Genomic DNA, 225581 nt, shown 5'->3' on the forward strand with positions numbered 1-225581 from the left:
TTGGAAAGGACTTTCATTATGCAGTTTTTTATGTGTAGGTGACAGGTCCACTTTAACTAAAGAAGTAGGCTAGAAATGTTTTACTTTATGTTTGGACTTCTGCACCAGCCTGAGGCAACCACAGCCCTTTTAGAAGTAAAGATCCGTTTCTCCAAAGATGCCCCAGAAACTGCCCATCTTCTTTTCTGTTCATTCACTGCACATACTCTGTGCTGCTGTCACTTACTGAGCTTAGGGATAAAGGTACAAGATACTTGTGTGCAAGGCTCTAAAAGAAAGTAATCATCCCTTTCTGGAAAAACAGTGTAGTGGGTGCAAATTATTAAATTGTAAATTATTTTTTCACAACATAATTTGATTTAGAGTTAGAATGCTAGGACCAAAGTCTAGAATCTCCAAGGAAGTGATATTAATTTGTCTTTAGTAATAACTCAAATCAAGTGGACTTGCTGTATTTTTCTCTTACAGACGTTTTGCTAGTTATCCAACTGGACTTCTCAATTGAGAATGCCAGTCGGATGACTAGTGAAACAGCTCCTAGAGAAAAATGCAGCAAGTCCAGTTGATTTGACTTATTACTATAGATATACCATGACCTGGATAAAGGAGAACCTTCACAGACATATTGATGTTCATTTGGTTAGATGAGACGAGGTAGGAGAACAATAGAGGTAATCACATAAGGCAAGAACAGATTCATTAACTTCTAGCAAATCAATATTGCAAAGAGGGAAGTCTGATTTTGTGAAATGTGGAAGTGTTTGTTCTTGGCCCAAGGATAAAGGCTAACTAAGGAACTGCATATTGCATTTCCCTCTGTCAACTGCTTTTACATTATCTTGAGGATAATAACAACAACATTTTAAGATCTTTTTCTTCTAATTCTTATAAGCCCAGGTGATTAAAAATCCAGATCACTACTCGAGCAGAGGGTCATAGCAGGGGAAAAAAATCTTAAGAAAATCGTGAACCTAACACTCAAATAAATATTAAATGATATACCTGTACATAAAAAGTCATACTGAACTTTGATAAAGTACAGTATTTTGTGACTGCACTCCCTGCTTTATATACAATTGTTGGCACATAGAGGCTAGCATTATTTTTACCTTATATTTGATGCAATAAATGTCCTTAAAAAATGGAAATTACTCAGATAAACAGACTCTGTTTACGGGCCATAAAAATACTTTTACATCTATAAATAGCTGATTGACTCTTAACAGTTACAGTAAACAAACACACACATAGAAATATTGAAATGTCTTTATTAAAATAATTGCCTTGCTTTACAATGTAGTGACATCTTATTACAAATATAATTATCCATGAAGTCAGGAGGTATTTGGCTAAAACCATTTAAAAACACTGGCCAATTTGGCCCAGTCTGCACAGTTAATACAGTACAACTTGTCCTGAACAGGAATGTTTATTGCCTTTTCTTCTGGGAAACACATGTAGTATATAAAAATACTAGAGAACGAGTGGCCTCTTAAATGCTAATGCATTGCCATCTTGCACCAATGATGTATGCATGACATTTATGTAGTTATGCTATTAAAAACTCTAGGAGAGAGCACTAAAATTAGAAAGCCACAGATGTAGAGTGTTTTAGATTTCAACTAAAAAAATGCCATATAATTATTGCAAATATATGGATACATGTATGTTGACTTTTATTCAAAAACAACAAATTTGTCACAAAATCAAAAGGTTTATTATTTAAACACTGTTACTGCTTTAAACTTGGATCAGCAAAGAAACAATTATTTTGCTAAGAGTGGATCATTTCATATAAAAAAGCAGGGGAAATAGTATAGAACACTCAAAATACTGGAGGATAATTATTCTACTATATATGTGAGAATGAGAAATGAAGTAGCATGTAATACAAAGGGACCAAATTGTTAGCAATCATATTGTTTTTTTGTAAGATTCCAACTTTTTAGCACTAAACTCTTGCATTTGAAGAATGGTGTTAACACAATTTTTTCGCTATTTGTTAAGAGTAAAAACCACTATCAAAAAGCTGAGGTTAAGGTCATGTAGAAGTCAATGGGACCTGTCCTTACCAAATTTCAAAATATTTAGTTGAATTAATGTTTTAGATTTTTTGTGAAAAAATCCAGAGTAAATGAGGATTTCGAGGTTTTCATATTCTTATTCAGATTTGTTCTATGTTTTTATTTGTTTGTGCTTTTTCTTTTTGGATCTTATAATAAATAATAATCTTCAAATAAATCATAAGTAAACATTCATACTTTTTAAAATGGGAGTTTCGTTGAAAAAACAAACTTTTCAAATAAACTCACATTTTATAAAAATTGCTTACATTTTTTTGCCTAGGACAACTCCCTTTGACTTTTAAAAAAAACTCAGCAGCCGAATTTTAACATTCTAGTTTTTCACGTTTTCGTGCTTAATAAATCTGAATTTGAGGTTTTCAATCTTTTTTTCTACTTTTTGTGAGTTTCAGCTAAAGAAACCTGGAATATCGGCATAAATAGAATTCAAGCATTTCCAGTAATATGAAAAAGTTTGGGAGCCCCTCTTAATTCTTTGGAGTTTTGTTTATCATTACCTGAGCTTTCAAAGTAGCAACTTCCTTTTAATATATAACATGCCTTATGGAAACAGTAGTATTTCAGCAGTGACATAAAGTTGATTGGATTAACAGAAAACATGCAATATGCATCATAACAAAATTAGAAAGGTGCATAAATTTGGGCACCCCAACAGAGATATTACATCAATGCTTAGTTGAGCCTTCTTTTGCAACACCCCAGTACTCAGATGTTCCTGGGAAATGAAAGACATATCACTGTTATCTTATTGTTGAAAATGGAGTAAATTATTATGCAGGCTGAGAGGGGTTCCCAAACTTTTTCATATGACTGTATAAATCACCCCTTAGTGTAGTTTAGGCATTGTTGTCTGACCTCTAGAAGCTGGTCAGTTTTAATATGTAGGATAAACCAAACACTGACATTTTTATTGCTTCATTCTGCTGGTGAGCCCTACAATATGAATAAAGCTGACCATACACAGATCATATCAGCTCACCCATTGCTTTAACAAAGGATGCATTAATCAATGGTTAACAGTTTTGAGTAGACTTTTGTTGTATCTTTGTCATGTTGGCTGCAAGATCGAACATATATCAGATATTGGTTATCTATTCACATTTTGCCCAAACCATCAAAATAAAGCCATGGGCAGTGAACATTTATTTAACGATGATTATCTGATTATCCCATTATGACTGTTAGCACTGCATCACATGTAACAAAACGTTGATGAAATCTGCCCATGTATGGTCAGCTTTAGACACTTTTCCTTTTATGTTCCATTCAACCTTTGGAACAAGTAGGTATTTCTTCCTAGGTGTACTCAATAACTTTGGGGCTTCAAGGCTTCTAATAGAGGGTAATTGAACATGGCTTTAATACGTAACTGCATATTCCAGTATTGCAAAAGGGTCCAATAATATAAATGTACCCCCATACACTGTAAGTAGTGCAGCAATAAGCTGGTGTAGGACTCATATGTAATTAGGATCCGTTTTGACAAGGAGCTCATAGAATTTAGACATATGTAGTACTAACAACTCATTCTCCATCTTTTCTCAAACGACATCAATCTTCGGCTTTATTCAGACGCATGTGAGGATTAATGCACTTCATCAGTTTTAGGGCACGAAACGCGTTAGAATTGTACACCCTCCGATGTAATCCTCACATGCGTCCGAATAAAGCCGAAGATTGATGTTAGCAGTGTCAGACTCCTGACAATTCACTGGCCTAGATTATTCTATAAAATCAATCTGCTGGTAAATTCTTAGCAGCAATTGCTTGCACTTTTTGTGTTATATTTCATATGAAATTGCTTTGACTTTTCACTGCTTCATCATACTCTGCTGGACATTGCAAACTGATTGCTTTGTTTTGTGCCTGGTCTTGCAGCTTAATGCAAGAGCACATACTAAATACTATATGCATGTTTGATGTACTCACAGGGTAGTACAGCTCTTCAAACCACCATGTAAGTCACCATTTAATTTCTCTCCGTCAGCTCATAGATAGTAAAAAAAATTAAGTTAGTAAAACGAGAGCACCTTCCATTCATGTGGACGCTTGAGGGTATAGGAGCTTGCAGGATCAAAATATAAAATCAGAAAAAAGAAAGAACACAAAAAGGGATCCTTAAGTTGCACCACCCACTTTATCACTCCAGAGGTCAGCCCATTCTAATATTAAAACTTAGCTTTTATTAAAGCTCATCTCACATAAGACATATTTGTGGTTAGTACAGGTATGGGATCTGTTATGCAGAAACTCGTTATCCAGAAAGCTTTGAATTATGGAAAGGCTGCCACCTATAGACTGCATTATAATCAAATAATCCACATTTTTTAAAATGGTTTCCTTTTTATCTGTAATAATAAAACAGTCGCTTGTACTTGATCCCAACGAAGATATAATTAATCCTTATTGGAAGCAGAACCAACTCACCTGGCTTATTTAATGTTTACATGATGTTCTAGTAGACAAATTATGAAGATGCAAATTACGGAAGGATCCATTATCTGGAAAACACCAGGTCCCAAGCATTCCGGATAACAGGTCCCATATCTGTACTGGACAACCTAGCGTGTTTTTTTATTAGGATTCCAATGCTGCTGTTAATTTAGGTGTCGTATTACTTTAAAGGACAGGAAATTAAAAATTATTTTGCCATTATGATTTAAGAATGAGGAGGGGTCATTAAAATCAAATTGAAACAATAGAGTGAGGAAAATAAAAAAAAAGTACATGTGTAACTTATTAAACCCTATCAGCCATAAAAAGGTGAGAATAATACAATGAAAAACCAAAACACATTTCCAGCAAGTACATAAGGAATGCATTGTGATTCACATTAGATGAAAAACATATTTCAAATAAACTAAATGACATAAAAGAGGTAACTGTTCCCCTGGGAACAAAAACATTTGAAGTAACTACACAAAGTATTTTAATATGAAACCTTGAGCAGGTTGGATGTAATTCCTGCAAATCTGTTTTATTCCCTGTACTAATGTTTCACTTTGGAGGACAGACATTGCTTTTGTGTCATAACAGACAGGTTTAAAGAAAGGGGATATAACAGCAAATCAATTCAGAGGGCCTATAACAGAGCTGTAAATACAAATAGGGCCACACTCCTAACCCCACAGAATAAAACACATAAGAAGGAATTTGGTCAAAGAATTTCCTTTATTACACAATATAGTAGACAATACAAGAAAATTGTTAATACAGTGAAAAAGTTTTTGCCTATACTATATGCTGACAACGATTTCTGTAGTGCACTAGTTCCAGGTATAGGATGTGTAGCAAGACGTGCTCATACTCTTGGGGACTCATTATCTCCAAGTTTATTTAGAGAAAATAGGAGCAAACAGGATTTCCTGAGACATAGTGGATGTTTTAGATGTGGACATAATCGCTGTGTCACATGCAGACATCTGAAAGTCTCTGGGGAGTTCAATTCAACTGTGACCAAAACCACATACAAAATTAAACAATATATTAATTGTTGTAGTAAGGGGATTGTCTATTTGATCACTTGTACCAAGTGTGGGAAGCAGTATGTAGGCTGTACTATTAGAACATTGAAGGAACGTATTAGGGAACATATTAATCAAGTAAGCAATACTAGATTGAGCAGCAAAACCAATGTCACTAGGCACTTTCAGGAATGCAACAACAGCAATTTACAGTATTTTTCCATTCAAGGAATAGAACAAATCAAAACAGGCATTAGAGGGGGTGATCTCTTAACAAAATTAAAGAAAAGAGAAGTATATTGGATTTTTCACCTACAAACCAGGTTGCCACTAGGCCTCAATTATATTTTTGATGTGACGTGTTATATTTAACTATGTATACTTGAACGTATTCTTTATATTTCTGTATCTGCCCTGTAACATGGATTATCTAACACATAGATCATTGTATTTGTACAAAGCCAGTAGCCCATTGGATGATACATGACAATTGTAACATATGTTTGTGATTGGTTTTATTGAGGGGAGGGACTATATGAGCTAGTATTTAAGGAATAGTGAAGAGAGACTAGTTGGATTCTGCCTATGACTAAGTGCTGGGTAAGCATGAAACGCGTTAGGCGTTAGAGGGTATACTATTGATGCTTTTTAACAATTGATGTGAATAAAATATATTTTTTTACTAATTAGCATGCCTTGGAGAAAAATTCTTTGTATTTGTAACCTCAATGTCTCAGACTCAGTGACTAATATCTAATATCCTAGTATTCTAGTCTGATATCCTAGCATTTTACAACAGGCGTTACATTATTATTACAATACACAGTTTCAGTGAGTCATGCAACAAAAATGACTTCACTAAGCACTGATTATAACTGATGACTGCAAGCAAGCACTGTTTATAAGGATATTATTTAAAGGCTATGCATGGCTATTTTGTATTATAAAGAAATTATCACCCCACCCAATGTAGGTTCTTGTATAAATTCCCAACTGGCTAATGTTTTAAGTGAAATTAACAAAACAGAAATGTGCACCTTTTAGATATTCTTCCATATGCAAATAAAATTCCAAACTATAGTTCACAATACACAGTACAGTACAATATTTCATAAAGACATAATCCTAATCCTTAAAGGAGAAGGAAAGCTACAGAGGCAGTTTATTGCCAATAGATTAGCTGCAGTAGTGCAAGCTAGAATGCTATATTTATTCTGTAGAATGTTTTACCATACCTGAGTAAAAAGCTCTAGAAACCCTCTGTTTGTTTAGGATATGAGCTGCAGTATTAACATGGTGTGACATCACTTCCTGCCTGAGTCTCTCCCTGCTCTGGGCTCAGATTACAGTAGAGAAGGGAGGGGGGAGGAAGAGGAGCAAACTGAGCATGCTCTTGCCCAGGGCAATGAGGTTTAAAGGACCAGTAACACAATTTTTAAAAATAAAAAAAACCAAATTCATACTAATTACTTACCTCCAATATGCTGATCTTTCCTGCTGTTTGGATAAGACATAGGAGAAAACTCAAACCGGCACTGTCTCACGGCGTCCAAGGGGTCTCCGCCATCTTCTTGCTTGTTCCCCTACGTGCGCGCTGCTGTGTGTCTCTTCCGGGACTGACTTCCGGGTTCATGACGTCACTTCTGGATGCTTTTCCCTGCTCACGCTGACAGAAACTCTGCCATTCCGTTACGTTCTCTCCCCACTCTTTTGCCCAGCAGTTATGTTCCCTCCCCCAGCATGTCTCTCTCTCCCCCCCCAGGATCTTTTGTCAAGCCTTTCTGAATTTATCGCTCTTTTGCGCATCCTTTCCCTCCCCTCTGCCGGCATCCATTCTGTCCCCTCAGCCCCTCTCTCTCTGCAGTCGTTCTGCCCCCGTAGCCTTTCCCTCCTGTCTGCTGGCACCCGTTCTGTCCCCCGCAGCCCCTCTCTCTCTGCAGCCGTTCTGCCCCCGTAGCCTTTCCCTCCCGTCTGCCGGCACCCGTTCTGTCCCCCGCAGCCCCTCTCTCTCTGCAGCCGTTCTGCCCCCGCAGCCTTTCCCTCCCCTCTGCCGGCACCCGTTCTGTCCCCTCAGCCTCTCTCTCTCTGCACCCGTTCTGCCCTCGCAGCCTTTCCCTCTCCTCTGCCGGCATCCTTTCTGCCCCCGCAGCCTTTCCCTCCCCTCTGCCGGTATCCATTCTGCCCCCGCAGCCTTTCCCTCCCCTCTGCCGGCATCCATTCTGCCCCCGCAGCCTTTCCCTCCCGTCTGCCCCCTCAGCCTCTCTCTCTCTGTCGGCATCTGTTCTGTCCCCCGCAGCCTCTCTCTCTGCAGCCGTTCTGCCCCCGTAGCCTTTCCCTCTCCTCTTCCGGCATCCGTTCTGTCCCCTGCAGTCTTTCCCTCTCCTCTACCAGCATCCATTCTGTCCCCCTTACTTACCTAATGGGCTGCTCTGTGCTCTGACTTCCGGCTCCTCTACCAGCATCCATTCTGTCCCCCTTACTTACCTAATGGGCTGCTCTGTGCTCTGACTTCCGGCTCCTTACTTCGTACAGGAACAGTGTCGGGAGTGCGCACGCCATGGCGACAGGTCGCCTTTTCGCCGTTTTCCAATATCATGGAGAAAAGGTGTTTTGAAATTTTTTTTAAAAAAACGCTAGGTGTGTTACATTAATTTATTAGGTCATGCCCATTAATTTTAGCATATAGAATGGATTTTTTATATAAAATTTTTTGATGTTACTGGTCCTTTAAGCTGAAGGCAGGAAGTCTGATACAGAAGCCCATGTGTACACAATAGAAGAAAAGAAATGCAGTGTTTCTTTTAGCAGAGGACTCAGAGCAGCATTACTTTGGGGGTTTACTAGTATATTTACATGGACCTTTCTGATAAGGCTTACTTAGTTTTAACCTTTCCTTCTCCTTTAATCTCATGAGCACAATAGAAATATTAATGGGTCCATGTGTATGGGAATCTAACTGATTTTTCAAAACACACACATTTTATTGTGGGGCTGGGGGCTATAAGTCCCATAGCAGCAACAAAAGTATTTTTAAACCTACATTTCTCAAAAGAATAAAGAATGTAAAAATGATTGACACTTTGCAAAATAAAACAGACTTCTGGGAAATAACTGCTCAATAATCATATATCTCAGAAATTCTACAGAAACAAAGTTCTCTTTGGTGATGGGGACAAACGGGGGCAATTGAACATTGCCCTGAACACAGTAGGGCCCTTCAGAAAATATTATGTGGGCTACAAAAGTGTGGGAAAGCTTTGCACCACAAATATAGACAAGAAAGCAAGATTGCTGGAAAGGCATACACAATTTATTCTTGAGTTTTCATTCTCATGGAAAATCTATACAGCTCAGGCACAGGGGTTTTAAACATAGCCAGAGTGGCCACTAATCAGATCTCAATTGCTCTTACTGGAGCATGGCAGGACAGTGCAGAGTTTTCTTATTAGCACAAACATCATTTCAGTGATAAACAACAGGAATCCTGTGACCGAAACCTTCTTGAAATGTTTCATTCAATATCCTATAGGCTGAAGTTCGCCCTCTAGATCAAAAAAACCCTACATTGATCTGAACCAGTAATCAGAAAACCCTGCACTCTGAAATCAGTCTGTAGATGGGATCTTATCCAATGGCAGCGCTGGTTGTGCCTTGATAACTGAAAACTCAAAAACATAAGTGCACAGTTGCTGCAAGGCAAAAGTTGCGCTTAAAATTGTTTCAGGCAGGTAAGTAGATTGTCAAAAATAAATAAATAATTTGGACACAGAGCATCAGGGGGCTTCCCTAATCAGACGTACTTGCTTTTTATCTGGACAGCCTCTTAGGTAAGTGAGTTTATAAAGTGAAAGGGCTGAGTTCATAAGGTTCTTCCAAAGTTTAAGGGTAGACGGGTTGGGTACATGGTTGGACCTCCTCCTCAAAAGAGCTGAGGTGAAGGTTAAACCAGTTTCAGAACTTGATCACCAGTAATTTTTGTGTATTTACAGGGGTCACCATGCACCCAAACTTCCAAATATTTTAAAGACTTCATCCAACTAAGTCAACTGTCAGTTTTATCTGACCTGACATACCTCCAAAATTGCCTCAGTATAGCTGCTGCCAGGTAAGCCAACACATTGTCTGCAAAGAGGTATCCCAACTTATACGCCCTACTAGAACATATACCTTTAAATAGAAGCTGGGGGTGGTGGTAAGTACAAATTTCAAATGAATTGTGTCCAATCACTTTACAGTTGCTCTGTGCTGCAACTACTACATGCGATCCAAAATTAGTAGGGAAAAGAACTCCAGCAGAATTACTACAAATAAACTTTAATTGCAAGTAGTGGCATACACTCCAGTCCACAGTGTATGCCACTACGCGGAATTAACGTTTATATGCAGTAGTTCCTTTTCCTTCTTCTAATTCTGGAGAACATATACCTTTAGTTATTATTATTAACAACAACACATATTTATAAAGGACCAACATATTCCGCAGTACTGTACAATAAATAGGAGTATGCTTATAACATACAGATTTACATACAAAAATTATGAGTTATGAACTACTTTTGGATGTCATTAGTTTGAATTTTATTCTGAAAGGGAGAGAAAACCAGTGCAGAGACTGGCACATTTGCATGGCAGAGGAGGTGGTTGCTGAGGTTATGAGTCTGGCAACAACATTCGGGGAAGGCCAGTTAATACAGAATTACAGTAGTCAATGCATGAAATGATGAGAGAGTTAATGAGAATGTCGGTGGCATTTTGGTTGATAAATTATCATACGTTGGAAATAATTTTTGGTGGAAGTGTGATGATTTAATAAGTGACTGGATATGAGTAGGACAGTGCAGAATCAAGGATGATCCTAAGACATCAGGTCTGGGAGATGGGGCGATCATGGAGTTGTTAACTGTGATAAATACTTCTGTAATGTTATAGGTGTTGGATGTGGGAAAAGTTGCTCTCTTGGTTTTATTGCTTGTTCAGTGTTGGTTATAGATAATCCAATGTCTTGTGCAACTGCCTTGTTTACCTGAAAGAAAATGTTAGCACTAGTGCCATATATGCAGCTAATTGGGAAAACAAGAGCTTGATTAACTAATAAATCATTTATCAGTGATCAAAGCAAGGCTTTCGGCTGTAGAAATCTCTCTTGCTCGCTAAGGAGTGGCCAAGGATTTGTTTTTGGAAAGGGGGTTTTACAAGTACAAAATCAAAGTTGGCCCAACATATAAAATAGTCATTGTGATTCAAGCTAAAATAATATTACTATAAATTTAACAGTTAAGACAACAAAGCAAGTCACATCAAATGTAAAATTCATACCTAGTGGTATCCATGTCTGCAAGTAAAAATGGAATACACTTCTCGTTTATGTAATCTAGTGAAAATATCTCCTCCCCTTATGCCTGTTTTAACCTGTTTGATCGCTTGTACTGCAAAATATTTAATATTCCCATTGTTGCATTCTATAAAGTGCCTGTGACATTGGTTTTATTACAATGCTTAGTATTTGTCACGGTCGGCACCCTAAATCCAGAACCCAAGCTAAGCACCCTGCTCTCGGCTCTGGCTTCTGTCTTTAACAGCCACCTTTCACCTCGGGAGGAGCCCTCGGCTAATCGGATGCCGCCAGGTCTTATTAAGAGAGGTGCCAAGCGAACGGTTCTGGACGAGCAAAGGGGCACGACGGTAAAGCAAAAGTCTTTAAGCAGAAGATCACAGTACAAGGAGTATGCAGAAAGCGTAGTCAAATCAGGCCAGGTCAGGGCAGGCAGAGTACAAGCGGAGTCAGACAGGGAAGGGTCACCAGGAGATCAATCAGGAAGGAAACGGATATAAAAGAGTCGGTTACCAGGCAGGGTCAGGATTTCAGAGATCAGAATCGTCAAAACAGGCAGGAGTCACAACAGGTATCAGAAAACAGACAGATAATTAGCTCAGAAGCACCAGGAACTCACAAAATATGATCCTATAACAGGCAGTGAAAAAATGTAAAATGTCTCTTTCAATACATTTAACTTTCACGCCATTGCGCGATGGCGTCATCACGCCAGGCCACATGCACCAATAAATACAGAGAATATACCGGCTTTCCAACAGGTACCGATGCTAGCATACAAACGGGGAAGGAACCTAAAGGACCAATTGGTAAAAGCAGATATCGGTGGTAAAACCCCCTGTAAACAGTTGATTTTGCAAAATCCAAAATTTGGCACCTTCCCTTGTGTGCACTGTACCCAATGTAATTCGGTTACAAAAGGCAATGTTTTCTATCATCCACATAGAGGGAACAAATATGAGATAAAGAAATATTTTACCTGTGATTCTTCATTTGTAATTTATCTGTTGAAATGCCCGTGCGGCTTACTATATGTGGGGGAAACTACACAAAAGATACGGGACCGTATCTCTAAACACAAGTCTACAATTCGCAGGGCATTAACCGCATTACCAGTCCCTGCACACTTTCATACAGCCCGACATTCTGTTAGTCAACTTAAATTTCAGGTAATTGACTCTGTGGAAATACCAAGGAGAGGGGGGGATAGACTCCTAATGCTTAAGAAACTGGAAATGAAGTGGATTCATAAATTGGACACAATCTGGCCCCGAGGTCTGAATAGGGAATACACCCCTGCAAGCTTTATTTTTTAGGTAATTACGTTGATCCTGTATATACATACAATGATGTTACATATTGCATGTTATAATATTTGTCTAATCAAATGCTTTTAACCAAATACTCTCTTTTTTATCTAAGGTTATTAAAGATCGGCATAGAACACCCTGAGTGCTGACAACGCATCTGACATATCATTAAGTGTCTCAGAAAAGTGCTGAGTACGGTATGCAGAGTGAGTCTTACTGGCGCCTCAGGTATGCTAGATCATATAGCTATACAATTTTGTTCACAAGATTAACTTTTGATTTTTTTGAGACAATTGGACATTAATTGGGACATTTATATGGACTTTTTTCCTTTTTTTCCTTTTTTATTCTTTGTATTTTTTCACTGGACTATTACAAATTCTCACTGATTGTATATAACATCCCTGTGATGTCACGAGGAAAGGGTGGGGCATGGACTCACACCCCTTGCTCTCACTTTAAAAGGAATGGACATGGTGTAACACATGGCTTGATAAAGGGCCAGGTGGGCCCGAAATGTTGCCTAATTGTATGATGTGGGCTTAATAAATGTTGGTGCACTTTTGCAACTTGAACACAGTGTGCTACTGGTTCCTTTCTACATAATAAATACAGAGGAGGCACGCCGCGCGCCCTAGTTGCCGGCGCATACTGAACCGCTGGACCACCAGGGCAGTGAGTTATTACAGTATTACTAATCTGATTTATTTGTTCCCGAATTTGTTCTTTAAGGGACCGTATAGTGCACCCCACATATTGTTTATTGCATTTGCTGCAGGTCATTAAATAGATTACCCCTGTACTGTTACAATTTATGAATTGTTTAATATTGTACATTTTATCTGTAATTGTTGATTTGAACTCCTGAGAAACCTGAAGAAAATACATTGATTGTTCCCACATCTATAGCAGCCTTTGAAGCTCAAAAAATGATCCAGTTCAGTGCTCTTACTCGTAAATAGACTAGGTGATACTAAATCTCCCAAGGTATGTGCTCTCCTAGGAAGATTTAGTATCACCTAGTCTATTTACGAGTAAGAACACTAAACAGGATCATTTTTTGAGCTTCAAAGGCTGCTATAAATGTCGATTTTTTACTTCAGGTTTCTCAGGAGTTCACATCTACAGTTACAAATAAAATATACAATATCAAACAATTCATCATTGATTGGTTTTAATGATGGGTGGGTATATCTGTAAATGCATATATGTATGGAGACATGTCTCCCATTGGGTATTGTCAATGAGTAAGTGCTAGGTAAGCATGAAATGCGTTAGGCTCCATGTGGGGTTATTGCGATTTTATATGCTATAAATGAAAACCTAATATAAAAGCATAAATATAGAGAATTTTTTTGAGTTTTGAAATATTTATAGAAAACCAATCACAGTGCATTAAAATTGCATACCAGCACAATAGGAACAGGATTATGCAGTGGTGTATATAAGGCTGTAGTGAGTAGTATTACTTAAAAGCAATACTCTGTTTGACAGTGCTACTAGGAATGTAATTATATGCATTCCGCTTATTCTTACAGAAACCCCATGAACATTCTATGTTGTATGTAAGCTGTTTATTAATGTCCTGCCTATGACCTAAAGATAACGTATGCAAAGCATATTGTTTATAGCAATATATTTATCATTTCATGTCTATTTTATGACAAACACCATCTGCAAAAACCAAACATGCAGTTTCCTTCAATGAAATCTAAGGAGTTTTGAATGGAAACACATGAACATGTTCCACTAACCCACGCAAACTATAGCAAGAAAAGGAAGCATTCATTATCTCTTAAAAATGAATGGCAAGCTGAACAGGCTATATTGTGATATTATACATCATAATAAAATTTCACTTTTTATATTCAAGGAAACGCCTGTATATTTATGAATAAGGAAGTGGTGATTTTGCATTTCCAGTCCTTGTTATCATTGCTTTCTGTGAAATCATAAACATTACATTTTGTCTTTCTTAATGAACAAAATATCAGCAAATCTATAGACATAGAGGGATCCGATAAGGAGAAATAGGGTTCTATACTAACATGTCTAAAAGTATACACAGTTTATAAACCAATAGCAAACAATGAACAGTAAGCGCTTATTTGTCCAGTGCAAAAGTAAGAAAACCTATTTTTTTCTATGAGTTATCAGGCAGGTCAGTCCATGCTACCAAGTGAATATTTGTATTATTGCCCACATGAAAAGAACTCTCTAGAACCAAACTGTTTTTCCTTAGCTAATGCCTGTGTTGCCCAGCACAAAATAGTGGATGAAGAAAAATCTCTAAACTTTCCTTTCGAATTTACAGCAAATAATTTTGTATATTTACATTTTGTCATTCGAATAAGCGATACCTTACTTCTTGCAAAGCTAAATTTATCAGAAATAGATTCAAATATCTAAGATATGTGCACAAAATAGAGACCCCAGGAATATCCAAAAAGGCCCAATATTGAGCAATGTTTGAGCTTGACCTTTTTACATTTATATTCAAAGGAAGCCTGTCTTTCACTCAATATTCAATATTCTTTGTCACTTTTTTTAACAACTGAAGAAATACATAAACAGGACACATGATGATGTCATCCACCAAATCATCCAATTTAATGTTTTTCATAACAGAATATTTGTTTCATATTTTCTCTTGTCTAATCCATATGCTGTGTCTCCTGATACCAAGAATGTGCTGGTTTATATAACTTTTGGAAAAAAATGCAAGCCCCTAATTAGTAACACTGAACAGAAATAGTCACAACTGTGTTTTGTACTATAGGGATAAATGGGAGAAAAAAGCTGCATGCCATCAATGTCATGCGAAAACCTCCAGGAAAGCACAAAAGATTCCTAAACAAATTATATTACTGTACTTTAAAATGCATTCCTTCTTACTGGGCAAAAGTAACATAAAAAGAATCTTTTTTTAAAAAAAAAGAAGTATGAATTGTTGTACTCCTAACGTATTCAAGCAATGAGAAAACTCAACAAAAGGATTTCTTTTATAGCTATTGTGTTATGGTTGCAAAGAATTTTCATGCAGACTACACCTTTATTAACAGAATATTGGTGGTCTCACACTTGAAATATAATGAGCAAACTGCATCTCACCTTATGCTTTAGCATGTCGAATATCACAGATGCAGCAGAGCATAAAACACGGCAGGAATGGGATTGATTCACCTAGAAGTATTTTAAATTTGTATCAGGGGACAGTTATACAGTGCAACTATGCAGTTAACCGTTCAGCATTATTATATATGCATAAGATTCTGGGATTTTTGTTCTGGAACATGAGAAAGATTATGTGCATATAATCCCCTTTTTTGCTATATAAATAGTACGTAAACTGAATTCCTTACATTGTTCTGCCTATTAAATGACAAGTCCATAATTAGCTATCATGATTACAACACAATGTAATCATTCTGCACTTGACTTGTACATCCAACATACCATTGTAAAGCATCTATAAAAATAATAATGTGCATGATTTATTAGAAGGATTTAGTTAAAACGTAATGTTTGTTAGATAAATATTATATATTGTACATATAGTCCCGCTATATTTGGCAATTATCACTTACATTTTTATTGAATGAAATCACTACGGGGCCGCAATCAGACAGAAGAGGGCCAGCTGTTCAGTGGTTTTAAGACTATTTTTTGGTTCAAGTCCCATTTTGAAACTTGTTGAGGGCCACCGCTGAAATCATATCAAGGCTACAAATGCAAAAAAGAAGTGTTCACCCCAAAAGAGTTAGCCTTTAGTGGCCTTCAGGTTGGACACTTCCGCTAGGGGTACAAGATCCACAGTTTGTGAAACACTGCTCTAGTTATTAGAATCTAGAGCATGTGACAAATAAATGACATTGCTTTTGGTTTGTAGTCCTTTTCTGTGTAAGTGCATCTAAACATACCATATGTCTGGAAGCTGAAAGTGTAGTTGCATCTTATATTAGAGTAATGTCTATCTATCTCATAAATAAAGGAGAAACTAAAGAACTGGCAGAATTGCTCCAATTTTTCATATGTATGAGGCTAGTATATTGTTTGGCAAAGAAGAGCCATAAAGTATTTCTGATCACATCATTGTGCTTCTCAGGGAATGGGAAATTAGGGTAGTAAGGAATGCTCTGCAGTCTTGATACAGTTCAATGCTACTAATATCTTGTTTGAAGATATTTTGGGAGATATTCATCATGCAAGTTCCTAAAGGCAGATTCTCTAATGGGTCCATTCCAGAACTGCATCAATAATCTGAAGGCAAATATAATGCAAAGCTCATCTGTTAACACATACCCTTAAGCTCTGACCATCAATGTCAAGAATAAATAATTTTACTTCCTTTACATTTCTTGGGTGAGTTTGAAATGTTTTTTTTGTTTTTTTACAAAATGCATCAGTAAATAGTGCTTCTCCAGCAGAATGCCGCATTAAAATCTGTTTTTCAAGTAAGCAGTTTTTTTGATATTTCATTTTGAAATCATGTGACTTGTGCTCTGATAAACTTTAGTCAGTCTTTACTTCTGCACTGCAAGAGATATCACACATTTCCCCCGTCCCCTGATCAGCCTTGCAACAGAACAATGGGAAAGTGAGCAGATAAAAGGTCCCTGACACCTGCATTGCTAAAAATTATCCCATGCCCCATCTGGTGATATGAGAACAGCACTAGTAAAAATCCAAGTCCAGCTAACCTAAGTTGCGACTCCTTTAGTTACACCGAGTGGAAGAAACACTAGCCTGTCTAAAAGTACTTCCATTGTGAATTGCTAGCTCTTGACAAAGGCAAAGTGACATGAGATGGCTACAAACACCGAAACCGAAAAATACAGCAGAACCCTGTCTTGACATTTTTCAAGGGACAGTGAAAAATAAAAAGTAAAATCCGAGAAAATGTAAAATAAATGTGCATGAATTACTTTGTTATTCCACATTCTTCAGCAGCAAAGTACAAAAAATTCCCCACAGTCGTGAGTCTTTTCACCTCTCCAACACTGCAGTCTCTTTCCTTTGCTGCTTACAGTTTTGTGCCCTGATCCCTTACTCCTCCTTCAGCCTCCTCTGACACAGCTCCTGCTTCCCTTTGCTAACTGAATCCTGTCCCCTTTCTTCTCCAGCAAAGATTACCTCTCCAAGGAAAATCCAAGAAAACGTAAAATAAGAGTATGTCAAATCGGGGTTCTACTGTACATTTATTGGTTCAAGAATAACATTTTTAAACGGAAAAAAGAATTACATGCAATGTACGCAGTGTAATTTAGTAATAAAAGCCATACTATAAAAATATATAATAATATATTATTATAATAATAATAATAATACTACAAAAATCATGTCAGAATCCCTTTAAAATTTATTTTGCTAGAATGACAGAAAAATGACTACTTACAGTTACGTCCATAAATATAGAGACAGACAACTTTTTTTAAAATTTTGTTTGTGTACATTACCACAATGAATATTAAATGAAACAACTCAGATGTAGTTGAACTGCAGACTTTCAGCTTTAATCCAGTGGGTTGAACAAAAAGATTGCATAAAAATGTGAGGAACTAAAGCCTTTTTTTTAACACAACTTCATTTCAGGGGCTCAAAAGTGATTGGACAATTTAAGAAAACTGAAAATAAAATGTACATTTCTAATACCTGGTTGAAAACCCTTTGCTGGCAATGACAACCTGAAGTCTTGAACTCATGGACATCACCAGATTCTGGGTTTCCTCCTTTTTGATGCTCTGCCAGGCCTTTACTGCAGCTGCTTTCAGTTGCCGTTTGAAATGCAGCTCAATTGGGTTCAGATCAGGTGACTGACTTGGTCATTCAAGAATATTCCACTTCTTTGCTTTAATAAACTCCTGGGTTGCTTTGGCTTTATGTTTTGGGTCATTGTCCATCTGTATTATGAAACGCCTCTCAATCAATTTGACTGCATTTAGCTGGATTTGAACAGTGTCTCTGAACACCTCAGAATTAATTTGGCTGCTTCTGTCCTGTGTCACATCATGGATAAACACTAGTGTCCCAGTGCCACTGGCAGTCATGCACGCCCAAGCTATCACACTACCTCCACCATGTTTTATAGAGATGTGGTATGCTTTGGATCAGGAGCTGTTCCAGGCCTTCTCCATACTTCTTTCTTGCAATCATTCTGGTAGAGGTTGATCTTGGTTTCATCTGTCCAAAGAATGTTTTTCCAGAACTGTGCTGGCTTTTTTAGTATTTTTTTTTTGTTCAGCAAAGTCCAATCTAGCCTTTCTATTATTGATGCTTATGAGTGGCTTGCACATTTTAGTGCACCCTTTGTATTTACTTTCATGCAGTCTTCTCTTTATGGTAGACTTGGATATCGATATGCCTACCTCCTGGAGAGTGTTGTTCACTTGTTTGGCTGTTGTGAAGGGTTTTCTCTTCACCATGGAAATTATTCTGTGATCATCCACCACTGTTGTCTTCCGTGAACGTCCAGGTCTTTTTGTGTTGCTGAGTTCACCTGTGCTTTCTTTCCTTCTCAGGATGTACCAAACTCCTAATATTGTAGCAATTTCTCGGATGGGTTTTTTCTGTTTTTGCAGCTTAAAGGACAAGGAAAGCCTAAAATAGAATAAGGCTAGAAATGCTGTATTTTGTATACTAAATATAAACATGAACTTACTGCACCACAAAGCCTAATCAAACAAATGATTTATGCTTTCAAAGTTGGCCACAGGGGGCTGTCATCTTGTAACTTTGTTAAACATCTTTGCCTGAACCTGCACATGCTCAGTGTGGTCTGGGCTGCTTAGGGATTGTCATAAACAAAGCTGCTTGAATTCTGCATGGCTGGTAAGTAAGGCGGGGGCTCCCCCTGCTGTTCATAAGTATGATTGTTTCCCTGCTCAGCAGTTAGGGACCATCTGATAATTCCTATCCACAGCAGTAAATGAAGGGAGAATTTCACTGCATACAGTCAGGTTTCTTATAAAAACTGTACACATTTTCTAATTAAAGTATATTGGAGATAGGTTTCTTTTTCATTAAACAAAGTAAAAATGGGATTTAATTTTTTTGCGTTTCCTTGTCCTTTAAACTTGGTGTGAAAAACAGTTACAGTCTTCCCACAATTCAATTTCTTTGTTCAAAACATTTAATTGTTTTTATGTGTTTTACACCCAGCATTGCATACATCTGCACTGCCATCAGTCTGTCCAAAAAGTCAGGTCAGATTTTTCCATTAATCCCTTTAGTAACCTTAGCTTGTTATGTTAGTATTATAAAAATTACAATCATTGTAAAGCATTTTAGCTTATTATACGTTTGGCCTCTTGTTTAGATTCCCCATTATTCTTATCCATGTGCATCCCCTAGTTATATGGGGTTTGACATTTTACACAGCCTACCCAGTTGACCCATTTTTTGCTTTAATTATGTGCGGGGCTGGATTTGTGGCAAGGCCACAAAGACCCATGCCTAGGAGTTTGTGCTGAAAAAAAGCTTGACAATCTTCATACGTTTGCCTGAAAGGGCTTTTGTAACAAAGAAAAACTAGTTACAGATCTGTGGCAATTCAGTCAGCATTGTCAATGAACTAATGCCCTTTGGGCTCTGCTGCACATATCACAATTACCCGAGAGGAATAATTACATACATTTGTTGACTACTGCTTTATAACATTTACAACAAATTGATCAAAGCTGGACACACAACCTGGTTGTCCAATTAAGTTATTTTTCAACAGATTTGCAAACAATCCATATGTCAGTTTATGGTGCAACTAAGCTGACATTTTTAAAATCTGATTGGCTGATATTTTGTATAACTGTGTGGTGTTATCATTCAGCCTGTAGTAGGATATAGCCCCACCTCTTGAACCCGTTGATTAACTAGCATGTGGAGCAAATATCACCATGAGTATGTGCAACTTGGAGTTGTATAGATTCTAAAAATATAAAATTGGCAATGGTACATTCTCATGAATACAGCTCCCTAGCTTGCATTGTTATCCCAATCCATCTAGGAAACCCATTAAAGTGCTAATCAGAACTACATTTACACAATTCAATAAAACAACATGACGTGCCAGATGGTTAACATTTGAATCCAATTCTCACTGCATAAATGCACAGTAGCATGGTAAATTAGAATGCGCAAGATTTTTATATATATACAGTATATATATATATATATATATATATATATATATATATATATATATATATACAAATACAAGATTCCTCTGCACTCAACCCATTATCAATATATTTAAGACAGAGACATTTTGTGCATACTGCTACTGAAAAATGCCTTACCCTTTAAACAAAACAGGGATTGTTTGTCCATATATTGCAATATATTTAAGCTGGCCAACTACGTCAGTCATCCCATATCTGGCCAGTCCTATGCTCAATTTTCATCTGATTCATTAAGAATTCTATGGTTTAATTATACATTTTATAAAAGGGACGAATACGTTTTACCTGCAACTTACTAGCTGCTTTCAAAGTAAAACTCCCAAACTTGGCTGCCCTTTTATTAGACACCAGTGGGATCACCTGACTATAGTTGGAGAGGGTGGGAGCTACAACATGGAGCTGGTCACTGCTCTTGTAGAACTATAACAAACAAGGGAAAGTTGTGCTCACCACTAGTTTTTAAAATCATTAGGCGGGGGTGCAATGAGGGTGTGACCACAAAATACATATAAACAAATACAAGATTCCTCTGCACTCAACCCATTATCAATATATTTAAGACAGAGACATTTTGTGCATACTGCTACTGAAAAATGCCTTACCCTTTAAACAAAACAGGGATTGTTTGTCCATATATTGCAATATATTTAAGCTGGCCAACTACGTCAAAGTCATCCCATATCTGGCCAGTCCTATGCTCAATTTTCATCTGATTCATTAAGAATTCTATGGACAAACAATCCCTGTTTTGTTTAAAGGGTAAGGCATTTTTCAGTAGCAGTATGCACAAAATGTCTCTGTCTTAAATATATTGATAATGGGTTGAGTGCAGAGGAATCTTGTATTTGTTTATATGTATTTTGTGGTCACACCCTCATTGCACCCCCGCCTAATGATTTTAAAAACTAGTGGTGAGCACAACTTTCCCTTGTTTGTTATAGTTCTACAAGAGCAGTGACCAGCTCCATGTTGTAGCTCCCACCCTCTCCAACTATAGTCAGGTGATCCCACTGGTGTCTAATAAAAGGGCAGCCAAGTTTGGGAGTTTTACTTTGAAAGCAGCTAGTAAGTTGCAGGTAAAACGTATTCGTCCCTTTTATAAAATGTATAATTAAACCATAGAATTCTTAATGAATCAGATGAAAATTGAGCATAGGACTGGCCAGATATGGGATGACTTTGACGTAGTTGGCCAGCTTAAATATATTGCAATATATGGACAAACAATCCCTGTGTTGTTTAAAGGGTAAGGCATTTTTCAGTAGCAGTATGCACAAAATGTCTCTGTCTTAAATATATTGATAATGGGTTGAGTGCAGAGGAATCTTGTATTTGTTTATATGTATTTTGTGGTCACACCCTCATTGCACCCCCGCCTAATGATTTTAAAAACTAGTGGTGAGCACAACTTTCCCTTGTTTGTTATATATATATATATATATATATATATATATACACACACACACACCTTATAATAGTTTTTAGTTCCATACTATTCCAAATCAAAACATGAAGAACAATTGATCAAATATGTGTTATTCCTTTATATAAAGGGAATATGCTGTTCCAAAAAAATAGCAGTGTCTGCATTCTTCTTTACAAACTCAAACATTCACACTATAAACTGAGAAATGTTTCAAGATTTTGCTTTCCTTTGAATCACTGAACTAATATTTAGTTGTATAAGCCGTGTTTCTGAGAACTGCTGCACATCTGCGTTGAATGGAGTCCACCAACTTCTGCACCTGTTACATTTCCCAATTCTTCAACATTTCTTGGTTTTGCCTCAGAAACAGCATTTTTTATGTCACCCCACAAGTTTTCTATTGGATTAAGGTCTGGATATTGGGCTGGCCACTCTGTAATGTCAATCTTGTTGGTCTGGAACCAAGATGTTGCTCTTTTACTTGCGTGTTTGGGGTCATTGTCTTGTTGAAACTCCCATTTCAAGGGCATTTACTCTTCGGCATAAGGCAATATGACCTCTTCAAGTATTCTGATGTATTGTATTCAATGATTTAATTACAATTTAAAGCTCTTGTATTGACTTTTTGCTGCTTATTGCCAATGGCCATTTAGGCACTTTCCTTCCTGGCATTTTGGGGTTTCAGAACCTAGTCTGAGATTCTGACTGGCATAGGGTGCAAAGATGGGTAGGGGCGCAATAGGCAGGAACTTTATGAAGAGTCTGTCAACCCTTAGTCCCTGCTCCCACTAGTGTGCCCTCACCACTGATCAACACGTGCTACCCCTCCCCCCAACACGTGCACGTTTATGCACTATTAATTGTAATAGGCTCCCAGAGTAATGTTTCATTATGGTTCACAGTGGTCCTACAATAGAACATCCAGCTTTACAGGAAATAGTTTAAAAATATATATTTTAAGCAAATGCTTACAGTAGACTCAGGCATCTCTTATGTTATGGCTGCACCAGTGGGGAGCATGTTCCAATGTCAATCACACACTATAAAAAATAACCTAAAGGGGGTGCTTACATGAATGGAACATTTTTCAGTATAACACACAGGACTACATGCCATAAGCCATTTTTTGTTCTTTTCTAGTATTGTGGGTTATGACATTGCTTAATTTCCCCTTCTGTTGAGCCACAGCAGTGGATGGCACTAGAATTTAACTGGCAGTTTAGTATGTCAGTTCAGCTGCCATGGCTGGACCAAGGGGAAGCCTAGATGTAAGGTGTGCATATGCATGTAAGAAATAGATGGTTATAGAACCATTACAGTATTTCCTTTTAGTTCTTCTGAATAACTTCATTTTTCAGCAAGCAGCGACATTTATCTACTTCTAGAAGCTTTCCTTCCACCATGGAAGCTACACGGACATATTCAGACAGTATGTCTATCATAAGATAAAAGCACACTGTGATAGGATGGCATACTAGAGAAACATTGTGTCTGCTACAAAATACAGTAAATAGAACACAATAAGACATTTTACAATAAAACAATGTGACTAATAAAAGACACAAAAATAAGAACATACTCTACAATGAATATTATTCAGCAGACAGTTCATACATTGTACATTTGAATTGCACATGGCACGGGGTCTTATTTTTTATCTCAAAGTCACTTCTAATTAAGAAGTGTTATTACATTTTATGCACACCTCAATAAATTCTCCTCTAAATACTTTGAAAAATTTACATTAAATTCTCACCAAGGAAATATTGTGTGAATTGTTTTTACGACAACAGCCCTTTTCCCATTTACATAAATGGAGAGACAGAAAAAAGTTTTAAGGACAAAAGCTCTACAATTACACCATATGTAAAATGCCTTGCCTACATAAAAACTGGCTATGCAAACTAATGCATAATGAAAGCTAAACAATATTTAACTACCAAGTGACATTGGGTAAGAAATATATCTATTCTAAACCTGTAAAGCCCTATTTCATGGCTGTTAAAACACAAGGAAAGGCAAAACAATAAAATCCCATTTTTACTTTAATGAAAAATAAACCTTTCTCCAATATACTTGAATTAAAAAATGTGTACAGTTTTTATAAGAAACCTGACTGTATGCAGTGAAATTCTCCCTTCATTTACTGCTGTGGATAGGAATTGTCAGATGGTCCCAGGGAAACAATCATACTTATGAACAGCAGGGGGAGCCCCCGCCTTACTTACCTGCCATGCAGAACTCAAGCAGCTTTGTTTATGAAGATCCCTAAGTAGCCCAGACCACACTGAGCATGTGCAGGGTCAGGGTCAGGCCAAGATGTTTAACAAAGTTACAAGATGACAGCCCCCAGTAGCCAACTTTGAAAGCATAAATCATTTGTTTGATTAGGCTTGTGGTGCAGTAAGTTCATGCTTATGTTTAGTATAAAAAATACAGCATTTCTAGCCTTATTCTATTTTAGACTTTCTTTGTCCTTTAAGCTTGAACTGGCATCTCCTTTGGAAAAAGTGAACATCAAATTCTTGACTACTGAAGTTAAAAATAATTAGTAATATAAACAGTAGGTGAAAAAAGTTTCTCCGGTTACATAGGTACACTACCCAGTTTGTGGCAGAAAATTTATGGTTTGGTTTAAAGGTTATATAAGGACAAAGTTCTCTATATTATCTTTCTTCAAATATAATTCATTGTGTGTGTGTTTAACGTCCTAATACTGTAGGATTATGAAGCCATCTGCTGATTAATCCTCCAAAGCTCAAAAAAGTATTTAAAATTTACCTTTTTCCAAAACAGCATCTTTGAGCTTTGGTAGGTCAGCTTTATCCAAAGAAACCTAAATAAATAAAGTTTTTTTTTTTCCTTTTTCCTCACTATGCAACACATAATTAAACAGAGAAATTTCCTGTATCGTACTCTTTTAACCCCAGCTGGGATTCTTTTTCCAAAGAGCAATGAATCAAAAATGTGTGCATGACTGATTCCTATAGCAGCCAGATGCAGCATTGTCACTGGGACAAAATACAAGACAAAACTACATTGTTTTCCATATTTTCTTTTCCATTAGACTACATCAGTCAAAGTGTAGCAAGAGACACATTTATTAGATTGGATAGAAGATCTATTCTATCGAACACAGGTATACTAGCTGCTACAGCCATTGTAATCTCCAAAAACAAAAAATGGCAGTAGTAAGGGGGATATTGAAGAGTTCTGTGATTATCATAGGATGCCACCTTTTAAATAGATGGAATAATTATAGTATAAAGAAAACAGACTAGGAGAATAGAGGTTGATTGAGGAGATGAAGAATATTAGTACTGAGAGTGGGCCCCTGGTGTCCCAGTCCAACAGTGGGTAGGAGGGAAAAAGAGCTTATTCATGGTTTGGTATATCCTGTTACAGCATGATAATCTCACCTGCACAGTGAAGTCTATACAGAACAGGTGTCAGTCAGTACAGACTGTGTGTTGATCTCGACACTGACATTAATTTGTGTGTCCAATTCAATAAATACTTACGCAGCCACAGACAACAGTGCTCTTGTGCAGGCCTTTTGCCCATATCGTGTAGAAACCAAGGACTTTAGTTCACTGCAAGATGATCGTCTGTGGGTTGACCTCGAGTGTTCTTTATTGTTTTGCAGTCAAAGTCTACTGCCTTACATTTGTCCTACAAAAAGAATGTATTTTTGGACTGATTTGATATCATAGGATTCCCAGTGGGACAAGGCACAAATTGCAATTCGTGAGCTACATCAATTCTCTATTTTTGTGTTAGGGTTTCCTTGTACAACAACTCACAGAACATTGTAGGTTTTAGTGTTACTGAACCTTAAGGATTCATTCAAATCCAAGTAAAAGTAGAATCCTGGATTTGATGTAGCCCTAGCATGCACAGATCTGCTCATCCCCATGGTGCCACACTATTGTGCTATTCTGCAATGCTGCTTGTTTTTGCAAAATCTTCTACATACCCATAGCTCAGAGTATCCCAAACATTCTAGTCTGTTTACACTGTACCAGAGATATTTCCTGCAATCCAATGTGTCCGATATACAGTTTATATATACATACAACTTTTTTGTCACTGCAAATTTTCTCCACTCCGTCTTTCTAATTCTCCTTTTTAAATGTTCATATTACTATTCCCTTCTCTCACTTTTCATTCCTGATCTTTCTCTTCTCTCAATGCTCTACTCCCTTCTATGTCTCTTCTCCTATTTTGCCTTTTCAGTTCTGCTGATACATGCATTCCCTTTAAGCCCAGATGTAGCCGTAATGTATTGGTTTTGGAGACATAATTCAGAGCATGTCCTTTTGATCTGAATGACTATGCTCTGTGTCAAATCCAACAGCAATACATTTAAGACACAGATATTTTTAAGAACAGGCCACACAGGCTCTCCCACCTGCTGCAAACAGAGTATACCTGCAACAGACTGCTCGCGACATCAGTGGCAGACCATCAAGTATCCCACATCTCTCTTGAGTTCTAAATTTGAGTCATTACTGTCCCTCTGCATTTTCACACACCCCTTAAATTAGGAACTACTGATGTAGATTTTAGTGTGAACAAGGCCAGCCCTTTCCTGATTACACAGAATGTGCCATCTAGTTTAGCTCTGAGAATGTACCTTTATTAATTATTACAAATTAATGGCTCACTCAAGCTATAATACCTTTTTAAAAAAAACCCTACCGCCCAAGGGAAATAATGTTTGTGTTGCTTTCCGAGCCATTACTGAAGTTACAGTACAATACTTCTTGTCTGTGTTGTTTTATGTGATTAAAGTGAAAATAAATCTATCTAAAGAAAGAATACAAGTCACGGTCTTTTAGTCAATACCTGTAGCTGTTTTTAAAAGAGCCCAGAAAACATCAGAAATGGCCAGTTATTCCGAATGTCGAACTCTCCAAAACAACTTTTTGCCAAACAACCAGTGTCCAAATCCTGTTCCAGAACATACCTTTTCTGCCAAATGATTAAACGCTGATGCTTACAGAGTTTAGTTCATAACAATAAACTTTTGGAAAATGTATGTCTTTTGGAAGAAAAAAAAGAAATAGTTTGTAAATGTCAATAATATCCTAGAAATGAGTTTCAGTAAATAAAAAAATTTAGGCTAGATGAAGGGTGAGATTTTCAACTGCATGATTTTTCATTCCAGATAATAGTGGCCATACCTATACAAGTATCACAAATGCAGTGAATCATAATTGGCAGACAGAAAAACCATTTTCATCATGGCCCTATAGTTGTTTAAGTTTATGGATAAACCTATTAAGCTGTCTACACAGGCACAGATATATAAGATTATATTTAAAAGTTAAAACCTTTAACTTAACTTTTAGTATGTTATACAATGGCCAATTCTAAGTGTCCATTTGCCCTGTTTAGCTCAAGAAATAACAAAAATCAAGTTTTTTTCATGATTAAATAAATAGGCAAAAAGTATGTGGAGTACAACATGTATTTAACGAATTCCTGTTATAAAAGAACAGTTCTTAAAAAGAAAGTGTTCCTCAAAATCTTATACTCAAGGGCAAGGCTTAAGTCAGTTAGGTCAGTGATTTGAACATGCTTCTCTAGTTTAATCAGATTCAACAAAATATGTTTACAAATTCATAAAATAATGTAAATCTTTGCTAGAAACATGCTACTCTGATATTAAATACACAAGCTTAATGGTTAACTTCAAGTTCTGTAGATGAAGATAATCTCCAAATGTCGACATTTCAAGAAGCATTAAAAGCACCACATTTTTTATAAAGACACTGCAGATGAAATTCATTTCTATAGTAATTGAAGTTGGCCTGTAAAAAAGTTTATTTTGCCATCACAAGACATGCGTTTCTTAAATACTTACTTTTGGACTTGATACATTACAGCATATTGATGTTAAAGTACCAGCCCAGTGGCCGTTACCAATTCTTAAGCCATTTAATGTCTGAATCTGTGACTTTACTCATTTCTCTTTGTTTGTTCTGATTTTACACAACAGATTACGTGTAACATGTGTTTCTTGGGATGTGTCATATGTTCCTTTGTAACATTTTAGAACCCAAAACATGGAAATCAGGGATGGGAGGAAAAAGAAGCAGCAAGTCCTGGAATCAATTCACAATGTAGCCTTTTTGTAGGATTTTTGCATCAACACCGTCAAGTTTGTTTCAAAATCACCCCTCTGCAGATTTTTTTAACCTCAACCCTTGGCTCCTACTTCACTACTTACTTCATTAACCCTTTACCATTGAGTCAAATGGCTTGTTCCAAAATTGTTAAGGACAGTGTACTTTGATTAAAAAGTTAATTGGAGGGGGGGGGGGGGGACTGCTCAGCTAAAATGATCTCAAATGCTTTAAAATGGCAACCAAAAACCTGAAAGATGTGGAAGAAAACAGAAAACTGGCATTCAAATGGCTAGAATAGCCTAAATAGCAAAGACTCAGCCAATGATCAGCTCCAGAAGATCAAAGAAGGTCTAAAGTTACCTGTGAGTACTATTACAATTAGAAGACGCCCATGTAAAGCCAAGGTATCAGCAAGAAGCCCTGCAAAGTCCCATTGTTGAAAAAAAAAAAGACGTCCTGAAGAGCTTACAGTTTGCGAAAGAACACATTGACTGGCATAAAGAGAAATGGCATTGTGGACTAGTGATGAATAAAGAGTTTATTGCTCACATTCACCTCTACTAAAGTGTACATTAATATTTGCAAATAACGACCTACGATTGCGTGCAAAGTTCTTTATACCTTATGTTTTTGTGACTAAATTACTTATGTTAATACTACACATCATGAGCTCACACTCATGGCATAATGGGAGTGCTAGCTGCACTTCTTATATGCATGGTCCTTTCCCCTTGCTGACAGTGAGGGCTTTGTCCAACTGATCCCCACAACATATTAGGTGAGCAAATATTACCTCTATCCAGCATTGAATTCTCTTTCCGTCCATGGGTATATGACCTGGGGAAAATACAGGTTATTGGAGAAGAGTTAAACCAGTTTCTTGCCATACCTGTAGTACCAAGTTGCCAGGCAGTATAGAGGGTCAGAATTTAGTCAAACTGTACATGAATAACATTCCAAGCCTGCAGGATATATTTACAATCTTTTGGAATTTTTGAGGTATATGTACCTTTTGCACACTTCCACATATTTGAACGAAAAGCAAGTCAACCTTTTTCTTGCATTTTCTATGAGCGTCTGTTTTCCAGGACCACTGCCATGGCTGCATTTTAAACTAGTCTGGTTACATTATGTGCACAACAAATGCAATCCCTATTCAGGTTATTTCCTGGAGATAAGCCAGGTTTCTTATTTTCTATAGAATAAAATCATTGCATACTTTTAAAAAGGGAACTATCTCGAAAAACGAAAAATTCAATATAAGCTTCAGCATACTGAAATAAACTAGGGATGCACCGAATCCTAATTTGCATATGCAAATTAGGATTCGGCCGGATCCCAAATCGTGGATTTGGTGCATCCCTATGAGAAACTTTCTAAATACAATCAATCAATTTCATCTTCACTATTCCTCTAGTTCCTCTTCCACTATACAGCATCTGTTTCTCTTCATTCTGTCTTCATGCAGGAGTTGGGAGACCGATAAACATGGACAGTTAGATCCAATATATCTTATGGGGGGAGGGCTCCTTTTGCCTAGAAGATGTATTAAGAGCTCACTCTTATAAAATCGCCAGACATAGGGGCAGATTTACTAAGGGTCGAATATCGAGGGTTAATTAACCCTCGATATTCGACTAGGAACTAAATAGAAACGAATATCGAAGTCGAACGATTTAGCGCTAATCCTACGATCGAAGGATTATTCGTTCGATCGAACGATTAAATCCTTCGAATCGAACTATTCGAAGGATTTTAATACAACGATCGAAGGAATATCCTTCGATCAAAAAAACGCTGGCAAGCCTATGGGGACCTTCCCCATAGGCTAACATTGACTTCGGTAGCTTTTAGCTGCCGAAGTAGGGGGTCGAAGTTTTTCTTAAAGAGACAGTACTTCGATTATCGAATGGTCGAATAGTCGAACGATTTTTAGTTCGAATCGTTCGATTCGAAGTCGAAGTAGTAGTCAAAGGTCGAAGTAGCCAAAAAAACACTTCGAAATTCGAAGTTTTTTTAATTCGAATCCTTCACTCGAGCTTTGTAAATGTGCCCCATAGTGTCTCTTTACATGCAGATTTGTGCAAAAGGCAGTTATTTTGTTTGTACTGGAATCAGTTACAGTAGAATCCCCATTTTACAGTTACATTATATTCCCTTGAATTAAATTTTCCCTCGTTTTACATTGTTATTGTGTGGTCCCACCTATATATTTTGCATAATACATTTCCCTGGATTGTACACCATTTTCTTCTGGTCCCCTGAAAAACGTAAAATGGGGGTTCTACTGTATTTCAGTTAACTTTAATACATCTTCTAGGCAAAATGACTGACACTCAACTCCTGCAAGAAGACAGAATGAAGAGAAACAGATGATGAGAGAGGAATAGTGAAGATAAACTTGACTATTTCAAAATCACTGAAGAATATTTAATGGATTCTATTTAGAATGTTTATTTCAGTATGCGGAATCTTATTACATTTTCACGATAGTCCCCCATTAAGCTTAAACATTTTACCTTTTCAATGATTGACACATTTTCACCAGAACTTATCCTAATGTACTAGACTTTGCTCACAAGGTGCCGTCACAGCTTGAATTGTAGTAACATAAGCTTGTTGCATATTTATATCCATTCTGTTTCACTCAAAAATGGCCAAGTTGACAGTGACATCTAGTGGATAATTTTGTTAGTGGCAAGTGCCACATTTTTTACCAAATTCAACAATACAATCTTCCCACAGAGCTGCAATTGCAGTGTTCTCCTCAGAAAAGAAGTGCTGGGTGGGAAAAACAAATGTCTAGGTGTGGGAGAAAATTTAAATACATGCCTTTCCATTTGACCCCCACTCATTCTTCAAATGCCAATAGGACTGTGCACTTCAGTAAACTGCACACAGTCCAACAGCTTCTGTATACAAAGATATCTCTAATTTATGATGCAGCCAATAATCTGATTTGAAATAGGTTGTGATATTGTTGCACAATTACCAGCCAGGGGACCAGCCACATGTGGGAAAAATGCTAAAAGAAAAACCAAGCCTCCTTTTGAGAATATTTATTGCTCTTTCGTCAGACCATTATCCAGTAGAAAGTGAATTAGGCCAACTTAGTTAAGACTGCATTACTATTCTAGAATATGTTAGTGTAAGTTAAAGAAAATTACATGAAATAAAACATGTTTCAAAGAAAAGAAAATGGACTATGTAAAAAAATCACTGAAAAAAAAATCACCTTAAGTGGCAAATATAGAAACAGTTGTGAGTTAATATAGTCCTAATGTCAGAAAATTTCTGCCATTTCCATGTTCCAGTAAAAAGAAAAACATTTTCCTTAATGTCTGTCTGATTAGTGGTAGATGCTTTTCATAATAAAGAAATCTGAAATCAACATACCATGCAAGGACATCTGTGGGGTACACACAGACGCACACATGTTCAGAATAATAGCAGTCAGACATCTCAAACCTGATCAATCGCTGTTTTTATTTCTACATGGCAAATAATTTACTAGTAGGTGTAGTAGAGTAATAGAAAACCAACAGACCCAACAGTCATGACATGCATGCTGCTGATTTTATTTAACTGAATCATTAATTGTTCAGAATAATAGCAGTGCTCAAAATAATAGCTTGTTCAAAATATTAACAGTGTGCAATTCTATTAGTGAGGTCATTCATTCTGTGAAAAAACAGGTCACTTACGGCCCTTATTTAAGGAAGAAAGGCAGCAAATGTTGTGCATGCTGGTTATAGTGCATTTCTCTCTGAGTAAAATGTTCAGAAGAACAGCGTACTTTGATTAAAAAGTTGATTGGAGAGGGCAAAATATTTAAAGAAGTGATGAAAAAGAGAGGCTGCTCAGCTAAAATGATCTTAAATGCTTTAAAATGTCAACCAAAACCTGAAAGAAAATAGAGAACTACCATTTGAATGGATAGAAGAATAGCCAAAATGGCTCCAGGAAGATCAAAGAAGGTCTTAAGTCACCTGTGAGTACTGTTACAATTATAAGATGTCTATGTGAAGCCAATCCATGGGCAATAAGCCCCAGTAAAGTCTCATTGTTGAAAAAAATATGCTGTAGAGTTTACAATTTGCCAAAGAACACATTGACTGGCTTAAAGAGAAATGGTGTAACATTATGTGGACTGATTAAAGCAAAATTGTTCTTTCTGGGTCTATGTGCTGCAGACAGTTTATCAGACGACCCCCAAACTCTGAATTCAGGCCACAATACACTGTGAACACAGTAAAGCATGTTGTGCAAGCATCATGATATGGGGGATGTTTCTCATACTATGGTGTTGGGACTGTTTATCACATACCAGGGATCATGGATCAGTTTCACTACAGCAAAATACTTGAACAGGTCATGTTGCCTTATGCCGAAGAGGAAATGCCCTTTAAATGGGAGTTTCAACAAGACAATGACTCAAACACACCAGTAAATGAGCAACATCTTGGTTCCAGACAACACAGATTGACATTATGGAATGATCAGCCCCAATCCCCAGGACCTTAATCGAATATAAAAAATGTGGGGTGACATCAAAAATGCTGTTTCTGAGGCAAAACCAAGTAATGCAGAAGAATTGTGGAATGTAACCGGTGCCAGAAGTTGGTGGACTCCATACAACACAGATGTGCAGCAATTCTCAGAAACACTGCTTATACAACTAAATATTAGTTCAGTGATTCAAAGGAAAGCAAAATCTTGAAACATTTTTCAGTTTATACAGTAAATGTTTGAGTTTGTAAAGAAGAATGCAGACATTGCTATTTTTTGTAACAGCCTAATATTCAATTTTCTTCACTTTCTGTGAAAGGAATAACACAAATTTGATAACTGTTTCTTCATGTTTTGATTTGGAATAGAATGTGCTGTGTTCCCAACGCATTTGCATGTATGGTAATAAAAGCTGCTATATGTATTTTGAGCTTAATTCACAACTATTATTCTGAACACAATTGTATACATAAAGCATCTGTAGAAGATTTTCACTAAAATAATCCAGCCTTTCATGGTTACATTAGTATCTCTTTAAAGAGATACGGACACCAGAAATTAAACTTTTTTTTACATTTGTCATAATATTGCCTTTGAAAGCAACTTGTAACTTTGCAATAAAGTATTTTCACAATGATTTTACGATTACCTGTCTGATGCCATATTTGTGCAACAGGAGTCCATTAGAAACTTTAATCGACAGGCTGAGATGGGACAATCAGGTTGGCAAAACAAGTCAGGTTTAGAAACTTCAACGAACAATAAACAAACAAACCTCAGCAAAAAAAAAAAAATGATCAACATGACCTATAGGTACCTTTTAATGTACATTCATATTTTAAAAATATGTTTTTTATAGTGTCAGTATCACTTTAATATGCAAATGAAAAGTGGTGCGGTTACCCTTGCAGGCTCCTGATAAAGTGACAGTCACAAAAAGCGTTAAGCTAGTTCTCCTGCCCGCATCAGTTGTTGCATTTTAAAAGGATCGATAAACATTGTTTTAACCAAGTTCGGTTTCCTCTTGAATCGTGACCCGCGAGAATACTTATAGCTAAGTCTTGACGTCAAGTGGTTACCCTTGAATCACCGTTTTTTTCAGAAGTTCATACAAAATTAAATAGCTAAATACAGAATAGCAGATTTTACTTATATATAGGTAAGGGCAATGACACATGGCATTTGGTCTCCTATAATTTGTTGCATAGACAAAATGGGAGAAACTTGGCTATTGTGGGTGTGGAGATGCACAGAAGGAAAGACACTAAAATCTTGTAAATGCACGAAAATACCTACAAAAAATTTTTTCATAACTACAGCGATTTGCAAAACCATGATTTTTCCTGCCATTTTTTTTTTATCACTGCAACAAAATTAGGTAAACAAGGTGCCACTGTCCTAAATGCAGCAGGCAAAATCTATGAAAGGCAAGTGGCACCTAATACTGCCCATAAAATCGACTAAAAGCAAGGATATATGCCAATCATGATACGCCACTGCATGCTGTATCAGAAAAAGCTCATTGCAGAAAAGCTTCAACATGTACTGTATATACTAAAGTGCTAGCTTATAAAATGTCCTATTCTTAGCAACTTTTTAACTAGTATTTTTTTTGTTTTTTAATCTACTTGCCTTAGCAATAATTTTTGGCTGCCATTTGAAAGATGGAAGGAGGCAGAAGAGTAAGGGCTGAACTCCAAGGCGCGTTAAATTCCGATGTGCAGACGATAATGGAACTAAATGTGAAATCACATCCTGCAATTTCACATTCAGTTTCACTACCTTTGGCTCATCCGACACGTTGCATGGGTGTCATCACATGGCGACGAATCGGACATCACCGCGCCTTGGAGTTCTGGCCTTACTCTTCTGCCTCCTTCCATCTTTCCAATGGCAGCCAAGAACGATTGCTCGGGGAAGTAAAAGTGTGTTGCTTTTTATTATTTATTTTACTACTCGGGACGTCTCCACTTGCAGTCTTTAATGCAAAACACTACCAACCTGCTAGGGTACATTGGACCCTAATAACAACTAGCTGAAATTCCAAACTGGAGAGCTGCCAAGCAAAAACCCTCAACAATTCAAAAACCACACAAAAAAAAAAAAAGTTATATGAACACTGCTTATCATACTAAAAGTTAATTGAAAGGCAAACTTTCATACCATCATTTAAACATCTTTAAGACAAGATAATAAAGGGATGACTTTTTACTTTCTAGCATGTTTCTGACCATGAAAACATCTGTGTGCCATTTAGCACTGTGGATTACACATTTTTTGGGGGAGGGGGGGATGAAGGAAAAGTTATCTGGTGGCTTTCAATTCATTAAACTATGGTTTATTTATTTACAAATATTAACCATCAACATGTTACAAATCTGTCAGACATTTCATAATTTAATAAGCTGTTCCAGGCCTTCATCTGTGCTTTTATGTAGGTCTAATCCAGAGCTCATAAAATCAAAGGTTTTATTTTGGTTTTTGAAATCTAAAAAAATAAAAAAAATTAAAAGAGAAAAGAAAAAAGTAAATGGCAAGTTGTTTTAATTTTGAAATTCACACATTTTTGTTACACAGCTGACCTAAAGTGTTCATTCACAGGCACCAGAAAGATTTGTGATCTGCGGAAAGTCTTATGTTTCCACTCTAGCATGCTATTCCGCTTTATGGAAGCCATTCAGCGGGACGGCATACACACCTATGTTAAACATCAGTTTAATGTACAAGACTTGTGGACATACTTCCCATGTTTTCAACAAACTTATCCAATTCCAGGTGACGGCGAGTTAATAAGGAGAAAAATAGAATGATCCATTAGTGCTGTGTAATAAAAACCAATGTTATAATTAAAAGAAGTGGTCAGCACAAGCCCTATTTATTTTACTTATGTTAAACATATATGTAAAGAGGCCTTTTAAAGGAACAGTAAAAGATAAATCACCAGGGAATATCAGTTTCTTATTTATTATAAGGGCTTACTTCAGTCCCTGGGCCAGTGCACTTCTTCATTGAAAATTGCGCCAGCATTCTAGTGAGTGCTGTGCCATGTTTTTGCCTTTCCCAGGTAACACTTGCAGCTGTCTGTGCACATTCACAGTAGATTAAAATCAGAAATTAGTGAGTAAAAGACAAATTTTGCTATACTGTGCATCCAAACAGCCTTGTGGTTGGGCAAAAATTGTGCCAATATGCCTATACTAGAAAATATCAATTATACAACACTTTCTTAGAGAGACTCAAAACATCTATGTCTAAAGATATCTGGACATAAAAAGCTCATAGCAGCATGGAATACTGATGTAGCATTGGCTCCATTCAGACCAGCGCCAACTCTTTCCATGTAGTGATCATAATGTCTGGTCTAAAGAGATACTGTTTGGGGAAAGCACTATTGCATTGTGCAAAATAAAGGGTGTCAAACTACATATGCACCAAACAAAGATACTTTGAAGCTTTCTTGAAAATTGTGTATAAAAGAGCTCACCTTGGGACTCAAAAACATCTAAAATGTCTTCTTGCTTTTCCAAACTAATGCTTTCTGGAGAAAAAGATATCAGTTGAGGGAGAGAAAGCTTTCTGTCCTTTGGCAAAGGAGAAGTTAAATACTCTAAGTCCAATGATAAACCTTTTTCCATAGGGCTGTACACATCAGATCCAAGTAGGAGACTTGACTCAGATTTATGCTTGGTGAACCTCATATTAGAGGTGTCCTGATCACCATGATGCTCTTCATCTGTCAAAGATGTTAAAGTTAATTTGAGGGCTTCATACCGACTGCGAATGTAATGAATATCCATTTTACCCTCCATGCTTATGGATGAATGCTCATTTCTATCAAAGGTAAAGTCAAGGTCTGGCAATTCACTTTTCTCAAAAGGTTCACCATCACCTCCTAAACTAATTGTGCTATTAAGACTTACATTCCCTCCTGCATTCTCAGGCAGGGTTTCATGCAAAATTCCAAGCTGGATGACTTCATGGCTGTCTGAACTACTATCACAGGTTAAGACATTAGATGAATTCCATGGCAGAGTTGAATGTGCAGATAGATTTTCTTGACCAGAGACAGAAATAAGCACTGTTTTGTCCATTAATTTATGAACTGACTGGTTGCCAAAAACAAGAGTTTTATTTTTGTTCTCCATTGGATCGATCAGTGCTTCCGCATTACTCTCTTTTTTGTCATCGAGGAGATTTATCAGTGCATGCTCACTTTCCTTTGTAGGAAGACTCAAATCTTCTGACTTTGATAAATCAGTTTCACTTTTCAGATCAGTGCTTTCATGGTGACCAACATCACTATGAAGACTAGCAGAATTATTACCACCAGTATTAGGAGGAATTCTCGTTCTTGAGCAATCATTTTGCTCCGAAGCATGAGAGGTAGACAAAAAGCAGGCCATGCTCAAGTCTATTTGACTGCAATGTGCAGATTCTAGTTCTGCTGTTGAATCCATGCATGGAGCTGCGACAGGGCTTGCAACATCTGAAGATTCTACACTCTGGATAGCTTTTCTCCATGAGCTTCTAATATCTGAAACTAAAAAAGAAATTCTTACATTAAACCTTGGGACTTTTTTTTTTAATTTCATTTCCATCTCAATCATATGTATTCATTTGTGCAATGATACAGACAACTTGAGACATTTTACCAAGAAATATCCAGTAATCCAAGAGGATGGATAATGTTATTAAGGATGTAATCTCTTCCTAATTGTTTAGATGCATAAATGAAAATGCCTTTGAGTCAAAGTTTACATACGATTACTAAATAACATCTGGTTAAATGCTAAGACTCGTATGCTTTTTTGACAACCACATTGCTTTCAGGGACAGCTGTAGTAATCAAAATGTTGCACTGTATTTGGCATAATAAAAGGCACTGCCATACTAAACAACTAACACAACCTAAAAGTCAGCTGATCAACCTGGCAAACAACCAGAGAGCAGAAAACAATAAACAAATGATGCCATCAGTTGCAACTATATTTTCAAATAACTTACCACCACTAAAAATATTTACTTTATAAATATTGGAAAGCTGTTTAGAATAGCATTTTCTTCCATTATGCCCATATACAATTCATGTTAAAAACCAGTAGAAGTTAACCAAACTATAAATTATAACTAGGCATATCCTTAAAATTAAGCTTGCAACTGTGAAGAAAATTCATAATAACTTGACTGAATATTTCCCAGCATGTGATAATGCTGTGATTTTCCCCTTAAGCAGTAAAGTATAGACATACAGGTTACTAAAAGTACAAAATATTCCTTCTTTGCAATGGGGAGACAAAATATTAGTGATACACAGAATCAGAATTGAGATGGGATTATGCCTTATTCGGCAGGATTTGGATTCCTGCAAATCCAAATCTGGCAGCATCAAGTAATCAACCATAGGTGTCCACAGAAAAGTTTTTGAGGGAGGGACAAAGTCAGCAAGCAAGAACAAATAAAGACTATAAGTGGCCATAGATGCAAAATGAAGGTGGAAGAGGAGACGACGGATATTGGCAGAAGACTTGGATATTGGTCGATGATTGGGCAGGCTGGAATATTTTGATGGTGCGCCTTTGGCCACTATTAGTGCTGAGACAGGTAGAGTTCTATTGTTTCTACCTGCCTTTGACAATTAAGCTCTAATGCTAAGTATTGAAAGCTGACTACATTTCCTGCAACCAAAAGATTGTAATGTCTATTGCCACCTTTACAGGCACACAGTAACTAGGTGCAAGCGTACAGGAAACAAAAGCCCATAGTGTTGCTTACAACTTGCATTACTGTAGAACTAGGAGGGCCGTTTAGAGTACAAGACATGAAAATATGCCATGCGCAGTGGTGCAAACATTTATTTGGCTACGTGGAGTTTGTAAACACCACACCGATTTTCCCCAAAACATACCCCAGACATGCCAGTATAATTATTATTGAAATTGGTAAATAGGCATTTTAACCCCAGACCAGCCAGTATAATCACTAAACAGAGAACAGGCATTTTATCAACAGATGTGCCAGTATAATTTGTAGAGAACACATTTAATCAGCATAATACAGCATAATAACATAAGATGTACCATTATAATTGCTACAGAAAGTGGATATACCTGCATATTAATCAGAGATATGCCAGTATTATTACTATAGATAATGGATGGTCCACATATTTAAGGAAAGGCTTGAGGAAAGGCTGATGTAGGCCTGAAACGTCGCTGTATTTCTGTCCTGTACAAGCCCTTTTGCCAATAAAGGCTTTTTAAGGAATTTTTCTGACCGTGTGGTGCTGTCTATCTGGGAAAATTGGGTCCACATATTAACCCAGAAGTGCCAGTATAATTACTACAAGAAATGGATAATCAGCATGTTAACAATAGATGAGCCATTGGAAGGACTGTAAAAATGGCCAAGGAGCACTCCATTCCAGTAAGACAAATGTAGAAATTGATAGATTTAAAGCATTCCCTCATCTACATTTGCACAAGTTCTTCTTTCCTGTTGCGCCTATGCTTTCTCTTTCTGCCTAGCTCATGAAAAAAAATTCAAGATAAGCTTGAATTCCACATCAGAACGCACAACAATCTTGGACTTTATTTCTCCAGAAGCAGGGAGTGGAGAAGAACCGAGGACAAGTAGGGCAACAAGGGACAAAAAGAAATTGTTCAGTGTAAAAATAAAAACGGAGTAAAAAGATAGGCTGTGCAAAATAAAAAAAAAGTTTCTAATATAGTTAGCCAAAAATGTAATGTAAAGGATGGAGTGACTGGATGTCTAACATAATAGCCAGAACACTACTTCCTGCTTTGCAGCTCTCTTGGTTTCCACTGATTGGCTACCAGGCAGTAACCAATCAGTGATTTGAGGGGGCACATGGGTCATAACCATTTGTTTTTGAATTTGAGCTGAATGCTAGGATCAATTGCAAACTCACTGAACAGTTATGTCCTATGTGGCCCCCCTTAAAGTCACTGACTAACTCAGAATTAGAGAACTGGATAGCAGGAAGTTGTATTCTGTTCTGACTGCAGCCTTTATAGATGACATTTTTGGCTAACTATATTAGAAACATTTTTTTATTTTGCACAGCCTATTTAGACATTTTTTTAACTGAACTGTTCCTTTAAACAGTTATCTTGTATGGGGGCTTTGAGCTATGCAAAATTTCAGGGTGAGGCAAATGCCCCCTGCCCCCCTTTGCCGTTATTTGTGGACAAATATACTTAGCAGTGGTAAAAATAGAGCTGGTCATGCACCATTGCAGGCCAATCTGGTTAACCACCACCCTTGGATCACAAATCATCATCAAAAAAAAACCAAAAAACACATTATTCCTTATAAACAAACCACTCATTCATGTTTGTATTATAGGATCACTGATTGACAAAATAACATTGGCACTATTTGACATGTGACCTGACCAGTTAAATATTGATATTTCCTGTTGTATTAGCCTAGATAGCAGCTGATTTCAAACTGTGAGCGTTAGAGGGCAAAAATAACCAAATTAATAATAAAAACAAACAAAACAAACTTACTTAAATTTTCAGGAGTTCTAGGGATTTCTTTTTTTGATAAGAAGGGATCAGACGATAAAATACCTAGCAAGTCATCAATCTCCATTCCCCTTCCTGCTGAGGATCTTGGAGATTCAGAAACAATGTAATCTGCAACCTGGCCAAATTAAATTTAAACAAACAATTTATACCATATATAAAATGATGAACTATGCCTTAACAGTATAGTGTACCTAAACAAGTGCGCTCACTGAAGTATAAGATTTCAAAAGGGTCTCCATAAAGCAGAATTATTACTCACCACATAGGGGTAGTGGCCCAGGTGTACCACCCTGAGCCCTCAGCATAGTGAGCGGATAACCGAAAAATAAATATGGAGCAGGCACTCAAATGAAGGCAATCTTCCATCAAATATTTGAATCAAAGTAAAAAGATTTATGGTGTCCTTCAGACATAGATGTAACAAGTATTTATTAGATCCCCAACAGTCTAACAGATGAACTGTTATAATGAATACATTTGTTGCCAAGATATCTCTGATGGTGCAACACAATGTATGAACACTACTTTCGGAATGAATACTTAACTAAGTTAAAGGGCACCTGTTGGGTAAAAATGTTATGCCCAATCAAAGGTGTGGTCTAATCGAGCCCACATTCCGTTTTAGGCGAACAGTAGTTTTTTTAATTTATTTTTTTAAATGGCCCCCGCCAGCACTCCGCTACCTGCAACGGGAGGGAGCACCCGGTGCGAGCAGCCATGTTGTGTCATTCGCATAACTTGCATGTGACTTCACGCGCAGAACAATCAATTCGGGGCACATTTTCATTATGTATATCCGAGTGACTGGACATGGCTGCTCGCACCGGGAGCTCCCTCCCGGTGCGGATAGCGTAGCACTGGTGGGGGCATTTTTTTTTTTTTTTTTAAAAAAAAAAACTACAACCTTTGGTTGGGGTTAACATTTTTACCCAACAGATGCCTTTAATGTTACATTGTGTGACCTATTAAAGAATCCTACTAAAAGACACAGCCCTTTCCATTTATTGGTTGCTTTAACCTAGCATGTTTGTTTGCCCTTTGTTTGGGCACAGTGAATCATGTGAACAATATGATCTTTAGTAGTTAAAATGGAGGTTTTTCTATTTAGGATTATTCAATGGCACATATTACTAGAAAAGTACATTTTTAGGAAACGACTGATTTAGATGCAGCAGTGTTTTACATATGGATTTTTTTTACCCAATGTCTTTTTATAGAGTTTTGAATCCCCGGATTGGTATGTTCCAAGTCCAGCAACCTCTCAGGTTTCTCCTGGATTGCTGTATCCTTCTGACCCGTGGGTTGTTTGAGGGGGGAAACAAAACAGAAAAACTGAATAATATATAGTGCAGTATTTCAGATTATTAATTGTTGCACCTTAAGTGTTTTTATCAAAGGCTTATTTGTGTAGTTCAACTACAGACTTTTGCTATTGGTGAGAAAATATTTCCAAACAAATTTGTGATTATTTTTGTGAATAAAATTAATCCAAACAAATTCTTGATTATTTATACAAATACGGTTTGAACCAATGAAAAATAAAAAATACTAAAAATAAGAATAAAAAAATAAAAATATAAAATTGAGTAAAAACCGTGCACAAAAAATAAAAGGTAATAGGAAAAAAAAAAAAGAAAGGAGAAGGTTAAAAAGTGAGGGAAGGGGGAAGGATGGAGATTCAGCTGAGTGCTGTGATCTAGCCCGCACTATAAATCGGTGTTCTTGACGAAAAGCTGATGCGAGTTATCCTCTAAATGTGCTTTACGTAGTAACAAAAGCTGCAGAATATAGGTTTTCCAACATAGTATATATAGTATTATTCGCAATATGATGCACCTCCACTGTTTCCATTGGTATATTATACTCACAAGACATGAGCACTTTCAAGCTTTGAATGTAGTTGACTATTACTCCTCTCAAACTTCTTCCGTCCTTTCTGGGCAAGAATAAAGTGGCATGTGCAGAAACACCTTTATAAATTTAATAAATAAAAATCACACTCACAAACATTCTCGTTAAAAACCGCATGTACGATCAGAAATAAAAAGTCTGTCTGCTTGTTCCGACTTTTCATCGTCTTTTACTGTCCACTGCGCATATCTGCATTAGGCTTCCGCGATCTTTAAAACCTTTAGTAGTCCTCGCTAAAGTGTTTCGCCGAATGGCTTCTTCCTTGAGTGATGACTTTCTACTTTACTGGTCCCTTTTTATTGCCCACATTAGTTCAAGAGATTTCAGCTTTATTGTGCCTACATAGTTTCTTTCATCTCAATTGGTACAATTAACATGTTAAAACATGGGGAAAACTTTCAAACTAATGAATTAATAAAATGTGAAACAACAAATGTTATTTATGTATTGGGAGTGCCCGTGTGGCCTCCAATACGTAGGAAAAACGTATAGAAAACTTAGGGAGAGGGAAGATAAAACATCTAGTATCAAAACATTTTGTTGAAAAACATAATAAAAATCCAAAAGGCCTAAAATGGTTTGGAATAGAAAGGGTTAATATGGATTGGAGCGGAGGTGATTTGGTTAATAAAACATTACAAAGAGAGAGTTGGTGGATACACAGGCTTAAAACACTTTTTCCGTTTAAATGTGATTTTAACCTTAGGGCATTATTAGTGTAATACTATGTAACAGGGATTTAACTAATCTAGGATGTAATGTTAACATGTTAATTGTACCAATTGAGATGAAAAAGTAACTATGTAGGAACAATAAAGCAGAAATCTCTTGAACTACCGTGGGCAATAAAAAGTGACCAGTAAACGTCATCGCTCAAGGAAGAAGCCATTCGTCGAAACGCGTTAGCGAGGACTACTAAAGATTTTAAAGATTGCGGAAGCCTAATGTGGATAGGCGCAGTGGACAGTTAAAGCCGCTGAAAAGTCGGAACAAGCAGATATAGACTTTTTATATATGATCGTAAATGTGGTTTTTAACGAGAACGTTTGTGAGTGTGATTTTTATTTATTTTTTAAACTTAAAAAGGTGTTTCTGCATGTCAATTTATTCTTGCCCAGAAAGGACGAAAGAAGTTTAAGAGAGGAGTAATTGTCGACTACAATCAAAGCTTGAAAGTGCTCATGTCTTGTGAATATAATATACCACTGGAAACAGTGGAGGTGCTTCATATTGCGAATAATCTTTAATACTATGTTAAAAAGCCTTCTATATTCTGCAGCACTTGGCATCAGCTGTTCCTCAAAAACACAGATTTATAGTGCGGGCTAGATCACAGCACTAAGCTGAATTTCCATCCTCGCCCCCCCCCCTTCCCTAACTTTTTAACCTTCTCCTTTCTTTAGTTTTTTTTTTCTATTACCTTTTAATTTTTTTCTTTTTTGTGCACGGTTTTTACTCAATTTTTTATTCTTAGTTTTCATATTTTTTATTTTTCACTGGTTCAAACTGTTTTTGTATGTGTGTATATATATATATATATATATATATATATATATATATATATATATATATATATATATATATATATATATATATATATATATATATATATATATATATATATATATATATATATATATACACAAATTTTGTTTGGATTAATGTTATTCATGAAAATAATAACGAATTTGTTTGGAAATATTCTAACCAATAGTAAAAGTCTGTAGTTGAACTACACAAATAAACTTTGATAAAAACACTTAAGGTGCAACAATTAATAATCTGAAATACTGCACTTTATATTATTCGGTTTTTCTGTTTTGTTTCCCCCTCAAACAACCCACTGGTCCGAGAGATAGAGCAATACAACTTTGGAATTTGTCTTTTTATAGAGACCTGCAATGATCAGGTATAGCTTCCCTTTAAATTTAGCTTGTTGACCTAGCTTACAAAGCCTTAGCAGAGGGAAAAAATAAAACTTTTTAAAAACCATGCCTTTTAAAAAAAAAATAAAAAAAATAGATGGTATTAGACAAACAATGACTGTGAATTACTCCTTTACAGGTCTAAAATGTCTTCACCCAATATTCAGACAAATCGAAAGCTAAAAAGTGTGCAAGTAAATTCTGTATTAGAAATAACAGCTAGTCCTAACCTGCTGAGCAAGTTGCCGTCGTGCCATATTCTTGGGATCTTGTTTGTAAGGTGTTGGTGTATGTGGCAATGGGCTATTTGCTGCAGTTTTCCAGCTTACATCAGACATTCTCTTCTGTACTACAGAACTTGGAGTTCTTTGGAATCCTGTTTGATCACACATGTTCGGAGTCTGAAACTCCTTTCAATTGGACAGTGCAAAATCAAGAGGCACAAAAAAAGGTCAAAATACATATTTAAATTACACACAGTACCAGGTAGCCAAAGTGTTCATTAATATTTTGTAACATACATACTTTTTCATTTAGAGACATTCTGCGTCTAATTGGAGTTGCCATTCCAAGAGAAGATGTAGACTTCCTTAACAAAACATCAGAAAACCATATGAAAAAATATGCAAAATACAATGCTTATTTTTAATAGTACAGGTACTTTTAGAACCATGATGTGGAGCAGTCATTTATCAAATGGAGAAAAAAAAGGAGGGATTACTGTTCAGTAAAAAAAAGTTAGAGTATGTGTGTATATATTTATATATTTAAAAAAATAAAATAGACCAGCATATAGGGAATTTTCCATGAGAAACTTTGTATTAGTGCATGTACAAAATGTAAAGTTTGATGACTAATGAGTACTACTGGTGTAGCAAAAACAAAGCTTTCTTAAACTTGCATCACTTATTTTGGTCTACAACTCCCAGCATTTTTAACCTTTAATTATTAGAGCAGATTCAGTTGGGCTTATGTAAAAACTCTGAAGTACCAAATGTAGCTTTTTTTTCCCCTACAGATATAAATGTAGGGCCCTATAGGGTTAATTGGCCCTATAGAGTTAATCTTTTCATTCTTTCTTTGGGTTATTGGGTAAGAGACCCTGTAGTAGAATAACCTTTAGCATTATTGGCTGAGAGGTGTAATGACACTCCCCTGCTACACTGCTATATAGTGTGTGTAGGGAGTGGCCACTTCCTTTTTGGCCTGTGGATGGTGATCCAGCTGGGTGTGCCCAGGGGAGCCTGGGTACAGCTAGGCCCAGAAAGGCCCATGTGCTTTGGAGAAGAAGTCGGGGACCAGGAAACCCCATGAATAAGGAATAGTTACACTAGGGCAGACTTGTATAGTCTCTCTAGGAAAGAAAGGCAGAGAGGTTAGATAGAAAGAGCAGCTGAAGTAGCTTCCCAGAGGCTCTGTGTGTTGCCTCCAGTCAGGGACCTCAGTGAAGAGGGACTGTAGGGTAGAAGCTGCTTTCCTGACAACTTCCAGGAGGGAATGTGTGTAAATTCCTAATGGAGACCTTTCCTCTGTGTGAGTAATGTGCTATTGCCGCAGCTCCTGCGTGAGTACTAAACCCGTGGTCACTTGCCTCGTGCATAGTTAAATAAACCGTTTCTGTTTTACTGCAAGAACCTCCTGGCACCCATCTTTTGTATGTTTTGTGTGCACAGTAACCTGAGGGATGTAGTTGCACTACACCATAGAGGGAACACTTCCACATGGCGAAGGCCCTGACCCTGTTGTGTAAGTCGCATGTAGCAATGCTCTACCCTGCTAGTGGGTATTTGACGAAATACCGCCAAATAGGTGCTACATACACATAAAAAATTTTTTTTAAAAAAAGCTGCTTTGGCCCATACCTGCCTCAATTGCGTGTACACAGACTGCTTCGCATCATTTTGACAGATTTAAGGGTAAAAAGGCTTGTTAATGAATTTTTGGCCCAAAATCGGAGAGGTTGGGTACAAAGCGGTTTCTCTGCCTACTAAGAAAATGGTGCTAGAGAATCCAAGTGTAATATCAAGCATATATGATTTCTCAGACTGAGAGAAAAACCATGCTAGTCTGTGTAAGGACCATTAGGGGGTTGCCTAACCCCACCACTTTAAACGGCACTACAGAAAGCAAGCAGTTCTGCATTTATGGAAAAAAGTGCAATAAACATGGTGGTTTGTGCTCTTTGCACTCTGTGCTGCCCTACCCCTTAATGTCTTTACATCTTACATTACACTACTCTGCAGGTTGGGACCACTCCTGCAAACCCTGCTTCTAGTCATCCCCTGCCAAAAGAGTGCAATGCAGGAGGTAAAGTTGCATTCTTGACTGAATGAACTGCTTAGGTTATTGATGGTGTCAGAGGGAAAATGGCCACTGAGTGAAAGCTGCCATTTGGTGTAGGAAAATGTCATGTCGCTAGCAAACAGAGGTTATATGCAGTTAAACTTATGCCGTTTAGGTGGGGGAGATGTACCCAACTTATATACAAGGTATGAGAATGTAAGGGCTCAGAGGCAGACCATCATGGTTTCCTCTCAATCTGAGAAATCATGAATGTCTGTAAAAAAACAAAAAGGTTTATTTTTTACAGTTAGTGTTATGTATTCTTTTATACAAGTCCAACGGTATGGCAATATCAATTATTCTCTTTAAAAACAAATATTTTGCTTTTTTTCCTCTTCATCGGGTTCTAGAAGATGTTAATCAATGGTCAGAAAAAACCTTCAATAGTCATTTATAGAACAAGACACACTTATAAATACATACCTTCCAGAGGGTGTTAAAACTGTGGCACCAATTAACCTTTGTAATAACTCTCCACCAGGATCTCGCTTTAAGTCCTTTAAGGGATTTTCTTTGTGGGAATACTCTGGTAACAAACACACACACACACACATTATATATAAACCCCATGAATGCAAATTATTGTTGGTCACAATACATGGTTCAAAAATGCTTAATATACTGCAGTTTTTCCTTGGGACACTGTGGTATTAGTAAATACATGGAGTCTACATGACTTGGTAACCAAAACCAGATGGGTAAGCGTGTCAGCAAGACATTTTCCCAATTAAAAAACCCCACACACAATATTTAAGATTTTAATTTTGTATGTTGTCTTTCAGAAAAACAAAATAAACAAAGCCTTCATCATGGTTACCAGTGAGGCTGGGCAAGTGGCTTTAGCCAGATTACAATTACAACTAACTTAAAAGTAACTAATTTTTTGTCCCACTTTTATTTTTTTTTTATCCATTACTGGTATTGTGAAATATAAAAGCTATATATCTGTATCTAAAGCTATTTATGTGGCTACTGATCTGGTCTTTGATTTTGCACAGCCTGAAAAATCATGTAACTTTTAATTAAAAGGTTTTGGTTCTGGTTTGAAAAATAAATAAATAAAGAGATGCTGGTTTAAAAAATAAATACAAAAAGCAATCTGCCTAGAACACATCTACCAGTGCTGCTGCTATTTAAAAAGCATTTCTAGGCAATTTTTACAATAATTGTTTTTTTGTGTCAACTTTCTTTTTATTTCAACCATTTTTCACTTTTCCCATATGATTGTTTACAATAACATCGTAATGCACAACACATGAATGCGTGGTACAGTACATTGCTTTACAAGGGAAAAGATATAATAAAGGAAAGAAAAAAGAGAAGGGAAAAGAAAAAGAAAGAAATAAGGAGAAAGCAAGTAATAAACAAAATCAATCCACTATGTACGAGGTATATCAATCAGTCAAAACTGTTAACTTAAAGGAAAACTATACCCCCCAAACAATGTAGGTCTCTATTAAAAGATACTGAGTAAAACAGCTCATGTGTAAAACCCTGCTTCATGTAAATGAACCATTATCATAATAATATACTTTTCTAGTAGTATGTGCCATTGGGTAATCATAAATAGAAAATTGCCATTTTAAAAAATAAGGGCCGCCCCCTGAGATCGTAAGATTCACTGTGCACACATACAAACCACATGTAAGGTCACATGAGCCAATTAACAGACAGAGTTCTGCCTTTTGCTTCCTCACTTCTTCCTGTTACAGTTAGTGTTGTAGTATTTCTGGTCAGGTGATCTCTGAGGCAGCACAGATAGAGTCACGAAATGGTGGTTCAAGGCAAGAGATGTAAAAGGGCAATATTTATGTAAATATATATTCCAGTTTGGTAAGATTCTTTAATATGTCATTCAATTTGATATAAACTATCTGTTGCTTAAGTATTCATTTTGGGGGTATAGTTTTCCTTTAACTGCAGACTATTGCCATAGGCCCCAGATATCAGATCAACATACTCTCTGATAAAATTAACTCTGCCCATTGCCCTGTTCCAAGTCATATAAGCAGGGCCGGACTGGGAGTAAAAAGCAGCCCGGGCAAAAAAAATCAAAGCAGCCCACATGTAAACACACAATGGTTTTGTACTCATTCACACATATATTGGGGTAAAACTGCAAAAATTATGTGCATAAAGAGCTGCCTTTCTCACTTAACTGTACTTAATGTAAAATATTACAGTCATTAACTAACTATTATTACATTATAGTACAGTAACATATTTTTTACTGGCACCACACAAATCTAATGTGTCCTTATTAACCATTTTGTTGATTTGCCATTTATTGACAAGGAGTCACCATCTCTCCCTACTATACCTGCTATCCCACAGTCACACTCCCTTCCCAGAGACTATTATCCACTGTTACTATAGGCACCATCTCTCCCTACTATACCTGCTATCCCACAGTCACACTCCCTTCCCAGAGACTATTATCCACTGTTACTATAGACACCATCTCTCCCTACTATACCTGCTATCCCACAGTCACACTCCCTTCCCAGAGACTATTATCCACTGTTACTATAGACACCATCTCTCCCTACTATACCTGCTGTCCCACAGTCACACTCCCTTCCCAGAGACTATTATCCACTGTTACTATAGACACCATCTCTCCCTACTATACCTGCTATCCCACAGTCACACTCCCTTCCCAGAGACTATTATCCACTGTTACTATAGGCACCATCTCTCCCTACTATACCTGCTATCCCACAGTCACACTCCCTTCCCAGAGATTATTATTCACTGTTACTATAGACACCATCTCTCCCTACTATTCCTGCTATCCCACAGTCACACTCCCTTCCCAGAGACTATTATCCACTGTTACTATAGGCACCATCTCTCCCTACTATACCTTCCCAGAGACTATTATCCCACTGTTGCTATAGGCACCATCTCTCCCTACTATACCTTCCCAGAGACTATTATCCCACTGTTACTATAGGCACCATCTCTCCCTACTATACCTTCACAGAGACTATTATCCCACTGTTACTATAGGCACCATCTCTCCCTACTAAAATATTCAGAAGGCTTGGGACTTGTGGTTTTCTAGATAACAGATCTTTCTGTAATTTGGATCATCATACATAAAGTCTACTAGAAAATGTTACTGGCTCTTTAAATTTGGGGGGCCCCGCCAAAGTTGCCCCAATTGGGCCCCGCAGTTGGTAAGACCGGCCCTGACTGGTCCTTTAACTGTAAACAATAGCAATTTGTTGTTTTCCGATGTGCCTCTTTTAAAACTTTCTAAAACGTTTATGCTTGTATATTGTGCATTTTGACCATTCAGTTGGATGAATATGACAGATCATGCAGCATGTCAGTCAATAAGATCCTTGCACAGCATGCAGTCCTATTCTCTTTTAGGCTGGCAAATACCCAGTGCATACAACAATGGAGATCATCAACTTCATTTTGAATCAATCATCTGCCAAAAAGCAACACACACACACATATACATATATATATATAATAGTAATTAGTAATACATGAGTAATACAATGTATAGCAGGTAACATTAATAACCAGACCACATTTTTTATTTTTGTTCATCATGGCCCAGCTTATACTATTCCTAACGTGCAAATTGTTGGAACTGCAATGTGTGACATTTTTCCATCTGATTGCTGATTCAAGCTAACTAATTGAGTCTGTTCCTGAAATCAATCTTCCCTTTTCATCACCATGGAATAAAACTGCTTTTAAACATGAACTTATTGACAGTGAGTTTGATATTTTGCTTGTTTACATGTGATATAAAGCTAGGTAAATTATGTAATATAATGGCATCAAATGTGACATTCGTGGCATAAAATAAAACATTATCCTTTGCCTTTTCAGTGACTGTGTAATGCAGTGAAACAGACCTTTCTGCTGTGCTGTCTCTTGTTGTACTTCTCCTAATAATCAGCTCTCTGCTGGCAGGCTGCAAACAGCAGACCGTTTCTAATTGAGGCTCACTCTGCAATCCACTAATCATGTCTGCTGTCTGCAGCCTGCAGACTTGCCGGCAGAGAGCGGATTATTAGGAGAAATACAACAGGAGACAGTGCGGCTGCAGAGAGGTCTGTTTTACTGCTCACACAGTCAGGGAAAAGGGCGAGGGAAGGGGACTTGCAGGGGCAGTTGACTCCCGGACAGAGCGGCCCACTTAATAAGAAACAGAGCGGCCCCTCGGGCAATTGCCCGTATTGGCACATTGTCAGTCCGGGCCTGCATATGAGTAAAGTCTCTCTATTAAGAATTCATGTGTCCCATATCTCTGAATATTTCTCCAGCTGGTTATCAATTTGGTATTTTAAACGCTCATTAGCATGTATGAACTCTATCTTTTCCAAAACTTTAGGGAAAGAGGCAAGGGGATTTCCACTGTGCCGCAATATGAATCCTTGCTGCCATACAGATATGTAGTGCCGACTGATTCATGCCTTCAAGCTTATGTTCAAAGAGCATGACTTCTGGACATGGATCAATAGGGGTATAGAAGAGTTTAGATAATACCGGAGATATCTTTTGCCATGGGGTTTGTGCCGTAGGACAGCTCCACCAGGTATGCCATACCATCCCTCTAGTTGAACAGTTCCTAAAGCATTGAGGTGAGACAGTTGGATACATACTATGAAGTCGCTCTGGAACATAGTATGCTCTGTGAAAGAGTGTGAGGTTTCCACTATGGTGATATTATAGCTCCCTTTGAAAATTCTCAAGTAGCTTTTGAGCCATGTTTCTGGAGAGAACGTTTTCCCCAAGTCTTTTTTCAAGTCCATGTCTTGGAGTTTCTCCGGTACAACAGCATGGTTCAGATGACTGTAAATAGCTGATAAAACATGTCTACTCATAGGGGAGGTCAAGCAGATAGCTTCCAAAAAAAGTTCTAGAGACCATATTTTTATTCCAGAAATGTGCAGCAAAGTGTGATAGTTGCATCGCCCGGTAGATCTCAGTAGTCAGGACTCATATTTCTGAATAAGTTCCGCCATTTGTAGTGGCTTAAGATCCGTCAGTAAGCTGATGAGCGGTTGTCTTTCCACCAGATAAAGGCTGAATCAGACCCGCTTGGGGAAAAAAGGTTCCATGTATTGGTACCAGTCCAGAAATTTTAGATGCCAAGCGATATTTGAATTTAAGTATGTTCCATAGTTGTAGTATAATATAGGTCAATGGGGACAAATTTTGATGTCCGAGTTTGGGTTCCAGAGTAAGCTCTGAAATGAGAAGGGTTGTACCATGTTTGTCTCCATGGTCACCCACAAAGGTGCGTGAGGTCCTCCATGTATTGGGGGAATTTGGGCACATTGTGCGGCTCTGTAATAATGGAGCAAATTTTGGACTCCCAGTCCTCCTCTAGTCTTGTCGCAAAACATAATTTGTTTATTGATCCTTGGTCTCTTGTTGCCCCATATGAAGGCCATAAGTGTTTGTTGTATACTTATCAAATCCCTTCTCAGAATGGCAATGGGCAGAGTTCTAAAATAATACAACAACCTAGGAGAAGTCATCATTTTGATACAATTTATCCCGCCCTATCCAAGAAATCTGCTTCAGCCTCCACTCAAGTAGTTGTGTCAGTCTCTTATACAATTGAGGGTAATTACTTGTATACATTGTTTCTAGATTAGTAGTGAAATGTATACCTAGATATGATAAATATTTTTCTCTAATTTGGAACCCAAAGTTGAGCTCAATAAGCTTACTGGTACTCTTGGGGATGCCACAAGGCATAAATTCACTCTTATCCTGGTTCAGTCGTAGCCCCGAGGCCTTAGAGAACTCTTGAATAATTTGGAGAAGATTGGGAAACGTGGTTAGAGGCTGTGTAACAGTAAGCAATAAGTCTGCGAAAAGGGATACTTTATGTTCAGTATTGGCTATAGTGTAGCCCTTAACATTCTGGTTACTCCTAATAGCCTCTGCCAGCGGTTCCATTGCGAGGGCAAAAAGGGCCGGGGACAATAGACACCCCTGTCTCATACCTCTTTTCGCAATAGTTTGATAGGAAGAAGTGGGTAGTTTCAGGGAGGCTGACGGGGTAGAGTAAAGGGTTCACTGATCCCAACAGAGCCAGGTATTGCTCTAAGATATTGCCAATCAAGGGAATCAAAAGCCTTTTCTTTATCATATGGGGCGATACTGTTTTGTCTGTAAGGGGTCCTTATCCGGTTTAGGGATCAGTGTGATATGTGCTGACAGTAATTCTTGGGGGATGGATATACCATCTCGAATATGGTCAAACAGGGATTTAAGGTGAGGAATTATTATATCTGCACATACTTTATAATATTTAGCTGATAGGCCATCAGGGCCCGGTGCTTTGCCGACCTTAAGGTGCTTTATCGCATAGGCAAAGTCCTCCACTGTTATTGCAGCATATAACGTATCTATACCTGATTTAGAGAATGTAGTGTAAGGGATATTGAGAAAGGAAGTTCTGTATACCTCGACAATCTGGTTTATGTGTTTGTGCATAAAGTTTCCTATAGAAGTCCAAGAATGTATCCCTAATTGTTTCTGGATTAGAGGTAATAGTGCCCAATGAAGTTTTAATGTGGGGTATCTGATTAATCTGAGATTTAGTCCGTAATAGGTTATCTAAGTACGTGCCTGGTTTGTTACAGTTTTTATAGTACCTAAACCTGGTCCACCTAATGGCTTTATCTATCTGTTCCATTTGTTAATGTATTTAATACCTGTTTAACTGCCTTAATACGTTTGGTCAGGTGACATGACTGTTTATTTTGGTTGAGCCTTTCCAAGGCAAGCAATGAAGTTTATAGGTGGCTATACCTTTCCCTTTGCTGTTTTTTCCTCCTAGCTGCATGTTGTATGAGATATCATCGTATAGTTGCCTTATGGGCCGCCTATACAATGTCTGGCGTGAGACTTTCCTTGAAATAGTTAGTGTAGATTTCAAATCTTGCATGACCTGGGGGTCGCTGAGCAGGCGTTCATTAAGGTGCCACCTAGAAGATCTGAGTGAGTACCCTGTATCATAACCTTAGTTACCATGAGATCATGGTCTGATCATGGACATACTTTAATAAAAGCATCATTTAGGTTGGGCACTATTGCTGTATTGAGTAAGATAGCATCAATTCTAGAATATTGTTTATGGGGGGCTGAATAAAAGGTGTATCCTTGTGTCTTAGGGTGGAGTTCTCTCCAGGTGTCAACAAATTGGGATGCATTGAGAACATTTTGGGTTGTTCTAGCAGCCTTAGGCTCCTTAAGAAAAGGTACTGCCACTGATTTATCTAGAGCCGGTTAAAGGGAAAATTAAAGTCTCCACACCACAGGTTCACATCTAAGGGTTGAGCACTCAATTTTCTAGCTGACTTGTTAAAGAACTCTCTGGGGGTAGCATTCGGGGGAATAGGTGGATGTTATCCTAATAGATTTCTCGAATATGGTACCAACAATGGATAAGTACTGCACTTCTTTATCTACATCCACGTCAGTCGCTACAATTGGAAAGTTGTTATGGATCAGATAGCAACACCTGTTTCTTTTTGGGTGTGGATGCTAGAAAATATCGGGAATATTGGCAATGAAAATATTTTGGAAATGACTGTCTAGTGAAGCCCATTTACATGATATCAACGTATCCTGCACAAATGTGTAGAAACATGGGGTATAAAGTATACTTATACGGGCAGCTCCCTGCTATCTGGCATCATTTGGGATCGAAGCCTTTGTGGTTTGGGAATACAAGAGTTTCGACGCAGGTGAGAAGTGAGCGTGGGCCAGGCACCACTTGCCACTCTTTTTGAGGTCTCAAGCTACTCCCTGCTGATGTCGTCGGTGAGTGAGTGAGAAGGCCCTCTTTCCGCAACACATGCAAGGCAGCCTCTGTTGTCTTAAAGGAATACAATTGGTTATTGATGGTGCAGTGCAAAGGGGAAGTCCCATCAGTACCCGATCAGTGCCTTTTGAAGCTGTAAAGTAATGTCCTTCATCTGCCTCCTTTTTTGCAAGGTAGTCGGTGCCAAGTCTGTGTAGATATCAGCCGATAGCTTGTTATCCTGATCCCTTGTAAATTGGCGCGCCACCTGTAATATTTGGTCTCTGACCGCCTCATGCTGTAGTTTTAGGACTATGTCCCTAGGTGTATCTTTGGTGCGAGGCCTGGCTAACGCCCTATGTATTCTCACCATCTGCAGTCTCTCAGGCAGTGCCTCTGGGAGTAAAGTAGTAAAGAGATTCATTGCGAATTGCTCTAGGTCCATCTCCATCTCTGGGATCGCGCGTAGGCGGATTTAAGCCCTTCGGGATCTGTTTTCAATCTTTTCCTCCATTGCTGCCATCTGTTCCTTTTGGAATTCTATAGCGTCACTGTCAGCATGTATAGCCGCTACAAGCTCCTCTGTGCGGTCCTCCAAGACACTCGTCCAATTGCCCAATTCTTGGATTTGTTTAGCAAAATCCGCGACCGCAGCTGCAAGCTCTGTCCGGAACATAGTCTGTATAGGATATAAAATTTCTGAAACCTTGGAGGACAGTCCCTGTTGTTCTGGTTGGGAGTGCGTCATCTCCGCGTCTTGTGAGGCCTGTAAAGATGGCGGAGGCGTGCCTGGGCTCCTTTGCTGAAAAAAACAAGCATGCTCAGCGCTGCCCCTCTTCTCTTGGTACCCTGCTGTGGCATAGTGATATCAGGCACCCCTAAGATAGGTTAGACAGTGCCGGAAGGTTTTATAGCTTTGGTTACTAAATTAAGCGGGATGGGATATGGAGCTCACATCAGGTGCGCCTTCTCCTGATGGCTGCGCATTCGCCCCTACAATAATTTTAAAATGTTTCCCATATGCCTATACTGTTTGGAGTTTTTAGGTCTTTAAGATGCGTTACTAAATTGATATACTATTACCTTAAAAATTAGTTTAGGACTGATGTGCAACTTTCACAGTACTAGCATGTTTTTTTCTGAAGGTAATTTAATCACCATTCAAATGTTCTAAAACTAGCAAACTAAAAACTTAGTTATGCGATATATATTTATATAGTTAGGAAAATAAAACTAGTTGTACAGATATAAAATATTTTGCAAGGTTGTATAAGACAAGGCTACTTACCTTGCAGAGAAGCTGGGTAATGGCAAAATATACTGCTTTTTAAGACTTCTTCTGAAGCAGGGTCAAATGAAAAAGGGGCCATAGGAGGGTTCAATTCTAGTGCCTAAAAAAAAACAAAAAAAAAAACATTTTGAGTGTGCCATAAATATAAATTAGTTCAACATGCAGTACAGTATGCACACCCTCCCTTCTTATGCCACTACTGGTGTTAAAAAGTTAACAAATGTGGCCTATTTCTGAACACAGATAGTGATACATTTTAAAACAAAGTACCACAGAATAATAGAAGAAAAAAGGATACCTAAAACCTTAAAAGGGGTTCTACACATTCCAAACACTTTTTTCGAAGCAGTTGTTTTTACATTGTTCCCCAGAAATAAAGACTTTTTTCAATTACTGTCCATTATTTATTTTTTACTGTTTTTCCAAAATCTAGGTTTAAAGTAGAATGTTTGTGTCTCTGTTGCGAGTCCGGCAGCTCAGTAATTCGGGTGCAGACTCTAAAGTTTTACAACTTTGCAACATTTAGTTGATACATTTCTCAGCAACATCTCTGGAGTATAAGCAACTATTGTATCAATGCCAACAGCTCCCTGTAATGAAACTCAGAGGTTCTGCTCAGCAGGGACAAAGATAAGAAACGTATGAATTTAGAACAGTTTACAGGGTCGGCAACACCCCCTCCCAGGGCTGCTTCAGAAGGTTACACTTCGATATTAGAAAAATGGTCACAAAGTCATTGGAAAAAGTCATTATTTCTGGTGATTAAAAGAAGTACTTTTTTTATGTGGTACTTTACTGAATAGTGAGAGAGACATACAGTATAACTATGTAACTACAATATATTGTATTGTTAATTTCCATCTGAAGATATTAGTTATCTGAAAAAGGCATTAGATCCATTGCATGATCTTATTCTCCAGGCCATTTTCCAGCTTCAGGACAGGACCACACAGAATATTAGGGTGTTACCTTAACTGCATTATTTCAAGTTTGGGGATTTTCTTTTCTTTTTAAATTAGAACATAAAATGGATCAGAGTTTAAGTGTTTGTTTCTACACTTACATTTACAAGCATTTCTTCCTAATGCATTATGTCAGGTATGTACTGGAGGGAAATTTCCTACTTTCCACAATCTTTCCTTCATATGACTTTTGAGTGCTTTATGTAAATTTGCAGAGCTAGTAAAAAGGTCTTTATAGATTGCACCATTCTATGGTATTGGTAAACTACTCATTTATTGCTGCAACGGAGAAACCATTTATGAAGGTTTGCAAGGATGCCTAACATGGTTATGCCAAAGCAGATTAGTTTACCAACCAATGATGGGGGGTATAGGCCCACTTAACTATCTGAATAATGACACAACAGTATGTGATAGCATTGCAATTCTAAGCAAAAAATGTTTTGTAATGCATAAAGCTTTTAATTATTAAAAGAAAAAATATATATATTTTATTGATGTAATATCAAATGCCCCAGGCAATGCTGGGTACAGTTAGTTTTATAGAGGGAATCTTGTAAAATATCAGGATATCAGAAGCAGGGGCGGATTAACGCCTAGGCTACAGCCTAGGGGCCCATTGGTGGTAGGGGCCCATGGGTTTTTTAATGTGGCGTGTGCGCAGCGTGCTGATGCGTCTCTCTGCGTTAAGCCTGACCGGGTGTTTGGAAGGCGCTCAACAGTGAATTAGTGCCTTCAGCCTAATTCCTTTATATGGTCATGAAACTCTGAGGTGACATTGAATACCTTCATATTTTTCAACAGAGAATACTTTATTATATAATACACAAGTTTTAGAGAGTCATGTGAGAAATGACATCACTAAACTGATTATAACAGATGACATCACTAAACTGCATTTATAAGGATGTCATTTACAGGATATTCATGAAAATTATTGTTGCAATAAGAAAATAAACCTTCATTAAAGCGCATGAAACAGAACACCTTCAAAAGGGTATAACTTACCTTTAAAGGAGAAGGAAAGGTTAAAACTAAGCAAGCTTTATCAGAAAGGTCTTTATAAATACACTAATAATCACTCAAAGAAATACTGCTCCGAGTCCTCTGTCAAAAGAAACGCCACATTTCTTTCCTTCTATTGTGTACACATGGGCTTCTGTATCTTACTATTTTCAGCATTAACCTCCAGGACAGGGCTTGAGCATGCTCAGTTTGCACCTCTCCCACTCCCTGTAACCTGAGCCAAGAGCTATGAGTGAGCAGAGACTCAGGCACAGCAAGCGAACGTGGCAGCTGCAATCCTAAACAGAGTGTCTATAGAGCCGTTTACTCAGGTATGGAAAAGCATTCTAAAGAATAAAAATTGCGTTTCAGCATGCACTGTTGTAGCTAATCTATTGGCAATAAACTGCCTTGGTAGCTTTCTTTCTCCTTTAAATAGAAAATAAAAAACACAAAAAGCCTGAAACCTACTGGATTTAGCCCTTTTAAGAGGATAAAAGGGGACTTCCCGAGGATCTTTTTCCATTTTCTTTCCCACTCTCTTTCTTTGTCTGCAATAGATTTTTCAATGGACACTAGATCTTCACGCTTTATTTTATGCCTGTAACAAACCACAAAATAAATGAGCAATCTTCACAAAAAGTGACAAGCAAAGCAGTATTTATTTTTGGTCCAGGATCATTCTCAAGAAAACTGCTACAATTCTAGATGCATACATTAGACACCAATAACTTATTAAACCCAGTGGTCAGTAGGCAGGCAAACATCATGAGTACTAAGAAATTGGATATGAACGATTTAACATAAGCTGCCTTCTCTCCATCGTATGTGGGAAAAAACAAATGAGTAAAGTCACAGTCTGTAATAGTGGAAAAGATTTTTACTGTACGGAACTAAAACTCAAACACATGTACTGGCAGAAAGGCATCAGTGACCCCATGTGAAAGCTGGAAAGAGGCAGAAAGACAATTTAAGAAGTATTCAAAAATAAATAAATAAATAAATAAAGCCCAATTAATAAGTTACCAAGCATTGTGTATTCCAGAACATACTAAGGACAGACACACAGTCAGATTCGGGAAGATTAGTCGCCTGGCAACAAATCTCCCCGAACTGCCTTCCCGCCGGCTAGAATGAAAATCGCCAGTGGGATGGCACTCTGAGTGCTTCGTTTTTCAAAGTCGTCCGAAGTTACCTCACGAGGAAACTTCGAGAGACTTCGGAGAACGAATCGCTTTCTAGTGCCATTGTGCTGGCGATTTTCATTCAATAATCCTCTAAGAGCATGTACAAACAAGATAAAAAAAAAAATGAGGAAGAGGGAACATTGGGACCCAGGCCCTGCATCCAAGTAAAGCAAATTAAAGTTAGGTTGGGAACTGAATCAGTTTCTTCTTAGGTAGAAAGAAGATACCATACACTTGTGTTCCAAGAGAAAGTCAGTTAAAGGAAAACTATACCCCCCAAACAATGTAGGTCTCTATTAAAAGATACTGAATAAAACAGCTCATGTGTAAAACCCTGCTTCATGTAAATGAACCATTATCATAATAATATACTTTTTTAGTAGTATGTGCCATTGGGTAATCATAAATAGAAAATTGCCATTTTAAAAAATAAGGGCCACCCCCTGAGATCGTAAGATTCACTGTGCACACATACAAACCACATGTAAGGTCACATGAGCCAATTAACAGACAGAGTTCTGCCTTTTGCTTCCTCACTTCTTCCTGTTTCAGTTAGAGTTGTAGTATTTCTGGTCAGGTGATCTCTGAGGCAGCACAGATAGAGTCACGAAATGGTGGTTCAAGGCAAGAGATGTAAAAGGGCAATATTTATGTAAATATATATTCCAGTTTGGTAAGATTCCTTAATATGTCATTCAATTTGATATAAACTATCTGTTGCTTAAGTATTCATTTTGGGGGTATAGTTTTCCTTTAACAGCCATATTGCCAAACAGTTATAACTTGTAAAATAGAACAGTTTTCTCACCTCATGTTCCTCAGTCTTGTTAGAACCTCACTCTCAAACTTTGCTTTCCCATTAAGATACTGTAGATCTAGGCAAACTCCTTTGCAGTCATATAGACAGCGTTCTCCACTCACTAGTTTTAAAGCTTCATTTAGCAACTGAACAATTGTTAAGAGATTTACTTTCCCGGCTTCATAGACATTCTCCATTTGCAACTGTATTAAAATAAATAAAAACTCTATTAAAAATGCAAAGTCTAAATCCTTTATAACCATTGCGGTCTGTAAAATCTAGTTATAAGCTCTTCAATGTGTGGTATACAAAAAGAAAAGGCAGAAAAGGTACAAATACCATAAATAGGAATGTAATATATCAACAGCTATAACTGGCAGAATCCATTTTAAAAATAGAAAGCTAAATTAAGAACATGGATAGTAATGCCGTATTTTATATTCTGAAATTATTATACCAGCCAGTATGGTTGGCAGACTAAGGATCAATGTTTTCAGTTGCCCATATATATTCATCTTCAGTGAAACTGCACATGATTATAGTCTTGGGAGATCATAAAAAAAATTAATTGTTCTGCACCTGCAGATGGCTTAAAAAAATAAATAAATAAATAAACACGAAATAAGATAGCACTTGAAAAGTTGCGCAGTCGATCACTTACAAAAAGCTAAAGTTGAATATCTGCTTTAAGAAGGTGATGGGAGCCATTTAATGCCAGCATTGTACATTAATTGTACATTAGCATTTGAGAAGGACAAGAAGAATATTGTAAATTCTCTTAGGATTGAACATTTAAATTTTTTTTTAAAAAGACTGGCTGTTTGTTTACTAGATTATGAACAGTAAACCATTAAATCTGAGAAAATACTTGCAGATCTCCTACCCTGTGCATTTCACTTTCAATTCTGGAGATCAGCAGATTTGGGATGTTTAAAGTTGCGTTTGTTCCATCTAAACAGTACTGATCAATGTTACCGCTGACCACAGCATCTACAACATCCACTTCCTTTTCCATCATTTTTAACATTTGCATAATTGCATTCCACGTACACCTTATCTGTCGATGGATCAAAGAAAAAGACAATTATGAGAAGGAAAGGTGGAAATAGTGCTTGTAGGTTTCAAAATTCAAAGGAAACTAGATTTTATATATATATATATATATATATATATATATATATATATATATATATATATATATATATATATATATAAACTAGCTGCTCTCAAATGAAAGAATACTCACATGATGTAAGGGTGTATATTAAACTGTGATACTTCAGCCAAGAAGTATTATTTTCTCTTTAGAGAAGTAAAGTGTCTTGGGAAGAAAAAATCGTTGTGATTCAACTCATGCTTCTGTAATGTCAAGTAACTTGTGTTTTGATAGGACTGATATGATTTGTAAAAATGGCCCCATAAATTTTATTTCAACAAGCTTGAAATGATTAAGTTATGTGAATTTAATTAATGTTATTTTGCATAAAAATTTGTTTCTGATATATATCCCTATATTATAAAAATTTTAAAATGTTTTCAGTCCTTATCTTATTACAGAAATGAAAAAAAAAAAAACTATATTTAGATTTCCCATGGTAAACTAAAAAGCCCTCCGCTAGCAAATAGGCTTGAATTGAATAAAAAAAAAAATTCGAATTAAAAAAAAAAAAAAAAAGTTCGTGCAAATGAAATGTAAAATTCTGCTGGCACTTAAAGGGTTAAATAAACTCACCTTTTGAATATTTTCATCTTTATCACTGATCTTTCGGTCTACACTTTCAGCTATTCTATTAAAAAAATAAATAAAAAATCTAATTATAAAAACATAAATAAAATATACGGTAACCAAAAGAAATGCAAACCCCCCATGGGTTAGGAAAGTATTTCCTTTCTAAGAGATATTACAACTTGGAGTTTCAAGGGCTTCTTCTAACTTGAAAAGTTAATTATCACGGAGCAAAACACAGGTTTTCCTGCAATCCAAAACTCACAAAGCCAGCAGCTGGCCATAAATTGCTGAGGAGAAGAGGAAGCAATTCATGCAATTAACATTTGCATTAAAAAAAATTGGCACACATGTATTTATCCAGAATAAAATACAAACAAGGTTTACATACTTTTGTTGGTTCTGCAATGCAACATGTTCAGAACGCATATCCCTTATTTGTTTTATCAGTAACCTACAAAAACAATAAATAATGTAAACAGGAATTTAAATTCATGCCAAAATGCAGAGTGGAAATATTAGCATTACTTAGAAGTGCTAGTAAGTTAAACTACCGTAGGTACATGCCACTATGCCATCTATAATCTTATTTTTTTTTTTTAAGTAATTTTTTTATTTTGCAGCTCTCCAGTTTAAAGGAGACATAGGATATATATAAAAAAAACAAAAACCCCAATCTTGTAGGCAATAATGAGTAATCTATGTAATATATGGTGCGGAAAATTATTATTTTCCAAAATGTCGCCTTTATTGGTGGTCCCTATAGATCTGCTATGGTCTCTGGCTGTGTTTCAAATGAAGAGTGGGCGTGTCCTAACAGAAGCACAGTAAGGGGGACAGTCAATCACAGTATTGCATTCACACAAGAGACAAAGAGATTCAGTTACCCATCAGGCCAGCTTAGCTGCCAGCTGGTTCCTATCTTATAGTGCAGTGTGCAGAGTGCAACCGGCTCCTCTGCTCAGCTTGGGAAAAGAGGCAGCAGGAAGTGGCACTTTGTTTTTCACATAAGTCTCTTTTAAACGGATTCTGTTTTTATTACTAAATGACACAATGTACATTGCAAATAATTTTTAGCTGCAACATTAGCAACCATCTGAGGTCATTGTGCCTGGTCTTGTGCTTTCAGAAAGTCAGCACTTCACAATGGAACTGCTTTCAGATGCATTTTTGCACCATGGACTGGTTTCACGCACAATAAAATTACTGAGGACTGGGGGGGTGCGGTTGGTTGGTTTGCATGGGCACATTTCAAGCTTACACAAAAAAACCCCCCAAAAAACAGGATTTTGGTCTTAGTTGCGATCAGTAGAAAGCTTCCTGGGCTTCGGACAGCTTTTGACATGGTGATGGCATGTTGCAAAGCTCAAATTACAGGTATTTGAGGGCGTTTTCAATGTCTTTAGCACAGCCAGGTGGTTGAGGACCTCTGCTCTAGATTCTCCTACTCAATCTAACCGGAGGAGTTGCGACTTGGTTTAGCCAGACTTGCATTTTTAGTACAGGATGCTGTTCTATCTACTGATAGGTGGGGCACAGGAGCATTTAGCAATGCAGGTATCAATGAGCAGTCATCTGGTTACCTTCCCAATGTTCTGCTGATAAGCTGCTGAGGGGGGGGGGGGGAGTTCAAAGTAAGAGAACTGTATTTTCAAAAGAATTACCAGAATGAATATTGTATTAAAAACTGATCATTTGCATACTATTGGTAGTGCTTAACCTAAATGCAGATGTAGCAGTTGAGTGCTAGTGCATATGCCCCCCCCCCCCCATTCATTAGCAAATCATCCGTCCCATACGCTACTAAGCAGTTATATAGGGATGGGAGGATGCTTTCCTTACAGCGCATTTGTACTAGCTACCAATCTCTCCATTTACATAAGCGAGTTAGGGGTTGGCTACTCCAACTGAAGGGGAAGTCTAAAATTGCTATTCATTTTATAAATAATCTAAGACCACATTGAACCATAAAATAATTTTTTCATACATTAATGTATTTGAAAAACTGTGTAATTTACAAACTCCTAAAATGTTGGCAGAACTTTGCAAAAGGTGAAGATCCCCTTTAATACCTCTGTGTTAAAAAAGTATAGCTCTCAAATGCATTTCTAATCCAAACATATTTGACAAACATAAATGTATTTAAAAGAGATTGTGGAATTGCAAATACAATTACTTCTATTATATTTTGACTGTCATGTTTGCCAGATTAGTACTTGTAAGCATTCGGATATCATGTGGGCATTTTTAATGTCCACTGCAGAAATATATCATTATTATAGAACCACTGCATTCTGCTCTGGCTAAGTTACAGAAAGTAAGCATGAGAAGCAGTCACACATCCATAACAATTCCAATGGATATGGCTTGGTGTTCAGTGATGTCGGAAATCGGCAACCTCCCAATACACACACCGAATACACCATCACCAAGTCATAGCAACTGATGCAGCTGCAGCACTGTGTACCTAATACAGGTATGGGATTGGTTATCCAGAATGCTCAGGACCTGGGGCTTTCCAGATAATGGATGTTTCCTTAATTTGGATCTTCATACCTTAGGTCTACTAGAGAATCATGTAGACATTAAATAAATCCAATAGGCTGGTTCTGCTTCCAATAAGAATTATATCTTAGTTTGGATCATGTACAATGTACAGTTATTATTACTGAGAAAAGGTTATTTTATTTTTTAAGAATTTTGAATATTTAGATAAAATGGAGCCTACAGGAGATGGCATTTCCGTAATTTGGAACTTTCTGGATTACGAGTTTCAGGATAATTGATCCCATACCTGTACATGGAGCTGCAACAACAGTTACAATACAAACCCCTTCACTTATCTCTATACACAGCTCACACATTTAAATAGGTAAATTAAGTTACATATCCGCTTGATGTATACAATTTAGGTGGCTGGGCAATTTACAAAGGGCTTTCAAAGTAAAAAAAAATAAATAAAAAGGATTTTGTTAACCGGGACTATGAAGTAGCATATACTCTTTGAGGCTACAGCAAAAGAACTGTGGCATAAAAACTTGGCAAGAAAAAGAGGAAAGGAACTCAAAAGCCAATTACCAGAAAATTGCAGTAACAACTCTTGTAAGAGGCAATGGGTATTTTGTCAGAACTAGAACTGCATGCGCTGCTAGGGGAGTAGTGTATTAGTGACAGACTGCATTGTAGGCACTAAAGATAAGTCAATCTCCTATAATATGTAGCAAAAGCCATTGCAATCTGTTGTGTGGTTTGTGAAGTTGAGTGCACACGTATTAATAGGCTGGGTAAATCAACAGTGAATTATTTGTAACATCCATGTTACAAACTCTGAAACCGTGCAATATTTGTTGCGCACTCCACAATTTGGGTCTGTACTGGCATCATAAACTTTGCAGGTGTTGAAGCACACCACAGCTTTGAAGTAACTCTGTGCAGTTCTGGATACAACCTGGTATTTCAAATAGAAAGTTTCCCCTACGAGAAGCAAGAGTTACTGATTGAACTGGCTTGGCTGACAGAGGAACCCACTAAGCATTTTCGGTACTTATATTTGACAAGTTGGATCAAGCCTAAAATGAAATAAGATTTAACATACTGGGCTTTTCTTTGATATTCCTCGATAACATGGTTTTCTCTCTGCAAAACCCTTAAATACTTTTGGCGTGCCAGCTTATTTCTTGCCAATGCTTTCTGTGGATCTTGAATTTTACATTGCAGAGCTTCCGCGATAAAAACATTAGCACCTATAGGAAAAATACATATTTTAACTATAGTTATAGTATAAGTAATATATATTTATATACACACAAAATAGTTAACTTCTATGCATAAGACACGCAAATGAAAACAAAATCTTAATGTGGGCATATTTATTGAAATTGCAAAAAGGCATCTTTATTAGGACACAAATATAAATATATGTAATTTTCATGCTAAATCTTTTTAAGAACCCCCCTCTGATTAAAACAGATACTGCTTTGGTTATATTTCACAATCACATATTTGCATCCAAGATTTCCATTGTCATTGTACAGTTTTAGATTTCAGCTATTGGTTTACTCCTTACTTGTTTGAGCTTTTGGTGCAGCATACTACATTTTTGGGATACAAGAACAAAACTCACCATCAGCATCTCTTTTTATATGTTGTAACATAACATATCTTGCAAAATGATACAAAAGATGCACAAACTTGGGACCCCCAGGTGAAAGAAATATTGAAGCCACCACTTGAGGAAAGCTTGCACCGACTTCATCCTAAAAATAGAAGTTTGTTATTTTTTTGGTTCTTAGAAGCATCAAGCAAAAACAGTATTTTTGAAGGAGAGCTTCACCTTTAAAACACTTACTAATAAAGTATAAGTGGAACTAACCTAAGCAAATTGCTAATGGACCGCCATCATTTTTTTTAAATTTTCCTTTTCTGACTCTGTCCAGAGTGTAGTTAAATGGTACGGGCAAGTATGGTTGTCGGGTCGCAGGCCATTGACAAAGAGGCTGCAGTATGACTTCATTCATTTCTATTTTTATTTTCAGAAATTATGTTTCCAGGTTGCTAAGGTAATTAACTCTTAGCAAACTTAAATTAATAATTTAAACTCAGACTAATAATTCCAAGTCTGAAAGCCTGAAAATGTTTAAGAGTGCGTTTATTTGCCTTTTTATATACCTCTTTTGGTTTATTCACTATTCTGTGTTTAAGGCTTTGTGTTGAGTATATCCACTAATATGCTCAGATTGAAAGATATTTATTATTACTACAGTATTTGAAACATTCATGGGAAAATATTTGTACATAAATATTTATCTCAAGACATTGGGGGGGAATTCACGAACGGGCGAAAAATTTGCCAGCAGTGGCTTTGCCGCCTGCACCACACTTCGCCAGGCGCAACTACGCACAGACAACGCTAATTCACTAAGTTGCGATGTTTCGCCAGCGTTAGTCACTTCGCCCTTTAGTAAATTTGGCCCTTTATCTCAAGGGGCATGTTTAAAATAAATATTTAAAAGGTACTAAGATTTAACTTAAATAAGTTAAATCCAAGTTAAATTAAGTTAAACCCAACTACCAAATATTGCAAAGGAGGATAATAAACAAAAGACAAATAGAATTCAGTTACAGAATAAAAATAAATGGATAATACAGGTATACAGTCTTAACTGGAATTCTTGGCATATAGGTTTTCAGACAAGGGAAATTTCTGTGATGTGGACCACCAATTAAGGCCACTAAAAAAATTTTTAAAAAAACTTTTAAATTTTAAAGGGGTAGTTCACATTTAAGTGAACTTTTACTATTATGATACAATGATATTCTGAGACAATTTGCCATTTAGGTTTTTTTTTTTTTTTTATATTAAAGTATATAGCAGTGATCCCTAACCAGTAGCTCGTGAGCAACATTTTGCTCCCCAACACCTTGGACGTTGCTCTCAGTTGCCTCAAAGCAGGTGCTTATTTTTGAATTCCAGGCTTGGAGGCAAGTTTTTGCATAACTTGTTGCTTGTGAGTCACTGGTTGTGGGATCACTGATCTAGTATATAGTGTACAACCCCTAACTAAACTCACTCACAAATCCAGAGGCACAAAGTAAATTGGAATCTGGCGGGAAGCCACTACAGATACCCCGCCATCCAGTAAATGCTAATGGTATCTCTGCTGTTATGGACTATGGTGTATGTATGTGACAAACTCATGCAGAAATAATTGTTTCACTACTAAGTCAATGACCACCAACTGGAAGCTGGAAAGATGCAGAAAAGGATGTCAAAGAATACAAAGACTATATAAAGAATTGAAAAGGGGTTGTCTAACAACAGATCTCATACCTGTATAGAAAAGATCTACATTAAACTATTTGGGATGATAAAAGAAACATTATTAAAGGGAGACAAAAACAAAACCACGTACTGAAATTTTTTTAAGCCATTCACAGCATGCTTTTCTGAACTCAGCATCTCTTTTCTTGTCTATTGGAGGCCAACAATACCTAGAAAACAAATGTGATATAGTTTGGTCATCATCTTAATCTTGCAAAGCAATTAGTTCAAAAAGGTATATTTTTGTTGGCAAAATATAGATAGATATGTTTAGTCCTAGATAAAACAAACATTATACCTTTGACACACTGACACAAAGTCAAACACATTGACACACTGATTACATATCCAATTTGTATAAAGCATAAAGATAGTTTTTGTACCCTCTGTTAATTCTGCTCTCTTGAGCAACAGTACCGCGGTAAAACAATGATACGCAGGAAATTTTTTCATACCATGAAAGAGCTCCAAATGGCCCTTATTACTTCCTTCTGACAGCAATGGGAATCTGCCAGCTATTGCCCTCTAAAATTGTCCTTAAGCTTATAAACTATTATGAATTTTACAAATATTTTGTTTTGAGGATATTTATCGTCAAGAGATTGCATTAAAAATTCAGATAAATCGAAATTTAAGTCTACCAGTGGCTGAGGTCAGTTAATATTTAATGCCCTGGATCTTGAAAGTTTAATTGAGTCCTGAAAGTTGACCAAAAACCCTGTAGAGGTTTGTCAATATAGTTAAAAACTTTATGATAAAATAACAACAGCATAAAGTGTAAGTGTATAAATGTTCTTGGGTTAATGTACAGGCCTAAAATGTCAGGGTTCTGTCTAAAATTAAATGAGTTCAATTACTTTAAAAAAAAAAAAATAGACAGTTAACAGCTTTTAAATGGGGGCCAGTAACCCCATCTGAAAAGCAAATGCTTTGTAAGACTACAAATTTATTGCTACTTTTTCTATTTAGGCCATCTTCTATTTATATTCCTAGTCTCTCATTCAAATCAGTGAATGGTTGCTAGGTAATATGGACCCTAGCAAACAGAATGCTAAAACTGCAAACTGAAGAGCTACTGAATAAAAAGCGTAATAACTCAAAAACTACAAATAAATACCATAAGTGAATTTTAAGGTGAACAATCCCATTAATAGTGTTATATTCCAGAAGACCATTAAATTATCCACCTATTACTATTTTAACAGAGGCATGTTTAACAAAAATTTTAAAAAGCCTTCATTAGGGACATAAGACTTATACAAAAGTAACTTCCAAATACTCCAGGAGTTCATTCACAATTATTGCAAAGGTACTTTTGGGATCAGATATTGTTCATTTGGACAAAAAATAAAATTTACGCACATTACATTAGCCACATTTACGCACATTACATTAGCCAGATAACGGTGGAAAAGTATCAGACATTTAAAAAACAAAAACAAACAAAAAGCAAAACTGCAGATATATACCTGCATGATACTACATGAGTACCCCACGAATACTAAAAGAACAGGTGAATAAAAATATTTTTAGTGAATGCAAAATGCTTACCTGAAAACTTCCTTGCAGCGCACATTATCCAGCTTTCCAAAAAGAAAGTGAAAAACCACATAAAACGCATCCTTATTTGGCTTGTCAAACATGTTTCTAGACAAATAAAAATATAGTACACAAAACAATAAGATTTTTTTAAATACCACGTTCAAAAACATTTTGAAATTTTTTAAAACTTACTCCATTAAAATGTTAAAAATATGGAAGATATTGTAAAGGGACAGTAACAACTACAGTCTACAGAATTATAAGTAGCTATATCAATATTTGGAAGGATTTCCTGCACTATACAATGAATATGTGCCAAGGAGATATTAACCCGGAAAAAAAAAATTAAGCAATTTTACAATATGCATTCATTGAAAATTTCAAAGATTTTAAAGTGATCTGTAAATGTTATTGCAATTGTAAGCAGTCATTTTCTGTATATTTCTCTACTGCTGTTCTGTCTCTTAAAACAATGCCGAAGAGGACAGCCTTGAATGCTTCTTTTTATTTATCAATTGGGTTCAGGCACATTGTTTGAAGTCAGAACCACCAGAGAAGAGAGTAAAATGTTTGACAGCTAAAGCTTTCCGTAGCAGTTATTTTTGTAAAAGAATTAACCATTTTCTTTCACAACACAGAGTAATTTTAAGTTTGCATCCCCTATAAAGATCCAACAGAAGGACATATCTGTCAACCTGCAGCTGTACGGATGTGTCTAATAAATGATACAGCTAGTCATTGGCTGAAAAAAATACAATAGGTCACAGATACCTTATTACCTTAAATGAACCATATGTTAATCTTACACAAAAAAAAACAATAAATGGGCAGGGGAAAGAAAGGTGCATAAACAAACCGCACATGTACAGATGTGTCAGAATCACTACAAAAATTACAGACACAAGGAACAAAATTATGCAGCACAAAACACATTTAAAAGAGTTTTGGAAGTATTCTGTCAATTTTACAAAATCAAGCAAAAATTTAAATATATAAATTAAGGAATAACGGAGATCTCCAAGACCAAGCACGACCCTGGAACACACATCTGTGTAGTTGTCTCACACAACACAATGCAGTTGAGATGTCGATCCAAATAATGTTCTTTGCACAATGGAAAAAAAATTTAATTGTAAATGTAATTTTCCAGTATATGGCTTTAAATTTGTAATTATGAAAATAAAAGCAGTATCTGGCAGAATCTGGAAACAATGTAGCTGAGGCCAAATGATTATTAAATGGGAGAAATACTAAAAAGTGGCCATACATTGACAGATAAAAGCAGCTGTTTTAGTCCTTGCGAACCAAATTGTCTACTTATTGGCTCCTGTAAATATGTCAGACAGACCTGTGCTACAGATATCAGGCATGATTAAAGGAGAACTCAACCCTAACGTTAAAAAACCCCTACCCTACATAGACCCCCTCCCTCCAGCCTTAGTGTTACACCGGACAAATACCCTGAACGTTTTACTTACCCCTCGGTTCAGACTCAGGCATCAGAGTTCACAGGTGCCATCTTCAGCCACTTCAGTAATCTTCGGAATGAGATCAGTGATTCGGTCATTTTCATTAGTTTCGGCGCATGTGCAGTTGTCGCAAAATAGAAAATTGCTCCAACTGTGCATGTGCCGCCACGCCAGTCTGATGCTGAATGTTTCCGAAGAGAAGATGGCGCCTGTGAACTCGAATGCCTGAATTTGCACCAAGGGGGTAAGTAAAACGTTAGGGGCATTTGCTCGGGTAGCACTTAGGCTGGAGGGAGTTAAAAGTTAAAGTTAAAAACCCCTACCCTACATAGACCCCATGTAGGGTAGGGGTTTTTAACTTTAGGGTTGAAGTCTCCTTTAAGGGGAGGACAGAGTCATTTGGCCATCAGCCCTTGATGGTTCAACTCAAGGTGGACATATCAGGGAAAGATCTCCTTGTTTGGCTAGATCTTTTTTTTTTTTTTAAAGATTAATTTTTATTGAATTTTACAACTTAAAGAAGATAGAGGGAAGAGAAGCTAGATAGAAAAGGAAAAGAAGGGGGAAGGGGGGGGGGAAGTATGGCTGTAAATTGATGTTCATTGGTTAGTTGATGTGGCTGGCGACTCGAGCCAAGGTTTCCATATACTTTCAAATTTCTTTGGGCATCCTCGGGCTAAATACGTGAGTTTGTACAGTTCCAATTGCAAATTGATTTGTCCAATCCATCTACTCAATGTCGGTGGCATTGGGCCCATCCAGTGCAGGGCAACCACTTTTTTTGTGTAGAAGAGGAGCAGCCTCATCAGACATCTAGTATTTACTCTGGGTATCACGGAGTCCAGGAGACCCAAAAGACAGGTAGCAGGGCTAAGTATTTGGGGAAGTTCCAGTTTAGTAGCCATAAAGCTCACAATTGCCCTCCAATATCTGAGTATCACTGGACAATCCCACATTAAATGCATAAAATTGGTAACAGAAGCACCACATCTTGGACAGCCGGGTGAAGCCACCCTCCCCATATTATACAGTTTCTGCAGAGTGAGGTATGTTTGGTGTATGATCCGGAATTGTATAAGTTTGTCTCTAACACTCACCAAAGGAATATAAAGATTGTCTATGATTTCTTCCCAATCATCTGGGTCCACAATAACCCCGCTGCTCTGCCACTTATATTTCACTCTGGGTCGGGGATCATATCTATTGGAAATTAAGTGTTTGTAGGTATTGGAGGAGTTTCGTCTTAGTGGGCTGAGATACTAATTCTTCTAACCCCGTGTACTGTAGTTGCAGAGGAGGAGTTGGAAATTGTGTTGAGCAAAGATGGCTGATTTGGTTGTATCTGAATTCAGATAAATCAGGCAGAGAGAGGGTCTGACGAAACGTAGCCAGTGTGTGAAGACTCCCATCAGTGTATACTTGGGACAACCTCTTTAGCCCTAACTTAGTCCAAGTTCCCACTTCCAAGAATGCAGCTAAGTGTGAGTAATTACTGTTACCCCATAAAGGTGCATCTGTAGATAGTGTGGTGTTAGCCTTAGTGAGATGCACCATTGCGTCCCAGGCTCTCTTAGTGGCATCCATAACAGGTAGTAACGGGCCAATATCTTTTTGAGTTCTATATAAAGCATTGTGCAGGCTTTCCACAGAAGTGAGAAATAGTGCCTCTATTATGGATGCTGGGTCAAACACTTTCCAACTGGCTGCAAGGGAAGCCTGGGAGGCAAGGTAGTACAGCTCATAATTGGGAGAGGTCAATCTCAGCTGGTCTTGCGGGGCATTGAGAGTGACTCTGGACAAAGTGGGTGTTTTATTTCCCCAAATGAATTCAGATTGCGTGCGGTCTATATCATGTAGGACTTTCTTAGGTATGTGGCAGGGGGTATTACTTAGTATATACAGAAATTTAGGAAGATAAATCATTTTACATATGTTTATTCTGCCTATTAGCGTGAGAGGAAGCTTAGTCCAGTGTGCAAGTGTATCCTTAAATTTGCGATGTAAGGTGTATAAGTTATGTTGTAAAAATAGTGTTGGGTCTTTGTGTATCATTATCCCCAGGTACTTAAAATTATCTGTCACTTTAAGACTACAGTCCGAGTCCATCTCTGTCGGGAGTTGTCCGTCAAGGGGAAAGATTATGGACTTGTCCCAATTAATTTGGAGGCCCGAGAACCTACCAAATCTCTTAATTCCGAGAACAGTGGTGAGTGAATCGTGCGGGTTTGCCAAATATAGCAGCGTATCGTCCGCATATAAAAAAATCTTCTCCTCAATTGTTTTGTATACAAGTCCCTTTACTCTTGGGGAATTCCTAATTGCTATGGCCATGGGTTCAATAGCCAATGCGAAAATTAGCGGGGAGAGGGGGCACCCTTGGCGAGTACCTCTTGTAAGGTGAGATGGTGATGAAGCAATGCCTTAACCCTGATGGATGCCCTTGGTTCGCTATACATCAGCTTAAGCCACTTCGTGAAAGAAGGACCAAACCCCATTCTAGTCATTACCTCCCATAGATATGGCCATTCCACCGAGTCAAATGCCTTAGCTGTGTCTAATGAAACCACTAGCCTGGAGCCCAGATTTTCATGTTTTAGCTGTAAATTAAGGAATAATCTTCTCAGGTTGAAACTAGTAGATTTGGCTAGATCTTTAAAGGGATACTGCCATGGGGAAAAATTTTTTCAAAATGAGTCAGTTAAAAGTGCTGCTCCAGCAGAATTCTGCACTGAAATCCATTTCTCAAAAGAGCTAACAGATTTTTTTATATTCAATTTATAAATCTGACATGGGGCTAGACATTTTGTCAATTTCCCAGCTGCCCCTGGTCATGTGACATGTCAGATTTCAAAATTGAATATAAAAAAACCTGTTTGCTCTTTTGAGAAATGGATTTCAGTGCAGAATTCTGCTGGAGCAGCACTATTAACTGATTCATTTTGAAAAAAAAAAATTCCCATGACAGTATCCCTTTAAATGGCCATAGCAATCGGAGGGTTCTCGAAAATGCTAGAGGGACTGCTATAAAATGCCATATGCAGTCACTATTTACTGGGTTGGTGTGTGCGTTTGTGTGTGGGGGTGTTTGGACCTCTGTGTACCTGAAATGCCAGGGCATATTTTGAATTTTAGCAATTCGTTTAGATGCATGGCTGCACATAAATCAGTTCAGTCTGCAGCATGCATCTAAATGAATTGCTAATTAGCCATGCAGGCTATGGATTCCACATGTGTTTTAAAGGGGTGAGGTGGCGTGGCAACCTTAAAACCAACAATGCTTTCAATTGTTTACAAATAACTTTAAAAAATAATATCAATTAAGTTGCTTGGAAAAGATAAGTGATTTATTTTTACCGAGGTCGGATACTCACACTCCAAACGTTACATGGACCATTGTCTTGCCTGCATTAGCCGCCTCCACGCCGGACTCGAAGCCCAACGCCTGAAGAGCCAACCACATCTGTTCCCTTTGCCAAGCGAGCTGGGGGCGGCTGCCACTCTGCATATTGCCACAAAAACAAGCTCAACAGCGACTACCGAGGCCAATAATATAGTCAGTAAGAAAGCGATTCCGTCCGTACGTCATCACAGGACTAAGAGCAAAAAGCTAAACGGGAGGGATCACAAAATTGACAGCAGCTTGGAACTCGGTAAACGGGGGCAACCATCATTTCCCTTTCAGTTCCCCGCCAAAACACAAAGTTCGCCGCAACCAATCAGTCCCCAGTGACGCAGAACATAAGTCACGGAATGAGTCTATAGAACGCGACGTTGACTCCCAGCCAATAGCGAGAAGGGACATGGGCGGTGTCTTTGACGTTCTACGTGACGCAATTTTGCGATTCGGGAAGTTTGCAATTTCTGTTATAACTAATCTACGCAGGATTTTAGTTCCTGGGAAGATAAGTGGATAATATAGGGCAGAAATCAGTAGCCTGCTGTTTATCACTCCTGTTTGATTCATGGAGTAGTAAAACGTATACACTCTGTAGAGATCAGTCAGGTCAAGTGCAAGTCACGAAGTGTCGCCTTGTCACTGTCAAATGAGGAAAATGACTTCCTCCAGACCTGTCAGTAGTATCTTTTGTTGATGTCCCAGCTTAGCTTGTCCTGGTGCTTCACATTTTTCACTTTCTGATCTTGTTTTTGTGTGCGCACAATGCAATGAGGAAGAATACGATATTAAAATTTGAACATTAATAACCCTGAATATCCTGGAATATTTACGTAAGCCTGTGGAGAAAATGCACCCAGTGATTCTAGTCTTAATGGGGTGGTTTGCCTTTAATTTAACTTTTAGTATGTTATAGAATGGCCAGTTTTTAATAGGTCTGTATTATTTATTTTGTAGTGTTTCAATCATTTCCCTTTTTCTTCTGACTCTTTCCAGCTTTCAAATGGGGGTCACTGACCCCCATCTACAAAAAAATTAACGCTCTGTAAAGCTGTAAATGTAGTTTTATTGATACTTTTTATGACTTGCCTTTCTATTCAGGTCCTTTCCTATTCATATCCCAGTCTCAAGTAAATCACTGCTTGGTTGCTAGGGGAATTTGGAGCTTAGCAACCAGATTGCTAAAATTCCAAACAAGAGAACTGCAGAAAAAAATTAACATAATAAAAAAATGAAAACGAATGGCAAATTGTCTCTGAATTTCACTCTCTCCATCATACTAAACGTTAACTGAAAGGTGAACAACTCCTTTAAGCTGCTGATATAGGGGGTTGTTGTTCCAATATCATACAGTAAAAAACAACTGCAGTCAGCAGCAGACAAAATCCTGCCACTTGTATTGCTATTAATTGTAATGTGCCATAGTTAATATTCACTGAGCAGTGAGAGAAATTTGTGGCTGGAGGGGTTGTGGGGGGGCCAGCTGCATGTCCTGCCAGTGATAGGTTATTGGTATCCAAATACATACTTGTCAGCAAATTTGAAGAAATTTGAAGAAAGAATAAGATCTCTCTGTGGTGCACACTGGAATAACCCCGGGTCGGTGCAGTTTTCTGCTGATAGGAGCACCGGCCCGGGGATTTCAGGTAAGTCAATACAATCACTTAGGGGTGCCTAACATTTGGCACCTTCAAGTGCAAGAATACTTTCCTTCTCCTTTAATGGTTATTTATCCTTTAACCCGAGTAGGGGATGCCACACTAAAGGAGCTCAAAGCATTGGCTAGTGAGACCCAGCCTGAAGACCAGTTAGGGATATATTTGGGCTCTTTGAAGCCGCTCTTGAAGGTCAATGAGAACAGGACTGTGCGCGAACACTTACTGGATGCCATGTCTTCTCAAGCCTATTGCTGAATAACTGACTCACCAATACATTATTATGTTTGTAACCTTGTTTTGGACCCCAGATCAGTGTTGTAACATAGTTTGCGTGTGCTTGTATGTTTCTCCAAAATGAGTGCACTCAAACCACATCAAAAACATCAATGCCTAGGTGCAGGTTAAAAAATGTCATACAATATCAATAATCACAAACCGCACTCCAAGGACTTCAAATAAACACAAAAAAAGTTTATTTCAATGCAAAAAAACAAAAAAAACACAAAAAAAGTTGAAAGCTATATATCTATATCTATATATATCTATATATCTATATATCTATATATATATATATATATATATATATATATATATATATATATATATATAGATATATATATATATCTATATATATATATATATAAACAACAACTGGATGTTTTCAAAGCGCATAGGAGATTGCACGTGTTAAAGAACAAACTTGGTGGGACAAATCTCTCTGGCAGACAGGGAACAGAAGGGTAAGCACTGTGACTAAGTACGTTTCTCCGTACCTGAGTTGGAGGCGATATAACATCTAGCCGTAGGACCTGCCCAACGGGTTGGTGAGGATAACTCCATACCGTAAGTTTAGTAATACCTTGCGGTTTTTTAAAAGACACTGGGGGTCATTTATCAACACTGGGCAACTTTGCCCATGGGCAGTAACCCATGGCAACCAATCAGATTGATGCATTCACTGTTCTACTTGCAGCTGGCTTTAAAAAGCTAATCACTGGTTGGTTGCCATAGGTAACTGCTCATGGGCAAATTTGCCCAGTGTTGGTAAATGAGCGCCAGTGTGATTGTGGTTAGTTGTATAATGTATTTGGCTGTACACTTTGAGGGTTATGTAAAAATCACCCGGCACAATTTTTTACTCTTTTATTTATTTTTACTTATATATGCGTATATGAAATAGACTATTGAGACACGTAACTATAGAGTGAACACTATACACAAAGGATACGCCCCCCCCTAAACTGACATCATCACAGCTGGATTTGGCGCTCTTTCTTTTCACATTGTGTATAAATTTGTTTGTTTGAATGCTGTTTGCACTTCCTGAGGATGGCTCGTGTACTGGAGCGGAAACGTTGAATAAACACACAAGACCTATTGAGTGCGGACTATTTTTGTTGTTTTAATATTATGGGATTTGTTTGTTCCAGCACCTAGGCATTAACAGGTGATCTGTTGTGCACCAGGCCATAGGTTGTTTATATAGTGAATAAAGTACCCCCTCTTGTAAAATATAAGGATATTATAAGTTACCGAGGAGTTTCATGACCATATAAAAGTACGAGGCCGAAGGCCGAGTGCTTTTATACAGGTCATGGAACTCCGAGGTTACTTCTAATATCCTTATATTTTGCAACAGGGGGTACTTTATTTATTATAATACACAAGTTTCAGTGAGTCATGTGACAGAAATGACATCAGAACTCACCGTTTATAACTGATGACATCAGAACTCACCGTTTATAAGGATATCATTTACAAGATATTCATGGCTTTTGTGTATTATATATATAATATATATATATGCACAAGTTGAAATTAAAACCTTTTTTTCTTCACGCAACATTGGAGTGCGGGTCCCTATTTGATTACTATATATATATATATATATATATATATATATATATATATATATATATATATATATATGAATATCCTGTAAATTATATCCTTATAAACGGTGACTAGTGATGTCATCAGTTACAAATGGTGAGTTCCGATGTCATTTCTGTCACATGACTCACTGAAATTTGAGTATTATAATAAATAAAGTACCCCCAGTTGCAAAATAGGAGGATATTAGAAGTCACCTCGGAGTTCCTTGATGGCCGAGTGTTTTTAGACAGGTCATGGAACTCTGAGGTAACTTCTCATATCCTTATTTTACAAGAGGGGGTACTTTATTCACCATACTGTATATACACCGTATGCGCGGCTGTGAGCTACCACTGGGGGGCAGCAGGGAGGCTAATGCCGGAAGTATTCTGCTTCTCGCCAGTGACGATCATGGCGCTAGCGGCACCGTTCCCTGCCGTGGTGTCGGTATCAGGAACGCTTCTGCATCGCTAACTTTGTTTGTATTGAAAGTGACCTGAGCGACATCTTTTCAAGTTGTGACGTTTACGTTCAGCGCTTCCTCGCAGGTAAGTCATTAGAGAGTGAGGTGCGCAGATTCAAACCTGGAGCCAGGCGGGGTTGAAGTTATGCAAGTGGGTGCAGCCCAAGTAGCTCTGACTGTTGTGACTTTCATTGCGCTCTGCATCTACATTCGCTCGTACTGACGCGGCGTTTAACAAGTGCAGGCAGATTAAGTACGTGCGTTTACATTGCAGGAATGGGGACAAAGTGTGCGGCCCTCCTCTGATAAAGTCAGTCAAAAAGCATAAACCACCCTGGGGCCTAAGCATAAATTATCCATTGAGGAGGCATATTAAGTATTTATGTAATTGCTCTACTTCACTGTAAACTCTCATTTTGTAAACAAATAGTAATGACAATAGGGGTTAAACCAGAGGAATAAGCAAATACAGTTTGTAGGAAAAAGCAGCGATTTCACTATAAATGCTCAGTTTTCTGTGAAAGTGAACCTCTTTGTGCTTGTCACTGCAGGTGTATGCAATGTGATCGTTATCACTAGTCACTCCAGCTTCACATTACAAGTCTCTCAGGGTTTGCTTCTAATGGGAGAGTGCTGTCAGTAGGTGCCCCAGTCTCCGCACATGCACACACTGAGGCTTGGGTGTTTAACCCTGTTGTGATCTTCTGCAGTGCCACATACACTTGGGTTTTTGTATGTGTGTACTGTTTTGGTGACGTGTTGCACAAGTAATGTTTGGTTTGTAATCCAACACTGCAGCTTACTGCTATTGGTCACTGGTTGCAGTGTTGCAGACTAAACTGCTTCATCATTTCTGTATATTATAATATATTAAGGTATTGGACCTGTTATCCAGAATGCTCGGGACCTGGGGTTTTTCGGATAAGGGATCTTTCTGTAATATGGATCTCCATACTACGGTCTACTAAAAAAAATCAAATAAACCCAGTAGGGTCTGCTAACACTTCTAGCCAGCTACTACTACAGAGAAAATAGCTGCTACTACTATAAGGTAATGTAAACCTATTGCATAGATTAACCAGTGTGCAAAAAAAAAATGCTCTTTTATGACATTATTAAGTGTAAGTGCAGAGATTGGAAGCATTCCCTACTCACAGGCCTCTCTGGCACTGGATTCATGCAAAGTAAGTTCTCAAACTATTCTTCATATGCTCAGCCCGGGCATTGCAAAAGAGACTTGGGAGCAGGGTAGAAGTGCTGAGATTGTAGTCATTTGAAGGTACCGAACACACTGGAGTATACATTATGCATTTTAGCATGCAAGCGCAGTGCTGGCAATGTCCACCTGCAGCCCATCCATTTCACAGGGGATGCTGGGAGTTGTATTACACTACTGTGTATGGCTGGCAGACCAAAGGGGAAGCACACTGATGAAAGCAAGCATTGGTTGAAACAGGAGGTTTGGCATTGGGACAAAGACAAAAGGGACAGCTACATTCCTTGTCAGTTAACTGAGTTGGCCACAGTAGAGAAGGAGTAAAGGCTTTCAATGGGTGGAGGATGGGGGGGCTTCGATTATATATAAGAAGAAACTGGAAACTGAGAAATTCTGAATGAATTATATCCGAGAACATTTCACTTTGCATCCAGAAATTACTATACTATAATTTTTTTTACTCATGGTAGTTACCCCCCTCCCCCAAACCAATTCAGTCTCTGCATTTGTAAAAAGAAACACAATTTGTAGCATGTTTTTCATTTATGGTTTGCATTGGGCAGCCAGTTTATAACTGGCAGTTGCTTAAACTTCCATGTAAATGTACAAAAATGTGTGTTGACAATTGACAATCTCAGTTGTATCCTGGATAAAGTGGAATCTCTTGAATTGCTGTTATTTTTTTATTACACCATGTTGCCAATATGTTAGAAAAATGTTTGATGTAATCCTTTGTTTACCTTTAAAATTTAGACTACTTATTTCAGTTAAGTGTAAGCAGTTCAAATTTGTTATTTGGCACCGGTGTTTTGTTTAGACCGGACAAGTGAGAGAAGTTTTTTGGAGCTCTCCTAAGCTTGTCAACAAAAAATATTCAGGACATATCTCGTAAATAAACAGTGACTTCATTATTCAGATTGAAGTTCACACGTTGCAAAGAACTCTCTATGCTGCAACTATTGCAACATGGAAAGATCACCTCTAATTATTCGGAAAAAGTATACTGATGAGGTTTGCATTCTGTATAAATTAAAGGAGAACTAAACTCCCTTTCTAATAAAAACCCTACTCTCCTCGCAGGAGTTAACACCAGTAAATACCCCAAAGCCGGTAATTACCCCTTGTTGCAGCGTAAGTGCAGCGGAGCTCACAGGAGCCATCTTTAGGATCTTCGGTTATCTTCGGGTCTTCTTCCGGCACTTTGGTAATTTTCATCACTTTTCGGCACATGCACAGTTGTAGCCAACCGGGAAAATGCTCCAACTGCGCATGCGCCGATACAGAGCTTCCTTACTGAGATTACCGAAGCAGCTAAAGATGACCCCCGTGAGCTCCACTGCGCTGACTTTGCAACAAAGGGTAATTACTGGTTTAGGGGTATTTACTTGTGTAAACTCCTGTGCGGGGGGGGGGCAGGGAGGGGTACTATAGGGGGTAGGGATTTTAATTAGAAAGGGGGGTTAGTTCTCCTTTAAAAGCTCTCAAGTAAAATAAATTAAGTTTCTTTCTAAATCGACTTTCTACTGCTCTCCTGTCTTATCCATTCTGGTTATTGCCAAACTGTCCTGGGGTTTTATTAGCTAGTTTGACTGTGTATGTTGCCAAGCTTACCAGTAATTTGCCTCCTCCATTACCTAGCATGGCTCATTAAATATCCAGCAACTTAACAGCCCATGTCCAGGGCCAAAATACCTGCCTCTTCAAAAATTGTCAAGGGCCCCCTTTCACATGTGTGAGCCACTTACATCAGCAGGGGTCGGATGCATAATCTGTGATTAAAATCATATTGCACATATTTTTCTCTTGTCTTGAATAAATGGTTTTTAAATCTACTTGATTTCTGAACCACCTAATAGCTTCCCGTTTATTTATTGCTTCAAATTTTGCAGGGAATGCTGCAAACTCCATTTTATCTGTTTACTATTATGAAATGTATGGAAGGCGGATTATTTAACATTACAGTTTTGAAAGCAACAGTTATTTAACTGGTTAAACACATTATAGTTATCACTAGAACCACTAAGACAGTTTCTTATCTTTTACTCACCACTTGCTTTAGCTATGGCATAGTCAAATTCAACTGCCTGTGCTGCTATTATTATGTTTCCAGTTAATTATAAATATGCCCATTTGACATTAATGTTAAAGAGATTTAAATGCACTGTTTCCAATCATAGTTAACAGGCTTTTCTTTTGAACTCCTGTATATCCTAACATTCTCATTTTTATTATGATTTATAAAGGGCCAACAGTTTCTAATGCATTTTTGTATGCATGTTTATTATCTTCTATGCACCCTTATGGATGTTTTTTTCACTTATAGTTGTTTTACAACCTGGAATTAAAATATAACTTGAATTCTATGACACTGATCTACAGTTTTCACTGTATAGAAATATAAAGCAAAAAAAAAAAAAAGTCTTGGGAGCATACGTATTTGCTCTCTTCACTGTGATACACCAAATAAATAATAGATGAGCTCTGTTGCAACCAATTGCTTTGAGAAGTATCCTAATTAGATTAATTGCGCAAAAGTGGATTCCATTGAAGTGTTCTCAAATTAAAATGCTGCATGCTGTTTTTGTAATTCCCCAGCATATTTTAGAAAACATATCTTAAGAAGCAGCATTGTGAAGAACATAAGTCCAGGAAGTTCTTTAGAGTAAAGGTGGCCATTCATGGATAGATCCGCTCGATGTTGCCAAACGAGCGGATCTCCCTCCGATATGCCCACCTTGAGGTGGGCAATATCGGGCAGATCCGATCGTGGGCCCTAGGGCCCAACGATTGGATCCTAGCATTCGGCAAACGGGCGGTCGGATCGCGGGACCGCATCAACGAACAGATGCGGCCGCAATCCGACGGGATTTTCTGTCCGATCGAGATCTGGCCGACTTTCGGCCAGATCTCGATCGGGGAAGCCCGTCGGGGGCCCCCATACACGGGCCAATAAGCTGCCGACACAGTCTGTCGGCAGTTTTTATCAGCCCGTGTATGGCCACCATAAGAATGTTAAAAAAGTCAACATGAAGAAACCATCCACAGAACAACTATAATTGGATGCTATTCATTGATAATTGAGATTGTAAACTGGATATGAGGGATTTAGTCAACTACAGGGTCATTCTAAAGGAAAACCAATTTCAGTCTGCAAGAAATGTGAAAATGAGGTTAAGGATTCTCTGTGGCCCTCAGCACACAGCCAAAGCTGTTTTAAAACAAACAAACAAACAAAAAACTGAATAAAATAGCATAGTGACAGCCCAAACCTCATCCAACCAGAAAAAACATGAACAATTTTGCCAAGAAAAGTGGGCAAAATTTGCAGGAACCAGATGCAGAAAGCTGGTAGAGACTTCACAATTCACAATTATACTCAATTCAAATAAATATCTGATGTTTTGTTTAATGAATTTTGTTTAATGAGTTTAATGTATTTTGCACATTCAAAGTGACAAGTATGTAGTATAAATCAAAAGGTACAAATAACAGGTATTTTATTTCCAGTTTTTAAAATAACACACTCTGCATAGTTTGCACCCATAGATGACAGTTTAATATGTTTCCAACTGTAACTATATAGCAATAATTCTTCATCGGACATTTACCTCATAAAGTTGCATCGTCCACTATCTTTTCTTGTTGAATGCCCTTTATGATTTGAGAAACAAATCATAAATTAATTAAATCAATATAAATCAGTATGCCTAAGGTAATAGCTGGAGGTATAATAAGGCTAATGGTACCCATGGTGTTTTTTTCCAACTGCTGTAGAAAAAACTAATGCCCTCTGAACCATCCTGTGGTTAGGCAATGACATGAATTGCGTCTGGCTATTAGTACACACATGCCATTGAAATAATGTGTCAGTAGTCCTCTCTCCTCCAGTCAAAACTCCCATTCCCACAATGCCTTAATGTTCTGTGATTAACAGACAGGAAAAGTAGAATAATGGAAATAATGGAAACACTCAAGGAATATGGAATTTGGAGTCTTGGCTGGAGGAGATCTGATTTCTGCATTGTTTCTGAGAAAAGAAGAGCAAAGAACCAAAACTATAAGGTGGGGTTTACCCATTGAATACCCTCAAAGTGGTAGGAATCTGGGCAGAAAACCCTTGCCTCCTGTTCACACGTGTAGGATGTTTTTTTTTTTTTTGGCAACCAGAAAAAGTTTCCCCCTGTATGTTCAGTGATCCACCCAGATGTGACATCACTTCCAGTTTTAGTGAAATTACCAGTTGCTTAGACTTGTAACACAAAATTAGGTTTGAAGGAAAGTTAAACATGTCTGCATTTAATCCTGTCTCTTTAGGAAAAAAGCTGTAATATAGCAAAGCTGCAGGACTGATTAGTCATCAGCACTGGGATAATGTAGCCTGTGCAGGACGCCAGCATTAATTACTAGGACTAGAAAGTAGAATTTAGTTTTAACAGGTATTTGGTTTTCTCTAACAGTGTCATGCTAAAAGAGTGTTTACTAACACTTTTCTAACAAGGTATATGGATGTAAATACAGAAAAAATACATTTGTATATAATATATTTAAATACAATGTAGACATTCTTTTTGTTTCAATAATATTTTTACATTTTCCATTTGTTTCCAAATTTGTCACAGTGGTCTGATTTATAAACAAACCTTCACGATCTATAAAACCGTAGCACAGATTAATCACACATATTAATAGAATATTACTTTTTCTGCTGTACAATCTTGTGACAAATTTACTGATGAGTTGAAAACGAGATCACTGCTTTTTTGCTGCATTGTCAACACTGCCCCTTTTGGCCATTAGGCACTATGTTTAATTTTGTGCTGCACCATATGTTTACTGGCAACATACACCAGGGCAAAATAAAAGAACCTTACCACCCCTTTAAGCCTTTTAAGTCATTTGTCTAAGCAATTTTGTCACAGGTACAATACTGTTGTAAGGTAAACAATTTGGGTGCCCTTTAATCTGGGTACACATGTAAAGGCATGCTCATTTAGAGACCTCATCAAGCCAGCAAACTTTTTCCAGATTTGTCTGTCCCAAACAGTGGGAAAATCAGACTGATCTGATTGTTTGACCCATGGGCCACAATCTGTTATAGATGGGGGCCTGTATAGTGTCAAGTAAGGTGTCCATCAAGAGGTAGATACAGTTAAACTTTATCTCCTGGTGTTACTTCCTTTTCCAACTGCAAGGAGTTTAAAGGACAAAGAAAAGGCAAAAAAATAAAGTCCCATTTTTACTTTCTTTAATGAAAAAGAAACCTCTCCAATATACTTTAATTTAAAAAATGTGTACCGTTTTTATAATAATCCTGACTGTATGCAGTGAAATTCTCCCTTCTTTTACTGCTGTGGATAGGAATTATCAGGTGATCCCTAACTGCTGAACAGGGAAACAATCATACTTATGAACAGCAGGAGGAGCCCCCGCCTTACCAGCTATGCAGAATTCAAGTAGCTTCGTTTATGACGATCCCTAAGCAGCCCAGGCCACACTGAGCATGTGCAGGGTCAGGGTCAGGCAAAGATGTTTAACAAAATCACAAGATGACAGCCCCCTGTGGCCAACTTTGAAAGCATAAATCATTTGTTTTATTAGACTTTGTGGTGCAGTAAGTTCATGCCTATGTTTAATATACAAAATACAGCATTGCTAGCCTTATTCTATTTTAGACTTTCCTTGTCCTTTAAAGGGGTGGTAGTAAGGATACCTGGGGGGTAAATAAAAAAAAAACGGATCCATAAGGGTCTGGCCACACAGGCAGATTCAGGGAGATTAGTCGCCAGGCCAAAAATCTCCTCTTCTTTGCGGCGACTAATGTCCCCGATCTGCCTTCTGCTGGCTAAAATGAAAATCGCCTGGGGACAGGTACACGGAGCGCTTAGTTTTCCAAAGTTTCCTTGTGAGGCAATTACAGGCGACTTCTGAAAATGAAGTGCTCCGAGTGCCTGCCCCCAGATGATTTTAATTTTAGCCTGCGCAAGGCAGAGGAAGGCAGATCTGGAGATTAGTCGCCACGAATAAGAGAAGATTTGGCCAGTTTAGTAGAAAAACACATTATGGTAACTGTTATTCAGAATGCTAAGGACCTGGGGGTTTCTTGATTATGGATCCTTTCGTAATTTGAAAATTGGAATAAAGAGAATGGGTAGAACACTTTTCGTTACTCGCTCTGTCTCTTTGGTTTATCGTAAACTATGGGTTATATCTGAAGAAAAGTCTGTTTAAATCAAAAGCAAAGTTCAAAGAAAAGTCCATGTCATTATTCTTTAAGAATGGATTTTTCTTTGGACTTTGCTTTTGATATAAACAGACTTCTCTTCAAATTATAAGGGACATTTTAATAATATACATCTTGTTTTTGAACCAATATGTATGTATGTACATTCTAATTTGGCATTGTGATGACATCACTCTGGATGGGGGAGGCATTTGTAATCCCCACCCTCCACTCATCCTTCAGCATCCACTCACTCTTCACCCTCCACTCAACTTTTAAATTTAGGTCTTTTGTTGTGGTTCTCATAAGGCTTGATGAAGGGCATGGAGCAATTTAATGGTGTGTTTCTGGATTTTTCTGTATCACTGCTATTTGCAGTGTATTTACATTTATTATTGTAAAATGAAAAAACAAAAAAAGATCTTCTTTTATTTTACTCATTCATATATGATACATAGTGCTTCTACTTTCTTCGCAATATGCTTGTTACTCCAGTTCATCATGATCCAGGGGCAGACATACAATTTGTGTAGACAGTGTAGTTCAATGTCTGGCCCCCACAAAACTTTTTTCCTTGTTGTTTTTGTATACTGAAAATGTTAAGTGGATGATTAATCTATATGTGTTTTCTCCTTTATTCTATAAAGTTATGCTTAGTGTATTCATTAGTGTACAGAGCAACAGCTTGGGGTTGTAGTCTTCTGCTCTCAATATAGTGGCTAATCAAAATAAGCCAGATACGGCAGTCAAATTGTTCTTGGCTGGCAAGAGAACCCAATATTCATAGGGTACATGTCTGTTTTGGCAGTAAAGGAAGTAATGACTCCGGATCAAGGCTTGGGGGAATAATCCAAACTTTTAAAAATGATTTCCCTTTTCTCTGTAATAATAAAACAGTTCCTTGTACTTGATCCAAACTAAGATAAAATCATTATTTTTGTAAGCAAAACCAGCCTTTTGGGTTAGACACTCTTTTTACATGATTTTCTACTAGATTTAATGTATACAATCCAAATACAAACAACAACCAGGTCTCTTGTGCTGCAAGGGAACCAACCTATAGGTTATGGACCCTTGTAACTTAATGGGGTTGTTCACCTTCCAAGCACTTTTTTCAGTTCAGTTGTTTTCAGATTGTTCACCATAAGCAAAGCCTTTTTTCAATTCTTTTCCCTCTATTTTTTTTTTTTTTTTTTTTTACAGTTTTGATGAAGGTTAGTGTTCCTAGTCTCTAGTGTTTCAGTCTGGCAACTCAGTGATCCAGGAGCATCTGAACTGAAACAATTTGCCTCAATTAGTTGATACAATTAGATACATTTCTTAGCAGTATCTGAGGAATATTAGCAACTATTGTATCAATTGGAGCAGCTGCTTATAGATCTGCATGGGTCTGTTTTTAAAGACCCGACCCTGACCAGCTTAGTTTAAATTGTAACCGGTCCCACATAACCGCCTTTTGATGCCCAACGATTTTCTGAACTGCTCCCCGCAGCAATTGTGGGCTTTACATCAGGAAGCATAGTTTTTTTCTTAGTTTACCCCAGGATTGGCCACCTGTAGTCCACCCCACTGCATTGGATCAGGTACCCGTGGGCCACCCGACAGTGGGCACAAAAATTATAATCCGGCCGAGACCTGATCACATTGTGGGTATTCTGCGGGTACCCAACCAGAAGCAGGAATCTACAGCTGCCTTTAGTGAAACTCAGGCATTCTGCTGAGTAGGGACAAATGTATCAACTAAATGTATCAATTTAGAACAGTTTACATGGTCGGTGACCCCTCCCCCCCCGAGCCTCTTTGGAAGGTGAAAAATGAATCTTTACACTTCAATATTTGAAAAACGGTCACAAATAGAAAATAGAAAGTGATTGGAAAGTCTTTATTTCTGGTGAACTATCTGAAACCAACTGAGCTGAAAAAGTGTTTGAAGGTGAACAACCCCTTTATTCACCAAACAGTTACCTTCCATTTGTCCCACCAAATCTTCTAGCCAATGGGAACAATTGGTCTGGTGGCCATGAACCATCCCCCTCCTTAGATGGGAGGCTGTTGGGCTGTCTTGGATAGGGAGCAGCTAGATTATACCTGTGTCTTCATAGGCTGTAGATGTCCTGAGTTTCACAAGTCAAGAGATGCTTAAGTTAAAACAGTTTTGTATAGTAATGCTCTGTTTGTAATGAAGGAATAAATTAAAGGCATGCTTGTTTGTTTATATGTTCGTTGTATGCCTATCCATGTTTAGCACTGAGGACAGATGCAAAACATGGACATTTGCTCTGGTTTGATTACAAAGATTTGAAAAGTCACTTTTGTGTCTTGCATGTAAATTATAAATATAAAATGAAATACATAGGGGGTGATTTATCAAGGTTTGAATTAGAATTTTTGCTACGATTCAAATTTTTTTGTACAAAAACTCACAAATTCAAACTATATTTTCAAAAATTTGAATGTCTGGTAATTATTAAGCAAAAAAAACCCCGAATTTAAATATAAGCGCTGGCGAGGTCATGTAGATGTCAATGGGAGTTGTCTTAGACAAAATTCAAGCTATTTTTTAAATTCTAGATTTTCGAGTTTATAAACTCACAAATTCAAGTTTTTAAAGCCTATGAAATCTTTTTGGGGCAGCACTCCAAACACCCCAATTTTTCCATCGACTTTGACAGAAGATTTTCAAACTGCTGCCACTTTTACAACTTTAAAGCTACACTCACTAAACCTAAATCACATAGTCGTGGGGTCACCCGAATGAAAGAACGTCATTTGTTTGATGCTCAAAGGAGGGAGTAGCCGAAAACAGCAAATTCCACCCATTGACTTTCAATGGGGAAATTTAAACTGCTGTCAATGTTAGCGTTTTGAAGCCACTCTCTCCTAACTTGAATCACATAGTCACGGGGTCAACCCAAATGAAAAAGTGATATTGGTTGGATGCCTAAAAGTGGGAGGAGCCTACAGCATTGACTTTAAATTGCTGCCACTTTTACAGCTTTGAGGCCACACTCTCCAAACTTGAATCACATAGTCATGGGGTCAACCTGAATGAAAAGGCAAGATTTATCGGATGCCCTAAAGTGAACAGAGCTACGAACAGCCAATCAGATTTTACCCATTAATTTTCATTGGGGGGATAGAACCTGCTGCCCTTCTTTATTAACGTCAGGGTCCCCAAACACTTCATAGTTGATCACTAGGGGAATGCAGTTTTAGGTTTGAAAAAGTGAATAGAGCCACCAACAGCCAATCAGAGTTATATCATTTATTGTAAAGGGAAACGTTAAACTGTTGCCATTCTCACATGTTTGATGCCAGTGTCCCCAAACTTTTCACAGTTAGTCACTGGGGGACTAAGATTAAAGTTTACAAAAAGTGGGCGGAGCCAACAATTAAATCCAACCAGATTTCATTCAGTGAGTTTGCATGTTTTTTCAACCTGAAATTTGTTTCAAACTTCCCTTTCTAGTTAGGTGTGTTCCCATGGAACAATACAGCATTTCTGTTCCACTTTTCTTTAAATTGATGTTGCCATCTCAGATTTACTCCATTTTTATGATCTTATTAAGTTTTTCATACATTGACATTTACGCAGTTCAATGATTGTGTGCTTTGTTCTACTAAAAGTGCTTGTTTTTTGTTGAGGGAATTTTTTTTTAAATGTATTTGTTTGCTATGTTGGGTGGTCACTAATTAGTTTTTTTTATGTTTCAGACATGATGGAAGACAAAGGGCCTCGAATAGCGGACTACTTTGTTGTGGCAGGACTGACGGACACCTCCAAGCTTTTGGATCATGACATATGTCGGATAGAAACCAAGACAGTAGGTCCCAAAGCTCCAATCACTGACATTGCTATTATCAACAAGACAGCTGGAGAGACAGTGCCAGAGGGCTACACATGTATTGAAATGACACAAAGTGGATTGCAGGCCAATCTGAATCATGGAAGCTTAAAGAGTCCAGAAATGTTCATCTGTTACAGACGAGAGAAAGGGAAACCCCCATTGACAGACATTGGGTGAGTTTTACTGTTCAATGCAGTTTTTTTTTATACTGGACTGTTAGCCATGAAATGGTAATATGTCTAAACCTTTAAGCCTAAAATGATCACCAATTGATTCTTTTAAACAGATGTCATTTAACATGAACTTGTATGCATGTGTTTTCATTAATGCTAAATGGTTTCTTGTCCATATTCATTGTTACTGATAAAATGTTTATCTTGGTACAATGGTACAGTAGAGGTGCTCATTTTGCAGGGTAATATAACATTTATATGAGTTAGTATGTAACTTAAGGGTCTGGCCACACGGGCAGATTCGGGGAGATTAGTCGCCAGGCGACACATCTCCTCTTCTTTGTGGCGACTAATCTACCCGATCTGTCTTCCGCCGGCTAAAATGTAAATCGCCTGGGGCAGGCACACAGAATGCTTTGTTTTCCGAAGTCGCCTTACCTCGCGATGCAATTACGGGCGTCTTTGGAAAACGAAGCATTCTGTGTGCCTGCCCCAGACGATTTACCCAAGCAGGGGAAGGCAGATCGGGGAGATTAGTCACAGCGAAGAAGAGGAGAAGAGGAGATTTGTCGCCTGGCGACTAATCTGCCCGTGTGGCCAGACCCTTAATGTATACAGGTAACTCACTGAATATTAAATTAACAGAATGATAATTTTGTTTAAACAGCAAGCATACTTTCGGCAGCTGCAACAGGCAGGGACTGATCTCTGCCTCTTATGTGTAATTAAATATTTAAAATTATATTACATTATTTATACTGTCCTTAAATGTATACCTTCCACTCCTTATTCTGCTATCTTACCTAAAGTCTTTCATTGAATGATGGATTCATTGGAAAATACTATTTAATCGTAGGAGCTACATACAAGGCAAAATTAGTTTAAAAGGCCCAAATAGCTGGCCATATATTTAAAGAGGTCTAGGACAGCATTTCTGTTTCTTACACAGGCCTGTTGACTGCAACCTGAGTTATGAAAGACCAGTATTTGCCAGTATATTTTTTGCAACATAGCAACTTTATTATGTAAACATATGCATAGCTGTGTTCCCCTGCTTGCTGAGTGTGACACAGTTATTGCTTTCTTTATTCTCAGTGGCTATTGAATGTGAACCACTCAAAGGAACTTTGAAACATAACTTGGTTGTGGCATGGAGGTGTGACACAAATTATACTGAAAAAAGGGCTGTCCTATTTTTTATTATTATTATTAACAAAAAAGCTTAGAAAACTGTAAAAGTATCTTTTCCACAATTTCAATATTACACTTGTTACATAGGCACTATTTAGTTTTTAATTACTTGTTTGACTTATTTGATCTTATTTGCATACAAAATTGCATTTAAAAACTTTGCTATTCCCTTAATTTGCAAGACTACACACGCAATGTATCCGTAGTCATCCATGAAATATTCCAGGTGGAACCATACCTTGAACAATTTAGTTATTCTGCTTCCCCGTTCTGTTAATCACAGAACATGCAAAGCATCAAGGGAGTTAAAGTCCTCTCGGTAATGTGTTTCCAGATAACTGGCCCCATTCCAGTACTGCTTTAATATTATAGAGGTAAAAATAAGAATTTTAAGAAGAAGCTTTCTGATTATTGGATTTCTGGATATGATCGCTTACCTGTATTGTCACAGTCACCCCATTTGGTGGGTACCCATGTACAGCTGGTCTTCTTTCATTGCCAATGTGTTGCCCACTAGTGTGTGTCTACTTCTTTGTGTCTGTACATGTGTCATGTACCTCTGTAGTATTCTTCTCACTTTATCATTGCTGGTTGGTTCCTACTGGTGTTGTACTGCAGTGCTGTGATATTTCTGATAGCTGTCATGCACCTTTCCACTACCCCTTTATCCTGGTTTGTTCCCTGCTAGTGTAAAACAGCTGCCTCTTGCATTCTGTTGTGCACCTCAGTGGTATTGCTGTGTCTCTATCCTGATTTTTCTGCTAGTGATACTGCTGCATATTACCCTGTAATTCCTGTCTCTGTCCTGGGATGTTTCCAAACAGTGTAATTATTTTGCATTATGTCCCTACCGTTATGTTATGTTCTTTTTCATTTTCATACTTTGTTTACTTTCACTAAACATAATTACATTTTTAACATGTCCCTTTTTTCTTTCTGTAGAATTAAAACAGTAGCTTGTGTATTATACTGCATATATTGTACAGGTATATTGTACATGGGATCCCTTAGACTCCCATAGACACCCATTATAAGCAAATAATAATCATTTTTAAAAATGATTTCCTTTTTCCATGTAATAATAAAACAGTACCTTATACTTGATCCCAACTAAGATATAATTGATCCTTATTGGAGGCAAACCAATCATTGGGTTTATTCAATATTTAAATTATTTTTTAAGTAGACATGCTATGGCAAACCAAATTACGAAAACCAGAAATCCAGAAAACCCCAGGTCCCGAGCAGTCTGGATGACAGGTACCTGTACACAATATTGTGTAATTATTGATATGTGTATGGTTGCCCAATAATCCTGACCGACATCCATGTGAATATTGGTCAGTATGGAAATGAGGCAGCTTTTAAAACAACATGTACCAATGTTTCATGTCTGCCATCTCATGATGAGGAAGTGGAAAGGCACTGCAGCTCGTTTTCACTCCGTGCTGATTCAATAGTGTTCTCGTTGCACAAATAATTGGAACAACAGGAAGGTGGGCATACTTTGTGTAGCTCCTTGTATGCACTCTGCCTGATTATCCTGTTGGCCGATAGGGTGCAAAGCATACCCAGTCAGCCTATGTATACCTACCTTTAGTCAATATTGCTCACCGATTAAAAAAAAATAAAAAATCTTTATGTGCCCCTGTGATCTTTTTCCTGCAGCACTCATTCACATCTATGTGTACTTTACCTGCGTAAAACAAATACATTTTGGTATTGTTTCTTCTCCCAAGAAAATTACAGAATACTTTAGATGAAAGGAAAAGCGCAGGCAGAATGGTTGATCACACAGCTAATTTCATCGTGCAAGCACCACTCCTAGATGATTTTTTTTTTTTTTTTTAAACAAAGGCATAGATAGCATGCACATTGCGGTGTAGCAGGGCTGTTCACTTCTGAATCACAAACCACATAGGGAAAGTGGTGTGTCATGTTAGTAAAGCTAACAAGACTGACAACTTTCCTTCCTTTGTACTGGTAACGGAATCAATTAACCTTATATGAACAGAGCATAATATTTTTTTCAACCAGTCCTTCTTTCTTTATTATTAATATGATTTTCTGAAACTATGGAGTGACTTTTCAGGTACACTAAGATTCTGTCCTGTTAATGTAAACAGGCACACAATTTCAATTTTTAAACAAATTCCCCTTTCTCTGTAATAATAAAACAGTAGCTTCTACTTGATCCCTGCTAAGCTACATGAGTCCCTATTGGGATTATTACACGTTTTTATTATTTTTTTAGCAGACTTAAAAGCTATGGCGATACAAATTACAGAAAGATCCCTTATCCAGAAAACCCCAGGTCCCTATTCTGGATAATAGATCCCATACCTGTACAATATGCCCACACATTTGCTTACAGGGGTGTTTGCCCACTTCAAACAAGGGCCACGGGCCACGTGGCACTTGACTGTGTTATTGTATTTGCTTTGGCTGAAAGAATGAAGATGCTAGATTACTTATTATGGGCATATATGCACATATATCAACCTTTTTAGCGAGTGAGGGAATACAAGGTTATGGAAGATATCTTATAGTACAAGTTGATCCAGGGACTGGTTCGATCTTGCAGTCGGGAAGGAATTTTTCCCCGTCTGAGACCCAATTGGAAAAGTTTTTTTTTTGCCTTCCTCTGGATCAACTAGCAGTTTGTCAAGCCATCAAGTCTATATATAACCTACCTAAGATTCAGATTGACTTGTGTCTTTTTTCAGCCTAACTTACTATGTGTCATAGGACTGGTTTAAACTTCTGCTTCTGTGATAAGCCAGATCTATGACCTCACAGGAAGTAGTTTAGATGTACTTTCGTACAATATCATTTGATCAGTGTGTGTCTATTGGGAGAGAAACTCTGCTCTCTATCTGTGTCTACATTCACCTTTCACTTCCATATAGATCTATATTCTCATTTCCCTTTAACTAGAGATATATATTATTGCCCCTCTGTTAGACTCTCAGCTTTCTTGATGGTGCCAAGATTAACCTGGGAGACAGCTTCAGGACCTTTTATATTGTCTAGAATTAATTATGTATTACTTTAATTGCTTTACAACTGCAGTTGCAAACTTCCTTAATAGAGACATCTGCAGCCATCATTATTGCTTTTTATAAGGGAACAATATTAAAAATCTAAGGTAAGCTTTATCATACTGAAATAGGAAACGTTTTAAATATTCTAGAATTCTATACTGTTTCTGAGATAATCAAGTTACTCTTCACTGTCTCCCTCTCCGTATCCATCTCTCTTCATTCTGTATTCATGCAGGAGTTGGAAGTCAGCCAGCCCGGATTTCTTTCTTCGGCACCCATAGGCCACCAGATAGTAGCACCCGGCCGCCTGCCAGACTGCATGTCCCCAATGCTCCAAGAAGGCAACTGGGCCTGGATGTTAGATTTTCATTGACATATCTCGTGTATCTTTTAGGGGGTCTTCCTCTCGTAGCAGATGTGTTAGAGCTCACTTAACTGATAACAAAATAACTGACTTAAGGACAAATTCTGCATGAAGAGAGACATATTCCAAGAGGGAAATAGTGATAATATAGATAGATAAACTTGATTATTCTAGGAATGGTATTTAATTGATCATATTTAGAAAGTGTCTTGTTTAGTGTGATGAAGCTTATATGAAAATTCCCCTCTAAATGGAAAGCCTCTGATAATTTTCTTGTATTTGTATTCATACGTACTGTGTATGGCTACAAAATTCTGGTGTAAATTCACGCCCTTTACTTTCCATATTTTCAGGAAACAGGCAAGCACTTATTCAGAGCCTACTGTAATCATTGATATATTGATGGATGGATTAAGGCCTTGATGTTCCCACCTTCTCATCTCCCTAAGCTTCTCAGTGCTTGCCGTGTAATTTGGTGTGCACCTGCTGCTCTGAGCTCCTGTGACCTTAGTTTCTTGGAAATCAGGGAATGTCCAGAAACAAAAATTGGCTGCCTAGTCACCTATTCATTAGCTTTATCTGACTAAATCCATGAGATTAAGCTGTAGTTTATAATGACTGGCCGAACTCTTCCCAGTCCTTTTAATTAATGTTTCCACAATGTGTAAGTTCAAATCAGGAACATATTTTCAAGTAGCTTTTTTTCGAGTTATTGGTTTAGTTGCTTCTTTAAAACATTTCTTTTGTTTATAATCTCCGTATTATGCATTGCTTTAATGTGTTAATCATGTGTTTATCAATATTGCTACAATCTATAATTATATACTGTGGACCCTGTCTGGAATAATAAATACACTATCCTGCTGTAAACCCCCCCAAAATAAAGGTTCCGAATATATGAAGAAAATCACAATAATTCGTGAAGCTTCTTTTTCAAGAGTATCCATATATCTACAGACAATAGCTTGCCACATTACCACATGAAAGTATTTTCTTGCTGGCTTCTTTATATGGGAGGATAGAATAACCAATTACATTTCAATGGGAGCATGACTCACTGTCTTCTATAAGCGGCTTCGCTAGGCAAAGGGATTAAGTAAGAGATCTTGTCAGTGCGGAGGGGGCCAGTAGCATTAAAATTTACATCATAGGGCACAAGCTTCTCCTTTATAAAGACTATGGGGTATTGTTTTGTTTTGTGGCATTGGGGGCCACTAATTTAGTTTATACAGTCATACTTATGATTGACTCCAAATGCAGCAAAGAATGCAGGAAGGAGGTGTTGTGCAGCTCAGGAGAACTACTTCCTAGTAGGTTGTAATGACCTGTTACAAAAGGCATCAGCTTTTCAGCTCCAGAGTAAAAAGATTCTGGCATTCTGCCAGCTTGACCAATTAATAATCTGTTTCCTACGGAAGAAAAATTAGCTGAATCTGAGCAATGTGAACAGCTACAGTACCTGCTACATTGGTGACACTTTTGTCCGAGGACAAAAATCCTGAAAATTGGACAGATGGGGCCTTACTCCTTTGTTAGTTCGCTCTAGCAATATACCTGTTGTTATCTGCACACAGTCTTCAGTGTCCCTGCTATTTTGCACTGCTCACCAGTTACCACCTTAACTCTATTGGGTGTGCCTGCGGGTTCATCTGCTGTCATTACTAGACTTGCCACAATAGCTTTTTCCCTCTGGGACTTTTCATATGACCCTTTTCCCCTTTTTGACATCAGTAGAGAGGACCTTTCATTATATTAACTATTGGTTCTGGTAACAGGTAAAGTGGAGGGATATGGGTATCCTACTGTGACCCACACATCACTGCAGTGCTAAAGTTAAGTTGGGTTATATACATGTAACCCTAGGTTTTTTCCATTAGGCTTCATTTATATTAGTTATGATAAGTAGCTTACACAATTTAAGTCCTATGCATATAAGTTAAATTTATAAACATTGCTTCTCATGTATTGTTTATCTACTTTCATAACCTCATTCTTAAAATCCTCCTGAAAAGATAGATGATCAGTTGTTCTGCATAGGTTTCTAAAGGCTATGGACACACATACGTTTAACCGAGTCGATTTTATGCCACGTTTTTTAAAAAAGCTGACTGCTGCATAAACACACTAACGGAAGTGCCATAGCCTTAACTTGAAACCGCTACGCGGTGGTCGGCATTTTTAGAAACCACAGCACGGACAGCAGCGAAAACACCGCGGTTAAACATATGCGTGTCCACAGCCCAACATCTGCAACAGAGACACATTCCTTACAAGTCATTCATGAAAGATTGAAAAGTGCACCTGATACTGAGCCATACAGCACCAAAGCATCTATACACAAATAACTCTACAAAGACAAACAAAACCTTAGAAAGCAATTGTTTGTGGCACTGTATCGGTTGCATGGGCAAAAACTAATGACTGTTTCACTTTCTTTACCTGTTTACTTAATCACTTCTTTGCAAAGCATGTTCCTTTCGATAATTTCCTGGATCATTTGGTGTTGTTACTTGCTAATAAGAATGCAGCTCTGTATTTTTGTGGCCTTCAGTCTGCTCATGGACTATTGGCTTCTTTTTAGGGCATCACCATTTTAAAATAATTTGCCTCTCAAATGTGTTCATGTAGGTTATGGGTCCATAACCTACATGTGTGACAGTACAATATGGTGTATATAAAAAAAAAAATAGGTGCATTCAATACTAATCTTTTCTATTATTTTAGTGTTTTATATGAAGGGAAAGAGCACCTGTTGAAAGGCTGCGAGGTTATCCAGGCTACACCGTATGGACGCTGTGCGAATGTCAATAACAGTTCAGGTACCTCCATGAGGATATTTTTAACTTGCCGCCGATCTCTACCGGTCCGCCTTCAAAACTCCTTGGCAGTAACTGACATTTGTATAATCATCAGTAATAAAGGAGAGACACCACCCCACACGTTCTGTAAGGTGGACAAAAACCTCAACTGTGGAATGGTGAGTTGACTGGACAATTTGTTGGACACCTACAGTTATTCTAATTGCTTAACTCAGACCTTGGGTAAAAGTTCTATTTGCTTAAAGGAGAAGGAAAGCTACGGAGGCATTTTATTGCCAATAGATTAGCTGCAATAGTGCAAGCTAGAATGCTATATTTATTCTGTAGAATTTTTTACCATACCTGAGTAAAAAGCTCTAGAAACTCTCTGTTTGTTTAGAATAGGAGCTGCAGTATTAACATGGTGTGACATCACTTCCTGTCTGAGTCTCTCCCTGCTCTGGGCTCAGATTACAGTAGAGAAGGGAGGGGTGGGGGAAGAGGAGCAAACTGAGCATGCTCTTGCCCAGGGCAATGAGGTTTAAACTGAAGGCAGGAAGTCTGATACGGAAGCCCATGTTTACACAGTAGAAGGAAATAAATGCAGTGTTTCTTTTGACAGGGGACTCAGATAAGCACTACTTTGGGGGTTTACTGGTATATTTAGATGGACCTTTCTGATAAGGCTTACTTAGTTTTAACCTTTCCTTCTCCTTTAAAAACAAGCACCAGTGAGAGCTTTACTGCCATCTTGCCTCCTGCTGTAGTGATCCTTGCAGCTGCCCAGGCTTGTGCATAAAATTGAAACTGACATGGTAAAGGGTAAACATCTACTCTTCTGCACATGTGCATACCCCACGGCAGCTGCAGGGGTGCTGGGACAGGAAGCCAGCTTTTCTCTATTAGGCTGTGACATTGTTATAAGCGTAACTTATCCATGGAAAACATTTTGCAAACTGTTCCTATTATAATCACACCACATGGCTAAAAGTATCCAGACATTCCATCACACACACATCTAACATCACATGTGCAATGGCAAGCGTTGACTGGCATGGGGTAATGCTTGCCAACATTGAACTCTGGAGCACTCTCTAAACCACTTCCTTTTGGCATATCACCATCTGGATAAGTCTGCCTGAGTGCATAATGCTGATGGTTCTCTGATTTTTGTTGAAAGAGAAAAAATAATGGTTTGGGCCTTTTTTCTATTGAATGTGATAGGGACCCTGTTTGGCAGAGATGTTAGACATCTGTCTGGTTACTTTTGACCATATAGTGTTTCTGACATGTTTTTTTCCATACTTAACTTATAAAGTGAGGTAACCTCAGGTTAAGGTTGAGCTTTTGTGTTGAAAAAGCTTACTGCTATGCCTGTGAATAACGTAACATTTTCTGTAAAAGTTCTGTGTAACATGTGTTGGTGCTGTAATTTATTAAACTATCATAATAAAAATCCGCAAAAGTCACCTCTCTTAATTATATTATTTTTTTTTTTGTCTTTCAGTGGGGATCCAACGTTTTCCTGTGTTATAAGAAGTCTGTCCCTGCATCTAACGCCATGCCTTATAAAGCAGGTTAGTACATTTAGCAAGGTTTGGCAAGATGAGCATTTATAACATTATCGTGTACCTCCCTTTTTCTCCTATTTTGGTGGGATAGTCCCATTTTAAGTATGAGGTGGGACTTATCCAAAAGAAGATGGGATTTTTGCAGATCAGGCAATTTTCTATAGAAACCTGTAGCATTTCTGAGGTCAATGGGACACAACCAGTGAAGAGTAGCTGGCTGTTTTACTGTCAATACTGGCATCATGATTAAAATACCTTCGATGGCATTCCTTTAAATGCTTGCCTCTTGTGGCAGTATTCCACAAGGAAATTAAATGTGACCTTGAATACTATTTTACCAAGAATAAGTTAAAGTGAATTAGAAATCTCTTTCCTGTTAGAAATAAAAAAAAAACAATTAATATTGGTGTAATATAAAACTATTTCTGTATCTTCAAGTGGTGTCAATAAAAAAATTCTAGTCCCCACAGCAAAATGACTTATTATACTGTAAATATTGTATATAGTCATGCTTAAAAGTTTGTAAACCCTCTAACATTTTCTATATTTTATATGAATGTGACATTAAACATCATCTGATTTTAAAAACAAGTCCGAAAAGTAGATGAAGAAAACCTAGTTAAATGACAAAAAAAAATATTTCGAATTTTAACCCATTCCTCCATACAGAACAGCTTCGGCCTTTGGATGTTGGTAAGTTAGGTCTTTCCACAACATTTCAATTGGATTAAGGTCAGGACTTTGGCTTTTGACTTTGCCATTCCAAAACATTCACTTAATTCTTCTTAAACCATTCTTTGGTAGAACGACTTGTTTGTTTAGGATCATTGTCAAATCAAATATACAGGTTGGGATGTATGTGGACAGTAAAAAAGGGCCAAGGTTAATGGGAAACAGACCCCATTACCAAGGGCAAATTGAACAACAACAATAGAGAGCGTATCACATAACATCCATCCATTAAAATATTTTTTATTCAAAATTTATTTTAAAATAGTTCTATACATACAGACCCCATGATATTCAGCCTTATGACTTTCATACCCTCTGGTACTTAGTCATAGGCAGTTACAGCACTATGCTACCAAATGAGGGTTAAAGCCTAATAACCCCATCCCATTCTGACTTAAAACCAATGAAAAGCTTTAACCTATTTCTTAATTAAAGAACAAAGTTATACATATACATTTCTGGGGTTCCATCACATGATCCATATGTAATCTGTAATTCTGTATGGATAATAACATAAATAATAACTTAAAAGCTCAAAAAGTCCAAGACAACATGTAAAAAGCCGTTACAAACCCAGCTATAATAAATATATGAAATAAATACTTGGGTAAAAGCTCCATATAATCCATATTATTCCTATTCTATATGGATATTAATCTTAGCGGATAGCTGCTAGACTCCTAGATACTGCTCCACTTTCCCATAAGTGTTGCTCTAGTACATAAATAATTGGACGCTGCTGCCATGAAACTCGCCTCAGGCAGCAGCAGCAGGGATGGCAAAAAAGCCGCTTCTGGTAAATTTAGGAGTGAAAATTCCAATTTTTAAATTGGGATTTCAGCTCTGCAAGCGCAGAGAGAAAAATTCCACTCTCCACACTAGCGATGCAGCCCCCCTACACCTGCTCCGGCGCTAGAAATGGTATGTACTGGGTGCAAGGGGGCAGCATCTGAAAGGCTGCCTCAGGGCAACAAGGAGCCCCAAAACGCCCATGTAAATAATAACTTTGATATCAAAATCTATAAAAGCCAAAAAATATCTTTCTAAACATGCCACATTAAATTCATAATTGAGGCCTAATGGCAAATGCATATGTAAATTAAAAAAATCCAAAATACTTCTCTTTTTGTTAAAAGGTCAGCTAGGTCACCCCCTTACACCCTAGTCTTACTTTTTCAGTTCCCTAAACAGAAAAATAAGTTGTATTACTGTTATTACATTGTGCAAAGTGCCTTGTAACATTACTTTTTTCTACAGAATGTGGATTCATTATTTGTCATAAATATTCCCTAATTCTCTCCTTCAGTGGTCTATTTTTACACCCCACATATTGTTTATGACACATGAGACATTATTAAATAAACAACTGTAGTTGCAATTAATGAATTCCTATCTTAAAGTCTCTACCTGTTACTGTTGATTTAAACTGTATTATATGTTGACAAGTTACACATCTGCGGCTAGCACATTAATAACTCCCAGCTATTCCTAAGAAGCTTTTAGTTTTATTATTATTGTTGGCTCTCTCTTCCCTAAATAAACTCAGTGATAATAGATCCTTTAATGTATGGGACCCTATGAAACCTTTTAACTTCCTTTCTTTTTAATCTTACAGTATTCATTGTCTTTCCTTTCTGTATTTATAGCCCTCTGATAGGCTTTCAGCACAGCCTTGTGCTTGTAGCCCATTCAAGAAATCACATGCTTGTTCCTGAAAAGTTCTGTCTGTTAAGCAGTTCCTGCGCAATCTTAGGAACTGCCCAACAGGTATCCCCGGTATTACCACTACATGGTTTACCAAAAATTGTAGTATGCTCCTTGTTCCACACTATTATTAGTTCCACATCCAGAAATTCTATATTTCTGTCTTTAAATTGACTAGTAAATTTCAGATTCAATTAATTTTGATTTATCTCATCAACAAAGTCCTCAAAACTCTTTTTCCGCCTGCCATATGCAATAAATACATAATACATTATCAATATAGCACAGATATAATCTCAAGTGTCCCCTTGCCTCCTCAGAGATCTGTGTCTCCTCCCACCATCCCACCAGGGTGACCTAGAAATATTTTGGATTTTTTATTTACATACACGATTGCAATCAGGCCTCAATTATGAATTTGATGTGACATGTTTTACTTGGTGGTATAATAGATATATATTTTGTGACAAATACTTTTATATATTAACTTAATTATTTATGTATATGGGGCACTCAAGCAATATTTATGAGATAGTGGAGCGATATCTGTGAGTCTAGAAGCTATGCACTAAAATTAATATCCATAAGTAATAGGATTAATATTGATTATACAAAGCGCCGCGTGTGCCATGCCACAGTCGATTTTTCATTAAAGCCGGACAGAGGTAAGGCATTGGGGGGGATTGGTTGCTGCAAAGAAGAGGCGATTAGTCGCCAGGCGACTAAAACTCCCGAATTGCCCAGTGTGCCCCTACCCTTAAAGTAAAAGGTTGAAGCTTTTCATTAGTTTTTTTGTATGAGTGGTTTACTTGGGGAGATTAGTCGCCCAGTGACAAAAAATTTACTTGGGGAGATTAGTCACTGGGTGACTAATCTCCCTATCTGCCACCACCCTTAGATAAAGTCTTGTAACCTTTTCCAGATTTATGGGCAACAGCAGCTCTTCAAGTTCTCAGACACCTCCATTGTTCGAATCACGGCTTTGCTAGATCCCTGTTCTTTAAATAAAATGGGTCTCTCACTCACATCTGACATTCCATTGACTGAAAACACCAGACTCTGATTTCACCTTCAAATTGTATGATAATCCTAAGGATTCACTTACTTTTGCCACATACAAAAAAATACATGACCAAAAATAAACATTTTTGTTTCATTTGTTTAACTAGGTATTCTTCATATACTTTCAGATTATGTTTTGTGTGTCTTGTGCAGTTAAAATATGCTATATGACCTAAACATACCCAAGTGTGGGTGTGGAAGAACTTGGCGATTACAAAAATGCCCATCCAGACTTATTCTTGTGGCTGAATGCGAGATTGCATTATAGTACATTATTGTAATGGAAATTCCGGTTCTTGTTGAATTTACTATCTGGCTTTGATTTGAATTGCAAAAATAGCTACTAATATATAAGATCCCCTGTAAGCAGAACAGTATACAAGTTATAATGAGGCTGACTTGTGGCTTTCCATGTCAGATTTGATTTTCAGATATCCAGAGGAGGATTATAAATCATTTCCTCTTCCAGAGTCTGTGCCACTCTTTTGCCTTCCCATGGGAGCTACTATTGAATGCTGGGACCCACAAATCCGACATCCTTTACCCGTTTTCTCGACTTTTGTACTGACTGGTTCCACAGCTGAGAAGGTACATTACAATTATTTTTCTGATATTGGTTCTTGTCAGAGCCAAATGGGCACACGACTTTCAGTATTGTGATCATCATATTAATTTCATCTCTGATCTGGGTATTCTAGCAAGTAGATACCAAGTTTCATAGAACTTAAAGGGATACTGTCATGATTTTTATGATGTAGTTTTTATTTCTAAATTACATTGTTTACACTGCAAATAATTCACTCTACCACATGAAATTTAATTCCTGTACCAAGAAGTATATATTTTTTTACTTGTAAATCTCGGGTCATTTTACCTGATCCTGTGCTTTCAGAAAGCCAGCACTTCATGATGGAACTGCTTTCAGGCAGGCTACTGTTCCTACTACCCATTGTAACTGGAAGAGTCGCAGTGGGACTTGGATTTGGATTGAGTACTGTTCTTAGATCTACCAGGGAGCCTTTATCTTGTGTCAGGGAGGTGTTATCTGATTACCTTCCCGTTGTTCTATTGTTAGGCTGCTGGGGGGAAAGGGAGGGGCATGTTATCAACAGAAAAGAGTGACTGAAGTTTATCAGAGCACAAGACTGGGGCACCTGGGAAACTGACCCCATGTCAGATTTTAAAATTAAGTAGTGCAGAACGTTGTATGTACAAGTTTTGATCACCATTGTTCTCCTTGAGATGTCAGTGGTCTAAGATGCTTGATAAAGGGCTGGTTATGCCCGAAACGTTGCTTCATTTGCACAAATAAATTTCTTTCACTATACCGGGGTGCTGCTGGAATTTGTATTGGAGTGGTCTAAGATGCAGTGATCTAAAACCTCATGCTTAACCCCAAGTTCACCATGGGTCACTTTATAATAGTTACGTTAAAAATATGTTTTCTCAGTTCCTCTATTTGCTATGAAATGGTCACTTTTTTAGTAGCACAAACACAAGTGGCCAAAATGTCTAAAATCTATTTACACTGCTCTCTGTAACAATCACCTGAAAATATTCCACTTCCACTCAGGCTTTAGTAAGTGTTTTTCAAGCTATGATAGACTAAAAAAAGTATGCAGGTTTACCAACATCCGAAAATGAATGTGTCCTTTAAAGAAGTTTTATATAATGGTAACCTAAGTGATGCCATTTCTATAAAACTTGATATTTTCATTTGAAAAGACCTTTAGCTTCCCAGTGAAGCTCTTTGACCTACTGACTACAATTAAAAAACACAACTACCTCAGGATTTAACAAAAAACTCACATATATATCGGGAAAAGTTAATATGTCAAATAGTTCATTAATTGGTTTTCAGATAACTGTCTGCTATGCCTTCTGATCTTCTCATCTCTTTGCCCCTAATATCTTCTTTATGCCAGGTTTATGGTGCTGCAATTCAGTTCTATGAGGCTTACCCACGTGAAATGTTGTCTGAAAAGCAGATGATTCAGTTAGGGCTGATCACAGCTGTGGAGAAGAAAGTGCTCACCTCCAAAACTATCACCTCCAAGAAGTGCATATGTTTGCTCTCTCATTGGCCTTTCTTTGAGAACTTCCGCAAGTTCCTTATGTTCATCTACAAGCTCTCTGTGTCTGGTCCTCATACCCTTCCTATTGAAAAGTGAGTTTAACTTTGTTTTCTTAATTTACCATTTAAGTTATATAATTCACAATTTAAGTAGCAGTTATGGTGGTATGTGGTGTGTGCATTAGTATGTACTGTACGAGTGGTACATGTGGCGCTTCTTCACAACACAAATTTGCTCTACCACTAGCAATGCTTCTGTACTCTGGATGTTGTGATCCTTATATAGGTTTCTTTATTGTTTACAATAATAGGGGGTTGTGGGAGTAGGCAAAAGGCTAAGTTAAAGTATAATTTAGATTTAAGTATAAGAGAAGTGCTATTTTTCAATGCACTTCCATGGTCCAATGCCCATTTTTTAAAAAACCCCATACCCACCCCTTTAAACTAATGGTGGTCCTATGTTTTTAAATGCACCAAGTAACACTTTTGAATCCATTCATATTCATTATACCTATTACCACACCTAATTTAGTTTGTCCTTTATTTACTTTAATTCACACCTATATTCTTATCTATACTGACATATATATACAATTTCCAAGTGTGCACCTATACATATAATTTTACTTTGCCTTCACTCTTTTTACATCCTTACATTTTTTTTAAAAAAAATGGCCATTAGTTTGGGGAAATTACTCTCTCTTTAGTGGATTTAGCCTTCAGACTGAAACCAAGGTTCAGCAGACTTTTACTTCAATCAATTCTACTATGCAGAGAGGCACTACATCCTTTATACTATGACCAGAGGTAAAAAGTAAGGGACCGCCATATGGGGTTTACATTGACGTGGTTTGTGGCTTATCAACTTTATGATCATAACTTTGTAACAAGAAAACCCTGTTTCGTAAAGATGTGCACTTGCATTTATACTGAATTATTTGTGAAACGGGACCAGGGAAGTGCATTGAAAAATAGCACTTCCCTTATACTTAAATATAAATTATACTTTAACTTAGCCTTTTGAGTGCTCCCACAACCCCCTATTATTGTATATTTCTTTATTGTTTACCTATATACTTCAGCCTATAGGATGATTTCTCTACCACAAGCTCTGTGTCACCTACATATCTTGTGTTCCTGTAGTTATATAGTTATCTTATCCTTGATAAAAAAAAAATGTTTTTAGTATTACTAATACAATGCATTTATATGTGATTTTTTTTTTCTTCTAGTTACTAAATTATTTTTTGTTCGCTTTATGCTCATGTCATTGATGTGCATGTCAACAAATGTGTACATAAGTCCTTTTACAATTGTAAACAATTGCTGTTCTTTTTATGCATGGACTGCTTTGTTTAGCTCATTCCTTTGACCTGATTCAGATAGCAATTTTGAGAACCTAAAAAGCCAGGTCTTTTTTTTCCCCATAAGCCTACATACAGACATCCTATGTCGGGTGGTGCTAATCATGGATTAAAAGCAAGCAGTGGCATATTTCTGAGCCATTCATTGAAAACAAAGAAATTTGACTACTTTTACTGTGTAAAACATTTGGATGTGCAGTTGTGGCTAGAGCATTGAATAGAAAGAAAACTTCATAACAGACACACAGTTGCTGCCAAGAAACATTTTATTTGCAAGTGCAAAACAAGCAGATATATCCTTTTAAGAGACAACAAAAGACCAGTTCACTAGGAGGCATGCCAATTTGTTTGGCATACTTCTGTGAATCTAATTGCTAACCTTGAACCCACCAGCTTTGTTAGTAGAGCGCAGCATCACCTTCTTTGTCTGTATTTGCAATGTTTTCTTGCTTTGCCCTGGGCTAGCACAGTATGATAAAGTTGGCAAAACCACCTTATTGCACATCTACTGGCTCAGTGCAAAGGGAACTAAGAATATAGATAAAGATGGTGGTGTGGCATTTTACTGACAAGTACTCCAGGACAGTGCATTTCATAGAATAAATCTGGTCAGTTCAATGTCCCTTCCCCAAGAGCTCTTATGTCCCCAGGTAGTGCTACCTGGTCCAAGGTACCTTTCCCTTTGAAAGTAGTAGCCTCTTCAATGTGGTAGGTACACAAGCAAGACCTGTCCTCACCCTGGAGAATCACACAGTGGCCAAAGTATCCACAGGCAGGAGAGCTCCCTGAAGCTCAAATGCTTTCTCAAAGCAGAGCACAATGCAGCCATTTCTAAGCTCTTACTGATTAGTCTTTTCAAGCAGCACTGTCACACTCCACAGATCGGGGCTCTCTTTGCTGGCTGCTGCCACAGAAGAAATCTTCCTGGAATGTGGAGTTTCTAAAATATGCATAAAAAATTATTCAAATGATTTGTCCTATTATTCTCTTTAAGCCCTTACTGCCTCCCTATAGTTTGTGTTTTCCAATCATCTACAGCCATTTATTTAGATTAGTTGTGATTAAAATCTATTTTAAATGTACAGCAAGTTATGTGACCATATAAAAAAGCACATGAACTGCAGCTGAACCCGTGTAAACTCTACCATGTTTTTTTATTTTTCTAAGTTCCTCATAATTCTGCAGCCTTGGCCACTCGCATATTAGTTGTTGATTGTATGAATCTATAGAGTTATCAGCACTTGTGGTTTCCTGGTTTATATTGTAATCATAAATATTACTGCATGACACAGAGCTTTAGTAATAAACATTGTGTGCTATTTGTACATGAACCCTTTTTTTTGTATTATTGCTGTATCTTCTAAGATGCATTTCAAAATGTTTCTTTTTATTTATAGACACATATCACACTTTATGAACAATGTACCCTTCCCATCACCACAGAGACCAAGAATCCTTGCTCAGGTAATTTAGATGATAGTATCTGGAGATACTGTGGATACTTACATGGATATGAAACTGCTACAGTGCAGTAGCCATTAGTATTTTGTCAATAATTAGCTTTATGCAGTCTACTATATGTCAGAAAATGGAAAAGCAAAGATCTGGTTGTATGTGTTGTAAATAGGGTTGAATTAAAAAAACAGGAAGCACTTTATATACGTACACAGAGATCCAGTATGGTGCACTCGGTCAACATTCATTCAGATGCCTTTGTGCAGGTCAAAAAAGCCATATTTACCACAATTAAAAGACCGCACCAATCAGGTCTTGGGGAAAAAAAGTGAAAAAAAAAATGTATTCAATGTTTCGGCTCCTCACTTGTTACATCTTCAGGACTATATATATATATATATAGACAAATACAAGAGTCCTCTGCACTCAACCCATTATCAATATATTTAAGACAGCGACATTTTGTGCATACTGCTACTGAAAAATGTTTTACCCTTTAAACAAAACAGGGATTGTTTGTCCATATATTGCAATATATTTAAGCTGGCCAACTACGTCAAAGTCATCCCATATCTGGCCAGTCCTATGCTAAATTTTCATCAGATTCATTAAGAATTCTATAACTTCATTATGCATTTTACAAAGGGACTAAGTTTTACCTGCAACTTACTAGCTGCTTTCAAAGTAAAACTCCCAAACTTCGCTGCCCTTTTATTAGACACCAGTGGGATCACCTGACTATAGCTGGGAAGGGTGGGAGCTACAACCCACCACTGGTGTCTAATAAAAGGGCAGCCAAGTTTTGCCTCAGGGGTTTTACTTGGAGACGTTTTACCTCCAAGGTTTTTGTGGTTCTTACACTTTTACAAATTTTTGAGATTCGTGGAAAAAACCCCGAAATTCAGTTGGAGTAAACGGGCCGCTTAGTGTTACTGTCACTTTAATTCAGAACTCGATTGCCCAAACATGTTCTATGCCTGTACACTTCAATGTTTGATTAGAAGAGAAATATGTTACCCTCCATATATAATTCTGTCCTTTATTATTTTTTTTTGTGCTACAGCTTTCTGCTCACGATGCCTTAATACTGTCTCAGCCTGTAGCAACGCCGTTGCCTCTAAGGTAAGTTTGGCCTCAGAAGTTTGATCTTACATTTTTTGACATGGAAGAAAAAACAAGCATGCTAAAGGCCATCTTATGCCTCAAACATAGCAAAATTACCGCCAGCACAACACAGTTGGGAAGACCCTGCTATATGCAGGAGTAAGCCTTTATTATGGGGGTTCCATGACTTTCATAGTCTGTTAAACCTACAATTTCATACAGCTGTAGGCTGATGGCCCAGTGGCTGACGTTATGCATACCTTTTCTCACAGAGATGCAGCCATACTAAACAATCATTCAATGTCTACTTGTGTTGACTACTGGCAGAAACTACTCCACAGGGCAACAGGTTTATCTTTTATGGCATAGAGATTAAGGGGGTTATTTATCAAGATCTGAATTTAATATCTAATATTTCTAATATCCAACTTCGAGCAACTCCGAATTTCCGAATGGACCTTGTTTATGAAGAAAAAAGCCTGAAAACTTCAGAGCTTTCCCCAAAACTCTGAATTGTTTGGCGTTTTCCTCAAAAACGAGGAGTTTTTTGCTCCGAATCCCCAAAATCATCGGATATAGGTACAGACATCAGTGCACCCCACAGTACCTTGAGAGCATTTAGATGCTGGGGCATCGGATTCTGAGTTTTCAAACCATCGGACTTAAAAAAAAATCCGAATTTTTCAGGATTTATTAAAGGTCTGAAAAATCCGATTTTTTTTTGGGATTTTGGATATTCTGAGCTTTATAAATAACCCCCTTATTGTCTTGAGCGTAACAGCTGGTGCAAGTTATGTGCATAAATAAGCATATTTAAGGAAAAAACTTCCCTGCAGTTATCATTGTGGATAGAACTTTCTGTTTTATAATTCTTATGCAATTTTATACAGAAATAACTTAATTGTATGTTTATTTGCAAAAATAATACATTTATCTACATCTCTTGTGTAGCGGAGCAAATTTTAGTACCCTCCTTATGAATCTAGGACCAGAAAACTGTGCTTCTTTGCTGCTGTTCGTTCTGCTAGAATGCAAGATTCTCCTTCACTCACTCAGGCCAGCAGTTCTGACTGGAGTCGCTGAGGCTGTAGTAGCTGTAAGTTTTGCACCCTTTTTAATATATTTGGGGTCCTTATTTTTATGGTCTGTGCATTAAAACATATATATCACTTAATGTCAGTGCTCCCAAACATAATACTGTATACAGACATGAGACCTACTATCCAGAATGTTCAGAACCTGGGGTTTTCTGGTAAGGGATCTTTCCGTATTTTGCATATCCTTACATTATCTACTTAAAATTAATTTAAGCATTAAATAAACCCAATATGATTTTTAGCTTTTAATAAGGATGAATTATATCTTCGTTTGGATCAAGTCTGTTTTATTTTTGGAAAATATGATGACTAGCAGGCACCAATCCGGAAAACTCTGTTTAGAAACTGGGAGGCTGTAGTTTAAATAATATGAATTTTAATTTATATTATGATTAAAATTAAATTAACAGCCTTCCACGTTTCGTGTCACCAAGGACACTTAATCATAGGCTGTTTTATTATTACAGAGAAAAAGAAAATCAGTTTTAACGGGTTTTTGGCTAAAGGATCCAATATCTGTCTATGTTTTGTATTTGTTACTCAAAACCCTTACCGGTATTATACCTTTTTCAACTTAAATATTCTTCTGTCTCTGTTTTTCTTTGCTTTCTAGATGATTTTCCCTTTTCAGTGGCAGTGCCCATACATCCCCCTGTGCCCGTTGTCTCTTGCGGATGTACTTAGCGCACCTATTCCCTTTATTGTGGGAGTGGATTCACGATACTTTGCTTTGCACGATCCACCTCAGGATGTTGTTTGCATCGACTTGGACACAAGCATGGTTTACACGTAAGCATTGAGTACATCAAATATTGTAGTAGTCTGACAACATTAATTTAGTTTTTATGGCATTATTTTCAGAAAAAGCTGCATATGATGATTGCTGTGTAATCTGGCACACTCACACTGCTTTCTACACAAACTTCTAAATAAAACCATTCTTCACCTTAAAACTAAAGCTTCAACTTCACTTCAATGCAAAGGTATTTTTGGAAACTTTTGTTAAGCTCCCCATAGACGCGACGATTCTTCTTGCCGAATGGCCGATTTTAGGGAAGTCCGACCAATCCTTCAAAATTATCGTGTGGTTAGTGGGATTCGAACGATCGTACATCTTATGATTTCTCGCCCGACATCTGTCAGGAAATTGATCGGCCAGGTCAAAAAATCTAATTCGGTCCCAGTGTAATCTATCTATGTTTGCAGGGTCAAGCAGGCAGCTTCCCTTTGTTTTCCTGGCAAATTGGTCTTTTTAGTTGATCTTTTAGTTTTGGTCAATTCGTACGATCATTCCAAGAAAATCGTGGTCTCACGATGAGGATCGGATTTTTGAAAAATCTCAACATCTATGGCCAGCTTTACCCACTCTGGAGGTGATTTAGTGCGGCTAACAAAATGTGGCCATGTGTTCTACTTCTTTTGAGTAGACTACCAAGCACTTTTGAAGATTTTTATAAAAATGTAATTTAAAAGCCAAGCAGATTATTGTATTTTTTATCGTTGAAACGATAATCTTGATATTTTTCTTTTTTTTTTTTTCTTTATTGAAAGGAGGGTTAATAATTGACTTTAAAAGACTTAAGTTGTTATATAGCAGATACTGGCAGAATAAATCAATATTAATGTATGTGTTAAACAAATGAGAAAGCTAATGCTGAATCCTAAATGTATTCACCTTTCCATTTCTGTGTTCTTGGCATGTAGCTTAACTATGTCTGGAAAGACCCAACACTGGAAGTATCTTGACACCACTAAATTTCACCTTGTAAATTTGTTCTGGTTTGGTTTAGGCTGTAATCATGCTTGCAGAAAGCTTGCTACACGTAGTAGTGGTCAAAGCTTTTTTGGTCCTGTATACTGTATATGCTATACATACAGCTTGATCTTTTTCTGGGTTACAGAAGTAAATATTTATGGCTTTTAGTACATCATATGACCCGGGAGCCTGAACCGTGGCAAATTACTTATTATAGATTTTATCTGAGCACCCACCATCCCTTAAAGCTTATTAGAGGGGTGGTTCAACTTTGTTATTTTTTGGTGTGTTATATAGTGGCTAATTCTAAGCAACTTTTCTGTTGGTCTTCATTATTTTTTTTTTGTACTTTTTGATTTATTTGCCACCTTCTTCAGACTCTTTCAAGCTTTTAAATAGAGGTCAGTGACCCCATCTAAAAAAACAAATGCTTTGCAAGGTGGCACTTTAATTATTATTATTATTATTGCTACTTTTATTATTTGTCTTCTGTTCAGACCCTCTCCAATACAAATTCTAGTCTCTTATTCAATCAATGCATGGTTGTTAGGGTAATTTGGACCCTAGCAACCACATTGCTGAACTACAAACTGGAGATCTGCTGAATAAAAAGCTTAATAACTAAGAAAAACACAAATAATAAACAATGGAAACCAATAGAAAAGTGTCTCAGAATATTACTCTCTACATCTAAAAGTTAACTCAAAGGTGAACAACCCTTTAAGGAAATACAGATACAGGTGTAACGTAGATGCAGCCAAGCAGAGTTTCCTTGCAAACATCATCCAGTAAATTCGATATGCTGTCCTGATAATACGTTGACCATATAGACTTATTTTATTCACAATTCTTTCTATTTTTGGAAAATCTTACTAAATGACTCAAATAATTGTGATTCTTATCATACAGGTCTGAAGACAAAAGGAATTTAAGCTGGAAGCAACTTCCCAAGAAACCAGTGAAAAACCTTATTGGTGTCTTAAAAAAGCTTTACCTCCGGCTCTCTTCAGGTAAGTTTTTTTTGGTGTGCGTTATCTGGCTCTGCCAGGTTGTAGGTTCTGACATTACATTGGATAGCATTGGATACATTGGCCAGCTTAAAGGAATTGTTCAGTGTAAAAATAAAAACTGGCTAAATAGATAGCCTGTGCAAAATAAAAAATGTTTCTAATATAGTTAGCCAAAAATGCAATGTATAAAGGCTGGAGTGATTTGATGTATAACATGTCAGTCAGAACCTGCTTTTCAGCTCTCTTGGTTTACACAGACTGGTTACCCTGGTTACCAGGCAGTAACCAATCAGAGACTTGAGGGGGGGCCACATGGGTCATATCTGTTGCTTTTGAATCTGAGCTGAATGCTGAGGATCAATTACAAACTCACTGAACAGAAATGTACCATGTGGCCCCCCTTCAAGTCACTGACTAACTCAGAGTTATAGAGCTGAAAAGCAGGAAGTTGGATTCTGGCTGTTTTATTAGACATCTGTTCACTCCAGCCTTTATATATTACATTTTTGGCTAACTAACTATATTAGAAACATTTTTTATTTTGCACAGCCTATCTATTTACCCAGTTTTTATTTTCACACTGAACTATTCCTTTAAATATATTGCAATATATGGACAAACAATCCCTGTTTTGTTTAAAGAGTAAGGCATTTTCAGTAGCAGTACGCACAAAATATCTTAAATATATTGATAATGGGTTGAGTGCAGAGGACTCTTCTATTTGTCTATATTACATTAATCAAGGCATGCTTTGATTCCTCTTCCACTAAATGTCATGAAATTAGAATAACTGACCCAAATGTTCAGAAATCTTAGGGCTTTAGCCCCTGCATGGTCTGCATTTTATCCAAATTCTCAGTTTGAGTAATTCAGCATTCCAATTTTCCTGTATACTATACATCTGCAGTTCACCAAAAGTCCCAAGAAGAATCAGCTGTACTGATGACCCCAATTGAGGCAGACTTCTCATGGCAAAAGAAAACAATAGATTTGGAGATGGAAATTCAAGAGGCATTTTTACGGTTCATGGCATCCATACTCAAAGGTTACAGGACCTACTTGAAACCCATAACTCAGGCACCATCCAACAAAGCTACTGCTGCAGATTCGCTGTTTGACCGTCAAGGTAATAAACCTGGCATGAAAAATATATTTTAAAATGCACCCTACTGCAAATTTTTGTATACTTTTGGTTGAAATTACCTATAGTTCATTACCTGTAGCTGAAATAAGGATGATATAGTGTTTTCCTTGCACATCATTAATTAATTGCTTTAAAGTGATACTGACACTAAAAAGTTTCTTTTCAAAATATTAATCTACACTAAGGGGGTTATTTATCAAAGTCCGAATTTATCTCAGTATTTTCTGCTACAAACTCCGATCAAATCTGCTTGGGTTTTTTAAGCTTATTTATTATTACATTTTCCGAAAATTTGCTTTGCGGTAAAAAATCAGATTTTCATGAATTTTTTCATGACTTTTTCATCACGATTTTGTCATAATTTACACCCGAAAACTTCGGGGTATTGCCCGAAACCCAGAGCACATAAAAAAATCATTGGGACTTCTTCCATTGACAGGTCTAAGATGCTGGATTTAATATATTCCAAAAAATTTGCGATTTTTTTTAAAAGTCAGATTTTATAACAGAAAATATCACAAATTTTTCGTGATTTTTGCATTCGGAGTTTAGTAAATAACTCCCTAAAAGTCAGGTTGATTGTTTTTTGCTGATAGTTCTGCTTTTGTAAGTACTTATTACTTGAAGTTTCTAAACCTGACTGTGTTGCCAACCTGACTGTCCCATCTCAGTCTGTCAGTTTCTAATGCTAACCGACTTCTGCTGCACAAATATGGCAGCCCCCTCATACAGGAACATGGGGTAAGAAAGGTAATGTAAAAGCATCAGGCAAATACTTTTATGGCAAAATTAGAAATAGCATTCAAAGATAATGTTATGATGGATATAAAAAAGCTTATTTTCTGGAGTCAGTATCTCTTTAACATATAAACTAAACAAGCTTGTGTTCAATGTGAGACTTATGCTGGTGGCTTTCCTGTTTAATAAGAACTAGTGAGCCCTATAGATGATCTCCTTCCACTCAGTGTTATTGTGTCAGAAGAGATGAGAAGGCATATTATATGAGGAATGAAGGGTAGGCATTTAGCCTCTGCTGATTTTCCATTTGTGTGAAAGAACCGAACAATAGTAAATAAGTATATAATGAAAATGTCTTTCAGTTGATTTTTTACTAATTCATTCTATGAATATCTGAGTATTTTTTAGCATTCCTTCAGTTGTGACACATGGACTTCTGTATCAGACTTTCTTCTTTCAATTAAAACCTCCAGGGCACTGACTTGAGCATGCTCAGTTTTCTCCTCTCTCCCCCTCCCTCCTGCCTGTAATCTGAGCCCAGAGCTATGAAGGAGCAGGGGGAGACTCAGGAAGGAAGTTATGTCACACCAAACTAATATGGCAGCTGCTATACTTAAGAAATATAGCAAGCTTCTAGAGCTGTTTACTGCGTTATAGTAAAGCATTCTTCACAATAAATATAGCGTTCTAGCTTGCACTATTGTGGCTGTCTATTGGAAATTAACTGCCTCAATAACTTTCCTTCTCTTTTACAGGAACAGTTTAGTGTAAAAATAAAAAGTGGATAAATAGGCTGTGCAAAATAAAAAAAAATCTAATAAAGTTAGTTTATAATAAAGTTAGGCAAAAATGTAATCTATAAAGGCTGGAGTGACTGAATGTGTAACAGAACAGAACACTACTTCCTGCTTTTCAGTTCTCTAACTCTGAGTTAGTCAGTGACTTGAAGGGGGGCCACGTGGGACATAACTGTTCAGTGAGTTTGCAATTGATCCTCCGCATTGAGCTCAGATTCAAAAGCAAACAGTTATGGCCCCCTCAAGTCTCTGATTGGTTACTGCTTGATCACCAGGGTAACCAATCAGTGGAACCCAAGAGAGCTGAAAAGCAGGAAGTAATGTTCTGGCTATTATGTTAGACATCCAGTCACTCCAGCCTTTATACATTTTTTTACAATTTTTAACTAACTATATTAGAAACATTTTTATTTTCCACATACTATCTATTTACCCAGTTTTTATTTTTACACTCAACAATTCCTTTAAAATAATAATCAAAACATATATGAAAAGAGCTTAATTTGAAATGAAGTCCTGCTAAACTCAATTATATTGTGCTTTTAATTTCATTCTCACTGGAATTATTTCGTACTAATGAGATTTTCTCTAAAATGCATTTGACTGGGAACTGTGTGATATTTATAAAATGCAAATATAACAGGTTAATTTCCAATGTTACAGGGTTTCTGAAAAGTAGGGATCGTGCACACATGAAATTCTACACTTCACTGACAAAAACCCAGATCTTCATCCGCTTCATTGAAGAATGCAGCTTTGTCAGCGATAAGGACACCAGTTTGGCCTTCTTTGATGACTGCCTTGAAAAGGTATAAAAAGTACTTGTCCTCAGTTTTATTTATTGAACTGTGCATTTCAATATTTTACTGAAACTGTTTAAGGTAATTTATTCAATAAACAACCACTATTAAAGGGCAAGGAACACTATATTTACTGGCACACCTACACCCCAGTGAATTCAGTCATCTTATTCCCCAGGCCAGCACTTCTCTTCAGGGGAAAAAAAATACACCTCCCGTGGGAATTTCTAAAGCATCACTGGTAGACTTAAGGTAGCCATAGCCGCACAGATAATATCGTACAAAACTAATTTTCGTACGATATTCGGTGAGTGTATGGTGGGAAAAGAGCTTTTCGATTGGGCTGGACGGTACATTTTGATTGGGTGCCTTTGAAGGCACCCAAACATCGGCCTTTGTTAGAACTGAATCGTCAGATACAGGTGGAATTCTATTGTTTCTACCTGTATATCTGCCGATTCAGCTCTACACGTGTGTATTGAAATGAACAATCTTTCTTGGAAAGATCGTAATTGTTACGTCTATGGCCACTTTGTGTGGCTTATCCCTTCCTTCCGCCCTGTGTTATTTAATTCACCAATAGGCACAGTAGCAGATCTTATCCACTATTAGTGTAGCTTCACACAGGCTGACGCTATGACTGTTAATGGGGCTGCACAAGGGTGTGGATGACAGCTGATCCAGAATGACCCCCTTCATGTGATTTGCCCTTATGAAATGCCCCCCTTGACTACTTGTAATAGAATGATCTTTGTAGATGTCAGGGAAAACAAAGCAAAATGGAAATTTTTATAATCCAATTGTTTAAAATGCAAAGGAAAGATTAATAGTAATGTTTTGTGGCATTTTAGTTGTTCTTATCACTGCTACTAGTAGGAGACTTGCATGCACAGTATTTGCATGAATAAAGTAATTAACAGAGTTTTTACTTTGTTTAGTTGTTTCCTGATAAAGGAGTGGAAAGAGGTGATAAGGTATGTAAACTGACTTACTATGGAATGTCTTCTTCTGTCACCTCTTTGGATACATGGTCACACAGGGCTGTTTCCTACACTTAGGAGGTTATTAATCAAGGTTCGAATTCATCTTAATATCGGCTGCTACAAACTCCGATCTAACCCGCTCTGGTTTTAAATGTGTATTTATTATTACATTTTCCCTGAAAATTTGCTTTGTGGGAAAAGCTCAGATTTTCACGATTTTTTCGTGAATTTTCCTCGAAATCTCTGAATTTTTCAGAGTTTTCACCCAAAAGCTCAGAAAACATTGTGGAATTGCCCGAAACCCCCGACATAACCAAAAATCAATAGGACTGTTCCCATTGACTTGTATGCAACCTCGACAGGTTTGCGATGCAGTGTTTTTATATTCGGGCTTTTTAGCCCTCGGGGTTTAATAAATTCTGAAAAATTCGTGAAGTCCGATTTTATAAAAAAAAATTACGAATTTTTCAGATTTCGGGTATTCGGAGCTTAGAAAATAACCCCTTAAAGTGATGCATTTTTAGGAGCCCTTCACAGATTTACATAAGTCACCTGGTAAGTGCTTGTACAAGGGCTAGTCTGACAATAGTTGCCTGAAATCACTTATTGATGCTTCTTCAGGCAACTATTACCTGACAAGTTTTGGCAAGAACACTTGTCATGTGATTGCAATGTAAAGCCATGGGGATGTTTCAGGTACTTTAACAATGTGTTTTTGGGTTGCTTAAAAGCACCCGAAGAAGCTCTAAAATTCATCTGCTTTCTCGATGTATGGTTGAATGGTGAAGGATCTTTCAGCAGTGAGAGGATGCTATCCTGTGAGTTTCTTTTACTTCCTATAGCTTGGCTTTCATATTATTCACACTTGAATGCAGTAAGGAGGGAGATTACTAAATGCCATTGCTGTTTATTCTTCCGAGATCCAACTTCCATTTCATTGGATTTTCTCTCTGATATTTTGTGACTATTGCATTAACAGGGGGATTTGGAATTCCCAGAAGACACTCGTCTGATTGAGCTAGATGACTCACAGAAGAGCGAGCACACCGTATTTATAATGCCACCTGAGCCTCTGCCTGAAGATGGACCTGACCCTCACCCAAAATATAGGTAGTAGCCACTCATCACTTGGGATTTTTTTTTTCATAACATCAACCTAACACTTAAGTTTAAAGTAAAGCTATGTGGCAGTACGGAATTCCATATCTGAGGAATGCTGGAATTTAGGATATAATTAAATTACAAAATAAGCTAATTGCTCCGTTTGTCAGTATTGCACTTTTTTACAGCAGGGTTGAGGACAGTGCATAAATAAAACAACTCAACTATCTGAAAATGTAAAATATATATGTATAAACATCCTCTGCATTTGTATAAAAAATGCTGGTAATCTCCAAACTCCAAAGCATGCTGATCCAATTGTTGCTCACCTTTCTTCTATGGTGAGCTATCCATTCACATTGGGGGTTCTTTGGAGACTTACTGCCCCCGTAGCCTGAAGCAGTCCTCTGAACTCTGACCAGATGCCAGTTAGCAAGTCCTTTGCGTTTGAATAGGCATGGGCCAGTATGATGCAATTTGCAAGCAGATTCAGCAATTGTATGGTCAGCTTATCTGTGTGTCAGAATTGTAGTACAGGTATGGGATCCGTTAAACCCGTTATCCAGAAAGTTCCGAATTACGGAAAGGCTGTCTCCCATAGACTCCATTATAATCATATCCAAATCTTTAAAAGTGATTTCCTTTTTCTCTGTAATAATAAAACGGTACCTTGTACTTGATCCAACCAAGATATAATTAATAGCAGAACCAGCCTTTTGGGTTTATTTAATGCTTACATGATTTTCTAGTAGACTTAAGGTACGAAGATCCAAATTACGGAAAGATCCGTTATCCGGAAAATCCCATGTCCAGAGGATTCTGGATAACCGGTCCCATACCTATATATCTAAAATGTTCATTAGCCCCGGGGATCAGGCCCGGACTGGCAATATGTGGGTTCTGGCAAATGCCAGAGGGGCTGCTATAAGGTGCCATAGAAAGTCAGTATTTAGTGGGCTGGTGGGGGCTGTTTGGGCCTCTGTGTGGGCTGATTGGGCCTCTGTGTACCTATTTTAATTCTCAGTCCGGACCTGCCGGGGATGCTCTAATTTTTTCCCCTCAGTGGTTACTCTTTACAATCACTTGCAAGAGCTGTCTTGTTTTGTTTTTGGTTATTTTATGTTTTTAGTAACTTGTAAATATTATTTGAAGGAATAAACATATTTATGTAATGTTTAATAAAATGTATTTCCTCACAACTAGCTACAAAAGCTTTCCAAGACTAGACTACGCTCTTTTTGACCAAACACGTGATCAGTACCTTTCTTTCAATGGAACCGCTAAAGGTAGCCGAGCAGCAAGCAGCCCCACATTTATTGGGAAAAGGACAAAACAGGTATAGTATATTTCTGTAGCCTTACTGTAGTCAAGTGAATATATCTGTCATAGAGATAACATTCTTTCAGTTACTGGTTGTTTACAGGTGTAATACCTTAGCATGACTCTTGAGGACTTTAGCCAAACAAATTACATGGAACTTTTATACGTGATCTACTATCAACTGTTTTTTGTGTAAAATCTTTATTAATTTATTCAGATCTTTTAAAAACAAGTATTTTAAAGAATTTAATTTATTTACTTTTTTTTCAGGAAATCAAAACAGCTCACAAACTAGCTAGAAAATATTTTAGCAATGATCCTGCTTGGTCCAAATGTCTCTTCAGCCAGTGCTTTAGCTTGTGGTTTGTTTGCCTGCCTGTTTACATCAAGGTATCACATTCTAAAGCACGTGCACTTCAAAAAGCTTATGATGTGTTGGTTAAGATGAGGAAAACCGATGTAGATCCATTGGATGAGGTGAGTATTTATTTATGAAAAACAGCTGCTGTATTAACACATTATATATAAGTACATAAGACTGCTGCACACACTTTACAGGGGATAATGCCCTGCTGCTAACTGATATAATATATAACGTTTACCCCAGGATCAAATAGTTTTCATTTCCAAACATGCATTACATTTTCTGGACGTAACATACATCTCCTTGAAGGTTCTTAATGATCGTTAATGTCACACATGTTGAATCTTACAAAAGAAAAATTTTCTTAAACATATAAACAAATTCCAAGTTTATCAGTTTTCACAGGTTAGGTTTGATTTACCTTAAGTAACAAGCCAAAAGTCTATTGAGGATCAAATATTTTTTATGTAGCTATGTAGTTGCAAAAGAATATTTTAACAAATGCCTTACCATATTTTTTCTTGCTTAGGTGTGTTACAGGGTAGTAATGCAGCTGTGTGGCATTTGGGAAAACCCTGTTCTAGCAGTGAGAGTATTGTTTGAGATGAAAAATGCTGGGATACAGCCAAATGCAATTACCTATGGTTACTATAATAAGGTATGTTTATTATATGCAGAAAATTATGCTTTAAATCCTTTCCTCTGTATTTTATTTTATAAATGCATGACATTATTTATCAATCTAAGAATTAAAAAAAAAAAAGGGTGATTGTTCTTTGTGGCTCAGGTTGTGTTGGTCAGCCCATGGCCAAGCAGTAATCGCAGTGGAAACTTTCTGTGGACAAAAGTTCGCAATGTGGTGTTTGGTTTGGCACAGTTCCGAAGGGCAACAAAGAAGTCACAGACATCTTCTGAGGACTCTTCAGCATCAGGTAACGTGGCAAGTAATTAGCAGGAGAACGCCACATATTGTGTAATGCCTCCATCTGTTTTTCATAATATCTTCAAAGTGTATATATAAAGTATAGCTTTTGGTTAAAGGGGTAGTTTGCACTTTTTCTATAGTGCAAAGGATTTAAAATGTCCCTTTGCTTACAAGGTTAAATGTTTGATGGACAATTTTTATATTTGTATTCCTTTATCTAACATCATAGCAGTATAGTTGTGACAGCACCAATTAATAACTGGGATGTGCACCCAAAAATAAAATGTTGACAAACAATAGAAAACATTATTTAAAGAAACTTTCTAATATGCATTAAAGAAAGAAAATAAGTACTCAGGGGAGAGGGTTGGCAATATGTTAGGCACTCCATGGCAGCTGCTTCCCTTTTAAACCGCTGAGCACCACCATCTTCAGTTTATTTCATGTTTTCACTGTAGGCTTCCTAACAAATTGCTAGACCTCCAGTGGATATTGCTTGTCTTGTCCTTTGATTAATATTTGTCATTGTTTTTAAAGTTACTGTAGTTGTAAATAAAATTGTAATTATATGTTGGAAAGTTTTTTTAAATTATATTTTCTTTTCCATAGGCAAAAGTTTATAACTGGGCTTACATCCAATATAAGCTCATAAAGAATACAACAGATATATACTACCCTTATATTGAGCCTGTAACCTGATTAAAGACCATTTCAAATGAGCAGCTCCTTCATTATGGTTTAGTCTTGTCATGCTGGTTACCAACAGAACAGTAACCTAATCCAAATTTTTCTGTGTGTAACTATGAGTTCCTGGGCCCACCGCAAAATCTCTTTAGGGACTACCATGATAATTTTTTTTAAATAGTTTTTCATTCTAGTCCCTGCGGAGCCTCTGTACAGCTGGGGGTGGGCGGGTTGCTTTCTTTATTCTAAGGGTCAGGGCACACAGGCAGATTCGGGGAGATTAGTCGTCCTGCAACAAATATCGTATTCTTCTAGACAACTAATCTCCCCGAACTGCCTCCCCTGCCTTCCCGCCGGCTAAAATGAAAATAGCCGACGGGCTGTCACTCTGAGCCATTAGTTTTCCGAATATCCCTGAATTTTGAATTTTTTTGAATTTCGGGCGACTTCAGAAAACGAATCGATCTGAGTGCCATCCTGCTGGCTATTTTCATTTTAGGGGAGGAAGTTCGGGGAGATTAGTAGAAGAAGAGGTTATTTGTCGCCCCTAAATCCCTGACCCTAAATCCCTCTGCCTGCTAGTTTGTATGACACTTTTTATTACATCTTTGACATCTGATATGAATGACATCTATATCTTTTATATGTATGACATGTACATGTTTTATATGTATATAAAATAATTTTTTAAGTTCCTTGCCACATGTCTTTTCTTGTGCAGAGATTAGGATTTATGTTGCTTTCACTCTGCAGCTAACAAACCCACTTACAAGACTGATTTCCATGCTTTTTAACTAGAGATTGCTGTGCCTTAAGCCAGTTGTTTCATTATGCCCATGATAACCTTTTTCATTTCTCCCAGCTCTTCCAAGTTCCGCACATGCAAATGATGGGGAGGCTGTAAGCCATCAAAGAGAGGATAATTGTAATGATTCTAACTCTGGCGAGCACACCCTCTTCGTGCGTGATCTAATCAGAATTGATTCCACTGATAACCATTCTAGCACAGGTATTTGTGATGGGCTACTTACCTGTAATCTCACTTCTCTCCTTGCATGCTCCTAACTTGAAAATTTGGCTTACTCGCTTAAAGGGGTAGTGACACTTCTCAGGTTTTAGCATAATTGAATTCTTCATCAAAATAAGAGAGTGTTGGACTCTGACACGTTCTTATGGTCCCTTGGGGCTTGTCAATCAAAGCTGTAAGGCAAGTTAAATGCTTTACTGACAGGAAGAATCCGGCGCAGTTAAATGGTGTTGTGCTTATACTATACTACTACACACAGGGTCAGGGTTTACAGCCTCTTTGCAATAGTTCAAAAGACTGTGGCTACCGTATTGTGGTGCTGTATCCAGAAAGCCTGCTGCTTAACTTGGTTCCAGTAATATAGCATAAAAAGTCAGATGGCACACACTTCAGCAATTGTGCTAATTGTGCTGATTTATTTGGATCTCCACACAATGTTTCGGAGGTACAACTTCCTTTATCAAGTGCTCTCATATGTGCAATTCAATCCACAGGTATATAAAGGTACAGAGGTGGAGAACTCCTCCCCTCTAATTAAGTGACATCACAATGTGCATTTACATATTAACCTATAGAAGGTGATACATTGTATCATACCTTCATGGTTACAATACCTGAGTAGTGACAAGCCGTGCTTATATATGTCCAAGTTTTAATTTACTGAAAAATGTCTTGAATGTAATGAAATGAATGTAAACATATTTTTAAAAAAAGCTAAGCCTTTTGTTCATTCGTTGATCTCTAAGGTGACTTTCTCTGGGCTGGCGTACACCCCTGCATTGGCTTTAAGATTCTTCAGGCACCACAACTAAAGGTGTCCTATCCCTTCCTAATCTCAAGCATTATTTCTTGGCAAGCCAGATGATTTATGCACACTGGTAGTTAACCCCTTGCACTAACACCTCTGCTGCCATCCCATGAAGCCACAGGTTTGAGTTTCCAGAATGCTCTAGCCAAATTATCTTATCCAAATTATAAATAAGTTGTTTAACCAGAGGCTTCAAACAGAAGTCTACCTGGTTGGGAGAACTTTGCATTTGTGGGCATGGCTTGTGGGGGGGCCCTGGTGACATCATTATGCCTATGTACAAAGCTCTGTGATATCACTGCACATGTGCAGAGGCCTTTTTATTGAACTGAACACTCATTTCACATGCAATGAATAGTGGTGCATAGCATTGTGAATTGTGAGCCATCTGCATGGTTTTGTATGGCTGTAGCAAATTAAGAGATTCTACAGAATAGAAATGTGCACATTTTCTTTCTCAGAGAGTCCATCTAATAATGACTCCAAAGGCGAAGTCGAGACAGATGGTGCTGAAGGTGGTACTGAGCAGAAAAATAACGCAGAAGCAGATTGTAAAGCAAAACTGAAGCACACGCCAAACTGTGATGAGCCCTCACTTTCCTCTATGGATGCGACAGGTGAAAAATGTTTAACCAGTGTTTTCAATGCACAGTTCAGCAGTAGAAGAATAATAGAAGGAACGGCCTGTGTTCAAGTGGAATAGCAATGGATGTTTAAGCTTAAAAGTATAAAGTGATTGAAAACAAAGAGTGTAGTTATGCAGCTGTAGGAATCGGATCTGGACTGAGCAGGGTAGGCAGAAGAGGCACCTGTCTAGGGCGCAAAGATGTAAAGGGGCTGGGCTGGTACCTGTTCAAAGGTCTTCTGCCTACCCCTTGACCCGGTGGTTTGCTCCCCTGCTGCTTTCACCTCCCTCTTCTCTCGTCCCCTCCCTCCGTCACTCTCCCCACCTCCCCATCCCCTTCGTTACTCTTCCCTCCCTCCCTTCTTTTGGTGGTGCATGCATACTCACGAGTTTGCACACGGTGTGGGCTTGGCCTGGCCCTGGGACTGAGATCCAAAATAGCCTGATTGAGATCTGGGTAGGGTCGCTCCTGCCATGGGGCAAGGTTAGAACATTGCTTCAGGTGGTATGGAGCGGCCAGTTACCAGGGGTCACAAAAATTTGGCAATAGCGCTCACTGCACTAGCAATGCAGCACCCCTGGACCCACTCTGACGCTAAAAGTTGTGCGGAGTGGGAGGGGGGCGCCTCCTGGTAGCTGCCTCAGGCAGCAGCAGCCCCTGAAACGCCCCTGGATCTGGGAACTGTATATTATCCAGACAAGCCCTTGCTTTGATCCTTATCACAAGACATTACATTTTATTTTCACATCACAGATGGGAATAGGTTAACGGAACAGTAACGCCAAAAATTGAAAGCATTTTCAATTTATTTACATAATATACTGTTAGCATGCACTGGTAAAACTGCTGAAACACAACTATAGTTTATATAAACAAGCTGCTGTGTAGCCATGGGGGCAGCCATTCAAGCTGGAAAAAAATAGAAAAAGCCATAGGTCACAACACAATGGTGTTTTATCTGCTATGTAACCTGTGCCTTTTCTCCTTTTTTCCAGTTTGAATGGCTGCCCCCATGACTACACAGCAGGTTGTTTATATAAACTATATTAGTATTGCTGAAGCAACACACAGCAGTTTTACCAGTGCAGAGCAACAGTACATTATATTTTCATAACTTTGATATACTTCCAGTTTTTAGTGTTACTGTTTCTTTAAAGGAATGACATGAACTCAATGACTATGGCTTGTGTTGAACTGCTGAACTGTTTTAATTAAGAAATATCTAAGGTTTTTGGTATGTCTTGTGCTGATCTGTGCAGTGCAGTGAAATTGAAAATACCTTTATATTTCAAGTTTCTCTGTTTCATCAGCAATATTGTTTTTAGATTGTGTTCAGTCAGATTATGACTCCCAGTTAAACCTTGTGGCAGCAAACTCACAATTCTAGTAACCAAATACCAGTGTTACTAATATTAATCTCCATTAAATAATACTGTAATGCATTTTTCCTATTCAGTTTATAGTTTGATTTTGCCCTTAGAGTGTCTGGTAAAACATTTGATTGAGAGAAACTTTATTCTTAATGCTATAGTATCTAGCAGCGGAGACCATCCCGAAAAATTACTTTCAACCTCTGAGGCTCCAAGTCCCCCTGAATCACCTCCTTGTGGAAGCAGCATTGTTAAAGTTCCTTCAGGAATTTTTGACAGCACAGGAAGGAGAAGCAGTAGCGGTGAGTCATCATCTTGCCATCTGCATGTGTGTGGTTTTTCAAACAAAAAATCTTTTTTATTTGTATGCAAACTTTTGCTTTACTGATTAATTAACTGGTTGCAGGAGGTGGGACTGGACTGTTATCTCCGGTTTTGGATGTTGGGGAAGACCATGTGTTTTGCAGTGAAGGTCAAACCAAGAAGTCCAACGAGAGATCTCAGAAGAGGCAGAAAATGTTTTCTGAGCGAAGCTGTAGTTTTAGTGCAGAGAGCCGAGCAGTTATGTTGCTAAAGAAAGGCAGTCTTGATTTAACCACTAATGAAATAGCCATAAAAATGGGAGCAGATGCAAAAATACTTACTGCAGCTCTTTCAAAGACATCACCACCACCACCTCAGCATGTCAAGAACCAATTCTGCTTTGAAGGTATAGATGACCATTCTGTCTATCAGATATCTGATAGCACAACTTGTGAACAAACTGAAGAACCTGAGAAAGCCACTGAGAAGCTAACAGCCTCTCAACTGCAAGGGCCATCTGATCAGTTGGATACAGTGAAAGAGGAAAGCACGGTGGATGCTGGTGACTCTGGGGAAGACCGCATTGCTCTCAGGGATACTCCTAAACTTAAAAGTGAGCTAAATAAAAGGCATAGTTTCTATGGTCTAACCAAAGCAGTAGAACGAGAAGGGGTAGAAAAGGGTCTTGACCCTCTATCTTTACTGGCTTCGCAGACCGTGGAAAAAGAGCCATCACCATCTGAGGAAAAGCACATTTCACCTGTTGTTGCACGTAATCTGGCAGATGAGATTGAAAGCTACATGAACCTGAAAAGTCCTCTTGGCTCCAAGTCTTCCAGTATGGAGTTAGGAGGACAAGACTTAGGAAGTGGATCTGGGAACCACAACCAAGCTGGCCTAGAGCGGCGCTCTAGCTTACCTGTTGACTCCTTTCCTCCATCAGAAGTGCAGAGTGAGAACCAGAAGAACTCCACTGTTTCCAGATCAAAGACTTTTACTAGCAGTCCAAAGCATCACCTACGCAACCAAAAGGAACGATCAGTCTCACTCAATGCTCTTGTCCGCAGCTCCCCACATGGCTCTCTGGGATCAATGGTCAACTCTTTTCCTGGGCTAAAATTTGACAGCCTTCTGACAGGACCTAAAATTGATGTGCTCAAATCAGGCATGAAGCAGGCAGCCACTGTAGCAAGTAAAGTTTGGGGGGCTGTGGCATCCGCTTATAGCTACTCTGATGATGAGGCAAGTATGAAACATTTATCCAATGAATTTGTGTTGATCAGTGTCCTGCAGATATGTAATTGTATTATTTTGGAATACAAGCTCTAATTATATAATTAGAGCTTTATTTTACTTTGTTTTTACTCCAGGTCATTCACCTTCAAACACTTTCTTCAGTTCAGTTGGTTTCAGATAGATTACCAGAAATAAAGACTTTTCCCAATTACTATCTATTTTCTATTTGTGACATGTTTGTGAAGATTCTCATTCATCCAGGTCATGGTATATCTATAAATATAAGTCAAATCAACTGGACTTGCTGTGTTTTTTTCTGTCATCCAACTGGCTTTCTCAATCCAGAATAACTTGTAAATCTTCCTACTAGAATATATATCCTCTGGAATGTTGCTCCAATCATCATAATCTGTTTATCGTAATCCACAATGATGTCACTGAGATAGGCGTTGATTGTATTAGCAAGATTGGAGCTTTTATGTGTTATTAAACCTTCCAGTTCAGTTAGAACTGATACAATAGTTGCTAATATTCCACAGATGCTACTGAGACATGTATACACTAAATGTATCAATTAAATGTAGCAAATTGTAACAGTTCAGAATGCTCCTGCCTGGATCACTGAGCTGCCAGACTGAGCCACTCAACTTCATCAATATTGGGAAAAGGGTAAAAGGCAAAAGATGGAAAACCATTTGTTTATAGCGAACAATCTTGAAACAACTCAACTGAAAAAAAGCGTTTGGAAGGTGAACAACCCATTTAACCAATTTCTTTTTTTTATACAAATTATACATTTTCAATCAGGACATAAGCAGTAAAAATAAAGGGTTTTGTGACTAAATCCTGATATAGTCAACCTTTTCATAACATACATTTTTTTTTTATAAAATGCCATAATTCATATTTGTTGACAATTAAGTGAAAGTGTTTCTTTGTTAGGAGGAAAGTCAGAGTCAGAGAGGTCAGTCTAATTTTCCTTTAAGACCCGAAGAGCCTGCAATCAGTGACAATCTTTCCTTCAAGATGGCTTCAAATGGACTTCCTGGCAATGAGCTGACACAGAGTAACACCAGCCTAGGCAGCAGCAGCAGTGGTGACACAAGCAAGCACAACTATTTTAACAGTAAGGATGTCTCATTAAATGTTAACCAAAGCCCACAAGTGATTTAATTTATTATTATTATCCCATTTTTGCATAGGGGTGCTGTGTTACTTTCCACACACAGCTGCTCTGTTCAGTGTAAGATAAACCACAACACTGGCAAGCCCAATTTAACTTCTTGGATTATTTAGTCCTTCTGCTCCATATACTAACCTTGCCCTATAGTATGAATTTCTAATCTGTTTTTTGGGTGCTCTGTCAACTGTTCAGTCTAACATAGCAGTCTAACTTATGTACTGCATATAGTTCGAAATATATTCGCATTGTACTAAATCTGGAAAGCAAGTTTGAGAAGTGCTAGAACCCTTTATAAGATAAATCTGTGCATTGCTGCTGCAGCATTGCTAGCAAGTCCGCTTTTGCAAATCAGATGATTAACATAATGTGAAATACTTAATATAAATATCATGAATAAAAAAAAGAATCTCCATTGATTGCAACCATTATCCAGTTGTTTATTATGAGAAATTAGTAGGATGTAAATTGCTGAGTGGATGTGGGTATTCAGGAAACAATAAAGCTGTTGTCCCGTAGCTTAGCTATATGGATATATATAAATAGACCTCTTTCCTTTGTTAAATTATAGATGAATCTGTACAGGGGAAAGCATCAAGGGGTCTAGAGTCTGAAAAATCAGAGCAAGGATCCTCTCATAGCACCAGCTTGTCCAGCATATTTCAGAATTGGGCAATGGAGGTAAGTTAATCTTTAAGGTATTTTTTTTATACATGGATTCTTTGTCCCTTAAGCTGGCCATAGACTCAAAGATTCGTTCGAGCGGATCTTTCCCCAATATGTCACTAACGGCATGGCTATATAGGGGGTAATTCGAACGTTCGGCCGTATGGCCGAACGATCGAATTACGATACGCCAAGGGGCTCAGACGGGTCGGTCGGTTAAAAATCAAACCTTCCCGATGGATAACGTGGCCAGATATCGATCGGGAAGACACCATACACGGGCAGATAAGCTGTCAAATTGGTCCAAACGACCGATATTGGCAGCTTTATGTGCCCGTGTATGGCCACCTTTATAAGCATCTAAATAATCTTCTGTGCAGTACGTCAGTAGCAAGTGGCTGTTACAATAATGAAAAAAAGTCCTGGGGAGAAGAATCTATGCTCCAAACTTTACACAACATCCTTTTTATTAAATATAAGTAATTACAACCACAAAAATACACACAATTGCCTGTTAATTTAAAACTAGGCATCAACAACCACACCAGAAATGTGCCTCAACCAGCCCTGCTCATGGCTAATCCAATATAGAGAGGCAGCATAAGATGTATAACCCTAAAGTAGGGAGGTTCTTTGCCAGGGACAAATACCATAGCAATGTCTGTTTACTATTCTTACTATATTCACAAAGCTTAAGCAAAGATACCACCTATTTCATGTATACAAAGGCAGTACCCAGATGCCATAAGTAAAGTTTCAGAAAGCTTAAGAAATGGAACAGTAACATAAACATTAGAAACATCTGTATCTCATAAAATATTTCTTTCTTAGAAGCATAAAGCATCAATAGTGTATACTAGGTGTATACCTCTAATGGTCAATGTGTATAATTGCAAGAACTATTCATGAGTGCATGACTGAGTGATACTGCTTTTCTGAATGTATTATTTGCATCAAGACCTAAAAAAGCCAGGTGCACGTGCTTGTATATTGATTGATGGTACCATAGTAAGTTAGTCTTAAAAAAAGACACACGTTAAATCTTTTTTAGTCTATATATAACCAGCCAAACTGCTTGTTGATCCAGAGGAAGGGGGGAAAGTCTGAAGCCTCTCCAATTTGCCTCAGAGGGGGAAAAATTCCTTCCTGACTCCAAGATGGCAATTGGACTAGTCCCTGTACTATAGCTGTACTATAAGCTATTTTACATAACCCTGAATTCCCTCACTTGCTAAAAAGCCATCCAACCATGCCAGCTAAGGGGTTCAGCAGTCTCATAACATTTATGATTCAGGCCTGTAGACGAGTCGAATTTATGGGAGTTAAAAAAAACTTGCATGAATGCGAAATTCAACCCTTGATAAATGCCTTATAGAGATGCTGTGTGAGCAAGTGATTTATACTGCATTGCACATTCTAATCAGGTGTCCTGTACTATGCATTTTTTCATACAGTAGATATTTTGTTTTTGGCATTTAGTATCTTTGATCTGTGGCAATTTCTAAATTATGCTTATGTTTGTGGCTGGGCATTTAAATACAAACAATATCCTGTTACTATTTGACCCTAGATCTTCACTTGCATCTTTGTTTATACAGGTCTTAATGTCCAGCTGCTCTCAGTGCCGTGTTTGTGATGCACTTGTGTATGATGAAGAGATAATGGCTGGATGGACTGCTGATGACTCCAACTTAAATACCACATGTCCCTTCTGTAAAACCCCCTTTTTACCTCTTCTTAATATTGAGTTTAAAGACCTTCGTGGCACTGCAAGGTTTGTATTTTACTTCTTTTAGTAATATGAGTTGGCTAAATTATGTGCAAATGTGTAAGTGTTAGACCATAGCAACAGGTAAATCTTTCTTGAAGATAATTGGCAGCCACATAGAAGAAACCCCCTCCCCCCAGATATCTGCATTATGCTGCCCCCTGTAGAACAACAACACTCAAATCCACATGTTCACTAACCTAAACCTCATCAGTTTCGAATGTGGAAGAATCAAAATATAAAACAGAGGTCTCTCGTCATTCTGCTTTCTTGGTATAATGTCTACAGTACATACCAGATCTGATTGTGACCTTTATTTATACACATAATTAAGTTGAAACATGTTTTCAAAAAAGTATATGGAGGGTCCAGTGTTATATCTAATTCATGAGTGCATGACTGAGTGATACTGCTTTTCTGGATGTATTATTTCATTATTTGCATCAAGACCAAAAAAAGCAAGGTGCACGTGCTTGTATATTGATTGATTGTACCATAGTAAGTTAGTCTGAAAAAAGACACACGTTCAATCTTTTTTAGTCTATATATAACCAGCCAAACTGCTTGTTGATCCAGAGGAAGGGGGGGAAAAGTCTGAAGCCTCTCTAGTTTGCCTTAGAGGGGGAGAAATTCCTTCCTGACTCCAAGATGGCAATCAGACTAGTCCCTGGATCATCTTGTACTATAAGCTATTTTACATAACCCTGAATTCCCTCACTTGCTAAAAAGCCATCCAACCATGCCAGCTAAGGGGTTCAGTAGTCTCATAACATTAATGATACAGGCCTGTAGACAGGAGCTCCTCCTCTTGTGATTTTGTTTGGTCATATAAATAAATGATGAAAATGGCCTCTTATCTCCATGCAGCACTACTTCAGTAAGCACACTCCTTTGTTTCAGCTTTTTTCTCAAACCAAGCAACTCAGGAGACAGTATTCATGGCAGTAACCTACGTGTGATGGCAGATTCTTCAGAGCATAAAGTGCAATCGAACTCCACAGCCAGTGACCTGATCAACCTTGGAGAATCTTCCACTACTTCCTACACCACAACAGAGGAAAGTAATACAGGCACTGAGAAGAGGTAACAGACACCTAAGCTAACTAAGAAACAAAAACGTGCAATAACTATTCATCTATTGATTATGGAGATATTTCGATAAATGAGGCATCTTGCTTAACAAGTTAAAGTGGATCTGTCACCAGAAAGTGTTTTATTTACACATAGAAACTGGAATCAGGAATGAAAGGAGACGAAAAGTTAAAATTACAGTTGTGTTCAGAGTAATGGCAGTCTGATATTACTAACTTTATGAATCACGGTTTATGGTAGAAATTATATTTCTACATGGCAAATAATTTACTAGTAGGTGTAGTAGAGTAATAGAAAACCAACAGACCCGACAGTCATGACATGCATGCTGCTGATTCATTGTAAACAAATCATTAATTAGGGTTTGTTCAAAATACTAGCAGTGTTCAAAATATTAGCTTGTTCAAAATAATAGCAGTGTGGAGTTCAATTAGTGAGATCATTCATCCTGTGAAAAAACAGGTGTCAATTATGGCTTTTAATTGTGCATTCCGGTTATAGTGCATTTCTTTCTGAAAATCTGAGTAAAATGGATTATACTAGACATATTTCAGAAGAACAGTGTACTTTGATTAAAAAGTTGATTGGAGAGGTGAATATATGAAGAAATGCAGAAAATGATCGGCTTCTCAGTTATAATGATCTCAAATGCTTTAAAATGGCAACCAAAACCTGAAAGACGTGGAAGAAAATTGAAAACTACCATTTGAATGGATAGATAGAAAAATATCACAAATGGCAAAAACTCAGCCAATGATCAGCTCCAGGAAAATCAAAGAAGATCTAAAGTTACCTGTGATTACTGTTGCCTATGTGAAGCCAAGGTATCGACAAGAAGACCCTGCAAAGTCCCACTGTTAAAAAAATGTGCTGAAGAGCTTACAATTTGCCAAGGAACACATTGACTGGCCTAAATAGAAATGACACAACATTTTGTAGACTGATGAAAGCAAAATTGTTTTTTTTGGGTCTACGGGCTGCAGATAGTTTGTCAGACAGCCCACGCATTTCAGGCAATTTCCCTGGATCGCCTGGATAATTTGACCCAGTATACAAGATCCTTGAGTCAAAGGCTCAAGAAGAGTATTCTTGCTTATATGGCACTTTTAGTAACCAAAAATATCTTTCAGGAATGATTGTGATCAATTTACAGGCCTAAACATTTTATTTGTGCAAAATTCTTTTAGCGATCTCACCTGTCCTATGCTCACTATCTTTCAGCAGGGCACAGCTTTAATATATAACGTTTGCTACCCTAGTACGAAAAACATAATTTTGTTTGTATGTTTAAAGTTCTAATAGTGTCCAAGCTGAAGAAGATGGAACCATGAAATATTCAAAGACAAACAATGCACCAAAGCGAGGAGCTTCATTGACTAGGAGTAACAGCATAGGAGGGCCATTACAAAACATTGACTTATCCCAAAGGCCTTCTCATGGAGTTTCTACTGTCAGTCTTCCCAACAGTCTGCAACAAGTTGTGGTAAGTTCTCTCTGGATGCTATGAGCTTTACTATCCCTGCTAAGAGGCCTGAGGCAATGTGCCTAAAATATGTCCTACCAGAACAGGTTTCTTATAAAATCCCCATATTCCAGTATTGTTATCATCATTTATTATCTCTTTAAATACCATAATAATGGCACACTGTAGTGATTTCAGACCACAAACACATTTTTGTCTAAAACTGAACTAGAATCTAAACTGAACAGGAAAAAGTCCTGTTTTTTTAGAAGACATATTTTCCAGCATACTAAGTTTTGTACTGAATGAAGATATGTTTATAGTTTTTTCACTGCCTGGAGCCTTTGCAGCAGTGCCATGTTTCAAGGATAGCAGCAGTTTTTCATTGTATGCTTTGCCTGTTTTCAGAATTGTTGCTTTCTGTGAAAAAGGCAAAATCCATAATGTACCCTTTATAAAGTGATTCTTTTTTTCTCAATATTTTTTACCTAGGATCCTTTGGAGAAGCGGCACAACCCACTGCCCGTCTCTGTCCCTTACCTTAGTCCCCTTGTCCTACGCAAGGAGCTGGAGTCTTTGTTGGAGAATGAAGGTGACCATGTCATCTACACATCCACTTTTATTAACCAGCATCCTATTATCTTCTGGAACCTGGTTTTGTACTTCAGACGTTTGGACCTGCCTAGCAATTTACCAGGTCTCATCCTCTCATCTGAGCACTGCAATGGAGGGGTGCAGGTACCTGCTGACTTATTTCTGGGTTTTTACCGCAGTTATGGTGATAAGACAAACATGTCTCCTATGAGATTTCATTTTTATGTGATGCTAGTTTTTTTATTCACTATTGAGTTAACTAAAGTATTAATTTATTCTTTCAAGGATTTATTTCTATATGTGTAATGGTCGGATCCCAGACATTAAATGTCATCTTTTTTTTTTTTTAAGCTTAAAAAGGAGCTGACACTCTCTTGCCTGCAGCTGGGTCTTTTTCCTGTGTTCCAGGGTCTCAGGGGATTACATGTAGACATTGCTAAGTTCTGTCAAGCAGATGGAACTGCTCCATGAACAAAATAGAGCTTTTTCTCGAACCTAAAGTAGCAATATTGTTCTATGAATAGTGTTGCCACTTCATATTTTCAAGCTGAACCAATATACTATACATGTAAATCAGTTGCACTTTGCCCATGCAGCAAGTTCACTTTAAAAAGAGGAGCTGACAGCTTCTATCGTGCTCCAGCCTACCAGAACTCTGCTATGCTACTAGGCTGATATTGTTCAACAGTCACTTACTACATAGATGTCTGTGTGTGATCCACTGAACTGTTACATTCTCTCATCTGCAGCTCCCGCTATCATCTCTATCTCAGGACAGCAAGCTAGTCTATATACAGCTGTTGTGGGACAACATAAACCTTCATCAGGAGCCTGGGGATCCCCTGTACAGCAAATTTAGAGCTCTAGGTAAAAGCTTTGACTAATTTCTTTACTGTAAATTTCATGATGTGTATCTATGCACCCTTTTTATATTCGGTTCCTGTATGGTACACAAAGACAGTAGAGCCTTGAAATACACAAATTCAGAATGGACTGCAGAAATATGGATTAATCTGATAAATACATTTTAAGTTTTTCTAATTTACATATTCAGATCTGCTAAAATTCAAACGTTACAATATCTGTAATTAAATGTTGCTTCTATTATCCAAAGCTTTCGTTACATGCTTGTAAGAGTTCAGATTTTCTTTAGCCAGGCACAGTTCTGCCAAATCCCTGAAATTGACCAAATTGGGTTTGTGCAAGTCAGCTTTTAATTCTGACCTATTAAAAAAGATTTATAAATCACTTTTGTCACTTTTATTTCTAAGACTGTATCATTTGGAAGCTTTATCACTTTTAACCTTAGTATCTCTGTTTCTCTGCAAGACAATATCAAGAAGAAGGGTTCTCCTATCCCACATGATCAGCAGATCACCAACAATTTATTGGAAAGCATCACACTCAGTATCCAGCATAATGATGTCCTTAGGCCTATCAGCCTGCTCCTTCAAAAAAGCAACTTAACTGGCAAGAGGCAAAGGTGAACATTTAGAAAAAAATAAAGAATATCGGTCCATCCCCAACCCTTGTGCAACACTAACAAAACATCATACCTATTACTTGTTACAAGAGGCTACATATGCTTTAAATTTTTTTTTTCTTTTATTTAACAGGAGCTTGTATAGAGAAATACTGTACCTTTCTTTAGTCTCTCTTGGAAGAGAAAATATCGACATAGGTAAGAGGGTTCATTGCCAAGACGTGTAATAACTGAATCCCCCAATTAGTGCTAAATGTCTAAAACTGATCAGAGCAATGCTCCCCCTGGAACAAGGTATTTACACGGCAAGGGGGGGCATCTTAAATGTGACAATATAAATATGACAAATTATAGAGGAAGTGGATTAAAAGTATTGTGTGAAACAGCACCCTTGATGCAGAAAATGGGGTCATGCCATGTATAAGGACAAGGGCACAGTGAGTGGATCATCTTCTTTTCTCGGCCTTCGTTTTGTATGCAGGTGGAGGAAAGTGAATCTGCTTTATTCTGAACCTTTGCATAGGCCCCATTAACCGGGTTCATTTTTTTTCTTTTTCATTACAGAGGCCTTTGACAATGAATATAGAATCGCTTATGAAAAACTCCCTCCTGAGATGCGGCAAAAAATGCAGAAAATTGATCAGCCTCCGAGCAAGAAGGTGGAGTGCTGCAGGAGTATCTTTGGAGCTCCCCTAATTTGAAACCAGATGTAGTCTTAAAAGACTTCTGATTTGTCCCTTGGATGGCTCAAGAGCTGTGATTCGGCCTCTGAATTTGAAATCATTGTATACACCACAAGTTGCCTATTATTTGATATCAGTCTTATCCAGGTATTTGGACAAGGCATTTCAAAGAAGATATTCAAGGAGGGTGAGACCTTTCCTGTTTATTTGATGCCACTTCCTCTTTGGAACAGAGTCCCATTCAGGTGTCCAACTGGTGCCGCTATTTAGGGTTAAGTTTAGCGGAGGAGTTTTGCAATGTGCTGATTTTTCTGCGTGCAACGGGCAATCCAGCCGACTGAAGAAAATGTTTAAGAACCATATTGTCTTTGTAATGCAGATATATATGATTTTTGTTCATCCAGATGTCACAAAGAAGGGTATAATTTAAGCATTAGTTTTTTTTTTTAATCATTTGCTAATAAGTCCAATGCTGCATGGGTTGCCCATAGCAGTGGGATTACAAGTGATTGGTAGAGGGCTTTTAAAGCATTTTTAAACCAGTTATTTACACTCCGTGAGCTACTATGCCTTATGTTAAGTCTATTGGTCTTGATACAGGTATTTGACCAACTGCTTAATGCAGCCTTACCTTTTTAAAGGGAAAATATGCCTTATTTACTGATAGGGTTTAATTTTACTTTATTTTCGTGTAAACGTTCCATAAAAACATACGGGCTTAGGATATGAAACATAATATCTTATGTGCACATTTTGTATTTATTGGGGGATGGGTGGGGGGCCTGCCCTACTGTTATTTTGAAATAAAACTAGATTACCGTGCATAGTCTCCAAAGAAACAATGTCCCAGTGGCCAGATCCGAATGACTGCTTTGTTGTTTAACCATGCAAATATGTAAAAAATAGTTACAAGCAGTAGGATGTCATTATTAGACTCTAAAAGGAAAATCCCCTTTTATCACCATATACCATAGGCCTGCTGTGGTATCTCAAAATAGTGTGCAGATTTCTGCTGTCTATGAAAGCACAAGGTAAAGAACAACTGCAAACACAATTTAAGTATTGTTGAAGACTCCCTGAATCTAAAAAGTTTAGACACATAACAGAGAGCTGACGATATTACATTACTTTATTTGATCTCGTGTGGTTAACCTGCTGGACCTGTAAATGAGTCCGAGGCACCTTCTAGGGCTGTTTGTGTCGTTACTGTGATTTGCACATCATTCTGTTTTCATCATGCTGCTTATCTGTCATGTTTGACATGCCAACTGGATTTCAGTTTCCCTTTGTTAAAGCAGTCAAATCTCTATATGAATTGCAAGAATTTCTTTCTTTTTTTTAAATTTAGCTTTGGCCTGGTTTCTCTGTAGGAGTATGCAGTTAAGATGTGAATCTGATTATTGCTTTGGCCATATCTTTTAAACAATATACACTACATTCTTCATTCAATTCTAAGCAGATGAGCCACTACAGTAATTTTAGTCATGCAGTATAAAGCTAAAATTGATGCAAGTTCAGCTTCAGTGATTTTAAAATAATGAAATGGGGAAAAAAAGGAAATCTTCTCCACTTTCAATGGAAACAGGAGGGCCGCTACCCCAGATTGTTGCCATGAAGTACCGGTAAGCACAAATACTTGTTTGATTTTGCAGAGCATGCTTACCTAAACACTTGGCCATTGATAGACTGTCCCAGTCTGGAGGACTTTTGTATGGTGCAAGCATTCTCTTTCTTATAGAATAAATGGTCACATGGGAGGACAGCTCAAGGTCTGGGCATGTAAGAATGTAAAGAAGTCTCTAACCTTGTTGCAGTATCATCATTTATTTTCTTCTGCTTGGTAGTATCAAAGGAAATGTTTCATGCATTTTTTAGTGTACATTTATGATTTTCCCATCTGAAAACAAGGAGTCGGACATGCCCTATGCAACATAGGACAGGACATGATTGCTTAATGCCTCATAGGCCAATATCGCTCTCTCTAGAAAGTTTTCAGCGGAGTTCCACTCATCCATCGTCCGGCTCATCGGTAAGATGACTGAGAGATCTGCAATTTCCGCGCAAAATGGCAAACTCCACCAACTGCACCAACTGCTCATACGCACAAATACAGATCTCCCAGTCAGCTTACAGAGGACGCGGAAGATGGATGCTTGCAACTCTGCTGGAAAAATCTGCGGCGAGGGGTAAGTATGGAGTATGGGGCATTTCCCCAGGGGGGGTGGGTCTACCTGGGGTGGGGGCTACAGGTTTTTTTCCCCACAGTTTGAATTCTCCTTTAAAGGAGAAGGAAAGTCTCCCTCCACTTGGGGGTGACAAATGTTAGACACCCCAAGTGATTGTATTGACTTACCTGAAACCCCGGGCCGATGCTCCTATCAGCAGAAAGTTCTAGTCGCTGGGAGGACAGTAAAGCATTTGGCAATGCCAACAATCTGTCCCAATGACCTACAGAATGCAATATAGCTTTCTTGTTTAAAGGAGAAGGAAAGTCTTCTTCCACTTGGGGGGGCAAATGTTATGCACCCCCAAGTGATTGTACTGACTTACCTGAAACCCCGGGCCGGTGCTCCTATCAGCAGAAAACTGCACCGGCACAGGATTCTTCCAGCGAGCACGACTTTCTTCTCGCGGCTGCGCATGCGCAGTCGAGTGTAAAGCAGAATTTTAACTAAAAAGTCGACTATTTCATTCTACTGCGCATGCATTTGCCCTGGGAAATTTGAAGAAAGAAGAAGCTGGAAGAGGATTCCTCTGTGGTGCTCGCTGGAAGAACCCTTAGCCAGTGCAGTTTTCTTCTGATAGGAGCACCGGCCTGGGGTTTCGGGTAAGTAAATACAATCACTTGGGGGTGCCTAACATTTGGTACCCCAGGTGGAAGAAGGCTTTCCTTCTCCTTTAAACAAGAAAGCTATATTGCATGCTGAATGTCATTGGGACAGATTGTTGGTATTGCCAAATACTTTACTGTCCTCCCAGGAACTAGAACTTATGCCCTAGTATACTATAGGTTGCATCGATTATAGGGGCATTATCTTTTATATGTGCCTAAAATTACTACTATATTACTAATATAACCTTCTGGTTATATGCAATATGTTTGTGCATGAATATTCCATGTCAAGTCATGATCCTTACCTGCCACATAAAACCTACTTCACTGGGGCGCAATACTTTAACAGAAACTTCTTTATTTCACCAACAACTGGGCAGTTTAAAGCTTCATTTAATTTAAAACGATTGTTCATTGTACCTTAGTGGGAAGTGTAAAGCAGCACTCAGTCATACCCAATGAATATCTCCAAATAGAATGGGCCCTTCTCTAAGTCAAACTTAACGTATATCTACTTAGCTACAGATGAACCAATTGGGTAATTTATTGTTCTGCCTGAATAACTCCAATATCTGACCTTCTGAGAGCCTTGAGGCCTGGCATGGACAGCCCTGAAATAACAGAACCAAAGACCATAACACATTAAAGTGATACTTGAGGTTTGTAATCATATTTGTATCTCTATGGATACAATGGCTGACTTCCCCTTTAAAATATCCTTAGTTGTGTTTAGGAACAAACATTGTGCATGTATTTTTACTTTCCAAAGTAATTTCACTTTACGTTACAATGTACATTCCCTACATTTTTTAGTATCCATGTTTCAGCTGCTTCAGATTTTCATCACCGTAATCTGCAACCTGTCTGAAAAGCACTTGTGCCTTCTTAGCTAAATCATATGGACATCAACATTGTTATGCTTGTGCGAGGCAAGTGAAGAACCGCTGTCAGTTCTGCTACCACTGTCACAACAGAAATGTGGAGGAGGATTTACCACTAAAATAGACATTCTGGCCGTGGTTTAAAAGTAGAAAATGCAGCGAAAGTTCATGAAGCCTTCAGAGTTGACTTTACCAAAGTTTGAAAAGCCGTCTAGATATGTTTACCTTTTTGATTTATGATTTAAAGAATTCAATGAGTTTTTGCACTTTGTCCAGGTATCTCCTATACTCATAATATGCTTGTAGTTTGAGGAAATGTATTTCTCATTTTGTACATTTGGACAGATCTGAATTTCTACAATTCATGTTTTGTTATAAGAATTTTGTACAGGTTTATGAAGTATAGAGACATTGCTCCATGACATGATTTTTTTTTTTTTTTAAATAAAACCATGGATACTTAATGTGCCATTTGTTCTTTTTATGTATGTACATTCTCACATTTACAGTGGATCTTTGTAATCAAATTTTGGGCTGCTTAGTGAGTTGGCTGATTCAGGCTTCTGCACTGTCCCCTGTGGGACACAGGCTTTCGACGGGGTGGATCAATTTTAAATGAATTCTTAGCATGATGCACACAGTTTTAGACCTTACCCAACAATTGCCCTACTTCACCCAGAGTTGGATTCACCCACCGGGACAAATGCCGTTTGGGCCCTTCTGCATTCCTGCAATGTTCTGATAGAATCAAACTAAATAAAAGGTGGTTGTGCATTTCACTGTGGAACACATGGAGGTGCAACCTAATTAATTTTGAGGAGTAAGTATCTGTGTGGAGTAAAGGGGGTGGACAGCGGTTAGTGGGGGAATGTAGTGGTGGTGGTGGTTGGATTTCAGTGTGGTGGTTTCGATGGGGCATAGGCTGGCCATTGACTCAGGTACCACATGCATTAGCGTAACTACAGAGGAAGCAGACCCTTCTATAGTTGTAAAGAAATCCCCCCACCAACACCACCTGGCTGCTCTCCTATCTGCAAGTGGAAGCTGGGCCCCTCCAAAGATTTGTTTTTAGCAGGGGGCCCAGTGCCAAATAGTTGCACCTATGACAATGACTTTACTCATGCCTATGGAAATGCTCTCTCTTTTTTCCCCCTTTTCCACACTGCCTTATAAAATGCATCTTATTCTGTTCATCGCTTCAACTATTGCACACTGCTTACATCTGCTCTCTACTTTATGATAATGGACACCCTGAGCACACATTTTAAAATTAACAAAACCGCTACCATATTTGGGAAGGGCAATATTTTTTTTTTCTTAATGTTTCTTATTGTCTTTTACATTTACAAATGTAATTGCATATAACAGATTAAATAAACAATTATCAGGTACACGTCAAGTTATATGAAGTCAAGAATAAGAATTAACGTTTCTAAATTTTGTCAAAGTGGCCATCAGAACATTGCAGGTTTATCTCTATCCTGTTTTAAGGTATAAACAATTTGATCAATTTGCTTAGCATAGGTAGTATGCGAGGGTTACTAGTATCTTTATTGTTGCATTGGGTGACTTATAAGCAGCCTGTTGAGGTAGTGACAACGGGGGGTTCAAATGTAGTTAGTTGTTGCAAACTTTCCGCTCTCATAAGTAGTGGACAGGTTCAGAGCCTCTTATTAACTCTGTTTCGTACCATGTGGTGTGTTGAAAAGTTTGTATGGTTGTCTGGTTATTGGTGGTAGAGTGGGGAAGGGCAATATTTATATTTATTTACAATGTACATTTGTGCTTTTGCCATTAGGATCATCAAATCAGTTTTGTGAATAGTTTATTTTTCAATATCCATAAGAATAGAAACTTGCCCAACACGGTGGCCATTAACCCTATTACACAGCTTACCGTTTCCCCCTGGGTACTTTATGGTAGTGGGGTAATGTATATGAGGGAGGGGGGGGGGCAGGTAGCCTGTGCAGACAGCTAAAATTTCTCAATCACTATGGGGGTTTAGTTCCTCTTTAGTGTATTTTACTACTTTGTGTGGGGCGAATGCAATAGGGCCAAGGAAACAGATGGACAAATAAACTGCATATTGGTTGTGTATTTGACGGCAATGGAGACCATAACTAACTCCTTGTGTGATTGGGAGAAAGGCAGTTAGGCAGGTTAAAAAAAAGAAGTTGAAAGGCTCAACTTGATGGAAGTGTGTCTTTTTTCAACCTAACTTACTATGTTACTACTATGTATAAGATCGATATAAAGGATGGATAGTAGAGATGAAAGAGGAAAAATTAAGGATAAAGGGTTAAATTTATCAAAGAATGAAGTTCCGCCACTAGAATGAAATTCCGCAGCTCACAATTCATTTCTATGGGATTTTGAAAGGCATATTTATCAATGGGTGAAAGTTCACCCTTTGCTAAATACGCCTTTAAAAATCCCATAGAAATGAATGGAAAGTGGCGGAATTTGACTCTAGTGGCGGAACTTCACTATTAACTTCACTCTTTGATAAATATACCCCAAAGGGGTGGGGGAGTTCACAAAAAGAGTCTGGTAAATTGATGACTGAGATAAATTGTACAAAAAGTACAGAGCATCTGAGCAACAGCGGAATAAGGAAGCAACAGACAAGAAGCTTATGTTTGTCACCTTTTCTTTTACGCAGTTTTGCCCTGTATGCCTTGCATACTTTTCTTATGAGTTTAGAAATGTGACAGTGTGATGGTACTGCTGTAAAGGATTGTTTAGCAATTACTACTTGGGGTACATCTAATTTGCTCCATGCAGTGCACAATGGCATGATTTCCCAGAATCTCAGACAGACTATTACACAACACTGCTGGAACGATAGACCTTGATTGTCTCATTTCTGATGAAAGTACAGTTAGTCAATATCCATATGAACTTTGACTTGCTGCATGCCACATAGCTGTGCCCGCATTGCTATAATTAGCTTTCAACTATCAACCGTACTGTACTTTAGTAACCTTCTGTCTGCCCCTGCACTATATCTTGTAAAAAAAAAGATACTCTGTGGAAAAAACTATGTGGATAGTACCAGGCCCGGACTGGCAATCTGTGGGTTCTGGCAAATGCCAGAGGGGCTGCTATAAGGTCCCATAGAAAGTCAGTATTTAGTGGGCTGGTGGGGGCTGTTTGGGCCTCTATGTACCTGAAGTGCCAGGGCCTATTTTAATTCTCAGTCCGGGCCTGGATAGTACCATCCTAATTGGCAACCCTAGCATTTAAACCACATCTCATGTACATCTTATGTGTCTAAATGACTATTATAGCCAAGCTATTGAGCACGAAACCCAGAAAATGCTTATTTACATGCTGTTGTGAGGTGTTTAAAGCAGTAAAGCTATCTCTACCTCTGATTTGCTGTACATCACCATGAATGCATGCGGTGCTTTGCAAGAGTGAAGCAATAGCAAGGACCAATATGATAGGAACTGCAGTTCTGAGATACTTCTGTGATGAGAACATACAACAAGGTTAAAAACATGTTGACAATGCATGCCCATTTACACATAGTATGTTAATTACACATCCAAACATATATGTATCACATGTATTTGATATTTACAGGTATGGGATCCATTATCCAGAAACCCATTATCCAGAAAGCCCTGAATTACGGAAAGGCTGTCTCCCATCAACTCCATTTTATCCAATTAATGCAAATTTTTCAAAATGATTTCCCTTTTCTCTGAAATAATAAAACAGTACCTTGTACTTGATCCAAACTAAGATATAATTAATCCTTGCTGGAAGCAAAACCAGTCTATTTGGTTTGTTTAATTTTTATATGATTTTCTAGTTGATGTACGGTATGAAGATCCAAATTACAGAAAGATCCGTTATCCGGAAAGCTCCAGGTCCCGAGCATTCTGGATAACCAGTCTGGATAACCAGTCCCATACAAGGGGAATGTGTCCATATCAAGGAGGTGCTGCACCTGGAATAGATCTCAAAATTATTTGGACACCCATTGGCTTTAATGCACCCCTTTAATGCATTTGGACAATAGAGTCGCATGTATAAAAATTGCCGCTCGAGTCAAAATGATTTGGACGCCCATTGACTTAAATGCGTTTTGCTGATCACTTTTGGCAAAGTGAAAAGGGACAGATTCGTTCATCGCTATTCAGCATATCACTGCTCTCCTCACATTCCCCTCCCTCCTAACACTCAATAATTGTGTAGGGCACTGTGCATAGACATTAGTTTCCCCATTCTGGTGCATACGCAAGATTTTGGGGTGATACACAATTTGTCTTAATAAGCAATTGCCACAAAATGGCTATTATCTGCATGCTGTGATTGTGTAATTCAAAGACTGAAGGAAACAAAATTCAAATAATAAATCTAGAGTAAGTAAAAGTTTGTTTTGCTCAACTAACATGACAGAAAAGAATTTGGAATTCTTCAGGATGTGCATTTCCCATGCGTATTAACATGTTTGTAAAATCATGTGACTGTCACAAATGAAGCTAATCCAATTAAGACTCAACAAGGCTGAAAATGATAAAACAATGACTGTTTACGGCTGGTAGCTGATATAAACGCCTATCAATGGTTCCTTTCCTTTAAAGCTGTCTTTGTTAGGAAATAAGACACTGCAGAATATAATTAGAGCAAAGGTTATTGCTCAGAATGGCACCAACATAAAAACTCCCTGACTGAGTCACATGGTACGTTACTGTTACAACATCTCCTGTTGTGTACTTTGCCTTCTCTCGGCCATTGAACTTTATATATACTTGCAGGCGGCTCTACCATTTCCTGCCTGGGTCATTCTGCATCTGTATAAGAGGAATACTCTGTACCATATATATATGATGCTGATCCGAGTCTATGGGAAATGCTTAGTTAAATAGAGAGGTCATCAATAAAGTAACTTTTTACTTGTAGACAGCGATATTCTAGGAGAATTTGCAATTGTTCTTCATTGTTTTGTGATTTTTCTTTACAGTATTAACATTTATGTTTTTCAAGGGACCAGAGAAAAATGTGTAAAATCTGGGAAAATGTAATATGCATAATATACAGGTAAAGCTACAAAAAATGTAAAATGAGGGAAAACTTCAAATCAGGGTATGTAATATTGAGTTTTCATTGTATTAAGCTTCTTCCGCGTGTCGGGCTGGCTCGGGTCGACCTTGTTTGCTCCTTTCTGGGTCATGGGCAGTTGGGGGTTGAGCTCCTCTTACTGCTCTCTCCGCCTACGACCTTCCAAATGCCCGCTTCCGTCTTCCGGGATGAGTTTTTATAGATGCACACCTCTCACCCCTTTTGTGCCGTCATCAGTGGGGCAGGTCGGCGTGGGTCTATAAAGGAAGTTGGGATTGGGCAGGCGTGGGTGGTGGGAGGGCTGGTGGCGGATATGTGTGGGTCGGGAAAAGCCTGACCCACACATCACTACCGGGCATCAATGAATAGCTGAATGTAACATTTAATTGCCTTTTTATGTTATCCTTGATCACTCTGAAGCACTGCTTTGCCAATTTTGCATTGAGTGTTACACAGTCCATTTATATGGAACATGGTCTGTAATATTTCAGTACAATCAGCTGATTTCATGTATACTTGTTAAAGGGATTCTGTCATGATTTTTATGATGCAGTTTTTATTTCTAAATTACACTGTTTACACTGCAAATAATTCACTCTACAATATAAAATACAATATAAAATTGAATTCATGAACCAGCAAGTGTATTTTTTTAGTTGAAATATTGGTGTGTAGGCAGCCATCTCAGGTCATTTCGCCTGGTCATATGCTTTCAGAAAGAGCCAGCACTTTAGGACTCCTACTCAATGTGTCGCAGTGGGACCTGGATTTTACTATTGAGTGCTGTTCTTAGATCTACCAGACAGCTGTTTGTATTGTGTTAAGGAGCTGCTATCTGGTTACCTTCCCATTGTTCTGTTGTTAGGCTGCTGGGGGGGAAAGGGAGGGGGTGATATCACTCCAACTTGCAGTACAGCAGTAAAGAGTGACTGAAGTTTGTCAGAGCACAAGTCACATGACTGGGGGCAGCTGGGAAACAGACAATATGTCTAGCCACATGTCAGATTTCAAAATTAAATATAAAAAAAAATCTGTTTTGAGAAACTGATTGCAGTGCAGAACTATTAACTGATGCATTTTGAAAAAAACCTTTTCCCATGACAGTATCCCTTTAACTAAAGAGTAAAATGGTAAGGAAAAGGTTTAAAACTATGGGGGTCAATTTGTTAGGCACCTTAAAGCAATAGGCTAATGCTTTACAAGGTAGAAATTAGGCTATACCTACATCTAGCCTACATCTGCAGGCCAATTTCTGCAAGCCAAATCCTGTTCTCTGTTGGCGTCCCAAAGCTTTGTGTTGACTCCGGCATGAACGCACTCACTGGGTTTTGGCTTGAAATGCGAAGTCTCATGTTTCTTCTTGAATCTGCCAAATGTTCACACTGGAGCCAACACAAGCCTTTATTTCGAGAACAGAGAACAGGATTCAACTAGCGGTCAGTGGCTGAAATAATTTGGAATTATTTGCCTTTATATGCACTTTGCACACTGTCTTCTATATGCAAAAATAACCCATATGTAAATGGCCCAGGACAGCCGCAAGGGAGCTGAGACAGGAGGCAACATCGCAGCACAGCACTTATTAGAATAGTACCCCTGGCCAGTGCATTTTTTATAGAAGAGGAGAGCTGGTCCCGGGTCAGAAGATATCAATTATAATCATTTGGATGTGCCTAACAATTTGGATCCCTATGTGTTTAAAGTTGGCGATACACGAGCCGATAAAAGCTGCCAACAGACCAAGCTTATTGGCCAGGTTATGGGGCACTCTGACAGGCTACCCCGACCGATATTTGTTTGAAAATCATACAGATCCATCAGATCGAGGACTGCATCGGTTCATTGATGTGATCCTTGCTCCGACCCTTGCATTGGTGGGCCTATCGGGGCAAGATCCAGTTGTTTTGGCGACTTCTACCAAACAAGAGGATCTGTCCATGTCTTTTGTTGTCTTTGGTCTTAAGCTGGCCATAGACTTAGAGATAAGGTCATACGAATCGAAGTTTCGTATGATTTTTTGACCATGTGTGGATCGTTTTTCATAACATGGCAATTAGTAATTTAGTTGACAAGACAGATTTCTGTCGGTTAACGATCATTTCTCTGAGTGTATATGCCTATCAATGGGTGACTGTCACTGCTATTTGTCGGACATAACTTTGTTAAAATTGCTGTCATGGCCAGAACATCATCTGATTTGTTCTTTTACTACTTTTTTTAATCTGATGGTTAGTGGCAGGACGGAAGATTGTGAAATCCGATCATTTGTTGGATACAAGGCTAAAATCTGCATGTCTATGGCCAGCTTTAGACACTTATATAGCTCACAATAATGTTACATTTTGTCTACAAAGTTATGCCTACTTTTCAGTTTGCACTTGACTGGTGTACTGCTAGTCTCCCTGTCTACAGCTACCATTCATTTCTCCCTGCTATACTTCTCTTTAGATTTCTGAAGATCTATAGAATTTCCTGCAATTGGCTGACAGGCAGTCCTCAAATCTACTGTACAAGCTTAAACAGAGTATGTGCGTTAAATGAGTGTTACGCTGTTACCCAATAATATTAATAAGCCATTGCACAGTAGAAATGTGAGAGAGTGATAATTTCATGTATTGATTGCATTTTGTAAAATGCACATAGCAATATTATATAGGAATTTCCCAAACTCTTCTATAAAGGATGGGAACATAATGGAATGGAGCATAAGTGCGTCAGAACATCTGCACAAAAGGTTACATAATGAATGGACATGGAACAGTTATACATCCCCACTCATTTATTCAGGAGTACCAAAGTACACTAAAAAAAGGTGCTTAATCAGCACCCCAAAATACTTAAGAGTTCTGTATAATAGCATTGGGCAGGCCAGACTGCCCAGACATACCCTCTCTTTTTTCCTGAATCTCAGGCATTGGAACAGTGTTTTAAAGAGAATCTTGAAAGGGGGTTCATAATGCCTTCTTCCTCACCTGTGGGTGCCAGTTTCTTTTTTCTAGATAAGAAAGACGGTGGCTTGAAGCCATTGATTATAGAGGTCTGAATAAGATCACGGTCAAAAATCGTTACCCCCTTCTCTTGACTTCCAAACTCTTCGATAGTGTTAAAGGCCTCACAATTTCTAACTTTAAATTGAGATTAGCATATAATTTAATTCAAATCAGGGAAGGAGACAAATGGAAGATAACCTTTAACACTCATGATGGGCATTATGAATATTTAATAATGTTTGTAATGTTAGGTTTAAGTAACCCCCCCAGCCATCATCCAAGAATTCAAAAACAATTTTTTCCGTGATCTTTTGGGTCGCTATGTAGTGGTGTGGTGCCTGTTCTTGACATTTGCTGTTTTGCTGCCTGAACTGACCACTGCTTGTTTACTGACTACTCTTCTGGATCTTGTTGCTGTACTGCACTGACTGATTATTGACCCCGGCCTGATGTTCATCTACTACCGTTTACTCTTTCCCCATTACTCCTGTCACACGTTCAGGTTCCCTTGCACGCCTTGCTCCTGTAACTTTAATACCTGGAGGCATCCAAGTAGCAATGGGCTCCTCCCAACGTGAAAAAAGCAACGTGAAAATATGATCTTGTCCTGACCTTCATTATACTTGCTTCTGGTGGGCAATCAACACCAAAAAAACAGAAGTGACACTGTCACACACCCTGGCTACCACCAACCTCCCTGCGCATCTCTTATACCTACATGAGAGTGAGGCTGTTTTTGCCAGTGCCTTTGCTGCAGTTTTTGGGGACCAGAGTGGCTGTACTGGTGCACAAATGGATAAAATATGATGCGGGAGAGGTGAGCTTTCCTTGAATAGCCAACTTGTGCTAAATTAAACCTAATATATCAAGAGGCACAGTGCTTTTCCAAGACATTGACAAGCATGTCTAAGTTTAAGGTTTCATCCAGTGGGAACAAATAGACAAAAGCACATACTCTTAAATCAAGATATTAATTATTGGTTCAGTATGCAACATGCAAACAAGTCTGAATCAGCAGATATTTATCTAGGATACGAGTGTCCTCAAGTAGAGAGAGAAAGAGAGAGAGAGAGAGAGAGAGAGAGAACGCATGTGGCCATTTGCAGTAAGTATGTTTGAGAGATGTAATTTTGAGGAAAAGTCACTTGCGCAAAACTGCACTGGATACGTTCAAATCAAATATAGGGAAGATTAGAAGCATTTTGTCCCACATTCAAGGAACTTCACAACACTCCAGATCACCCAGTGTGCCATTTACTGTTCTTTTAAATTAGTTATTGTCCTATTACCAACTGATCATAAAATATACTGTTTATAAAAGGTCACACATTCTCTAGACTTTGCTGCTATTACATTTATACAGCACTTGAGCTCTGACCAAAGTTAATGTTGCATCATAATATGTATCAAAGATTTTTGTTCTGTGTGTCATGGCAATGAACTCTGGCAATACAATTATGCAAACATTACAGATTCTGCACAACATGTATTGTTACTAGATGCTCTTAGAATAAAAGAACAATGTATATAGTACACTGCTGTGAGACCTTTTATGTTCATAATGTCTGATACACATGACCCTCTATTTATAGCACATAATAGACTAGAGAAAGTAGCCAAGACAAGTACATTACTAGGCGAAGGATAGTGCAACCTTGGATCTGGCTATCTGATGAAAGTTTAAAAGGGAAATGGACAATAATAGCCTATTTAAAAGTGCCCCAATGGGCACAAAATGTGTTAGGCTTGGTTAGTCATCTTTTATATCTGTTCTTAATATATTTTTACTTTTTAGTCACTGAGAATGTGTATTTATAAAATATGAGGTCCACATATATATGATAAAATGGTAACTTACTACCCTATCTGGGATATTTGACTGTGAGCCTCAAATTATAGTTTATTATTTTAACAATCTCGTTATTAGGAACCTTGTGTAGTGAATGGTACCTTTGGATGCACCCTGTGGGTTCCGGTATTCACCGACGCCCTTTTGGGGCCCCTTGTTTTCTGCTGCGGAAGCCAACAAGGAAGTGCGTAACAGGAGCATAATCGAGGTACTGGAAGGGATAAAGAGAAGGCGTAGTCAGGGTCAGGTGAAGGGTTCAAGGCAGCAATACTCCTAGTCAAAGATCAGGCAGAAGTCAAAACCAGAATATTAATAAACCGGATAAACGCTTGAGCAGGAACAGATAAACTGAAGCCAGCTTGAGCATTTCCAAAATGGAGGAGTAGCCTTTTAAGGAAGATTTGGCGCCAAAATTCAAATCCGTCACCCCATGGTGGCATCATGACACTCAGCATCAAACGCCAGCGTCATTCAGGACTGCGAACCCGGAAGTGTGCGCCTGCGCACCGTCAATCTAGGAGAGATGCGCCTGGAGTTAAGGGATTTCAACAATCTCCCGGCGTGTCTTACAATTATTCTTTTTGGATTACATTTTAGTGGTTTAAGTTTTGTGGGGGTAAAGCTACACTAAAACAATTTGGATTGTCACCTTTGGAGTGTTCAAACTGCAGCTGAATAACGGGTGTCATAAGGATATATCTGCAACATAATGGCAGTATAACTGTAAATCCCAGATTTGGAACAGGTGCTACTAACTTAATTATTCAATTTACTACTTGGTCGCTTGTACATTTTCAATTTTTAAAACTGCGTTCACCAAGTAATAGATGTGGTTCGGGTGCCACTGCCCTGAACCCATCGCTAACTTAAGTATAGTCTTTAAAATCAGGTGCACTCACCAGTCTCTGTTGGTGGCCCGGGTCCTGCGCCCCGAACCCGGGAAGAACCCGAACCTTGGGGAGAACATGTACTTTGCAGGTCTGCCTTGGGCACGCACTCCCGAGACTCCTTAGACACAGTGTGAGATCAAACGGATAATCTTTATTCCACAGGTATCACCTTACTCGTTTCCTGTGTTTCCACACGTAGTCATAGGTAAAAGGTAAAAGTTTGATCTTACACTGCGTCCGAGGAGTCTCTGGAGTGCGTGCCCATGGCAGAGTAACTGTACATCCCACTTTAAATCTGGTTTAGTTTGCCTTAGGTAGTAAAATATGAGAACATTACTTGAAATTTATATATCACATTAGGAGCTGGCATCTGTCTTGCCTAAGCCTAGCTACTTCAGCATGTCTCCATAGATACTGCTGCTAAATGATGGCTACTGGCAAATATTAACCCTGAACACAATTATGAAATCCCACTTTTACTAAATAAACAAAATTATATAATGCTACTCTGCGAGGCTCGCCGTTGTGGAGTGAGGCTAATATTGCTCGAATCATTCTAATCCCAAAAGAAGGGAAGGACCCAACCAACCATACTTCATATAGGCCGATCTCCCTGCTTAACCAAGATCTGAAAATACTAACTAAAATCATGGCTGACAGGTTGCAATTGATCCTACCCACCATACTTACCAAAAACCAAGTAGGCTTCCTTAAACATAGACAACCAGTAAAGTCCATTCGGCAAATTCTGTCGGTTGTATATCATTGTAACCTAGATAAAAGGAAACAAGGTATGCTGTTGAATTTGGATGCAGACAAAGCCTTCGATAGGATCTCACATGCCCATATTAAAAGGTTGTTAAAATTCCAACACTTCGGCATACACATGCTTAACCTATTCAATAATTTATATTCAGACCCCCGTACCTTTGTTACGGTTAACAATTCAAATTCTGATAGATTTACAGTTTGTAGAGGGACAAGACAGGGATGCCCACTCTCTCCTCTCCTTCTCAATTTGGCATTGGACCCTCTCCTACGTCATTTTTTGAAAGATCCGCGATTACCCGGGATATTGATTAACCACACCCAGTTAAAAGTCATAGCTTTTGCGGATGATATAATGCTTTTCATACTGACTCCGGCCTTGGAGATTCCGCACCTGCTTTCTATAATTCACAGATTTGGTCAAATAGCGGGCTTTCAAATTAACGTGGACAAATCTGAAGCATTAATGCTTCATGACTCGCCGAAACAAAATTGGCTCCCAGACTTCCCCTTTAAAAAGGCCGCTCATTACATTACATACTTGGGTATTAAAATACCAAACCGTCATAATGCCACTTACCAATTGAATATTCGAGCTATTATTGATAAGGTACACCAAGAAATTGTTCAATGGAAGCATATAAATCTGACCTTTCTAGGTAGAATTCATTTTATTAAAATGATTCTCTTTCCAAAACTCTTATATCCCATTCAAATGTTGCCGTATAGTATAAAGAAATCTGACTTGCTACGCTTACAGAAAATGTTTCGAACATTTATTTGGCAGAACAAACGATCCCGCATTAGTCTATATAAATTATATTTACCCAAAGACCTAGGGGGGGTCAACTTACCAAATATTAAAGAATATAATGACGCTGCATTACTACGATTTGCCGGGGACTGGCTTGCAGATCGGAACTGGTTTACTACGATAGATCTAGATGGCTCCCATTCTGGCGGACTGACTTTAAATTTTCTCCTACACTCCCCACCCTCGGCCATCCCGCAACCTTTAAAAGATAATCCGCTTTTTACGGACACATATAAAACGTGGCGTTCTCTTAGACTTAAATATGAACTTTCTCAAAGACATTCGCCATATCTTACCTGGCTGGGCAATACGGACTTTCCTATAGGCATTTCGAACCCGATCCTACAGGCCTGGAAAAGGGAAGGTTTATATACGGTTCGTGACTTAGTCAAAAACAATTTAGACTTGTTATCCCTGACAGACTTCATTGAAAAATTTCCGTTTACCAAATCCTTTCCTTTCCTTAGTATGCAGCTGTTACATTTCGCTAAAACTGCTACTCATGATATAAGGAATAGGGGCTTTAATAACGTGATAGACACTCTTTGGAAAAACCAACGTACATATCGTACTACCTCCCAAATCTATAGTGTCACTCGCACTAGTATAGATATAGATGAGGAAGGGGGCTCTTTGCTTAAATGGACACTCTCCATACCACAAATTAACCCCTCAGACGTTTTGCAGCTCCATGTCCGAATGATGAAGCTGCTTCCATCCAGCCGTTATCAAGAAATGGCAATACAAATCCTCCACAACTCCTATTTAACCCCCGAAAGGCGCTATAAAATGGGTCGTCTCCCCTCAGACTGTTGTATTCGATGTCAAGCCCCCAAAGCGGATCTCTTACACATGTTTTGGTCTTGCCCTAAAATTTCTGACTTTTGGCGAGATGTCTCCTCTTACTGGACGCAGATGACTAATAAATCGATTCACCCTACTTTAGAATGGGCACTGTTTAGCTCGGTGAAACTTTACAATACCTTCACTAGAGAAGAGAAACACTTGGCGACCCGATTGGCAGCGGCGTCTCGAAAGGCAATCTTACATCAATGGCTCTCTACAGACAGCCCATCCCTTTTATTGACCAAACAAAAGCTACATTACATCTTCCACATGGACTGGCTCGAGGCCATGGCCAAGAATGAAAGACAGGTAGACAAATTCTTCTCTATTTGGGGCGCATATATTAATAGCCTTCCATCTCCACTAAAATATTTGACTACGTATACCTTTCAACACACTACTTGGTACGATTTAGAAACGCTTAGGGATAATCCACTATTACGTGACACTTTTCAGTACATTCAGACTGCTCTCTGTGGTAATGCGACCGTTCCAACCTCGCCCCCCAGGACTCAGCGAACCAACAGGCTTTTAGCCTCTTATCTACGGTAATTGACCTTGACCTAAGGAAATACTTGGATTTTGTTTTTATTTTCTTATCTTTTATTTACTTTTCTCTATCAGAGCATATACTCCCCGCATGTTTGTTTGTTTTTTCTTTTCTTTTGGTTTGTCACTGATTCCTTGTTGACTTTTATGATACGCATACATGCATCTATCTGTTAATATGCTCATTACCATGGGCCTCTGGTAGGCCCGAATGTTTTCATGTTTATACATGTTTGACTTGTAATAAAAACAATTTGAAAAATAAATAAATAAATAAATACAGTATGCACCCTAGGCTACCTCCCAACCCCAGGAGGAGGAATTCCATATTTCAGGAACATATGATCTACAGCAAGAGGTCATATATATTTTCCCTGGGCAGAATTGCAAGAGCGCTAAGAGAATGGGTAGTGCACCCCATTATTTTGTAAATATTAGTCTTTTGCACATTTTACTGTTTAGTAAACCAGCCGTTAATGTGTACATAGCGTTATTTTCAGCAAATGCGATAACTTGCGAAAACATATTTGGCTACAAATTTGTCTATGTTTTGTGCGCAAATTTTTACCGCACTTTAGTAAACGGACCCCTCTGTGCTGCAATACAAGTGAGAGGTCAATGGAAATAGTTATTTCAAAAAGCCAATACATCCCTATTAAGATGGCGTTTGAACACAGTATACCAGTGGGTATTTTCATTGTCCTGCCAACCATTGGGTTACTGTGGTTACACAGCTCTATGTAAGGGGAGGGCGGGGAGAGTAAGAATATTCTTGAGTGACATAACATAAGGGCTGTATGTTCATTGCTTGCTGTAGCCCAACAGAACAGAGAGTGCAGGCACAGGACGCGCACAAACAACACCCATTTCAACGGGTTAAAAAGAGAATCAGCGCCACTAATTGGTACACCCTTGACCGTCACTTGTGAAGAGATCAAAGCTCACTCAGTCACGGCCAATGCATCACGTCATTCCAAGTCATCTGAGAATTAGGGGCGGCCTCGCGAGATTGGGGCGTGACCAGACCTATATAAATACGCGAGTTGCCCAGTAGTTGTCAGTCTGTCTTGACGGTCTTGGTTGAGTTTACGTTGTTCGTGTACAATCAGGTAATTTTTTTTTTGTTGTTGGGACGAGGAGTGGGTTATGATAAAGGACTTTGGGAGCGTTTACTGTGTGTAGGTTCGGGCGGATGCGACTGGGCTTTGTTTCGTGTTCTGTTCAGTGGTTATTTCTCACGCCAAGTCTTCCACTAATGAACCGCTGCAAATAAGCGGCTTTGGCTTTTACGGGGACTTTATTTCACGTCCATGGCCATGACTGGTTTCTAGCTGGGGCAGAGAGTCTATTTGCTGCCTGTTAGTAGTGAGTTTGCCAGGCCTTGGCTTGATTAGTACTTCTGTAACTAGAGAAGCACATCAGTCTCCTTCTGATTGGTCTATATTGTTGCCTCTTCCTGTTTCCCTATTCTAATTCTATGGACTTGATTTTTAGACTCCGTGCGTTGTAAACATGTCGGCGGCAGTGGAACAGCAGCAGCAGCAGGTAAAGTTGTTACTCACATGTTGCCACTAATGAGGGATTTAACTAGTATGTGGCACTTGTGACCCACCAAACCCTTTCCTACTAATCTTCTGCTTCTTCCTTTCTCCTCCTTTTGCCTTATTACATTCCTCATAAACCAGCAAGTTAATTCTCCTTTATTCATGTCAGTGGAATATTGTGATATATATCCTTTCTAATGATCTCTCTTGATTTGTAGAGTGTTGTGGTCAGGATAATTAACCTGCCTTTGGTGAGCTCCACCTATGACCTGGTATCTTCTGCTTACACCTCCACCAAAGAGAACCATCCTTACTTAAAGTCAGTGTGTGATGTTGCTGAGAAGAGTGTGAAGAGTATCACGTCAGTGGCCTTAACCAGTGCCATGCCCATCATCCACAGGCTGGAACCTCAAAGTAAGACTTTTTTTTTTTTTTTCTTTATAGAAGTCTTATTTGTCTGTAAATTTGTGGTTCTTTCTTTCCCTCCCCCCAGAAGCAAGCCTTATGATGGTTTTTGGTGTTCTGAAGTTTAAAATCTTAACCTACAGGATAAGAAATATAACAGGATATTAAAAAAGCAAAATAACAAACTAGGCATCCACAGGGTATCTATGTCGGTGTCAAAAAGGTCAGTCTGCTCACATACAGGATAGATGGAGACAGACGGCCATTTATTTGGCATAGATATGAATGTAGACAACTTTGTGCCACTAGCCCACATACCACCCAATGGTTGCAACAGAAAAGATACATAGCTGCCCCATCCACAAATACTTTCCTTACTTAAACTAGGCTAGATTATAAAAGTTTGTTAATCATCTGGTTTGGCAGGCTGCTGTAGGTTGTGGAAAGTATTGGACTAAAAGTGGCCATACACAGGCAGATTAAAGCTGCCGATATTGGTTCATTAGACGATTCAGCAGTTTATCTGCCCATGCGTGGGGGCTCCCAACGGGTCCTCCCGATCGATATCAGGCCAAAAATCGGGTAGATATCAATCGGTCATGGGTTATTTTTTTTTTTTTTTTTGTACGATCCAGGACAGCTAGTTGATGCGGTCCTGCGACCCGTCAGAGCTCATTCTTAGTATTGTAATCTGATCGTTCAACCCCGGGGCCGAACGTTCCGATTCATCAGCTATCGCCCAGCCGTTGGTGGGCATATTGGGTTAAGATCGGCTCGTTTGGCGACCATACCAAACGAGCGGATCTTAATAGTCTATGTCCACCTAAACTTTTGTGGAAAGAATTGGGCTAACTTTAATTTGTATATACAGGTGAAACCACCTTGTGCGTTTGACACAGAATAACTAAACCCAGATATCATCCCACTTAACACAGAAAATTGCGTCACAGCATCCCATCTAAATGAAAGCATTCACTATTTGTGAACAATGGTGCTTTGGTATGCTAATGAAAAGGTTAAATGCATTAAATGAGTTAAGATGACTTTAGATAATGTAGTTTCTTCAGTTAATCCTGAGTCATGACACATTTAATGCACAAATCAAAGTGGCTTCAACTGTATTTTCTATTTAACCCTTAGTTGCTGTTGCCAACAACATTGCCTGCATGAGTTTGGACAAAATTGAAGAGAAGCTGCCTATTCTTTATCAGCCCAGTGACAAGGTATTTAACTGTCCCCCCCCCCCTCTCCTCCAAATTCACTTTGAAAATACTATGTTGTAATATTGCAGCCTGCGCAGACCTGTAACACTTGTGAATGATTTTGTCCCTTTTCACTTATTATAGATTGTATCAAATGCATCTGATGCTGTGGCTGGTGCAAAAGAGACTGTCCTGCAAAGCATTACTGGGGCTGTGAATGATAGTGTTGAGATGACTAAAGCTGTTGTAAATGGTAGCATTAACACAGTTCTGGGAAGCAGCGTCGTACAGATGATGAACACTGGTGTTAATACTGCACTGACCACGTCCGAGAACCTGCTGGAACAGTATCTGCCACCAACAGATGAAGAGCTGGGTATGTTTATCTGTAGAATCCTCTATCCCACTATAAATAGAAAACAAAGCATATGGTACCATGTTGGCCAGTAGCAAAATCGAAATCCGAAAAACACTAGTAAAAATAAAATAGTTCGTTAGACTTCAGTGCCCCCTGCAGCCCTGCCCTCCAAGCTGCAGAGAAGTGCAGCCTGCCACCACTTTCTATATATGGACATTGAAGCTGGGACTCCCTGATGTGACTGGGGGCACATCAAGCTAGTGGGGTTGCCTTTTTAACCCCTTTAAATTCTAGTCATGATGTAGTGAACTGACCTGTCTAGATGTGGCAAAAATTAAACTTGAGACACATACTCATCCCTTATTGTACTCACTTTATTTTCAGCTATTGAAGCAACAAAAACAGAGGGATTTGAATCTGGAAAGCAGCCCAACTACTATGTCAGATTGGGTTCCCTTTCTACAAAAGCTCGCAAGCGTGCTTATAGGCAAGCTGTGACTAGAATAAGTGATGCAAAAATCAGGAGTCAGGAGGCAATTTCTCAACTGAATAAGACAGTGGACCTTGTAAGTACATAATTACCTAAGACCTTAAACTTTATTGGGGGAGCAGTTATGACAAATGTTTAAGTCAAGTAACACTTCTAGTATCTATACGGTAGACTCGTTGTGCTGGAAGAAGTCTTTTGTCAGGATGGGGAGTATTAAGCCTTAACTCATTCTATAGAGATATGTAAATGTGTTTTTTTTTTTTTTTTGTTTGTTTTTTTTATGGGGATGTCATTTTCCAGCTTTGAGTTGTATTCATAATCGCAATTATAAGTACATGTATCTTAACAGTGGCCAGAGACTTCAAGCTAATTTCTAGACCTTTCTTTTTAGATTGAGTTTGCTAGGAAAAATGTGAATAATGCCAATCAGAAGCTGTACAACACCTGGGTTGAATGGACAAAAGGAACTGGTCACTTGGCAAATGAGGGAAATGAAAGTGCAGAGGTAATGTTCAAAATGAGTTTTAACTACTTAACTTGCCCTATTCAGATCTTCAGCTCAACTTTGAAATGCTGTATTCAGTTTTTTTTTTTTTGTTTTTTTTTTTTATAGGTATTGTCTACTATTGTCTGACACCTAGAGGCACATTTATCAAAGGTCAAATTTCAAATTCATGTGTTTTTATAAACTCCCATGAACTTGAAATTTATTATAAAATTTGCATTTCTAAAACTTCTGCACTTTGAGTTTTAAAAACTCAATTCAAGGTTTTTTTTCTCTCCAAAAAAACTCAATGTCCAGCTGCAAACAACTCCAAATTGATCCCAGGATGTCTCCCGTTGACTAAAATAGTAATTCAGCAGGTTTAAGGTGGCGAATGGTCTAATTCGGCCAGTGTATGATAAATCTCGAAGTTCAAATTTTTTAAAACTTGGAATTTAATTTGAACAATTCCCTAGTGTAATTTGACAGTTGGCCAGACATTTTAATTCAACCCTTGATAAATCTGCCCTCTAATGCTGAGCTTTTGGCTGCTTTTTTTGAGGCTGTATGCATCTTGTAACCAAAACTTCAACTTCATATTAGAGGGAGTGGGACTAGAGAAAAATTTAGTAGCTGGTCACGTGATCATTGCATTACAGACAGAATAGTATGAAATGACATTATTTATATTGGCATCTGATTGCTGGAAGCAAACCAACAATAATAGCTGCCCTAAATAGGATAGCATTTTCTTTTTTTAAATTTGACTACAGATCATATAAATTGTAGCCATTTTCTTACAGTATGCTGACGGGATTAATTTTTTCACCCCCACAGCAAATTGAATCTCGCATCTTAACAATGACTCGGAACCTGACTCAGCAACTTCAGACTACATGCTTTTCCCTGGTTATAAGTGTTCAAGGACTACCACAGAATATCCAAGACAAAACTCATCGTGTTAGTGCCATGGCTGGAGAAGTGTACCATAACTTTCGCTCTGCTTCTTCCCTCAAAGAAGTGTCTGATAACCTCTTGACAAACAGCAGAGGACAGCTCCAGAAAATGAAGGATTCTATGGATGATGTAATGGATTATCTGGTCAACAACACACCCCTTAACTGGCTGGTAGGTCCCTTTTACTCCCAGTTGGCTGGCTGTCCACATGGTGAGCAAGAAGGTGATGAGGCAGAGAAAACCAACAAGGATTAAAGACTGACTTGACTACATTTAAGTCTTTAGGTCACAATCTGCACTTTTTATTCACAGACGAACTATAATGTAAATTGATGGTTAAAGCACTGCTTAAACTCCAATAAGGCTTATACTAACACTTTTGGTACCCAGTGTTCAAAGTTTAATTTTATAGAGGCACAATTTAAAACTGCATTAGCCAATTCACAAAGTATTGATAGCCTGCCAGTAACTTTATAATAACACCTTTTCACCATTAATGACAAGTGGAGTTTCACTGTACTTGTGTTTTGGGTTTTTTTGAGCCTTCTTTGTGTACTTTTTTTTTTTTTTGTTTTGTATTTGCAATAAAAATTGAGCATAAAGCGTCTCTAGCTTGTTTTTCATCTGAAAAAGACCAAACCTAATGTTGGTACCAACAAAGTACAGTGGGGATTGAGCTTTGTATATCCTATTGTAGTAACTAATCACATAGCTGGGTGGTATGTTTTCTTTTACTTTTATCACTTCATACAATACACTTAAAGTACAGGTATAGGATCAGTTATCTGGAAACCTGTTATTCAGAAAGCTCTGAATTATGGAAAGGCTGTCTCCCAGACTACATATTATCAAGTTTTTAAAGATTTCCTTTTTTTTCTCATAATATAGTAGCTTGAATTTGATACAAAGAGATATATAGATATAATCATTATTGGAAGCAAAACCAGCCTTTTTGGTTTATTTATATTTCTAGTAGACTTGACTTATAAATATCTAAATTATGGTAATATCTAGATAACTGTTCCTGTACCTATATGATCTGAAGCTTATCCCAAGTAGTGGGTTAAACTCAAACGCTGCATTACATGATCCTAATGCAGAAGGGAATCTTAAGTGACCTTAACACAGGTACTTGCCCACTTTCCTGTAATTCTTCTAAACAGACTTAAACTCCATTTTAGACTGAACCAGAGAACTGAGCATACAGGAATGCTTCTAGTTAATGTGTTGGCATTGTATTAAAATTCTTTCAGTCCTGGCATAGCTATGCTATAGAAGTGTGTAACTGGGGGGGGGGGGAGGTTTACAGGATAACATGTTACCATCTATACATGTATGGAGAGCCTTTGTAGAGCAAATCCTCTTGTACTGATGCATTCAAAGCTGCATAAAACAAATGTTCAGCATTACCTACTCATCTGGTTTGCCAGCAACAGTATAAACCTATAACTGTTCAAATAGCTTTGTTACCCTAGACCGAACTGTGTCTAGAGGCAGTACATGGGGATGGGGGGGGGGGAGAACAAGTCACCGTTGGCAGGAGTGTAAATTGTTTAATGCAAAAATATGCAATTCTTGATGTAGAAAAATCATTGGGGGTCAGCTTTGTTTAAAAACATAATGGCTAATATGTGTGTGTGTGTGTGTGTGTATATCTCAGTCTCTAGTATCTGTCTCTATCTCTAATCTGTCTCTCTATCCTCTCATCTCTATCTCTATCATCTAATCTCAATCTCTAATCTGTCTCTATCTCTAATCTCTGTAAACGTGAGTAGCATCTTTATGCACCTCCTGGTCTCATACAGGCTTCATTTTCTGCATTTACATGAGTTACTTAATTAACTGATTTGAGTTGAAAGTATTTAAAAAAAAAAAAAATAAAATCCTAAGGCCATCAAAATCCAGTAAAAGTGCCCATTCTAGGGTACATGTTTCTAGCTGGTTTAATGCTACAATGGTTATCCCAAAGTCCGTTGCATGATACTGTTTCTGTCTGAAAAGGGATTATTCCATTTAACTACTAGTTAAAACACTAAACTGCTCTTCTCTTTTAATTAGGTTCCCGACTTCAGCATTACTGACCTATCGTCAGAAAATGATGAAAATCCAGATGATTTGGTAGAGGATGAATTGGAAATGCAAGACTTTTCCTGTTTGAATGGCAGAGTAGTAAACAGGGAAATAAATTTGTAACTGTACATTTTTTTTTGGTCTCCCTACCATGCCAAATTATTTTGTTACTGTATATATAACAAGTTTTCATTCTGCTAGTGACACAATGTAAACTGTAAACTTTATTGTGTACCTTGTATGATTGGAGAGCTCATTAAAATCACGAAACCAGTGTTTTCACAGCCCAGCCTAGTGGAGTCTTCTGCTGCCATCCCTATTCTCTATTATGGCCATGTATCTGAACTAGTGCTGATAACAGCCACAGAATCAAAGTGCCTGACTGAACTGGATCTGAATCTTTAAAACTGTGACACTTACACACAAATAAGGAAATTGAAAATTAACCACATACTATGGGTGCCCTTTATGACGCTAATTTGCAAGCAAATTATAGCTTGGGTTTCAGTTGAATCTTTCATGAACGATTTGTCCTAAAATCGTGGATTTGTGTATCCCTACATGTTACCTGGCAGCACCAATGGTTATGCTACAGTGCTTGGCGGGAAGAGGGTTGAGGGCCCAGTAAGACCTTAATTAATGAGCAATTTCAATGTATCTTGGTATAATCGATCAACTTACCAATATTTTTGGGCCCTAAATTTAATTTGCTACAGGGCCCAGTAACTTTTTGTTTCAGCACTGATTGGCAACCTATCCCCTGAATGCACCGACAGTCCCCAGGTTGCCAAACCCCGTTCTTTACTTCCCTTCACAATTGCTTCAGTTTCAAAGTTTCTTGGAACTAGACATGTGCCTACCCTAGTAGCAGTCCTGCACATACCATAGATTCAAAAGTTGATTTACATTATTAAATGAGTCTATGGTGGCTTTTATCAGACAGTGGGTAAAAGACCCCAGGAAAAGGGTTCGAAGACAAGCAGTGTAAATATTAATGTAAAAGAAAATAAAGCAACATCCCTGTTGAGTTCTGTAAGGATCAGTCTTACCCCTTTTAGTTGATCGGACAGGTTACAACATTTATGTCCACTATTGATAAGATCTCTGCAACACAAGCAAAAGGTTCCTGGGGGAGAAAAGTAAAGGTGGCCATACATGGAGAGATACGCTCGTTTGGCGATGTCGCCAAACGAGCATATCTCTCCCCGATAAGCACACCTTGAGGTGGGCAATATCGGGCTGATCCAATTGTGGGCCCTAGGGCCCAACGATCGGATCATATCGGTGGCTTTACGGGCGGTCGGATCGCGGGACCGCATCAACGAACAGATGCGGCCGTGATCCGACGGGATTTTTAGTCCCATCTGATCAAGATGGATCTCGATCAGGGGGGCCCAATACACGGGCCGATAAGCTGCCGACTCTGTCGGCAGCTTTTATTGGCTCGTGTATGGCCACCTTAAGGGTTGTGATTGACTATTGGTAGCCCTATGTGGACAGGCAGCCTACAGGAGGTACTGTTTGGTAGTACATCTGGTTTTTATACAACCAAAACTTCTCTCCAAGTCTGGAATTCAAAATAAGTAGCTGCTTTGAGGTCATTGGGAGCAATGAGCCACTGGTTGGGGACCACTGTTTAAAAATCTGGAACAAAATAGGGACTCCTTGTTTGACTGTGAGCTGCTGTGATATACTCCTCGGGTTTCACCCCCTCCCACCTTTTTTTTTTAATGGGAAAACTTTTTAAATACATTGAATTAAAGTTGTTTTGTGAGCATGTATTTCCCAGTGATTACCACTGATAGACCTGGTGCACTAATAAGAATTGCTGCAGAGTGCACTAGACAAAAAAAGGTAATGTCCTAATATGATCCAACCAAAGCCACAGAATTGGTGGCTTTAAAAAGTGAGATGCAGTCATCACGTAACATGAATAACCTGGAACAAATCTACTCTTAACGTGTGAAACTAGTATATACTTACAACAAAAGCCTTCATGGGGAAAGTAAAGCTGACTGCAGACAGTTAATAGTTGAGTGACCCAAAACTAACCTCTTATGGCCATTATATACCATTATAGAAAAAAAAAAGGTATCAACAAAATAACCTTGAAATCGGGAATGGATACTCCAACGCAGGAACTGTGCTGCTACTTTCTTTATTAAAACGACATGTTTCAAGCTGTGGGCTCTTTCTCAAGTGTTACAATACAAATTAGTTACACAAAAATATTTAAGGTGTTAGCCCCACCCCCTTCAACATCACAGGTGAACTTTAAATACGTGGGAGGCAACTGCCGTGAGGAATCCTTTATGGTCTGGCCTCGTTTTCATGTGCGGTTCAATGTAAAGTTCATATTTACAAACAAAGTCCCAATTCTGTGTGTATTCCAGTCCATTATCACAGATCGGTTAGCACTTGTCCCCAGTACTGCTAAAAAAAGCCTACTAGAGTCCATGTATTACACTCTAATCATGAGCAAGGCATGACAACATTTATACATCTATTGAGTTCAGATTTAATAAGGCTGCCGTTACCACCTGTGTCTTACCCATGTGTTGCTCATGAGGACCAGGTGTGCTATTTTTTATTCAGAAAAGATAGGCAGCATCAATTTTTCTCACTGTAAAGAGAACAGGATTGTGGTTAGTAAAGTGATTCATTTGTATTCAGTAGTTTATAAAAAAAAACTAGCAATACTCCACTGGATACAAACTATGTTATCTTTTAACCTTTTAAATGCCACAGATCGTAGAATCTACGTTCTGTGGCAAAGGTACTTGAAATGCCACAGAACGTAGATTCTACGTTCTGCAGCATTTCCTGGTTCAGGAGCGGAGGAGCGGCTGTTAGAGCCGTTCGCTCCGTTCCTGCTCGATCCCCTGCCCCTAGGCAACGAGCAGAGCAGGGGATCGAGTGGCCCCTGGGGCGCGATCGCCCAGGGGCCCAAAAACAGCAGGCACGTGTTACTTACGTGTCCTGCTGCTGCAGCCTGCACCGGATCGACGATCTCCGCCCCCACAGCACACAGACAGGAACCACGAGGCAGATGTCTTCCAGAGGCTCTTCCTGATCGCCTGCAACAGTCTCCAGCGACTTTTTCAGGTTAGTGCAACAATTACACACACAAACACACCAACACACACTTATTACAGTAATACACACTTAGATTCACACTTACACACACTTACACATACATTTTTGGGGATTGGGGGGGTCACTTACACTCACTGCACTTACACACATGTGCACACGCACACACGCGCACATAACATGTAATTTACCATTTGTACACACGCACACGCACATACATGGCATTGTGGCTTTTTTTTTTTTTTTCTTATCGCATCGTTTCTTTTTTTGGCTGAAAAAAATGTTTTATTGCCATTACGCATAGCGTATTCGCTAACCGTACTGTGCAATACCTTTTGTATGTTATTTCGGTGATTATATTGCAATTTTGGGTATTTTGGTGCATTTTTAGCCATTTTATTGCATTTTTAGCCATTTTATTGCATTTTCAGCTCTGCATATGTTGTGTTCACTTGTTTCTAGCCGTAGAACCTGTTTGGCCCATCTAAAATATTCAAACTGTGATTCTGACGGCCGATAACACTAGTCTGGAAAAAAAACATTGATTTTTGTGGTTTTATTGGATTTTTTTGCATTTCACCCTTTACTGCCTTATTTTGTTTTGCCTTGTAAATTTTATCTACTATATATCCATTTGGGGGTCTCTGTGCGCCACATAGTTTGGTATATCTATGCATATTGGGCATCAAAGTGTTCAGTAGACCTCTGGCGTTCATATTTAGGATGTTTTATGCTGATACGTTACGAAATGTGGGGCATATAATGGGGTAAAATTCAAGCTTTCTGACAATTTTCAGAAATTTGATAAAAACCGTTATGTTCAGCATTGCTTTGCAGTTTGCAGTAGAAACACTTATTTACCCATATTGGATTCGTCAGAATGTGTACTTTCTGAAAATATATGGCTTTCTGGGGTCTCTGTACTGTTAGGTGGTCTAATGTCGCATATTACACACACCAGGTGCTTATATTGCAGCAGCCAGCGCGTCAGCCGTGAAAATGTATATACACTATTGTCATTTGGTGGTCTCTGTGCGCCACATAGTTTGGTATATCTATGCATATTGGGCATCAAAGTGTTCAGTAGACCCCTGGCGTTCATATTTAGGATGTTTTATGCTGAAACGTTACGAAATGTGGGGCATATAATGGGGTAAAATTCAATCTTTCTGACGATTTTCAAAAATTTGATAAAAACCGTTATGTTCAGCATTGCTTTGCAGTTTGGCAGTTTGCAGTAGAAACACACATTTACCCATATTGGATTCGTCAGAATGTGTACTTTCTGAAAATATATGGTTTTCTGGGGTCTCTGTACTGTTAGGGGGGTCTAATGTCGCATAATACACACACCAGGTGCTTATATTGCAGCAGCCAGCGCGTCAGCCGTGAAAATGTATATACACTATTGTCATTTGGGGGTCTCTGTGCGCCACATAGTTTGGTATATCTATGCATATTGGGCATCAAAGTGTTCAGTAGACCCCTGGCGTTCATATTTAGGATGTTTTATGCTGATAAGTTACGAAATGTGGGGCATATAATGGGGTAAAATTCAAGCTTTGTGACGATTTTCAGAAATTTGATAAAAACGGTTACGTTCAGCATTGATTTGCAGTCTGGCAGTTTGCAGTAGAAACACTTATTTAACCATATTGGATTCGTCAGAATGTGTACTTTCTGAAAATATATGGTTTTCTGGGGTCTCTGTACTTTTAGGGGGGTCTAATGTCGCATAATACACACACCAGGTGCTTATATTGCAGCAGCCAGTGCGTCAGCCGTGAAAATGTATATACACTATTGTCATTTGGGGTCTCTGTGCGCCACATAGTTTAGTATATCTATGCATATTGGGCATCAAAGTGTTCAGTAGACCCCTGGCGTTCATATTTAGGATGTTTTATGCTGATACGTTACGAAATGTGTGGCATATAATGGAGTAAAATTCAAGCTTTCTGACAATTTTCAGAAATTTGATAAAAACCGTTATGTTCAGCATTGCTTTGCAGTTTGGCAGTTTGCAGTAGAAACACTTATTTACCCATATTGGATTCGTCAGAATGTGTACTTTCTGAAAATATATGGTTTTCTGGGGTCTCTGTACTGTTAGGGGGGTCTAATGTTGCATAATACACACACCAGGTGCTTATATTGCAGCTGCCAGTGCGTCAGCCGTGAAAATGTATATACACTATTGTCATTTGGGGGTCTCTGTGCGCCACATAGTTTGGTATATCTATGCATACTGGGCATCAAAGTGTTCAGTAGACCCCTGGCGTTCATATTTAGGATGTTTTATGCTGATAAGTTACGAAATGTGGGGCATATAATGGGGTAAAATTCAAGCTTTGTGACGATTTTCAGAAATTTGATAAAAACCGTTACATTCAGCATTGCTTTGCAGTTTGGCAGTTTGCAGTAGGAACACATATTTACCCATATTGGATTCGTCAGAATGTGTACTTTCTGAAAATATATGGTTTTCTGGGGTCTCTGTACTGTTAGGGGGGTCTAATGTCGCATATTACACACACCAGGTGCTCATATTGCAGCAGCCAGCGCGCGTCAGCCGTGAAAATGTATATACACTATTGTCATTTGGGGGTCTCTGTGCGCCACATAGTTTGGTATATCTATGCATATTGGGCATCAAAGTGTTTAGTAGACCCCTGGCGTTCATATTTAGGATGTTTTATGCTGATAAGTTACGAAATGTGGGGCATATAATGGGGTAAAATTCAAGCTTTGTGACGATTTTCAGAAATTTGATAAAAACCGTTACGTTCAGCATTGCTTTGCAGTTTGGCAGTTTGCAGTAGGAACACATATTTACCCATATTGGATTCGTCAGAATGTGTACTTTCTGAAAATATATGGTTTTCTGGGGTCTCTGTACTGTTAGGGGGGTCTAATGTCGCATATTACACACACCAGGTGCTCATATTGCAGCAGCCAGCGCGCGTCAGCCGTGAAAATGTATATACACTATTGTCATTTGGGGGTCTCTGTGCGCCACATAGTTTGGTTTATCTATGCATATTGGGCATCAAAGTGTTTAGTAGACCCCTGGCGTTCATATTTAGGATGTTTTATGCTGATAAGTTACGAAATGTGGGGCATATAATGGGGTAAAATTCAAGCTTTGTGACAATTTTCAGAAATTTGATAAAAACCGTTATGTTCAGCATTGCTTTGCAGTTTGGCAGTTTGCAGTAGAAACACTTATTTACCCATATTGGATTCGTCAGAATGTGTACTTTCTGAAAATATATGGTTTTCTGGGGTCTCTGTACTGTTAGGTGGTCTAATGTCGCATAATACACACACCGAGTGGTTATATTGCAGCAGCCAGCGCGTCAGCCGTGAAAATGTCTATACATATTGTCATTTGGGGGTCTCTGTGCGCCACATAGTTTGGTATATCTATGCATATTGGGCATCAAACTGTTTAGTAGACCCCTATGTTTATATTTAGGATGCTTTATGCTGGTAATGATACATGGACAATACGATGCTGGAAAGTTGAAGCTTTGAGGCAATTTCCAGATATTTCACCAAAACCGCCAAATTTGGCAAAGCCTTGCGACTCAGTAGTTTGGAGCAGAAAGGCATGGGTACCCATTTTAGATTCCGTAGAATGTGTACTTTCCAAAAATATATGGGTTTGGGGGGTAAACATATATTTCTGTGTTTTTACCCCGCAAAAATGCAGTCAATGTGTTGATTTTTCATTAGCTGAAGTTACCCACGGGACTGTTTGTATGCGCTAACTTCATTTTGGGGCCTCTAAATGCCAGATACTTTGGTAAACTTATGAACAATGGCCACCAAAATGTTCAGAGGAACCCTGGCAATCATATTTAGGGTGCTTTTTCTTAGTACGTAATGACACATGGGTGATATGGTGCTGGGAAGTTGAAGCTTTGAGGCAATTTTCAGATATTTCACCAAAACCGGCAACTTTGGGAAAGCCTTGCGACTCGGTAGTTTGGAGCAATAAGGCATGGGTACCCATTTTAGATTCTGTAGAATGTGTACTTTCCAAAAATGTATGGGTTTGGGGGGTAAACATATATTTCTGTGTTTTTACCCCACAAAAATGCAGTCAATGTGTTGATCTTTCATTAGCTGAAGTTACCCACAGGACTATTTGTATGCGCTAACTTCATTTTGGGGCCTCTAAATGCCAGATACTTTGGTAAACCTATGAACAATGGCCACCAAACTGTTCGGAGGAACCCTGGCAATCATATTTAGGGTGCTTTTTCTTGGTGCATAACGATACATGGGTGATATGGTGCTGAGAAGTTGAAGCTTTGAGGCAATTTTCAGATATTTCACCAAAACCGACAATTGTGGGAAAGCCTTGCGACTCAGTAGTTTGGAGCAGAAAGGCATGGGTACCCATTTTAGATTCTGTAGAATGTGTACTTTCCAAAAATATATGGGTTTTGGGGGGTAAACATATATTTCTGTGTTTTTACCCCACAAAAATGCAGTCAATGTGTTGATTTTTCATTAGCTGAAGTTACCCACGGGACTGTTTGTATGCGCTAACTTCATTTTGGGGCCTCTAAATGCCAGATACTTTGGTAAACTTATGAACAATGGCCACCAAAATGTTCAGAGGAACCCTGGCAATCATATTTAGGGTGCTTTTTCTTAGTATGTAATGACACATGGGTGATATGGTACTGGGAAGTTGAAGCTTTGAGGCAATTTTCAGATATTTCACCAAAACCGACAACTTTGGGAAAGCCTGGCGACTCAGTAGTTTGGAGCAATAAGGCATGGGTACCCATTTTAGATTCTGTAGAATGTGTACTTTCCAAAAATGTATGGGTTTGGGGGGTAAACATATATTTCTGTGTTTTTACCCCACAAAAATGCAGTCAATGTGTTGATCTTTCATTAGCTGGTTACCCACAGGACTATTTGTATGCACTAACTTCATTTTGGGGCCTCTAAATGCCAGATACTTTGGTAAACCTATGAACAATGGCCACCAAACTGTTCGGAGGAACCCTGGCAATCATATTTAGGGTGCTTTTTCTTGGTGCATAACGATACATGGGTGATATGGTGCTGAGAAGTTGAAGCTTTGAGGCAATTTTCAGATATTTCACCAAAACCGACAATTGTGGCAAAGCCTTGCGACTCAGTAGTTTGGAGCAGAAAGGCATGGGTACCCATTTTAGATTCTGTAGAATGTGTACTTTCCAAAAATATATGGGTTTTGGGGGGTAAACATATATTTCTGTGTTTTTACCCCACAAAAATGCAGTCAATGTGTTGATTTTTCATTAGCTGAAGTTACCCACGGGACTGTTTGTATGCGCTAACTTCATTTTGGGGCCTCTAAATGCCAGATACTTTGGTAAACTTATGAACAATGGCCACCAAAATGTTCAGAGGAACCCTGGCAATCATATTTAGGGTGCTTTTTCTTAGTACGTAATGACACATGGGTGATATGGTGCTGGGAAGTTGAAGCTTTGAGGCAATTTTCAGATATTTCACCAAAACCGACAACTTTGGGAAAGCCTTGCGACTCAGTAGTTTGGAGCAGAAAGGCATGGGTACCCATTTTAGATTCAGTAGAATGTGTACTTTCCAAAAATATATGGGTTTGGGGGGTAAACATATATTTCTGTGTTTTTACCCCACAAAAATGCAGTCAATGTGTTGATTTTTCATTAGATGAAGTTACCCACGGGACTGTTTGTATGCGCTAACTTCATTTTGGGGCCTCTAAATGCCAGACACTTTGGTAAACTTATGAACAATGGCCACCAAAATGTTCAGAGGAACCCTGGCAATCATATTTAGGGTGCTTTTTCTTAGTACGTAATGACACATGGGTGATATGGTGCTGGGAAGTTGAAGCTTTGAGGCAATTTTCAGATATTTCACCAAAACCGACAACTTTGGGAAAGCCTTGCGACTCAGTAGTTTGGAGCAGAAAGGCATGGGTACCCATTTTAGATTCAGTAGAATGTGTACTTTCCAAAAATATATGGGTTTGGGGGGTAAACATATATTTCTGTGTTTTTACCCCACAAAAATGCAGTCAATGTGTTGATTTTTCATTAGATGAAGTTACCCACAGGACTATTTGTATGCGCTAACTTCATTTTGAGGCCTCTAAATGCCAGATACTTTGGTAAACCTATGAACAATGGCCACCAAATTGTTTGGAGGAACCCTGGCAATCATATTTAGGGTGCTTTTTTTTGGTGCGTAACGATACATGGGTGATATGGTGCTGGGAAGTTGAAGCTATGAGGCAATTTTCAGATATTTCACCAAAACCGACAATTTTGGGAAAGCCTTGCGACTCAGTAGTTTGGAGCAGAAAGGCATGGGTACCCATTTTAGATTCGGTAGAATGTGTACTTTCCAAAAATATATGGGTTTTGGGGGGTAAACATATATTTCTGTGTTTTTACCCCACAAAAATGCAGTCAATGTGTTGATCTTTCATTAGCTGAAGTTACCCACGGGACTGTTTGTATGCGCTAACTTCATTTTGGGGCCTCTAAATGCCAGATACTTTGGTAAACTTATGAACAATGACCACCAAAATGTTCAGAGGAACCCTGGCAATCATATTTAGGGTGCTTTTTCTTAGTACGTAATGATACATGGGCGATATGGTGCTAGGAAGTTGAAGGTTTGAGGCAATTTTCAGATATTTCACCAAAACCGACAATTTTGGGAAAGCCTTGCGACTCAGTAGTTTGGAGCAGAAAGGCATGGGTACCCATTTTAGATTCAGTAGAATGTGTACTTTCCAAAAATATATGGGGTTGGGGGGTAAACATATATTTCTGTGTTTTTACCCCACAAAAAATGCAGTCAATGTGTTGATTTCTCAGTAGCTGAAGTAAAGTCCTGATCAATTTGGATGTGCTAACTTCATATTGGTGTCTCTAAATGCCAGATACTTTGGTAAACCTATGCATAATGGGTATCAAACTGTTCAGTGGACCCCTGGCAATCATATTTCAGGTGCTTTTTCTTGGTACCTAATATAGTTTGGGATATGCGGAGCAGCAAAATAAAACCTTTGAAATGATTTTTCAGAATTTTGAATTTTTTTTTGAAAAACCGCTATTTTCAGACAAGCTTTTATGTTTGGTAGTTGGGAGTAGAGAGACATAGTTACCCATTTTGTAATCGGCAGAATGTGTACTTTTCAAAAATGTATGGTTTTCTGGGGTAAACCTACGGTTTCAGGATTTTTTGCCTTGGAATCTAAAGCATGCCGTTTTCTGCCTTAGTGCTTTCAAAATTCGGTAATATACTGCCGGGAGTTTTTGCTGTACAGAAATCCTAAATCTCCCTAAAACTATACATATCTGGTATTGGCACGTTCGAGAGACATAAGGCTTTCCAAATCAGTTGGATTTTCATCCCTAAAATGAAAAATTTTTCTGGTATAAATTGATATACGATGAAAAATGGTAATTTTTCATTTTTTTTTGGTATTTAGCACTATAAATTTTTTTGCACAGGTGGAAATACATGAAAACTCAGGCAGATTTAGAAAGCTCAGTTTCTACCGAAAAAAACAATGTATAGTTTTCCTAGGTAAACTATAGGTTTCCCCTCAGAAAATGCCCCTAAAGTGAGAGAGCACAAAATGTTTCAAAAACGGCTGGCATTTCGCGTAACCAAAATGTGAAATTCTGCTGGCACTTAAAGGGTTAATCCATAGTGTTTCTTTCTGTAGCAACAATTGTTTCTTATTTCCACCTCTCTGTGGATTATCAATCACTTCAAGTACCAACCATTTTAACTGAGTGGCATTATGTTTATCTATATTAAAGTGGCGAGATACAGGAGTATCAGTTGCAGTATTGGATTTAAAGTTGCGTATATTCCCTTTATGTTCCTTAATCCGTTCTTTAACAGCACGGGTTCTAAGAGAGCTGATTTTCTCAGATTCACTTTCATCTGGTATGGTGCCTATGGATTGGAGAAAAGCTGATGTTATTCCAATATTTAAAAAGGGATTACAATCTCAGCCTGGCAATTATAGGCCAGTAAATTTGACATTTGTGGTGGGCAAATTATTTGAAGGCTTGTTAAGGGATCACATTCAAAATTTTGTCCTAGTCAATGGCATTATGAGCAGCAATCAGCATGGCTTTATGAAGGATAGGTTATGTCAGATGAATTTGATTGCATTTTATGATGAAGTAAGTAAGATGCTGGACAGTGGGGAGGCAGTAGTCTATTTGGATTTTGTCAAAAGTGTTTCATACAGTGCCCCACAAACAACCGCTTTCTAAACTAAGGTCTATTGGGCTTAATGAAGATGTTTGCACATGGATAGGAAACTGGCTACAGGATTGGGTGCAGAGGGTGGTTGTTAATGGTAATTCTCTACTTGGAGTAAGGTTCTTAATGAGGTCCCTCAAGGGCTCGGTTAAGGTCCACTTTTGTTTAACTTGTTCATTAATGACTTAGGGGAGGGTATTATAAGTAATACCAATAAAAAAGGAATGCTCTATCTTCAGATATATAAAATTGATTAAAAGGAGGGGATCTGACTTCTGTCAGTATTTGAATTTTTTTATATATGGGAGAAAAGAAAAAAAGACGGGGATACTTTTTTTCTTTTCTCCTATATATAAAAAAAAAGGTATTGTAAGTAATGTATCAGTTTGCAGATGACACAAAACTATCCAGCCCAATTAATTCCATCCAGGATGGGGCATCCTTGCAACATGATCTTGACAAACTGGCAATCTGGGCAGCTAATTGGCAAATGAGATTCAATGTTGATAAATGTAAAATCATGCACCTGGGATGTAAAAATATCCAACCACTTACACCCTTAATGGGACTGCACTAGGCAAATCCATTATGGAAAAGGACCTTGGAGTTCTTGTAGATAATAAACTTGGCTGTAGCAAGCAATGCCAGTCAGCAGCATCAAGGGCAAATAAGGTCTTGAGCTGTATTAAAAGGGGCATAGAGTCACAGGAGGAGGGGGTCATTCTTCCACTGTATAGAGCACTTGTAAGGCCCCATCTAGAATATGCCGTACAGTTTTGGTCTCCATCACTCAAATAGATTACTGAATTAGAGAGGGTACAGAGAAGGGCAACTAAGCACAGGAGGAGGGGGTCATTCTTCCACTGTATAGAGCACTTGTAAGGCCCCATCTAGAATATGCCGTACAGTTTTGGTCTCCATCACTCAAATAGGACATTACTGAATTAGAGAGGGTACAGAGAAGGGCAACTAAGCTGGTAAAAGGTATGGAAAATCTTAGCTATGAGGAAGACTGGTCAAATTGGGGATGTTCACGCTGGAGAAGAGGAGCTTAAGGGGTGATATGATGACTATGTATAAATATATAAGGGGATCATATAATAATCTCTCTAATGCTTTATTTACCAGTAGGTCTTTCCAGCTGACAAGAGGTCACCCATTCCGATTAGAAGAAAAGAGGTTCCACCTAAATATTCGGAAGTGAGAGCTGTGAAGATGTGGAATTCGCTCTCTGAATCAGTTGTACAGGCTGATACATTAGATAGCTTTAAGAAGGGGTTGGATTGCTTTTTAGCAAGCGAGGGAATACAGGGTTATGGGAGATGGCTCACAAGTTGATCCAGGGACTAGTCCGATTGCCATTTTGGAGTCAGGAAGGAATTTTCCCCATCTGAGGCAAATTGGAGAGGCTTCAGATGGGTTTTTTGCCTTCCTCTGGATCAACTGGCAGTTAGGCAGATTAAAAAAAATCTAAAAGGTTGAACTTGATGGACGTGTGTCTTTTTTCAACCTTACTTACTATGTTACTATGTTATCCCTTTTGCATTGGACAAGGGCTTTTCTCACTTCACTGCAGAAACCAAGTATGAATGGATTATTTACTTTTTCAATGTAAATTTCTATGCAAGAAATGTGAGTAAAAAGAATTCTCTCCCCCTTACAGGGTTACATGCTATCATATATCAAGCAAGCTTTTTTTTTTTTTTTTTAAATCTCACTCTAGGAGCCAAGTCAAATGGTCAATGACAACCATAATTTAGATCATTAGAACATTTTTATATTGGTCTCTGGTAGAGGTAATTTTTTTTTTTTTTAACAGTGACAGAACTGGGAAAAAAACACTAGAATGTTAAGTTTACAACAAAATGTATTTATTTTTACATGATGAAGCTTTATTTCTGACTGGATTCAGATTTGGATGTGGAGGCTCTCAAAGAAGACAGTCTACGCCTCTTTGCGATCTGCTCCTGGCGTTTTTCCTTGGCTTCCTACAGAAAAAGGGCAAAAATCAAATGATGCATTTGCTTGTTCGATAATTCATAAACCAAAAGAAAACCAGGGCTATCCGGGACTCAAAGGAATCCACAAACCCCACCAAAAAAAGTAAAACGGTATTAGACCTCTCCATAGGCACTACGCGTTTCGATTAAGTGCCCTTGGGGTATGAAAACGGGGCCTATGGAGAGGTCTAATTTTTAACTTCAACTAATAAATACCGTTTTTTTAAACTTTTTTTGTGGCCCCCGTGGATTCCTTTGAGTGCCGTGCTTTTCTTTTTGCATATACTGGTTTGCTGCTCCCTGAAGCAGAGTGTCTGCGGCTGATGCACCTGGACCACTTGATGTACTTGGTAAACCATTTAAATTGCTAATCTGGAGCACCTTTTTCTTTTGTTTCGATAATTCATTAGCACCAAAGATGCTCCCCAAAACAACCAAAGTTACCTACAAAGCCATTTTTAAAAATAGACAACCTGCTGATAAATAGCAAGATTTTTATAGAAGAGCTTGATATGTGCTACTGCTTTTAGTGCTTATTCCCACCAGGCTAAAACAGCCCGATTTACTACAGTAAACTGCTTACCTTTGATCTCTTAGCCAGAAGTTTGGCATATTCTGAAGCCTCTTCCTTATTCTTTTGAGTACGCTGCTTCTTCAAAGCAATACGTCTGCGCTTATGCTGTAGAACTCTGGGGGTCACTAGACGCTGGATTTTAGGGGCCTTGGTCCTGGGCTTTTTCCCTAAAAACAATATGCACAAATGTAAAAATGGATGTCAAGTATTTATATTGGACTTTTCCACCCAAGTGAAATTAATAGAATGCCTTTTACGTTATGGAATAAGACAAATAAAAAAATTAAATACAAAGATTTAAAAAAAAAAAAAAAAAAAGAAAAAGAAAAGTTCAAGGATAAATGTAAAGCCACTATGGCATCTAACATGCAAAAACACTAAAATAGCTTCTGTACATCAATCTCAGTGGTGCATCTCTAGTATTTACAAAAAAAAGTGTGTTAAACACATTTGTATATAAGCCAGGAATAAAGTCAAAACAATAAGTCGTTTCTGCCACAGAATTTAAAGGGGTGATTCAACTTTACGTTAACTTTTAGTATGGAAAGAATGGCGAATTCTAAGCCACTTTTTAATTGGCCTTCATTTTTTTTTTCTATAGCTTTTAAGTAATTGCCTTTTACTTCCGAGTCTTACCAACAGCTCAATGGGGGTCACTGACCCCATCTAAAAACAAATGTTCTGTAAGGCTACACATTTATTGTTACTGCTACTTTGTATTACTCGTCTTTCTATTCAGGGCCTCTATTTATATTCCAGTATCTTATTCCAATCAATACGTGGTTGCTATGGTAATTTGGACCCTAGCAACTAGATTGCAGAAATTGCAAATTGGAGAGCTGCTGAATAAAAAGCCAACTCAAAAACCCACAAATAATAAAAAATGAAAACCAATTGCAAATAGTCTCAGAAAATCACTCTCTACATCACAATAAGTGTTCTCAAAGTTGAACAACCCCATAAAGGGTAGAGCGTTCACCATTGAGTCAACTTTTAGGGGGTTATTTATTAAAGTCCAAATGCCAAAAAATCTATTTTTTTTTTTTACTATAAAAAATAGATTTTTGTACTTACCGTTAAATCCTTTTCTCTTGTCCTACATTGGGGGACACAGGCACCATGGGGATGAAGATCCTGTTGCTTGGAGAAAGGACACTAAAAGGTTAAAGTGGCTCCTCCTCCTCCTGCTCTGGGCTTCATCCCCGCCTACCTCCTCAATCCTCAGTTTTCTGACCGAAGAAGAGATGACGAGCCCTACCAATTGCCCATGTGAAGAGAAGGAGCTCCTCCCCAATGCAAGCTAAGCACGGTATGAACCACCTGCTGTTTGAAATTGTTGCTATTTGAACAACAAAAATTATATAAGATATTACCTGATCAATATTAACATGAACTAATACAGGGAGGGAAGGCCTGTGTCCCCCAATGTAGGACAAGAGAAAAGGATTTAACGGTAAGTACAAAAATCTATTTTTCTCTTGCCTAGATTGGGGGACACAGGCACCATGGGGACGTCCCAAAGCTACCCATGAGGGCGGGACTTTTTACCCCTAGTGTTCAGGGAATAACCACCTGCAACACTTTCCTGCCGAAGCTCGCTTCGGCTGAGGCGATGTATGCACCTTGTAGAATTTGGAAAAGGTGTGTGTGGATGACCACACTGCAGCCCTACAGACCTGTTCTGCTGAAGCCTGGAGGCGAACCACCCAAGAAGTGCTGAGTGAAGAAGTAGAATGAGCTGAACCTGGAAGGGTGTGGTCTTACCTCGTACCTCACAGGCCTTCAAGATTGTTGACCTAATCCATCTTGCATTGGTGGCCTTAGATACCTTAAGGCTTTTCCGTGGTCCTTCTGGTAAGACAAAGAGGTTGTCTAGCTTCCTTCTACTCTTGGTAGCCCTGGTGTATGTTCTGAGAGAACGAACCACATCTACATATGTAACTGTTCCAAATATGTCTTTTGTTCAGGACAAAATGAAGAAACCACCAGGTCCTGGTTAAGATGGAACTCCTTAGGAAGAATCCTAGGTAGGTCTCAACACCGCCTTGTCCTTGTAAAAAATCAAAAATGGTGGACGACAAGATAGAGCTGCTAGTTCTGAAACTAGTCTAGCCAAAGTGATGGCTAATAGAAAACTACCTGAAAAGTCAGCAGAGTTAATGGAATCGAGCCAATGGCTCGAACGGTTGCTCCTGCAATACAGAAGGTACCATATTGCGATCCCAGGGAGGGATTGTATGACGGTATGGCGGTATCATCCTCAATGCTCCCTGTAGGAAGGTCTTGATGTTGGGCAGCATTGCAAGCTGCTGCTGCTGAAAAAGGATAGATAAGGCTGATACCTGAACATTCAGTGAGCTGAGTGCCAGCCCTTATTTCTAAACCCTCCTGAAGGAATAACAATAGGCTACTTTCGTCCCAGGACTGTGGGTCTTTGGCTTTAGATTTACACCAGGATATGAATGTCCTCCATACCCTGTGGTAGATGCGTGCGAAGACGGGCTTTCTGGCCCTTAGTAAGGTCGGTATGGCCTTTTTTGGAACTCCTGATCTGGCTAGGATTATGGCTTCAAGTGTCATGCCGTTAAATCCAGCCATGGTGAACTCAGGTGGAGGATCAGTCCCTGAGATAACAGATCCATTCTGTCTGGAAGGTGGAATGGTGCGTCCACTGATGAACTTATGAGCTCTTCGAACCAAGTGTGGTGTGGCCAGTAGGGTGCCACTACAACTGTTTCTACCCTTCTTGATTACACTTGGCAGAAGTGCCAGTGGTGGGAAGACATATGCTAGGTGAAACTGCCACGGAACCACCAGTGTGTCCATGCTAGGGCCAGAGGGTCATTGCTTCTTGTGAAGAACCTCGTAAGCTTGTTGTTGTACCTGGATGCCATTAAGTCTACTTCCGGAGTGCCCCACCTTGCCAGAATCAGTTGAAAAAACCTCTGGGTGTAGGCTCCACTCTCCCTGATCTAAGGTCTCTCGGCTGAGAAAATCTGCTATCCAGTTGCCCACTCCAGGGATATGAACTGCGGAGATAGCTGGTACCGTGTTTTACACCCACAGAAGAATTTGCTGTGCCTCTGCGAGGGCAGCTTGACTCCTTGTGCCTCCTTGGTGGTTGATGTAAGCCAACGCTGTCACATTGCCTGACTGTATTCTTACAGGTAGATCTTGAAGTCTGCCTGACCATTGGAGCAATGACAGGTAGATTGCTCTTAATTCCAGGATGTTGATGGGGAGTAGTTCTTTCTGTGACCAACGTCCCTGTACGGTTAGGTCTCCCAATACTTCTCCCCAACCTTGTAGACTGGCAACTGTTGTGATGACTGTCCACTGGTGATTGGGGAAGGGTTTTCCTGACGGAAGTGTTGTTGGTCAAAGCCACCAACTGATAGAGGTTCAAACTAGATCTGATAGGGGAATCCTGCAGTTTAGGTTCGCTCAGTTCCTCCTCTGGTGTTGGAGTAAGGCTCTGCATGGCTCTGGTGTGGAGCTGCGCATATGGAATCGCAGGATGACACTATAGTCCCTAGCACTCTCATGGCAACCTTAAAGGTACCTGATCCATTTTTTGCAGAGATGGCAGGAGCCCCTGCATGGAGGTGATCTTGGATTGGGGAAGGAAGGCTCTTCCCAATGAAGAATTTAGATCAAGCCCTAAATATTCAGTACTCTGGGAAGGTATGAATCGAGAATTTTGGAAGTTTATCTGCCAACCTAACAGCATTAGTGTCTGGAGATGAGTTGTGGCCAGTGCCATGGAACGGGCCTTTACCAGTTGGTCGTCCAGGTATGGTACGACACTCACTCCCTGCAGTCGCAGGTCCTCTAGAGCCGCAGCCATGACCTTTGTGAATAGCCTTTGTGCGGAGGATAGTCTGAAGGGGAGTGCCAGGGATTGCCAATGTTCTCCTGCCACTGAAAAGTGAAGGACCCAGTGGTGGTTGGGATGTATGGGGACATGCAGGTATGCCTCTTTGATGTCGATCACCGCCCTGAAATCCTCTGTGTCCAGGGACATTAGGACTGACTGGATGGATTCCATCTTGAAGTGGTGCTTCTTTACATGGTCGTTTAGTGCCTTTAGGTCTAGCACCAGGTGAAAAGATCCATCCTTTTTGGGTACTATAAACAGGTTTAAGTAGAAACCGAAGCCCCTTTTACCTTTGAGGGACCGCCATTACTACCGCGGAGGCAGTCAGGGCGTTTGGAACCCCATGGAAAGCTGAGTGCCTGGGTTCTGTGGTAGGGAGCCTTGAGATGGAAAATCACCTCGGAGGTAGCTGAGCGAATTCTATGAGATAGAAATGATCTGTAGGACCCAGGGTTCCAGTACTCTATGCCGTCACACCTCCCGAAAGTGACTTAAGCGTCCGCCAAAGGGTTTAGCTTTCAGGGGTGGGCACCTCCTCATGCGGAGGCTGTTTTGTCCCGTGCGGGCTTAGGTGCTGCTCTGCTTCCTGACCAAGACGTGCTCTGCCTTGACTGGAATCTGGGGCGGGTCGGAGCTTGTTGCTTTTCATGTTAGGACCTCTGGCTCTGTAGCTTGAGAATTTTCCTTCTCTGTTCAGCACCAAAAAGTTGTTTTTTTTGTTTTTTGTTTTTTTTTTTTCCCCGAGAATGGGAGACCAAGCAGAGACCACTTCAAGGTAAGATCTGTTGACCAGTTTTTTAGCCAAAGGAAACATCTGGCTGCAATGGATTATGCCGAAGCCCATGTGACGAGCTTAGCCGCGTCCAGGACTGCTACGCAAATTTATATATTTGTGTCCGCTATCGGAGCTAGAAAGAGGTTGGGCCACCTGTTCCACCCAAACTTCCATTGACCTGGATACCCATGGGGTGGCAATAATAGGTCGGAGAGTTCTGCCTGCTGCTGTAAAAATCGACTTGCAGAAACCCTCAAGACGTTTGTTGATAGGATCGTTAAAGGAATCCGCATCGACTACTGGAATGGTGGTGGTCTTTGACAATTTAGAGACGGGTGGGTCCACTGCTGGGGGTGAAGACCAAGGTCTGTAAAGTAAAAGGATAAGTTTGAGTAAAGCGATGGAAAATTGGACTCTATGGTCTGGCGTTTTCCATTGTGCTTTAACAATGTCGCCCAGCTGTTCATAGGCTGGAAAGACACAAGAAGACTTCTTTTGCCTCTTGAAAATGTTATTGGTTTGCTAAAAGTGGGGTGTGCCTGAATCAGGCTCTCGACCTCTCATTGTGATCTAGGGGTATCCTGATCCTATTCATCTGCGGATAGGATCTGTCCCTCTTCCCAATGCCTCTTCCTGTTCATCAGGCAAAACAGGTGGGGAAAGGGGAGGTCGCTTTGTGACCGACTGCTGAGTGACCGGTCTGTGAGGCTCTGTAGATAGGTGCTGTAGGACGGTATCTAGAGTCTCTGGAATTCTGGCTAGGTTTTGTAGACCCGCTAGAGATAGAGCGCACACCATTCAGAATCCAAGCTCGTTTGATTAGCCGTAGCTGTCGCAGAGCTGGCTGGTAGGGCTGTGTGGGATTGTAATTGTGCAGTGACTGCTGCAGTCTTACAGGCTTCACATATTGGCTCAGCCAAAACACTAGCAAATTTAGGTCTGCAAGTAGCCCATGCCAAATACTAAATTGCATTGGTGGTACATGCAGTTGCCTGCTTGGGAAGGGACTGGTCATCTGCCCTGCCCGTCATGGCTATACTATGTAGTGCAACCCAGTAAGTAAGATATTGGGGAATATTAGGAGAGTCCAGAGGAGTGAACCACTTCTCCCTTAGAGTGCAATCTGTGGAGACAGAGGGAAGTAGTGAAAAATCCCACAGTAGGTCCCATAGAGAGAGGGAAGTGTTAATCCCCTAGAGAAAGAGTAAGGGAAGTGTAACTACCTATTCACCAAGGTAGGAAGGAATGGTACCTTGTTCTTCTCTGTGAGAGACAGTGAGGCTGGAAACGCTCAGTACTGGAGAGAGAGATGCGGATCCAAAATGGCTGCCAGAGAGGTTTCCCGGGCTTTGGTATGGTACCTTAGTAAGATGGCGCCCGTGAGGCGCGTGTGCAGCGACTCGTGCACAATGAAATAGACGCATCGCCAGATGGTGGCGCGAAAGATCGCTGGGAATGGCACTGAGTTACCAATGCGGGGACTACTTTTAGTGCTGTTGTCCCATTATGATCTACATATATAAAAGCATTGTTAGAATTCTGTTCCATGGAAAATATGACTTAATATTGATTCATGAGAAAATGTATATTGTAACCTTAACATAAATATCAAATAAAAAGCATGAAACAGGAGGGTGATTTAGACAAACTGTGTGTTGACAGTGTCTTTATATCTACTGATGACCAGCTAAAGGTCTACTGGTAGATCCCATCTACCTTTTGGACATCCCTGGCCTAGGGAAATCTTTGTCAGAGAATAGCAGTGAAAGTGAAACTTAAATGCCTAGGAAAATCTGTGTGAGAGAATAGCAGTGAAAGTGAAACTAAATGCCTAGGAAAATCTGTGTGAGAGAATAGCAGTGAAAGTGAAAGTAAATGGCTTTCTGCAGAGCTGACAGGCAGCATGTAATGGGGGGAGGGAGGAGGGAATTGACTTACCTCCTTGTGCCAGCCAGGAATGCTCAATAAAAGATATACCCTCCGTCGTGGCTACTGGTGCAGCCTCCGGAGAGCGGGAACCAGTGCCCAGGGTAGTGTGGGGGGGGAGCTCCCCAGCCTGCAGCCTCCGTAGAGCGGGAAGGCTATAGAGCATCTTCAGATCAGAAGTCCTTGGCTGGAGGGGTTCTGGAAGAGAAACACTGACCCCTAGTAGTGGCATGATACTGAATAAATCTGTACCATTGCTCCCAGCCACGAAGTGTCCATCCTCCTTCTGAGGACACTAAAAGAAAACTGAGGATTGAGGAGGTAGGCGGGGATGAAGCCCAGAGCAGGAGGAGGAGGAGCCACTTTAACCTTTTAGTGTCCTTTCTCCAAGCAACAGGATCTTCATCCCCATGGTGCCTGTGTCCCCCAATCTAGGCAAGAGAAATCTGTATTTTTAGTGGGAAAAAAAAAACCTTGTATTTTTCTTGATTTATTATCCAAAAATCCTGCATCTCAGACCTGCCGAGGTTGTATATAAGTCAATGGGAGAAGTCCCATGGATATCCTAATCTGTGCTGGGTTTCGTGCAAAAATCTAAAGATTTTGTGGTTTTCGGGCAAAAATCCAAAAAATGTGTTCAAATTTCTGTACATTTTTCACACGTTTTTTCCCACATTGGATTTTTTTTGGAAAATGTTTTGATAAATAAGGGGAAATAACCTGTGCGGATTTGGTCGAGTATATTTCAGAAAATAATGAAAAATTTGGATTTTGATAAATAAACACCTTAGTTTTATGAAGAAGGCAATATTCCAAGACAATTTAGAATTAGTGATTTTTTAAATTGTGCCTTTTAATTATTTTATTCAGTGGTTCCACAGGTAGAAGTTTTGACAGCCGACAGCTAGGGTCCTAATTACTTCATCAACCAGGGAGTGGTTTGAATTAGAGATTGATACATGAATAGTATGAAAGATAAATAAACTTGTGTTGAAAATGTAGTCTGTTTCATTTTTGTTTTTAAACTTGCTTTATTATAAAGTACATCTGTACAATTATGTTTCTACACTAATATAAGTTCTCTCAGTCACCCTGAGAAAGGTAAAGAATATTTAATAAACATGCCTCTAATTGCTGCATTACAGATAAGGGGGGGTTCTTCAGGGGGTTACCTGGGAAGGGTTATTAACGTTTTGCTCTAAAGAACAGCAAGGGGACTTACCTTCCTTAGCCAGAGGCTTTCTCACTACATACTGACGCACATCATCTTCTTTGGACAAGTTGAATAGTTTGCGGATTCTGCTGGCTCTTTTGGGACCCAGGCGACGAGGAACAGTGTTGTCTGTCAGGCCAGGAATATCCTTTTCACCTAAAAAACATAATAAACCAGTACTTTTAAGCAGGATTACTATTAAAAAAAATTGTAGATGCTCAAGCCAATGAATGTAAACAAAATTCTTTCACGACTGTATGATTACTATTACACATAAATGCTCTTTGTAAAACACCTAAAGGTATTGTATCCCTCAAAGCTAGATATCAAGTTTTGCATAACATTTGAAGTGTATTGAGCAAACAATCGAGACACATCATACTATAAATATCATTGGTTTGCAATTTGCTCCAGGAGGGGAGTGTAAAACATATCTCTGTGTATGGTTAAAAGACAAGGGAAAGCCAATTCATCTGCCCAAGGAAGTTTCTAAGGATGTGCCACAGCATTATCATAATTCTACTCCCTGCATTAGCTTAGCCTTGCACAATATAGTAACATTTTTTCTATTTCAGCATATTCATGCACATATGTGCAAGCCCAAGCATAACGAAGGAATCCTGGGAATTAAAAAGTGTCACAGCTCTTCCTGAGAAAAGCAGCCTGTGATTTTTTTTCATGAACTGTAAATTAGCCTTTCCTTGCCCTTTGAGTACAATAGTAGGATTTTAAAAGATTACCCCCTAAGCAAGATCTTATTTTTCCTAACCTTCTATTCACAAGCATAAGATACATACAAAATGTTCAGGCTGTTTTTTATGTATAACTTACCTTTCCTAACAATAACCAAGTTCAGGACACTGAGGTTAGCATCCACAATACATCCACGTACAGATTTGCGCTTGCGTTCACCAGTTCTCCTGGGGCGATAGCAGGAATGACCCTTGCTTAATAGAAGACGAACACGACCATGAGTTAGGACTCCCTGTTTCATGGGGAAGCCTTGCTTATCGTTTCCACCGCTGATGCGAACAACATATCCCTAGAAAAGAAATAACATGGATAACAAAACATTACCAAAATAATTCCTTTTCGCCCTTGGATCCTGCAGGATTAGGGAACCAAATTAAAACTCAATAGGAATAATAGCACATCAAGAGAATAACAGGGAAAGTCTAATTAATTGGAGGAGTAAACCATAAATCCCTAGGTTTGCCTGCTCTAAGCTGACTTGTGCATGTGCAAAATGAGATATTTTCCTATATAGATATGGGACCTCGGGTTTTCCGGATAACGGATTTATTCGTAATTTGGATCTTCATACCTTCAGTCTACTAGAAAATCCATTAAATAAACCCAACAGGCTGGTTTTGCTTCCAATAAGGATTCATTTCATCTTAGTTTGGATAAAGTACAATGATGTACTGTTTTATTATTAAAGAGAAAAATATGGATTAATTGATAATGGGAGATGTTAATTTCAGAACAGGTTTCTGGATAACGGATCCCATACCTGTACTATACATACTGGCATCAACCAGTAAATTAGAATTTATGGTCCTTTAAATGATGAAAGGTCCCCATAGACGCAAAGATCTTTTGTTGGTGAACCACTTATTTTACTGAAATCCGACAAATTATCGTGAAGTTAGTGGGAATCGAACATCTTACGATTTTTCGGCCGACATCTGTCAGAAAATTGATCGGCCAGGTTAAAAAAATGTTATCGGTCCCAATGCAATCTATCTATGTTTGCAGGGCCAAGCAGGCAGCTACCCTCAGTTTTCCTGGCAATATCGCTTGAAATGGTCTTTTTAGTTGATGGACAAATCGTACATTTAAACTATCGTTTCGAGATAATCGTGGTCTCACGATAACGAAAAGATCTTTTAAAGATCTTTACATCTATGGCCAGCTCCTCCTCCTGATTCCTGCCAATTAAAAAAAACAGCAAAAACACCTCAAAATCAGAGTCCCAAGTGTCTGTAGATATGCAAGGAAGCTTACCTTCCACTCATCACCCAAGGGATCTGCGGCGACCTCTGTGGCCATGCGCTTCTCATAGAAAGTACGCAGCTTGCGCTCATCCTCCACTTCAATGAGCTTTTGGCAGCCAGTGGCTGGGAACGAGATATTAAGCTGTAAATAAAATATAATCATTAGTAGTAAACATTTGCTTGAAGATTTCCAACTGTCTTTTGAAATGAATCCAAGTTGCAGAATATGGTCTCAACACCTTAATACAAATTACATTTAAAGGAACAATAACATCAAAAAATGTATGTTTTAAAGTAATAAAAATATAATGCAGTGTTGCCCTGCACTGGTAAAATTGTGGTTTGCTTCAGAAACACTACTTTTGTTTATATAAATAAGCTGCTGTGTAGCAATGGGGGCAGCCATTCAAATGAGAAAAGGCTCAGGTTACACAGCACATAAGCTCTGTAGAACATAATGGTGTTATCGGTTATCCACTATTTAACCTGTGCCATATAGACTTTTCAATTTCCACCATTGCTACACAGCAGCTTGTTTACTATAGTAGTGTTTCTGAAGCAAACGGTTTTACCAGTGCAGGGCAACAGTACATGATATTTACCTTACTTTAAAACACCTTTTGGTGTTGCTGTTCCTTTAAGTGCTGTAAGATTATTTGAGTGTGTATTATGCTTAAAATTTAATAAAATGTAGGTATACAGTACTACTGTGCTTGTTAACCAGAGGTACAGAGCAGCAAAACTGTATTGGGGCACCTTCATGGCAAAGTTTTGGATGGTGAAGGAGGCTGATTCAGGGGCCCCAAATTATGTAAATGATTATTCTTGTTAGTTAGAACATTATGTAAGTGTACACAGGCATGTGAACTGTTCTTTGACAGACGCTTATACCATCAATAGCAACAGATATTAAGTGAATACAGTAAGTCGATCATATTGTGACCAGTGCAGTCTGTGTCTGATCACTGTTGTACAGTACTGAATGTGTTTGGGTTTTATTTAACAAAATGTCTTTGCTGTTCATTATTGAGCAAATGATACATCACCTCAATTAGGCAAATCTAACACAAACATCTTTTAAAATCCATGGCACCGACACACTAACCTATTACTATAAAGAAGTTAAAAAGGTATACATTTCTTTAAGTATGAGGTTGACAATTCTGTATTCATTTTGGGGGGTGGGTGGGATTTAATTGTTTGCATTTTTTTTGTTCAGCTGCTAGCAAAGTTACTGTTTTGCTCCTACACAGGTAGATAGTATGGACACATGTGGGCTGGAAAGAACCAGGAGATGAGGGCTAATAATTCATACAACACAAGGAAAGCCAATTAAAAGTTGGTCAAAAAAAAGTCAAATCCAACCACAGGCAGCAATTCTATAAAAGCAGGATCACTGCCCCAGTAATGAAAGTAGCGAGCGTTGAGAGACCTACAGAGACATTTTTCCACATAACCTCTGCAACAGAGATTATACATCAGTCACTGTCCCCGTGGAGCTTGCAATCTAAGGTCCCTAACATGTATACATTATGGTCAGCTGTATCAGGAGACGCTTAACAACACTGCTGTAAATCTGACAGGCAGAATGAAATGCTGATGTTAACAATCAAGCTGCCCAGAGAAAGCATATTGGCCACGTTAGTAATAGCAGCACTAGAAGGCACACAGTGAAGAACACACAGGGCTCCCAGCACTGACACGTCGGAGAAACAGCCTGGGATTTAGTCAACAACCATACACCAGCTGAACTTATGAGAGCTGGGAGTTGTAGCGCGAAACGAGTGACAGAAACTAGGAAGTGTTAGGCGCTGGACACTGGCAATATTCAATACAAACTACGTGTCGCTTCCAAGTACATGTCAGCTTCCGTACAACGCAAGCCTGCGTTCACGAACACACTAAGCACAAATCATTCCCTGGCCGCCGCCATGTCTGATTCCCCGGCCTTCTCTCAATCCATCTCAATCGAGCGCTTGTGCAGCCCAATAAAGACACCAAACGGAGCTCGCAGCGTAGCACACATTCTTATCTCCCCAGGCCGCTTAATATTATCAATGAAAAGGCTTCCCCGCGCTGGATTTCACGTCTAGTATCCCAGCTCACCTTCATGGCCAACAACCAGACTAGCTTAGATCCCCCGCCGGAAAGAGGGCGTTCCACTGAGCCAGCAACTCACATAGAGAGCCGGGGAGGCCGGGTCTGACGTCACGGGAATAGTTCATGCGCCTTGTGAGCGCCCTCTTTTGGGTGGAGGTGATTTTAGAGAGAATACGGCTCACGGTTCAACGCCGTCATGTATTTATGCCTATGCAAGCAACTGTAAGGACTCGCACATGACTACTAGAAAGGCCTGGTGTCAGGCAAGAGATGACTAAAAAGCATACGGAAGATTTATAGAGGTGGAGAAAAAGGCGTACAGAAGATATTTCAGGAGGCTAACTAGTCCAGTGACAACTTAATTGCTTTTTGTGTTTTTGCTCTTGTTACCCCTTCTGTCAGTGGTACACTCCATGTATGGCTCTTACCTGATGGCGCTGGACTAGGTTTGCCACCTGGCCGGTAAAAATGATGGTTGATTCCAATGTTGTAAATTGGGAAAAAAGAAAATAAATAGGAAGGCTGGTATTTTTTTCCAGAAAAGGTGACAAGTCTACATGGGACAAACCAGTGCCGTAACTAGAGGGGGGCGGGCCCTGGTGCGTGACGCGCAGCCGGGCCCCTGCCCCCCTCCATACACGGCGGATTCCAGTGGCGAGCGGGCTGCCGGGGGGCACTGAGGGGGTGCGGGCCCTGGTCTGCTCGCACCCCCTGCTCCCCCGGTAGTTCCGCCACTGTGACAAACCTGACTCACTCCCCAGGGGTATTGGGAGAGACTGGGTACCTGGTACTTACTAGTGCAGTGCCTAGGGTGGCTACCTGGCCTAGCCAGTGAAACACCTGCCGGGGCTGGTATTGCAAATGTAGCTGCCGGTAACCCTAGTAGTGCCATTCACCTAGTGAGATCCGGGAATGCACCTACGGGTGGCCCCACTAGGAAAACTGTAAACAAAATAACTGTTTATTTAAAATAAAAGGAACAGGCAGCTAATACAAACAGCACAGTTGACAATACAGGCCTCACTGGCTAGGCAGGCGAAAACACTAGGTAATTGACTTTGCATATCCCATATGTACAGGATTTTTTAAACTAGGAGGTAATACCCCCTAACAAAAGCCCTTGGCCCACCCCCAATTCGATCAAAACGTACCTTTTCACTGCCTTCTGGCCATCGCCCACAGGGCCGGAACTAGGAGTAGGCAGAGTGGGCACGTGCCTTGGGTGCAAAGCTGGGGGGGGCGCCAGGCACGTACCTCCTCTGTCGCCTACCCCAAGTCTGGTTCCCTTCTCTGCCCTACTCTCTGTACTTTCTATCGTTTTTTTGATGCTTCTGCGTATGCACGAGAATACCAATCTGCTCACGCAAGTGCAAATTCACGCACACGCTAAGCCTGCGCCACGTCTGGCCGGCTTGCCTAGGGCGCGTGGCCCCGGCTCTTATCGTACCCCTTTTACATCACAATCCGCCCCTTTTATTCCTAACCCCACCTCCAGCCGGTGGAAATTTTATGAAAAGGCGGTAACCCTAGCAGTGCCATTCACCTAGTGAGATCCGGGAATGCACCTACGGGTGGCCCCACTAGGAAAACTGTAAACAAAATAACTTTATCTAAAATAAAAGGAACAGGCAGCTAATACAAACATCACAGTTGACAATACGGGCCTCACTGGCTAGGCAGGCGAAAACACTAGGTAATTGACTTTGCATATCTGATATGTCCCCATTGAGGTTGCAGTCCCATATGTACAGGATTTTTTAAACTAGGAGGTCTCATGCACAATGTAGATAATTGTTCTGCTCAGGGGCGATCCTGGACCCTCCGCCGCCTGAGGCAGCAACAGTTGCTGCTGCCCCCCCTCCCCTGGAAATCCGCTCTTAAAGTACCAGGAGCAGCATTTTTGCTGCCCCTGGTACGTAGTGGGGCGCTGCCGGCATAAGGCGACAGCCTCATCTCGCCTCATTGGCGAAGCACCCCTGGTTCTGCTGTATCTATACAGTATTTACATTTACAGGTTCATGTGAATTTTGTCCAGCTTTGATAAAGGAAAAATATAATTTCTGGGTAGGGGTTACATTCCCTTTTTGAACAACTTTTGTGCATTAAATATTATTATTATCTTTTATTTAGAGGGGTAATGCAAGCCTTTGTGCTGCCTAATAATAAAATAATAATATTAAACTAAAAATGTCATTGACTCTGAATAGAATTAATGATCTTTAGTTTAGTCTGGTTATTCCTTGGAATAACCAGACTAGTCTTATTGGATAGTCTTATATAAAAGATACTACAGGGGAACCCTATTGAAATAAAAAAATAATAAAAGTGGTATAAAGGTGATACCATTATTGGCTAACTAATATAATCATAGCAAGCTTTCAGAACATTTTAGTTCCTTTTTCAAGCTAATTACAATGAAGCTGTGGTGTTCTCTGGTATATATACAACATTCAGCTCATAGGTCAAATGACCAACAAAAAGGAATATCAAACTTTCAATTCTCTTAAGAATGGACTAAACCTGGGCCTTGGATTTATGGCTAATTATGTGGACTGCACCAGGTCAGAAATACCAACATGTCTGTATATGGACTAAAAGATCATATGGAAGTCCTTTGATTCTACACTCCAATAATTCAGCCCTAATTTATACTCAGCCTCTTTGACCCACATTATCTTGTACCTTATATGCAGATCCCCTCGTAAATGACTTTGACACCTTACACATAGATTGATATTCCTTTTATTTGGTCTTTTGACCTATGAGCTGAATGTTGTATATATACCAGAGAACACCACAGCTTCAGACCTGTTCTGAAAGCTTGCTATGATTATATTAGTTAGCCAATAATGGTATCACCTTTATACCACTTTTGTTATTTTTTTACATACCAGAGAACACCACAGCTTCATTGTAATCAGCTTGAAAAGGGAACTAAAATGTTCTGAAAGCTAGTTATGATTATATTAGTTAGCCAATAAATGTATCACCTTTATACCACTTTTGTTGTTTTTTTATTTCAAAAGGGTTAGCCCTGTAACATTTTTACTGGCTAACACAGCAATTTTAACTGCAATTATAAAAGATACTGAAATCCTTTATATAATAAGGATACTGATATCCCTGAATCCCTCATGTATTAAATTGGCCATTTATTTTACAGAGCTTTTTTCACTGTTTTGGCGAATTTAGTTTTACACAGCATAATAAAAATGCCCCTAGAAGTAGATGGAAAATCATTCCCTCCGTTTACTGGTTAAAAGAATGTTTGTGTCTTCATTCTGGAACCCAGAAGAAGCTTTAAATAATGAAGCAAAATCTGTCAGTTACTTGGGAACTGGAATGCAGATGCCTGACCTGTCATGGGGATTTTCTATCACTGTGTACACTGAATGAGGTTTAAATACTTACATCTACTTCCTAAAATCCAGAAGTTGTTCATGGTAAATATATTTTGAAAGATGACCTGTAGGATGGTATACTTTATTCTGACTAAAGGTTTAAAGGAGAAGAAAAAGCATTTTATACTTGGGGGTGCCAAAAGTTAGGCACCTTCAAGTGGTTGTATTTACCAGACACTCCTATCAGCAGAAAACTGCACTTGCCCGGGGGTTCTGCCAGTGAGCACCACGGAGCAATCAACTTCGTCTTTTCTTCGCTGTTCAAATTTCCCGGGGCAGACGCATGTGCAGTAGAATGAAATAGCTGGCTTTTTTATTAAAGTTCAGCTTTTTATGCTGCGCAGCCGCAAGCTGAAAGATATAGCAGAAAGGATTGCTCTATGGTGCTCACTGGCAGAACCCCGGGCAGGTGCAGTTTACTGCTGATAGGAGCACCGGCCCGGGTGTCAGGTAAGTAAATACAACCACTTGGGGTGCCTAACTTTTGGTACCCCAAGTATAAATTGCCTTTCCTTCTCCTTTAAAGTTGGCCCTAGCAGGTACAGTATTTCCATGATATATGTCAGATTATCAAAAGAGCTTGATAGATTTAATTTATTATTGTAACTTTTTGTCCACACTGCACTGGTCACAATGAGTTGTTATATATGTTTTTTATGCTGATAATTGTGAAGTTTTGGACTGTTGCTGCACATACTGCTAGGTGTGCATTTATCGAGAATCCTGATTCTAATTTTGTGGTTATGAAATGCTTTTCTTAAAGCGATTAACTCATTGTTGGTATGTATACTATAAATTTGTTGGGAGATTAGATTGCAAATAAGACAATTTTACACATGGTTTGTGATTTTCATATTACAGATTTTTTATTTATCTTTAAACAGATTGGTTCAAATTATCTTGGGTAGAAAGGCTGAGGATTATGTATTCTGTTTTTACTTGTGTGAAGTGTTCAATCTCACTATAAGACAAAAACTCACACAATTTAGTTTGCACTCACACAATAACAACGCAAAATATGCCATATTTATGCAAATGTCCAGTTAAAACAAGGTGTGATAATTACAGTAAGTATATTAGAAGGACTGAACAGGGAACTTTATTTCTCTGCATATTTGTTTTCATATAAGGGGTTTCAGCCATGATTGCTTTGACAAGGTTAGCAAATTTAATAACTTGAATAAAATGGTAAAAACTTCTCTTAAAATGATGGCAATTTCAGCTCTTGCTTTGCCAATGTCACATTAGACCACAATGCTCATTGCACAGGGCAAAATAGGGCCAATATGGATTATGCACAATGCATACAGCAACTAAGTGATGAGAACAGAAATGAAGCAAGGAATTTTTGACTGATAAGATAAAAAAGCCTAGCCATCTAAAAGGAAAAAAAAAACATACAGTAGGTTCATTTTGGTTCAGTTTTTTAACTTGTTTAAATAAGTAGAATTCACAATAAACATACAGTCTTCAGTGACATGCCATTTTATTGTCCAACTGCCTTCTCGTTGAAAGAAACAGTCCATAAAGGGCTCATCCTTTATAAAAATATGAAATAGACACAATGTTAGGTTTCTTTGTTCCTGAAAAATGCCATACAGAAAGCACTTAAGCCTATTCACTGTGGTGTCTTGCATTAATGTTGTAACATACTGTACTAAATTATCTGTGGTGCACCAGATATAACTGAGAGTTCATGCCTGATTGTTGTGTACACTTTATGTTGGCACATACTTATTTGTAATCATGGGATTTCATCCACGAAATTGCAGTGTTCAGTATCTATTACTGACTCTCCTCCTGAATAGAACTGGACCACTAGCTAAGTAGGGGTGGCAACCTATTGAGCACTGGAACCTTGGACTTTAACCTACTCTGCTCATAGAAGGGGTCTGACTAATGAACCTTCTGGTTCTTATGAAGCATTTCCCTAGCATAGCATAACAAACAGTATTATTTTCCCCAATAAAGGGTGGAGGGCAGTGGCAAATGAGGAGACTAGTTACCCATGAAGCAACTTGAGAAAAATGAAGCACCGCATATGTTTTACCACCAGAGATTCACCTTATTGCTGGTGGGAAAGCATTTGGAGGAGATTAGTCGCACGCTGAAGGGCAGATTTGTTGTAGGTGACTAATCTCCTAGTGTTCCTTTAGAATTTGTTTAATAGTGGCCCTAGGGTGATATGTCTTGCCTGATAAGGGTGATGTTTTATGGTGGGTCATAGCAAGACTAATAGAAGGTGGGTCCTCTTCTCCAGAGTCATATAAATGCCAACTGAAAAAAGTCTGCCTTTCACTTCCAGAATGTTATTCACTTTAAAATAACAAGCCTGCCAATAGCCTATAATGAGTGTAGATATGGCTATAGATGTTACCAAGATTTGTATCGTCTTTTAAATGGTCCCACCATCCTATCAAATTATGGGATCTCATGTAGGGAGCCAGGGCGCTGTTGTCATGAGGCTAATTGAGAAACTCGTCTCAGGCAGCAGCAGCCCACAAGTTAGAAGGGGCAGCAAAAAAAAACACTCCTGGTAACTTTAGGAGCCAAAATTCTGATTTTTCTGCTATTACAGAGAGCGCGAGGGGGGGCAGCATCAGAAAGGCTGTCTTAGGGCGGTGAGGAGAAACACCCCTGTTGGGAGCCATCAATAATCAATTTCCTTTGGTAAGGTTCATTTTAAGTGTATAAAATCAGTTAAGTTGCTATAGTTTAATTATGCCGAATAAATGAATGACCTTTTCCTGGGCCCGTGTTTAAAACATGCATTAAGGCAATTCAACATTATGACAAAAAAAAAATCATATATACTTATATATCTACTGTTTGTCACCAACAAAGCAGAATAGGTCTCTTTGACTAGACGTTAAACTCTAGTTCAGTTCAAAATGGTTTATTCATTTTACAAACCTTTCGTTTGCTGTTTGTTGTCACTTTCATTAGACAGGGAAGTGAAAATTCACATCCAGAACTATGCAACACTTTGCTGAGGCAAAAAGGCATTTCAGTTGTTTCAGAACGAAATTTCCCAGTATGCTTTACCCAGTTTTTTTTTTTTTATAGGAACAGAGGCATACTGGAAGCTGGGCACAAGCTACAGTGCAGCAGTTTTTAATGTGCAGTATATAAAACCCTCTCATAAATAAGACTGCATTTTTTTTATATAATCTTTATTTTTGGTTTATATTGGGGATATATATAGCTGCCCCTAGACAGTACCCCAACAGTGAATTTTTATACTTAGCCCTAGTGCCTGGGATCATTGATAGTAAGCCAATAGTTGGGGTTTTCTCTACAGGTACTCCCGATATTATATTAATTGCCTCAAACACCTTATTCCAAAATTCTTTCAACATTTTACAGTCCCACCAGATGTGTAACATAGATCCTATTTCTTCATTGCAGCGCCAACATAATGCATTCGGAGTGTGATATATCTTTTGCAGTATGTCAGGGCATCTATACCATCTTGAAATTACTTTGAAATTTGTTTCTTGTACCTATGAAAAATTTATGAGTAAGCAAGAAACAAATTTCCCATTGTTCACCGGTACATGTTGTTTTAAGTTCTCGCTCCCATTTACTGGTATATTTTGGTCGGCTATTTACCATCTGGTATTCTGTTATTTTATATATTAATGAGGTGAGGTGATTAGGGGGATGTCTAGCTAGACAGTAGTCCTCAAAAGTAGATGTGGGTTCTGTTACTATCTGTTTGTTTTCTGGCAAGAGGAACCAGTGTTTTAGTTGAGCATATTTTAATTTATAGAGGAAAAATTCTTCTTTGCCTGGACAAAGGTTGGCTAGGGAGTTCAATGCTTTGTCCTTTATTACATGAAAGCCCATACGGTTAACATTGGGTTTTCTATCCAGGAATAGGCTATGCATCATACCAGGTGTAAAAGTGAGATTTCCTATTATTGGTGTGCATGGGCCCTTGCGTGAGATTAGATGTGGTGACCTTTTCAAAAATTTGTCAGCTATAGTTTCCCTACATATCAGAGGCAGGAGATTAGGTTTTGGCCTTTGTGATGTTGGTAGCCACCATAATGCTTGGAGTGGTCTTTCAGTCAGGGGTTGTTCTATTTGGATCCATTTTTTTGTGTTTTGGCAGTGGAACCACTCTACAATCCTTTCCAACGTAGTTGCTCTTAAGTATTGTTTAAAATCCGGTAAGCCTAGGCCTCCCTGAGATTTGCTACGGGTTAAGATTTTTTTGTTTAGTCTCGGTTTACCTTTGGCCCATATAAAGGATGTGATTACTGCATTAAGTGAGTTTAAAAATTGCTGGGACGGTTCCAGAGGAATTGTATGTAGTAAGTACAAGACCCTAGGGAGTGTGTTCATTTTTATAATATTAATTCTGCCAAACCACGAGATGTTAGGGAGTTGCCAGTTTGTAGATCATGGGTTATTTGTTTCAGCAATTTTGTATAGTTCAATGTATTGATTTGGGCAAGATTTGCTGGTATATGGATCCCCAGATACGTAATAGCTTCTGTTTTCCATTTGAAAGGAAAATTTGTTTGTAATTGTTTTTGAATAGCTGGGGTTAGGGAGATATTGAGCGCCTCCGACTTATCATAGTTTATTTTAAAGTTGCTGTATAAACCATATTCATTACATTCCTGTAACAATGAAGGGAGAGAAATATGCGGTTGGGTTACAAACACCAACAAATCATCAGCATATAATGCTATCTTGTGTTGAGTATTCTTAACTTGTAAGCCCTTAATAACCCTATTAAGCCTGATTGCATTAGCCAGGTGTTCCATCACTAGTGCGTACAATATCGGTGAAAGGGGGCACCCCTGGCGTGTCCCATTATTTATCTTAACTGGATCCGAAAGTTTCCCATTGACTTTGAATCTGGCATGGGGTTGTTGGTAGAAGGCCATAATTCTGCCTGTCATCTTTGGGCCTAGGCCAATTTGCTTAAGGGTTTCATGTAAAAAAATCCCAGCTGACCTTGTTGAATGCCTTTTCGGCATCTGTCGACAGGGTCAGCATGGGGATCCCATTCTTTTGGGCTTAATTTATTAATGTCAGGGTCTTCAGGGTGTTGTCTTTGACTTCCCTATGTAGGATAAAGCCCACTTGATTTTGATCAATAAGGTCAGGCAAATAGACCTTTAGTCTGTCAACGAGAATTTTAGAGTAAATTTTAATATTCACATTTAACAGGGATATGGATCTATAGCTGGAGCACACCAGGTGGTCCTTTCCAGGTTTCGGAATTAGTGTTATATGCGCTTCCAATCTGGAGGGTACCTGTTTAGGAATCAGGGCTAGGTCATTAAAGGTTTTTCGCATATGATCCACCAATTCATTTTTTAGAGATTTTTAAAATGGTGCTGAGAAGCCGTCTGACCCTGGTGCTTTTCCGCTTGGTGTGTTTTTGATAGCAAGTATTAGTTCTTGTGCTGTTATAGGGTTTTCTAGACATTCGATTACTTCAGAATTTAACGTAGGTAGCGCTGTGTGCAATATATACTGCTTAATTTTTTGTACATGTTTATGTTAAGATTGTATAATACAGTGTAGTATTTATGTAAGGCATCTGGAATCTCTTGTGTCATATACACTATCTTATCTTGCTTAGTTTCATTGCATGTATGAAGGAATTTGTTTGTTTTGCAAGAAATCTGCCGGGCTTATTACTGTGCTCATAGAACATGCTTTTACATTTTTGTAGCGCATACATCAATCTTTTATTCAGCTCTGCTTTAATTAGTTCCCTAGTAGCAGTAAGTTCTTGCATAATGGTATCTGTTAGAGAATTTTTGTGAGCTTGTTCTTGTTCCGCTGCTTTGCGAAATAAGCCGCCAGATATTCCGCCCGCGTCTTTTTGATCCTAGTGCCATGTTTTATCAATACTGCCTTCAGAGCCTCCCATTTTATTGAAGGATGTGTTGTATCATCTCTATGGGGCACATTTACTTAGTTTGAGTGAAGGATTAGAATGAAAAAAACGTTGAATTTCTAAGTTTTTTTTTGGCTACTTTGACCATCGAATTGACTACTTCGACCTTCGACTACGACTTCGAATCGAACGATTCAAACTAAAAATCGTTTGACTATTCGACCATTTGATAGTTGAAGTACTGTCTCTTTAAAAAAAACTTCGACTACCTACTTCGCCACCTAAAACCTACCCAGCACCAATGTTAGCCTATGGGGACCTTCCCCATTAGCTTTCCTAGTAATTTCTGATCGAAGGAAAATCGTTCGATCGATGGATTAAAATCTTTCGAATCGTTAGATTCGAAGGATTTAATCGATCGAACGATTTTTGCTTCGATCGTTCAATCAAACTAAATGCGGTAAATCTTCGACTTCGATATTCGAAGTCAAAGGATTTTACTTCGATGGTCGAATATCGTGGGTATATTAACGCTCGATATTCGACCCTTAGTAAATGTGCCCCTATGTGTATCAGTGAATGTTTGTGTAACATTTTTAACATCCTGCAGACAGTCAGCATCTTGAAGTAAAAACATTCAACTTCCATGTCCAGTCTCTTTTATAAATAAAAGGTATTGAGAGCTGTAGGAGTACTGGAGCATGGTCTGATAGCAACTGCATTCCAATATCACATCGCCGCACCCAATTTAGTATAAAATGCAAAATAAACAGATAGTCTATCCTGCTATATTGTTGATGTACCTGTGAGAAATAAGTAAAATCTTTATCTCTTGGATGGTTAATCCGCCAGGAATCCCTCAATTGATTCGAGTGCAACAGAGATTTAATCTTTTGTATGGTTTTATATGGTAGACTTGACCTCCCTGTGGAAGAATCTAATAATGGCTCAATCGCTACATTAAGATCACCGCCAAGAATAAGTGGGCCTTCGGAAAATTCTTCCAGCTTTGTCAGTACTTTATCTAGGAACAGAGATTGTTTTGTGGTTGGGGCATAACAATTTGCCAATGTTATCTTATGGTTGTGAATTTCTATTTTGGCAAAGACAAATCTGCCAAGTGGGTCTATCATAGAGTCCAGTAATCTATACGGGAGTTGATGATGGAATGCGATTGCCACACTTTTACTTTCAGGATTATCGCTAAACAACCAATTTTTATAATATTTATATGACATTTGCGGCCTATTCCCCACTCTAAAATGTGTTTCTTGAAAAAATGCTATCATTACTTTTTGCTTGTGTAACCCATTTAATATCTGAGATCTTTTGTTTGGTGTGTTAAATCCCCGGACATTATAGGAGCATATAGTACAATTAGCCATGATCAATACATATGTGCTTGATCTTTTGTAGTGAGTGGCCTAGTGAACGAAATGTGTAAAGTACATATAAAAACAATGCAAACAGTATCTTTAAGAACTGTAACCCTTTGGGTAAGAACTTCTGTTTAAGTAAGTCATTTTTACAAAATAAACAAACATAACTTTCTGCTGGGCCGTCCTGCCCACTGAGCAAATACCTATGTGGGAGCATAGGTTGAAACAGAACTGAGTTTAAACTAGCTCTTTTCTATTAGAGCCAACATATTAACCTTCATCAGACTTTCGTTGCCCTGTAAGATAAAAGGTTAGTGTGATGGGTGAACCGTATATTAATATTAGGACATAAACCGATATTTATGATAACCTTTTCCTAATACTCCTTAGGATGCAGTATCAGGGTATCAGTTCAGGTCTCTATAATCCGTCTTTTTTAGGAGAGTTATGACCGCTTGTGAGTTTAGCATCGTTTGAGTGTCGAGTGCTTGTTGATGTGGCGTTTCTGCCTGGTTTTGGCTGTGGTAGTTCCCAAGTCATAATCTCCCAATTTATAAGACTGCATTTATATGTGGTCTGTTATAAACAACATGGTGGGTTTTGCTCTGCCTGAAGACACAGAAGTAAATGGAATGCCCATAATTTTATTCTTCATAATAACAAGCTAACATGGACAGATGCCAAGTGGGCATTGGTGTGAGCTGTAGACAAAATAACGCAATCACGTCTGAACTGAGGTGAAGGTCACAAACTTCCCCTCCGTCCTTTTTGCTCTAGACAATACAGTGATTGATTGCTCTGTTTATGTGCATATCATTATTATTCTTGCAACATTTTAATTAAACTAGTCTTATTGTGACAAAATTTTTTCCTGCTATTAGAAGCTTCAGAGGTATATTGTTACAATACTTCTAAATTGCAAACAGGTAGTGATTGCATTGTTTACATTATTATTTTTAAAATGTATGTATTGTTATGTCTTTTCCTAATTGCAGCTTTTATACAGTGTACTAGCAGTACGTTAGATAAACACCAGCTTAGACAGAATTTTTTCAACAGATTATTTGTTCTATACACATGCAAAGTATATAATAGCCCATAACATTTCACTAAAACTAAATCTAAATTCTCATTTTGTTCTGCCACAGCTTTTTTAAGGTTTTACTGATCTATTTTAGCCTTTCCAAAAGTGGCCGTAGATGCACAGATATTATCATACGAAAGAAAGTTTGGTGGAAGATGAGCCGACCGATATCAGCAAAAGACTTGGATATTGGTCAGCTCATCAATTGGCTAAACATTGGCCAGTATTTACTGTTGAATTGTCAAATACAGGTTTGTTTTTACCTGTATATCTGATGTTTCAGCTCTAAATGTCTGTATTGAAAAAGACAGTCTTTCTTGTGACCAAAAGGTCATAATTGCTACGTCTATGGCCACCTTAAGGGCTAATGTTTCATTGGCTGGCTGTCCACAAGCTCATCATATCTTAGCCTTTTTGTGTTTTATTTCCTTTAGTCCCCATAAGAATTTTGGCCAGCTAGGTTTGGGCCTATATTACCATTGGAAGGTGGAGTATGTCCATTGGCAGTTTAGTATTTGGTCATGGGTTGTCAGGATTTCCATAGTGTATAAAAAGGGGAGCCCACATGTGCTTGGCCTCTTTTGTTTCTCAGTTGCTGTAGGAGGTGGTGCTGAAGGACCTGGAACAAAGGTGGGTTCCAGTAGGTGAAGTGTCAGGAAAGATTTGTTATAGCTCACTGTAGGAGTAATAGGCAGGATCAGGGTAGTTATTAGAGCAGTCAGAAGTTCCATTGAGGTGGTCAGTGTGGTAAGTACTCTGCAGTGTCAATGCTGCCAGTATAGGGACCAAAGCAGTCAGGCTCATGAATAGAAAGATTAAATACATCAATGTGAGCTTTGCCTAGCACTGGGAATTGTTGCACCAAGGCACTGAACACTAGCTCTGGTTGGTGTGAACGCTAAACCTGTATTTGTGAGAACAACATCAGAGCTGGGAGAGGACTTGAAACATTTATTGATTTTGTAACAATATGAATCAGAGGTCAGAGTTTCATTCTAAAGATCTGTTTTGTGGTGGGGTACAGTGTGGATACCCATTTCTTCTACAGAAAGGTTAGGGCCCACCTTAGAGAAGACAGGGGGGTTCGGGCCCCTGATGTCACAGTCCCTGTGAGCCCCTCCCCCCAGTCTGACATTGGCCCTGGCTCACATGGTTGTGGTAGGTGTCTGTTGTGTGTTCTGCTACAATACATGTATCCTTAGCTGGGCAGTTTTCCATTTCTTATTCCCCTTGCCAGATGTTTTCTCTGGGGCTACCAGAATCATTACAGATTGTGAACGATTAGGATAAAAAGACATTATTTATGACTGGGATCATTATTCAGATGGATTGAAATCATGCTTGCTCAATAAACAAAGGCAGGCCTGACTGAAGATTTTAACTTTCAGCCTTCATACACCCTTCTACATCCTCCGACTGGCCAGTGCTTTTAGCCACTATTAGTTACAAGACAACAACAACAGCTAAAGGTACTCAGGAAGGAACAACATTTTCATGAAGAGAATGGGCCTAGCGATTATAAATCACACTAATACAAACAACAGAACACAGCAATCTAGAGAGATGACAGCCTGCGCATGGCTAAAGACTAAACCACTAGGGGGAGCGCGTTCAGACACAGCTGCCAGAGAAGCACTAAACGCTCCTAATCGCGCCCACCACTGACTGTGTCGCCCAATCACAACGCCTCTTCGTACTTATTATACGCAAAGCGCTCCTAATCCCGCCCACCACTGACTGTGTCGCCCAATCACAACACCTCTTCGTACTTATTATTGTACGCGTTAGGCAGATGGCACTTGCAGGACTGAGCTAACTCTATGTTACAGCTGGTTGGACGTCTCTTTATCGCACTTCTCAGGCAGCCGCTGTTGACACCCTCTGCTATAGGGCCCGGCTTCACGTCGCAGAGTTGGTAGCAGGCATTTTATGTGCCTGTTGATAGGTGTGTGCCAATTCCAATCAGAACACTTGTTTGTTTGTCTCGTGTGAGCCATACGGCCCCGCACTCACCGATACCCCAGTTGCTTTGCATCCGCCAAGCGCAAACAGCTGATGTGTATCCTTGTAGCTGAACAGTAGCATGCTGGGAAACTAGCCGACTCTCCGAACTCACTAGCTGCACTTGCTCTCAGTCACCCGCTCAGGCACAATGGGCGCTTTAAAGATCTGGGAGCATCTTCAGGCAGGCAGCTCAGAAGTGGACTGGTGCGAGGACAATTACACCATAGTGTCTTCAATCGCAGAGTTCTACAATACGGTTTGTAGTCCATTCTCCAGCCTTTGTCTGTGTGTCTCTTTGTACTCTCATTTCTACAGTTGGTGTCTGAAAGGGGCTCAGTTTGGCATCCCGCTCACTTTGTACAGTGTTATATATATATATATATATATATATATATATATATATATATATATATATATATATATAGTTCATGGATTTTCAAAACCAAACCAGAGCTCTCCATCAAGTTCAGCCCTACAGACAGATCCCCCTGAAAAACTTGCTGACTTTGTGCTTCTCACCTTATTTGATGTCAGTTAATCAATTTTCCCCAATTCTTCACAGTTTAGCCCCACCTACCATTTTCTACATTATTATTTAGAGAATCTTACATGTTTGACATCAATTTCAGCTTTTAGATACTAAGAGATATAACCCGCCTGCCATTTGAGTGATAATGATGCAGTCCTGGACCCTAAATTCCCAGAATCACCTTAAAGACATGAGGTAACATGACTTTTTTGTGAAATAAGCGTCTGATGATAAAGTCATTTCTAGTTGGTGTTCATACATTATTTTATATGATTCTGCAATTCTTATCCTTGATATTCTGGCTCGTTTTACTCTGCAGCTCAAATGCTACCTGATTTTCAGGTCTGCCCCATAAAAAGTAGCAGATATACTGACTTTTTCATGACTCAAAATCTTTTTTTTTTTTTGTTCTTCAGCTTTGTATTCAAAGCTTTGAATGTAAATCATCTTGCTTCTATGGATTAATAAGTCAGAATGGAAGATAAATAGTATTAGGCCCATAATAAGAATAAAAAAACTAATTTACTCCATTTGTTTGTTTAATTGTTGAGATCAGTGACCCCAGCAATAAAAGATATTGACTGTGAGGCCAGACAGCAGCAGGCTAACAATTCAAAAACCATACAAAATGAATAATGGAGAAAAAGAAGTTGCTCACATAAAGTCCACCTTCAGAAATCCTCCCTTTAACAGTTGGTTATCAGAGGTGGCAAGCAATACAGTGTTGTGACTAGCACATGCTCATGCCTGAATTTGCTAGTAATTCAGTGTTAGTATTCATCAAAGGCACCGTGAGATGAACAAAGCCATAGACAGACATGATCCATACTTTCTGAAAGCACATGGTTTCATCTGGATGTTCAGACTGTGCTCAGTAGTTCAACAATATATGCAGCTTTATGCAAATATATGCAGCGTTGCTTACCTGAAAATAATGGAAAAAGGTGAAAAATCAAATGCCTGGATGTCTTGAGCCAGTTTCTGTTCTTTTGATCCATAGCATTTTTTTATCAAAAAGGCACACAGGTGGTATTAGCCTGTGGATGAGCATATACAACACTGATACCTTAGTGGTGGTAGAGCTATCCTATCCTTTAATATCCTTTGTGATATCCAGCTGTTCAGCTATTATTAAACTGCAACCTTAGCTGACATAGTTGGAGATCTGATATAAAGGTTTATGCTGATGATACAGGGTACAATCTACTAGGTTGGTAAAGTTAACAAAAGAGCTAATTTCGATGTTAATTAACAAACACCATTTTGCCTAAGTGCAGATTTCCAGAGTTGCAACCCCTTCCCAGAAAAGTGCTGATGGTTGAGATTGGTGGTGGAGGAATACTTGCTCTGGGGATGTTTCCCATGACTTTGGCAAGGGATTAGCTGCATCCTGTTTAGTGACAACACTTCAGGGAATGCTCTCTTCTTTTTCGGTATACTAATGCCCCCATAAACAATGTGAGGTCTGTACAGGGCGGGTTTACTAATATTAGAGTGGAAGGACTTGACTGACCCTCAAGTGAACTAAACAATAGGATAGATTAGAATGTCTATTTTTGACCAGGTCCAATAGAATACCAATTCCTTATCTTCTTACAGCTAATAGTATTAAAGGAACAGTAACATCAAAAAACTACTATTGTTTATCTAAATAAGCTGCTGTGTAGCAATGGGGCAGCCATTCAAAGGAAAAAGGCTCAGGTTACACAGATAAGCTCTGTAGAACATAATGGTATTATCTGTTATCCACTATTTAAACTGTGCCATATAGCCTTTTTTTTATTTCCGCCATTGCAGCTTGTTTATATGAACTATAGTAGTGTTTCTGAAGCAAACTCATCAGTTTTACCAGTACAGGACAACATAACATGCTATCATTAATTTAAAACACGTTAATTTAACCTTTAACTTGTCACCTAACTTCCTCTTAACCTGGTAAATTAACCTGGCAGTCAGACTGACAATCCAACCCAAGTTATCTGCTTTGTTTTAGTTACTATTGTAGAGAACATTTCCACTCTATTAAAGTGGAATTGTAGAGAGCCAACCAAACAGCATGGGGACCTATGTTTGGGTACCAACCTGTAGTTTAGAAAAACCTTTAGACACTTGCTGTATCACAATATGTGTCTTACAAAACATTGTTTTTACAGCCTCCTGCCTTATACATTTTATTGAAGTTACAGCTTAATTGTCCATTGCCACTTGCAGTAGCACATAGAAATGATTGAAAACAAGCCATTTAGGTTTATCATCCAACAGGACTGAAAAGGGGCCCTAATAATTAGTGAGGATTCATGTTGAGGAATTGTGACAGCCTACTGTGGGAGTATCAAGGAAAATCCTTAATAGCATGATTATTACTACTGATTGGCTAGTACCACATTGAATTATTGCATACTTACTGTCTTACATGTATGTTATGAAGCTGATTGCATTAAAAGACAAATTAAAGTCTGTGATTAGTATTGATTAGAGCATCATTATTTTCTTACTGCAGAAAGATATCAGTATGTAGTAGATGTTTCAGCACCATGTAAGATAAAGACAGCAGCAGTGCCCCCTTTTGGTGGAGACCCATCCACAGACATAATGTGGCAAGGAAGAGATGTCTTTTCTCAGTGAGTGGCCTCTTCCCTTAGGTTGCCCAATGGCCAGAACCACTCCTGAATTATTGTTGGGCGGGTCAGTCAAAAACCTGATGGATGGAAAGTTCAAAACTAGCCGTAGGAAGGGAAGGGCACAGATTGCCAGGAAGTAGGTTAGGTTGGATGCAGGTTGGAAGTTTCTGACTTACTCATCAGTACTCTGGATGTGGAGGTGTAGAAGGAGCAGACCTCTCTGGAAAGAATGTTGTTTATTGTAATATCAGTTTTTATTTCCCTGGGTGCTTGTGCTGTAAGCTGTGGCTAGAAGCAATTGTTTGTCCTGCTGGTCAGATCAGAACAACATTGCAGGATATTAGACCCTCTATCTGATCATATGAGATCACATAATATGTCATGATCTTTCTGATACCTGTAATGGCTGCAGCTGTGACCCTGTGGGTCAGACTCACTGGTTTCTTTAGATTGCATTGAACCATAGTTGCACAGAAACTTTGTGTTGTTGACGAGACCTTCCAAACCAGAGCAGAGAGATGCAATATTTTAATGTTTTGGTTTTGTTTTCCTTAGATTTTGCTTGTAAAGGCCACTGTTTTGGGCAGTAAATGGAGTAACAGGTCACTTCACACTCTAGCAGCATTAATGTTTCCAGCCTAGGGTTAAGGGATCGGTTAATGTTTGTATTTACCAGGGTAGTGCATAAAACCATTGGCACCCCTCAGTAAATTACTCTTTTTACTTGTTCTTTACAGGGGCAACATCCCCCCTTATTCAGCATTCAAAGAACAACACTTGTGCCTTTTTGAATAACGTTTTCATTAATAAACATCTATTTATGTAATATATTTTTAAATATAAGTCCTATTTATTCTCATTATGTTGACAATGTATAGAGATACACCGCCCAAGTCAGTTGAAAACACATTTGTATGCACAAGTTACTGTGATAAGCATTTTGCTACTTTGTCACATGTGAGCTATAACAGGAAGCCAAAAATTTAACTATTTACAGTGATGTCAGAAAGGACTGGGAATATTTGTTTCTGCTTTGAGACAAAAGGCACAGATTGTCAGTGGGCTGCATGATTTAAAGACATTCATTTTCCCTATTGTTAAAGTAAGCAGTGAATATTGTTAAATGGCAACTTACATTTTATAAACTTTTTAACTTTTGCATTTTTCAATTTTTTTGGATTTTACAAATTTCAGGAATACGGGAAAACATGCAGGTTATTGGAATGCAATGAGGAAGAGAAGGAATCCTCAGCATGCACAAAATGATTTGTCTACTTGTTGTTTAAAGAAGTGAATTTCATTCTTAGAGGGAAAAAAACCACAGGGTGACTTCATAAGAATGTAACCCAGGCATTACAGCAGAGTGAGATCATAACTGTTCATTCAATGGAACTCTTCCTTTCCAACACACACACTGTGCACTGTATAATGGAGTAGTGTATTTAGGTTTGAAGACATGTTATTGTCTCTTTCAATAACTAATACAATTATTCCTATTAAACAGAGCTGATCTATTTTCCTTATCACATGCTCAAGTCTTACAGTGCAAGTAATGTGTTGGCAAAGGAAGAAGTGTATATTTTCATTTCAAGTTTTGTTTGCTTTAAAGAAAATGCAATATTTCCTCTTATTTTCTTCATTTGCTGATCATCATCATTTTTTTTCTGTTCTCCCTTATCTCTTTTTTTTGTTTGTTTCACATGTAGATCAGCAACATTTTATTTTTTGTGTTACCGCCCATATGCATGTGTCTATTCCGTCAGTACGCAACCTGCTTCAACAGTGGGATATATTTAATATGGACTCTGCTGGTTGTTGTCGGTAAGTGGAACAATAGGGGACATTTAAACATGAGACATATGAGAAACGAAAGTGTGTTCTTTCTTGCTTCCTGTACTGCATGTTCTGATATTGTGACTTCAGCAGTGTAGTGCATGATCTCACTGTGCCAAGATGATGTTTGCTGGCACATATGACTTAACATCCTGGACCTCAGCATATAACATTCTTGCTAAGCAGTTACTTTTCTATGGCTGACATGAATTTCTGGCTATTGTGAAATCCAGCTGTAAATATACAAATAAGATAAAAAATAAAAGGCTGTGCCTTAACCCAATACATTTCTTTTTGTTTGAATTTCTTGTGCAATTTTGAAACATAGGTTATTTAAAATATGTTTTATTTAGAAACTTTAAATGGGAAAGGGTAAATTAAGGATCATAGTAAATTTTGTTCAGATTGTTCAAGTGAGGAATATAGAGAGAATAATAAGAGAGCCTTGTGGAACCCAACAGAAGGAGGTAGGGGAGAAGATTATACTCCATTATAAGAGACACTGAGGTTAGAAGAGAACCTGGACAGGGCCATGTCACAAAGGCCAAGTGAATGGAGGGACTAGAGGAGGAGAGGATGATCCACAGTGTCAAATGCAGAAGAGAGATCAATCTGTATTAGTAGTGAAAAGTGGTTGTTGGCTTTAAGAGGTCATTAGTTAGTCGGGTTAGGGCAGTTTCAGTAGCTTGTTGTTTGCTACAACCAGATTGTAGTGGGTCCAGTAGGTTATTGTCAGAGAGGAATAACGTTAGTTGATTATAGACTAGGCACTGAATAGTTTAGAGATGAAAGGTAGCAGAGATAAATGTCGGAGTTTATCGAGATTGAAGGGATCAAGAGAGGGTTTTTTTCACAAAGGGGGTGACAAGTGTGGAGAGAGGGTGGTGAATGTCTAGAGGGGTTTAGTAGTTTAAAGGGATACTGTCATGGGAAAAAAAATTTTTTTCAAAATGAATCAGTTAATAGTGCTGCTCCAGCAGAATTCTGCACTGAAATCCATTTCTCAAAAGAGCAAACAGATATTATATTCAATTTTGAAAACTGACATGGGGCTAGACATTTTGTCATTTTCCCAGCTGCCCCTGGTCATGTGACTTGTGCCTGCACATTAAGAGAGAAATGCTTTCTGGCAGGCTGCTGTTTTTCCTTCTCAATGTAACTGAATGTGTCTCAGTGGGACATGGGTTTTTACTATTGAGTGCTGTTCTTAGATCTACCAGGCAGCTGTTATCTTGTGTTAGGGAGCTGTAATCTGGTTACCTTCCCATTTTTCTTTTGTTTGGCTGCTGGGGGGGAAAAGGGAGGGGGGTGATATCCCTTCAACTTGCAGTACTGCAGTAAAGAGTGATTGAAGTTTATCAGAGCACAAGTCACATGACTTGGGGCAGCTGGGAAATTGACAATATGTCTAGCCCCATGTCAGATTTCAAAAATGAATATAAAAAAATCTGTTTGCTCTTTTGAGAAATGGATTTCAGTGCAGAATTCTGCTGGAGCAGCACTATTAACTGATTCATTTTGAAAAAAATGTTTTTTTCCCATGACAGTATCCCTTTAATGTCACCTCTGATGTCACTTTGTAGCTCCAAAAGTCTGATTCTAAACAGGATTTGCGCCGGCGACACTCAATTGCACATGTTATTGAAGAGCTTTTGTATGAGCAGTATGCCAAGATTGAAGCAGTTTGGATCTAGTGTATTTAGTTTTGGCAGGAGCAAGCTTGTTAAATGCAGTGGTGAGTGTGCTATAGTAGACAGAGGTAGCTATATTAGGAAAGGAGTTGGCTTGAGATATTGGAGTGAAGAGAGTCAAAGGAAGAAGAGAGATGAGATGCATCTAGTGTTTGCAAGTCACAGTACATGTTTGGGGAATAGCATGGGGTGGTGAGGGAGTTAGTGAGAGTGGAAATGTGATCAGAATGTGATCAGAGTGGGGAAATGAATAAGTGAATAAGAAAAATTGGAAATTGAACATAATCAGATAAATACAAGATCCAGAGAGTTACCATTCGAGAGAGAGGGGGAGTCTGAGCACTAAGATAAGCTTAGGGAGGATGTTAGTGAAAGAAGTTTAGCAACAGCAGGGTTGCTAAGATTTTTGACAGGTTTACTTAAGTCTCCTAGTACGATGAATGGATGGTCAGATGAAAGGAGATAAGGAAGCCAAGCAGCAAAGTTGTCAAAAAATTGTGAAGTTGGTCCAGGAGGTCAATATATTATAGTAAAGTGAAGTGATACAGAAGAAAATAGCCTAATGCAGTGATTGACACTTATCTATTTTTTTTATCTCCTTTTGTAGAGGATATGACATTTTTTCTCTCATGTGTACAGGTATTGGCTCCGTGTATTTCCATGCCACGCTCAGTTTTCTCGGGCAAATGCTGGATGAGTTGGCTATCCTGTGGGTGCTAATGTCTGCATTAGCCATGTGGTTTCCTAAAAGACATCTGCCAAGGGTATTTCGAAATGACAGGTATAACATGCTTTGTTTTTCAGTGGATTCTGAATGTTCTTTTCCTTGGACCCCATTAATAGAGGGTTACAGACTACAGTATATGTACTAGTTTGCTTCCTTCTGTGGTGGGTGTATTCATTGACCTCACCATTAGGGATGGCCGAATTTGACCCGTCTCATTTTGCCAAAAATTCGCCGCTGACGGAATGTTGCCGACACCCATTAAAGTCTATGGGCATCCAAAAACTTTTATTACGCTGCGAAATTATTTTGATGCGTGTCTTTTTTTTTGACACCGTACAAGTCTATGGGCGTAATTTTCTCTGCGAAACAAGGCGAAAAAATTCGCCCATCTGTACTCACCATTCACACCCTGACACAAATTATCCATCAGATTTAGGTTCAGGTTATGAATGACTCAAAGCCATTTAGCTACTAGTTCATTATCCATCATAATTGTGTTGGATGGTTGCAGCTTCTCACATAATAAACAAAGGATCTGTAAAGACAGTAAGGCCTGGCTGTGTATGAATCCACATACTGCAGGACCCATTATTAATCTCTCCAATTCTGCATATTTAGTATTGTCTGCAACATTCATATATGCTGTGTAACATGTAAACTTTACATGTGCCCAATATTAAAGTGATAAAATAAAACTATAGTATATTTTTAGTAACCTCTTTAAATAGGAACACTATACAAAAAAACTAAGGATGCACCAAATTCACTATTTTGGATTTGGCTGAATCCCTGGGAAAACAGATTTATATTTAATTTTGAAATCTGACATGGGGCTAGACATAATGCCAGTTTCCCAGCTGCCCCCAGTCATGTGCTCTGATAAACTTCAGTCGCTCTTTACTGCTGTACTACAAGTTGGAGTGCTATCACCCCCTCCCTCCCCCCTAGCAGCCCATCAGCAGAACAATGGGAAGGTAACCAGATAACAGCTCCCTAACACAAGATAACAGCTGCCTGGTAGATATAAGAACAGCACTCAGTAGTAAAATCCAAGTTCCATTTTCCACATTCCACATTGTTTCATTGAGTAGGAGTAACAACAGCCTGCCAGAAAGCAGTTCCATCATAAAGTGCTGACTCTTTAGGAGCTGTTACAGGAATGACATTTTAGATTGTAGAATGAATTATTTGCAGTGTAATTTAGAAATAAAAACTACATCATAAAAATAATGACAGAATACCTTTAAGCAACTCTTTGGGGCATAAAAAACTGTAAAAAGTTGTGTAAAATAAATGGCAATTGTGAACACCAGAAATGTATAAAAATGTTACGCAGTTTTTTTGCACGCCGAATCGTGGGGACGCGTGGTGTATTATCCGGCTGTTTTTTTTTTACACAGTGTACTAAATATGCCCCTTTGCTTCCACCCCCACAGGTGGAGGTTTAAAGCAGTTGTTGGGGTGCTTTCGGGAGTCACCACAGCCCTAGGGTTTATCAAGCCTGCCATTAACAGCATATCCCTGATGACACTGGGGATACCATGTACAGTCTTACTCATTGCTGAGCTCAAGAGGTAAGTATTACAATACAGGTATGGGACCTACTATCCAGAATGTTCGGGACCTGGGGCTTTCCATATAACGGGTCTTTCCATAATTTGGATCTACATACCTTAAGTCTACTAGAAAATCCTGTAAACATTAAATAAACCCAATAGGCTGGTTCTGCTTCCAATAAGGATTAATTATATCATAGTTGGGTTCAAGTACTAGTTACTGTTTTATTATTACAGAGAAAAAGGAAATCATTTTTAAAAATTTGTATTATTTGATTATAATGGAGTCTATGGGAGACGGCCTTTCCGTAGTTCAGAACTTTCTGGATAACGGGTTTCCGGATAACTGATCCCATACCTGTACCAGTAAATCCCAGCACTGGGGTGAATAGTTTATGCCACCCATATTCTGATTTCTTTAATAAACGTAATAACTGAAACCAAACTACATTGTGACTGCTATAGCCACAATATGTAAAACAGATGAGCATTTATAACTAGTTACAATAATGCTCAAGTGGGTATATATCCAGAGAGAGAGAGAACATTTGCAAAGTCCAGATCTTATTCAGCTGCAGTGATATAGCCACGTCAGGGATCAGAAAGTGCAAAACATTTCACTCTTGGCTTGTGCTGACAAGCTCAGTGTAATTGGCAAATAACTGTATTGGGCTGCCAGTGGGTTTTACAATGCAGAACCTGGCAAATTCTACTTGTTGTGGAGGTGATAGACGTAATAATTACTGTACTTTACAAAATCAGTAAGTGCTAACACCTACTTCTTTAGGGGAAAATGAAAACTGAAGTTAGAATATTGAGCACGTTGGAGGCCAGTAGTGTAGCAATAATTGGAAACACACTCCTAACTTCTACTTACCTCAAGGGAATATAATCTTATTGGCGCCTTTTGTCTAATATAATTTAAGATTCACTGTAGGATCCTTTTGAAAATATTATAACAAGTTCATATAGTGAATAATATATTCTATAAAAATATTAACATTCCCAGAGAGGTTTTACATAGTATACTTATTTTTTCTGGTAGGGGATATATAGTCATTCTAATATACAGCAAACCTCTGTATATAATGAAATGAAACAAAGAAATAAATCCCCAGCACCCAATCTTAACACATACCATGTCCCTGACCAGCTGCTAGAAACACCTCTGTGCTTGCACTCAGGCTAACCTACAGTTTGGAGTTGACCATCTGCTAGAATAAAGTGCCTGCGCCAATGCACTTGCGGCGCTTCAATTTCCGAAGTCGCCCGAAGTTTCCTTACGAGTAAACTTCGGGTGACTTCGAAAATTCGAAGTGCCGCGGGTGCATTGGCGCAGGCGTTTTTTCCGAATCTCCAGGTGTGCCCTTACCCTTAATGTCATGCCCTTTGTGTGTTTTAATTGCCTAAACGTGTCCTTTATTGGAAAGTGTTGTACAGATATGGGATCCATTATCCGGAAACCCGTTATCCAGAAAGCTCAGAATTACAGAAATGCTGTCTCTCATAGACTCCATTGTAATCAAATATTTAAAAAATGTTAAATGATTTTCTTTTTCTCTGTAATAAAAACAGTAGCTTGTACTTGATCCAAACTAAGATATAGTTAATCCTTATTGGAAGCAAAACCAGCCTATTGGGTTTATTTAATGTTTACATGATTTTGTAATAGACTTATGGTATGAAGATCCAAATTATGGAAAGATCTGTTTTCCGGAAAACCCCAGGTCCTGAGCATTCTGGATAACAGGTCCCAAATCTGTACTTCAATGTTTTCTAGTTATGTTTGAAATGTAGTTTTACATGCTAAAATAAGAGTAGATACCAACTCTCAAATAAAGTTTTTTCTGTAATACTAAGCTTTGGTTAGTGATCATTGTACTATCAGTGAACAGCAGGAGCAGCAGAAATTCACTAAACAGTGCCAAAGACTTTATTATCTTTGTCGTAGTCTATCAGTTTCCTTCCAGCTCTGGGAACTGTGATATACAGCGCAATTTCAGCATTGTCATTGACCATGGGCATGTCAGCCAGGCCCGGACTGGAAATCTGTGGGTTCTGGCAAATGCCAGAGGGGCTGCTATAAGTTGCCATAGACAGTCACTATATTTTGGGCTGGTGGGAGGCTGTTTGGGCTGCTGTGTGGCCTGTTTGGGCCTCTGTGTACCTCAAATGCCAGGGCCTATTTTGAATCTCAGTCCAGGCCTGATGTCAGCTCACTGCTTCCTGGAAATGGGACACGTGACTCAATTCTATCTGAGTCTTCAGTATGTCCATCTACGCAAATCCTCAGGATTTGTCTTTTACGATACACAATCACTTGCCAAAACACACACAAAAACCAGAGGCTTCTAATTTTGTAAACTGAAAACCATGTGTTCTCTAAAAGATGATAAGGGAAACAGGAAATACACTTTAATGGGCATCTTAAGATGTTTTTTCTGGGAAAGCAAATGTACTTTTAGCTCCCAGTATTGCTTTATTGTTAGCTTAGAATGTATAACAAAGGGATTTAGGGATTTAAACATATGTTATAGTTGTAGAGCTCTATTGGATAGAACAGACATTTTTTTTGTACACAGCAAATGCAATGCAGTTATATAGAATGTGTACATTGTGCGATAGTCACTGTTACTAAATATTTAAAAAAGAATCCCTTTTTTCATATTAACAGAAAACTATACCCCCCCCAAACAATGAAGGTTTCTATAAAAATATATTGCATAAAACAGTTTCATGGAAATAAACCATTTTCATAATAATATTTTTTAAAATGGCAATTTTCTATTTATGATTACTCAATGGCACATACTACTAGAAAAGTATATTGTTATGAAAATGGTCACCCCCTGGGATCCTAGGATTCACAGTGCACACAAAAAAACCAAACAACCCATACATGTTAGGTCTCATTAGCCAATTAACAGACAGAGTTCTGTCATTTGCTTCCACACTTCTTCCTGTTACAGTTAGAGCTGTAGTATTTCTGGTCAGGTGAGGCAGCACACAGACCATCACGAAATGGTGGTTCAAGGCAATAGATGTAAAAGGGAAGTATATACTAGTTTGATAAGATTCTTTTAATATGCCACTTAATATGATATAAAGTATCTGTTGCTTAAGTATTCATTTTGGGGGTATAGTTTTCCTTTAAGAAAATGTGCATGTCATACATAGCACTCTCAGGGGCTGACTAAAATCTGAATTACTTCTTACTCTGAATTACTTCTAACACAAAGTGCTGGAAAAATCCCAGGTGCGTGAGATAGGGTTTACACATGTCATTGTATAGCAGTAATCACAACCTCTTGTATGACATATGCTTAGAAAAACCTGAATTATGTGAATGTCAGCAACCTGGTTACTAGGGTCCAAATTACCCTAGCAACCATGCATTGATTCGCATAAGAGACTGCAATAGTAATAGGAGAGGCCTGAATAGAAAGACGAGTAATAAAAAGTAGCAAAAACAATACATTAGCAGCCTTGCAGAGCATTTGCTTTTTAGATGGGGGTCAGTGACCCCCATTTGAAAGCTAGAAGGAGTCAGAAGAAAAAGGCAAATAATTAAAAAACTATAAAAAAGAAAAAAATTCAGACCAAAATAAAAGTTTAAGCCATTCTACAACATGCTAAAAGTTATTGTGAAGGTGAAGCACCCCTTTAAATATTCACAAATATCCTCCAAAAAACTTTTCCTGCTAACTGGTTCTCTTACGAAACACAAAATTTGAATAAGCTACTCAATGCTGCCAGACAGTGGTACCAACTAACTAAATAAATCTCCAGGAACAAAGAATTTAGTCTAATCATATTGCTCTTGTGTACACCTGAGGTGCATGTGAAAATCATCTTTATGCTTCGATATTTCAGATGTGACAACATGCGGGTTTACAAGCTTGGCCTAATGTCTGGATTTTGGTGGACATTGGCATTGGCCTGTTGGATCAGCGACAAAGCTTTTTGTGAAATATGTTCATCTTTCAACTTTCCCTACCTCCACTGTGTATGGTGAGTGTGGTTTTCTTTAGTGCATCTTTATTGTTAGCAACTATTTATAAAACAACAATATTCCAGGCAGCACTCAAATGAATCCGAACAAATGTTTCAAGTGTTTTCTGTGATTTGCCCATATTTATCAATGAAAAAACTTTAAAAAAAATGGATCGGGAAAAACCACAACTTTTTAGATTGTCGCTAGAAAACCGCAACTTTTTTTGGATTGTCGCTCAAAAATCCACAATTTTTTTTTATCTGACCCCCTTGAAAAGTCTGAATTTTTTGTGAAATTGGTGGGAAAGTTTGGATTATCATACGAAACCCAGTGCAGACAAAAATATTTTCAAATTGCAAATAGGACCTCTGCCATTGACTTCTACAGGACCTCGACAGGTTGAAGATGGAGTATTTTGGGATTCAGACTTTTGCAGCCTCGGGGTATAATAAATCTCGAAAAATTTGTGTTTTTTTTCCAGTAAAAATTCGGATTTTATAGTTAAAAAAAAAAAACCCTCAAATTTTGAGTTTTTAGTATTCAGACTTGTCACTTAGACATAAGAATCTTTATAATAAAAGTCCTTTTAGAACTAAAAACAAAACCCAATTTTTTTTAATTAAAACAAATATCCCTGTTATAATCACATATAAAAGTCTCAGCTGTCAATCATATATTGCCTTAGGCATTGGGGCAGGCAATTACTTTTCATTCTGCACTTCCTAGATTTTACTGCCCTCCTTACCTTCCCCCTCCCTCCTCACCAACTCCATGGGCACCATCATCAGGCGTCCTATTCTGACACATAAACAAGATTTTGGCATGATGCAAAGCTTGGCTTAACAATAATCTTAACAAAATGGCTGCTGCCTATTTGCTGTGATGGAGAATGCCAAGACTGAAGGAAACAAGATTTTAAATAATTTATATGGTTTAAGTAAAGTTTATTTTGCATGACTAACATCATAAAATAGGATTTGGAATTATTTCTTAGCATGACAGGTCCCCTTTAATAAATAAACCCCCAAATGTTGCATTCCTTATGTGGGTTACTAATTTGCATTAGCAGATAAATACTTTTGTTATATTTTGTGATAGCCATTACATTAGTGAAAGTTAAAGGGCAATTTAATACATAACTTGGTAGGTATAGTTATTGTAAGGTTATCAGAGGCATCCTCCTACTCCAGTGTTCAGGTTCAGGTATTTTCCCAGAATACATTTATTTGCCAGTCTTTTTTTCTGAACAGCAATAAAGCTTGGAATAGACTTAGGATGCCTAAGCAACAATTAGGAAATTAAGCCATGTGCAAGTGTCTTTAGAGGGATACTGTCATGGGAAAACATGTTTTTTTCAAAACGCATCAGTTAATAGTGCTGCTCCAGCAGAATTCTGCACTGAAATCCATTTCTCAAAAGAGCAAACTGATTTTGTTATATTCAATTTTGAAATCTGACATGGGGCTAGACATTTTGTCAATTTCCCAGCTGCCCCACTCATGTGACTTGTGCTCTGATAAACTTCAGTCACTCTTTACTGCTGTACTGCAAGTTGGAGCACAACTTTCCCTTGTTTGTTACAGTTATACAGGAGCAGTGCCAGTGACCAGCTCCATGTTGTAGCTCCCACGCTTCCCAACTATAGTCAGGTGATCCCACTGGTGTCTAATAAAAGGGCAGCCAAGTATGGGGGTTTACTTTGAAAGCAGCAAGTAAGTTGCAGATAAAACCTAGTCCCTTTGTAAAATGTATAATGAAGCAATAGAATTCTTAATGAATCAGATAAAATTGAGCATAGGACTGGCCAGATATGGGATGACTTTGACGTAGTTGGCCAGCTTAAATATATTGCAATATATGGACAAACAATCCCTGTTTTGTTTAAAGGGTAAGGCATTTTTCGGTAGCAGTATTCCCAAAATGTCTCTGTCTTAAATATATTGATAATGGGTTGAGTGCAGAGAACTCTTGTATTTGTCTATATGTATTTTGTGGTCACATCCTCATTGCACCCCCGCCTAATGGTTTTAAAAATTAGTGGTGAGCACAACTTTCCCTTGGCTGCAAGTTGGAGTGATAACCCCCTCCCTTTCCCCCCCAGCAGCCTAACAACAGAACAATGGGAAGGTAATTAGATAACAGCTCCCTGGTAAATATAAGAACAATACTCAATAGTAAAAGCCAAGTCCCACTGAGACTGATTCAGTTACATTAAGTAGGAGAAATAACAGACTGCCAGAAAGTAGTTCCATCCTAAAGTGCTGGCACAAGTTACATGACTGGGGCAGCTGGGAAACTGACAATATGTCTAGCCCCATGTCAGATTTCAAAATTGAATATAAAAAAATCTGCTTGCTCTTTTGAGAAATGGATTTCAGTGCAGAATTCTGCTGGAACAACACTATTAACTGATGCGTTTTGGAAAAAACATGTTTTCCATGACACTATCCCTTTAAATATCTTTCAGTGCTTAGAGACCATGATTTTAGAAGCTGTTATATTTGTTTGGCTTGAGCTTTAATCTTCTGTGACAGAGAAAGAATCATCACATTGAAGTGAACTTAAACTGGAAAGGTGATCACTTATGTTTTTCCTTGCAGGCACATCCTTATCTGTCTGGCTGCTTATCTGGGCTGTGTCTGCTTCGCTTACTTTCATGCCGCATCTGAAATCCCAGAGCAGGGACCTGTCATCAGATTTTGGCCTAGTGAAAAGTGGGCCTTCATTGGAGTGCCTTATGTCACTTTACTCTGTGCAAACAAGAAAGCGCCCATTAAAATTACATGAATGCCGGCAAAGAAATCAAACAGATTTTTTTCCTATATCCTATAAATAAGAGCTGGTACAGATGAGTTTTTCATCCTCCTAGCAAGTCCTTCTGCTCCGCTGTGCTGCAACTGCCATCAAACAATATTGATTTACAAGTATTCTATTTGTTGTGTGTACATGGTAATAGACTGTATTCTATTTACCTCCACATTATTTTATGTTCTCACACGGTGGGATGCATTTATTTTTTTCAGATAATTAATAAAAGCTAGTGCATTTCAGAGACCAATGTAGCAGTGTCTGACATATAGTATGCCATATAGAGAGCATTTCATGTGCTGAGTCCTGCACAGAACCAATTTCTAAGACCCAACCTGAACCTGCAGCCCACAACCCGCATAGTTACCCACTTTGAACCGCTAACCGACCCAGACCCGCAACTGCCTTATCCGCAACCCGACCCGCAACCCACCGACCACCATCAAACCAAAAGTGATGTAGATGCAATCTGGAAGTGACATCATCAAATTTGCACGAGAGGGACAGAAGCGCACCGTGTGATGTAAGAGAGCTGTGCTGGAAGTCAGATGGGAGGGGGAGATGAGTGGAGGAAAAGCTGCAGGAAGAGACCCGCGACCCGCAGACTCGCATCTATACCCGGACAAGAAAAGCCTACCCTCATTCCGCAGGGTACCCATTTTTTTTGCGGGTAACCCGCGGGTACCCGACCCGCTGCAGGACTCTAGCTGAGACATGCATGTGCAGTAAATAGGGTTGCCACCTGCCACCATGTTACTTATAGGGAAAAACCAGAAAATATAGGAAGGCTGGTATTTTTCTCCAGAAAAGGTGGCAACCCTAGCAGTACAGCATATGCTGCATTCAACTGCAGAAACCATTTGCTTTGCACCGGAACAAAACAGTTCTATGTCCATAGCTATGTGCTATAGGTTATACTAGCAAATACCTAAAGGTGTTTTGTATTGAACATGGCAGGCTCTTTTTATAAGGCTAGCCTTTTACAATCAGGTCTTATTTGAAAGCAACTGAAGAAGACACAAGATGACTGATGGTGATTTAAGTGATGAAGTAATGGAAAACCACCTGACAAAAGGACCTTGTTGTACATTCTTTATATTGTTGCCTTTCTCAGCTTCTGGCACTTATTGTCAGGAAGTTGCATGCAACTGTCAGAAAGCTTAATAGTGACCGATCGGCCTAGAGCAGTTAAAATAATAAAAGCATCTGTATGATTGGTTGCTTTATTTTGTTGGTGTCGAACTGGGACAAAATTGCATCAGTTAAGGAGATTCACTGAGCTTTTTGGGTTGTTGCATTACCAAATACAGGTATGGGACCTGTTATCCAGAATGGCCGGGACCTGGGGTATTCCGGATAACGGATTGTTCCGTAATTTGGATCTTCATACCTTAAGTCTACTAGAAAATGATGTAAACATTGAATATACCCAGTGGGCTGGTTCTGATCCCTATAAGGATGAGTTATATCTCAGTTTGGATCAGGTACAAGGTATTGTTTTATTATTACAAAGAAAAAGGTAATCATTTTTAAAAATTTGGATAATTTTGTCTTTGGGAGACAGCCTTTCCGTAATTCAGAGCTTTCTGGATAATGGGCTTCCAGATGACTGGTCCTATACATATAGACATACATTGCTTCTCTGTCACATGAATTCATTTATTAAACATGGCTACTGCCACGAGTCTTACTCTGCTAACCAATATAAAAATGAGTGTAATCAGAATATGCCTCTGGAGAAGCAATATTTGGGTATTGCTAGTTTCCGTTTCAGGAAAATGGTATTAAAGTAACTGAAAAGTGTGGGCCATTGTTAAAGTAAAGGTTTTTTACATTTTACCAATAAGAAAAAGATGAATGATTAAATAGTGATTTCTGTATTATCCTTCTCAGGTAAGATTTCACTCAGTGTATTGAGTTTCCTGCGTGGAACATTTATATACTTTGTATTGAAAATGTTAAAAAGGGTTAATATAACTTTTATCTTTTGGAATGATGTAATAGACAAATGAAAATCTATTTCTGTCAAACGACGGAGGTACAATAGCACTTTAGTGCGAATTGTTCATATTTCTCTTATGAAAAGCTATTGTATAAAATAAAATATTGAATTCATTAATAACATAGAGTAACATTCTGGGTGTTGTATGAGGAATGTGTGTGTTATGTTAGATTTCATATTGAATGTGCTTGTTGCCTGTCTGTATGCATCAAAGGAGTGGTTACCTGCAGTCAGCCAATGTTTTTTTTAACTTGGGAGGGGGTGACTGGCCAATGGGTTTTTAACTTGTAGAGGGAGGGGGGCTGGCCACCAGTGTTTTATGGGGTGGCCCTAACCACCAAATTTTGTTTAAACTTGTAGGTAGGGTTGACACCTTTTCAGGAAAAACTTACCGGCCAAACTATATTTTTATCTTTTTTCCCTATTCATAACATTGGGATCAACATGGGGGGGGGGGGGAGACCAGTGAAGGTTTTTATTTACTTTTATCCAAATTTTGTTTTAACTTGTAGGGGGGACCCTGGCCACGAATCGGTTTTTAGTAGGAATGCACCGAATCCACTATTTTGGATTCGGCCGAACCCCCGAATCCTTCACGAAAGATTCAGCCAAATCCGAATTTGCATATGTAAATTAGGGATGGGAAGGGGAAACCATTTTTTATTTCATTGTTTTGTGGCAAAAAGGCACATGATTTTCCCCACCCCTAATTTGCATATGCAAATTCACTTTGGCCGGGCAGAAGGATTCTGCCGAATCCTGCTGAAAAAGACCAAATCCCGAACCGAATCCTCGATTCTATGCATCCCTAGTTTTTAGCATTCATGTTTTGGCGCCCATGTTTGTGTGGCTTTTTTTACTGTGGTGTGGGGTGTCTGGGGTCAAGGAAGAGCTGGGCTGAGTAGTATTGGCAGTAAGGTAGTATCATTTGACCCAGTGCCCTGCTATACACCCCCCCACCCTCTCATTCCTCAAGATCCCCTCGTCACTTGGTTTACAACAACCCAACCCCCACCACTTACTCACCTGCTGCTATCTACTTCCTTTTTGCTTCCTCACCCCCCTCCAATTGGACCTGATGCTCATGCCTCTCTTGCCTACCCCTTGTTCCAACCCTGGCTCAATGAGTTTTTATGGTCTTCCCATACTTGCACGATTCTTGCACGGTCTTCCTAACTCCAAACACATACAGGCGGGTTAATTGACTAATGTGTGTGTAAAATGTAGGGCAGTATATTTTCCATGTAATTGAAAAGAGCTCCATGTATTCTGATGTAGGATGAGATTTGACTTTTGCCAACTAGTTTTGTACACGGCAGCTTTGAACATCAAAGTCATTAGAAACAATATCGTGTATCCAAGTAGATTGTGATATGAAATGGTGCTTTCAGCTGCCCTGCCATGTTAGAGAATAGCTAGATTTCTCTCTAGAATTCTATGCCACAAATAGAGGCAGAATTATTTTCAGAGGTTTGACATCTTCAGAGCTAGCATGCTCAGGAGAAATCCAGGAGGCATCTTCATTTTTAAATGAGTAAATGGTAAGCTAAAATGTAGTTCAATAACATAAGGAAGCTTTCACAACTGCAAGGAATTATAGCAACCAGTCAGATTTGTTCTTGGCTGGGTAGGTGATGTTAGGGCCCTGCTTAGTGACTTTCTAACCTACATTCTCCTACCCTGATTGCTAACTAAATGACTGTGAGTGTATACTGAATATCATTCATAACTCATACACTATGCATATGATGATCTGTATGTTGTGTAGCCATCTCTGTCTATACTATCTCTCTACCTATCAGATATAGAAAAACATCTGATATTTAACTTTTTTTTTTGATATTTTGTGTGCTTCCAAAGATATAATATCCAGTAGTTACATCTATTGCATAATTTAAACTCAAATGCATGTTAATCCTGGCTCCCCAGTTTGAGCACAAAATTGTCTGGCTCAGGTATGACCTACGGCAGCCCATTGGTGTGGTTCTCTCCCAAAGAGCATGCATAGGTTCCCCAGGGACAAACAAATTTTGCCCAGAAGGTAGGTGGCCAAATCGTGCAAATATCTGCTTGTTTGGAGACCTCACCAAATAAGAAGATTATTAAGGTGTATGGAAATTTTACATAACATTTCTTCATGTACCTCATGCACACATTTCACATATCAGTTGTCAGTGTATTGCAATCCTAACTTCATGATCCTAACTTCATGATCGGGTCTCCACCATGCTCCTTCCAACCTTCTGATATGCACACTCAATCCTCCTCCCTCCTTTTAACTCTTGTAAACACTAACCCTAATCGTTAACGTGTAATCTGAGGGTTAGAGATAAGGAAAGATTTAGGGTAGTAGGGTGGATGGTCCCGGAGGGCTGATGCTAGATGCAGGAATGAGGGGATCTGACCACAGAGTGAAGAATGCAAAGCCCTGACAATTAATCACTATTGAAGGTCTGGAGCAGAAATGGTGACAATGTATGCATAAGGTTCACATACAGATAAGATAACCCAATCTGTACACAGTGAAAGGTGCATGTGGGACAATGTAATCACTGGAGGATGTCCTAAACATTACCTGTTGTATTTCATTACAAAAAGTCAGCTCTTTGGTAGTCCACTGTGACATCAAGCAGTTATGATGGATGGGAAATTCTGTTGATACTTAGGTTCTTTGGAGGCGACTTTCCACAAGAGGGCAGTGTGCTCCTGATGATGCAGTTTCTTCTAATTTTAGGGGAAATAAATCATGTACCTGAAAATCACAGGATGTAAGAAATACCTGAGGATTTATGGAGTAAATATCACTAACAGTGCTTTTTACTAATAACACCTCACACTCCTGTTAATATTTTATACACTATTTCCTAAAACGTCAATACAGAAGGATTCCGTGTAGGAGCTATTGCGCAGATATATGTGAGTTGTACAGTTAATTCCTCCAAAACCTTTTCTGCGAACAGTGTACAATCACTCTTTTTGGCAAGGGAGTTAACAGAATGCCAGAACATAGAATTCATGTCCACATTCTATTTCAGTGAATGGTAAAAGTGTGTTGCCTAGCAACATGATGTTTCCAATGTGGCAGTTGTTGGTGGAAGAGGCATTTTATTGACCTGAGTCTTATCTTATTTGGCCCACCCAAAGAAGGATTACAGTTCAGTCACCTTTTAAGCCTCTGCAGTAGTAGTGGAAGACGCTCCAGTTCTCATTGACAAGCTGTTAAATCTCCCAGATTGCTTGCTGTTGGTTGTTGTCTCAGCAGTGGTGGAACTGGAGGGGAAGCCATAGTACAAAGATACAGCCAGATGGTCCTATATGTGATGTGAGTAGTAAAGAATTATAGAGAAGCAATAGCTATACAGATATTGTTGCACTACACAAGGACTCCCACAATCCCACCTCCAAAGTATGTATCTGGCTGCTGGGAGTTTCAGTTCAATAAAATTCAATAGGGGCACAGCAAAAGTATCCCATAACTGAAGTAAGCAAAAGGAGAATTCAACCACTGCGACAACTGCGCATGCGCCGAAATGGGCAGAAATTGACAAATGGATGGAGGAAGACACGAAGACCCGGAAGATGGCTGCCGTGAACTGTGATCCCTGAATCTGCACCGAGGGGTAAGTAAAAAGCTAGGGGCAATTTCCGGGGGGGCCGCTAGGCTGGGGAGAGGAGGGAGGGGGGGTCTACGTAGGGTAGGGGGGTAGGGTTTTTTTTTAGTTATCGGTTGAATTCTTTAAGTGTTTGTGTACTAGGGGTTGCTATTTGTGTATTTTCAGGAAAACACATTTTTAGTTTAAGATTTCTCACAAACCGCGGAAAATCAATTTCCCACAAAGTCAATTTGCTGTGTAGGTATGAAACCCAAGCCATTATTTAGTAAGTTTAACTCTGCAGAGGTTAACTCATAAGAGGATATATTTACAACAATATTATGTTTGCTTTCATAACCCCCATTGCATTAAAGGAATCCCAAAAGGACAATTCCTGAAGGCTACAAGAATAGCCTCAAGTAATAAGGGGTATTTGAAGGCAATTTTAAAAGAAAAGGACAGCTATGGAAGCAGTTTATTGCCAATAGATTAGCAACAATAGTGCAAGCTATAAGACTATATTTATTCTGCAGAATGCTTTATCATACCTGAATAAACAGCTCTAGAAGCTCTCACTGTTTGTTTAGCATAGCAGCTGCCATATTAGCTTGCTGTCTTGAGTCAGCTCCTGCGTGAGTACTAAACCTGTGGTCATTTGCCTCGTGCATAGTTAATAAACCGTTTCCTGTTTTACTGCAAGAACCTCCTGGCGCCCATGTTTTGTGTGCACCGTAGCCTGAGAAATGTAGTTGCACTACACCATAGAGGGAACACTTCCACATGGCGAAGGCCCTGACCCTGTTGTGTAAGTTGCATGTACCCTATGCTCTACCCTGCTAGTGGGTATTTGGTCACATACCGCCATACTGCTACATTTGGCGCCCAACGTGGGGCATGTTTCCCTAAATCCAGGCTGTGCACTGTTTCCTGACTTTATGAATGGATCGTACAAATTTTTCGGATCAAAGTATTTGGGTTCGGGCTTGGAGGTTCGCCCCGAATTTCACAAAGGTCTGCGGATGTCAGTTGGAATAGATGGTAGGAAGAAGATGTCCAGGCTGGGACCACTCCCTGTTCATTGTGTGACCCCCTGATCATAGATTGTGAGGAGGACCCTGAGGATGGATCCCTCCTGAGATTTCTACAGCCTCTCTACGGACTCACTTCAGAGTTTGAGATGCCTAGAGTACAGCTGCTATTTGTGGCTTGAAGGACTGTTGGACTGAGTGAGTTCTAATCAAAAAACTATTGATCTCCACTACAACTGTTCTGCCTTCACCTACTCGCTGAGAAGTATTTCTGCACCCAAAGATTGGCCCGTGTGGACCCTTGGGAGGGGGAAAGTGATTGAGTGATGTGTAATAAAGTTGACCAACTGCAACAGTTTATTATACAATTTAAAATGTTTGATACAGTATTGTGCATGCTGTGTTTCCTTTGCAGTGACTATTGTTACCAGGTATGCCTTAGGAGAGGATACCAGAAGTGGATGTGATGGTACTGTAAGTTTGATATGTGTTGGGGATGTTAAACCATTGTCGGGGCGAAATGGGGTTGAATGTAGGGCCCTATAGGGTTAATAGGCCCTATAGAGAGTTAATCTTTTCATTCTTTCTTTGGGTTATTGGGTAAGAGACCCTGTAGTAGAATAACCTTTAACATTATTGGCTGAGAGGTGTAATGACACTCCCCTGCTACACTGCTATATAGTGTGTGTAGGGAATGGTCACTTCCTCTTTGGCCTGTGGATGGTGATCCAGCTGGGTGTGCCCAGGGGAGCTTGGGTACAGCTAGGCCCAGAAAGGCCCATGTGCTTTGGAGAAGAAGTCGGGGACCAGTAAACCCTGTGAATGAGGAATAGTTACACTAGGGTAGACTTGTCATAGTCTCTCTAGGAGAGAAAGGCAAGAGAGAAAGAGCAGCTGAAGCTCCAACGATGATTTGCAGTAAGGGAGTAGCTTCTCAGAGGCTCTATGTGTTGCCTCCAGTCAGGGACCTCAGTGAAGAGGGACTGTAGGGTAGAGGCTGCTTTCCTGACAACTTCCAGGAGGGAATGTGTGTGAATACTGCAAATGCAGTAAGGGAGTAGCTTCTCAGAGGCTCTGTGTGTTGCCTCCAGTCAGGGACCTCAGTGAAGAGGGATTGTAGGGTAGAGGCTGCTTTCCTGACAACTTCCAGGAGGGAATGTGTGTGAATACTGCAAATGCCTAATGGACATCTTTCCTCTGTGAGCAATGCCTAATGCCTGCAGCTCTGTGTGAGAAATGTGCTATTGCCTCAGCTCCTGCGTGAGTACTAAACCCGTGGTCACTTGCCTCGTGCATAGTTAATAAACCGTTTCCTGTTTTACTGCAAGAACCTCCTGGGGCCCATCTTTTGTATGTTTTGTGTGCACCGTAGCCTGAGAGATGTAGTTGCACTACGCCATAGAGGGAACACTTCCACATGGCGAAGGCCCTGACCCTGTTGTGTAAGTTGCATGTAGCAATGCTCTACCCTGCTAGTGGTCACATACCGCCAAATAGGTGCTACATTAGTGAATATGCAAATCAAAGTAGTTTGATTGAAAAAAATCATTAAAAGATTTTGGCCGATCCTTTATGGGGAGATATATATATATATATATATATATATATATATATATATATATATATATATAACTATGTTCAGTTATAAAAAAGGTTTGACATTAAGGGATATTCTTTGCCTATCAGAGCCCTATCAGCCCAAAAGGATGGGAATAATATTTAAATGTAAACCTGAAATTGGTACCTTTCCATGTATGAACTGCATATGTTGTTCTTCGATCAGTAAAGGTGCAGTTGTACAACACCCTACTAAAGGTAATAGTATCCAACTAAAACACTATGCTACTTGTGATACACTAGGGATTGCATATATGTTAATATGTATATGTAGGACAGAGAGGAGACAAGTTAAAGTCAGAGTAAAGGAGCAATTGGGTCTTCCTTTTCAATTATAATATTTTTGTGTTGTTTTGGCTAACAAGGGTTTTAGCAGGCCTTAGGAGAGCAGTACAGAGGTCAAGTGACTGTTGGATTTCTAAAGACTTTTGCACTTGGAATACACTTTGAAGCGGAGTATGGTGACCTTAACGTTGCACACTTTGAACAATGGACTATATTCACTGACACGCCAGGTAGGGTTGCCACCTTTTCTGGAAAAAAATACCAGCCTTCCTATATTCTTGCCATTTAACAACATTGGCATCAAGCATCATTTTTACTGGCCGGGCCAGTAAAATACCGGCCAGGTGGCAACCCGAATGCCTGGGGACTTAAATATGGACTTGTATATGTACTACCTCTTGGAACATATTGGTTGGCTAGGCTGTAAATCCTCCCAGCAATTGCCTGATAACCAATTAAAAGCTGTGTGGGAGGTTTTTTTTTTTGTATTTAAACATTGCAACACTGTCGTTGAATGTTACACTTCAAAACCAGCACTTGCTGCTCAAAACATGTCATGGTGGTGAATAAAGGCACTTTTGCAGCAGTATTCCTGCGCTTCATGGTATCACTACCCATACATGTTATTTCCCTTTAAGAATACTTGATGTGTTAATAAAGTTTGTTGTAGTTTTGGAGGGGAAAAGGAAGAGGAAGTCAGGGGTGGAGTACAGTTGTGTTTGAGAGGAAAGGTCAGAGCGAGGATAGTGGGATACGTATTGTCCTCTACACGACAGGACTGTGATCCAACCCTGCAGGGGACATGGAAAGATAAGATCCATATGGATCAGTCTCCTGTTTCTAGTGATACTGAAAAAAAATAACTACATGAGTCATTGGCTGCCATAATGTAAGCGGTTGCTATCCTCTATATGGGAGGTGTGGATCAAGCTCCACTTGTGAATGGTCGGTATAAGCCGGATTAAGACCCCCTTGCTACTGGAACTGCAGGGCTCATGGGACAGTTATACCTCAGCTAAAAGTTGGGTCCTAAAGTGGAAGATCTACCACTAAACTAGCCTGATGCCATACCCGTCCCCTCCCCTTTATTTGTGCACATATGCAAATTTTCATCATTACGTCTGAAGCACTGGGGATTGGCATGCAAGAAATCTTTTAAAAACTATTATATTTCCCGCTTATCCCCAGTGTTTCTGAACCAACGTGGATGTGGTTGGGCAGCATGGCACCCCCTTAAAATCCTGCTGTCCTAGGCCTTTCTGCAAATCCGGACCTGAATAAGAAGTGTGATGTGTTGAGCATTGTGTGTGAGGGATAGTTAGAAGTGGGATATAATTGCTTGTGAAAATAAAAGACGTATGCATGCTCTATGCAATTTTATGGGATTGTGCCACGTAACTTGTACTAAATATTTTTCCGACAAAAAAACCCTTAATACAGTCATTCATGTTTTCATTTCATAAATTCAAGCTCATTCTTTTGTTTAAAAGGAAAAATATGGACTGTATAAATGATAGACAACTTATAGATTCCGAATCAGATTTTATTGTATTATATTCTTTTGCCAACTTTGAAAGGGTTACATGTGTTTATTATACATAATTCATTAGATATATCTTACACACGTTTTACATTCAGGTGTCCATATGTACAGAACAATGTTGAAATAAAACTCTCCAAGTTAAAATATAATTTCTCTACTATACTATATAATATACATTTTGCTCTATGTACAATGTTATTAAGAAGATGAAGGTGATTGACATGCAATACCGACGACTGTCAGAAGATCCTGCAAAACACTTTGATGCACGCAAACAGAGCACAACATGAGGGGTTTATCTCAGAGATTAGACCCCATACAAAGCCATCACTCAGACTACTGGTTGTGATTATGAAACCCATAATCCTCTGCTTTACAACACTGCCTGAGTGACTACTTTGTGCACACTTAGCCAGAGCTCAGGACTTTCCAGATGATTGAGAAATATGCCCAGCTCTATAATGTCCTCCTGTAAAACACTTATTGAAAACCCCACATCTAGGTTTAAGCTATCATATTGTTATTGCTTTCTGTGTAAATGAAAATAACTGCCAAACGTTAGAATGGACATTAAGAATATATAATACTGAATTAATCAAACAGCGTTATTATACCATCTTAAGCTATTATATTTGCAGGTATTATTTGAAAATGTGCAATATGGGCCTGCCTGGCCTGCCAGAGCACAAAAGAATTTAATGGTGGGTCCAGTCTGTTGAGTAGAACTACACGAGCGCTTTTACCTACTATAGCATCCGTTCCGATGCGCTGAGATGAATAGCAGGCGTCACTAGTTGTGCATCCGACACAACACGACTGTCGAATGAAGCAGAACATGCAGCGTTTGAATCTGACAGTTGTGTCATATGGAAGCAGCGACAACGTCCGACATTCCTATTACTTACCTTATATTTCGCGCATCCGAATTGATGCCTGCGATTTATTTCAGCGTGTCGGAACGGATGCTATCGCAGGTAAAAGCGATTGTGTAGTTCTACCCATAGTGTGCCCCAGCCTAGAAACTTTCTCACTTTCATATTATCATCATAGGTCTATGCAACGGCACTTTCTCCATTGTGAGAATGGG

The 225581-nt window shown here is 38.7% G+C and overlaps 5 protein-coding genes across 13 annotated transcripts; 3 read left to right on the forward strand and 2 right to left on the reverse strand.

Annotated features, from left to right (window-relative positions):
• Positions 1-34755: 34755 nt before the first annotated feature.
• haus6.S (HAUS augmin like complex subunit 6 S homeolog) lies at positions 34756-73528 on the reverse strand. 2 transcript variants are annotated; one of them, XM_018243748.2, is made up of 17 exons: positions 73131-73527; positions 68300-68395; positions 66840-66918; positions 65051-65183; positions 64523-64670; positions 61319-61381; positions 60934-60988; positions 60085-60258; positions 59211-59404; positions 57687-57816; positions 55246-55348; positions 46589-46691; positions 44348-44411; positions 44053-44232; positions 39966-40101; positions 35918-36973; positions 34756-34921 (listed from the first exon to the last, which is right to left on the reverse strand). In XM_018243748.2, the coding sequence occupies exons 1-17, from the start codon at positions 73262-73264 to the stop codon at positions 34824-34826; spliced, it is 2946 nt and encodes a 981-aa protein (XP_018099237.1). In that variant the 5' UTR covers positions 73265-73527; the 3' UTR covers positions 34756-34823. The 2 variants fall into 2 exon arrangements, with proteins under 2 accessions (XP_018099237.1, XP_041436010.1); XM_041580076.1 differs by lacking the exon at positions 61319-61381 and having other exon boundaries at positions 73131-73528.
• Positions 73529-77031: 3503 nt separating this feature from the next.
• Positions 77032-135984, forward strand: dennd4c.S (DENN domain containing 4C S homeolog). Of its 3 annotated transcripts, none has more exons than XM_018243749.2 (33): positions 77032-77234; positions 88300-88606; positions 95930-96182; positions 97511-97580; positions 101491-101660; positions 102998-103239; positions 105908-105974; positions 107029-107087; positions 108021-108165; positions 108780-108955; positions 110832-110932; positions 111840-112058; positions 114275-114420; positions 115350-115385; positions 116374-116504; positions 117699-117831; positions 118086-118292; positions 118709-118837; positions 118967-119111; positions 120651-120797; positions 122085-122240; positions 123781-123921; positions 124026-125164; positions 126101-126284; positions 126910-127019; positions 128603-128778; positions 129673-129855; positions 131158-131347; positions 131819-132064; positions 132670-132787; positions 133250-133403; positions 133537-133601; positions 133968-135984. In XM_018243749.2, exons 2-33 carry the CDS (start codon positions 88302-88304, stop codon positions 134102-134104), a joined length of 5880 nt encoding a protein of 1959 aa, XP_018099238.1. In that variant the 5' UTR covers positions 77032-77234; positions 88300-88301; the 3' UTR covers positions 134105-135984. The 3 variants fall into 3 exon arrangements, with proteins under 3 accessions (XP_018099238.1, XP_018099241.1, XP_018099240.1); XM_018243751.2 differs by lacking the exon at positions 77032-77234 and adding an exon at positions 77263-77402; XM_018243752.2 differs by lacking the exon at positions 129673-129855.
• Positions 135985-152582: 16598 nt separating this feature from the next.
• Positions 152583-159373, forward strand: plin2.S (perilipin 2 S homeolog). 4 transcript variants are annotated; one of them, XM_041575872.1, is made up of 9 exons: positions 152583-152688; positions 153074-153124; positions 153342-153537; positions 154669-154751; positions 154875-155106; positions 155473-155654; positions 155970-156083; positions 156900-157190; positions 159078-159373. In XM_041575872.1, exons 2-9 carry the CDS (start codon positions 153092-153094, stop codon positions 159210-159212), a joined length of 1266 nt encoding a protein of 421 aa, XP_041431806.1. In that variant the 5' UTR covers positions 152583-152688; positions 153074-153091; the 3' UTR covers positions 159213-159373. The 4 variants fall into 4 exon arrangements, with proteins under 4 accessions (XP_041431806.1, XP_018093600.2, XP_018093591.1 ...); XM_018238111.2 differs by having other exon boundaries at positions 153074-153119; positions 153340-153537; XM_018238102.2 differs by lacking the exon at positions 159078-159373 and having other exon boundaries at positions 152585-152688; positions 156900-157618.
• A 12951-nt stretch (positions 159374-172324) lies between these two features.
• rps6.S (ribosomal protein S6 S homeolog) lies at positions 172325-184986 on the reverse strand. The gene is made up of 6 exons (NM_001087120.2): positions 184940-184986; positions 182844-182975; positions 181668-181878; positions 180846-180992; positions 173055-173212; positions 172325-172459 (listed from the first exon to the last, which is right to left on the reverse strand). The coding sequence occupies exons 1-6, from the start codon at positions 184943-184945 to the stop codon at positions 172364-172366; spliced, it is 750 nt and encodes a 249-aa protein (NP_001080589.1). The 5' UTR covers positions 184946-184986; the 3' UTR covers positions 172325-172363.
• Positions 184987-198438: 13452 nt separating this feature from the next.
• On the forward strand, positions 198439-214673 carry acer2.S (alkaline ceramidase 2 S homeolog). 3 transcript variants are annotated; one of them, XM_018239994.2, is made up of 7 exons: positions 198439-198923; positions 199297-199391; positions 203524-203638; positions 205981-206122; positions 207505-207642; positions 211498-211635; positions 214219-214668. In XM_018239994.2, the coding sequence occupies exons 3-7, from the start codon at positions 203563-203565 to the stop codon at positions 214403-214405; spliced, it is 681 nt and encodes a 226-aa protein (XP_018095483.1). In that variant the 5' UTR covers positions 198439-198923; positions 199297-199391; positions 203524-203562; the 3' UTR covers positions 214406-214668.
• The last annotated feature ends 10908 nt before the right edge of the window (positions 214674-225581 follow it).

This window comes from Xenopus laevis, chromosome 1S, assembly GCF_017654675.1.
Source record: "Xenopus laevis strain J_2021 chromosome 1S, Xenopus_laevis_v10.1, whole genome shotgun sequence".
Classification (NCBI taxonomy): domain Eukaryota; kingdom Metazoa; phylum Chordata; class Amphibia; order Anura; family Pipidae; genus Xenopus; species Xenopus laevis.

Coding starts and splice junctions, on each gene's coding strand:
- haus6.S (XM_018243748.2), bottom strand. CDS start 73,264: ATGCAGAGTGGCAGCCGCCCCCAGCTCGCTTGGCAAAGGGAACAGATG. Junction 66,919..68,299: donor CGCTGCAAGGAAGTTTTCAG/GTAAGCATTTTG, acceptor TTTGTTTTCTAG/GTATTGTTGGCCTCCAATAG. Junction 44,233..44,347: donor GAATGTCTCTAAATGAAAAA/GTATGTATGTTA, acceptor TCCAATTGAAAG/GAGTTTCAGACTCCGAACAT.
- dennd4c.S (XM_018243749.2), top strand. CDS start 88,302: ATGATGGAAGACAAAGGGCCTCGAATAGCGGACTACTTTGTTGTGGCA. Junction 108,956..110,831: donor GACACAAGCATGGTTTACAC/GTAAGCATTGAG, acceptor CTTATCATACAG/GTCTGAAGACAAAAGGAATT. Junction 129,856..131,157: donor AATACAGGCACTGAGAAGAG/GTAACAGACACC, acceptor GTATGTTTAAAG/TTCTAATAGTGTCCAAGCTG.
- plin2.S (XM_041575872.1), top strand. CDS start 153,092: ATGTCGGCGGCAGTGGAACAGCAGCAGCAGCAG. Junction 154,752..154,874: donor TTTATCAGCCCAGTGACAAG/GTATTTAACTGT, acceptor CACTTATTATAG/ATTGTATCAAATGCATCTGA. Junction 155,107..155,472: donor ACCAACAGATGAAGAGCTGG/GTATGTTTATCT, acceptor CTTTATTTTCAG/CTATTGAAGCAACAAAAACA.
- rps6.S (NM_001087120.2), bottom strand. Junction 181,879..182,843: donor CCTTGGGTGATGAGTGGAAG/GTAAGCTTCCTT, acceptor TTTCTTTTCTAG/GGATATGTTGTTCGCATCAG. Junction 173,213..180,845: donor AAAGCCTCTGGCTAAGGAAG/GTAAGTCCCCTT, acceptor TATTGTTTTTAG/GGAAAAAGCCCAGGACCAAG.
- acer2.S (XM_018239994.2), top strand. CDS start 203,563: ATGTGTCTATTCCGTCAGTACGCAACCTGCTTCAACAGTGGGATATAT. Junction 206,123..207,504: donor AGGGTATTTCGAAATGACAG/GTATAACATGCT, acceptor CCACCCCCACAG/GTGGAGGTTTAAAGCAGTTG. Junction 207,643..211,497: donor CTCATTGCTGAGCTCAAGAG/GTAAGTATTACA, acceptor TCGATATTTCAG/ATGTGACAACATGCGGGTTT.